The sequence below is a fragment of the Pan troglodytes genome, chromosome 11 (assembly GCF_028858775.2).
Source record: "Pan troglodytes isolate AG18354 chromosome 11, NHGRI_mPanTro3-v2.0_pri, whole genome shotgun sequence".
NCBI classification, from domain to species: domain Eukaryota; kingdom Metazoa; phylum Chordata; class Mammalia; order Primates; family Hominidae; genus Pan; species Pan troglodytes.
Genome location: NC_072409.2, coordinates 110431760 through 110688408, shown reverse-complemented (window position 1 = coordinate 110688408; position 256649 = coordinate 110431760). Strand labels below are relative to the sequence as shown.

Here is a 256649-nt window from a genome sequence, read left to right as displayed (position 1 = left end):
AGGATTACTCCATGTTCCCTCATCAAAGTGGTGAATCTGCAAAAATATCGGCCTCCTCCCTGTGTGTCTCTAAATCCTAAATCAAAGAGTACTTTTTTACTCCATCAGTGAGGCCCTACTAGTTGTGTTTGTTTGTTTGCAGGCCAACTGACACTGCTACTATCTCATTATCAGGTCCTATTAACTTACTTCAATTAACATGATTTGAGGAGCCCTCTGTGTCTGCCCACAAAGTGCTCTGAGTCTAGTTTGGGACATGGACAAGTAAAGGAGGATAAGTGCAATGATACTTGTAGGTCATCATAGAGACTGTAATGATCCACAGGAATCAGGGTTGTTTTTAATGCCAACGTGGGAAGGAATAAATGTACAGGGAACAGTGTGGGTCAGAGGAAACAGCAAAATTTCCCTAAGGAAACTGATGGCTGATCTGCATCTTGAAAGACATCTAAGCAGAAGACAGTGCAAAAAGGGACAGGGAGAAGCCCAGGAAAAAGCACAAAGGCCTGGAAGCACAGCATGTGTGGAAACAGCCAGAGTCAGCAGGGCAGGAGGTGGTGTGGAGAAAAGGAATTGTCAAGATCTGGTTGGAATGGAGACGGGAGAGAGGGTCTCAAATGATCCTACAAAATACAGCTAAGGGGTATAGGCTACATCCTGGGGTAAGGAAGAACTGCTCATGATCATGATGCGTCTCTCATAAAGAACTTTTTCCTACCACTACTCTGTTGAAGATGAAGAGGGATCATGGGAGTCACAGGGCAGAACTCATAGATTATACTGTACAGTCTGAACTCTACCGCCTGGTTTGCCTAGGATCCTCTAGGATATTCTTTGAGAACAAAGGGGAGGAGCACATTGTTGTATTTCTTGACACTAGTGATGATCAATCAATATTTTGGGTCTCTACATTATTCATAATCAATGATTAAGTTTCTTCTATGTGCCATTCATTGTTCTGGGACCTTAGGATTAATGAGAGAGAAAATAATAATAATGCTTACATTGAATTTCTACATAGGCACTTGACTACATCTAAACTTTCCCTTGATACCTGCATTCTATACATAATTCTGTTCTTTTAGTAAAAATAGGGGTGTGAGAAGGGGATAATAGAGAAAGCTCCATAATCTTATCTGGTGTCTATTATTGTCAGTCTCTTAACTAAGAAATATCCAAAGACTGCCTCCATGTGGATTTTTAGAAGATGCAAATGTTCCCTCATTCTTTGTGCTATTGTTTATAAAGCTGTATGACAGCCTAATTAATTTATGAATCCATGAATGTATTAATCCATTTATGAGGGCAGAGCCCTCATAATCCATTCACCTCTTAAAAGCTTCACCTTTCAAAACTGTCACATTGGGGATTCAGTTTCCAGTACATGAAATTTGGGAAAACATTGAAGCCACAACTGTTGACTGGGACTGTAGAATGTCTTTTACAGGAGTTAACTGAACCAATAAGACATCCAAAGGAGAATCTGAGACAGGACAACAAAGGTGCTAAAAATAAGACACTCATTTACCTCTCCACCCTCCCTCTATAAGTTACTTAGAAATAAAAATAAACCATTCTGCAGAGGACATGGAATACATAAACATTTCTCCCAGGAATATAAAATGGTACATGGAATCTATTTTCTTAAAAGAAACCCAAAACTAATACAAAATACTTTACAACACAGAAACTGCAGTAGATATTTACCAAATGTTTTAAAGCATATGTTCACACAAAATCCTATACATGACTGTTCATAATATTTCATTTGCAGTAATAAAACCCTTGAAACACCTCAAATGCCCTTCATATAGGAAGATTAAATAAAATATGTACATTCATATCATAGAATACTACTCATCAATTAAAATGAGACAAGTATTAATACATGTAACAACCTGAATAAATTTCCAAGGAACTAGGCTAAGTGAAAAAAACTAATCCCTAACGATTACATACTGTTGATTCCTTTTTATGAAATGTTCTTGAAGGAACAAAATTACAGAAAGAAAGAATAATTATTTCCAAGAATGAGGACAAGGAGTGGGAATTGAGTGGTGAGTGAGTATAATTATAAAAATTGCCTGTGGTGCTGGAATGGAGTCATATCTTTCTTGCATCAAGATCAATATTTTGGTTGTCATATGGTACTGTTGTTTGGCAAGATATTACCATTGAGAACAACTGAGTAGTGTGTACTCAGGATCTCTTTGAATTATTTCTTAAAGGCACATATGACCCTACAATTATCAGAAAATTAAAGCTTTAGAAACAACAAGAAAACAAACAACCTAGATCAAAAATGAGGAAAGTACTTAAATATATATATATATTCATTATACATATAAAATGAATGTGCTTAATACCCCTGAACTGTACACTTAACAGTGATTAAGATGATAAATTTTATTTATGTGCATTTATTGAGAATTTTAAAATCATCAACATGGATGAAATTGGAGAACATTATTTGAAGGGAAATAATCCAGTCAGTCACAGTAGGACAAATACTGCTTGAACTCACTTATATGTGGAATCTAAAAAACTCGGAATTATAGCAGAAGAAAGTGGAATACTGGTTAGCATATTATTCAGTGGAGAGAGGGATCTGGAAGATGTTGGCCAAAGAATACAAAATTTCAGATAGGAAAAAGATGTTCAAGAGACCTACTGTATAATATAGTAACTCAAGTTAATAAGGTGTTACATACTTGAAATTTGCTAAGAGAGTAGATTTTAAATGTTTTCACCATGAAAAATGGTAACTATGTGAGATAAACCATATGGAAATTAGCTGTAGTCATTCTACAAATTTTAAAACATCATGTTGTACACCATGAAATATACAGTTTTTATTTGGAGAATGATGTCAGCAAGATAGTGGAATAGGAAGCTCCAACTCTTGATCTCCTACAGAAACCTAAGAAAACACCCAGAAACTACTGAACTAACTTTATAGGAGCTCCAGAAAAGTCAAAGCCTTGCAGCAACCACATGAATGGCCAGTCAAGAAAAAACCAGTTTCAAAATGGTAGAACAGCTTTGCAACAATTTCCTGCCCTTCCCACTCCACCTCACTGGTGCAGCAATAATCTTGGTCTGGAAGTGGTGGCAGCCCAGTTGTTAGTTTCTTCTCCCAAAGTGAAGGGAGCAGAGCAAACCTCATTTTCAAATTCTTGTGTACAGCTGAAGGCTAACTGAATGACAGGACTGTGTTTCCCTAGTTTGAATGTCAGGCAGGAAAAGCAGTGAGCACTGCTCATAAAACCTGTGGGTAGAGAACAGGAATACACACACACAGCTGCCTGGGCAAGAACTACAGATGAATACATGCAAAAGACTATGGAGAAATGGTACAAAACTCAGTGGGAAATTAGAGCATTCAAAAGCAGCTGCTCATACTGGGAAATGGAGAAAATAATACAAACTGCCCAGGCATCACACATGCTCAGACAAGACTCTGAAGACTTTACATTTTCACTTGGCTTGGCCACTAGGTTCAGTATAAGTAAGCTCCATATTGAAGAACTGCAGGAGTATGGAGTCAATCTGCAAAGACTAGAATAGGTGGCTGTTAATTCAAATGTCCTTTTTTTTTTTTTTTTTTTGAGACTGGGTCTCACTCTGTCACCCACGCTGGAGTGTACTGGCACGATCTTGGCTCACCGCAACCTCCACCTCCCAGCCTCAAGTGATTCTCCTGCCTCAGCTTCTCTAGTAGCTGGGATTACAGATGCATGCCACCATCACCTGGCTAGTTTTTGCATTTTTAGTAGAGATGGGGATTCACCATGTTGGCCAGGCTGGTCTCGAACTCCTGACCTGAAATGATCCACCCACCTCTAGATCCACCACTCCAGAACAGCGCCGCTGAGGCCCCAGGCATTAGGCTTGTCCCACGCTGCAGAGCAGCAACTACAGATTCCAGATCTAGGCCAACACCCATCATCCAAGGCACCAGTCTTTCCTCAGGTCCAGGCCCACCCCAGGTTCCAGACTGGTCCCCATGGACACAAACTCCAGAGAAACCAGGATCCAGGCCAACTCCAGTAGATTCCCATGCTGGGCCAAACACCATAGACTCAGGCTACAGGACCAACCATATAGACCCAACCTTCAGGCAGATCCCCATGTTCTCATTACTCAGGCATGTCCACAGACTCAGGTTTTATGCTTGCCCACTCACTGACCCAAGTATCAAGTCAGCCCACATGCAGACTCCTGCTAGAAGCATGCCCATGGACTTCATCAGGTGGCCTGCCCAGAATCTCTGGATGGAAGGACAGGTGAAGGGTTTTTCCTGCCAAATATAATCTGTAAAGACTGGAGAAGGTGCCTACTTCTTCAAATGCACATGTACCAACTCAAGATCAGAAGGATCATGACTGATTAAGAAAACATGACACTACCCTAAAACCATAAAAACTCTAGAAGAAAACCTAGGCAATACCATTCAGGACATAGGTGTGGGCAAAGACTTCATGACTAAAACACCAAAAGCAATGGCAACAAAAGCCGAAATTGACAAATGGGATCTCATTAAACTAAAGAGCTTCTGCACAGCAAAAGAAACTATCATCAGAGTGAACAGGCAACCTACAGAATGGTAGAAAACTTTTGCAGTCTATCCATCTAACAAAGGACTAACATCCAGAATCTACAAATAACTTAAATTTACAAGAAAAAAACCAAACAACCCCATCAAAAAGTGGGCAAAGGATATGAACAGACACTTCTCAAAAGAAGACATTTATGCGGCCAACAAACATATGAAAAAATGCTCATCATCACTGGTCATTAGAGAAATGTAAATCAAAACCACAATGAGATACCATCTCATGCCAGTCAGAATGGTGATCATTATAAAGTCAGGAAACAACAGATGCTGGAGAGGATGTGGAGAAATGGGAATGCTTTTACACTGTTGGTGGTAGTGTAAATTAGTTCAACCATTGTGGAAGACAGTGTGGCGACTCCTCAAGGATCTAGAACCAGAAATACCATTTGACTCAGCAATCCCATTACTAAGTATATACCCAAAGGATTATAAATCATTCTACTATAAAGACACATGCACACATATGTTTATTGCGGCACTCTTCACAATAGCAAAGACTTGGAACCAATCCAAATGCCCATCAGTGATAGACCAGATAAAGAAAATGTGGCACATATACTCCATGGAATACTATGCAGCCATAAAAAAGGATGAATTCATGCCTTTGCAGGGATATGGATGAAGCTGGAAACCATCATTCTCAGCAAACTAACACAAGAACAGAAAACCAAACACCACATGTTCTGACTCATAAGTGGGAACTGATATCCCACTGATAAAAGCATCAGATCTCATGAGACTTATTCAATATCATGAGAACAGTATGGGGGAAACCACCCCAATAATTCAAATTATCTCCCACTGAGTCCCTCCCATAATATGTGGGAATTGTGGGAGTACAAGTCAAGATGAGATTTGAGTGGGGACACAGAGCCAAACCATATCAAGCTGGTACTGTGACCTGGAGGACTGTCAGGTGAGAGTTCCTACTCCTGACTTGTTCTGTACTTTCTATTGGTTGCCCTCAAGCTACTGACCAATTGGAATCACTGCTCACAGGGCCCTACTTGATATCTCATTGGCTGCCCACACTTAATCCTCACTCTGCTATTGCTGGTACACAAAAGTTTGGACTTTTCCCTGTGACTTGCTGTTATTGAAAGGATGTCACCTGGAATCTGATCAGAGGGAGGGAAAATTGCAGAAGCAGCAAACAGCCTTAACTGAGAGGCTCTTGGTGCCCTTTTCACCTGGCAGCCAGGGTGATTGGGTAGGGAGAATGGAGAAACTCAGAGGAGGTGATACTATCCTAAGACCCCACAGGAGGAAAGGTGTTCTGCACTGTTTTGATATTTCATTATATTAAGGAAATGCTGTCCTTTTCAACTATAAAACCCGTTATAATTTTCTGACTCTACTTGGCATTAGTATTTTTTTTTTCACAAATACCTCTCCCAACTTTTTACTTTTGAGTCAGGGTCTCACTCTCTCACCTAGACTCGAGTGCAGTGGCATGATCATTCCTCACTACAGCCCCAAACTCTGGGCTCAAGCAATCCTCCTGCCTCAGCTTCCCAAGTAGCTGGGACTACAAGCATGTGCCACCACACCCAGCTAGTTTTAAAATTTTTTTTTGTTGAGATGGGGTCTTGCTATGTTGCCCAGGCTGGGCTGGTCTCAAGCTCCTGGCCTCAAATGATCCTTCCACCTAGGACTCTCAAAGCTTTGGGATTACAGGAATGAGCCACTGTGCGTGGCTACCACTTTTTTGACCTTACAGAATTCCTGTGAGCCTCCATCCACAAAAATATGGAAGCCTTAAATATTTTGGTTGAATTCATTCCTAATTTGCTACAAGGTATGAATGCAACATTTTCTGACAGAGAGTCATTACTGAAGGACATACAACATTCAAAGGACTTGCTATCATTTCTTCTTCCTTTTGGTTTAGTTTCCTGTACAGTAAATTATGTATGAAAAATCAAGAATAAATTATATGATAGATAATGGTAATTATTTATTTGTTATGTAATCTTTCTTTGCAATCTCTATTATACCTTTGCTGATGTCCAAGTCAGTCACCATGGGTTATTAGAACCATGCAAAATCAGACTTAGTGTTTGCATTTTCATATGTCCGTAAGAAACAGTCTTCCCAAAACTCTGTGTCAACAGTTAATCCTTTTTGCTAAAGAAGTTGTTCTGTCTTTTTATTAATGATATGAAGATATCAATAGTTTTTAAATCATATTTACTTTAAATTAATCATAAAGTTTTTAAAATTACATTTACAAATATAATAACTTTATCCTGCCTAACTCCAGGTGCATAAAGACAACAAAACTGTTTTATGTACTTTGTCAATTTAAATCATGTGAAAATAAAACCTCAAACCTTGCAATTTTCTGCTTGAGTCAGAGTGGATATACTTTGTATTATGGACATATTATTCAGAAACAACCAGAATGTTTCCCAAATCTATTTTATTTGGAGTCTCATACCCAAATAAATTTGATTGTTGTTCAAAATAGTGGCCTTTTATGCTTCTAAGAGATCCAAGTCTGTATTGTTATATCAGAAAATCATTAGTCTTAAGAGATTGCTTCTGTGTGTAACAGTCATAAATTAATAAGTGTATTCTCTGATGTGTAAGAAATAGCCTACTTCTTTTTAATAAAGGAAATAAATTGAACTCTTCCACTGGTTGAAAAATTAATCTACAGACTTTTTTTTAATGTTTTCCCTATTGAGTTGTGTCATGAACCCTGGGTCTTAGTACCAACACATCCAATATCTCAGGGCCCACCATGTTCAATGGCTCCTGCCTCAACACTCTCAGTGCTAATCTGAATGGACCCCTCTCTCAGTGATTTTCTCTCTGCATGGGTGCAAGAAAACTTTGTCCAAAGTTGCTGTCTATATCCTGGGGTCCTACACATCTCCAACTCAAAGGTCTTCAACTCTCCATGGCTCTACCACTGAGCAGTGTACAGCAGAAACCAGGACTTGAACTAGATATAGATAAGAAATATTAATCTGTTTATATAATCTCTCGCCTCCTTTCTTTGTCTTATATCTTGTGAGAGACCATTGCACAACATTTGGCTGAACAAGAATTTACAAATCATGGTAACTGTACCTTTAAGACTCCTTTTGACTTCCCTGTGATAGTTCACTCATTTGTCCTACTGGTTGGTGCATATGTCAAGGTTGCAACTTTTCCATTTCTTGATGGATGTATAGGCAACAAAAGCAATTAAAATACTCTCAATATATTGCAACAGGGTCTTTGGGCTGTGGATTGGATTGGTTTCTCAACTTTGCAGCACACTAGATAAAACAGGGGGTCTTTCAAAATATTGGTATCCAGCTCTGATACCAAGATATACTGATTTGATTGTTTCAAACAGGCAACATAGGCACTGGGAGTTTTATTTAAAACTTCCCCAGGAAATGAAATGTGCAGTAGGAATGGAAAATGACTGAGCAAGATTAGTGTCTAGTTTGAGTAGGAGAAGATAGACCATTGGCTGAGCTAAAGTCATGCTATTGAAGAAGGAGAGTTCAGATTAAAGAGGATAGTGTTATTATTCTTTCTGTGAACAAATGTGAACATGAAAGAGCCAGTCTTTCAAGATGTATCCCAAGTGGCTAATTGAGCCTAAATTTTAAAAGAGCTAAGCAGTCATTTTCTGAATAGAGGTCCCACACATATGGCTACTTCTTTAAAAAACTGCACATTTTCAACTTCGAAAGACTATCAGACCTCACCTCAACCAACAAATCAGAGTTCAGCTACCTCAACCAATAGGGGCTCAGCTGTATCAACCAATCAGAACGCAACTATTTTGACTAATTAGAAGTAAGCACATTTGAATCCTTCATTTGCATAAACACATTTGATTGGAAATCTCAATGGGAACTTTTGCTATAAAACCCCAACCCTCTCTTTGTTCTCTGGAATCACCTTTCATTTTACACGGGAGGCTGAGTCTTCCCAGTATGCAATTTATTTATTAGAATAAAGTATCTTTTCTCCAAATTCCTTTGCCAGACAACTTTTGTTTACATTTCTTATAATTCTGAATTCAAAACCCAGCGAGTTATTTAACAAATGGTGTTACATCCATATTATGAATAGTTGTCAGCAAGAAGAAGCAACTAAGTATTAATACACCAGACAACTAAGGAGAATCACCACAGTTGTAGGCTGAGTGAAAACAGCCAGTCCTAAAAGGTTACATTCTGTATGACTGCATGATAAAACATCTTGAAAAGACATAATTATAGAACGGGAGAACCATTTTACTTTGGGTTAAGGCCAGTGGGGTAAAAAGTGGGAGGGAGGAGTGTGCGATTATGAGAACTTTTGTGGTATTGGAATCGTTTTATGTTTTGATAATATCATGTCAATATTCTGGTTCTGATATTGTAATATAGTTTTTCAAGATGTTGCCATTGAAGAAAAGTGGATACAAAGTAGACAGAATATCTCTCCACTATTTCAGATCTTCACATGTGTGATGCTACATGATCTCAAAATTTAAAAATTAATTTCAAAAATGTATCAAAGTCCTATGTGTCATAGGTATTGGGTGTGGGATGGTTGATGTTGGCAACACATAAAAAAGTAGCTATTCTAGAAAATATGAGGAAGTAGGAATGAATTTGATTAAGATATATAAAAGATAAGGAGATTCACTCGAGAATATATAATAGAAGTGCTACTAAAGTATGCCTAAAACTACCATGAGAAACTGATACATCAGCTTAATTTATTTTGCATATATAAATGCACAGTGACTATGACTCTAAATGAAGACAAAAAACAAAGAACGAGGCAATAATGTTTGCTTCAACCACTTGTATTTTGCATAGTAGTGGAAGACTTAGCCAGACAAATCAGGTGAGGAAAAAAGGCATGAAAATTGAAAAGGAAGAAATACATATTCTCTCTTTGCAGATGATATAATTACATATGTTGAAAAACTGAAAGATCTAAAAACAGCTAATAGAACTAATGAACAATTTCCATTAAATGACAGGATACAAATTCAACATGCAAACATTGGTTTCCAATGAACATAAAAAATGAAATTATGGAAACAACTCCATCTTCAATAGCATCAAAAACAATAAAATATTTTGTCATATATTTAGAAAAATATTGCTGAATGATATTAAAGAAAACATAAATGTTGGGAATAGGCCTCCCAAAATCTGGCCATAAGCTGGCCCCAAAACTGGCCATAAACAAAATATGTGGAGCACTGTGACATGTTCATGATGGCCATAATGCCCACACTGGAAGGTTGTGGGTTTTCCGGAATGAGGGCAAGGAATACCTGGCCCATCCAGGGCGGAAAACTGCTTAAAGGTGTTCTTAAACCACAAACAATAGCATGAACAATCTGTGCCTTAAGGACATGTTCCTGCTGCAGATAACTAGCCCAACCCATCCCTTTATTTCGGCCCATCCCTTTGTTTCCCATAAGGGATACTTTTAGTTAATCTAAAATCTATAGAAACAATGCTAATGACTGGCTTGCGGTAAATCTCTGTTCAGGGCTCTCAGCTCTGAAGGCTGTGAGACCCCTGATTTCCCACTTCACACATCTGTATTTCTGTGTGTGTGTCTTTAATTCCTCTAGCATTGCTGGGTTAGGGTCTCCCCGACCGAGCTGGTCTTGGCACATAAATAAATGGAAACACCTATCTTATTCATAGGTTTCCTGGATTAGTAGACTTAACATTGTTAAGATGTCAATACTACCGAAAAGGGGTCCACAGGTTTGCTATTATCTCTATCTAAATCCCAAAGGTAGTTTTTCTTTTCTTTTTTTCTTTTCTTTTCCTTTGCAGAAATAGAAAAAAACCTTCCTAATATTCATATGGAATCTCAAGAATTCCCAAATAACCAAAACTGTCTTTTAAAAAGAACAAAATTGGAGACTCACACTTTCTGATTTTAAAACTTTCTACAAAGCTACAGTCATCAAAAGATTATGGTGTTGATATAAGAAGACTCATATGGACCAATGGAATTGAATAGAGAGAACAGAAACAAATCTCTGATATTTTGTTAAGTGACATTTGACAAAAGTACCAAGGCAATTTCCATGGGGAAAGAACAGTCTTTTCAACAAGTGATGCTGGAAAAACTGGATAGCCACATGAAAAAGAAGAACTTGAATCATCACCTCACACCATATAGAACATTTAACCCAAAATATATGAAACACAAAATATAAGAAATAAGCATAATGTTTTAGAAAAATCCATAGGGGAAATTTTCTTGACAATGGAAATTGTCAAGAAAAAATTTGTCAAGAAAAAATTGGAAATTGTCAAGAAAAAAATTTTCTTGATGTTGGATTTTGTAAAGATTTTGCGGATATCATGCCAAAATAACCCCATAAATATTCAACTTCATTGAAAACTTTTGTGCCTAAAAGAACACTAACAGAGAGAAATAAAAACACAAAATTAGAGGAAATGATAGCAAATCATGTGCCAGATAAGGATTAAATATCCAGAACACATAAAATAGAAAACAATTTTTAGAAAGCATTTTTGCATGTTATGTAGAGACACCTAGGAATTCATTTTTAAATAAACAATTACATTGTAGAACAGAATTACATATGGACTATTCTCCAAATTTTGTCAACCCATAAAAATGCCTTCAAAACATCACTTTTGAGAAGCCTCTCCCAGATACTATGTCTTGGTGAAAACTCATCTAAATCACTGACTCTGACATTCCTGTAGCCCTAGACAGTTATTATTAGAAGAGTTACACATGCTCAATGTTTGATAAATGATGAGTGGGCCATCCTCAAATTTATAAGAACCATAGATAATTTTTTACTGGGAACAAAAGTAATTTATTAATTTATTTCAAGTAAGCCCTCCAGCTTATATGAGTAAAGCAGATCTGGTGTGAATAAACTTCCTTCTTAAAGAAAACAGACTTATAAACAAGAAGTCCTATTTGGATATAAAATTTTTCTATACTTTGAGAGTCATCTGATGAGCCCATTGCCCCACAACTTTGCTGACTTGTTTAAAACTTTAAAATGTGATGAGGTAGCCACCATCTCTGTGGTTCCATATCAACTGTTCCAGCCTGCTGGCTGTGAAGAGTGCAGATGGCCCAGAGCAGTAGCTGTCCCCACCCCTACCACCCCATGGTGCAGTGCAACTAACTTTCCAGATCATGGCCAGACTACTTCTCTAACTGGGTCCTGACCCACTCCTCCTCACTAGGCAGGTCTTTGGTTCTGTGGACAGAGACTTGATCTCTCCCGAGAAGGGAGCTCCTGGGGTGAGAGGCAGCCCCCATTTATATGGTTCCATAAACTCAGTCATTCCAGCCTGAGCTGTTCAACCCTGCCAGCTGTGAAGAATACAGGTGGTCCAGATGAAGAAGCCACCCCAACCCCACAATACACCTGCTCTACCAAGAAACAGCCAGACAGCTTCATTAGAAGGGTTCCTGATTCTGTCCCACATGTCTGGGTGAGATCTCCCATTGAGGGTCGCCAGCCATCTCCTGCAGGTGCATATATGCCAACAGCAGGTCAGTGCCCCCTAGAATGGAGGTGCCAGAGGGCAGAGTTTGTTCCCATCTTTGCTGTTTCACGGCCTTCACTGGTGATACCTCCAGATGTGGGAGAGGCAGGAGACTGAGGTCTGAAGTGGACCCCTAGAAAACCAAAGCAGTCCTACAGTAGAATGGCTTGACTGTTAAAAGAAAAACAGAACAACAAGAACAACATTAACAGAAATGACCCCACAAAAACCCCTTTCAAAGGTCAGCAACCTTAATGATCTAAGGTAGTTAAGCCCACAAAGATGAGAAAGAATCAATGCAAAAATACCGAAAAGTCAAAAAGGCAGAGTGCCTCTTCTCCTTCAAATGACTGCAACACTTCTGCAGCAAGGGCACAGAACTGGGTTGAGGCTGAGATGGCTGAATTGACAGAAATAGGCTTCAGAAGGTGGGTAATAATGAACTTCACTGAATTAAAGAAGCATGTTGTAACCCAATGCAAAGAAGCTAAGAATCAGGATAAAACAATACAGGAGCCGATAGCCAGAAAAGCGAATTTAGAGAGGAACAGAACTGACCTGATGGAACTGAAAAACGCAACATGAGAAACTCACAATTCAATCAAAAGTATCAATAGCAGAACAAACCAAGCAGAGGAAAGACTATCAGAGCTGGAAGACTATCTTTCTGAAATAAAACAGGCAGACAAGAATAGAGGAAAAAAGAATTTTTTTTAAAAATAACAAAATATCCAAGAATTACGGGATTATGTAAAGAGACCAAAGTTATGAATGACAGGGGTACGTGAAAGAGACAAGAAGAATGGAACCAAGTTGGAAAACATACTTCAGGATATCATTCAAGAGAACTTCCCCAACCTAGCAAGACAGGCCAACATTCAAATTCAGGAAATGCAGACAACCCCAGTAAGATATCCCATGGGAAGATCAACCTTAAGACACATAATCCTCAGATTCTCCAAGGTCGAAATAAAAGAAAAAATGTTAAGGGCAGCTAGACATAAAGGCCAGGTCACCTGCAAAGGAAAACCCATCAGAGTAACAATGAAACATTCAGCAGAAACCCTACAAACCAGAAGAGATTGGGGGCCAGTGTTCAACATACTTAAAGAAAAGAAATTCCAACCCAGAATTTTATATGGAGGAAACAACAATAACAACATTACCAGCCACTACAAAACACATTGAAGTACACAGACCAGTGGCACTATGAAGCCCACACAAATAAGTCTGCAAAATAACCAGCCAGCATCAGGACAAGATCAAATTCACACATAACAATACTAACCTTAAATGTAGATAGGTTAAATGCCCTAATTAAAAGATACAGAATGGCATACTGGATAAAGAGCAAACACCCATTGCTATGTGGTCTTCAAAAGACTCATCTCCATGCAAAGACACAATAAGCTCAAAATAAAGGGATGGAGGAAAATTTACCAAGCAAATCTATAACAGAAAAAAGCAAGGATTTCAATCCTAGTTTCTGACCAAACAGACTTTAAACCAACAAAGATCAAAATAGAAAAACAAGGGCATTACATAATGGTAAAGGGTTCAATTCAAAAAGAAGAGCTAACTATCCTGAATACATATGCACCCAACACAGAGCACCCAGATTCATAAAGCAAGTTCTTAGAGATGTACAATGAGACTTAGACTCCCACACAATAATAGTAGGAGACTTTAACACCCATCTGTCAGTATTAGACAGATCATCGAGACAAAGTTAACAGATATTCAGGACCTGAACTCAGCTCTGGATCAAGTGGACCTGATAGATATGTACAGAACCCTCCACCCCAAAACATTCTCATTGACACACAACACTTACTCTAAAGTTGATCACATAATTGGAAGTAAAATATTCCTCAGCAAATGGAATAGAAATAAAGTCATAAGTCTCTTAGACCACAACACAATCAAATTAAAACTCAAGATTAAGAAACTCACTCAAAAGCACACAACCACATGGAAATTGAACCACCTGCTCCTGAATGACTCTTGAGTAAATAATAAAATTGAGGCAGAAATCAAGTTGTGTGAAACTAATGAGAACAGAGACAACATACAAGAATCCCTGGGATGCAGCCAAAGCAGTCTTAAGAGAAAAATTTATAGCAATAAATGCACACATCAAAAAACCAGAAAGATCTCAAGTTAACAACCTTACATCTCAACTAAAAGAACTAGAGAACCAAGAACAAACAAATCCCAAAGCTAGCAGATGAACAGAACAACCAAGATCAGAGTCAAACTGAAGGAGATAGAGACATGAAAAACCCTTTACAAAATCAAAAAATTCAGGAGCTGGTTTCCTGAAAAAAAAATTAACAAAATAGATATATTGCTAGCTAGACTAGTAAAGAAGAAAAGAGAGAAGAATCGAATAAACACAATCAGAAATGATAAGGGATATCACTATTGACCTCAAAGAAATACAATCAACTATCAGAGAATACTATAAACACCTCTATGCACATAAACTAGAACATCTAGAAGAAATGGATAATTCCCTGGACACATACACCCTCCCAAAAGTAAACCAGGAAGACACTGAATCCCTGAATAGACCAAAAATGTGTTCAGTAATAAATACTCTACCAACCGAATAAAGCCCAGGACCAGAAGAATTCAGAGCTGAAGTCTACCAGAGGTACAAAGAAGAGCTGGTACCATTTCTACTGAAACTATTCCAAAAAAACTGAGGAGGAGGGACTCCTCCATAACTCATTCTATGAGGCCAGAATCATCCTGATACAAAAACCTGGCAAAGATACAACAACAACAACAAAAAGAAAACTTCGCGCCATATCCTTGATGCACATTGATGCAAAAATCCTCAATAAAATACTGGTAAACCAAATCTAGCAGCCCATCAACAAGCTTATCCACCATGATCAAGTTGGCTTCATCCCTGGGATGCAAGGTTGGTTCAACATACACAAATCAATAGATGTGGTTTATCACATAAACATAACTAAAGACAAAAACCACATGATTATCTCAAGACATGCAGAAAAGGCCTTGGATAAAATTCAACATCCCTTCATGTTAAAAACTCTCAGTAAACTAGGTATTGAAGGAAAATACCTCAAAATAATAAGAGCCATTTATGACAAACCCACAGCCAATATCATACAGAATGGGCAAAAGCTGGAAGCATTCCCCTTGAAAACCAGCACAAGACAAGGATACCCTCTCTCACCACTCCTATTCAACATAGTATTTGAAGTCCTGGCCAGGGCAATTAAGCAAGAGGAAGAAATGAAGGGTATTCAAATAGGAAGAAAGGAAGTCAAATTATCTTTGTTTGCAGATGACATGATTCTGTATCTAGAAAACCCCATAGTCTCAACCCCAAAGCTTCTTAAGCTGATAAGCAACTTTAGCAAAGTCTTAGGATATAAAATTAATGTGCAAAAATTGCTAGCATTCCTGTACACAACAGACAAGGAGAGAGCCAAATCATGAATGAACTCCCACTCATGATTGCCACGAAAATAATAAAATACCTAGGAACACAGTTAACAAGGGAAGTTGAAGACTTCTTCAAGGAGAACTACAGACCACTGCTCAAAGGAATCACAGAAGATACAAACCAGTGGAGAAACATTCCTTGCTCACAGATAGGAAGAATCAATAACACAAAAATGGCCACACTGCCCAAAGCAATTTATAGATTCAATGCTATTCCCATTAAACTACCTTTGACATTCTCCACAGAATTAGAAAATACTATTGTAAAATTCATATGGAAACAAAAAAGAGCCCAAATAGCCAAGACAACCCTAAGCAAAAAGAATAAAGCTGAAGGCATCATGCTACCCAATTTAAACTATACTACATGGCTGCAGTAACCAAAACAGCATGGTATTGGAACAAGAACAGACACATAGACCAATGGAACAGAATAGAGAAGTGAGAAATAAGACCATACACCTAGAGCCATCTGATCTTTGACAAACCTAACAAAAACAAGCAATGGGGAAAGGATTCCCTATTTAATAAATGGTGCTGGGAGAACTGGCTAGCCATATACAGAAAATTAAAACTGGACAGACCCCTTCCTTACACAATATAAAAAAAATTAACTTAAGGTGGATTAAAGACTTAAATGTAAAATCCAAAACTATAAAAACCCTCGAAGAAAATCTATGCAATATTATTCAGGACATAGGCATGGGCAAAGATTTCATGAGAAATATACCATTGGCAATTGCAACAAAAGTAGAAGTTGACAAATGGGATATAATTAAAGTAAAGAGCCTTTGCACAGCAAAAGAAACTATCATCAGAGTGAACAGACAACCTACTAAATGGGAGAAAACTTTTGCAATCTGTCCATCTGACAAAGGTGTAGTATCCAGAATCTACAAGGAACTTAAACAAATGTACTAGAAAAAAACAAACAACCCCATTAAAGAGTGAGCAAAGGACATGAACAGACACTTCTCAAAAGAAGACATTCATGGGGCCACAAAACAATTGGAAAAAAGCTCTACATCACTAATCATTAGATAAATGCAAGTCAAAATTACAATGAGATACAATCTCATGCCAGTCAGAATGGCAGTTTACTACAAAGTCAAGAAACAACAGATGCTGGCAAGGTTGCAGATAAATAGGAATGCTTTTACACTTTGGTGGGAATGTAAATTAGTTGAACCATTATGGAAGGTGGTGTGGCAATTCCTCAAAGATCTAGAACCAGAAACACTATTTTACCCAGAAATTCCATTAGTGGATATACACCCAAAGGAATATAAATCATTCTATTACAAAGATACACACACGCTTATGTTCACTGCAGTACTATTCACAATAGCAGAGGCATGGAATCAACTGAAATGCCCATCAATGATAGACTGGATATAGAAAATGTGGTATATATACACCATGGAATACTATGCATAAAAGGGAATGAGATCATGTCCTTTGCAGGGACATGGATGGAGTTGGAAACCGTTCTCCTCAGCAAACTAACACAGGAACAGAAAACCAAACACTGCATTTTCTCACTTATAAGTGGGAGCTGAATGATGAGAACACATGGACACACGGTGGAGAACAACACACTCCGGGCAACTGTGGGGGTGGTGGGGCAAGGGAGAGCATCTGGAAGAATGACTAATGGATGCTGGGCTTAACACCTGGGTGATGAGATGATCTGCGCAGTAAACCACCATGGCACACATTTACCTATGTAATGAACCTGCACATCCTGCACATGTACCCCTGAACTTAAAGTTGAAAAAAAAGGAATAGGAAATAAAAAATAAAATGTGATTTAAAAACCCTTTTCACAAACTACAACACACATAGTATACAAAAGTTGATCATAAAGGTATACAATTTTGTGCATGAACATGTGTTACCAATATGTTCTCCTTGAAACTGTTGAATTCTTCTGCTCTTTTCTTGCCTTTTTTGGTGTGTGTGTGTGTGTGTGTGTGTGTGTGTGTGTGTGTCCTCCAGCTCCAGACTCTAGAGACAGTAATTGTAATTTCAAATTAAGTATTCAGATAACTGCTAACAATTAATCAATCACCCATGGGAGTTCAAAGAAAGAAATTCATGGAAAGATACAATCTGATTTCTCCCAAGTATAAAAAAAACCTCCATGCGTGCTCTCCCAAGACTTAACAGTCAACCCTATAGGATGCCTGTGTTTCTCATCCTTCTCAGGATCAATGGAGGGCAGATGTAAGTACATACCTTTGAAGAAAGTTCCTTGTAAACTTCAAACATTGTTATACAAGCCTAAAGTGATGTTATTGGAATTTTAATAGTGTTCACAGGACCTGGTTTAAACATCGCTAGTCGTCTTTCTCTAATGAACAACTGATCCATCCACTCATCAAAATACTATGGATAGATACACAAGACAATATAGAAATCAATACAATATATTTTAATGTTTGGAAGAAAAAATACAAATAAATACGGAGTAAGTTAGGAGAAATATTAAATGTGGGAGTTGAGTCAGGCTGGTGGGAAAAATTTAAAGATAGTTATAAGAAAAAGATGCAAACCTTCTTGGAAGGCTGGAGGTGTTGCATAAGCTCCAGTAATAGATCAGGCTGGAGGCAGCCTAATCCTTACCTTGAGTTAATAGCTTAGGGCACAGATACAAAGGAATGTATAGTAGTTTATCTAAATAGCTTGTTTACACATGTGGTCTTAAGACCAACCTTTGATCAACCGCAGGTGCATAATTGCTCTCTACTCGGGAGGGTGGCAATGTCTACACTCTATTGGGCTCATATCTTAGATCCACTTTTCTTTTGCCCTGTCACTTGGGTATACAACCCCTTCCCAGCCTTTAATAACGTGACTGCTTAGCTAGGAGGGATAGATTTACCCCCAGTGGGGTTCCTCAATAATGGCACACATTGGACTAAGGTGCCAGATAACACTACAGATCACTTTACTATCCTCCCATTGTGTGTAAATTATAAATGTTCTAACCCTTAGTGTGCACCTGCTGAAACACAATTATGGCCACATCATGGCAAAAGAAATGCCTTAACAGTCTTAGCTGCAGGTAGCCTCAAAACGGAAATCAAGGCTGCTTTCCCAAACATTCCTTCCTGTGCTAAAGAACAAAGCCGGAAAAATAATGGATTCCACTTTAGCTGGGAGATCTGTCATGGGGAATAAGCTCATAGCCTCCAGTTAGGCAATTATAACATCCTAGACTGGAGCCCCTGTGGCCATTTGCAGGGCAGCCTTACTGATATCCTCATCCATCATGGCATCGATCACAGTTTCATAGCCTCGTCCCATTCCCCTATGATTTGGGCCGATGGGAGGATGGGATATCCCAGACCCCGAGTAAAGTTGATGCCTCCCCAAGACACTTTATGTTGCCTGGGACATCTTAGCACCTCCCTTGACACCTGGCATGGGACATATCATAATTACAGTAACAACTATACTATAACCTTTATTCATAACCACACTGATCAGTCCCTAATTTGCAACTCCATCCATATGTTTTCCTTATGGGAACTAATATTTCTATTACAACCCAAAATTCCGTGTTTGTGACCCGGGTGCAAGGACAGGCTTTGTTTGCCTCATGTACCACTAATTACAATATATCTAATTTAAATACTACTAGTGTCATGGTATTAAGGAGACCATCTGAGGCATTCCTACCCGTCAATTTGACACACTATTGGCAAGGTTCCTCTTCCTTTGCCACCTTAGAATGTGCCCTATCCCAGGTCAGACCCAGAAGATTCATAGGCACACTTATAACCTTTATAATCTCAGCCATAGTCATCCTAGCAACTGCTAGTGTGGCTATAGCATCTACTACTGAATCAGTGCAAACAGCTGCTTTTGTAGACAATTTGGGCAGAAATGTGTCTAATGAACTTCTCTTACAGCAGGGTATAGATCAAGAGATTCTTGCACGTCTGCAAGCCCTCGAGGCTGCCTTGGAATATGTGGGGGAGCGACAAGATGCCCTAGCATTCTGATAGCAATTAAACTGTGACTGGGAGCATAAACATATCTGTGTCATATTTTTACCTTGGAATCAATCAATACATAGTTGGGATGAGGTGAAACAACACCTCTGGGGAACCTTTCATGACAATTTAACAGCAGACGTAAAGCAACTTAAAACTAAAATTTTAGAATCCCTTCACATGATAGATCTACATACTCAACAAACAGCCATATGGAAAGGTGTGCAAGATCATTTCTCCGGGTTATACCCCCGATCCTGGGGGTCACACTTTGACTGGAAAGGAATGTTACTAATTATACTCATGATTGTCTTACGTTATTTGCTAATTCTAGGACGCAAAGCCGGAATAAAAGCAAAACCTAACAAACCTGTTGCTGCACACATCTGTACTCTTAAGTCAACAGAACCCGATGCAAAGAACAGAAAGGGGGGAGATGTGAGAGTTCAGTCAGGCTGGTGGGAAAATTTTTTAAGGTAATTATAAGAAAAAGACACAAACCTTTTTGAAACGCCGGAGGGGTTTGTATAAGCTCCAGTAATAGATCAGGCTGAAGGCAGCCTAATCCTCACCTTGAGTTAATAGCTTAAGGCACAGATACAAATGAATGTAGTTTATCTAGTTTGTTTACTCATGTGGTCCTAAGACTAATCTTTGATCAACCGCGGGTGCATAATTGCTCTCTACTCGGGAGGTTGGCAATGTCAATTACCTTCTAGTGGTGTTTACTCAAGACCTTCGTCATTTAATCTATGCTGAATAAATGTGAGCTTTGCTGGCTGATCGGGGCCATGGCTGCAACTCTTTACAGCACCCTCCTTGGTGTCTGTAGGTGGCCCGGACCCTCAGCTGGACTGACAGGCAAACTATCTGTGTCAGTGTATGTTATTCATCCGTCGTTGGGTCAGGGTCTGTGGGACAGACCCCCGCAATTAAAAGCTTATATGCCAAATGTTAACTAAGATAATTTCTAGCCAATGAGCTTACAGGTCAGTTCTATTTTTATTTCATCTAAGCAAAGGACATTAAAAATTACCATTATTTTAGTAAGCATAAAAATAGTATTACAGGAGGAAAGTTAAGAAAAAGAAGTAGAACAACCAAATTCAAAACAAGCAAAGTGCAGCAGCACATTGGGAGCAAAGAGGGATATGAGAGTGTGGGTAGGGCAAGTAAGGAGACTAAATAAGAACTGAGGGAGAAAGTTCCTTGTAGGTGGGTGGGAAAGGGGTGGAACTGACACCATTGACGCAAAAGCTGAGTAATAGCCCTAAGCAAATAAATGCCTGATGAAGGCATGCAGAAAGCAGTCTGGAGCCCAGAAGGGACACACCAGCACAGTCTGGTAGGCTACAGCAGCAAGTCTCTAAAGAAAGGCTGAGAACACCCAGAACAGGAGAGTTCAGGTCCAGGATGGCCAGCCTGTTCTGGTCCTATCTGCCAGCAATCTGGCTGCTGCTGAGCCAACTCCTTAGAGAAAGCCTAGCAGCAGAGCTGAGGGGATGTGGTCCCCGATTTGGAAAACACTTGCTGTCATATTGCCCCATGCCTGAGAAGACATTCACCACCACCCCAGGAGGGTGGCTGCTGGAATCTGGACGACCCACAGGTGAGAGCCCTGGACTACCAAACGATCAGAATGAGGCCTGAAAAAACAGGCTCCAGATCTCATTGACTGCCTGTAGTCAACTCAGACTCTACTGTGGCTAGTGCCTACAAGTTAGTGGTTTTTCATTGTAATGTGCTTTTATTAAAAGGGTCTCACCAGAAATCTCATGGGAAGTTGGGGGTAGAGGGGAAGCTGCAGGACAAACAGAAGAACAGCCTCACCTTGGAGGCTCTTGGTGCCTTTCCCACCTGGCAGCCAGAGATACAGGGTGGAGAAAACGGAATCCTCAGAGAAGGTGACTATTCTCAAACACCAGCAGGAGGTGAGGTGTACTCCCAGACCCCCTGGAAAGCTGGGCAGGCCAGAAAACAGGTGTGATTGCAATGGGATGCCTGGGCCAGGCATATTCAATTAAGAAGAAAGGGGACAAACAGTGAGGTGATGAGCTGATTATCATTTCTGTTTATGCACCTATTGGCCTAGGGGCAGCACACTGAGACCTCTGTTAGGTTCCTGGAATGTGAGATAAAGGGGGCTTAGATTTAATAACTCTCATCCTTTGTCATTAAGCTGGGCAATGGTCTATGTCACCAAAAACGTCCTCTTACAAAAAAGTTTTTTTAATGCACACCAACAGAGCACCTTGCCTCCCATTTCTTTGAATCTACTCTTGTAGTGTGTTGAGAGAGATGAGATGAAGAGAAAGAAAGTTGCCTGGATGACTAGAGGGGAAATTGAAGGGGACCAGAGACAAGGGAATTTCACTGTTCAGACCATCATAGCTGATTTGATTAGTGTTTTCAACATTTGAGACTGCAAAGCATTTTCTTTAAAAGCAAGATTTCAGAATTGAGGAAAGTTCAATACCAGGATAGTTTTCAAACTTTACCAAGTAACAGGGTATTCATAAAGATAAATTGCCAGCTAAGTTAAAACTAGCAGGGGCAGTTTCCAAAAGAGATAGAGGCTACTATATTCTGTCTAATAGGTCGTATTAAGTTCTGAAAAGCTAAGTTAAATTACTAAACATTGTTTTACATTTAATACAAATGACATAGGTTTTGAACCAGCAATGTGTGACTCCAGAACTGCTTCTTGTAACCCTTATGCATACACTTCATTAAATCATTAAATGACTCTGTTTAAAGTTATCGTGCACAGTGAATGCACTTGGATTTTGTGTGATTTATATAACGATTTCGAAGTTATTTCCTTTTTTTACATTATTAGTCAGAGCTTGTTTCATTTTACTATAAAATAAGGGAAGAATACCACAAAGTCAAAACTAATGCAAACTAAGGAAGAGCATGCTGTACTATAATTTCTATTTAAATTTCACTTTTTTTCAGAAAATAAGTGAAAATCCTCATTTAAATACTTTGACAAATATAGATAAATTTAACAAGAAAAATGGAAAGTATTCATGGATAACAAATGTTAACATTTGATGTCGACACATATAGATGTATGTTGCTTCTCAGCCTTTTAGCTAAGATCCAGTGATATAGATGTATAGATTTATGTGGATCAGATTTGAATATCTGAATCTTTCTATTAGAATAACTTGTGATTATAAAAAAAATTCCCTATTGCTATCCAGTACATAATGCATTGAAGTTATCAATCAAAACAGTGTCAGGGAGAGTCAAAAGTGGTACGGTATAGGCATTTAGAGGGTCATTACAAGAGTGTGTAGAGGGGACAGGATGAGGAGTTAGCATATCCTTAATATTGTAGTATCTTAAAGTGCCCTACTCTAAGTAAGCTAAGTTGTTGAAATGTTAGGATACTTGCTGATTCTCTTTGGTGTTTAATTACATTGAGGCAATGGGTACATTGTGGTCTAGGCAAATTGTATAATTTTTCTGATCCTCTTTCACATGAATGTTTTTCCTCACCTTTCATTCCTCTCTTTTACTTCACAGAAATGGTGTCAACCTCCAACAACAAAGATGGACAAACCTTAGGTACGACATCAGAATTCATTCCTAATTTGTCCCCAGAGCTGAAGAAACCACTGTCTGAAGGGCAGCCATCATTGAAGAAAATAATACTTTCCCGCAAAAAGAGAAGTGGACGTCACCGATTTGATCCATTCTGTTGTGAAGTAATTTGTGACGATGGAACTTCAGTTAAATTATGTACATAGTAGAGTAATCATGGACTGGACATCTCATCCATTCTCATATGTATTCTCAATGACAAATTCACTGATGCCCAATTAAATGATTGCTGTTTATTAGAACATGAGAATCATTATTAGTATTCACATGTTTCACTTTCTCTGTACTACTATAGTCTCTCCAAATGGAGGAAGTTAGATAGATGGAATAAGTTCTAGTAGTTGATAGTACAATGGGGAAATTATACTTAACAATAATTCACTGTATATTCCAAAATAGCTAGAAGAGAATTGTAACGATTCCAACACAAAAAAGATGAATGTTAGTTTGGATGCATATCCCAATTACCCTGATTTGATCATTACGCATTATATACACGTATCAAAATATCACATGTACTACAAAAATGTGTATAACTGTAATATGTGAACTACAAACTTACTGGAAATAAATTTTTAAAGTTTTACACACATAAGCACATACGTTCACACACACTCACTCGAGTCTCTTCATTTTTCCTCTTTTCACACTAGAAGAAATATAAGAGATAAAGGATCTAACCATCTCTAACATCAGCTCATAGTACGGAGGAAAAGCAGTGAAGGAATGAACTGGTGGGAGAGGTATTAGGCATGTTCACCCTAGGGTAAACCCAGAGACCTCCCTAGAACTTTGCCCAATGCATATCCTCCACCTCCCTCTCAGCACGCTGCCTTTAGACCTTCAATCATTCTATAAACTCCTCTTTTGTCCCTGGCATTACTCCACATCCCCTCATCACAGTGGTGAATTGGCACAAATACTGGCATTCCTCTGGCTACACATACCTCCTCCCTATGTGTCTCTAAATCCTAAATCAAAGAGTACATTTTATACTCTGTCAGTGAGGTTCTACTAGTTGTGTTTGTTTGTTTGCAGGCTAACTGAAGCTGCTACTACCTCATTATCAGGTCCTATAAACTTAATTCAAGTGGCATGATTTGAGTAGCCCTCTGTGCCTGCCCATAAAGTGCTCTGAATCTAGTGTGGGACATGGAGAAGCAAAGGATAATAAGTGCAATGATACTTGTAGGTCATCATAGAGACTGTAATGATCCACAGGAATCAGGGTTGTTTTTAATGCCAACATGTGAAAGAATAAATATACAGGGAACAGTGTAGGTAAGAGGAGAGAGCAAAATTTCCCTAAGGAAACTGATGGCTGATCTGCATCTTGAAAGACATCTAAGCAGAAGAGAGTGCAAAAAGGGACAAGGAGAAGCCCAGGAAAATGCACAAAGGCCTGGAAGCATAGCATGTGTGGAAACAGCCAGAGTCAGCAGGGCAGGAGGTGGTGTGGAGAAAAGGAATTGTCAAGATCTGGTTGGAATGGAGACAGGAGAGAGGATCTCAAACGATTCCACACAATGCAGCTATGGGGTTTAGGCTGCATCCTGGAGTAAGGAAGAACTGCTCATGATCTTGATACATCTCTCATAAAGAACTTTTTCCTACCAATACTCTATTGAAGATGAAGAGGGATCATGGGAGTCATAGGGCAGAACTCATAGATTATACTGTACAGTCTGAACTGTACCACCTGGTTTGCCTAGACTCCTCTAGATTGTTCTTTGAGAACAAAGGGGAGAAGCGCATAAGGTGTATTTCTTGACAGTAGTGTCGATCAATAAAATATCAATATTTTGGGTTTCTATGTTATTCATGATCAATGATTGAGTTTACTCTATGTGCCTATCATTTTTCTAGGACTTTAAGATTCAGGAGAGAAAAAATAATTATTATGCTTTCATGGAGCTTCTACCTGGTTACTTGACTGACTCTGAACCTTCTCTTGGCACATGCATTCTATACATAATTCTATTCTTTTAGTAAAAATAGAGGTATGAAAACAGGATAATAGAGAAAGCTCCATAATTTTATCTGGTGTCTATCATTTCAATCTCTTAACCAGGAAATACCCAAAGACTGCTTCCAGGAGGATTTTTAGGAGATGGAAATATCTCTCACTCTTTGTCCCACTGCTTATAAACCTGCATGACACCCTAAAGTGACAGCAGGACAGGCACCTAGAGTGGTTCCAAGGATGTATGAAGTCCTTCAGCTGCTTTAAGAAAGTACACAAACTGGTGGCTTAAGGCAATTGAAATACATTTTCTCCCAGTTCTGGAGGTTAGACATAGAAAGATGATGCACTTTCCGTAACATGTAGAGTATAATCCTCACTGGCTTCTGGTGGTTTGCTGTCAATCTTTGGCATTCCTTGGCTTGCAGGTGCCAATCTTCAGCCTCCACACTGTCCATACATGGTGTGCTCTCCGTTTCTGTGTGCACATTGTTTTCTTATGAGTACACTAGACATTTTGATTTAAAGGTCCACTCAGGCTATGATGACTTCATCTTAACTAATTATATCTGCAACAATGATTTTTATAAGCATATTCTGAAGGATTATTATCTTAGTCCATTTTCTGTTGCTAATAACAGAACACCTGAAATTGGGTAATTTATAAAGAAAATAAATTTATTTCTTACAATTAAGGAGTGTAGGAAGTGCCAGAGCCTGTCCTGGCATCTCATGAAGACTTTCTTTCTGATGGGAAATCTCTACTGGGTCTTGATGTGTTGCAGAGTATCACACAGCAAAAGTCCAGAGCATGCTAACATACTTGCTTAGGTCCCTCTTCCTCTTTTTATATAAGCTACCATTTCACTCCTCTGATAATCCACCAATCCTTTAATTCATGAAAGGGTTAATCCCCTCATGAGAGCAGCTTTCATGATCCAATCACTACTTAAAGGCTCCAACTTTAATTCTGCCAAAATGGAGAGTAAGCTTCCAACACATGAAATTGTGGGACACATTCAAACCATGGCAAATGTTGGTTATGACTATAGTATGTCTTTTATGGGTCCTAGCTGAACCAAAGATACCTGAGGGAACACAGCAATTTACCTCTCCATTCTCTCTCTACAAGTTATTTATAAATAAACCATTCCTCAGAGGACACAGAACACAAATATTTCTTCTAGTAAATATAAAATGGTACAGTGAAAATGGAAAACCATTTGACAGTTTTTTAAAAAAAAACTAAATATGAAAATACCTTATAACCCAAAACTTTCACTCCTAGATCTTTACCAAATATTCACACAAAATTATTTATATGAATGTCCATAACAATGTTGGATTTTTTGTTAACACCTGGGCATTATGGAATGTCCATCATTATGTCTATAACATAACTATGAATGTTGCTTTATAGTAATGAAACACTGGAAACACCCTAATCCCCTTCATATATGAAGATTTAACAAAGTCTGGTATATCCATATCATAGAACACTACTCATCTATTAAAATGAGCCAATTATTAATACACAAAACAACCTGGACAAATTTCAAGAAAACTAGGCTAAGTATAAATCATTGGTCACAAAAAGTAACATTTTGTGATTCCTTTTTATAAAATGTTCTTGAACAAAATTATAGAAAGTAGGAATAATTTTTCAAGGTGAAGGCCAGGGAGTGGGGCACGAGTGGGTAGTGGGTGTGACTATAAGGATTGCTTGAGGTGCTGAAATAGATTTATCTCATGCTTCTATCATGGCCAATATTCTGGTTTTGATATAGTACTATTGCTTGAAAAGATACAGTCATTGAGGACAACTGGGTAAAATGCATTCAGAATCTCTGTAAATTATTCCTTACAGGCCATACATGACCCTACAATAATCACAAAATTAAAACTCTGGAAACAACAAGAAAACAAACAAGCTAGTTAAAAAATGGGAAAAGAACTTGAATATATATCTTGCATAAGAATATACACAAATGACTTACAAGCACCTGAAAAGATGCTCAATATTATTAATCATTAAGGAAATGCACACAAAAACCACAATTAGGTATCATTTCACATTCATTAGGATGGTCACTATAAAAAGAACACAAAAACATAATAGAAAACAACAAGTGTTGGCACATACGTGTAGAAATTGGAAATCTTGTGCACTGTTGTTGGGAATGTAAAATGGTACAGCCATTGTGAAAACAGTATGGTAGTTCTTCAAAACAGAAAATGGAATTGTGATATAAGCAGTAATTCCATTTTCAGCTATATATCCCAAAGTACTGAAAGCAGGGCCTCAACTAGATGTTTATAGACTCATATTCAGAGCAGCATTATTCATATTACCTAAAAGGTGAAAGAAATACATGTATCCATTAATGCGTGAATGCATACGCACAATTTGACATATACATACAATGAAATGCTTTTGGTCTTGGAAAGAAATTCAGATACATGCTACAACATGGATGAACCATGAGGTTTTTATGCATACTTAAATATGCTAGTCACCGAAGAATGAATATTATATTATTTCACATATATAAGATATGTAGAATACAAATATTTATAGAGACATAGCATGGAATGGTGTTTTCCAAAATAAGGAGGGAAAGTGAACAGGGATTCATTGTTCAATGGGTATATAGTTTCAATTTTGCTAAAAGAAAAACAATATGAATGTAGTTAATACCCCTGAACTGGACATTTAACAGTGGTTTAGATGGTAAATTTTATGTTACATGTTTCCAATGTATTCACAACTTAAAAACTCATCAACATAGATGAAATTGGAGGACATTATTTGAAATGAAATAATCCAGTCACAGAAAGAAAAATACCGCTTAAACTCACTTATAAGTGAGATCTAAAAAACTCAAACTTATAGAAGGAGAAAGTAGAATACTGGTTAGCACATTTTTCAGTGGAAAGAGGAATTTGGAAGATGTTGGTCAAAGAATACAAAATTTCAGATAGAAGAATGATGTTCAAGAGACTTACTGTACAACAAGGTAACTAAAGTTAATAAAGTATTGCATATTTGAAATTTGCTAAGAGAGTAGATTTTAAGTGTTCTCACGACAAAAAAACTATGTAAGATAAACCATATGGTAATTAGCTCAATTCAGTCATTCCACAATGTATACCTCTTTTAAAATATCATCTTACAATTTTTATTTTTCAATTTAAAAATTTAGAGAATGTCAGCAAGATGGTAGACTAGGAAGCTCCAACTCTTGTTCTCCTACAGAAACATAAGAAAACACCCAGAAACTATGGAAATAACCTTATAGGAGCTCCAGAAAATAGTCAAAGACTTACAGCAACCAAATAAATTGTCACTCAAGAAGAAACCAGTTTCAAGATGGTAGAACAATTTTGCAATAATTTCCTGCCCTTCCCACACCACTGGTGCAGCAATAATCTTGGTCTGGAAGTGATGGCAGCTCAGTTGTTAGTTTCCTCTCCCAAAGTGAAGGGAGCAGAGTAAACCTCATTTTCAAATTCTTGTGTACAGTTGAAGGCTATCTGAATGACAGGACTGTGTTTCCCCTAGCTTGGATTTTAGGCAGAAAAATCAGTGAGCACTGGTCATAAAACCTGTGGGGAGAGTACAGGAATACACACACACACACACACACACACACACACACAGCTGTCTGGGCAAGAATTACAGATGGATACATGCAATAGACCATTTAAAGACCAAGGATATGAGGTATAAAACTCTGTGGGTAATTAAGGCATTCAAATGCAGCTGTGTATACTGGGGAATGGAGAAAATAACACAAATGCCCAGGCATCACACATGCTCAGACAAGATCTCAGAAGGCTTTAAATTTTCACTTGGCCTGGTCACTAGGGTATGTATAAGTAAGCTCCATATCAAATCAATCTACAAAGACTAGGATAGGTGGCTGTTTATTCAAATGACCCATTTTTAATAAAAAATCAAAAGTTATACAAAGACACTGGAAATATGACACATCCAAATGTACAAAGGAATTGGACGAATACCACCCCTGAAGAAGCTTAGTCATCAGATTCACTACTAAAAGTCTTTAAAACAACTGTCTTATATATACTAAAAAAGCCTAAGGAAAATGTGGACAAACAACTAAAAGAAATTAGGAAACTGATACATGAACAAAACAAGTATATCAACAAAGATAAAAATGATAGAAAGGAAACAAACAGAAATGCAAGAACTGAACATTATAGTAATGCATACAAAAAATTCACAAGAGTGGTTTCACAAAATATTCATAGAAGAATTAACAGAAACATTCTCAAACTCTTCCACAATTTTGAAGACATGGGATCACTATCTAACTTAATTCTATGAAGTCATCATTAATGTCACACCAACCTCAGACAAAAACTGTTAAGAAAAACAAACTGCAGATCAATATCTGTTATGAATACTGACATAAAAACTAATATTCAAACAAGAGCACATTGAATTTAGTAGCATTTTAAGGCTATTATATATCAGGTTATGTAGAATTTATTCCTGAAAGCATGAAGGTTCAACATGAAAAAAAAATCAATATAAGATACCACATGTGTAAAATTAAGGGAAATAACTATCTGATTGACTTCATTTACAAAAAAATGGCAAAACCAACAGCCTTTCATAAAAAAATTCAATAATGTACAAACCAAATAAAATTTCTTCAACATGACAAAAGCATGAAAAACACACAGCCAACATCAAACTCAATAGTAAAATACTGAAATCTTTTCCTGTACATTAAAGGAGACCGGAATATTCATTTTTCCCTTCTATTCAATAGTTTTGAAAGTCTTAGACAGAGTAATAAGTTTGATGAAATTATAAAAATGATAAATATAAAAAAAGGAAAGTAAAATATTTTGGTTGCAGAAGACATGATCTTACATGCAGAAAATCTTAAATATTCAATGCAAAAAAAGTTAGTGTAATAAATTAACTCAGCAAAGATACATAATACAAAAATCAACATGAAAAAATTAGTTACAGGTCATAGGCTGCTGGTCAGCCCCTCCAATCTCAAACTACAGGTCTGCTCCAGAACATGGCCAGCCCTACAGCTCCAGCTGGCAGGCCAGTCCACAAAGATTTGGAATCCAGTTATGTCTAGACTCTAGAACAGCCCCAGTGCTGCTAAGGCCCCAGATGTTAGGCTTGCCCCAGGCTGCAGACCAGCAACTACAGATTTCAGATCTAGGCCAGCACCCATCATCCAAGGCACCAGTCTTTGCTCAGTTCCAGGCCCACTCCAGGTTCCAGACTGGTCTCCACAGACACAAGCTCCAGAGAAACCAAGATCCAAGTCAACCTCAGTGGATTCTAGTGCTGGGTCAACCATCATAGACTCAGGCTACAGAACCAACCCTGCAGACACAATCTCCAGGCAGATACCCATGTTCTCATTATTCAGGCTTGTCCACAGACTCAAGTTCTAGGCCTGCCCATTCACTGACTCAAGCATCAAGTCAGCCCACATGCAGACTCCTGCTACAAGTATGCCCATGGACCTCCTCAGGTGGCCTGCCCAGAAACTCTGGATGGGCTGATTGATGAAGGGTTTTTCCTGCCAAGTCCAATCTGTAAAGATGGGAGGAGGTGCTTATTTCTTCACATGTACACGCACCAACTAAAGGTCAGAAGGATCATGACTGATTAGGAAAATATGATACTACCAAAGGAACAAAATAAACCACCAGTAACCTACCCTATAGAAAGGGCTACCTATGAACTGCCTAAAAAAGTTTTCAAAACAGTCATCTTAAAGAAGCTCAATGAGATAAAAGAGAATACAGATAGATGACTGATCAAAATCAGGAAAACAATACATTAACTAAATGAGAAATTCCACAAAGATATAGGAACCATAGAAAGGTGCCAAACAGAACACAAGACTAATGTGAAAAACTTCATAGAGAACTTTAACAGCAGACTTGATAAAGTAGAAGAAATAATGAGTGAGCTCAAAGATAGGTCATTTGAAATTACACAATAAGAGCAAAAAGAAAAAAGAAAGGAAAAAGGTGATGAAAATCTATGAGACATATGGAACACCATCAAAAAAACCAAAATATAAATTATGAGAGTCCTAGAAGGAGCAGAGAAAGAGAAAGGAGCACAAAACCTACTCAGAGATTTGATGACAGAAAACTTCCCTAATCTGGAAAGAGCCATTAACATTCAGATCCACTTAGTCCAGAGAACCCAAAATAGATCAAATATAAATAGATGTCCATTGAGATACACAAAAAAGAAAATTCTCAAAAGTCAAGAAGAAAGAGAGGATTTTCAAAGTGGCAAGAGAAAAACAATTGATCATATACAAGGTAACCCCCACTAGTTTAGCAGATTTCTTGGCAGAAAGCTTGCAGGCCGAGAGAGAGTGGGATGATATATTCAAAGTGGTGAAAGAAAGAACAGTCAACCAAGGATACTATATCAGGCAAGCCAGTCCTTGAGAAATAAAGGCAAGATAAAGATTGTGCCAGAAAAACAATGCTGTGAGAATTCATCACCACTAGATATACTTTACAAAAAATGCTAAAGGGATTTCTACAACTTGTAGCAAAAGTACTCTAACTATGGACATGAAAACATATTGTAAAGGAAAGAATGTAGTCAAATTCAGAATACTCTAATACTATAATAGTATTGCATAAGTTTTTAGACTCTAATATAAAAGTTAAAAGTCAAGACTGTTAAAAATTTCAGTAGTTACAATAATAGTTAATGCACACAAGATATATAAAAGATGTAAATTGTGGCATTAATAGCATAAAATAGGTAGCAGGGGAAGAGAAAGTAAAGTGTAGAATTTTTGCATGCAGTTGAAGTTAAGTTGTATTCAGCTTAAAATAGATTACTGCAACTATAAGATAGTGTATACAAGCTATAAGCCTCATGGTGAAAAAAAAAGTGCAGTAGGAACACAAGAGACAAAGAGAAAGGAATAAAAGCATACAACTACAAAAATTTCATCAAATCACACAGGAAGACAGCAGGAGAAGAACTGAAAAACAGAACGGCAAAACTTTCAGAAAGGAATGAACAAATTGTTAATAGTAAGTTCTTACCTTTCAATAATTACTTTTAATGTAAACACATTAAATTCTTCAATAAAAAGTTATAGAGTAGCAGAATGAATTTTTTAAAGTTATACTTTAAGTTCTGTGATACATGTGAAGAACCTGTAGGTTTGTTACATAGGTATACACGTGCCATGGTGGTTTGCTGCACCCATCAACCCGTCATCTACATTAGGTGTTTCTCCTAATGCTATCCCGCCCCTAGCCCCCGAACCCCTGACAGCCCCTGGTGTGTGATGTTCCCCTCCTTGTGTCCAGGTATTCTCATTGTTCAGCTCCCACTTATAAGTGAGAACATGCGGTGTTTGGTTTTCTTTTCCTGTGTTAGTTTGCTGAGAATGATGGTTTCCAGCTTCATTCATGTCCCTGCAAAGGACATGAACTCATCCTTTTTTATGGCTGCATAGTATTCCATGGTGACTATGTGCCACAGTTTCTTAATCCAGTCTATCATTGATGGGCATTTGGACTGGTTCCAAGTCTTTGCTATTGTGAAGAGTACTGCAATAAACATACATGTGCATGTGTCTTTATAGTAGCATGATTTATAATCCTTTGGGTATATACCCCATAATGGGATTGCTGGGTCAAATGGTATTTCTGGTTCTAGATCCTTGAGGAATAGCCACACTGTCTTCCACAATGGTTGAACTAATTTACACTCCCACCAACAGTGTAAAAGCATTCCTATTTCTCCACATCCTCTCCAGCATCTGTTGCTTCCTGTCTTTTTAATGACCGCCATTCTAACTGGCGTGAGATGGTATCTCATTGTGGTTTTGATTTGCATTTCCCTAATGACCAGTGATGATGACGTTTTTTTCATATGTTTGTTGGCCGCATAAATGTCTTCTTTTGAAAACTATCTGTTCATATGCTTCACCCACTTTTTGATGAGGTTGTTTGCTTTTTTCTTGTAAATTTGTTTAAGTTCTTTGTAGATTCTGGATATTAGACCTTTGTCAGATGGATAGATTGCAAAATTTTCTCCCATTCTGTAGGTTGCCTGTTCACTCTGATGATAGTTTCGTTTGCTCTGTAGAAGCTCTTTAGTTTAATTAGATCCCATAAAAATTAGGACCCAACTCTATGCTGCCTACAAGAGATTCCCTTTATCTTTAGTGACACACATTGGCTGAAAATGAAGAGATAGTAAATGATATTTCATGGAAATGGTAACCAAAAAAGAACAGGGGTTGCTACACTTACATCAGACAAAACGTACCCTAAGTCAACAACGGTCATAATTTAAAAATCATGAGATGTGAGGACAGAAGATGGCATATAGGAGGCAGGACTAGCTTGCTCCTCCTACTTGGATTGACAGAATAGTGTGTGGAGACTCACATTATAAACTTTTGATTTAAAAACTACTACAGGAACACACCAGAAAGCCAAGAGAATCCACAGATGCTTTGAAGGAACTGGATCACACCTGCAGGATCACACCAAAAAACTGTGAGTCTGCTTGCTCTCTCAGTGGGCAGGCGGGTGGTCTGGGTCAAGTTCTCAGCCCTGGTCACTGGCTGCCTGGAAACAGACTAGGTGCTGTTGTGCAGGTGGGGTGAGGGGTGGCACAGTGGGAGTGAGACTGGCCTTTAGGACTGTGGGTTGCATGGGAGCAAGGTGAGACCTGTGACTGCCAGCTTTCTCCCATCTTCCTAGTGACACATATGGCTCAGGAGAGGCAGCCATAATTCCAATTCCCCTGGGAATAGAACTCCATTGGACTGGGAACCATAACTCCATCTCCTACAGCAGCCGCAGCATGCCCCACCCAATGAGAGACTGAGCTCAGACACATCCATCCTTGCTCCCACCCGGTGGTCTTTCTTTATCCACCCTGGTAGCCAAAGACAAAGGTCATAATCTCTTGGGAGCTCTATGGCCCTGCCCACCACCTGAGAAACCTAAATACTTAACTAGGTGTCCCTAGGGCAAGTTTGCATCCTCCCTGTAGGATTGCAGCTGATGTGCTCTTGAAAGCACCACCTCTCGGCTGGAGGCAACCAACACAAAACCAGCACACTAAACAAAAACACAACCAACAACCAACACAGATTCCACTTCACTCCCTGCTACCTCTACCAGAGTAGGTGATGGTATCCACAGCTGCAAAGACCTGAAAATGGATCACATCACAGGACTCTTTGCAGACATTTTCCAGTACCAGCCCAGAGCCCAGTAGCTCCACTGCGTGGCTATAGACCCAGAAGAACAAAAACAATCACCACAGTTCAGCTCTCAAGAAACCCCATTCCTAGGTGAAGGGGGAGAACACCACATCAAGGGAGAAGCCTGTGGGATAAAAGAATCTGAACAGCAGCCTTCGAATCTCAGATCTTCCCTCTGACATAATCTGTCCAAATGAGAGGAACCAGATAAACATTTCGGTAATATGGCAAAACGAGGTTCTTTAAAACCCCCAAAGGATCGTCCCAGCTAACCAGCAATGGAACCAACCCAAGACAAAATCTCTGACTTGCCAGAAAAAGAATTCAGAAGGTCGATTATTAAGCTAATCAAGGAGGCACCAGAGAAAGGTGAAGCCCAACTTAAAGAAATCAAAAACATAATACAGGATATGAAAGGAAATTTCTTCACTGAAATAGAGGGCATAAATAATAAATAATCACAACTTCTGGAAATCAAAGACACACTTAAAGAAATGCAAAATGCACTGGAAAGTCTCAGCAATAGAACCAAATGAACAGAAGAAAGAACCTCAGAGCCTGAAGACAAGGCCTTTGAATGATCCCAATCTGTCAAAGACAAAGAAAACAATTTAAAACATGAATAAAGTCTCCAAGAAGTCTGGGATTATGTTAAACACCCAAACCTAAGAATAATTGGTGTTCCTGAGGAAGAAGAGAAATCTAAAAGTTTGGGAAACATATTTGAGGGAATAATCAAGGAAAACTTTCCTGGCCTTGCTAGAGATCTAGACATCCAAATACAAGAAGCTCGAAGAATACCTGAAAAATTCATCCCCAAAAGATCATTGCCTAGGCCCATAGTCATCAGGTTATCTAAAGTCCAGATGAAGGAAAGAATCTTAAGAGCAGTGAGGAAAAGCATCAGGCAACCTGTAAAGGAAAACTTATCAGATTAACAGCAGGTTTCTCAGCCGAAACCGTACAAGTTAATGGGATTGGGCCCTAAACTTTAGCCTCCTTAAAACAATTATCAGTCAAGAATTTTGTACCCAGCATAACTAAGCTTCATACATGAAGGAAAGATACAGTCTTTTCCAGACAAGCATATGCTGAGATAATTGACCACTATCAAGCCAGCACTACAAGAACTGCTAAAAGGAGATCTAAATCTTGAAACAAATCCTCAAAATACACCAAAATGAACATCCTTAAAGCAGAAGACCTCTACAAGGAAAACTACAACACACTGCTGAAAGAAATCATAGATGACACAACAAATGGAAACACATCCCATGCTCATGGGTGGGTAGAATCAGTATTGTGAAAATGACCATACTGCCAAAAGCAATCTACAAATTTAATGCAATCCCAATCAAAATACCACCATCATTCTTCACAGAACTAGAAAATACAAATCTAAAATTCATATAGAACCAAAAAAGAGCCTGCATAGCCAAAGCAAAACTAAGCAAAAAGAACGAATCTGGAGGCATCACATTACCTGACTTCAAAGTATACTATAAGGCCATAGTCACAAAAACAGGATGGTACTGGTATAAAAATAGGCACATAGACCAATGGAACTGGATAGAGAACCCAGAAATAAAGCCAAATACTTACAGGCAACTGATCTTCAACAAAGCAAACAAAAACATAAAGAGGGGAAAAGACACCTTATTCAATCAATGGTGCTGGGGTAATTGACAAGCCACATGTAGATGAATGAAACTGGATTCTCATCTCTCACCTTATAGAAAAATCAACTCAAGATGGATCAAAGACTTAAATCTATGACCTGAAACCATAAAGATTCTAGAAGATAACATTGGAAAAACTCTTCTATTCATTGGCTTAGGCAAAGATTTCATAACTAAGAACCTGAAAGCTAACGCAACAAAGACAATAATAAATAAATAGGACTTAATTAAACTAAAAAGCTTCTGCACAGCAAAAGAAATATTCAGTACAATTAACAGACAACTCACAGAGTGGGAGAAAATCTTCACAATCTATACAAAGGACTAATATCCAGAATCTACAAGGAACTCAAACAAATCAACAACAAAAAACAAAAAACAAAAAACAATCCCATCAAAAGTGGGCTAAGAGTATGAATAGACAATTCTCAAAAGAAGATATCCAAATGGCCAACAAGCATATGGAAAAATGCTCAACATCACTATCAGGGAAATGCATATCGAGACCACAATGCAAACCATCTCACTTCTGCAAGAATGGCCATAATAAAAAACATCAAAAAATAATAGAGTTGGCATGGACGCAGTGAAAAGGTAATACTTTTACACTGTTGGAGGGAATGTAAACTAGTACAGCGACTACGGAAAACAGCGTGGAGATTCCTTAAAGAACTTAAAGTAGATCTACCGCTTGATCCAGCAATCCCTCTACTAAATATCTACCCAGAGGAAAAGAAGTCATTACACAAAAAAATACTTGCACGCACATGTTTATAGCAGCATCATGGCAAATGTAAAAATATGGAACCAGCCCTAATGCCCCAAAGAAAATGTGATACAAAACACACACACACACACACACACACACACACACACCATAGAATACTATTCAGCCATAAAAAGAATAAAATAATGGCATTCACAGCAACCCGAATAGAATTGGAGACTATTATTCTAAGTGAAGTAACTCAGGAATGGAAAACCAAGCCATAGTTCTCACTCATATGTGGGAGCTAAGCTATGAGGATGCAAAGGCATAAGAATGATATATTGGGCTTTGGAGACAGGGAAAAAAGTGGGGGTGGCAAGATATAAGACTACACATTGGGTACAGTGTATGCTGCTCGGGTGATGGGTGAACCAAAATCTCAGAAATCACCACTAAAGAACTTATTCATGTAACCAAACACCACCTGTTCCCCAAAACCCTATTGAAATAAAAAATTTAAAAATTAAAAAGTCATTATATAATGATTAAAGGGTCATTTCATCAAGAGGACATAACAATTGTAAAAATAAATGCACTCAACATCAGAGCAACTAAATATATAAAATAAATACTAACAGACCTTAAGAGAGAAATAGACAGCAATACAATAACAATAAGTAACTTTAATAGTCCATTTTAAACAATGGATAGATTACGCAGACACAAAATCCAGAAGGAAACAGTACACTTGAATAATATAGACCAAATGGACCTACAGATATATACAGATCTTCCCATCCAACAACAGCGGAATACACATTTTTTTCAACACACACAGAACATTCTCCAAGACAGATTGTATGTGAGGTAAAAAACCCAAGTGTTATCTAATTCAATAAGATCAAAATTCATATTAATTATTTTTTTCCAACCACATTGGTATGAAATTAGAAATCATAGGATGAATTTCAGAATATTCGCAAATATGTAGAAATTAAACAACATGCTCCTGAAGAAAAATGGACCAAAGGAGAAATTAAAAGAAAAATTTTAAAATATCCTGAAACAAATGATTATGGACATACAACCTAACAAAATTATGGAATGCAGCTAAAGCAATCTTAAGAGGGAAATTTATAGCAATAAACACCATAAGAAGAATATGGATCACAAATAAACAACCTAGTCTTTACATTTCAAGTAACCAGAAGTCAATAATATGAGGAAAATTGAAAAATTCACAAATGTGGAAATTAAACATCTTCCCAAACAACCATTAGGTCATGCAAGAAATCAAAAGAGAAACAGAAAGTTAACTTGTGACAATTAAAAATAAAAACACAACATACCAAAACTTATGGGATGTAGCAAACACATATCTAAAGAAAAGTTTTTGGCATAGGCCTATGTCAAAAAAGAATGATACTAAAAAACAATGAAACTTTACTTCTAAAGACACTAGAAAAAGAGGAACATAGAGAGTAGAAAGAAAAAGTGTGAAAGATCATAACAGAAATAAATAAAATAAAGCTAGGACAATAGAAAAGATCAATAAAATAAATATTTTTTGTGGTATAAATTTAAGGGGTATATATGCAGTTTTGTTACATGGCTATATTGCATACTGGTGAAGTCAGGGCTTTTAGTGTAACCATCATCTGAATAGTATGCATTATATCCACCAAGTAATTTCTCATCCTTCACCCCATCCCCCTCCAGCCTCCTATCCTTTCATCTCCAGTGTCTATTATTCCACACTCTATGTCCATGTGTACCCATTGTGTAGCTTCCACTTATAAGTGATAACATGCAGTATTTGACTTTCAGTTTCTTAGTTGTTTCACTTAAGATAATGGCCTCCAGTTCCATCCAAGTTGCTGCAAAAGGCATGATTTCAATCTTTTTATGGCTGAATAGTATTCTGTTGTGTATATATGCCACATTTTCTTTATGCAATCATTTGCTGACAGACACCAAGGTAGATTCCATATTTTTGCTACTGTAAGTAGTGCTACAATAAACATACAAGTGCAGGTATTTTTTTGATATAATAATTTATTTTCCTTTGGGTAGATATGCAATAGACGGATTGCTGGATTGAATGGTAGTTCTATCTTCTGTTCTTCGAGAAATCTCCATACTGTTTTCCACAGAAGTTGTGCTAATTTACAATCCTACCAAAAGTGTATTAGCATTCTCTTTCCTCCACATCCTTGTTAACATGTTATTTTTAAATTTAATTTTTAATAATAGCCATTCTGACTCATAAGATGATATCTCATTGTAGTTTTAAAATGCATTTCTCAGGTGATTAGTGATGTTGAGCATTTTTTCATATGCTTGTTAGCCATTTATATGCCTTCTTTAGAAAAATATCTATTGATTTCCTTCACTCACTTTTTAATGAGATTATTTGTTTTTGTTGTTGTTGAGTTATTTGAATTTCTTATCAGTTATAGGTATTAGTCTCCTGTTGGTTGCGTGGTTTCCAAGTATTTTCTCCCATTATGAAGCTGTATGTTAACTTTGTTGATTATTTATTTTGCTATGCAGATGTTTTTTATTTTAGTTAAGTGTTATTTATTTTCGTTTTTGTTGCCTGTGCTTTTGAAGCTGTAGTCATGAATTCTTTGCCAAGACCAATATGCAGTGGAGTTTTCCCTAGATTTCATCTAGTATTTTTATAGTTTCAGGCCTTACATTTATGTCTTTAATCCATCTTGAGTTTATTTTTATATATAGTAAGAGATACGGTTTCAGTTTCTTTCTTTTGTATGTAGTAATCCAATACTCCCAGCACCATTTATTGAATAGATTGTCTTTTACCTAGTGTGTTTTTGTCACCTGTGTCAAACTCAGTTGACTGTAGATATGTGTCTTTGTTTCAGGGTTTTCTGCTCTGTTCCTTTGGTCTATGTGTCTATTTTTATACCAGTACTATGCTGTTTTGGTTACTATAGCCTCGTAGTATAATTTGAAATCAGGGAATGTGATACCTCTAGCTTTGTTCTTTTTGCTTAGGATTGCTTTGGCTGTTTGAACTCTTTTTTACTTCCATATGAATTTTAGCATTGTTTTTTCTAAGCCTGTGAAAAATGTCATGTGTATCTTGATAGAGACTGCAATGAATCTGTAGATTTCTTTGGGCAGTATGATCATTTTCATGATATTAATTCTTCTGATTTGTGTCCTCTACAATTTCTTTCATCAGTGTTTTGTAGTTTTCCTTGTAAGATTTTTTCATAAGAATCTTTAGAGGTTTCTAGGTATAAAATCATATCAGTGAACTGAGATAATTTGACTTCCTTTTTTTCTTTTTTTAAAATTGTACTTTAAGTTCTAGGGTACATGTGCACAATGTGCAGTTTTGTTACATAGGTACACATGTGACATGTGGGTTTGCTGCACCCATTAAGTTGTCATTTACATTAGGTATTTCTCCTAATGCTATCCCTCCTGCTGCCCCCAACCCCACGACAGGCCTTGGGGTGTGATGTTCCCCGCCCTGTGTCCAAGTTCTCATTGTTCAATTCCCACCTATGAGTGAGAACATGAGGTGTCTGGTTTTCTGTCCTTGTGACAGATTGCTCAGAATGATGGTTTCCAGCAGCATCCATGTCCCTACAAAGGACATGAACTCATCCTATTTATGGCTGCATAGAATTTCATGGTGTATATGTGCCACAGTTTCTTAATCCAGTTTATCATTGATGGACATTTGGATTGGTTCCAAGTCTTTGCTATTGTGAATAGTGCCACAATAAACACATGTGTGCATGTGTCTTTATAGTAGCATGATTTGTAATCCTTTGGGTATATACCCAGTAATGGGATTGCTGGGTCAAATGGTATTTCTAGTTTTAGATCCTTGAGGAATCACCACACTGTCTTCCACAATGCTTGAACTAGTTTACACTCCCACCAACAGTGTAAAAGCATTCCTATTTCTCCACATCCTCTCCAGCATCTGTTGTTTACTGTCTTTTTAAAGATCGCCATTCAAACTGGTGTGAGATGGTATCTCATTGTAGTTTTGATTCGCATTTCTCTGATGACCAGTGATGATGAGCATTTTTTGTGTATCTGTTGGCTGCATAAATGTCTTCTTTTGAGAAGTGTCTGTTCATATCCTTTGCCCACTTTTTGATGGGGTTGTTTGTTTTTTTTCTCGTAAATTTGTTTAAGGTATTTGTAGATTCTGGATATTAGCTGTTTGTCTGATGGGTAGATTGCGACAATTTTCTCCCATTCTGTAAGTTGCCTGTTCACTCTGATGATAGTTTCTTTTGCTGTGCAGAAGCTCTTTAGTTTAATGAGACCCCATTTGTCAATTTTGGCTTTTGTTGCCATTGCTTTTGGTGTTTTAGTCATGAAGTCCTTGCCCATGCCTATGTCCTAAATGGTATTGCCTAGGTTTTCTTCTAGGGTTTTTATGGTTTTAGCTCTAACATTTAAGTCTTCAATCCATCTTGAATTAATTTTTGCATAAGGTGTAAGGAAGGGATCTAGTTTCAGCTTTCTACATATGGCTAGCCAGTTTTCCCAGCACCATTTATTAAATAGGGAATCCTTTCCCCATTTCTTGTTTTTGTCAGGTTTGTCAAAGATCAGATGGTTGTAGATGTGTGGCATTATTTCTGAGAATTCTGTTCTGTTCCATTGGTCTATATCTCTGTTTTGGTACCAGTACCATGCTGTTTTGGTTACTGCAGCCTTGTAGTATAGCTTGAGGTCAGATAGCATGATGCCTCCAGCTTTGTTCTTTTGGCTTAGGATGGTCTTGGCAATGCAGACTCTTTTTTGGTTTCATATAAACTTTAAAGTAATTTTTTCCAATTCTGTGAAGAAAGTCATTGGTAGCTTGATGGGGGTGGCATTGAATCTATAAATTACCTTGGGCAGTATGGCCATTTTCATGGTATTGATTCTTCCCATCCATGAGCATGGAATGATCTTCCATTTGTTTGTGTCCTCTTTTATTTCATTGAGCAGTGGTTTGTAGTTCTCCTTGAAGAGGTCCTTCACATCCCTTGTAAGTTGGATTCCTAGGTATTTTATTTTCTTTGTAGCAATTGTGAATGGGAGTTTACTCATGATTTGGCTCTCTGTCTGTTATTGGCGTGTAGGAATGCTTGTGATTTTTGCACGTTGATTTTGTATCCTGAGACTTTGCTGAAGTTGCTTATCAGCTTAAGGAGATTTTGGGCTGAGATGATGGGGTTTTCTAAATATACAATCATGTCATCTGCAAACAGGGACAATTTGACTTCGCCTTTTCCTAACTGAATATACTTTATTTCTTTCTCTTGACTTCCTTTTTTTCTAATTTAGATGCCTTTTATTTCTGTCTCTCGCCTGATTGCTCTGGCTAGGACTTCCACTACTATGCTGAATAGAAGTGGTGAAAGTGGGCATCCTTTTCTTGTTCCAGTTCTTAGGGAGATTGCTTTCAATTTTTCCCTGTTCAGTATGATGTTGGCTGTGGGTTTGTCATAAATGGCCTTTATTAATTTGAGGTATGCTCCTTCTGAGCCTGGTTTGTTGAGCTGTTATCATAGCTGTGAAATTTTATGAAACGCTTTTTCTACATCTCTTGATATGATAATTTTTTTGTCTTTAAATCTGTTTATGTGATGAATCACATTTATTAATTTGCCTATGTGGAGCCATCCTTTCATGCCTGGAATAAAACTCACTTAATTATGGTGTGTTTATCTTGTTGGTGTGCTATTAGACTTCATTTGCTAATATTTTGCTGAGGACTTCTGCATCTGTGTGAATCACAGATATTGCTCTTTAGTTTTCTTTTTTATTGTACTTTTGTCTGGCTTTTGTAATAGGGTAACACTGGCTTTATAGAGTGAGTTAGGAAGGATACCTTCCTGTCCGATTTTTTAAAAACAGTTTCAGGATGATTGATACCAGTTCTTTTTTGTATGTTTGATAGTTTGGCTGTGAATTCATCTGGTCCTGGGCTTTTTTGTTGCTGAAATATTTTTTTTTATTGCTGATCCAATCTCACTACTTGTTTTGTTTTTTATTTCAGGATTTCTATTTCTCCCTGGTGCCATCTTGGGGAGGTTGTGTATTTTGAGGAATTGATTCATTTCCTCTATGTTTTCCAGTTTGTGAGTATAAAGATGTTTACAGTAGTCTCTGCTGATCTTTTTTATTTTTCTGGTACCAGTTTTAATGTCTCCTTTTCATTTCTGGTTGTGTTTTTAGGGTATTTTCTCTTCTTTTCTTGGTTAATCTAGCCAAGACTAGTTTATCTTTCAAATAACAAACTTTTCATTTTGTTGAACATTTGTCCCAATTATATTTAGTTCTGTTCTGATCTTTGTTATTTCTTTTCTTCTGCTAGCTTTGGGTTTTTTTTTTTTCCTTGCTTTTCTAGTTCCTTGAGGTGTAATGTTTAGGTTGTTAATTTATGATTTTTCTGTTTTTTAAATGTAAGCATGAAATGCTGTAAACTTCCCTCTTAACACCACTTTTGCTGTGGCCCAGAGTTTTTCATATGCTGTATTTCCATTTTCATTTATTTCAAAAATTTTGTAAAATTTCAATTTTAATTGCACTATTGACTCAAAGATTATTCAAGAGAGTGTTGTTTAATTTCCATGTATTTGTATAATTTTGAGAATTCCACTCAGCATTGGTTTCTAGTTTTATTCCATTTCATTCCATTGTGGCCTGAGAAGATACTTGACACTTGATATGATTCAAAAATTTAAATACTTATTGAGTCTTGTTTTGTGACCTAACATATGGTCTGTCTTGGAGAATGTTCTATGTGAATGTGCTAGATAAACTTAACCGCTTAACTAAGCAGACTCTTCATTAATCCCCTACAGCTGAACTTCTATAATACCCAATATTTTTGCCATAGGCTGTAAGTGCAGCAGCTGCATGTATACTTTTCCGCTTAGCCATTTCTATCATTTAGCATAACTTTCACAAGAGAATTTAAAGTCTGCTGTGTAACTATTGCCTTTGCAGTAGAATCCATTATAGAACCTATTATGAGGGATACGTCTCTAATCATTGCCTCTTTTATTCCAAACCACAGAAAAAAGACCTAACAAATGATGCCCTTCTATTATAGAAGAGTGAAGGCCTCCTGGCAATGTTCTCTTTAACTCATGATGTGGGTTAAGAAAAGTGAATCCATGTTCTGTTTCTGACTGATTATGAGGCAACATATATACCATTACAATTTCTCACCTATATTGGGCCTTCATATTTTACGTATACATGGTTACCCATGTGTAAGGCTAGCTGAAAAATCCTTCACACAAAAAAGTATACCTTGTGAGTGTATACAACAGATCCCCTTTTCATTTCTATTGTTCATAGAGGCATAAAGAAGAAAAATATTCAAAGACAGAGTCTCCTGATAGTAGAAGTCTTGACCTGTGATCTTGGGAAAAGCTGCTCACATCAAGGATGCCATCTTCTTCTGGGGAGAGACTTCCCTGTTTAGCTTTGCCTTAAGTGTTCCAATGAGTGTATAGTTCCAAGAGTGTGGAGGAACCCTTCTCAGTTGTGAGATTATGAACCCAAAGTTCAAGTTTCCAAAGTTTTGCTGTAGTGTGGATGGCAAGGACAACCTTTCTCTGATGTTTTCAGAAGATCCAGTCTTTGGGTTGTGAAGATTGTGAAAGGGTTGATTGTCCTCAGGGAACCATAAAAAGCTTTCTTTACAGGGTGAAAATACACTGTGTCATAATAACTTAGTATTATAATATCAGCCCTCTTGCATAGGAGAGCAATTATACATCCAGAAAGCTTGCATTGAAAATAACAATTAAATGAAATCCCTTTATAAAATGTGTAAGTGGCCCATCAGGTGAGCAAATGTACCCAAAGCTTTGATTGTTTTCCCAGGAATACGGGACCAAACATTGGTTATAAACTATTTTAGCGATTTATAAGTCACCACACCAATATATTCAATTTGGATCACTTTATCTTTTCCATGATGCGTCATGGTGTTGTGGGAAGTCAGGGACCCTGAATGGAGAGGGACCGGCTGAAGCCATGGCAGAAGAACATAAATTGTGAAGATTTCATGGACATTTATTAGTTCCCCAAATTAATAGTTTTATAATTTCTTATGCCTGCCTTTACTGCAATCTCTGAACATAAATTGTGAAGATTTCATGGACATTTATCACTTCCCCAATCAATATTCTTGTGATTTCCTATGTCTGTCTTTACTTTAATCTCTTAATCCTGTCATCTTCGTAAGCTGAGGATGTATGTCACCTCAGGACCCTGTGATGTTTGCACTAACTGCACAAATTGTTTAAACGATATGAAATCTGGGCACCTTGAAAAAAGAACAGGATAACAGCGATGTTCAGGGAACAAGGGAGATAACCATTAGGTCTGGCTGCCTGAGATCCGGGCGGAACAGAGCCATATTTCTCTTCTTTCAAAAGCAAATAGGAGAAATATCGCTGAATTCTTTTTCTCAGCAAGGAACAGCCCTGAGAAAGAGAATGCTGTCCTAGGCAGAGGTCTCTGAAATGGCCGCTCTGGGAACATCTGTCTTTCACAGTTGCAGATAAGGGATGAAATAAGCCCTGGTCTCCCGTAGCGCTCCCAGGCCTATTAGGAAGAAGAAATTCCCACCTAATAAATTTTGGTCAGGCCAGTTGTCTGCTCTCAAACACTGTCTCCTGATAAGATGTTATCAATGACAACGCATGCCTGAAACTTCATTAGCAATTTTAATTTCACCCTGGTCCTGTGATCTTGCCCTGCCTCCATTTGCCTTGTAATATTTTATTACCTTGTGAAGCATGTGATCTTGTGACCCACACCGTGTTCGTACACTCCCTCCCCTTTTGAAAACCACTAATAAAAACTTGCTGGTTTTGCGGCTTGGGGGGCATCACGGACCTGCTGACATGTGATGTCTCCCCCGGCCACCCAGCTTTAAAATTTCTCTCTTTTGTACTCTTTCCCTTTATTTCTCAGACTGGCTGACACTTAGGGAAAATAGAAAAGGATCCATGTTGAATTATCAGGGGTGGGTTCCCCTGATATCATGGAATACAGAAGTATTAATAACAAAAGCTTTAAGGACGCAAGAAGTACAGGGTGGCTATCGTGGCTCTCCATGAGACCATGCTGAATTAACATTAGACTTATATCCTCTTGAATACTAGTTGTTTCTTTAAATTACGTACATAGCATTCATAACAGATGGGTTATCATAGGTAATTTGACTTAGACCATGGAGTTCATTCAAATTGTATATCTAAACAATTTCAGTATCAGCTGATTTAGCACGTAAATATGGCAACGTATTTTCTAGATATTTAATTAATTTTTGTTCCTACTTGGGTTAGCAGTTTTATAACACAGTCAGTCTTTTCATTAAAATTCCAGGAATTGTTACCCATTTCAAATGATATGATTCTAAAGTTATTAGAAACCTGTATTCAAGAGTGCTTTTTAGGGTACTTTCCATCCTTTCATAAACCTCCTAAAAGACATCATATTCTAGGATTTTGCATGCTCGTGAAGTTTTTAGAAACTGCATCAGCAGTAAGCAAATAACAGTGGAAATGACTTTAAGTAGTTATAGTTAAAAACACAAGGAAATTTGGTTATTTCTGTGGTCTACAATAACTCAATAACCATAATGATGATTGACAGCATATACTCGGACATATTGGAATTTTACAAATCCCATACAATTTTGGAACATCCATTAATATCATTCACTGAAATATAACAGGAAGAAGATTAAAATATTTTTACGATGCTTCCCGTGTAACTAAACATGTCAAATAATTCTGTTTACCTCTCTTTTGGATGCTTCAGGGGCCCTCTGTAGCATGTCCAAGTTAGAGGTCAGAAAAGATAATTTTGAAGCTGAAATTTGATTTTGGGAAGCCTATCAAATATGTTAAAGGTTTAAAACACTTGACATTATGAAACAGAATTCCAAGTTACCATAGTCATTCATTTAGCAAAAATGATGACTCAAAAATTTTTTAAATGGCAAAAACCTTTACTCAATGACAGAGGGAAGACTTAGATTTCCAAACAATCTGTCTCTTGTCTTTCCCTTCTTTTTTTCAGTAGTTTATTCAAAAGGCAAACAAAAATATTTCATTATCTTTTAATATTACATGAATATCTTGTTCCAGAGAAAAAGCCAAATTTCACCCTTGTATTAGTGTACTATTAATGTCAATCCCAATTTTTAATAAAACCTTATTGACAAATCTTTCCGATCTTAATCTGTTTGACCATAAGGTGAGATTCTCATAAACCTTTTATAACCTTTTACAAATCTTTGTTAAAGAGCAAATCAGTGCTTTAAGAAACTGGTTTGTGCTTTTATTTCAATGTTCACCTTACGGAAAACCCAGAAAATACTCCTTTAAATTTAGTCAATATGTTCACACACATAATTATTTTTTTAAAGATTAGTTTTTCACAGACCTTCCACAACTTACTTAAACCTTCAGCTTTACCCTAGCTTAAAACAATCCTTTAACTTTCTAAACTTAGGCAAGAAATCCACAGTCCCATGCCTTCTTATCATCTTTTACCAAAAACACATTTCACATTCTTTACTTTGCATGTAAAACTGTTTCTGTTTCCCAAAGATTACTTTAGTCACGTGAACTAAAAGGCATTACACTTTTAACTTTTCTGACAAAGTATTTGATTTAAGCTCTTATTATTATTAAACTAATTAATAAAAGCTCTTTTGTATAAAAGCATTACACACACAACACATGTATAACTACACAGAGAGAAGATCCACTAGTTGTAAGATTTTTCATTTGCCAGTTTTTAAGTTCTTTTAAATTGGATTACTGGGTTTAGTCTAGAGGCCTTGGAAGAACAGGGTCAGGAAAGCACGTATTTTCTAGGGCCTAACAGAGTAAGCAGGCACAGCTGGAAGGCAAAACAGATCCCCAAAATTAAGGGTCCCATTTTTATACCAGATGTTGCTTCCCCCACCTCCAAAAAGAAAAACAGAGCCTTAGATTTTGAGGGGGTCTATCCGTTTCCAATTCCTGGGGTTCGTGAGGAAAACAGGATTTTTTTCCAAAATGGGGTCTCTGGCACCTCCTCTTTTCCCCAAGGAGTTCCAGGCTGCTAGAGCTTGAGTATCCACTTTTAATTAAGCTGACTTTTAACTATAGTGTTCTTTTTAAAAAGTCCTTTTAAATCTTTTGTTATCCAACCTTGGCTAGGCCAAATGGCCAATATTTGCTCAGAGAAAGGAAAATTGAAGATGGCTCATGGAGGGGAGGAGAATCAACAAATGGTGTAAAGGTCACACAGGTATCAAATCAGAAAGTACTCATTCCCTAAGCTGGGACTTGAACCCTGAACCCAGGAAGCCATTGTGAAAAGAGAAAGCATGGCCACATGGTTACAAGGTTGAACTCCCAAGGACATGACTGACCAGTTTGCTGGGCTGTCTTGAAGAGCAGGCTTATGGGGTCCTAGGCATGCATTTTACCTCATGGTACCCCTCTTTATGACAGAACAATACAGAAAGACATACAAATCACACCAGATTCACTACAGCTTAAGACCAGCCTCAGAATTCTTTTCTGTATTAATCAAAATTTAGAGGAGATAAACAGTGACTTTTACCATTCAATTAACCAGTTTGCACAGATAGAGACAGAGGCCAGAGTCTGACTGGTTAGAAATTATTATCCTTTTGCTGTAATGCCAGGCTTCTGGGTTCCCTTTCCCTGAGTGGCCCTTGTGACCCTGCTTGCCACACTATAGCCCTGGGGGCCAAGTTGCATCATAAAGAAAAATCATCTTTTTCGTTTTGTTTTGTTTCGTTTTGAGGAATCACAGGCAAAGCCCTGTCAGTTTTGCAAGTTGTCACCCAAGGGGTTGCAAGGGGTAACCCAATTAACATTTTTCATTCTGGCCAGAGCAAAATACACGTGACAAAACATAGACCTTAGCCACTCTGCTTAGCACTCAGTATTGAACTTGCAAGGCTCAAACTTGCCCCGGGTTGGGCCCCGTCATCTTTAATCCATTTTTAGCCATGAGGGACTTTACTCACGGGAGGGCCTCTAACCCAATCCCATCCTTTACTCTGGTAAAATGTACCTCATTACGTATCCAAAGTCAGCCAATTGGTGCTGCAGTCTATTTCCTATGGATTAGGACAGTAATTAAGCTGAAAGATTAGCAGACTTAATTTTGGGGATCCCTCATTTTCAAATGCACTTCAATGTGTTGCGTTTTATTTAGAACATTCTGCTATAAGTTACCTTTAGTAAGATTTTGCTATTTCTGTAAGACTTCGCTGCTTCTGTGCCAAACACGTAAGCCGAAGGAACTCAGTTTTTCAGAAATTAAGGATCCCATTTTTACCTAAAATATTGCCTTTGTTCTCAGGTTTCCTTGATTAACTTAGCCAATGATTTTTTTTCCCTACCTAAGCATGCAAGAAAAATGAAACAAAGGGGGTAGAACACAAAAATTCCTGTGAATTTTTAAAAGCCAAATTTTACACCTCTACTATATTATCATTTGCTACCACTTTCTTTCTGACCCCGTCAGATGTTAAGAGGCCTCTAACTGGATCCAAGGCAATTAATTACCATATCAAATCCATTCCTGGACCCAGTCCAGTTTCTGTTGTGACTTCCAAACCCAGTTTGGAGCAGAAATTTGCTCAGAGAAACTCAGAGGGCTCAAAACACAAATCTGTGAAGCTCTGAAATCCAAGAGAGAACTTACTCATGATCGCCAGCTGCTCTGAGATCAATGGACACAAGTGGGTCCTGAAGGTACCTTCCTCGTTCACTCAGCACTCCTGAGGGTTGTTAGAAGCTCTACTCCGGACCTCACTTCTGACACCTTCTGGTAAAAGAAAAACTTCAGCTGAATTAAATTTAAAGGAGTAACTGAGCAATGAATAACTCACAAATTGGGCAGCTCTCAGAGTCACAGCAGATTTAGAGAGACTCCAGGGGTGCCTCATGGTGAAAAAAATTTATACACAAAAATAGTAAAGTGACATACAGAAATGAGAAGTGAGGTACAGAAACAGCTGGATGGGTTACAGCTTTGCATTTGCCTTATTTGAACACAGTTGGAACACTCAGCAGTGTATGACTGGTTGAAGTATGGCTGCCGGGACTGGCCAAGACTCAGTGATTGTTACAGGGACACACTCCTAAGTTAGGTTTTCAATCTTGCCTACCTATTAAGTTAGGTAATAACTTACTCACATACAGAAGTACAGAGTCCTTCTCAGACCATCAAACTAAATATAGTTTGCTTTTACAATGCTCTGGTGTTGGGTGCATACATATTTAGGTTGGTTATATCCCCTTGTTGAATTGACTCCTCTATCATTATATAATTACTTTCTTTGTCTCCTTTTTTATTTTTTTTTACCATTTTGATATAAAATCTGCTTTATCTAATGTAAGTATAACTACTCCTGCTTGCTTTTGGTTTCTGTTTGTGTGAAGTATCTTTTACCACTCCTTTACCTTTCACCTGTAAGTGTCTTTACCACTAAGGTCAGTTTCTTGTAAGGAGAATATAGTTGTTTCATGTTTTTAAATCCATTTAGCCAATCTGTATCTTTTAATTTATTTATATTACTTTATTTACAAATATTATTTACATTTAATTTATTTACATTCAAGGTTAATATTGGTGTTTGAGGTTTTATTCCTTCATAATGTTAATTGTTATCTGATTGTTTTGTAGATTTTTTTCTTTTCCCCTTCCTATCTGTTTGTAGTTTACTGGAGTTCTTTCATGTTACCATTTGATTTCTCTCTCTTCCTCCTTTGTGTAATTGTTTTGTAAGACCTATGAGTTTTTACTTTCATGTGTTTTATGATGGTGAATAATGAACTTTCATTTCTATGTTTAGAACGCCTTTGAGCATTTCTGGTCTGGTGGTGAATTCCATCAGTGTTTGCTTATCTGGAAAATACTTTATTTCTTCTTCATTTATGAAGCTTATTTAGGCAGGACATAAAATTCATAATTGACATGTTTTTCTTTAAGCACTAGGAAAATCCTGATCTCTTCTGGCTTGTAAGGTTTCTGCTAAGAAGTCCACTGTTAGTTTCATGGGGTTTTCTTTTTAGGTGACTAGATGTTTTTCTCTCACTGATTTTAGAATTTTTTTCTTCATATTGACTTTAGACAGTCTGATGAATATATGTCATAAAGTCTATCTTGCAATGTGTATTTTTCTGGTGTTCTTTTGGCCTCTTGTACCTGGATGTCTAAATCTTTTGCTAGACTAGGCAAGTTTTTGTCAATTATTTTCCTAAACAGGTTTTCTAAACATTTTGCTTTATCTTCTCCTTCGGGCATACCAATGATTGGTAGGTTTGGTCACTTCATGTAGTCTCATTGATTGATTTTCTGATTTCTTTTTATTGGTTTTCAGATTTCTTTTGGATCTCACTGAGATTCTTTAAAAATAAGTTTTGCATTATTTACCTGGCATTTTGAATATTCCATTTTGGTTAGGATTCATTGCTAGATAATTATTCATTGCTAGATAATTCATTGCTAGATAATTTGATTAGGATTCATTGCTAGATAATTCCTTTGAGGGTGTCAAGATACTCTGCTTTTTCATATTTCCAGTATTATTACGCTGATTTCTTCACATCTAGAGAAACCGTTGCTTCTTCTTATATTTGAACTTACTTTCATTAAAGTAGGGCTTTTTTTTCACTTGAGTATGTGACTATGATGTTCGTTAAGTAGTGTCATTTGGCTTTGCTTCTGGGCCTGTCTAGTGGTAAAGACTGTATGATTTACTTGCTTATAGACAGCTTTAGTGTGGTGACCTTCTCAAATGCTGGTTGTAATAGTGATGTACTGAGCAGGTGAGCAGGTGAGCAGCCTCCTGGGTAGCCAGGGTAGCATGAGTGATGGTAGTAGCAGAGGTCGCAAGACGCTCGTCTCCTTCCCAAGCACTATGCAATTATGTCAGCAGATGTTGTAATGAGCCCTTTGGGTCAACCTCTGGGCCAATAGATGGCACTTGCTGGTGAAAGCCAGCTGCTGTGGCAGCAGTAGGGTTTACACTTGACCTTTGTTAACTAGGAGAAGCATGTGGGTGTCCTGGGGGATGGAATGGGCTGTGGAACTCTCAGTGGTCTGCACTCTGCTTCTGAGGTAGGGTGGGCAAAGCTGGTCGAGGTGGGCCAGGTAAGTCCACACTCAGGCCCCCTAGAGGCAGGCATAAGCACTGGTCCCAAAGGGGTTTGTGGGGCAGTCCTCAGGCCTCCAGAGAAGCGCCCAGCAAGGAATGGAGCAATCACTGCTGTGCCAAAGACATAGGAAGGAGGTGCAGCTCCACCTGAACAGCCTAGAAAGTGGCAGTGTTCTCAAGCTTCAGGCCCAGCAGGTCTCATTTGCTCATGGCTTGACCTCAGCTGTAAGTCTGGACAGTTAACCAAGTTAGATGCAGTTTGCTTTCAGTCAGCAAAACTACTGTCCCAGGCCATAAAACTCACTGCCTAGGCTAATACTATATCCCCTAGGCAAATCTCAATCTGCTCTGGTCCCATTAAGGGGTGGGGCGTTTGCCCAATTGGAGTCTGTGCAGCTGGGGCCCATGCCACACTTATTCTCAGTTCTGGCTATAGGGGACCCTCCCCTGCTCTAGACCAAATTGCCAAATCCCCTCCTGAGACTCTCCAAACCAGTGACTGTTGCCCCTGCCAGCTGGAAGGTTCTTGTGAATCCCTGTATGAGCTATGTTCAGGAATGGCCTCCTATTGGTGTGCATATCTGTGGGAGAACCTGAAGAGCACACCACAGGGCAATTCCTTCTCACAGTCTCCCAACTGCTCCCAAAGTCATATCCAGGGCCTGGTAGGGTCAAGGACCTCTCTCACGGCCTGGATTTCCTGGCTTCTCAGTGAAAATGGGTATCAAGGACATACTGTCTCCCCATAGCATGCACTGGGGATTCACTCATAGTTTTCTACTGGACCCCACCATGTAGGCTTCTGCTTGCCTTATTTTTCCCAGTATCTGAAGTTTTCTTTCATTTTCTGTTAAACTGACAAGCTCCTTCTTGTACAAAAGTTCACAGTGTGAACCCCTACAAACTATTTTGCTATTTCCAAGTGGGTATAGCAAGCTGGCAAAGCCTGTCTTCTGCCACCTTAGAAAAAAACCTGAAGAATTTCTTGTAATATTTAATTCAAGAAAGGTCTAATAGCAACAAATTCTCTCAATTTTTGTTATCTGAGAAAGTCTTTATTTCTCCTTCACTTTTGAAAGATAATTCCACAGGTTCCAGAATTCTAGATGCATGGTTTTTTCCTCTCAACACTTTTTATATTTCATTCCACTCTTCTTGCTAGCATGGCTTCTATGGATAAGTTAGATGTAATTCTTTTCTTTCCTCTTCTAGAAGGTAAAGTTTTATCCCCCCACTGGACATTTTCAAAAGTTGTTCCTTATCATTGTTTCTATAATTTAAATATAATGCACCCAGGTGTAGCATTTTTTTCATTTATTTTGCATGTTGATCTCTGAGTTCCTTGGATCAATGGTTTGGTGTCTAACATTAATTTCGGGGAATTTTTAGTCATTCTTGCTTCAAATATTTCTTCTGCTCCTTTTCTTTTAATTTGTCTTCTAATATTCTTATTAAGCAAAAGTTACACCTTTTACAGTTGTCACATATTTCCTGGATATTCTGTTCCATTTTTTCAACTTTTTTCTTCTTGTTCTTCAGTCTTTAAAGTTTCTGTAAAGACATACTCAAGCTCACTTTCTTCAGCCATCTTCAGTCTACTGTGAGCCCACCAAAAACAACCTTCATTTCTTTTATAGTGTTTCTAATGCCTGGCATTTCACTCTGGTTTTTTTTTCTTAGAACTGCTATCTCTCTGCTTTCATTACCTATCTGTTATGCATGCTGTCTACATTATTTATTAGCACCTGTAGAATATGAATCAGAGTTACTTCAAATTCCCAGTTGTTCACATTCTGAGAAAATGGAGGCGAAATTTTTAAAAATTCCCCATTGTTAATTCCAATTTCTTGTCACACCAGGTTGAATTCTAATGGGTGCTATGTCTCTTCAACTAAGTATTTGCCTTTTAGTATGTCTTATAATTTTCTCTTGATAGGCATAATAAACTTGGTAAAAAGAACTATGGTAATTATTAAGAATTGTTGTAGCAAGATGTAGGGGGATTTGAGACTGGAGTTGGGAAGGTGAACAAGAGCTGAGTAAAAAATTCTAAGAAGGCAAGTGGGGAAAGAACTGGAGCTGGAACCACTGACTCAAGTTGAGTGACAGACTGAAGGTTATAAAAGCCCAGTTGAGCCAGGAAGAGAGAGCAGCATTAGGCCCAGGATAGGCACACACACACAGGTTGGTAGGTGACAACAGCAGTTCCCAGAAAAAGGCTAAAGGTTCAGAGCAAAAGAGTCTAGGCCCAGGAAGCTCAGTCTGTTCTTGTCCAACCTGCTAAGAGTCTGGGTGCTACTGAGCCAGTTAACCATTTAGATCAAAGCCAGCTCAATTAAATGTCTGCCTAAATGGTCATGTAACAACACAATTGTGAGTGGCCTTGAGGTCTTCCACAGGAAAACTTAATGGAGGATCTTCAATATCCAGGAGAAGCTGGTACTGGGACCTGGAGGACTGTCAGGTGAGAGTTCCTACTCCTGACTAGTTCTGTACTTTCCATTGGTTGCCCTCAAGCTGCTCACCAATCACTGCTCCCAAGGCCCTACTTGAAATCTCATTGACTGCCCACACTCAGTCCTCACTCTGCCATTGCTGGTGCCCAAATGTTTAAACTTTTCCTTTGTAACTTGCTGTTATTGAAAGGATTTCACCTGTATTGAAAGGATTTCACAGTAACTACTTTTAGTAGCTATTAATAGGTCATTGATCATGAGTAGTTTCAGTAGTCTAAGAAGTTGTGAAAAGCCAGATTAAATTTAAAGTACACAAGTCTTTAAAGTCTTTAATATGTAAACAGCCATTGTTAACATCTAAGAGGATAATATCGCCATTTTCTATTATTATTATTATATTGGTTCACCAAACTAGCATATGTAACACAGCTTTGGACATATTGCATTTAAATATTGCTTCACTTGTTCTATCTGTTTTTAAACTATTTTGAAGCAATTTTTAATATTTGCATTACCAAACCAAACTTGGGTCAGCTTGACTGCCACAGCAAAGGCAAACACACACTCCTAGGCTTATAGAGAAATTAAAAAAAAAAAAAAAAAAAGACATTTATTGCAGAGCAGAAAACGAGGAGAACTGGCAGGTAACATTTAAGACCAAAACTCCCTGATAGCTTACAAGCAAAAGATTGTTAAAGGCTGAGGTAAGGGGCTCTCTAAAGTGAGTTAGGGCTGAGGAATTTCTGGAATTTCCTCATCTACTTTCGGGTTCCGGTCTGTCTGAGGTTCCATTCTGTTTGAGGTCTATGTGACAGCAATCAGCATTTTTCGTGCAGTGGTAGTCCTTGATTCTGAAAAAAATTCGAGGATATATGTCAAGATGTTACCACTAGATTATACAGGAAACCAAACATCTTGTGACTGTAATTTACACAAGGTTGATTGTCTAAGTTATTATTACCTTCTTGCTGAGCAGGTTATTTATTCACGTCACCAGTTGCTGGTTGCAAAGGTAGCTAGATGAATGGAATTTCCCTTGAAGGGACCCAAATCTTTCTGTATTCCCATGCTTTGAAGAGGCGATAGGGACCTGGCAGGCCCTTAAGAGGCATTCCTACTCCATCTAATATGCAATCTCCCTCTCACTGTAAGAAAATCTGCCAAATCTCCTTCAGCAATCCACATTTTGATTCACCAACAGTAGCTAAAATAATGGTTTGCAAATGTGCTCTAATGAAAGAAATTCAGTAAGATTGATAATAATAATAAAAGCTAACATTTGATACTTTTTTGCTAAATGTCAAGCATCATGCTAAATGCTTAACATGATTTATCTAACAATTCTTACAACAATGCCACAGAGTACATATTATTGTCCCCATTTTACCAATGAGAGGACTGAGGCACAGTGAGGTGAAGCTAATTTCTTAGGGTAACACAGCTAAGTGGTTGAGTAGGAATATAAACCAAGCAGTCTGATTTCACAATTGCCACTCTTCAAAAATTTTATACGCCTTCCTAATCAAATTTATCTATGGAACTCCTTTCCAGCTCACATATTCCTTAAGATGTCATCATTTTATAAAATAGCTTGCTCCTTTCTTTCCATGGACCCTCCAGTAATCCATAGTTGTCTGAATGGTATCTCTGTATAGATGAGTATAGGTCTCTTTAAGAGGTCACCATGAAGTAGAATGACATTATATACATCTGCCTCATGAAAGTGGCAGCCAGGGAGGATTTATTTTAAAGTACTTACTCGTACTAAGAGATACAGTAGCTAGTTGATAACTCATTTGAGTTTACCTATTTTGAACATACTCTGTCTTCACTTTTATCAGAAATAACTGGCTTTTCTTGAGATCCAGTTTTCTATCTATGAATAAAGATTACATGTTTCTTAGCTAATAATTTTCTGTCGCAATTCTGGATATCTTTCTATCTATCTATATAGTCACACATCTCTTAACTATGGGGAAAATGTCTCCAGGGAACTTCAGAGATATTCAGGGCAGCACCCCCACACCTCCATCACAGGTCTAGAGGCCTAGGATGGAAAAATGGTTTCGTGGGCCAAGCCCAGGGCCCCACTGCTCTGTGCAGCCTTGGGACATGATGCCCTGCATCCCAGCTGCTCCAGCTCCAGCTGTGGCTAAAAGGAGCCAAGGTATAGCTCAGGTCACTTCTTCCGAGGGTGCAAGCCCCAAGCCTTGAGAGCTTCCACAGGTGTTGGGCCTGCAGGTGTGCAGAGTGTGATAGATGAGGTTTGGGAACCTCCACCTAGATTTCAGAGAATGTATGAAAACACATGGATGTTCAGGCAGAAGTAGGTTGTAGGGACAGAGCCCTCATGAAGAACCTCTACTAGGAACTGCAGAGGGGAAATGTAGGGTTGAAGCCTCCACACAGAATCCCCATTAGGACACTGCCTAGTGCAGCTGTGAGAAGAGGATCACCTTTCTCCAGATGCCAGAATGGTAGATCCATCAACAGTTTGCACCATAGGCCTGGAAAAGCTGCATGCACCCAACACCAGCCCATGAAAGCAGCCTCAGGGGCTGTATTCTGCAGAGCCACGGGGGCAGAGCCGCCCAGAGCCTTGGGAGCCCACCTCTTGCATTAGCGTGACCTGGATGTGAGATATGGAGTCAAAGGAGATTATGTTGGAGCTTTAAGATTTAATGACTGCCCTACTGGGGTTCATACTTGCTTGGGGCCTGTAGCCCCTTTGTTTCGGCCCATTTCTCTTATTTGGAATGGGAGCATTTACCCAATGCCTGTACCTGCATTATATCTTGAAAGCAATTAACTTGTTTTTTTATGTTTACAGGTTCATAGGCAGAAGGGACTTGCCTTGTCTCAGATGAGACTTTGGACTTGGACTTTCGAGTTAATGCTGGAATGAGTTAAGACTTTGGGGAACTGTTAAGATGGGATAATTGTATTTTGCAATGTGAAAAGGACATGAGATTTGGGAGGGGCCGGGGCAGAATGATGTGGTTTGGCTCTGTGTCCCCCGCTGAATTTCACGTCAAATTGTAATCCCCACACATAAGGGGAGAGATGTCATGGGAGGTGATTGGATCATAGGGGTGGATTTCCCCATGCTGTTCTTGTGATAGTGAGTGAGTTCTCATAAGATCTGATGGTTTAAAAGTGTGGCACTTTCCTCCTTGCTCTCTCCTGCTGCCATGTAAGACATGCTTTGCTTTCCTTTCACCCTCTGCCATAATTGTAAGTTTTCTGGGGCCTCCCCAGCCATGTAGAATTGTGAATCAATTAAACCTCTTTTCTTTGTAAATTACCCAGTCTCAGGTATTTCTTTATAGCAGTGTGAAAATAAACTAACACATTGATGTAACATGAAGACAGTACTGTAATGCACCCTACCTCCTTCAGGTCTCTAGGCAGCACTTCCTCCCCAAAGCTTCACCCTCCTTGGTGAGAAGAGCACCAAGAGCCTCTCAGTCAGGCAGCTTGCTGTTTCCACAACTTTCCTTCCCTTGGTGAGATTCTCAGTGAGACCCTTTCAATAGAAACACATTACAAAATAAAAATCCGATCTTTACCACCACAGTAGAGTGGGGACTGAGTGTGAGCAGCCAATGGGATCTCCAACAGAGTGTTTGGACTGTGGTTATGACTGGTGGATGGGGCATCTGCCCTCCAAAGATCCTGACAAGGTTGAGAAAATACAGGGGCCTCTAGAGTTGATCTTAAGTCTTAGTGAAGTATTGACTTGGGGTCTTTTTACTTTTTACAGTGGTGGGAAATCAGATTCTATCAGTTTCTAGTAATTTCATACTTTCCTTTGACTCCTCTGGGCAATTGGTTGATTGATAACAGTTGTGATTATTTAAATTGGAAATTGTATTTACCCTTAGAGATTGGAAAACACACACCCCTAGCAAACACACACACACCATAAAATTACAGGGGAGGATGATCATAATTCTGAAAGACAATCCCAAACACCATCATCCCAGTTGTTGAAATCCTGAGAGATCAAAATCTATAAAGCCAAAAATCTCAAAAATTCTAATCCTGTAAGATCAAAATCCCAAAAATATAATTCTAGGAAAAATATTATACAATTATTTAAAAGACACTTATTTACATTTTAAAGAGGGATATATCTGAAAACATAAAAATACAAGAACATTTTATAGGCCACACTGCACAATAAAATAGACAATAATAGCATACATACTTTTGCAAGCATAAACACTCAGATATACCTATGGTAGTTGCATGAGTATGGGCAGATGAACGGTATTCATTTTTTTTAAAAGGCCATAAAGTGAATTGTACAATGTATTTCACTGTGATTGGTGATTGTATGCACCCAGCTTTATAACTGCAATCCTCTGAAATGACATGATGTACACCTAAGTGTTTGGAGGAGAAGAAGCAAAAACCATGAAGGGCCATCACATATTCAATCACTCAAAGAGCTGAAATCTTGAGAAATTTCATCTTTCACAAATGCAGATTTACAAAAAGGACATCTTTTCATTTATTGAGGAAGTTTCAATGTTTTCACATACATACAGAATGTTAACACACAAAGTCAGTGGTGTGATAATGGACTTTAGTGGAATCAAATTTCTGATATCCAAAGAGCAGAAGAAATGTCTGTCCCAGCTCTCAGAGACCAATTTGCCTTCTGTGTTTGTTGTCTCCTAGCCCTGGGCTGATAGATTGTTGCCCACCAACACTGAGGCCAGATCTTCTGTACATAGTCCATTGAGATTCACACACTAATCTCTTCTGGAAAAACCCTCACAGACACATCCAAAGTAATACTTTGCCAGATTTCTGGATATTCCTTAATCTGGTCAAGTTGACACCTAAAATTAAGTCCACAAGACTTAATTGTCAACTTGGCAGCCACACACATCTCCTTAAACCATTCTTAAATTCCAAATAAAAAGAATAACAAGGTAATAGTTTCATTTAATATAATGCAACTGTCCTGTGAGAGTGATTGTGGGCATTTCAGATGTTAGGGATTTTAGACTTTAGGGATTTCAACTTTAGAGATTTGTATTTTTAGGGATTCAGAATTATGGCATCCAGGATTATGTCTTTTAGGATTATGATCCAAACCAAAAAAACAGTAGAATTCCACAATCCAGAGAGAACACGTTGGCAACACATATTCTTGCAAAATAGTTAATACACATGATCACTTCCTGTATTCTCTGTATGTTTTGTATGAGAAAGAGTAAATTTTTATCATTTTTAAATGTTAAACAAATCAACATAGTTTTCTAGGCAATGGATGCTGTAGAAGACTATCAAATTATACATTGGTCTTTTAAATGCAAAGAGGTTCAATGTTTTTACGCCTGATGTGTTTGAGTTCAAAATCTACTTAGTTTAGCTCTGTTCCCACAGAAGAGTCTAATAATTTGATATAAGTTAGGATATTTCTGAAGCAAACTAGTAAATATATTAGTTCCCACTAAAAAGTATGATCTAATTTTCTGCAAATTGGAGGAAGGTTTTGTCATCATTCCTCAAATGGTGAGCATCAGGTAACTGGTCAAATAATAACTGTTTAAAGCTAAGGGATAGTTGGAGTCATGGCTTTTAGATGTGTTTTCCCTATGGCAAGCAGTTTGGAAGAGGCTTCTCGGAACTGAGGTTTGGGAGGCACTTATACAGTGTAAGTATCTAAGGAGAACAAGTCATTGCTTACTTAAAAATAAATTTCCCACTCTCCATTTAATGTTGAATTTTCTTTTTAAAAAATTATTTTGGGAGACTCAGCATCCAGGCTGGCATGTAAGAAGTCACTATTTCATTCTGACAATAAGGAAAAAGCTTGACAAACTGAAAAATTAACAACTCTTAGACTCATGACAGAAGTGGAAATTTAAGGCACATTTTGCCTCCAAAATTGGAGAGAGTGACAGGCAAATACAGAGAATCACAAGTTACTAGAGAAGAAACCCATGGGCAGAAACCTCTATGGGAACCAGCACTGGGGTAGGAAACCTCAACTGTAATGAATGAATTGCTGTGGGGGGGGGCCCTGTGGATAATTCTGAGAATTAACGCTTCCATGGGGTCTGAGTTATAGGAGGCCTGGACAATTTTTTAACTTTAGGAGTTCTGCCAGGTTCCACAGTGAATATTTTGAAGAATATTCTAATGCTTCTGACAGAGGAGAGGAAACATAACCTTTTTGAAATATGCCAGAGTATTCTGGTCTTCTTAATAAGACCTGACCTCAAGAGAAACTACTTTACCACAACCTAAACTATTGGGTTGCTATTTTTTTCTAGAGCCGAACCAATGAAGAGGAAAAGATATATCCAATTCAAATGCACTCTAGCAATCCTGTCACACCTAAACAGAAAAGGTGGTCACCTGAGGAGAAGTTGCGAAGTTCTCAGTCTAGAGGGACAAACTTACTAATAACTGAGAGCTAATAATAAGACTATGAATGCTTCCCCTTCCCCTACACCTACGCCATTACGATTCTTACTATTTATCACAATTCCTTTTATCCATTACATTTTGTTTGATTATCACAAAGACTAAAGTAACATCAGCCCACACAGATGATAAAGGGTCAGCAAAAGAACCTTGGCAACTCAAAAAGCCACAGTGTCTTCTTACCTCCAAATGACCACACTAGCTACCCAGCAGTCGTTCTTAACCAGGATAAAATAATTGAAATTATAGACATAGAATTAAAAGTCTGGATAGCAATGAAGATAATCAAGATTCAGGACAAAGTGAAACCCAAATCCAAGAAATACCAAGAATCCAATAAAATGAAACAAAAGCTGAAAAATAAAATAGCCATTTTAAGAAACAACCAAACTAATCTAATAGAGCTGAAAAACTCACTATAAGAAGAACTTCATAATATAATTGGAAGTATTAACAGAAGAATTGACCAAGCTGAGGAAATAAATCTCAGAGCTCAAAGACTGGTTCTTCAAATAGACTTAGTCAGAAAAAAAAAATTAAAAATTAAAAAGAATAAACAGAAGCTCTGAGAAATATGAGATTACATAGAAAGACCAAATCTACAACTCTTTGGTTTCTCTGAAAGAGAGGGAAAGAGAGCAACCAAGATGGAAAACACATCTGAGGATATTGTCCATGAAAATTTCCCCAACCTCACTAGAGAGATAGACATTCAAATTCAAGAAATTCAGAAAATGCTTATAAAATACTATACAAAACAACTATCCCTAAGAAAGAGTCATCACATTCTCCAAAGTCAATGCAAAAAAAATATATTAAAGGCAGCTAAAGAGGAGGGACTGGTCACCTACAAATGGAACCTCATCAGGCTAAATATGCATTTTAATGGCACACCACTGAGAGTAGCCCTGATCCAGATACTTTAAAGATTTTTTCCAGCTTGCTATAGTTTGGATGTTTGTCCTTCTAAACCTCATGTTGAAATGTGATCCCATATGTTGGAGGTAGAGCCTAATGAGAGGTGTTTGGGTCATGGGGACAGATCCCTCATAAGTAGATAAATGCCCTCCCTGAGGAGGGGCAGTGAGTGAGTTCTTGCTCTGTTAGGTCCCATGAGAGCTGGTTGTTAGAAAGAACCTGACACTTCCCCTCTCTCTCTTGCTTCCTGTTGTCATTTGATCTCTGCACAGACCAGCTCTCTTTTACCTTCTGCCATGAGTGGAAGCAGCCTGAGGCCCTCACCAGAAGCCAAGCAGATGCCAGCACCATGCTTCTTGTATAGCCTGCAGAACCATGAGCCAAATAAACCTCTTTTCCTTATAAATTACAAGCAATGGAGAAAGGACTCCCTATTCAATAAATGGTGCTGAGGTAACTGGCTAGCCATATGCAGAAGGTTGAAACTGGACCCCTTCCTTTCACCATATACAAAAATCAACTCAAGGTGGATTAAGTACTTAATGTACTTAAATGGAAAACCAAAAACTATAAAAACCATAAAAGAAAAGCTAGGAAATGTCACTCTAGACATGAACCCTGGCAAAGATTTCTTGATGAAGACTCTTAAAGCAATTGCAACAAAAACAAAAATTGATAAATGGGACCTAATTAAACTAAAGAGCTTCTGCACAGCAAAAGAAACTATCCACAGAGTAAACAGACTACCTATGGAATGGGAGAAAATACTTGCAAACTGTGCATCCAACAAAGGTCTAATATCCAGAATCTATAAGAAACTTAAACAAATTAACAAATGAAAGACAAAAAAAGCCATTCAAAAATGGACAAAGGACATGAACAGACACTTTTCAAAAGAAGACCTACATGTGGCCCATAAACAAATGAAAAAATGCTGAACTTCACTAATCATTAGAGAAATGCAAATCAAAACCACAATGAGTTACCATCTCATACCAATCAGAATTGCAATTAGTGAAAAGTCAAAATATTACAGATGCTGACAAGGTTGCAGAGAAAAGGGAACTCTTATACACTGCTGTTGGGAATGCAAGTTAGTTCAGTCACTGTGAAAAGCAGTTTGGAGATTTTTCAAAGAACTTAAAACAGAACAGCCATTTGACCCAGCAATCTCATTACTGGGTATGTACCCAGAGGAGCATAAATGGTTCTACCATAAAGACACATGCACACGTATGTTCATTGCAGCACTCTCACAATAACAAAGACATGGAATCAACCTAAATGCCCATCAATGATGAGTTGGATAAAGAAAATGTGGTATGTATACACCATGAAGTACTAGGTAACCATTAAAAAAAATGAGATCATGTACTTTTAGCAATACAGATGGACCTGAAGGCCATTATCCTAAGTGAATTAACACGGGAACAGAAAACCAAGCACTGCATATTCTTACTTATAAGTGTGTGCGAATTATTGAACACACATGGATGGACACAAAGAAGGAAACAAGAGACACCATGGTCTAATTTAGGATGAATAGTGGGTAAAGGATGAGGATTGAAAAACTACATATCAGGTACTATGCTTATTACCTAGGTAACAAAATAATCTACAGCAAACCCCCATGACATACATTTTACCCATGTAACAAACCTGCACATGCACCCCCTGAACCTAAAACTTGGAAAGAAAATAAATAAATATGACACATATATAAAAAAGTAAACGGATTGAGATAGATATACCATGCTAATACGAATCAAAAGAAAACAGCAATAGCTATAATAATTTCAGACAGAGTAGACTTCAGAGCAAGAATTGTAACCAGTGGCCACTCAGGGACACTACATCATGATTAAGAGTTCAATTCTCCAAGAAGTCTTAACAATTCTGAACACATATGTGGCTAACAACAGAGCATCATATATGAGAGGCAATGCTGATAGAACTGGAAAGAGAAATAGATTAACCCACTGTTGGAGACTTCAACATCCCTATATCAGAAATACACATATCCAATAGGCAGAAAATCATTAATAACTCAAAAACATGATAAATCACCTGGATATAATTGACTTTTAAGACTATTTCATCTAAGCAGAGTACACGTTCTTCTCAAGCTCACACAGAACATTCATCACGACAGAGCACATTCTGGGTCATAGAGTATATCTTCAATTTAGAAGAAGGGAGATCAGAGAATGTGTGCTCTCAGAACACATTGGAATTAAGATACCTGGAAAATCCTATAATACTTGGAGATTAAACAATATACTTCTAAATAATACATGGGTCAAAGAAGAACTTTCGAGAGAAACAAAAAAAATTTTTGTTTATATTTAATGAATACATTAAAATGAAACTAAATGAAAGCTAATTGAAAATGAAAATACAATTTATAAAAATTAGTGGGAGGCAGCAAACATATTCTTAGAGGGAAATTTATGGTATTGAATCCATGCATTAGGAAAAAAGTGTTAAATTGAATTCAGTTTGGCCTAAACCTGCCTCCATACATAGTTTAAGTTTCACCTAAACGTCTCTCTGTACATAGTAAAGTGTAACCTAACTTGATGTGTAAACAGACTGTGATCTACTCTTGTAACAAGTAGCCAAGTCTCAGCAAATCATAGCAGCTGAGTTTTGGTCATTCACAGGCAGCCAACTTGTACAATTGTGTTCAGATAAGGCAAACACCTACTTGCAACCAATCCACCTGTTTCTGTACTTCACTTCTGTTTTCTGTACATCACTTCCTTTTTTTATGTCTATGAATGTTGTCTGACCATGTGGCAGCCCTAGAGTCACTCTGAATGTATTCTGGTTCTGGGTTCTGCCTTGTTTGATAATTGTTCTTTTCCCAAATAAACTCTGTTAAACTTAATTTGTATAAAGTTTTTTCTTTTAACAGAAGAAAGATCTAAAACCAATCATCGAAGCATTCACTTTAGGAAACCAAAAAAAAAAAAAAAAGAGCAAATTAAATCCAAGGTAAGCAGAGGATAAGAAATAATAAAAATTAGACCAATTATTAATAATATTAAAAACAGTAATAAATAAAGAAAATCTATTAAATCAGAAACTGGTTCTTTGGTAAGATCAGTAAACTTGATAAGCCTCTAACCAGGCTAACGAAGAAAAAAAAAAGAAGACACAAATTGCCATTTAGTAATATCAGAAATTAAAGAGGGCTGTGCACAGTGGCTCATGCCTGTAATCTCAGGACTTTGAGAGGCTGAGGCGGGTGGATCACTTGAGGTCAGGACTTTGAGATCAGCCTGGCCATCATGGCAAAACCCTGTCTGTACTAAAAATACAAAAATTAACTGGGCATGGTGGTGCGTGCTTGTAATCCCAGCTACTCAGGAGGCTGAGGCACAAGAGTTGCTTGAACCTGGGGGGAGGAGGTTGCAGTGAGCTGAGATCATGCCCCTGCACTCCAGCCTGGGCGACACAGCAAGAGTCCATCTGAAAAAAAAAAATCAATTCAATACTTAATAATCTTCCAAAGCAGAAAGTACCAGGGCTAGAAGGGTATAAGGATAATGTATGCCAAACTATTTGGAAGAAATTATATCCATTTTCTATAATCTCTTGCAAAAACTAGAGGTAAAGAATGCTTTTTAACTCATTCTATGATGCCAGCATTATCCTATACCAAAACCAGACAAAGACGCTACAAGAAAAGAACACTGAAAACCAATATATCTCGTAAACATATTTATGAGATAAATATGAGATAATTATCAACAAAATATTAGCGCATCGAATACAATAATGTTTAAAAAGAATTATACAGCCAGGTGTGGTGGCTCACGCCTGTAATCCTAGCACTGTGGGAGGCTGAGGTGAGTAAATCACAAGGTCAAGAGATCGAGAACATCCTGGCCAACATGATGAAACCACGTCTCTACTAAAAATATAAAAATTAGCTGGGCATGGTTGTGCGCACCTGTAGTCCCAGCTACTTGGGAGGCTGAGGTAGGAAAATCACTTGAACGTGGGAGGCAGAGGTTGCAGTGAGCCGAGATCATACCACTGCACTCCAGCCTGGTGACAGAGACTCCATCTCAAAAAAAAGAAAAAAAAAAAGGAATTACACACCATGTCCAAGGTACACAGGTCCGATTCACCAAAAGAAAATCAACTCATGCCAACATGACTGAACTAGAAAGAAGTCAAATCCCTGAATAGACCAATGACAAGTTCTGAAATTGAGGGAGTAATTAATAGCCTACCAACCAAAAAAAGCCCAGGACCAGAAGGATTCACAGCCGAATTCTACCAGAGGTACAAGGAGGAGCTGGTACCATTTCTTCTGAAACTATTCCAAACAATATAAAAAGAGGGATTCCTCAATAACTCATTTTATAAGGCCAGCATCATCCTGATACCAAATCCTGGTAGAGACACAACAAAAAAAGACAATTTCAGGCCAATATCCCTGATGAACATCGGTGTGGAAATACTCAATACAAATACTGGCAGCACATCAAAAAGCTTATCCCCAATTATCAAGTCGGCTTCATCCCAGAGATGTAAGGCTGGTTCAACATACGCAAATCAATAAACGTAATCCAGCACATAAACAGAACCAATGACAAAAACCACATGATTATCTCAGTAGATGCAGAAAAGGCCTTCGACAAAATCCAACACCGCTTTATGCTAAAAACACTCAATAAACTAGGTGTAGATGGAACATGTAACTATTTATGACAAACCCACAGCCAATATCATACCGAATGGGCAAAAGCTGGAAGCATTCCCTTTGAAAACTGGCACAAGACAAGGATGCCCTCTCTCACCACTCTTATTCAAAATAGTATTGGAAGTTCTGGCCAGGGCAATCAGGCAAGAGAAAGAAAGAAATAGTATTCAAATAGAAAGAGAGGAAGACAAATTGTCTCTGTTGGCAGATGACATGTTTGTATATTTAGAAAACCCCATCGTCTCAGCCCAAAAACTCCTTAAGCTGACAAGCAATTTCAGCAAAGTCTCAGGATACAAAATCAATGTGCAAAAATCACAAGCATTCCTACAAACCAATTATAGACAAACAGAGAGCCAAGTCATGAGTGAACTCCCATTCACAATTGCTACAAAGACAATAAAATACCTAGGAATAAAACTTACAAGGGATGTGAAGGACCTCTTCAAGGAGAACTACAAACTACTGCTCAAGGAAATAAGAGAGGACACAAACAAATGGAAAAACATTCCATGCTCATGGATATGAAGAATCCATATCATGAAAATGGCCATACTGCCCAAAGAAATTTATACATTCAATGCTATTCCTATCAAGCTACCATTGACTTTCTTCACAGAATTAGAAAAAACTACTTTAAATTTCATATGGAATCAAAAAAAGAGCCCGTATATCCAAGGCAATCCTAAGCAAAAAGAACAAAACTGGAGGCATCACACTACCTGTCTTCAAGCTATACTACAAGGCTACAGTAACCAAAACAGCATGGTACTGGTACCAAAACAGATATATAGACCAATGGAACAGATTAGAGGCCTCAGAAATAAACCACACATCTAGAACCATCTGATTTTCAACAAACCTGACAAAAACAAGCAATGGGGAAAGAATTCCCTATTTAATAAACAGTGTTGGGAAAACTGGCTAGGCATATGCAGAAAACTGAAACTGGACCCCTTCCTTACATCTTACACAAAAACTAACTCAAGATGGATTAAAGGCTTAAACGTAAGACCTAAAGCCATAAAAACCCTAGAAGGAAACCTAGGCAATACCATTCAGAACGTAGGCATGGGCAAAGACTTCATGACTAAAACACCAAAAGCAATGGCAACAAAAGCCAAAATTGACAAATCGGATCTCATTAAACTAAAGAGCTTCTGCACAGCAAATGAAACTATCATCAGAGTGAACAGGCAACCTACAGAATGGGAGAAAATTTTTGCAATCTATCCATCTGACAAAGGGCTAATATCCAGAATCTACAAAGTACTTAAATTTACCAGAAAAAAAAAACAACCCCATCAAAAAGTGGGCAAAGGATATGTACAGGCAATTCTTAAAAGAAGACATTTCTGTGGCCAATAAACATATGAAAAAAAGCTCATCGTCACTGGTCATTAGAGAAATGCAAATCAAAACCACAATGAGATACCATCTCATGCCAGTTAGAATGGCGATCATTAAAAAGTCAGGAAACAACAGGTGCTAGAGAGGATGTGGAGAAATAGGAATGCTTTTACACTGTTGGTGGGAGTGTAAATTAGTTCAACCATTGTGGAAGCAGAGTGGAGATTCCTCAAGGATCTAGAACTAGAAATACCATTTGACCCAGCAATCCCATTACTGGGCATATACCCAAAGGATTATAAATCATTCTACTATAAAGACACATGCACACATATGTTTATTGTAGCAGTATTTACAATAGCAAGGACTTGGAACCAACCCAAATGTCCATCAATGATAGACTGGATAAAGAAAACGTGGCACATATACACCATGGAATACTATGCAGCCATAAAAAACGATGAGTTCGTGTCCTTCGCAGGGACATGGATGAAGCTGGGAACCATCATCCTCAGCAAACTCACACAGGAAAAGAAAACCAAACACCACATGTTCTCACTCATAAATGGGGGTTGAACAATGAGAATACGTGGACACAGGGAGGGGAACATCACATATTGGAGCCTGTTGGGGGTTGGGGGCAAGGGGAGGGATAACATTAGGAGAAATATCTAATGCATGCAGGGCTTGAAACCTAGATGACGGGTTGATGGGTGCAGCAAACCACCATGGCACATGTATACCTATGTAACAAATCTGCATGTTCTGCACATGTAACCCAGAACTTAAAGTATACTAAAAGAATAAATAAATCAATAAATACATAAAAATAAATGGTGAAAAAAAGAAAATCAACTTATGCAATACATCATACTAACAGGCTAAAGAGAAAACATCGCATGATTATATCAACAAATTCTGAGGAAACATTTGATAAATCCAACACTCGTGCATAATAAAAGCTTTCAGCCAACTAGGAATAGAGAAGAACATCCTCACTTGATAAAGAATATCTACAGAAAACCCATAGTTCATATTGTACTAAATGGTTGGATACTAGAAAATTTCCTGCTAAGGTGAAGAAGAAGAAAAAACGTTTCCTTTCATCCTTCATTACACACTGTTCGTGGGAATGTAAATTAGTACAGCCATTATGGAAAACAGTATAGAGGTTCCTCAAAAATTTTAAAATATAACACTATACAATCTAGCAAGTCCACCACTGGGCATATATCCAAAAGAAATTCAATCAGACTATCAAAGAAGTATCTGCATTCCCGTGTTTTCTCTAGCAGTATTCATAATAACCAATATATGAGATCAACTTAAGTGTCCATCAACTAAAGATAATGCACTCTATATGCACAATGGAATACTATCAGCCATAAAAAAGGAGAAATTCCTGTCATTGTGACAATATAGGTAAACCTCGATGACTGTATATTAAGAGAAATAAGTCAGACACAGAAAAACAAATATTGCATGATCTCACTCATAAGTGGCATCTTGAAGAGTGGATCTCATAGACGTAGAAAGCAGAATGGGCTCACTAAAAATAAGAGATCTAATTCTAGGACTATAAAACCCATATCTCCTCCCCCCACACACCTACCTTGCAATCACATCAATTGCGCCCTAAATAATAACAGTGGCTTACAAGCAAAAGAACTGTAAGCCTCAGACCTTATTTAAGAAGTCTTTGGGAATATTCAAAGATAACAGGGGAGACAAAAGCAAAGACATCAGAGAATTTTAGCCTCTGAGACTTACAGCTACAACATAAGTTAAATATACCAAAGACCTATTTACATCAGGTCCTTTACCCATCATGTTTGGCTTTTAACAAACATTACAAAGTATACTAAAAGGCAAAAATACAATTTGAAAATACAAAAAGCATCAGACCAGACCCAGATATGGCAGAAATTTTGGAAATATCAGACTGGGAATTTAAAGTAACTATGATTACTGTACTAACGTCTCTAATGGAGTCGACTACATGCATGCACAGAAGCGTAATGTAAGTAAACTGATAGATGCTCTAAGAAAGATTTTTTAAGTGACAGAAATTTAAAACACTAACAGAAATTTAAAAATGATTTTGATACACTTATCATAGATTGAATGCAGTCAAGGAAAGTACCAGGGCCTTAAGGATATGTCATAGAAACCTCTCAAATGATAAGGCAAAAATAAAAAAGAAACTTTAAAGAATGGAATACAATATACAAGAACTGTAGAACGAGCACAAAAGGTATAACATATGAATTGTAGGAATGCCACAAAGAGAAGGAAAGGAGAAAAGAACTGAGAAACATTTAAGAAATAATGACTAATAATTTGCCCAAATAAATGTCAGACACCAAACCACAAATCCAGGAAGTGCAGAGAATGTCAAAGAGGATAAATACTAATCTACAGCTAGATACAACATATTCAAACTGTAGAAAATCAAAGACAGAAAATTTTGAAAGAAACCAAAAGAAGAAGAAAAAAAAAACATGTACAACACACCCACAGCTAATATAATATTGACTGTGGAAAAACTGAAGGCCTTTCCTCTAAGATCTGGAACATGACAAGGATGCCCACTTTCACCACTGTTATTTAACACAGTACTGGAAGTCCCAGCTAGGGCAATCAGACAAGAGGAAAAACTAAAGGCCTGGGAAAGTGTGAAGAGGCTCCGCTGCTGTGGGGTGGGGTGTCACCAGTTGGTGCAGACCCCAAGTGGTCTGATCCTTGGACTCCCAGTGGGTCCAAATAAGTGCACGGTGGCTCTCCTGCTCGAGAGGGTCAGCTGTCAGGCTCTGGGGAGCATGTGCATCAGCTCCTTCTGTATTGGGGTTAGCCTGCCCCTTGTGCTGGATAACTTGTTTCCTGGGATGCCGGGTGATGATGTGTGGGCTCGGGTGCATGGGTTCATGGCTGCACTGCTGGGCCCAGCTGGAGTCATGGTACTGCAGCCTTTTGCGTGGATGTGATGGGATAATGGCAAAGCACTAGGGATGTACAGATGTATGGGGTCATTGGCCCCTGGGCAGAATGTGCTCTGACAGTGGTTTCATTCTCAAAATGGCACATGCTGCAGCAGTCTGAGTCCTGGAAATTCTGGGAGCATCAGTGTGATTTCCTCCCTGGAGTAATGCAGTCACGTGGATTCCAGGCAGCTCTCTACCCTGAACTCAAGGCCTGTGAGGATTATAGGGCTCTCCTGCAGTTAGGATTACAGGTGTCTGTGGTAGGAATATGAACTTCCCGGGATCTTCCACTTATCTTTTCCCTGCAATAAAGAGTCCTTCTTGGCTCTGGGTAGATCCCAACCAGATGCTTTGCCTACCTCCCTATGCTGCCATCCCAAGTTTCCATGCCTTAAAGAGTCTTGCTGAATTCCGTTATTCTCCCCTAGAACCTCTATTTGATGTATGGTTATATACTTGTTATTTTTGCCCTTCTTTGTGAAGAAGGTGAATGCTGGGCACCTCTAGCCAGCCATCTTGATGACATCTCCTCTCTAATAGGGAGTTATTGATCAAAGGGTGCAAAGGTTCAGATGGCAAGAGGAATAGATTTCGAGAGCTGTTGCACAGCAGGGGGTCTATAGTCAATAATAATGTATAATATATTTCAAAATAGCTAAGAGAGTACATTTCAAGTGTCTCATAAAAAATGATAGGTCAGCAAGGTGATGAATGTGTTAACTAGCTTGATTTAATAATTCCACATTGTATACATATATCAAAACATCACATTATACCCCACGAATGTATATAATTATGATCTGTCAATTGAAAATAATACAATAAAAGAAAAAGAAAAAAGCCCAGTGATATACTACATCACGTCCATTAGGATGGCTCTAATGCAAAAAGGAAAATAACAAATGTCAGAGATGTAGAAAAATTGAAACATTCATGCACTATTCGTGGAAATGTAAAGTGGTGTAGCTTCTGTGGAAGACAGTAGGGTAGAGAAGACAGTAGGGTGGTTCCTCAAAAAGTTAAAAGTAGAAAGACCACATGATCCAGCAATTCCATTCCTAGGTATGTACTCCAAATAATTAAAAATAGGCAGTTGCACAGATAGTTATATACTAATGTTCACAGCAGCATTATTCACAAAAACTAAAAAGATAAACTAAATGTCCATCAATGGACAAATGAATAAACAAAATGTAGTGTGTGTGTGTGTGTGTGTATATATATATCTATATAATACATGTATTTATATATATAATGAAACATTATTCCTCCACGAAAAGGAATGATCTTCTGATACATGCTGGAACATGGCTGAATCTGAAAAATGGTAAGTGAAATAAGCCAAACACAAAAAGACAAATATTCTATGATTCTATCTACATGAAGTAGCTAGAGTAGTCAATTTCACAAACACAGAAAGTAGAATAGTGGTTACCAGGGGCTTGAAGTGACAGAATGGGGATGTCATGTTTAATGAATACAGAGTTTCAGTTTAAGATGATGAAAAAGTTCTGGAGATAGATAGTGGTGATGGTGTACAACAATGTGAACATACTTAATGCCACCAAACTTACACTAAAATATAATTAAAATGGCACATTTTTGGTATGGGTATTTCATCATAATAAAAAAATGCAAAATTATAAAACTCTTAGAAGATGACATAGGAAAAAACTCTTAAGTGACATTGGGCTTGCCAATGACTCTTTAGATACAATACTAAGCACAGTCTGAGAATACAAAAATTGATAAATTGGACTACATTAAAATTATAACTTTCTACTCTTCAAAAGATATGCTTCAAGAGAATAAAATGACAAGCCATAGACTGGGGCAAAATATTTGCAAAATATATCTGATAAAGGACAATTACTCAAAATACACAGAGAACTCTTAAAACTTAACAATAGGAAAAAAATCCCAGTTTTTTTCCAACTTTTATTTTAAGTTCAGGGTTACATGTGCAGAATGTGCAGATTTGTTACATACGTAAACATGTGCCATGGTGATTTGCTACACAGATCATCCCATCACCTAGGTATTAAGTCCAGCATCCATTAGCTATTCTTTCCGATGCTCTCCCTCCTCCCGTCCCCCATTTTCTGACAGGCCCCAGTGTGTGTTGCTCCCCGCAACCCCCATGTGTCCATGTGTTCTCATCATTTAGCTCCTGCTTATAAGTGAGAACATGTGGTATTTGGTTTTCTGTTCCTTTATTAGTTTGCTGAGGATAATGGCTTCCAACTCCATCCCTGTCCCTGCAAAGGACATAATCTCATTCGTTTTTATGGCTGTATAGTATTCTATGGTGTATATGTACCACATTTTCTTTATCTAGTCTATCATTGATGGTCATTTAAGTTGACTCCATCTCTTTGTTATTGTGAATAGTGCTGCAATGAACGTATGCGCGCATGTATCTTTATACTAGAATGATTTATATTCCTTTGGGTATTCATCCAGTAATGGATTGCTGGGTCAAATGGTATTTCTGCCTCTAGGTCTTTGAAGAACTGCCACACTGTCTTCCACAATGGTTGAACTAATTTACACTCCCACCACAGTGTAAAAGTGTTCCTTTTTCTCTGCAACCTCACCAGCATCTGTTGTTTTTTGACTTTTTAATAATAGCCATTCTGGCTGGTGTGAGATGGTATCTCATTGTGGTTTTGATTTGCATTTTCTCTAATGATTAGCAATGTTGAGTGTTTCTTTTTTTTTCATGTTTGTTGGCCGCACGTACATCTTCTTTTGAGAAGTCTCTGTCCATTTCCTTTGCCCACTTTTTACTGGGGTTGTTTGTTTGTTTCTTGTAAATTTGTTTAAATTCCTCACAAATGCTGAATATTAGTTCTCTGTCAGATGGATAGATTGCAAACATTTTCTTCCATTCTGTAGGTTTTCTGTTCATGCTGATGAAAGCTTCTTTTGGTGTACAGAAGTTCTTCAGTTTAATTAGATCCCATTGGTTGCTTTTGCTTTTGGCAATCATTAAATCTTTGCCCGTGCCTATGTCCTAAATGGTATTGCCTAGATTTTCTTCCAGGATTTTTATAGTTTTGGATTTTACATTTAAGTCTTTCATCCATCTTGAGTTGATTTTTGTACATGGTGTAAAGAAAGGTTGCAGTTTCAATTTTCTGCATATGGCTAGCCAGTTCTTATAGCACCATTTATTGAATAGGGAGTCCTTTCCCCATTGCTTGTATTTGTCAGTTTTGTCAAAGATCAGATGGTTGTAGGTGTGTGGTCTTACTTCTGGGTTCTCTATTCTTTTCCATTGGCCTATGTGTCTGTTTTTGTAGCAGTACCATGCTGTTTTGGTTACTGTAGTCCTGTAGTGCAGTTTGAAGTCAGGTAGCATGATACCTGCAACTTTGTTTTTTGTTTGTTTGTTTGTTTGTTTTTTAGGATTTTCTTGGCTATTTGGGCTCTTTTTTGGTTCCATATGAACTTTAAAATACCTTTTTCTAATTCTGTGAAGAATGTCAGTGGTAGTTTAATGGGAATTGCATTGAATCTGTAAATTGCTTTGGGCAGTATGGCCATTTTCACAATATTAATTCTTCCTATCCATGAGCATGGAATATTTTTCCATGTTTATGTCATCTGTGATTTCTTTGAGCAGTGGTTTATAGTTCTCCTTGAAAAGGTCTTTCACTTTGCTTCTTAGCTATATTCCTAGGTATTTTATTCCTTCTGTAGCAATCCATTCATTGAATGAATAAGACTTCACTCATTCATGAGATTTCTTTCATGATTTGGCTCTAAGCTTGCCTGTTGGTGTACAGGAATGCTAGCAATGTTTGCACATTGATTTTGTATTATGAAACTTTGCTGAAGTTGCTTATCAGTTTAAAAAGCTTTTGGGCTGAGACACTGAGGTTTTCTAGATATAGGATCATAACATCTACAAACAAAGATAGTTTGACTTCCTCTATTCCTATTTGAATATCCTTTATTTCTTTCTCTTGCCTGATTGCCCTGGTTAGGACCTCCAACACTACGTTGAATAGGAGTGGTGAGTGAGGGCATCCTTGTCTTGTAAGGTTTTCAAGGGGAATCCTTCCAGCTTTTGCCTATTCAGTATGATATTGGCTGTGGCTTTGTCATAAATGGCTGTTATTATTCTGAAGTATGTTCCTTCGATACCTAGTTTATTGAGAGTTTTTAACATGAAGGGATGTTGAATTTTACTGAAGGTATTTTCTGCATGTATTGAGGTAATCAGTTGGTTTTTGTCTTTAGTTCTGTTTATGCGACGAACTACGTTTATTGATTTGTGTATGTTGAACCAACTTTGAATCCTTGGGTTGAAGCCTACTTGATCATGGTAGATAAGCTTTTTAATGTGTTGCTGGATTCCGTTTACCAGTATTTTACTGAGGATTTTTGCAATGATGCTCATCAAGGATAGTGTCCTGAAGTTTGCTTTTTTTATTGTATCTCTGCCAGGTTTTGGTATCAGGATGATTCGGACCTCATAGAATGAGTTAGGGAGGAGTCCCTTCTCTTCAATTTTTTGGAATAGTTTCAGTAGAAATGGTACCAGCTTTTCTTTGTACCTCTGGTACACTTCAACTGTGAATCCATCTGGTCCTGGGCTTTTTTTGGTTGGTAGGCTATTTATTACTGCCTCAATTTCAGAACTGTTTGTCTATTTATGGATTCAATTTCTTCCTGGTTCAGTCTTGGAAGGGTGTATGGTGTCAAGAAATTTATCCATTTCTTCTAGACTTTCTAGTTTATGTCCACAGAGGTGTTTGTAGTAATCTCTGATGGTTGTTTGTATTTCGGTGGGGTCAGTGGTGATATCCCCCTTATCATTTCTGATTGTGTTTATTTGAATTCTCTCCCTTTTCTTCTTTATTTGTCTTGCTAGTGGTCTATCTATTTTATTAATTTTTTCAAGAAACCAGCTTCTGGATTTGTTGTTTTGAAGGGTTTTTCTTATAGAGACAAATCCCCCTCAGTTAAGCTCTGATCTTGGTTATTTCTTGTGTTCTGCTACCTTTGGGGTTTGTTTGCTCTTGGTTCTCTAGTTTTCTTAGTTGTGATGTTCGATTGTTGACTTGAGATCTTTTTAGCTTTTTGATGTGAAAAATCCCAATTTTAAAATGGGCAAAAAATTGAAGAAATACTTTACCAAAGAAGATATGCTGATGGCTAATAAGCAAGTGAAAAAAAATTTCAACATCTTATATCATTTGCAAATTGTAAGTTAAAACAACAATGAGATATCTTTACAGAACTATTACAATGGCTAAAATCCAAAATGCTGACAACACCAAATGCTGATGAGGACATGGAGCAACAGGAATTCTCATTCATTGTTGGTAGAAATGCAAAATGATACAGCTATTTTAGAAGAGAGTTTAGCAGGATTTTTTCAACTAAACATATTCTTACCATGTGGTTTAGCAATCACATTTCTTGGTATCTACCCAAGTGAGCTGGAAATTTACTTCAGCATAAAAACCTGCACATGAGTGAGTATGGCAGCTTTATTCATAATTTCCCAGACCTGGAAGCAACCAAAATGACTTTAAGTAGGTGAATGAATAAATAGACTGTGGTGCATTTAGACAAGGAATACTATTCAGTGCTAAAAGGAAAGAGTGAACAAGCCATGAAAATACACTGAGGAACTTTAAAAGCATATTACTAAGTGAAAGAAGCCAATCTGAAAAGGCTGTATCACGTATAATTACACCTGTATGAGGTTCTGGAAAGGCAAAACCATGGAGACAGGAAAAAGATCAGTGATTGCCAGGGATTTGGGGAGAGAGAGGCATGAACAGGGGGGAGCATAAGGAATTTTTAGGGCAGTAAAATCTATTTTGAATAATTCTATAAGGAGGATACACATCATTATACATTTGTCAAAACCCATAGAATGTAAAATACAAAGAGTAAACCGTAATGTAAATTATGGGCTTTGATTAATAATAATGTCAAGGTTCCTTCATCAGCTGTAACAAAGGTACCACATGTAACAAACTTACAGATGATGTGGACTGCGGTAAGGGGATATGGTTGGGGGAGTATGCAGTAACATTCTGTATTTTCTACTTAAATTTCCTGTGAACTTAAAACTACTTTTAAAAGTCAATTAATTTTTAAAAATCCATAGAGTGTACTCTAAACAGTAAAATCCAAAGAGTGAACTCTAATGTAAACAATGGGCTTTAATTAATAATAATAATATATCAATATTGGTTCAATTGCTGCACAAGTACCACACTAATGCAAGGTGTTATTTATAGTTAAAACTGTTTTCATGGTGAGGTGAGGAGCCATATGGGAAGTGCCTCTACTTTCTACTATATTTTTCTGTAAACCTAAAATTACTTTTAAAAATGACTTTATTAATTTAAAAACAAATATAAGTATTTTCTGTCAAAAGAAACAAACACCTTTTTAAAGAGAAAAAAAATATGTCTACACATACACCTGGTAAGTGCTGAGGCTGCAATTCTACCCATGTCCACCGGATTCCAAAAAGGTCTTTCTTTTTTCCACAATATCCCATGGATTTACCTGCAGTTGAAGTCAATCTAATGGTGAAGGGTAATAGACAAACATGAAAGTCTTTCAGACAGTAATTACGGATACAAGAACAGAGAGCGTGAGTGCATCTATAAGTTAACTATGCCAACCTCTTTTTCTAGAAACTTCTCCCTAGACTATCTAAACTCTTGAGGCTATAAGTGCTAGATACAATTTCTCAATGTTTCTTGCAGGTAGCAGTGTCCATATGACACAGCTCTTGCCAACATACCATGAGCACAAGTGAGGTTTCTGGAAAAGCCTTTGCTTTTCTCTTCTAGGCATTAAGCCCTCTTGTTTCCCCCTTTCTTTCCTGCCTGAAATGCAGACTGAGAAAGGAAGAGGAAGCAGCCATTTTGGGACCCACCATGCGGTAGGGAGCATAAGGAGGAAGGCCTCTATGCTAGGCACAGGTGACTGGAAAGTTGGGAGGAGCCTGCTGGTAGCATTCAGAGGCTAAACAGGGGCAGATACTTACTTACTCCACGGGCCTCTTAGAAGCTACTTTTGTAGGGTATTCTGTTATTTACAGAGAACACGGTCTTAACTGATACATAGTATCAATAGAGTAAATGTTTTATTTGAGACATAAGTTAAACTTACAAGTTTTTCATGACAGTTTTAGGTGGACTTTAGTAGGACTTGAAATATACATTTTAAAGGTTGAAGTAATTATTTACATTTTTGTAGTAGACAGTTAACCACAAATTATCTTTGAACCACTCAAAAAGCGGACATACCATCAGAAGCAGTAAATATGGCTTCTAATTCAGTGACTCTGCCTCCATGGAATTTGCGAAGGAGCAGATGTGAAACATGGGCTCAGACAGGGTCTGGGTAACAGCCTTCTGTGTCTGGAGGTGCCTCTCTGTCCTGTAAGAGCTGTAAGTTTCCTGGGCATTGTCCTCATTCTTCTAGGTTGGAATCTCCATATCAAACAGCACTCTTCCTTGCTTCATCTGAGGTGGATTATGATCTGTGAGGTTTTGCAGTCATTTATGAAGCTTTGCAAGGTACCCTTGGTGAGGAATTAATAAATCCTACAGACTTGGTTATTATTAGTTATGTATGGGAATTTGAAAAGCAGGAATTACTATCTTCATTTCTTAAAATTGTTTACAGACATTTGATGGAGGAGATAAATGCAGTTGTCATTGAACTGCATTTCTTCTATAAATGCTGGCTAAAATGCATGTGTATATAAATAGACAGAACCAAGGAGGAGGATTCAAGATGGCCAAATAGGAACAGCATTGGTCTGCAGCTCCCAGTGACATTGTCACAGAAGATGGGTGATTTCTGCATTTCTAACTGAGGTACCTGGTTCATCTCACTGGGACTGGTTGGACAGTGGGTGCAGCCCACGGAAGACAAGCCGAAGCAGGGCAGGGCATCACCTCAACTGGGAAGCACAAGGGGTGGGGGAATTTTCTCCCCTACCCAAGGGAAGCCATGAGGGTCTGAGCCTGAGGAACTCCGGCACAGATACTGTGCTTGTCCCATGGTCTTCGCAACCTGCAAGCCAGGAGATCCCCTCTGGTGCCTACCCAACCAGGGCCCTGGGTTTCAAGCACAAAACTGGGCGGCCAATTGGGCAGACATCAAACTAACTGCAGGAGATCTTTTTTTTTTTCCCATACCCCAGTGGTGCCTGGAATGCCAGCGAGACAGAACTGTTCACTCCCCTGGAAAGGGGTGCTGAAGCCGGGAGCCAAGTGATCTGGCTTGGCGGGTCCCACCTACACAGAGCCCAGGAAACTAAAATCCACTGGCTTGAAATTCTTGCTGCCAACACAGCAGTAATCTGAGATCCACCTGGGACATTCGAGCTTGGTTGGGGGAGGGGGATCCACCATTGTTGAGGCTTGAGTAGGCAGCTTTATGGTCACAGTGTAAACAAAGCCACTGGGAAGTTCAAATTGGGCAGACCCCACTGCAGCTCAGCAAGGCTGCTATGGCCAGACTGCCAGATTCCTCCTCTCTGGACAGGGCATCTCTGTAAAACAGGCAGCAGCCCCAGTCAGGGGCTTATAGCATACTTAAACATCCCTGCCTGATGACTCTGAAGAGAGCAGCGGACTTCCCAGCACAGCGTTCAAGCTCTGCTAAGGGTCAGACTGCCTCCTCAAGTGGGTCCCTGACCCCTGTGTATACTGACTGGCACACACCTCCCAATAGGGGCCAACAGACACCTCATACAGGAGACCTCTGGCTGGCATCTGGGAGGTGCCCCTCTGGGTCGAAACTTCCAGAGGAAAGAACAGGCAGTAATCTTTGCTGCTCTGCAGTCTCTGCTGGTGATACCCAGGCAAACAGGACTGGGAGTGGACCTCCAGCAAACTCCAGCAGACTGGCAGCAGAGGGGCCTGACTGTTAGAAGGAAAAGAAATAAACAGAAAGGATTAGCACACCCACTCAAAGACCCCATCTGAAGGTCGCTAACATCAAAGACCAAAGGTAGATAAATCCACAAAGATGGGGAAAAACCAGTGCAAAAAGGCTGAAAATTCCAAAAACCAGAATGCCTCTCCTCATCCAAAGGATCACAACTCCTTGCCAGCAAGGAACAAAACTGGATGGAGAATGAGTTTGACAAACTGATAGAAGTAGGCTTCAGAAGGTGGGTAATAACAAACTCCTCCAAGCTAAAGGAGCATGTTCTAACCCAATACAAGGAAGCTAAGAGCCTTGAATAAAGGTTAGTTGAATTGCTAACTGGAATAATCAATGTAGAGAAGAACATAAATGACCTGATGAAGCTGAAAAACACAGCACGAGAACTTTGTGAAGAATACACAAGTATCAATAGCTGAATTGATCAAACGGAAGAAAGGATATCAGTAATTGAAGATTAACTCATTGAAATAAAGAGAGAAGACAAGATTAGAGAAAAAAGAATAAAAAGGAATGAACAAAGTCTTCAAGAAATATGGGACTATGTGAAAAGACAAAATCTACGTCTGATTGGTGTACCTAAAAGTGAAGGGGAGAATGGAACCAAGTTGGAAAACACATCTCAGGATATTATCCAGAACTTCCCCAACCTAGCAAGACAGGCCAACATTCAAATTCAGGAAATACAGAGAACACCACAAAATACTCCTTGAGAAGAGCAACCCCAAGACAAATAACTGTCAGATTCACCTAGGTTGAAATGAAGGAAAAAATGTTAAGGGCAGCCAGAGAGAAATATTGGGGCAGCCAGAGAGAAAGGTCAGGTTACCCACAAAGGGAGACCCATCAGACTAACAGTGGATCTCTCTGCAGAAACCCTACAAGCCAGTAAAGAGTAGGGACCAATATTCGACGTTCTCAAAGAAAAGAATTTTCAAACCATAATTTCATATCCAGCCAAACTAAGCTTCATAAAGGAGGGAGAAATAAAATCCTTTACAGACAAGCAGATGCTGAGGGATTTTGTCACCACCAGACCTGCCTTACAAGAATTCCTGAAGGCAGCACTAAACATGGAAAGGAACAACCGGTACCAGCCACTGCAAAAACATGACAAATTATAAAGAACATCGATGCTATGAAGAAACTGCATCAACTAACAGGCAAAACAACCAGCTAGCATCATAATGACAGGATCAAATTCACACATAACAATATTAATCTTAAATGTAAATGGGCTAAATGCCCCAATTAAAAGACACAGACTGGCAAATTGGATAGAGTCAAGACCCATCAGTGTGCTGTCTTCAGGAGACCCATCTGACGTGCAAAGACACACATAGGCTCAAAATAAAGGGATGGAGGAATATTTACCAAGCAAATGGAAAGCAAAAAAAAAAAAAAAAAAAAAGCAGGAGTTGCAATCCTAATCTCTGATAAAACAGACTTTAAACCAACAAAGATCAAAAGAGACAAAGAAGGGCATTGCATAATGGTAAAGGGATCAATTCACCAAGAAGAGCTAACTATCCTAAATATATATGCATCCAATACAGAAGAACCCAGATTCATAAAGCAAGTTTTTAGAGACCTGCAAAGAGACTTAGACTCCCACACAATAATAGTGGGAGACTTTAACACCCCACTGTCAATATTAGACAGACCAACAAGACAGAAAATTAACAAGGATATTCAGGACTTGAACTCAGCTCTGGACCAAGCGGACCTAATAGACATCTACAGAACTGTGCACCCCAAATCAAAAGAATACACATTCTTCTCAGCACCTCATCGCAGTTATTCTAAAATTGACCACATAATTGGAAGTAAAACACTCCTCAGCCAATAGAAAAGAATGGAAATCATAACAAACAGTCTCTCAGACCACAGTGCAATCAAATTAGAACTCAGGATTAAGAAACTCACTCAAAACCACACAATTACAAAAAAACTGAACAATCTGCTCCTGAATGACTACTGGGTAAATAATGAAATGAAGGCAGAAATAAAAATGTTCTTTGAAACCAATGAGAATGAAGACACAAAGTAACAGACTCTCTGGGACACATTTAAAGCAGTGTGTAGAGGGAAATTTATAGCGCTAAATGCCCACAAGAGAAAGCAGGAAAGATCTAAAATTGATATCCTAATATCAAAAATAAAAGAACTAGAGAAGCAACAGCAAACAAATTCAAAAGCTAGCAGAAGACATGAAATAACTAAGATCAGAGCAGAACTGAAGGAGATAGAGACACGAAAAACCCTTCAAAAAATCAATGAATCCAGGAGCTGGTTTTTTGAAAAAACTCAACAAAACAGATAGGCCGCTAGCCAGACTAATAAAGAAGAAATAGAGAAGAATCAAATAGACACAATAAAAAATGACATAGGGGATATCACCACTGATCTCACAGAAATACAAACTACCATCAGAGAATACTATAAACACTTCCACACAAATAAACTAGAAAATCTAGAAGAAATGGATAAATAACTGGACACATACACCCTCCTAAGTCTAAGCCAGAAAGAAGTTGAACCCCTGAATAAACCAATAACAAGGTCAGAAATTGAGGCAGTAATTAATAGCTTACCAACCAAAAGAAGTCCAGGACCAGATGGATTCACAGCCAAATTCTAGCAGAGGTACAAAGAGGAGCTGGTACCATTCCTTCTGAAACTATTCCAAACAATAGAAAAAGAAAGAATCCTCCCTAACTCATTTTATGAAGACAGCATCATCCTGATACCAAAACCTGGCAGAGATACAACAAAAAAAGGAAATTGCAGGCCAATATCCCTAATGAACATCAATGAGAAAATCCTCAATAAAATACTGGCAAACTGAATCCAGCAGCACATCAAAAAGCTTATCCACCATGACCAAGTTGGCTTCATACCTGGGATGCAAGGCTGGTTCAACATACACAAATCAATAAACATAATCCATCACAGAAACAGAACCAATGACAAAAACCACACGATTATCTCAATAGATGCAGAAAAGGCCTTCAATAGAATTCAACACCACTTCATGCTAAAAACTCTCAATAAACAGGTATTGATAGAACATATCTCAAAATAACAGGAGCTATTTCTGACAAACCCACAGCCAATATCATACTGAATTGGCAAGAGCTGGAAGCATTCCCTTTGAAAACTGGCACAAGACAAGGATGCCTTCACTCATCACTCCTATTTAACACAGTACTGGAAGTTCTGGCCAGGGCAATCAGGCAAGAGAAAGCAGTACAGGGTATTCGAATAGGAAGAGAGGAAGTCAAATTGTCTCTGTTGGCAGATGACGTGATTGTATATTTAGAAAACCCCATTGTTTCAGCCCAAAAACCCCTTAAGCTGATAAGCAACTTCAGCAACGTCTCAGGATACAAAATCAATGTGCAAATATCACAAGCATTCGTATACACCAATAACAGACAAACAGAGAGCCAAATCATGAGTAAACTCCCATTCACAATTGCTACTAAGAAAATAAAATACCTAGGAATACAACTTACAAGGGAGGTGAAGTACCTGTTCAAAGAGAACTACAAACCACTGCTCAAGGATATAAGAGAGGATACAAACAAATGGAAAAGCATTCCATGCTCGTGGATACAAAGAATCAATATCATGACAATGGCCATATTGCCCAAAGAAATTTATACATTCAATGCTATCCCCATCAAGCTACCACTGACTTTCTTCACAGAATTGGAAAAAACTACTTTAAACTTCATATGGAACCAAAAAAGAGCCCGCATCGCCAAGACAATCCTGGGCAACAAGGACAAAACTGGAGGCATCGCACTATCTGACTTCAAACTATACTACAAGGCTACAATAACCAAAACAACATGGTACTGGTACCAAAACAGATACATAGATGAATGGAACAGAATGGAGGCCTCAGAAATAAACCACACATCTAGAGCCATCTGATCTTCAACAACCCTGACAAAAACAAGCAATGGGGAAAGAATTCCCTATTTAATAAATGGTGTTTGGAAAACTGGCTAGCCATATGGAGAAAACTGAAACTGGACCCCTTCCTTACCTTATACAAAAATCAACTCAAGACGGATTAAAGACTTAAACATAAGACCTAGGGCCATAAAAATCCTAGAAGAAAACCTGGGCAGTTCCATTCAGGACATATGCATGGGCAAAGACTTCATGACTGAAACACCAAAAGCAATGGCAACAAAAGCTAAAATTGACAAAAGGGATCACATTAAACTAAAGAGCTTCTGGACAGCAAATGAAACTATCATCAGAGTGAACAGGCAACATACAGAATGGGAGAAAATTTTTGCAATCTGTCCATCTGACAAAGGCCTAATATCCAGAATCTACAAAGAACTTAAACAACTTTACAAAAAAAAAAAAAAAAACCCCATCAAAAAGTGGGCAAAGGATATGAACAGATACTTCTCAAAAGAAGACATTTATGCAGCCAACAGACATGAAAAAATGCTCATCATCACAGGTCATTAGAGAAATGCAAATCAAAACCACAATGAGATACCATCTCATGCCAGTTAGAATGGCGATCATTAAAATGTCAGGAAACAACTCATGCTGGAGAGGTTGTGGAATAATAGGAATGCTTTTACACTGTTGGTGGGAGTGTAAATTAGTTCAACCACTGTGGAAGACAGTGTGGCGATTGCTCCAGGATCTAGAACTAGAAATACCATTTGACCCAGCAATCCCATTACTGGGCATATGCCCAAAGGATTATAAATCATTCTACAATAAAGACATTTGCACATGTGTTTATTGCATCACTATTCACAATAGCAAAGACTTGGAACCAACCCAAATGTCCATCAACGGTAGACTGGATTAAGAAAATGTGGCACATATACACCATGGAATACTATGCAGCCATAAAAAAGGATGAGTTTATGTCCTTTGCAGGGTCATGGATGAAGCTGGAAACCATCATTCTCAGCAAACTATCACAAGATCAGAAAACCAAACACCACATGTTCTCACTCATAAATGGGAGTTGAACAATGAGAACACATGGACACAGGGAGGGGAATATCACACACCGTGGCCTGTTTGGGGGTGGGGGGCTAGGGGAGGGATAGCATTGGAGAAATACCTACTGTAGGTGATGGGTTGATGGGTGAAGCAAACCACCATGGAACATGTATATCTATGTAACAAACCTGCACATTCTGCACATGGAACCAAGAACTTAAAGTATAATTTTTAAAAAAGAAAAAAAAAAGACAGAACCAGTAAAATACTAAGTTGATAACTATGTCAGTTTACTTTTCTAACAAGTGTTCATACTATTTCAGTAATTTTGCTTACAGAAATAGTTTGTAAATTCTAAAGAAATGAACATAAATTATGTTCCTTCATTATACTATTTCTTCTGTAATATATGATATGGACTTGTTTGTTCTGTTCTATATTACGTCTATTCCTTTTTCTCCTTAAAAAATAATTTACTTTTAAGTTTCTTAGACACTGGAACTGAGAACAGAACCCTAGCTTGAAAAGTACTTGAGTTCCCTTCAGACTATACTAGAAAAAAAGGAAATTAAAAAGGAAAAAAAAAGCGTTTGAGCTTATATGGTCTTAACTAAATTACATTGGTTTAGTGTCCAATCCGATTGTTTGCAATGAGTATTTCAATATGACACAAAAACCTTTTGTAATCTATTAGGAAAGTTCAAGTTTTATGGCTTTATCTATATCCAATCTAAGAGTTAATATCAATAAAACATTTTGGTCCATTTCATGTAACTGGTGTTAGGTATTGTTACTACTATATGGTGTTAGGTATTGTAACAACTGTATTGTTACTACGTATGGTTAAAGCGGTAGAGGTTTTATTGTAATTTTAAGTTAACAGCATTAAAAAGAATAACACAACATAATCATGCTGTTAATAAAAAGACAAAAAGGCTTTTCAGCAAAAAAAAGTGTCATTTACTCACACAAAGAACATTTTCTTACACATCAAATAAAAAAATCTAAACATCAACAAAGATGTTTAGATATTCTAAGAATTGATGGGACCTAACATCTAACAAAGATTCTTAGATATTCTAAGAATTGATGGGACCTGATAGAAGCATCAGTGAAATGTCATCAAGAATATGTGTGAATATTATACGAGATGTGCACAATTAGCTTCATCTCAGCAAAATCTAGCAAGAGATCTTTTGGTACAACCAACATGGCAACATTTATTAGCCAATGCACTGTAGAGTTGTCTCTTTTTTCGAGAATGAGTATCCAAGCCTAAGTATTTTAATTCTGAAGGAGTGCTGTCTGCGGCTTCACTTTGTCTATTGCGAATAAGTTTCTTAAATTCTTCAAAGAGAAGACTGGAATCTTTTAATACAGGTACATATTGTTGTAGCTGTGGTAATGCTGGCTGCATCTCAGACAGGGTTAACTTCAGCTCCTGTGGCAAATTAGCAACAAATTCTGACATCATATTTATGGTTTCTGTATCTTTGTTGATGAAGGATGGCACAATTTCTGTTAAATTTAAAAAAAAAAGGTGTATGTGAGGGTATATTCATGTCAAAGAGCACTCAGAAAAACTATGAACGTTTGCATAGACAAAAAAGCATTGCCTCAATATAAATTAACATTGAAACAAAATAAGCAAGCATCCTAATATCTAAACACTTAGCTTACTTACAGTTGGACACCTTAAAGTACCATAATTTTACCAAGGCTCTGCTTTACCCCATTGGTCCTCTCTCGTCTCTCTTCATGATCCCCTCAGTGCTTTTATCATAGTACTTTTGACTCTCCCTGACATTAATCTGTCATCTTTCTGAAGTCATGTAAGTCACTGAAAACAGTCTGACCACAGATAGTGGTCATTTTCTTGGATTCTTCTTAGTTAAGTCATTTTCTTCCATTGCTATGATTTATGATATTATGAGTTGTAATAGTAACCCTTGAAAAAGATATTACTTTAAGCTATTGAATATTTCATGGTGGGAAGTTACTCCTGGAGGATAAAGTTAAAGAGGCAGCATTTCCGACACCTCTGATCTAATCAGCAGGAGAAGGAAATCTCTGATGTTCCTTAACCATCTATTTAACAATTTGTCTTCCCCAGAGTATTTACTCCAAAACAATAGTATTTTATATGAAAGAGAGAAGTGGGTTGAAAGATCACTAACCAAAAATCACTGATTTAAGAAGAGACTCGTATCCGCTGTGGAGTATGTGTACTGACTAATGTTTTCTGTCTGATGTTTGTTCCAAGGCTGCAGATCATGCACTATGCAAGATCTGTGTGTCTCCTAGGAAGTGAGCCTGTTCTTACACAGCAACCCAGGCTGGCCAAATGTGAAGGCTGGGACTTGGGCTGGGAACCTGCTGGACACCCAGCTGACATCTTCCTCCATCTTTGTACCCATTCAGCTCAGTTGAACATTCATTACCTGTTTCCATGTCTCTGGCACTGCCAGTTAAAAGATATAAATTTATTTAAATGTTTCTTGCTCTCAAAAAGCTTACAGTGAGTTAAACCCTCTCCTAACCTTAACTGTCCTAATTACACAACTTAATAGTTTTATTTCACAAAGAAATTAGAAACACTGATGATGTTTAAATTATAGTGAAAACCCATATCAGGTCTTGCTGCTCTTCTTCCTGGACAGGAAAACTCTCCATTAACAAGGCATTACTCTTGAAATGATGAAAATAAAGAGAAGAGGGGAGTAAATCTAAGTGCAGGAGGCAGACACCTGGTTAACCACTGATGCCTGCTGATCAGAGGAAACCATGACCCTTCACCTAGACAGCGGTAGTTCTGGGGCTGATCATTTCCTGAGTTTTGTGGCAAGAGACTCAGTTGTTCCCCTTCTAGCCAACAAAAAAAATTCAACAGTTGGAGTTTGACAGAGGAATAAAAAAAAACAAACTGTAGTATTTCATCTTTCCTCCCAACACTCTCCCTCATTCATGTTCTAAACTGGAAATGACAGACGAGAATTTATATCGTTTTTGGTTAAATGAGAGGTTTTGGCATTTCCCCTCAGTAAGACATCCTAAGTTTAATTCAATTTCATCATAAAAACCTCTCTTTGATCCAACCTAAACTTTCTGTAGTTGGGGCCTTATTAAATACTCAAAGAAGCTGATGGTAATTTTCTATATACTTAAAGCCAGTTAAATGAGTCAGCCAAAACAGTTATAGTTTGTATTAGGTTTATTCATAGGCTATTTTGTACTCTTTTATTAAAATTATATTTTTAAACCTGTTTTGAAATATTTCATAATCCATAACACCTTTAGCTATGGAACCTAGGCTCAAAGAAAATATTCTGTCTGAATTCATACAAATACCCTTATTCACTTATTATTTTGGATGTAAATCTCACTAAAATAGGCCTCTTCTGGTTTAAAGGGTATCTTATTTTTAAAAGGGATGCAGTGAATATGATTTTAGCACATATTGTAGGATGAAATGGATGGCTAACAATGTAATAATGTGGAAGCAAATAGCAACTACCTAACAGTAGAAGTCTGAAAACTCAAATTAATCACAAATTACTGACATGTACTTCCAAAATGATTCCTACCTAGCAATGGTAAACATTTGTCTTAATCTCCACCTGCAGGCAATATTTTCTGAGGTTACTTTCAGTTAAATTATACTGCACATCAATAAAGAAAATTCTTTAAAAATACTTTGTAATCTCATGTCTCTTCAAAGGAAATAAAAATGTAGCCATATCTATATACAAATGTGCTTAATGAAGTATTTTCAGCAACAATTTAGAAATAAACTAAATATCCACCAAACAATCCTTAAGTGTATGTGGCAGATTTATGACAAAAAATACTACACAGGAATTTTAAATTGTGTTTTGGGATAATAACAATGTGAGAAACTGCTCAAAGTATAATGGTGAATGAAAATGCAAAAGATATATACATATACCTATCCAAATGTTAACATTTCTTTCCACTTACTTGTTTAATATAATTTCATTTTCTCATAAAATTCACATATACTTTTCCAAGTCCTTAATATCTACGAGTGCTTCTCATTTTTCACCCTGCATTAATGTACATTTGTCTTTAATATGAGCATTACTATTTTTATAGTCAGAAAATGTGGAATAATAAAGCAAATGCAATGCAATCTGGTCTTCTCTACTTTTAATCACTAAATTCCTAGACGTTGTGGTATTTTTGTACTAATGTTATACAAAAGTCATGTAAAAGCTGCCATTAAATAAATCAAACTCTAACAATGTAGAAAAGTAAGTAACTTTAGAAGCATACTTTAAATCTCATAAAAGAGAAGTAAATGTATTTCTGTTAGAGTCATTTATATATAGTATATGCATATAGCCTATAAAATTTAGTTGTGGTTTATCATAAATTACATGTCATATTAATACAAAACACTTAGTATTTGCAACTGCGGTTACTTTCTCTGAATTTAATATGATCCGTTACACTTCTTAGACTAGTATATACCTCCATGAGTTTCCACTGCTACTTTATAAATACAAAAATATTTTTAAAAGCCATTTCAGATTGAGCTGTACTCAACTCTAAGAGCTTGCTTTTAAAGCAAACCCACTGCAGCTTCCAAATGCTTGAAAGCATCAGTAGGGTCTTCAGCTATGATGGTCTGAACGGCCTGCTGCTTTCCTTGTCTCTGGTCCTCTTGAGTTTCTCCTAAAGGCATTCAAGCCTTTCCTTTCTCTTCCATCCCCTGTCTCACAGATGAACTTCAATACCCAGATCAAAGAAGTGGGAGGTCAGACTCTTTCCTTTGGGATTTTCTGTTTGTTTATTTTAAAGAACGTTTCCAATGGCAAAGGCCACAGCCCAACTTCCGGACTAGGAGAGTCATTAAGTGTAAGGCCCTTCCTGTCTTCCCATCACGGGACCCTCACAGAGACCTCAGAGTGTTGCCCCGTCCTACAGGCGCGCAAACAGGCTTGATAACTAGCGCACCGCCTCAGTGTTTGTCCCCTTTCCTCTCTATCCGAGAAGCCCTGTTCAGGTGCCCCCACCAGCACGCCCGCTGTCTGGCCGCCTGGCTTTCCTGTGGGGTGCAGGAGTGCGCCCGGCCTCCTGCGGGTCTCCGGGCAGCGTCACCTCCTCTGAGGCTTCCCCTCCCTTTCCACCCCGTCGCTCTGACTGCCTTACGGAAAGGGCACCAAGGAACTCTCGGGTGAAGCAGCTTCCTGTTCTCAGCGCTTTCCCTCCGTCCGGTGAGATTCCCAGCGAGACTGTTTGAATAAAATCACCTGGCAAAGGAAAAGCCCAAACTTTAGGGACCGGCCACGGCTGAGTAGGAGCTGAGCGGTGGCAGCCAATGAGATCTCGAGTCGGACGTGCAGGCCGCCGTTCCAATTGGGCGGCCGCCCCAGAGTAACCAATGGGAAGTGCGGGAAGGCCGGGAGGGGGCGGGAGCTCTCACCTGCCACTGGTCTAGGTGTCTGAGGAGCATCTTCCTGGCTCAGAGACCTTTTGCCCAAGGAGCTCATGCCGCAAATGGCAATCTGCGCGCGAACTAATTCGCGGCCGCATAATTTAATAACTTCGTCCATCCATGAATCCGCGACCGCTCTGGAAAATTGGTTCAGTAGTAAACAGACTCCTAGCAGGTGGAAAAAAAACAGGCGAGGCATCCTGGGCCTGGTCTCTCCTGGAGGTCGGGACGTTGCAGCCTTTCAGGACTGCAGCTGCTGTGGCCTACAGACCTGGGCCTGTGTGCCTGTCCCGGGCTTTAGGCTGCTTTCCCTACCCGGCTCAAGCGGTCTTTTGTATCCCTTGGGCTATCACTCAGCTTTTAAGGCAAGGGTGCCAGCTCCACCCCTTTCCCACACCCCTCCACAGAATTTTCCCCCTCAGCTCTTGGTCTCCTTCTCTGCCTTTCCTTCATTTGCCCATCCCTCTGTCCTTGGCCCTTTTACAGTTGTGTTCTTCTCTTTCATTACCCTCAAACAATTTAGTATACTTAGGTAAAGTTATTTTAGATATGAAGCCTTTCCTTTTACACACACACAAATAAATTTGAGATCGCCCATATTCTTACAACCCAGTTTTCTAGAGTGAACATTTGCCAAAAAACCCTTCTAACCTAAATAAGATTATAGATTATCTTGTAAATTGGGTTAATTAGTATAGTGTTGGGTATATCAATCCATAAAAATATAAAAATAGAATGGATGAATAAATAAATTGTTGATGAGAGGGAAAACTGATGACTTTTAATCTGAATGCAGGTAAAAACATTAAAATCCCCAGTAACATCATGTTAGGCTTGTGCAGTAATGTCTTTAATTTACAAAACAATTTCTCCATTGGACTTTCCTTCCACTCTTGGGGATAAATTTGATTGTAACTAGTTATCTGAACATTTTAATTTAAAATTCTAATCTACATCTCTGGAGACTGGAGAACATACCACACACACACACACACACACACACACACACACACACACAGAGAGAGAGCGAGAGAGAGAGAGAGAAGAAAAAAAAGCAGTGGAAATCCCACAATCCCACAAAGAATATTTTGGTAACAAATTACAGCACAAAGATATGTTTGTTTGTTTACTGAATTTTGTGTTTGCTGCACCAGTTAAGAGGTGATTTTTTACCACCATTTAATTTAACTTTCTAAAGATCCACACCGTTCTAGGTAATATGGTTAGTAGACAACCCTTCCACCTGTAAATTTTTAGTACAAGTAGGTTCATTTTTTAAAATAACTTACTTGCTTGTGTTCATAATATACTCAGATTAGTTCAGCTCCATCAGATAAACTGGAGACATGCAGGACATTAGGGCAGCTTTGAAATAAAAGAATAACAATCTCTTAGTTACAAACATAACTATGGAATCAAATAATTCTAATTTCTAGATTGCTGGTGATGTCAGTAGGCCCACTTAGCATTGGTCAAATGCCAAGCAATGTGTAATTCTTCAAAAAATACCTGACCAAGACTATGAGATGGTCAGATGCAATCAATGCTTTTAAATGAGTTTTCATTAAAACACGCAGTTTGAGAGAGGCCTCTCAAAACTGAGGTTTGAAAACATTTTTGTGGGTTGACAGTCCTTGTAAAAATAATCCATGTGCAAGGCTGTACTCCAAAGTAACTGGTCGTTAAAAATGTAAATTTCCAGGGATTTCTTTGTTTTCAGTTTTTTGTTTTTTTTTTTTTAACAGAATTTGGCTCTTGTCGCCAGGCTGGAGTGCAATGGTGTGATCTCAGCTCACTGCAACCTCCACCTCCCAGGTTCAAGCAATTCTCCTGCCTCAGCCTCTGAAGTAGCTGGGATTACAGGTGTGCACCACCACACCTGGCTAATTTTTGTATTTTTAGTAGAGACTGGGTTTCACCATGTTGGACAGGCTGGTCTCAAACTCCTGACCTCAGGTGATGCACCCACCTTGGCCTCCCAACGTGTCCAGGGATATTTTGATTTTTTATGTTGCCTACATGGTTTTATAGAGTCCTTAAAACTGTCCAGTACAATGCCCGCTTTCCCATTTTACAGAAAGAAGAAACAGATTGAGAGTTGTCATGCACTTATTCAGGGTAATTTTGGCCAGCACATATGCCAGATGTGGGCTTACCCTACTGCTAAGGATCACAGGCAAATGCAAGATTCACAGTCTTTACAGGCACAACTAAAAGGCATTTCAAGTCCTTTAAATAAAAAGGAAATCTTTTTAAGGAGAAACAATAAATATGTCCATGCATACAGCTGTCAATTGCTGGAGTTTGGGTTCCAACCCATGTCTACTGGATTCCAAAGCCCCCTTTCCTTCATTTCCCTGTATCCTAGATCCAGCTCCAGTTGTAGTTCATCTGAATAGTGAAGGTTAATATGTACAGAGTAATGTCTTTGAATGTAGGACAGCAGGAACACTCGAGGCTGTAAGTGCTAGACATGGTTTCCCAGTGTCTCTTACAAGTAGCAGTGTCTATGTGACACAGTTCTGTCTAATACAACCTAAGCACAAGTGTGGAGGTTTCTGGGAAAGCCTTTACTTCCTGATTCTAGCCCTAAGCCTTATTTCTCCTTTCTTTCCTTCCTGAAGCAGACATAGAAAGGGAGGTGAAGTAGCCCTCTTGGGTCCATGAGGTGTGGAGCAGAAAGAGGAAGGTCTATATGCTTAGACACAGCTGCCTGGGAGGGTGGGAGTAGCCTGCTGGCAACATTGAGGGGCTAAATGGGGTTGGATGCTTTTTCTCACAGGCTCTTATAAGTAACTTTTTAAGGTTTTTCTGTTATTTACTCTATCCTGAGATAGATAGATGATAGATAGGTGATAGACGATAGATAGATGATAGATAGATAGATAGATAGATAGATAGATAGATAGATAGATAGAGTGTGTGTGTATATATATATATGTGCAAAATACATTTTTATTAAGAAATAAACTTACAGTCATCAGTTTCCTATGAGAGTTTTAGGCATACTTTAGTGGCACTTGAATTAGATAGTCTAAGGATTGAAGTGATTATTTGAGTGTTTATACTAGATGGTTTACCACAGGAAATCTTTGTACCACTGAAAGAGGAGTCATATATTGAAAAGCAGTGAATACAGATTCTGGGTCCAGAAGCCCTGCCTCCACGGATTTTGTGGAGGACAGGATGAGGGATGTGGGTCAGGATGGGCTCTGCCGAGCTGCTTTCTGCATCTGGGGGTGCATCTTTGTCTTGTCCAAGTTGTAAGTTTCCTGGGCATTGCCCTCGTCCTTCTGTGTTGGAATCTCCATTTCATAGAGCACTCCTTTCAGCTTTGTCCCAGATGACAGGTGGCCTCTGAGCTTCTACAGCCCCATATTGAATTCCTTTGCTTGTGGCCTTCTACCTGCACCATCTTCCAGTGCCAACTTTGTCTATAGGGCTTTGCCAACAGTTGTAAGAGAAACTTATTTTTAAAATATATAAAACCCTGCTCTTTTATATTTTACCACTAATCTCTTTTCCTAGCTTTGTATTTTCTACAAAATTCTTATTGTTTCCCATGATCTGTCAACAACAGGCAACTCATACCTGATCCCAATGACAGTCGGTGCTACATTGGATCTGTTTTTTTTCTAGTTTTTTTAAAATTATTATTTCATTGAGATTTGGAGAATAAGAAGAAGTAAACACTTTTATTCAAGCCTCCAGTGCTGACTCTCCCCAGATGCCTTTGGAACTGCTCCAGATGTTTATGCTTTCCTTTCAGGTTATCATGCTGCTTTATCCAGAAGAATCAAACAAGAAATGAAGGGCCATCGTGATCTTCAAAAAGTCTTCTTCTCAGCAAACTGCTGGAAATACCTTGGTTAAGAGATTAGGAAAGATAAATAACTTCATTCGTTTTTTTCCTCACTTCTTACTTCTACTCAAGTAATAGCGTATGTACGGAAAGAAAGTTCAGAAAGAATCACCCCTGGCCAGGTCTGGTGGTCCCAGTAATCACCCAGGCCTCAGAGAAATTGAAAAACAAAAACAAAACAATAAGATGTCACTGTTTGCTTTTATTGTGGTTTGTGGTTTTACTGTTATGCTGGGCATTGGCTCTCACGTGTGATCTCCAGTCTCTGACCATACAATCCAGCCATTGCCACAATCACACATGGAATATCACAAGGGACCCCAGAGCCCGGCTCTTCCATCTAAATTTAGGTTAAAATTAATGTCAAAGCATCAAGGGTTGATCTGTTCTATAAGGCCTAAAATTAATCCCAACATTATGTGCTGCCCTGACATCTGGTAAAACTGGGATGGCCTCACATGGCCTGACCACAAGTTTCCTCCCTCATTCTGCTCCTGCAAAAAACCCTCCACGTCAAGAGAGCCAGACACAGTTCCTGCTTATTCCTGAATAGCAAGTTTCAGCTCTCTGCCAGTCCTGGAATTATTCAAAGAAGGCAGTCACATCCTTTCGTGGTAACCAGGGGTCACCCTACCCTTTTGATACTGCAAAGCCTGCCTCACATGGCCCCTCTTATTCAGTCTGTTCCCAACTGCAACCCCCACGTGGCCCTGCATGGCATTTAGTGTCCTTATCCTCCATCCTGTAACTCTATGTAATTAATAAATTTCTGTCAGTTTCATTAGGCCAGTATCACTTGTCATATGTTTGGCCATGTGCATAATCCTAAGGCAGGAATCCCTCCCGCTCCAACAGGGTGAATAGGAGGTGATTAAAACAACCAACTACTACAACATATCTCCTCCTCTTCTTTGTTCCTAGAGGGACAGAGGAGCCAGTTCAGACTGTATATAATGTGTTCTATGGTTCTCAGGATCTCTTTGCTACCTCTTCCCACATCCCTTCTCACTCTCTGCTCAGCGTTGATAGAAAATTAGTCTCTGTAATACAGAAATCATGATCCCTTTGTAACCCCTTCAGCTATTTCCCATTACCCCTAGCATGTAGTCTAAACTTCACAGCTGGCTTCTACAAGGTTCTTTAAGATCCCCTCTTCCTGTCTTCTCTCCAGGAGCATTTTCCTTTCCCTCTACCACAACCCAGTCCTCAGTCCTACTCACTCCCTGACAGTTCCCCTACATTCCATGCCCTGGACCATCGGCCTTGCCACTACCTTTGCCTTTCCCTGTCCCTCCTCCGCCTCTCTTTCTTTGCTTATTTTCTTTTCAAAAGCAGGTCACGCATCAACTACATGATGGATCTTTTGCTAACCATCCCTTCCACACTCAGCACCGCCCATCCCAGTTCCTCCACAGTCTGTTCCTTTTATCACAGCACTCACAACTCCTTACTTGTAGGTCTTTCCTGCTAGACTGTGAGCTCTTTAGGGGCAGTGGCAAGCGCACAGTGGCTGCTCAACACATCTTGGTTGAAGGAAATTTATAGATCTCATAATGAGGTGTGCGCAGCTTCCCTGGGGGTTGTGGGTGGAAGCATGGGAGCACCTAGAAGGCCCTGGCTACAGAGTATAAAATGAACTGAGTCCCCAGATTACTAGAACTAGGGAAAGGCAGAGCCCCTGTAATTAAAGACCCTGTGACACACAGTGAGGAGATCCAGGCTGCCACAGGAGCACCAATCTTAAGGTGAGTCACATCTTTGAGGAGGGGGAGTGGAGTAGTTGTGATGGGTAAAAGAGGAATCCACAGGATTGTCGATGGGAGAGCAGGGTGCAGGAAGCAGGAGGAATATCTGCATTGGACTAAGGTCTAAGGAAGCAGGGTTTTAGAGAGGGCTTGGGGTTATCCCAGGGCAATCATGCCTAATTCCTCCCTCCCCCAATTTTTTGCACCCTATTTAGTTCTGGTCTTTAGGTAGAGCAGGTTAGCTGCTTTAGCTCTTGCATTTTTTCCACTCTAGAAAGAGAACAAAACCATGAGATTCTTGTGTGTGAAGCTGTGTTTGTGTGTAGGACTTTTTGTTTTCAGTAATTTCATACCCTTCCTCCCTGTACCTCTCCCCTACACCCCTGCCCAAACTGCCAAGTTTCAAAGGACTTAGGATCTATACTTATTTCCTAGGAAAAAACTAACATTCCAATGAAGTTCCATTCCTATCATTTAGAGTCTCTTCCTCGGTAGGGTGACAGATCTTTCAGATCCCCCAATCGTGCATGGCTCCCATTCCCAATAGTGCATAGCTTCAATCGAACCTTTAATATTATTACCTTTTCTCTCCTTTCTGAACATATCAGTTATAACTCTTTTTGAACTATTTTTAGAGGTTGCCCAAGAATTTGCAATATACATTTACAATTAATCCAAGCCCACTTTCAAATAACACTATCTTACTTCACTGGAGTACAAGTGTTTTATAATAAAAAGTAATTCTAATTCCTCCCTTCCATTTCTTGTATCATTGCTGTCATTTATGTCACTTAAACAGAAACATACACTAAGATATATATAAGCATACATAATCTAATACATTGTTTCAACGATCATTTTGAACAAAGTGTTCTGTTTTATCAATTAAGAATAAGAAAAATAAAAATTTTTATTTTACCTTCACTTATTCCTTCTCTGATAGGCTTCCTTTCTTGATTTAGATCTGAGTGTTTGCTCTGGAAAGCCCTACTTGCAGAAACAAATGTGGTTCTAGCAAGAGCTAGATCTCAGTCCAAGAATTCACCATGAGCTCATCTGGCTGGAGAAAAAAATGCACTCTAAGATGATAGGCCATCACCTGACTCAAATAATTGCTTCTTGACATACCATAACTTGCAACAAAGTGAAATCTCTAAGGTTAGGAAAAACTGAAGATTGGACCAACAACAGGAGTAACTGAAGGTCAAAACCAACATATTTTGAAGAATTTATTTCACATGTACGAGATGAGAGTGGGGGGCAGGGTATGTGTATGTGTGCATGTATACGAGTGCATGAGCAGACATGTGATGGGAGGAAGGACATAAACCTCACTGGAACTAATATAGCTGATAGGGAAAACAGCCGGGGCTCTAATTGGACACATTCTTAATACAAGAATACAATTTTTAAGTACATCACCACTGCCAGCATGCCCAAGAGAAAGGCTGAAGGGGATGTTAAAGGAGATAAAGTCACGATGAAGGATAAACCACAGAGAAGATCATGAGGTTGTCTACTAAACCTGCTCCTCCAAAGCCAGAGCTCAAGCCTAAAAACGCCCATGCAAAGACAGGAGAGAAGATACCCATAGGGAAAAAGGGAAAAGCTGATGCTGGCAAGGAGGGGAATAACCCTGCAGAAAATGGAGACGCCAAAACAGACCAGGCACAGAAAGCTGAAGGTGCTGGAGATGCCAAGTAAAGTGTGTGCATTTTTGATAACTGTACACTTCTGGTGACTGTAGAGTTTGAAATATGATTTTTTTAATCAAGTTTTATAAAAATGCAGAATTTTATTTTACTTTTTTTTTAAGCTATGTTGTTAGCACACAGAACACTTCATTGTTTTTGGGGGAAGGGTCATATGTCACTAATAGAATGTCTCTGAAGCTGGATTGATGTGGGGAAAACACCTTTCCCTTCTAGTTTTGAGAGACTTCCTCTTGGCTCCCAAGAGGAGGGATCCCCTGATTTTGACACACATGGCCACCTTGGCACAAAGCCTTGTGGTATGGAAAAACAAATTCGTTTTATGTCTTCTTCTCCCTTTCCATCTTTCAGCGTAGACTTAACTCCCTTAAGCCTAGACATCTATTTGGACCTGACCCCCAGTCATTGGTTACAAGTGTGTCAGGCAATCTGGACTTTCCAGTGATGCCACTGAGATGGCACCTGTCAAAAGAGAAGTGGTTCCGTTTCTAGATTGTGGATCTTCAGATAAATTCTGCCATTTTCTTTTCACTTCCAGAAAGTCAGGGTCGGCTTGTGAAAAGTTGTTAAACAACATGCTAAATGTGAAATGTCAACCCTCACTCTAAACTTTCCCTGTTCAGAGCATAAGATGAATACTTCATTGGGTTTTATAGTGGCTTTCTAATTTTTGGTAGTCCATTGAAGAAGGGAGTATAAAAGTTGTTGTATACTGTTAATGATTTTCTGCCCATGTCCTGCCTGAAATACCATGATTGTTTATGGAGAGTATTTTTTAATAAAGCTGGATACAGTTTGCTTGGGAAAAAAAAAAAGAATTGCTTGTGCTGCATCCCATAAGTTTTGGTATGCTGTTTCTATTTTCATTTGTCTAAAAATATTTTTAATTTCCTTTTTATTTTCTTCTTTGACCCATTGTTTAGGAGGAGGGGGTCTAATTTCTACGTATTTTTGAATGTTCTGCAATTCCTTCTCCAAATTAACAATTTGATTTCTAGTTTCATGACATTGTGGTATCAAAAAATACTTGATATGATTTCAATTTTCTTAAATTTGTTAAGACTTGTTTTGTGACCTAACACATGATCTAGCATGAAAAATGTTTTGTGTGTGCATGAAAAGAATGTGTATTCTGCTGCTGTTGAATAGAATGGTCTGTATATGTCTGTTAGGTTCATTTGACCCAAAGTGTAGTTCAAGTCCAAATTTCCTTATTTTCTATCTAGATGATTTTTGTGTTGCTGAAAGTGAGATACTGAAGTCTTCTGCTATTATTATATTGCACTCTATCTCTTCTGATCTATTAATATTTGTGTTATGAATATATAGATTCTCTGATGTTGAATGCATATGTATTTACTTTATATCTTCTTCATGAATTGACCTTTTTATCTCATTATATAATGACCTTCTTTATCTCATTTTAGTTTTTGACCATGTCTATTTTACCTGATTTAAGCATAGCTACCACTGATTTCTTTCGGTTTCCCTTTGCATGAAATATCTTTTTACAACCTTTCTATTTCAATCTATGTGTATTCTTAAAGGAGAAGCAAGTCTCTTGCAGAGAGCATAGAGTTGGGTCTTGTTTTTTAATCCATTCAGCGACTCTATGTCTTAAAAACTTTTTATTTTATTTAATTGACAAATAATAATTACATATATATTTATTGGGTACATTGTGACAATTTGATACATGCATACATTGTGAAATGATCAAATCAGGTTCATTAATATATTCATTACCTAATATATTTGTCATTTATTTTTCGTGAGAGCATTTGAAATCCACTATTTTATGACATCAGTAAGATAACCTAACTAGAAGCTCCCAATACTCACCACCACCCTCCCAAAGATAGCTAAAACAATAAGTAAGCAACTACATTTACAAGAAAATAACTAAGGGAGGAAGTTAGAATACATTAAAGGTGTATTAGAGACTCTGTAGTGTGCAGAAACCCAAGATGGCCACATAGACAACAGAAGGAAACACCTCACCTCCACCACCCTATCCCTACATCAGGATCAGTTGGAACCAGGGGGAAATTCTCCTTGCAGGGAAAAGGTAAGGAAGAGGACCACAGCAGCCCCCATCACCACCTTAGGCACCTACAGTCCTCACCTCTGGTGACCCCTGCAGTTCTCACAGGCACTAAGCCCAGCTGAGGGAACTCCCTGGAATCCACACAGCTACACTCCCCACAGAGGAGGAGAAAACACTCACCACTGTGACCCACGTGGCTACTGCATTTGAAATCAGAAACACTGTTGGAATGTGTCCTGTTCTGGGGATAGGTAGCCACAGTACACTTCCATCCCACCAGCTTTGTTGCTGTTGAACCGCCCCCAAATTGTTGCGCACCGTCCACAAGCTGAGCTGCTGCTACATCCTATTTCTTGGGGCCAAGCTGCAGTGGAGATGCTCCACCCACCCCTCCAAGTTGCTTTTGGCCCTGCCCCATGAAGGCTTGAGCTGAAATGGCACTCAGCCTCCTAAAGAATTGGCTCCTTGGCTGCTCAGGGCAGTCATGCACCCCCATTCCTGAATGGAAGCAGCACCTTGCCTCCAGGAAATCAGTGTCATGGCCAAACCAAATCAGTTGCACATCTCAGGGATGAGATGACATGGTATTTTACATCTTAGCTAAACAGAGCACTGACTGAGCTGGGTCACCTCACCCTACAGTTTGAATAATTGTAGTACCCTGCTTTCCTGGAAATGGACTAGCCCATTAGAGTATGAGCTGCTGAGATACTCCCATCCCCAAGGAATGGAATCATCGCAGCACTGCTCCCTTCCTTCCAGGGCCCAAGTGACATCTGCCCTCTGCTATTCCAGGGTCCTTGCTGCTGTCACACCTGGCTTCACAGAATCTGGGATACTTCTATGTCCCACTATCCCCAGGTCCAGAATCCCCACCATGCAGTCCCTCGTGTCCTGGGGCCTAAGTTGCAATGGTGCCCTATTGGCTCCGTTTCCCAAATTGCAGCTGTACCTTCTTTCTGGGTCCTAACCTTTAGCTGGGCCAATGCTATGCCATGCCTTCCAGAGTCAAAGTCTTTCCCTACTAAAGGCACTCTCTAAAGTTTGGAAGAAGTGCTGTTCCACCAGATGCACAGACATCAATTCAAGGACATAAGAACTATTAAAAAGCAAGAAACATGACACCAATAAAAGACAAGGTGCCAGTAACTGACCCCAAAGAAAAGGAAGTTTATGAGTTGCCTGAAAAGGAATTAAAAATAATAATCTTAAGGAAACTCAGATAGATCTGAGAGAATACAGATAGACAATTCAGCAAAATCAGGAAAGCAATTCGTCATCTTAATGAGAAATTCAATAAAGAAGAAAACAGAAATCTTAGAGCTCAAGAACTGAGTGAAGAAAATAAAAAATATAATAGAAAGCTTCAACAGCAGACTAGATCAAGCACAAGGAAGAAACTCTGCATTTGAAGATAGGTCTTATGAAATTACCCAATGAGAAGGAAAAAAAAAACACGAAAAGTGTGAAGACAGCCAAGGGGACATATGGGACATCATTAAGCAAACAAACGTTTGCATTATGGGAGCTCTACAGGGAGAAGAGACAAATGTGCAGAAAGCTTATATAATGAAATAATTGCTGAAAACTTCCCAAGTTTTGAAAGAGATATGAACATCCAGATTCAAGAAGCTCCAAAGTTCCTAAAGAGATTGATCTCAAATAGGTCCTCTCCAAGTTGCATTACAACTAAACTGTCAAAAGCCGAAGACAAAGAGAATTTCAAAAGCAGCAAGAGAACAGCATCAAATCATATATGAGAGGATTCCCATTAGACTATCAGCAAATTTCTCAGCAGAAAACTTGCAGGTCAGGACAGATGAGATGATACATTCAAAGTGCTGAAAGAAAAAAATTTTCAGGTGAGAATACTATACTCAACAAAGCTATCCTTTAGAGATGAAGGAGAAATAAAGTCTTCCCCAGACAAACAAAAGAAGTTGAAGAAATTCATTACCACTATACCTGCCTTACAAGAAATGCTTAAGGGAGTCTTCAAGTGGAAATAAAAGGACACTAGTTACTAATATGAAGATATAAGAAAGTATCAAATTCACTGGTAAAGGTAAATACATAGTCAAATCCAAAATACTCTAATATTATTATGGTTCTCTGTAAGTCATGTATATCTTTAGCATGAAGGTTAAAAGCCAAAAGAGTCAAAAATAATAACTATAATAAGTTGTTAAGAAGCACATAATTTTTGAGTATATATTTGTACATCTGTATTTATTAAGTATATACTTATCATTGACATATATATGTATATATGTGCAAATAACATCTTTAGGACTTTCTTCTGCTTTTTTGTTATTACTTTTTTATTGTTTTCATTTCACTGATTTCTCTTTTTTTTATTACGCTTTAAGTTCTGAATGTACAGGTTTGTTACATAGGTATACACATGCCATGGTGGTTTGCTGCACCATCAACCCGATATCTACATTAGGTATTTCTTCAAATGCTATCCTCCCACTAGCCCCTCACCCCCTGAAAGGCCCTGTTGTGTGATGTTCCCCTCCTTGTGTCCATGTGTTCTCATTGTTCAATTCCCACTTATGAGTGAGAATATGCAGTGTTTGGTTTTCTGTTCCTGTGTTAGTTTGCTGAGAATGATGGTTTCCAACTTCATCCATATCCCTGCAAAGGACATGAGCTTATCCTTTTTTATGGCTGCATAGTATTCCACGGTGTATATGTGCCACATTTTCTTTATCCAGTCTATCATGGATGGGCATTTGGGTTGGTTCCAAGTCTTTACTATTGTGAATAGTGCCGCGGTAAACATACATGTGCATGTGTCTTTATAGCAGAATGATTTATAATCCTTTGGGTATATACCCAGTAATAGGATTGCTGGGTCAAATGGCATTTCTGGTTCTAGATCCTTGAGGAGTCACCACACTGTCTTCCACAATGGCTGGACTAAATTAGAAATACATAATGTAAAAATATGTAAATTATGAAATCAAAAATATAAATGAGGAAGTTTAAAGTCTAGAGTTGTTGTATGGGATTGAAATTAAGTTGCTATCAACATAAAAGAGTCTTATAACTGTAAGATGTTTTATGTAAGCCTCACAGTAACCAGAAAACAAAAGATAATAGCAGATACACAACTGATAAAGAGAAAGGAATCAAAACAGCACCACAGGAAAACATAAAATCACAAAGATAAACAACAAACAAAGGATCTATAAAATAACCAGAAAACAAGTAACCAAATGGCAATAGTAACTCCTTACCTATCAATAATTACTTTGAATGTAAATGGATTAAATTCTCCAATCAAAATACATAAAGTGGCTGAATGGATAAAAAACCAAGATTCAACTATGTGCAGCTTACACAAAATACACTTTAAGAACACACATACCCTGGGAGGCTGAAACAGGAGAATTGCTTGAACCCAGGAGGCAGAGGTTGCAATGAGCTGAGACTGCATCATTGCACTCCAGCCTGGGCAACAGAGTGAGACTCTGTCTTAAAAAAAAAAAAAAATAGCTGGGCTACACTGAGAACGAAGAGCTCTGAGGGAGAACTGGCCCTACTAGATATTACACCCTATTTTAAAGCCTATATAGGTAAAGCAGTTGGTATTAGTACGAGAAAAAACCGCACACACATTGTAATCAGTCAAAAGATGGTATTAAATTGAAAGAAAATATTTGCCACATCTATTACAAATACAAACAATGGTTCTAACATACAAAGACCTTTTTAAAATTGAGAGGGAAAAGACCAAAATTCTAGAGAAAAATGGGTAAAAGACACAAATTAGGCAACTTGCAAAAGATGTAAATTGGTCTGTGAACATGTCAAAAATGCTCAGTTGTATTTATAATAAGAGAAATGCAAACTAAAACCACACTAAGATACCATTTCTTACTCATTAGAATAGCAAAAATTTTCAACTTAATACACTGTTGACGAAGTGTGGGAGAGACACTCATATATGCCAGTGGGGTGGTGGGAATGCAAAATCGTACGACCCTTTTGGAGGAGAATTTCACAGTATTTAACAAAACTGTGTGTGTGTGTGTGTGTGTGTGTGTGTGTGTGTGTGTGTGTGTGTGTGTATACACACAGTTAGAAATAGTAGAGACAGGGTTTCACCACGTTGGCCAGGCTGGTCTCAAACTTGTGACCTCAGGTGATCCGCCTGCCTTGGCCTCCCAAAGTACTGGGATTTACAGGCATGAGCCACTGCACCCAGCCAAAATTTCTGGATTTTAAAAATTATTTGCAACATTATAATAAGATGACTTCACCTTGCCATTTTTATTTTCTCCCTCAGTGAGTGAAGTCAGGATAGACAACATCCCTTTTTTGTTCCTCCTACCATGAACAAAGTAACAAGAAATAGCTGGTTGGAAAAATGAACATCTCGTAATAATATGAAATACATTTAAAAGCCTTCTATTTCCTATACCTCTTGGTGGTTTTTTTCTATGGGTACTGTGAAATATGTGGATTTTTAAAAATAGCTCTAGCAGTTAAATGATGCTGTAAAACCCCAATATGGTAAGTGTAAATAATTCTAACAGTAATTTCTTGTTACTATACCTTTCAAAGAAGTTTATTCTATAATTTAGTAAGGTCTCTTAACATTAATGTTTTTACTCGGCAACAGATATGGACCTTCTCAAAGAGAATCACAGAACAAGAGAGTTAACAATCTTAATTTTTTTCTTACCTATTGGTAAGAAAATGAGCTGTGCTGCTCATTTTCAACCTTTTGGATCCAGAAATTCTGTTACTTGTTTGTAGTTTTTGCTGAGGATTCTATTTTTTTTCAAATAAGCTGGGAACAGGATCGGCTAACTCAAGGAATTAAGTAATTTATTTCTAACAATGTTTAACCATTTGCTGATTTAAAGTTGAGCTACTATTTTTTCTGGGTTGATTCCAAAGAGGATAGATTTCCGTTTTAAAGATTTTTAAGATTGGCAATAAGAAAAGGGCCAATCAAATACAAATCTGTGCCCTCATGGAAATGAACACTGAAAACTATACCCAGATGTTTGATGATCTGGGAAGAAAAGCCTCTTACCTTATAGTGAGATATATTCTCCTTCAGTTGGTGAATCTCTAGAAATGACCATCTCCCTAGCCCAGCATTCTATCTAGTGTTGCTATTTTTATCATTAACACCAAGTTTCATACACATCCCTTTCCTAAGGAACTGTAAACACGTTCACTACAAGTAACCTTTGGGAAGTGAAGTTTCAAAGGCAAAATGATCTAGATTTTTTGATGTGGTGACTAAGATTTCTTTAATTCCTGGGAAGCAAAAGCAGGAAGCCTACATGACTTCCTGATGAACTGAGGGTGAGCAGGGAAGGCAGAGGAGGCAGACATATTTACCAGTTTCTAACACAGCTATTGAGAAAAGAACAAGACGAATGGCTCAGGTGCAGGGAAATGAAGAACGAGGGAGAAAACATGAACTGAATGGAACTTTCCATGAGGATTTTTTATGAGAAGTTTTTTTTAATGTAACTTTTCGTTTAGCAAAAATTCAAATATCAGATGCTATAAACAAAATTCACCATCCTCTAGTGGTAGTTAAATTCATGCACAAATACATTAAGCTGACAAACTTTTACTAGGGTTTGGGAAAAGTTACCGATATATGCTATAAATACATGAAACTATAAAATGAATCTTCTCTATGGGATCATTAGTCAGAGGCCTGATGTTAGTTTATTTACAATAATTGGCAAGCAAGCAACTCAGTGAATTACTGGTATTTCAATTCTGGACTTCAATTCAGAAGCCACTGAAATCCTGGACAGTAGTTCTGACCATCTCTCTGTGTAAATAACTTTGCAGAATTATGGAGCAGGACTCATTAAGAAATAAGAATAACATTCTTTATGAAGTCAGAAAATATGGATTCATGTAGTCGAAAATAATAGAAGAGCAGGTGAAAAAAGCACCTTTAAAGATGTTCTTAAACTTAATTTTTTTATTTGATCAGATACCATTAAGAAATGCATTAAGGTTCATCCTCTAAGCTAACACTTTTTTTTTAAGACGGAGTATCACTCTGTCACCCAGACCACAGTGAGGTGGCACAATCTCGGTTCACTGCAACCTCTGCCTCCCGGATTCAAGCCATTCTCCTGCCTCAGCCTCCCAAGTAGTAAGGATTACAGGTGCCTGCCACCACATCTGGCTAATTTTTGTAGTTTTAGTAGAGATGGGGTTTCATCGTGTGGGCCAGGCTGGTCTAAAACTCCTGACCTCAGGTGATCCACCCTCCTCGGCCTCCCAATGTGCTGGGATTACAGGTGTGAGCCACCACACCCGGCAAACCTAACACTTTTAATTAAATTTTACAATTCTGAAAGAATCTCTCCAGTGAATTTTGGACACTAACAAGGACACAACAAAATGATTTATTTTTTAATTTTTTGAAACAGGGTGTCACTCTGTTGCCTAGGCTGGAGTGCGGTGTCATGATCTCAGCTCATTGCAACCTCCACCTCTCAGGTTCAAGTGATTCTCCTGCCTCAGCCTCCCAAGTAGCTGGAACGACAGGTGTGTACCACCACACGCAGCTACATTTTGTATTTTTAGTAGAGATGGAGTTTCACCATGTGGGCCAGGCTGCTCTCGAACTCCTGACCTCAGGGGATCCGCCCACCTCAGCCTCCCAAAGTGCTGAGATTATAGGCATGAGCCACCATGCCCAGCCACACCAAAATAATTTAAATGAAACATTTTCACATATGAAAAGTTATTTTTAGTATTGCATTTAAAGACTCTTTATATTCAGAGGGCATTTAAAAATACTAAATAAAGACATTTTAAGAAGGGCAAAAACCTAGCAGAAAATAGTTTTCTCTTCTAGCTAGTCTGTGCTGGAAGACTGGGTAGAAATGATGCATTTTATCATTATCATCTGAATGTAACAGATGGAAGCCAGCTATGGATAAATCTACAACTACAACAAAGACTGGAACAATTTATCTCATCAAAATTAGGCAGTACTTCATTTTCAGTGAGTTGAAGAATCAACATGATTCTCATCTTAAAATTATACACTTCAATGTGATTCATACTTCACAGTAACAATAAAGGCAAACATAAGACTATTCTTCTACTAAAGCAGAATTTTTGAAAATCACAGTTTTAACCAAAAGTTTAAATTCCAATCTTACTTTCTCATATAAGTAAATTTTGATGCTGGAAGCAAATATTTTAGTGGTAAGTATGAATGTGAAGGCTACAAAACAAAATTGTAGGCTTCCTACTAGTGGCAACAGATTGAACCAACCCATTAGAAAATGAGCTCATGGACTTTCTTCCAGGTAAGATCAAAGAAGTCAGTGTGCTTATTACTCCATCTTGCACATGGCTTTCCCCTCATTTTATTCACGTTTTTATTCAAATACTTCTTTCCCAAAGACAGCTCTTCCCTGACTCTCCATTCAGCCTTAATGTTCATCATAGCACTTAGCTCGATTTACACTTTGTATTTCTTTAGATACTGTCTGTCATTTTTACTAAATGTAGGCTGTATATGAGCAGTGACTGAGCACAATTCTGTGTCCCGATCACCTTAGATAAGTGTCAATCAAATATTTGTTGAAAAAAGGAAGGAAATAAGGCAGGAAGGAAGGAGGGATGGAGGGAAGGAGAGAAAGAAGCGATGGAGGGTGGGGGGAAGCAATGGAGAAAAAGAGGAAGAAAAAGGAGGGAAGAGGGGAGGGAGGGAAGAAGGAACGAAGCAAGTAAGCAAGTAATGGTCAGTGGCTTAAGGTATCAGCCTAAACACATGCACTGTGGCTAAGGAAAAAGGAGAAAGCAAGAACACTGCAAGCAGCTGTCCCAGGTGCTGCCCTCATGTCACTGAATTTACAGAGCATAAAGATACAGGGAGCATTGGCTGCCCTTGGTGTCAGCTGTGCTAAGTACACTCGAGTTTGTGAGCTTGTTCCTCTTCTCTATCTCTAGCTTTGAGGCAGCCCTGAGAACGATGGTCACTTTCTTCTCCTCCTTATTTCTTTTTATTTCAAAACTAGAACAGGAAGGTATAGAATTTGAAGGAGGACATAGCTGAGATCTGTGCAAATATGAACTTTGTAGCTTGGTGCCCAAATCCGAATGGATGGGTACAGCAAAGCCTGAACCACACTGAGGACTAGAGCAGGTAGATTAGGATATCAGTGGATGGACAGCAAAACAGGAGCAGACAATGAATAAGGTCCCTTACAAGTGGGAGCTTCTCTTTGTGACTCTGGGAAAGCTGATAGGGCAGCAGCTGCACCCTTACCACTCAGCAACCCCAAAAGGAGAAAAATCAGGGGTGGGTTACCCTCCAGCAGTGCTTTACTGCTCAGATTTAGGAAGGTGAGAAACCTGCTGCCCAGTCATAGGACTGCAGCATGCCAGGGACCCTCCAGAAGCAATATGCTTTTAATCACAGATGAAAAGTATTTAATAGTTGCGGAACTACATAAAAACAATGACAAAGGATCCAAGGAGAGAAGTTAATTCTGTTAAGCCAACCAAGTGACACAAGGTTTTGCCTGGAGGAAGGAAAACAGAGAAGCAAGCTGTGATCTTCCCTTTTTGTAGCAAGTGTTTTGAATCTCCTTGGAGAAGGAAGTCCACAGAGAACAATTTGATTTCTAAGTGAGTAATAATTAGATGCTCTAAGTTTTCAATTTGATAAAGCTATAAACGTCCTGGCATTTCTTCTCCACTGCATACAAACCCACAATAGAATATGGGGGTATAAAGCTTTTGGGATCCTCTCACTGGAGATGTCCATATCTGAGATACCTCATTTTACATCATAAAGCTTTGAGGAAATTATATCATGTTTAAAGACTTTTTAAAAGAAGGCGCCACATGATGTTATAATATTGGGTAGCATTTTACCACCAAGTAGTGATGGGGTCAGAACAAGTCATCCCAAAATAGGCCACTTTGATGTATTATTTTGAGCTAAAAGAAACTGAGAACCAGTCAATGCAGAAAAAGCACTTCGCCTCCCCATCTGCTTAAAGTATAACTTCCCATTTGTAAAGGACATTTTTATTAGTAAATGTATCTACCTTTGCCAGAAAGAGAGTTACTCATAGATAACTTTTTCTCACCGGAGAGACTTTTATCTGCATAGCAAGGTAACCTTTATTCACCACACATTTCCTCCTCCCGCCTTCCCACATTTCGTCTCTACCACTCCCCAGTACCCCCAAATCCTTATTCCTATTCCTTACTCTAGCTTAAGATAGTATCTGTCTCAATCATCTGGCTGCTTCCTGGAGTCTCATATTTTGGTGGGACTCCTGTGCATATGTGAGTAATTAAATATTTTTTCTCCTTTTAATCTGTCTAATGTCAATTTAATTCACAGACCAGCCAAGAAACCTCAAAGGGTACACAGAAGCAATTTTCCCTCTCCTACAGTAGTTTTTCTCCTAATAAAATATATAAAGAAAACAAATTCCTTGTCATCATCATTATTTCATCTTATGTAACTTCTGTTATATAAGGTTACTTGTTCTTCCCTTTTATATGGCTCAATAGGCAGATTTTTTTCCCTTTTCTTTAGAGTTGTGCATTTTTAGGGTGTCCAGTCCTTGCAACTGACTGTTCTCGAATATGAAAGCTCTAATTGCTGTACTAATTAAAGGTACACAGCAACAAACTATTACTTAGACATGAATTGATTTTCAGAGGTTTTAAAATATCTAACCTAATAGAATTTCCCTTACTTGTACTAATGTCTTTAAATATGCAAATGTTTAAATACTAAAAATATATGCAAAATATGGAATTAAAATACACAGGCCAGGCACGGTGGCTCATGCCTGTAATCCCAGCAATTTGGGAGGCCGAGGTGGATGGATTCACTTGAGGTCAGGAGTTCAAGACCAACCTGGCCAACATGGCTAAACTGCGTATCTACTAAAAATACCTAAGGTTAGCCAGGTGTGTTGATACGTGCCTGTAGTCCCAGCTACCCAGGAGGCTGAGGAAGGAGAATCACTTGAACCCAAAGGCAGAGGTTGCAGTGAGCCAAGATCACACCACTTCACTCCAGTCTGGGCAACAGAGTAAGACTCTGTCTCAAAATAAATAAATAAATAAAATATGTAATTCCAATCAGCTCTTAAGGTGGTGGTAGTCATTTTTACTGTTATATGTGCAAAAAAAATCACCAATATTTGTGGGTAGATTAGCAGTTACTAATGTTAAAGTGCAGGGTCTACAGCTGAAGTTCTCCTTGTGTTTTTTACTTGTTTATGTACATTAAAAAGAAAATATATAATCACAGATAGATCTTCCAAGAGAGGAAAATTACGCATAATCCCCACTCAATATAACTTCTAATACTCAGAGGTCTTCAAATTCAAAATTCCCTCAAAACAAATGTGGCTTCAAATTGTGGGGTGCATAACTGAAAATAATCATTTTACATTATAATTTGACATTTAAGTCATGTAAAATGATTTAAAAATCAGACCAAGTGTAAAATAAATTCCAATTCCAATGACATAATCCTATTACCATAATGAAATAAATCCCTAACCTGATGGTCCCTGTATTTCTAATTTGTCTTTGGTAAATATACTTGAACTGAACCTAACCAGGAATTTAACATCATAAACCTACCAAACAGATTCAAAGATAACACAAAATTTGTGTTTACTGAACATCCAAATATTTCTTCTTCTAAGAAAAGCACTGAGTAAAATAATTTGAACCACCAGAACATAAAAATATTATAAAAGTACGCAACCTTGTCTTTCCACCTTTATATCCTCATTGAATAGTACTGAGGCTGGCGTATTGTTATTGTGTAATAAGCATTGAATAAGTAAACCAGTATTATTCTCTTTGGGGTTCTATCCTTAGCATAAACAAAGGTGAAGACACAAATAAAAAACTCAACATATTCAATTGCACTGCTATTCAGCCATATGATGTAATTCCAACGTAATTTTTCCAGAAATATTCTGAGGCGTTGCTTTGCAAATTCATGCCTAAGTGTAAGGATAAGTGTAGGAGAAGTGGGGTGTTGGGAAACTTCACCCTCAAAAACCCCAGAAACCAAGTTAGATAAGATCTTAAGATAGTTGGCTTAAAAATAATAATATAACATTTTTACTTTAAAATTTTATTTTTTAAGGAAAAATAACTGCTATTGCTGGCCTTAATTATTACTATTATTTTGTGGGGACAGGTGGCCGATAGGGGAATTTAAGGCTGTCATTTGCAAGTATACAAGCTTAGTGTTCCATTACCCAGTCTACACAAGACACAGGACTATAAGCTCAAGTCACAGAAACTATTGGAAGTCCATCAAAGACATAAAGAAATAAGAAAGGCAACAAGAATTTTAAAAATAGGAAAGGCTGGAAAAAAAAACCTAGATTATGCTTTTCTAGAAAACTGCATTAATTTGTTCACATTAAAACTTTGTCTAACGCTATTTTGTTTTGTACGGCACTCAGAATGAGGTAAGTACACAATAGAACAAACAAGAGAGCTTAATAAAGCAACAGAGAGAATTCGTAATTAAGATTGTTAACCTCTAGCACAGTTCTATGGCCTGTATCACAGAGAAAGATTAGAAATGACTACAATATACCAAATAAGCTTCACAGATGAACAGGAAGACTCTGTCTCAAAAAAATATTTTTTAAGCAGAGCCTTCCATCTAAAAACAATATATACTACTTATAAATAAAATAAACCAGCATTATTCACTTCGGTTTGATGTAAATTTATTAACTGTTATATGAGGAAAATGGGTATTCACAAGCCAATATCATCTTAATTTATGTTCTAGGTGAAGACAAGGGTTGTAGTTCTATAACTTCTTTAAGGTTGCAATATCTATATCTGAAAGGTGACATCAATTTTTTTTTTAATTTTTCCTTCCCAAAGGCAATGTCAAGGGAACATCAATTCTATTGTGGAAGCAGCTTCTCTGTTGTAAAATCCATGTAACACACTGGAAAGTTATTTTCTCTTTAGTCAATAGACACTTGTCTCATTTCAAGTGTGGATTTTTTTAAATTACCACAGTTATAATGAAGTCTGACCCAAAAATTTAATTTGTAATTATGGCATGTATTAAAGCAGTTTAGGAGCATCACATTCAATCTAAAATTGCTAGAAACCTTGTTACAGTTTAATAAACAATTATTTTAAAATGTACCTTTTTAGTGTTCCTTATAAATGCAGGTTTCTGTTAAATTTTTTAAAATTGTTTATAACAAAAACACAGACATACCATTATTTTGCTTGAGTAGTGTCAACGGTAACCTCAAGGGATGAAAAGGCACCCAGGGGCTGACAGTAGCAGGAAACCATTAACTCTTTTAGGCTAGAAGGGGAAGAAGGAAACAGTATTAACCAGATCCAGTGACAGGTGGAGCCAATGAAGTGGTACTGCCTAAAAGGATCTGTGGCTTAGGAACCCACTGCCATAGCCAGACCCAAACCTAAACTCACTGTCTCCCCACCCTAAAGACTCCTGCTGGTACCCAGACTGGCTGATCTCCATCAGAAGCCAGGGTGTGGGAGCCTGGGAAATGCAGTGTGGAGGGTCAGACTCAGAGCATAGGGCAGTGATGGACAAGGAAGAGCAGGGTATGGAGGAGCCAGGTGGGGACAAGTGGGGAGGGCATTAAACAGAGAATGCCCAGGTCTCCACCTGATTTATGTCAAATAGTGATCTGAATCAGCATGACAGACTATTTTTAGCGTTCTTGTTTAAATCAGTTTCAAAATTTTTATAAAGTGTAAAAGGAGGACAGGAAAATTAAGTCCTTAATGTTTTTTAAATTTAGGAAGAAATGATGGTTAGCACAAATCAGAATTAGTTGTAAAGTAAATACCAAGTACTGAAATAGAAGGCAAATGTCTTGACAAGAAAAAATTGAAAACAGAAATGAGGAAGGGGCATTAAAAATATAAAATAAAAAACTGGTCACTTCCAAATGGCCCAATAGGAACAGCTCCAGTCTGCAACTCCCAGTGAGATTGATGCAGAAGACAGGTGATTTCTGCATTTCCAATTGAGGTGCCTGGTTCATTTCACTGGAACTGGTTGAACAGTGGGTGCAGCCCACAGAGGGTGAGCTGAAGCAGGGCGAGGTGTCACCTCACCCGGGAAATGCAAGGTTGGGGAGGATTTCCCTTTCCTAGCCAAGGGAAGCCATAACAGACTGTAGCTGGAGAAAGGGTACACTCATGACCAAATATTGCCCTTTTCCAACAGTCTTAGCAACCGCAGACCAGGAGATACCCTCCCTTGCCTGGCTAGGCAGGTCCCATGCCCAAGGAGCCTTGCTCACTACTAGCGCAGCAGTCTGAGATCGACCGGCCACGCTGCAGCTTGATTGGGGGAGAGGCATCCACCATTGCTGAGGCTTGAGTAGCTCACAGTGTAAACAAAGAGGCTAGGAAGCACAAACTGGGTGGAGTCCACCGCAGCTCAACAAGGCACACCAGCCTTTGTAGACTCCACCTCTAGTGGCAGGGCATAGTAGAACAAAAGGCAGCAGACAACTTCTGCAGACTTAAACGTCCCTGTCTGACAACTCTAAAGAGAGCAGTGGTTCTCTCAGCATGGCATTCGAGCTTTGAGAATGGACAGACTGCCTCCTCAAGCAGGTCCCTGACCCCTGTGTAGCCTGACTGGGAAACACCTCCCAGGAGGGGGTGACAGACACTTCAAACAGGCAGGTGCCCCTCTGGGATGAAGCTTCCAGAGGAAAGATCAGGCAGTAATACGTGCTATTCTGTAGCCTCCGCTGGTGATACCCAGGCAAATAGGTTCTAGAGTGGACTTCCGGCAAACTCCAACACACCTGCAGCTGAGGGGTCTGACTGTTAGAAGGAAAACTAATAAACAGAAATGAATAGCATCAACATCAACAAAAAGGACATCCACACCGAAACCCCATTTGTAGGTCACCAACATCAAAGACCAAAAGTATATAAAACCGCAAAGATAGGGAGAAACCAGAGCAGAAAAGCTGAAAATTCCAAAAAACAGAGCGCCACTTCTCCAAAGGATCACACCTTCTCAGCAGCAAGGGAACAAAACTGGACAGAGAATGAGTTTGACAAGTTGATAGAAGTAGGCTTCAGAAGGTTGGTAATAACGAACTTCTCCGAGCGAAAGGAGCATGTTCTAACCCATCCCAAGTAAGTTAAAAACCTTGAAAAAAAGTTAGACGAGTGGCTAACTAGAATAAACAGTGTAGAGAAGATCTTAAATGACCTGATGGAGCTGAAAACCATGCCATGAGAACTTCGTGACGCATGCACAAGCTTCAATTGCTGATTCGATCAAGTGGAAGAAAGGATATCAGTGATTGAAGATCAAATTAATGAAATAAAGCGAGAAGACAAGATTAGAGAAAAAAGAGTGAAAAGAAATGAACAAAGCCTCCAAGAAATATGGGACTACGTGAAAAGAACAAATATACGTTAGATTGGTGTACTGGAAGCGACGGGGAGAATGGAACCAAGTTAGAAAACACTCTTCAGGATATTATCCACGAGAACTTCCCCAATCTAGCAAGGCAGGCCAACATTCAAATTCAGGAAATACAGAGACCACCACAAAGATACTCCTCGAGAAGAGCAACCCCAAGACACATAATTGTCAGATTCACCAAGGTTGAAATGAAGGAAAAAATGTTAAGGGCAGCCGGAGAGAAAGGTCAGGTTACCAACAAAGGGAAGCCCATCAGACTAACAGCGGATCTCTCGGCAGAAACCCTACAAGCCAGAGGAGAGTGGGGGCCAATATTCAACATTCTTAAAGAAAAGAATTTTCAACCATCAGATAGAATTTTCAACAATCAGAATCTCATATCCAGCCAAACTAAGCTTCATAAGTGAAGGAGAAATAAAATCCTTTACAGACAAGAAAATGCTGAGAGATTTTGTCACCATCAGGGCTGCCTTACAAGATTTCCTGAAGGAAGCACTAAACATGGAAAGGAACAACCAGTACCAGCCACTGCAAAAACGTGCCAAATGGTAAAGACCATCAACGCTATGAAGAAACTGCATCAATTAACAGGCAAAATAACCAGCTAACATCATAATGATGGGATCAAATTTAAACATAACAATATTAACCTTAAATGTAAATGAGCTAAATACCCCAACTAAAAGAGACAGACTGGCGAACTGGATAAAGAGTCAAGACCCCTTGGTGTGCTGTATTCAGGAGACCCATCTCATGTGCAAAGACACACATAGGCTCAAAACAAAGGGATGGAGGAAGATCTACCAAGGAAATGGAGAGCAAAAAAAAAAAAAAAAAAAAAAAATGCAGGAGTTGCAATCCTAGTCTCTGATAAAACAGACTTTAAACCAACAAAGATCAAAAGAGACAAAGAAGGCCACTACATAATGGTAAAGGGATCAATTCACCAAGAAGAGCTCACTATCCTAAATATACATGTACCCAATACAGGAGCACCCAGATTCATAAAACAAGTCCTTAGAGACATATAAAGAGACTTAGACTCCCACACAATAATAATGGGAGACTTTAACACCCCACTGTCAATAATAGACAGATCAATGAGACAGAAGGTTAACAAGGATATCCAGGACTTGAACTCAGCTCTGCACCAAGCAGACCTAATAGACATCTACAAAATTCTACACCCCAAATCAACAGAATATACATTCTTCTCAGCACCTCATTGCATTTATTATAAAATTGACCACATAATTTGTAGTAAAACACTCCTCAGCAAATGCAAAAGAACAGATATCACAACAAACTGTCTCTCAGACCACAGTGCAATCAAATTAGAACTCAGGATTAAGAAACTCACTCAAAACTGCACAACTACATGGAAACTGAACAACCTGCTCCTGAATGACTACTGGGTAAGTAACGAAATGAAGGCATAAATAAAGAAGTTCTTTGAAACCAATGAGAACAAAGACACAATGTACCAGAATCTCTGGGACATTTTAAAGCAGTGTGTAGAAGAAAATTTATAGCACTAAATGCCCATAAAAGAAAGCAGGAGGGATCTAAAATTGACACTCTAACATCACAATTAAAAGAATTAGAGAGGCCGGGTGTGGTGGCTCACGCCTGTCATCCCAGCCCTTTGGGAGGCCGAGGCGGGCAGATCACGAAGTCAGGAGATCGAGACCATCCTGCCTGACACAGTGAAACCCCATCTCTACTAAAAATACAAAAAATTAGCCAGGCATGGTGGCGGGGGCCTGTAGTCCCAGCTACTCTGGAGGCTGAGGCGGGAGAATGGCATGAACTGGCGAGGCAGAGCTTGCAGTGAGCCAAGATCACACCACTGCACTCCAGCCTGGGCGACAGAGCAAGACTCCATCTCAAAAAAAAAAAAAAAAGAAAAGAAAAAAGAAGAAGAATTAGAGAGGCAAGAGCAAACAAATTCAAAAGCTAGCTAGCAGAAGGCAAGAAATAACTAAGATCAGAGCAGAACTGAAGGAGATAGAGAGACAAAAAAAAAAAAAAAACCTTCAAAAAATCAATGAATCCAGGAGCTGGTTTTTTGAAAAGATCAACAAAATAGATAGACCACTAGCAACACTAATTAAGAAGAAAAGAGAGAAGAATCAAAGAGATGCAATGAAAAATGATAAAGGGGATATCACCACTGATCCCACAGAAATACAAACTACCATCAGAGAATACTATGAACACCTCTACGCAAATAAACTAGAAAATCTAGAAGAAATGGATAAATTCCTGGACATGTATACCCTCCCAAGACTAAACCAGGAAGAAGTTGAATCTCTGAATAGACCAATAACAGGTTCTGAAATTGAGGCAATAATTAATAGCCTACCAACCAAAAAATGTCCAGGACCAGATGGATTCACAGCCAAATTCTACCAGAAGTACAAAAAGGAGCTGGTACCATTCCTTCTGAAACTATTTCCATCAATAGAAAAAGAGGGAATCCTCCCTAACTCATTTTATGGGGCTAGCATCATCCTGAAAGCCTGGTAGAGACACAATAAAAAAAGAGATTTTAGGCCAATACCCTGATGAACATCGATGAGAAAATCCTCAATAAATCATGCTACTATAAAGACACATGCACACATATGTTTATTGTGGCACTATTCACAATAGCAAAGACCAACCCAAATGTCCATCAATGATAGACTGGATTAAGAAAACGTGGCACATATACACCATGGAATACTATGCAGCCATAAAAAAGGATGAGTTCATGTCCTTTGCAAGGACATGGATGAAGTTGGAAACCATCATTCTAAGCAAACTCTCACAAGAACAGAAAACCAAACACTGCATGTTCTCACCCATAGGTGGGAATTGAACAATGAGAACACATGGACACAGGGTGGGGAACATCACACACAGGGGCCTCTGGGGGGTGGGGGACTGTGGGAGGGATAGCATTAGGAGAAATACCTAATACAAATGATGAGTTGATGGGTGCAGCAAACCAACATGGCACATATATACCTGTGTAAGAAACCTGCACGTTGTGCACATGTACCCTAGAACTTAAAGTATAATAAACAAAGAAAAATAAATAAATAAACTGGTGCGACCTCTTTGGAGGGCACAATTTTGCAGTATCTATTAATATGAAAAATGTATTTATCCTTGACTAAGTAATTCCCATTCTAGAAATGTGTATTATGAAAATACTTGCACAGTATGCAAATGTATACAAGTATAAGGGTGTCCATTGTAGTATTATTTGCGTTAATGAAAAAAATGGGATGAAGGCAAATGTCTATTATAAGAGATAGGATAAAAAATTTAGTGTATATTCATATATTGAAATAAGATTAAGTCAATTAAAAAAACAAAACTGATCTACATGTGTGGAAATGAAATTATTTCCCAATTTAATTTGTTGAAATTTTTAAAAGTAAGACTCACAGTGGTGTGCAGGTGTACTCCCTTTTTTATAAGGAAAGATGCATATATGTACATATGTTTGTATGTGCAGAAGTAGACTGGCTTTCATTTTTATACGCTTTTGTACTCTGAAGCTTTCTGTATGAAGTGCATGTATTACTTTTTCAATAAAAAATCTAATCAATAAAAGATTTTTAAAAATTGAATAAAGAAATTTATAGGACAGACCAAACCCTAGCAGAAAAAATAGTATTGTCCCCTGGATAATTGGTGCTGGAAGCCTGGCTAGAAATAAGGTTTATTTTGTTGAATTTACATCATTATTGGTCTCAATGTAACACATGGAAGGTGGCATTGGATAATTTTAAACAGACAGCAGATTGGAACAATTTATTTCACCAATACTTGATGCTTTGTTATGGAGCAAGTTGAGGGGTCACTGAATGTGCTTTTTTTTTTTTTAATGTGATACAGTGTTTCACTCTTGATGCCTAAGCTGCAGTGCAATGGCGCAATCTCAGCTTACTGCAACTCCCAGGTTCAAGCGATTCTCCTGCCTCAGCCTCCCGAGTAGCTGGGATTACAGGCGCACACCGCCACTCCTGGCTAATTTTCTGTATTTTTAGTAGAAACGGGGTTTCACCATGTTAGCCAGGCTGGTCTCGAACTCCTGACCTCAGGTGATCCACCGGCCTCGGCCTCCCAAAGTACTGAGATTTCAGGCATGAGCCACCGCGCCCGGCCATGATTCTCATTCTTAATGTTGTACACTTTGAAGTGATTCATACGTCACAGTAAGGATAAAGGCAATGATAATATTCTTCTACTAAAACACAAGAAAACAAGATCACAGTATTAACCAGAAGCTTAAAATTTAATCTCATTCTATGTTCTCTATTGAGTAAACTTCTATCCTGGAAGCAAATATTTTAGTGATGCATATGAAGCGGAGGACTACAAAACAAAATGGCGGACTTCTTATTAATGGTTACAGATAAATCAACCCATGAGAAAATGCGCTCATGCACTTTTCTTCACATAAGATGAGAGAAGGAAATACCATTTCTCTGGCCTCTGCCTGTTCATAGGTTCCGCCTCATCCTACAACACCAATAAAGAAGAAAAAGGAGAAGATTCAAATAAACACAATCCAAATGATAAGGGGGATACTACCACTGAACCCACAGAAATACAAACAACCATCAGAGAATACTATAAACACCTCTATGCAAATAAACTGGAAAATCTAGAAGAAATGGGTACATTCCTGGACACATACACCCTCTCAAGACTGAACCAGGAAGAAGCTGAATCCCTGAATAGACAATGAGTTCTGAAATTGAGGCAGTAATGAACAGCCTACTAACCAAAAACAGCCCAGGTCCTGATGGATTTACAGCTGAATTCTACCAGAAGTACAAAGAAGAGCTGGTACCATTTCTTCTGAAATGATTCGAAACAACTGAAAAGGAGGGACCTCTCCCTAACTCATTCTATGAGGACAGCATCATCCTGATACCAAAACCTGGCAGAGATACAACAAAAAAAAGAAAACTTCAGGCCAATATCCCTGATGAACATCGATGCAAAAATCCTCAATAAACACTGGCAAGCAAAATCCAGCAGCACATCAAAAAGCTTATCCACCCCAATCAAGACGGCTTTATCCCCAGGATGCAAGGTTGGTACAACATACACAAATCAATAAACGTGATTCATCGCACAAACAGAACTAACGACAAAAACCATATGATTATCTTAATAGATGCACAAAACACCTTTGATAAAATTCAACATCGCTTCATGTTAAAAACTCTCAATAAACTAAGTATTGAAGGAACACACTTCAAAATAATAAGAGCCATTTATAACAAACCCACAGCCAATAGCATACTGAATGGGCAAAAGCTGGAAGCATTCCCCTTGAAAACCAGCACAAGACAAGGATGCCCTCTCTCACCACTCCTGTTCAACATAGTGTTGGAAGTTCTAGCCAGGTCAGTCAGGCAAGAGAAAGAAATAAAGGGTATTTGAATAGGAAGAAAGGTCAAATTGTGTTTGTTTGCAGATGACATGGTCCTATTTCTAGAAAACCCCATTGACTCAGCCCAAAAGCTTCTTAAGTTGATAAGCAACTTCAGCAAAATCTCAGAATACAAAATCAAATTTACAGACATTTGATGGAGGAGATTAACTTGTCATTCAACTGTATTTCTTCTATAAATGCTGGGTAAAATGCATGTGTATATACATAGATGGAACCAGTAAAATAGCAAGTTGATAGCTATGTCAATTTACTTTTCTAACAAGTGTTCATACTATTTCAGTAATTTTGCTTATAGAAATAGTAAATTCTAAAGAAGTGAACATAAGGTATGTTCCCTCATTATACTATTTCTTCTGTAATATATGATATGGATGTTTGTTCTCTCCTACATTATGTCTATACGTTTTTCTCCTTAAAAAGTAACTTAAGTTTTATGGACACTAGAACTGAGATCAGAACCAGAGACTGAAAAGTACTTGAGTTCCCTTCAGACTCTGCTAGGAAAAAAAGAAATTAAAAAGGAAAAAAAATACTTGAGTTTATATGACTTCAACTAAATTAAATTGGTTTAGTGTCCAAACTGATGGTTTGCAATGAGTAGTTCAATATGAAACAAAAACCTTTTGAAATCTATTAGGAAAGTTCAAGTTGTATGGCTTTATGTATATCCAATCTAAGAGTTAATATCAATAAAAACATTTTGGTCCATTTCATGTAACTGTTGTTAGGTGCTGTATTGTTATTATGTATGGTTAAAGAGGCAAAGGTTTTATTGTAATTTTAAGTTAACAGCATTAAAAAGAATCAACACAATTATACTGTTAATAAAAAGACAAAAAGACTTCAGCATAGAAAGTGTCATTTATAGAAACTACAATCATACAAAGAATATTTTCTTACACACCAAATGAAAAATCTAAACATTAATAAAGGTTTCTTATATTCTAATAATTAGTGGGACCTGACAGAAGCATCAGTGAAATGTCATCAAGACTATGTGTGAAAATTAGACGAGATGTGCACAATTAGCTTCATCTCAGCAATAGTTAGCAAGAGATCTTTTGGTACAACCAATTAGGCAACATTTCTCAAACAGTGCCACGTAGGGTTGTCTCTTTTTTTGAGAATGAGTATCCAAGCCTAAGTATTTTAATTCTGAAGGATTGCTGTCTGCGGCTTCACTTTGCCTATTGCGAATAAGTTTCTTAAATTCTTCAAAGCTAAGATTGGAATCCTTTAATGCAGGTACATACTGTTGTAGCTCTGGTAACGATGGTTGCCTCTCAGATAGGGCTGCCTTCAGCTCCGGTGGCAAATTAGCAATGAATTCCAACATGATAATTATAGTTTCTGTATCTTTGTTGATGAAGGATGGTACAATTTCTGTTAAGTTTAAAAAAAAAAGTGTATATGAAGGCGTATTCATGTCAAAGAGCATTCAGAAAAACTGTGAATGTTTGCATACACAAAGAAAAGAAAGCATTGCCTCAATATAAATTAAACATTGAAACACAAAAGCATCCTAATATCTAAACACTTAGCTTTCTCACAGTTGGACACCTTAAAGTACCATAATTTTACCAAGGCTCTGCTTTACCCCATTGGTCCTCTCTCGTCTCTCTTCATGATCCCCTCAGTGCTTTTATCATAGTACTTTTGACTCTCCCTGACATTACTCTGTCATCTTTCTGAAGTCATGTAAGTCATTGGAAACAGTTTGGCCACAGATAGTGGTCATTTTCTTGGATTCTTCTTACTTAACTCGTTTTCTTCCATTGCTAAGCTATGATTTCTGATATTATGAGATGTAATAACAACGCTTGAAAAAGATATTATTTTAAGCTACTGAATGTTTCATGGTGGGAATTTACTCCTGGAGGATAAAGTTAAAGAGGCAGCATTTCCGACACCTCTGATCTAATCAGCAGGAGAAGGAAATCTCTGATGTTCCTTAACCATCTATTTAACAATTTGTCTTCCCCAGAGGAATTACTCCAAATCAATAGTATTTTATATGAAAGAGAGAAGTGGGTTAAAAGATCACTAACCAAAAATCACTGATTTAAGAAGAAATTCATATGTGCTGTGGTGTAAGTGTACTGACTAATGTTTTCTGTCTGATGTTTGTTCCAAGGCTGCAGATCATGCACTATGCAAGATCTGTGTGATTCCTAGGAAGGGCCTGTTCTTACACAGCAACCCAGGCTGGCCAAATGTGAAGGCTGGGACTTGGGCTGGGAACCTGCTGGACACCCAGCTGACATCTTCCTCCATCTTTGTACCCATTCAGCTCAGTTGAACATTCATTACCTGTTTTTGTGTCTCTGGCACGGCCAGTTAAAAGATATAAATTTTTAAAAATGTTTCTTGCTCTCAAAAAACTTACAGTGAGCTAAACTCTCTCCTAACCTTAATTATCCTAATTATACAATTTAAGAGTTTTATTTCACAGAGAAATAAGAAACACTGACAATGTTTAAATTATAGTGTAAACTCAGATCAGGTCTTGCTGCTCTTCTTCTTGGACAGGAAAACTATCCAATACCAAGGCATTACTCTTGAAATAATGAAAAGAAAGAGAAGAGAGGAGTAAATCTAAGTGCGGGAGGCAGACACCTGGTTAACCACTGATGCCTGCTGATCAGAGGAAACCACGACCCTTCACCTAGACAGCGGTAGTTCTGGGGCTGATCATTTCCTGAGTTTTGTGGCAAGAGACTCAGTTGTTCTCCTTTTACCAACAACAAACTTCAACAGTTGGAGTTTGACAGAGGAATAAAAAACAAAACAAAACAAAACAAAAAACCTGTAGTATTTTGTCTTTGCCCCTAACACTCTCGCTCATCCACATTCTAAACTGGAAATGACAGATGAGAATTTATATCATTTTTGGTTAAATGACAGGTTTTGGCATTTTCCCTCATTAAGACATCCTAAGTTTAATTCAATTTCCTCATAAAAACGTCTCTGTGCTCCAACCTAAACTGCCTGTAGTTGCAGTCTTATTAAATGCTGAAAAAAGCTGATGGTAATTTTCTATATACTTAAAGCCAGTTAAATGAATCAGCCAAAACAGTTATAGATCGTATTCAGTTTATTCATAGGCTGTGTGTTTTGAACTTTTATTAAAATTATATTTTTAAACCTGTTTTGAAATATTTCATAATCCATAACACTTTTAGCTATGGAACCTAGGCTCAGAGAAAATATTCTGTCTGAATTCATACAAATACCCTTAATTCACTGTATTTGGGATGCAAATCTTACTGAAATAGATCTCTGGTTTAAAGCGTATCTTATTTTTAAAAGGGATGCAGTGAATATGATTTTGGCACACATTGTAAGATAAAATGGTTATCTAACAATGTAATAATGTGAAAGCAAGTAGCAATTACCTAACAGTATAAGTCTGAAAACTCATATTAATCACAAATTACTGACATGTACTTCCAAAGCGATTCCTACCTAGTAACGGTAAACATTTATCTTAATCCCCACATGCAGGCAATGTTTTCTTAGGTTACTTTCAGTTAAATTATACTGCATAGCAATAAAGAAAATTCTTTAAAAATACTTTGAAATCTCATCTCTCTTCTAAAGAAATAAAAGTGTAGCTAAATATCCATATACAAATGTGCTTAATGATTTTCAGCAACAAGTTAGAAATAAACTAAATATCCACCAAAGAATCTTTAAGTTTATGTGGCAGATTTATGACAAAAATACTACACAGGAATTTCAAATTATGTTTTGGGATAATAACAATGTGAGAAACTGCTCAAAGTATAATGGTGAGTGAAAATGCAAAAGATATATACATATACCTATCCAAATGTTAACATTTCTTTCCACTTACTTGTTTAATATAATTTCATTTTCTCATAAAATTCACATATACTTTTCCAAGTCCTTAATATCTACGAGTGCTTCTCATTTTTCACCCTGCATTAATGTACATTTGTCTTTAATATGAGCATTACTATTTTTATAGTCAGAAAATGTGGAATAATAAAGCAAATGCAATGCAATCTGGTCTTCTCTACTTTTAATCACTAAATTCCTAGACGTTGTGGTATTTTTGTACTAATGTTATACAAAAGTCATGTAAAAGCTGCCATTAAATAAATCAAACTCTAACAATGTAGAAAAGTAAGTAACTTTAGAAGCATATTTTAAATCTCATAAAAGAGAAGTAAATGTATTTCTGTTAGAGTCATTTATATATAGTATATGCATATAGCCTATAAAATTTAGCTGTGGGTTATCATAAATTACATGTCATATTAATACAAAACACTTAGTATTTGCAACTGCGGTTACTTTCTCTGAATTTAATATGATCCGTTACACTTCTTAGACTAGTATACACCCCCATGAGTTTCCACTACTACTTTATAAATACAAAAATATTTTTAAAAGCCATTTCAGATTGAGCTGTACTCAACTCTAAGAGCTTGCTTTTAAAGCAAACCCACTGCAGCTTCCAAATGCTTGAAAGCATCAGTAGGGTCTTCAGCTATGATGGTCTGAACGGCCTGCTGCTTTCCTTGTCTCTGGTCCTCTTGAGTTTCTCCTAAAGGCATTCAAGCCTTTCCTTTCTCTTCCATCCCCTGTCTCACAGATGAACTTCAATACCCAGATCAAAGAAGTGGGAGGTCAGACTCTTTCCTTTGGGATTTTCTGTTTGTTTATTTTAAAGAACGTTTCCAATGGCAAAGGCCACAGCCCAACTTCCGGACTAGGAGAGTCATTAAGTGTAAGGCCCTTCCTGTCTTCCCATCACGGGACCCTCACAGAGACCTCAGAGTGTTGCCCCGTCCTACAGGCGCGCAAACAGGCTTGATAACTAGCGCACCGCCTCAGTGTTTGTCCCCTTTCCTCTCTATCCGAGAAGCCCTGTTCAGGTGCCCCCACCAGCACGCCCGCTGTCTGGCCGCCTGGCTTTCCTGTGGGGTGCAGGAGTGCGCCCGGCCTCCTGCGGGTCTCCGGGCAGCGTCACCTCCTCTGAGGCTTCCCCTCCCTTTCCACCCCGTCGCTCTGACTGCCTTACGGAAAGGGCACCAAGGAACTCTCGGGTGAAGCAGCTTCCTGTTCTCAGCGCTTTCCCTCCGTCCGGTGAGATTCCCAGCGAGACTGTTTGAATAAAATCACCTGGCAAAGGAAAAGCCCAAACTTTAGGGACCGGCCACGGCTGAGTAGGAGCTGAGCGGTGGCAGCCAATGAGATCTCGAGTCGGACGTGCAGGCCGCCGTTCCAATTGGGCGGCCGCCCCAGAGTAACCAATGGGAAGTGCGGGAAGGCCGGGAGGGGGCGGGAGCTCTCACCTGCCACTGGTCTAGGTGTCTGAGGAGCATCTTCCTGGCTCAGAGACCTTTTGCTCCAGGTGCTCTTGCCGCAAATGGCAATCTGCGCGCGAACTAATTCGCGGCCGCATAATTTAATAACTTCGTCCATCCATGAATCCGCGACCGCTCTGGAAAATTGGTTCAGTAGTAAACAGACTCCTAGCAGGTGGAACAAGAACAGGCGAGGCATCTTGGGCCTGGTCTCTCCTGGAGGTCGGGACGTTGCAGCCTTTCAGGACTGCAGCTGCTGTGGCCTACAGACCTGGGCCTGTGTGCCTGTCCCGGGCTTTAGGCTGCTTTCCCTACCCGGCTCAAGCGGTCTTTAGTATGGGCTATCACTCAGCTCTTAAGGCAAGGGTGCCAGCTCCACCCCTTTCCCACACCCCTCCACAGAATTTTCTCCTTCAGCTCTTGTTCTGCCTCTCCGCCCTTCCTTCATTTGCCCATTCCTCTGTCCTTGGCCCTTTTACAGTTTTGTTTTTCGCTCTTTTGTTACCCTGAAGCAACTTTGTATACTTAGGTAAAGTTATTTTAGATATGAAGCCTTTCTTTTTACATACACAGAAATAAAATTGAGATCGCCAATATTCTTACAACCCAGTTTTCCAGAGTGAACATTTGCCAAAAACCCTTCTAACCTAAATAGGATTGTAGATTATCTTATAAATTGGATTAATTAGTATAATGTTGGGCATATCAATCCATAAAAATATAATGGATGAATAAATAAATTGTTGATGAGAGGGAAAACTGATGACTTTTAATCTGAATCCAGGTAAAAAGATTAAAATCCCCAGTAACATCATTTTAGGCGTGTGCAGTAATGTCTTTAATTTACAAAACAATTTCTCCATTGGACTTTCCTTCCACTCCTGTGGGAGAAGTTTGATTGTAACTAGTTGTCTAAATATTTTAATTTAAAATTCTAGTCTATGTCTCTAGAGACTGGAGAACACACCACACACACAGAGAGAGAGAAAGAGAGAGAGAAAAGAAGAAGAGAAAGAAGGGGAAAAAAAGCAGTGGATATCCCACAATCCCAGAAATAATATTTTGATAACAAATTACAGCACAAGGATATGTTCATTTGTTTACTGTATTTTGTGTTTGCTGCACCTGGTTAGAGGTGATTCTTTTTTTATTACCACCATCTAATTTAGCGCTTTAAAGATCCACACAGTTCTAGATAATATGGTTAGTAGATGACCCTTCTACCTGTAAATTTTTAGTACAAATAGGTTCATTTTTTAAAATAACTTACTTGCTTGTGTTCATAATATACTCAGATTAGTTCCGCTCCATCAGATAAACTGGAGACATGCAGGACGTTATGGTAGCTTTGAAATAAAATAATAACAATCTCTTAGTTACAAACATAACTATGGAATCAAGTAATTCTAATTTCTAGATTGCTGGTGATTTCAGTAGGCCCACTTAACATTGGTCAAATGCCAAGCAATGTGTAATTCTTCAAAAAATACCTGACCAAAGCTATGAGATGGTTAGAGGCAATTAATGATTTTAAATGGATTTTCACTAAAACACACAGTTTGAGAGGCCTCTCAAAACTGAGGTTTGAAAATATTTTCGTGGGTTAACAGTCCTTGTAAAAACAATCCACGTGCTAGGCTGTACTCCAAATTAATTGCTCATTAAAAATGTAAATTTCCAGGGTTTTTTGTTTGTTTTTGGGTGATTTTTTTGAGACAGAATTTGGCTCTTGTCACCCAGGCTGGAGTGCAATGGTGCAATTTCGGCTCACTGCAACCTCCACCTCCCAGATTCAAGCGATTCTCTTGCCTCAGCCTCCCAAGTAGCTGGGATTAGAGGCATGTACCACCACACCCAGCTAATTTTTGTATTTTTGGTGGAGACTGGGTTTCACCATGTTGGATAGGCTGGTCTCGAACTCCTGACCTCAGGTGATCCACCTGCCTCAGCCTCCCAAAGTGTCCAGGGATGTTTTGAAATTTTATGTTGCCTACATGGTTTTATAGAGTCCTTAAAACTGTCCAGTACAGTGGCCACTTTTCCATTTTACAGAAAGAAGAAACAGATTGAGAGTTGTTCAGGGTAATTTTGGCCAGCACATATGCCAGATGTGGGCTTACCCTACTGCTAAGGATCACAGGCAAATGCAAGATTCACAGTCTTTACAGGCACAACTAAAAGGCATTTCCTGTCCTTTAAACAAAAAGGAAACCTTTTTAAGGAGAAACAACAAATATGTCCATGCATACAGCTGTCACATGCTGGAGTTGGGGTTCCAACCCATGTCTACTGGATTCCTCTACAATAATGATAGAGGACTTTAATACTCCACTCTCAACAACATACAGATCAAATAAACAGAAAATTAATAAGGAAATATTGAAACTGAATTGCACTGTAGACAAAATGGCCCTAACAGATACATGCAGAACATTTTATCCAACAGCAGAATCCGCATTTTTCTCTAGTGCACATTCTCCCGGATAGACCATTTGTTAGGGCACAAAACAAGTCATAATAAATTTAAGATCAAAATCACATCAAATATTGTTCCTGACCAAGATGGTATGAAACTTAAATCAATAACAGGAAAAATATATGGAAATTAAACAAAATGCTCTTGAACAACAAATGTGTCAAAACAGAAACAAAAACAAAGGAAATTACAGAATATCTTGAGACAAATAACATTGGAAACACAATATACCAAGACCTATGGGATGCAGCAAAAGCAGTTTTAAAAGGGAAGTTTATATAATAACAATAAATGCCTACATTAAAAAAGAAGAAAAGATCCCAAATAAGTAGCCTAACATTACAGCTCAAGGAACTAGAAAAAGATGAAACTAAACCCAACTTTAGAAGAAGGAAAGAAATAATGAAAATCAAAAAAAGAAACAGAAAAATCAATACAACTAAGAGTTTTTTTTGTTGTTTTTTGTTTTTATTTTTTGAGACAGAGTCTCACTCCATCATCGAGGCTGGAGTGCAGTGGCACAAGCTCAGCTCACTGCAACCTCCACCTCATGAGTTCAAGCGATTCTTGTGCCTCAGCCTCCCGAGTAATTGGAATTACAGGCATGAGACACCATGTCTGGCTAATTTTTGTATTTTTAGTAGAGATGAGGCTTTGCCATGTTGGACAGGCTGGTCTCAAACTCCTGACCTCATGTAATCCACCCTCCTCGGCCTCCCAAAGTGCTGGGATTACAGGCATGAGCCACTGCACCCAGCCTAAGAGCGTTTTAAGTAAGCAAAACTGACAAACCCTTAACTAGGCTAAGAAAACAAAAGAGAGTACTCAAATATATAAAATCAAAAATAAAATTGGAGACAGTAGAACAGACACCTCAGAAATAAAAAAGATCATAACGAACACTAGTTTGTTATGAATAATTATATGCAAAAAATTTGGTAATCTAGAGGAGATATATACATTCCTAGAAAAATACAAACTACCAACATTGAATCAGGAAGCTGTAGAAAGCCTGAACAGATAATTAACAAAGAAATGGAAGTAGTGATTTAAAATCTCTCAACAAATAAAAGCTCACGACCAGATGGCCTTACAGCTGAATTACACCAAACTTTCAAAGAAGAATTAATGCCAATATTTCTCAAACCCTTACAAAAAATAGAGCCAGAGGGAATACATTTTAACACATTTTATAAGGCCAATATTACCTTGATACCTAAGTCAGACAAAGACGCAGCAAGAAAAGAGACCTACAGGCCAATATTTCTGAGGAACATTGATGGAAACATTCCCAATAAAATATTAGCAAACCGAATTCACAACACATTGAAAGATTATATGTCATTATCAGGTGGGAATGTATCCCTGGCATGCACAGCTGGTTTAACATACACAAATCAATCAATGTGCTATATCACATGAACAGACTAAAAGATTAACCACATATGGAACTAGCCCCAATGCCCATCAGTCAACAAGTGGATAAAGAAAATGTGATATATATATACCATGGAATAAAACGCAGCCATAAAAATGAACAAAATAATGGTATTCACAGCAACCTGGTTGGAATTGGAGACCATTACTCTAAGTAAAGTAACTCAGGAATGAAAACTCAAACATCATATGTTCATACTCATAAGTGGGAGCTAAGCTATGAGGGTGCAAAGGCCTAAGAATAATACAATGGACTTTGGGGACTTGGGGGAAAGGGTGAGAAGGGGGTGAGGGATAAAAGACTACACACTGGGTACGGGTACACCGCTCAGGTGACGGGTGCTCCAAAATCTCACAAATCACCACTAAAGAACTTATTCATGTAACCAAACATCACCTCTTCCCCAAACTTACTGAAATAAAAAAAATAGAGTAGTATCAAATTTTTTAAAAAAGAAAAAGATAAAAATTATCAAGGTCATCAAAAACAAGGAAAACTGCCACAGCCAAGAGGAGCCTAAGGAGACATGAGCGCCAAATATAGTGTGGTATCCTATGGGATCCTGAACAGAAAAAGGACTTTAGGGAAAAACTAAGGAAATATGAATAAAGTACAGATTTTAGTTAATAGTAATATATCAACATTGGTTCATAGGTGTAATAAATGTACTATACTAATATAAGTATAATGTTACTAATTAATGTTAACAGTAGGGAGAACTGTGTGTGAGATATGTAAGAATTCTCTGTACTGTCTTCATAATTTTTCTGTAAATCTAAAACTGTCCTAAAATTAAAAGCCTATTAACATAAAAAAAACACATGATTATGTCATTTCACACAAGAATAAAAACACTGGACAGAGTTCAACAGCTTTGTTTTCTTTTTTTCAAGTAGGTATATGACCTTAGGTAATTTATTTAATCTCTCTGAACCTCAGTTTCTCACCTATAAAATATATATCTTAACTGGATCAAATTCTGTAAAATTGTGTTGAAGGTTAATTGAAATACTTTATCTAAAGCACTTAGCACAATTCTTAGCACTTAATAAAAGTTGCTACTCAATGAAAGGTCGTTATAATCTACAAAAGAATTTTATAACAGTTCTTCAAAAACAAAGCTTCCAAGTTTTCACTCAGTAAAATATTTTTTGATGAATAAGAAAAAGAAATTAATAAATAAAAAGAATAAGAAAAAGACATTAATAGACATTTCTCAAAAAAGATATTCAAATGACCAACAGGTACATAAAAAAAATCCAACATCACTCGTCATTGGGGAAATGCGAATCAAAACCACAATGAGATATCACCTCACTCCAGTTAGAATGGCTAAAATAAAAAAGATAAAAGAAAACAAATGTTTGTGAGGATGCAGAGCAAAGTGAATGCTTACATACTGTTGGTAGGAGTATAAATAAGTACATCCAGCATGAAAAACTCTATGGAAGTCCCTTAAAAATTAAAAATAGAACTACCATATGGTTCAGTAATCTTACTATTGGTTATATATCCAAAGGAGGGCAAATCAGTATGTCAAAGAGACATCTTCACTCCCATGTTTATTGATGCACTATTCACAATAGCCAAGATAAAGAATCAATCCAACCCGAAAAGGGGTGGTTTAAAAAGTGTGATATATATACATATTCATATATATATACATATTCATATATATATGAATACTATTTAGCCCTAAAAAAGAATTGAGTCCTATCATTTGCAACAACATGGACAGACATAGAGGACATCATGTTAAGTGAAATAAACTATACACAGAAAAACAAATACTACATGATCTCAATCATGTGGAATCAAAAAAAAAGTTGATATCATAGAAGCAGAGAATAGAACAGTGGTTACTGGAGACTGGGGACAGGAGAAGGACAGGAGTATGAGGAGAAGCTGGTCAATGAGCACAAAATTATAATTAGATAGAAGGAATAAGTTCTGGTATTCTGTTGCACAGTAAGGTGATGATGGTTAATAGTAAAATATAATATATTTCAAAAGACCTAGAAGAGAGACTTTTGAATGTCTTCACCATAAAGAAATGATAAATATATGAAGTGACAGTCATGCTATTTGATCATTATACATCATATATGTATCAAAATATCAAGTTTTACCCTATAAATATATATAATCACAATGTCAATTTTAAATATAATAAAAATCTCAACATCCTTTCTTGATAAAAACTCAACAGTTTAGGAATAGAAGGAAATTCAACATAACAAAAGCCATTTATGAAAAACTCCTAGTTAATGTCATGATTATTGGAGTGAAACTGAAAGCTTTTTTTTTAAGATCTGGTACAAAGCAAGGAGGTTCCCTCTCAACACTTCTATTCAACATTGTACTGTAAGTACTATCAAGAGCAATTAGAAAAGACAAAGAAATAAGAGAATCCCGATTGAAAAGGAATAAGTAAAATTATTTCTATTTGCAGATGACATGATCCTATGTGTAGAAAACCCCAGTTCACCAAAAAACTGCTAGACTTAAATGAATTCAGTAAAGTTGTAAGATACAAAAACAACATGTGAAAGTCTGTGGCATTTCTATGCACAAATAACAGCCTAGCTGAAAAAGAAATCATGAAAACAATCCTATTTATGATAGTATTAAAAAATAAAATACTTAGAAAAAATTTAACTAAAAGGAGAAATACCTGTACACTGAAAACTGCAATAACATTGATAAGAGAAATTGAAGGAGTCACAAGCAAATAGAAAGGTACTCCATGCTCATGGACTGAAATAATTAATATTGTTTAAATGTCTACACTACTTAAAGCAATATATAGACTCAATGCAATCCCTACCAAAATCCCAATAGCCTTCTTATAGAAATAGACAAAAAGTTTTAAAATTTGCATGAAACCACAAAAGCTTCTAAATAGCCAAGCAATTCTGAGGGAAGAAAGTTGGAAGCATCACACATCCTGATTTAAAATTATATTACAAAGCTAAAATAATTGAAACAGTATGGTACTGGCATAAAAACAGACTAATAGACCAGTGGAACAGAATAAAGAGCCCAGAAATAAATCCAAACACATATGATAAACTAATTTTTGACAAGGGCCACAAAAAGACACAATGAGAAAAGAATAGTTCCTTCAATAAATGGTGCTGGGAAAACTGGATCTCCAAATGCTAAAGAATGAAATTGGATTCTTATCTTATACCATATACAAAAATCAGCTCAAGGTGGATAAAACACCTAAACATAGACCTGAAACCATAAAACGCCTAAAAGGGGAAAACACAGGGGAAAAGTTCCTTGATATTGGCCTTGGCAATGATTTATTGGGTATCACACCAAAAGCTCAAGCTACTAAAGCAAAAATAAATAAATGGGACTATATCAGACTAAAAAGCTTCTGCACAGTATAGGAAACATTCAACAAAATGAAGAGGCAACCTACAGATTGTGAAAAAATATTTGCAAACCATATCCAAGCGATTAATATTCAAGATTTATAAGGAACTCATACAACTCAGATAAGGAGTTAATATCCATGATTTATAAAGAACTCATACAACTCAACATAGCAATAAAACATATAACCTGATTGAAAAAATGGGCAGAGGACTTGAATAGTCATATTATAAAAGTTGACATAAAAATACCCAACATACATGAAAAGGTGCTCAGCATCACTAATCATCAAAGAAATGCAAATCAAAACCATTGTGAGAACTACCTCACACCTGTTAGGATAGCTATTATCAAAAAGATAAGAGATAAGTGTTGGCAAGGGTGTACAGAAAAGAGAACCTTGTACACTGTTGATAGAAATGTAGATTAGTGCAGCCATTATGGAAAACAGTATGGTGATTCCCAACAAAATTAAAATAGAACTGCCATATGACCCAGCAACCCATCTTCTGGATATACATCCAAAGGAAATGAAATCACCACCTTGTTAAGATATCTGCCCTTCAATATTTATTGTAGTAGTTTTCATAATACCCAAAACATGGAAACCACCTAGATGTCCACCGATGAGCAAGTGGATAAAGAAACTGTGTGTGCATGTGTGTGTGTGTGTATGTGTGTGAGAGAGAGAATATTACTCACCCTTCAAAAAGGAGGAGCTCTTGCCATTTGCTACAACATGGACGGATCTGGGGAAACTTAACGCTAGGTAAAATGAGCCACACACAGAAAGAAAAATACTGCATGGTCTCATTTACATGTGAAATCTTTTAAAAAGAAGAAGAAGAAAGTCAGATACAAAGAAATAAAAACAAACCAGTGGCCACCAACATTGGGGTGAGGGGAGGAAATGAGAAGATGCAGGTCAGAGAATACAAAGTGGCAAATATGTAGGGTGGACAAGCCAAAAGATCTAATGTACAGTGTGAGGACTATCACTAATAATAGTGTATTGTATTCAGGATTTTTGCTAAATGAGTACATTATAGTTGTTCTTGCCATGAGGGAAAAATGGGTAACTATGCAAGGTCATGTATATATTGATTTTTTCCACTATAGTAACCATTTTACTATATACAGTTGGCCCTCCATATCCATAAGTTCCGTATCCATGGGCTCTGCATCCATGTGTTCAACCAACTGCAGATCAAGCATATAGTATTTGCCGGATGTGGGACCAGTAGATAAGGAGGGCTGATTTTTTTGCATTGATGATTCCACAGGACCTACAGTGAGACTTGAGCATCCATGAATTTTGGTATCCTCAGAGTCCTGGGGCCAAGCCCCAGCAGATACCAAGGGATGACAATATATGTATCTTATAACATGTTATATACCTTAAATGTACAAAGAAAATTTTATCTCTAAAAAATACACTCTTTTAGAAGTTTTGAAATATATAAGATATTATTATGTCTTTTAGTTAGGAAATTTAATCCATTTAAATTTGGGTGTAATTGGGTCACATAAAACATCTTACAACACTATTAAACTGATAAAAATTTAACTTCACATACAAAAACCACACTTTTACTCCATCTTCCATCTTCCATTTTTATTTTTTGATGTCACATATTACATCTTTTTATATTGGGTATCCTTTAACAAATTATTGAGCTATTATTTTGATAGGTCTGCCTTTTAACCTTTATACTAAAGATATAAGTGATTTACACATCACCTTTACAGTATCATAGTATTCCAAATATGACTATGCACTTACTTTTACCAATGAGTATTATACTTTCATGTTTTCATGTTACTATTTAGCACTCTTTCAGCTTGAAAATTTTCCTTTAATATTTCTTATAAGACAGGTCTTGGCTGGGTCTGATGGTTCATACCTGTAATCCCAGCTACTTAGGAGGTTGAGGCACGAGAATTGCTGGAACCCTGTAGGTGGAGGCTTCAGTGAGACAAGATCATGCCATTGCACTCTAGCCTGGGCAACAGAGGGAAACTCTGTTTCAAAAAAAGAAAAAAAGACAGGTCTGGTAGTGATGAACTTCCTCAGCTTTTGTTTGCCTGGGAAAGTCTTTAATTTTCTTCATTTCAGAAGGACAGCTTTGCCAGGTACAGTGTTCTTGGTAGGCAGATTTTTTCTTTAGCGCTTGGAAAATATCATCCCACCCTCTCCTGGACTGAAAGAGCTCTTCTGAGAAATTCTCTGCTAGCCTTTGGGACTCTCTTATAAGTGCTTTATTCTTTCCTTTTGCTGCTTTCAGAATTCTCTCTTTGTCTTTGATGTTTCATAGTTTGATTATAGTATGCCTTGATGTCATTTTATTTGAATTGTAACTGATTAGAGACCTTTCACCTTGCTCCTGGGAATCTATATCTTTACTCAATTGGTAAGTTTTCAGCTTTTTTTTTTTTTTTTTTTTGAGACGGAGTCTCGCTCTTTCACCCGGGCTGGACTGCAGTGGCACTATCTCGGCTCACTGCAAGCTCTGCCTGCCGGGTTCACGCCATTCTCCTGCCTCAGCCTCCCTAGTAGCTGGGACTCAGGCGCCTGCCACCATACCCGGCTAATTTTTTGTATTTTTATTGGAGACGGGGTTTCACGGTGTTAGCCAGGATGGTCTCGATCTCCTGACTTCGTGATCCGCCGGCCTCGGCCTCCCAAAGTGCTGAGATTACAGGTGTGAGCCACTGCACCCAGTCGTTTTCAGCTATTATTTTAAAAATAATCTTTCTGTCCCTTTGTCTCTCTTTCTTAAATTCCTATAATTTGAATATTTGCTTTGACGAGCCTGTCCCATAAATCCTGTAGGCTTTCTCTATCCCTTTTCATTCTTTTTACTCCTCTGACTGTATATTTTCAAGTACCTGTCTTCAAGTTCACAGATTCTTTCTTCTGATTAACCAACTCCCTGTTGATGCTTTCTATTGACTTTTTCATTTTTTTATTGTATTTTTCAGGTCCACATTTCTATTTGTGTTTTTAAATAATTTCAATTGCTCTATTAAAGTTCTCATTTTGTTTATTATTTTTCTGATTTCATTGAATTGTTTGTATTTTATTGAAGTTCGCTGAGCTTTCTTAAAACAAATATTTTGATTTTTTTGTTAGAAAGTTCATATATTCCCATTTGTCTAGGGTCAGAAACTGAAAAACTATTGTGTTCTCTTGGTAGTGATATGTCTTTTCGTTTTTTCATGTTTCTTGTTGCATTGCATTGATGTCTACACATTTGTTGAAACAGTTATCTCTTTCAGACATCTGGGCTAGTTTCACTGTGAAAAGGCCTTCCTCAACAGGGAGGAGTAAAGGCTCTGGATGGATGGAGTGTGGCTCCTTGGTAGTAGCCACGTAGTTCTGTCAGCTAAGATCAGTGTTGTTGAAGATTACAGAATTCTCAGCAGCGAATGCTGTGAATGCCCACAGTAGCAGTGAGGGTTGTTAGGGTTTTCATGACAATGGCTGCTACAGTCCTCCCAATCTTTTTCCTCCTGCCAGGGAAGTTGTAGATTGGGGCAGGTCCCTCTTGGCACTGGGACCAGCTTTCAGGCCCTTTTGCAGTAATGGTGGCTCTGGTATCTGATGAGTGGCATCCATGGAGCAGCCACAGAGGTTAGTCCTAAGGCATAGGCACACATGCTGGCACTATAGCTCTGGGCTGTAGGCAGTAGTGGCACTTGTGCCCAGGGGGCAGGTACCCCCACTGCTGTATTGGTAATGGTATGTGTTGCACATATGCTTGTGAAACAGCTGGGGAGCTGAGAATGGCAGCACAGGTGTACATAGAGTTATAGTACTTGGGAGTTGGGGTAAGATCTAGCTCTCTATGGCAGTTGAGCCTGGGGCATAGGCATGCTCAGAGTGACCTTGTCACTCTAAAGCCCAGAATGTGAACTAGCTTGCTATAGCAATGGATCCAGTGTCTAAGATGTGTTCAGGGCGGTTAAGCCACAGAACACAGCTCTAGAGTGTGGGCACTCATAAGGCAGCTGCTGCTTGGGAGTTGGGGCACACAGGGTTAAAAGAGGTGGCAGAGGGAAGTGCAGCTATGTCTTCCTCTCTGAGAGTGGTAAGAATGGCTGTTGGGTACCTTAGTATCAAAAGATGCTGGTGTCCTCTGCAGAGAATGCTGCTGGGGACCACAACAGTTAATTTGGCTAATACCAAAAGCATTTGTCTTCCTTCTTTGTTCCTGTCTTCTGGAATCTCAGGTATAAAAATCTCACCGGTGACCCTTTCTAAATGGATAGTTTCCATTTTATTTTGCTCTACTGTGCTGCTGCAGATTCTTTAATGGCCCTTGAGCTGTCTCAGGGCTATAGTGGTTTGTGGAAATAGCTGTCCATGTTTGTGTGTGTGTGTGCGTGTGTGTGTGTAGAGGAGGATTGAAGGCTTATATCTCCTACTCCACTATCTCGATATATCAATCTCTCAACTTCTACCATGTTTTTAAACCTAGTAAATGTATTCTTCTGCGTATTGTAATATTTCAATCAAGATTAAAGTTTTGATATCTATCTTTTTAAAATGCATGTAGTTTCAAAAGTCTAGCAAAATCAGGTTTGCTGATTGAACAATTTAGAAAGTACTTTGGCTTTTAAAAGCTCTTTATTATGAAAAACTGTTTATTATGAAAATTTCAAATATGTACAAAGTAAACAAAACAGTATAAAGAATCCTCATGTCCTGCATTATACAACTGCAATGGCTATCATTATTTTTGTCATTCTTTTTTCACCTGTATCTCTCATTTATCACTATATACCTATATCTATCACTACATATATAACGTACCTTGAAATGCCTACATATTAGCTTTACAATTTTGACAAATGAGTACACCAGAGAAAGCCACATCTTTATTATGATATAAAACAATTCTCTCTTCCCAGATAACTTCCCAGATAACTTCCTCATATCTCTTTCTGATCAACCCTCAACCCTTAGGGTAGGCACTATTCTGATACAATTAGATTTATTTTGCTTTAAACTTCATATAAATGAAATCATAATGCATTCACTTTTAATTTAAAGGAGAGTTTGCCAGAACTGGTCTTTCATCATGAAATCAGATTAAAAAGTGACAAGTGAGAATAAAAGTTGGACATTGAATAGTATTAAAGCAACTCAAGTTGTGTGTAATGAGTGTGTTTAGAAAAAGCTAGTCTAATTAAAATCATCACTGATGTATACTTGAGAACAGTAGGTAAGAGTGTAAATATGTAATATGCAAAGCTCTGAATTTATAGTTAGATTTCTGGCAGCATATGATGTTTAATTTAACAAAATAATTCAGCAGGAACATTATAATAGAATTTTATGAAGTTCTTCTTTGCTCTTAGATAATAACCACACTGATGGGAGGGATAAGAAACATTCAGATAAAGAAACACAATTCAACCTGCTAAAGTGGGCTTTATGCTTAGAAATGCAACAAAGTCACAGCAGTGAAAAATACATCTACTTCTTGGTCAAAAGACATTGTACTTTTTATTTAATGTATTGCAACTTAGAACTGTTTCTAACAGGTTTCCATGATGCTGTGCAAATAAGCAGCTAGAGTCAGGTTAAAAGAGATCGAGCATTTCCTGTGAGAGGTCCTTAGAAGGAGAGATTAATGTGGGACCAGAGATGAGCTTGAAGGCAAGTTGTGTTTCCTGTGGGTCTGGTTTCCTGTCCCACTCCACCACACCTTTCCTCCAGCTATGACCAATGAGCTACTTGAAATGTTTCCTTTTCCTAAAACACTCCTACTCTAATAGGAAATTGATAATCTGTTTGAGAGACCATGTCAAAGTCTGAAACTGAGCAGAACCCCTTTGCTTACCTAGATTTTTAGGATGCTTCAGAGGTGTCAGGCTTTGCAAAAATTCACCTGTGACCTGTCCTAAGCTGTCAGTTCAGAGAAGAAAACTGGCTGCAAGGTCAATCCAGTGCCCTGTGTCTTCCACAGCTACTGAATTTGAGAGAAGCAACTATTCATCAGCACAAACTTTATTCCAACCCCAAGTGTCTTTTTATTATCACTAGTTTGAAATAGATAGCATCAGTTGGTCTGCTTCCAAAATTCTTCTTTCTTTGAAGATGAAAAGAAAAACATTCCAGAGACCAAGTTTTCTCTGAAGTATTTTAAGGAAGTATGAAACTGTTAAGTGCCTCAGAACCCATCTTGGGTTCTTAGCTTATCTTTCTTCAAAATCACCTTAGTGGATAAAGTTGGTGCTACCTTCAAGTCAAGTCAAATGTTTATCAGCAGTAAATTAATGATGTGGGAATGGTGGGAAGAGAAGGAAAAAGTCACTCGTATTTCTCAAAGTCTGATCAAATTATTTTAACATTATCCTGACAGCCTTTCACAGGTCTCCCTTATCACACTTCAACATCTACCACTATCTCTAACCCATTGACTTTCACATACATTCAATGGCCATTTACTTCCTTACTATTTTTTGAAACCTTCACCAAGCTACAGTCCTAGATTTCTGATCCTTCCTACAACATGGACTCTGTTCTCCCAACACCAAATGGCATGCTTAAACTAACTCCAGGTCAGGGTCTACCTCCACCTCAAGTGCAGAGAAGAAAACACCCATGGAATGCTGCTGACCACAGATGGAGTCCTTCGAGAAAAAAAATAAACTAACTAAGGCTAACACTCCATCACTGAATCCTTGACACTTGTGGACCGAGAAATTTTGAGCCAGAAATGTTATCCAAACCTCAGACTTAGTGATGCCACTGAGTTCTTATCAGTGGGATACAGTTTCCAGTTGCTTTTATTAAGTGGTAATGATGAATTTGTGCTGCCCCAGCCACACTTCGGTCATTTGAGTAACCAGAGGAACAAGCTAACACAGCAAAATAAACTGGCCTGTGAGGGATCCCATTGGTGGCTTTGGTCTTTGGATTGGGTTGGTGGGTTCAGCTCCCCCAACCAAGCCAGGAGCTGAACCCTAACAGGCATTCTTGGGCTGTCTACTGTCGGAGGCAGTTGAGTCAGCTCCATCCCATTCTTCCTTGGCCCTTTTCTTATTTTCCAGACTTTTCTCACTTCACCTCCTTCCATTCTGCCTGTGTCTCTTAGTACATCTGCAGCCCAGATACTGCTCCACACAGACTCAAAGTTATCATTAGAAAAATCAGTGGAGATGCTAAACAGCCAGTATTTTGAAGAAAATACTAGAAACTGCTTTCTGAAAGCAGAAAGCAGACAGTGATGATAAGCAGGGTACTTCCTGAAATCTCCTGTGGGCATCCACAAGGCCAAATCTAAGGGAGCATTTCCAATCCTCTCACAAAACAGACACACTCCAAGGTCAAGAGACACCACAATGCCTGAGCAATGTGCTTTATTTAATTATATTTTCTCAGTAACAATTTATTCCTTTCCAAGAATGGTGGGGCAGAAAAAGTATCAAGGTTCTGGCTTGTGTTTCTAGAATATCACACTTGAACATTCATATATTAAAATTGTGGAAGTCTATAAAATATATTATCAATTTCAGATGGCTTATATTTAGGTTATATTGGTCATAGATTATTTTTGCAATCTCTGTCTATTCCTTCTCACTTCTCTTCTAACCAATGCCCTTCTAACCCCACCCTAGGACACTTCATATGGCTCTGAGACTGAATGTGTGTGATAATTTTTTAAATTATATTTGATTTTGACTTTGACACTATTTTTTCTTGATCAGGCAGCATGTTGTATTGAAAAGAATCCTGCCGGGGATACCAAATACAAAGGTTTTAGTGTAACTACCATTACTAGATATAAAACTTTAGGTCAATCACAAAGGGCCTCAATTTTTTCAAGTGTAAGGTGAGGGCTTAGACTAGACTATTTCTAAGTGTCTTCCCTTCTTTAAAATCCTTGACCATAACTTCACTATTTGTCATTAAAACAACTTCGGCTTATGGGAACTTTCTCACAGCCTTTCCAAAGTGCAATGAGGACCACACCATAAAGGAACCTTCAACATTACCCATAAACACAAATTCAGATTGGTTGAACACCATATAAACTTGATTTATTTGTAAATTTCAGACCCTGATATATTATTTTTGTTTTAACTGGGAGAACAATTCTCTCATGTAAATGTGAATAAGAAACATTCAAAACACTTAGGTAATGCAATGTTATAAACTGCATTTTTACTATTATACAGTGATTGTCAAGAACAGTCTCTGTTGCAGAGAATCTCTGGATCCATATTTATATCCCTTAACTATGACAGACTCCACATATACTTAGCAGTCTCTGCCTTGCTTTGGCTGAGCCAAGAATGTCTTGGGAAGAACAGAACCACATGGAGTGTAGATAAGTTTTCCTCCAACTTTATTCCTAATAATTGACAAAGAGATTGAGTGAGGTTATCATTATTTTAATCTCTAAATCTTTGTTCATAATGAAACCTGTTTCTTATCCTGCTCCTAATATACTTTCTCATATTTATTTCCTCATTCTTCTTGCAATATCACAAAAGTTTGTGATGATCATAAGCTAGTTTCTTACAGAGGACCATATAAGATTCAGTATTTGGAAACATCAGATGTCTAGTTGGTAATTAGGGATTCATCATAAGCATAAACAAATATTTAATTAATATAAATGATGAAGAAATAGCTCCGAAGCATCACAGCAGAAATGTTTTTCCTTTCAACAAAAGGACAATGTAATAATGAGAGGAAAAGCTTTGGATAATCAGCAGTTATAACAGTGAAAAATGTTACAACATACTTGTGCTGCATGGTCATTTTTAATAGCTCCACTCTGATTTTTGCTCACTATACAATTGGGAGCAAACAACAGTATGAGTGTAAGTGTGTGCGTATGTTTCTCAGCAGGGCCTCTACTGAGGTAGAATTATTAATAAACTCAGTGTCAGTGCCAGAGGAAGAAGCCAATACAATTGGACAGCCTGGTGTTCTTAAGGGGGCCCAGGGCCTGGCTATGTTGCCAGCAATGAAAATCCCATATAAGGTCTTGAGCCGATCAGCCTTTGCAGAGGCATCAAACCTACTCTTGGTGAGCTCTGGCTAGACTATGTCAGGAACATTTGAATAGCATGATTGAATTGTGGGGAAAGAAATACAATTCCAGATTCTGGTGTGACCTACAACCAGCACTAGGTCTTAGGCACTCATGAGTCCACCAGTGTTCCTCCCAATACTTCTTCTTTCCCATGTTCTCTAGGGGCCTTAGATAATCCACACAGATTAAAAATGCAGGGAAAACAACTCCCACTCTGTGACCTCAAACTGGTTTCCTGGTACTGCTATTCTCTATTTTCATAATCTTGAGTCCATTCCCAAGGCTGTAGCCTTAATTCAGGCCACTGGTCAGCACTCAGATGGATCATTGCAGCTCCTCATTACTTGGGATCTGGGATCTTTCCCCTCTAATCTACAAATTTGGGTAAAAATCCCGTTTTGCATTCTTTCACTGCTACCACCCTCAGGAAAGAGTCCAAAGTGCTTGCTGTTACATCCAAGGCCCTTCAGGAATTGAATTGTACTTCCACCAGGATCATTTCTGAAAAAGTCCCCCACATGAGGAACCCCTTGCTGCAGCCAAATTGAATGACCTGCAGCAATTCCTTGGATTTGGCTTGCACAGTCCTGCCTTTGTTCAAGCTGCTTCTCCTGCCTGGGGCACCCTTCCTTTTCAATATTTACCTTCATGGAGAACTTCTATGCATCCTTCAAGACTTGGCTCAAGGTTCTCTAAAACTAAAATTGAAACAAAACACATGTTGATATGTTGTCAGCTCCTTGAAGGTAGGGACCACATCATATTCATGTTTGTTCCTACCTTAATATTTAATCTCCTATTATTCTTCCTGGGCTTCTTTCTATTATTTGGCCATGCCATGTCTCATTTCAAATGTCACCTCTGCAAAGAGGCAGTGTCTGCAGTACCGATCTAAAGTAGCACCACCTCATTAACCCAATCATTCTCTTATCACTCTGTTTCATTTCCACTGAAGCATTTGCCAGGATTAGAAATGATCTTATTTATCTTGATGTTAATTTGTTGCCCGCCCCAATTATCCCACCCCTCACTAGAACATATTCCTCTGCCCAGGATATAGGACATTGTCTACTTATTCACCAATGTAGCTCTCACAGTGCCTGGCACAAAGTAGTATCAATAAATCTCTTTGGAATGAGCATATTATATGTAGGGTTCGCATCTGAAGAAATACTTATATATAGGAGTATTTTATGAGGAGTTTTCCCAGTGAGTCTAAATAAAAAGGCAGTCATCCAAATCTAGCTCTCTCTTGTTTCCACCTCTCTAGCAACTATGCCCTGAGTCATTATTTGAATGTTGTTACCTTTTCCCTTTTATAGCTTTTCTTTGCAGGTTAAGCATCAGTTAAGGCCTTGTCAAGGCCTTTTAGAGCACAGCCACTGGAGCCACACTTGTTCAAATCCAAACCCTGGCCAAGTATGGCTTTGGCCCAGCCAAACTGGATGACCTGCAGCAACTTCTTGGATTTGGCTTGCATGCTTCTGCCTTTGTTCAAGCTGCTTATCTGTGCTTCAGTTTCCACATTTATAAAATGATTCCTGCTCATAAAATTATCGGAATGATTACAAGAATTTGTACAAAACACTCAGAACAGTGCCAGTCATAGAAAATGCAGTATATATGTTAGTCAAACAATACTGTTTTCTGTCATGTAGGGGCAGGACACAATTAACAAATCCAAAATACAGAAGCATCTGTGGAAATGGAATGTGGTATGGAAAGAATGTGTGACAGAGAAATGAGAGCAGCTGGGCATTTGCTTCCAGGAATTCAAAACAATTTATTAATTTTACACTTAGATATTGGTAATGCACACAGAGAGAGGAAATCTAAAAGTTATTTAGAGCACCTCCATGATTTTGTGTTGAATGTTATAAATTTTATTTTAAAATAGCTCAAAACTATCTTGCATTTTAATATTTTAAAATAAAATCTATAATATCAAAATCTTGAGCATTTAAAAAACTGTAAAAACCATGATTCAAGTCACTAATTCTGTGCTTTGAGATTTGATTGGTAAGCATGATTTCATTTGTCTATGAAGAATCTACTCTGTTCCTTTCTGGCTTTTTCAATGCTTTCAAAAGTGATCATTCCTCTTGGCAGCTGCAATTTACTCTTTTCTGTTTCCAGTATGTCCTCAGCTTCACCTTAAATAAAGTACAGAAATATACAAGGTGACAAAGGGGTCATCAGCAATTTGTGACAAAGCCTGATTGCTATATTCCTTGACAGGCTCTAACACCGTATGAGCCATGTCCCCAATCTCACACTTAAACATTTTCCTCAGGAGAAGTAATATACTTCCCAGAGGAAACACAGTGATGAATTCTGAACACCCATAAATAAATCAGGAGCTACAGATGGTATTTTTGACATGTAGAAGAGAAAGAACATCAAGATAAGTAATTTTTTCCCTTGAACCAAAGTCAGGATTCGCATTAATTCTGTTTGGAGGGATTTGGGTAGAGAAACCACATATAGTCTTTCCCATTGTCCTTTAATATAAGTGACAAGAGAGAAAGTAAAGTTTACTACAAATTCTGATTTTTCAGAAAAGCTAATCTTCAACCTGACATTACTTGTAAACACTTAAAATAATATTAAATGTTCTTTAGTCTGTATACATACAAATATACATATATACACATCTTTATAAACAATTCCTCTTTCAAAGAGCTACACAACGCAGTAATTTCTTGGGCCCAGTGACATTTGCCAGGTTTTATTGTCGAAGACTACTTAGCACATTTTAAAAAATTGTATTACAGTACATGTTTACATTTTATAAGCCTCCCTTGGGATTAAAAGGTAACACTTTCTGTGAGTACTCCTCTTTTAACACACTATTTTTTTTTTTTTTTTGAGACAGTGTCTAGCTCTGTCGCCTAGGCTGGAGTGCAGTGGTGCAATCTCAGCTCACTGCAGCCTCTGTCTCCTGGGTTCAAGTGATTCTTGTACCTCAGCCTCCTGAGTAGCTGGGACTACAGGTGGTGTACACCGGCTAATTTTTTGTATTTTTCATAGAGACAGGATTTCACCATGTTGGACAGGCTGGTCTCAAACTCAAGTGATCTGCCTGCTTTGGCCTCCCACAGTGCTGGGATTACAGGTGTGAGCCACTGCACCTGGCCTTCTTTTAACACACTATTAATTGTACTCCAAACCCAACAGAACAGACCATAGTTTTCAAATTATAAGAGCATTTCAATCATCTGCAAATGTCTTATTTTTTTTCACCTCTGTCTCAAATAGCAAGTAAAATTCATTATAAAATTATATGTAATTAGGTTGGCCATTGATGACAGACTAGATGTTTTCCACGTGAGAGAGGCTTTCTTCCAGTTGGTAAATTCTCATCATGTGTTAAAAGAATGGCTGATGATAAACTCAGTCGAATAGGGATCGTATATTTTAGGGTCATCACTATTAACGTGGAAAAAAACTATAATCTACATTTTCTAATGTGATAAGTTTTCTGATGAATTTGACTTTTTTTTAAACAGGAAATTCCCACAAAATTTTCCTATTAAATTTCTGTGCCAGCTGGGTCAAATTCCAGGGCAATAAAAATCAGGATTCTGTGACAGTAGCAGTATGCTGGTGAATATCTACCAACCAGTTCTCTGAAAATAAAATGTATATAAATGTATAATATATATGTTTATTACACGTGTTATACATGTTCACTATACATAAAAATATGTATCATAATAAAATGTACATAAAATTCCACATACTAAATTGATTCTCACAGAATGCTTTCATTGATTTTTATGGAATGCTTGAATCCGTAGCCAGCCTATGTTGCAGTTGATGAGAGAGTATAATGGATGATGGTTGGTGTTTTCATTTACACTAATGAGTAGGACAAAAGTGAAACAATTGTTTCCTTCAAGACAAATGTTGGAACTTCATTTATTTGAGAATGATGTAAACAACTTATTTGCTGAACTGGATAATAGTTTTTCAATATTAGAAGAATATTTCACCAACTTTTATGCTACTTACAATGTAATAGTTACAGACAAAGCACACTTTTAAGCTTAATCTGCATTATTAGCATTTTCTTCATCAATTTTTAAAATCTAGACCATAGGTTGGCAAACTGTCTTAAAGGGCCAGACAGTAAATATTATAGGCTTGTGGACTCATGTTTCTGTTTCAAGGATGGCTCTGTCATGGTAATGGGAAGGCAGCCACAGACAATACATAAATGAATGAGCATGGATGTGTTCCAATAAAACTTTATTTTTGAAAACAGGTGGCCAGCCTCAGGCCATCATTTTTCAACCCCTGGTCCAGACAATCAACAAAATAAGAAGTCAAGCCTTGATTTGGCAACAACAGATTTCCATTGTGTAAATATTCCCACCAAGACCAACTTCAGGCTACCAATGGGATGTCACTGAAACTGGACTGTAGCTGTATTTTGTTTTGTCTGTGTATTATATCTGCATTTCTATCACATAGATACAATAGCTATAAATAACCAGAGTATGGATAATAGTAAATATTTAGAAACAGATGAGTTCTGTTTATTACCTTTGTTTTAAACACAATTTAATATTATTTATTTGCTGTAATTTATTTATTGCAAGTTTATAAAAGTTTTAATACATTAAGTGACTATGTTTAACAACCAGCTTACACAATCCCTGAAAATGTAGCGATTGGTTCTTGTGAGCTGGTATGAGCTGGCTCTAGGACACCACTGTGTGAAAGGGAGCAGAAATGTTGCTCATTGGAGGTTCAAAGAGAGAGTCTTGTCAGAATCTTTATAAGTCAAAGGTTCCTAAGGCAGGGATCCTTGAAATGGAAAATAAATCAGCAAATAGAAACTCTAGTTTATCAAAGACTTACCTTTCATTCTTTCTAAAAGGGTTCCATAGCCCAAGTCATACTGGTAGGTGAGGATAAAGCTTAATGGAACAATCGGGACCAGGAAGGCTGGCTTCTTTTTTTTAATCGCGCTGTTCCAAGAATTAAAAGAAGAACCAATATCAAAAAATAACCTGTAAATACATACCTGTATACTTAAAGAAAAAAAAATACCTGCTTTTTGGAAGAATGCCTTTTCCTTCAGAAGTTACTTAATACATTTGATAATTCTATGGAAATAGGATTTCCTTACCCAATACCCCTAACCAGATTCTGCAGTTCTCAAGGGCAAGGTCTGTGACTTGCTCATCTTTATTTGACTCTGAAGCTCAGGTTCCTTGTTTTTAAAATGAGTAAGGATTGGTATCTACCACTAAGGGATTGTGGAGATAAACACATAGAGCCCTTCTTGGTGTCAAGTTGGTGCTCTCTCTCTAACTAATAAAGTAGAGAAAAAGACAGAAGCAACCTAGGAAACTAAATTAACTGTTACTGCCTTGCTTTCACAGAGTTACCCCCAAGGACTAAGGTTAATAGGTTACTTTGGTTACATACACTATTTGGACCAAAGTCTTATTCTGGCCAACTTCATAATAAAATGGTAATGGAAAACACAAAAAGAAGTAAATGATTGAAGAAAATGTTAAATAGCAAACATACCCAGCTGTTAAAGAGATGGCTGCAAGGCCAAAAAAAGTTCCAAAATATTTGAGGAATTCCCGAGACCACGCAATCTGCATGGCCATTTGTCTTTCCCTCATTTCACTCTGCATGATGAGCTGCCTTTCCAGCTAAGGACAAAACAAAAGACAAAGTAAAGTTACTCATCTTTGGAATCTGAACAAATAGTTAATAATCTGTTTTTCCAGCGGATTCATTCTTCAATTGCTTTAATTCATGTTTTTTCAAAAAAATCTCAACAGACTTTGACTAAAGTTCCTTTGGACAGCTCTCACCAACTGTCACCTTGGCAGTGAAATCTTCCTGGAATAAATACAGAATAAATATCAATATTCCATTTTTACACCCTGAGGTCTTGACTGCCTGTGGTCTGGAGCTTTAGCCAAGTCTCAAATAAATGTCCAGCTTTTCCTATTGCACGTGTGGAAAGATCTATGGGTCTTTAAATGTAGATACATCTTATTGGCCTTTATTTCTACTTGCATGGAAATCTGCCTTCCAAATCCATTCCAAATTGAAATTTATTTGGAGTATTTATTTGCTCCATATCATACCACAATATGATAGTAGATGGGTGTTGTTTTGAGACATCTATAGAGATTTTTCTTTGCCATATTTTTCTCGCCTCAAGTTCTTCACCACTTTGTTCAGTGCCTTTCACTGCTTTGAACAGAAGGCAGATGGCTCAGAACACAGAAGGAAACTGAATTTCTAAATTGATTTTTAGAAAATACTCAGGAGAAGCAACTGTCTGTAAACCCAAACCCATTATTTGAAGAGAGTTATATTCTTGACAGAGAAAAGTGTTGTTGGCATTGTTGTTGATGTTTTAATTCTAAAATCTTGGCACTACATGTCATTAACCAAGCTAGACGGCAATACACAGGGAGTTCATGATGCAAGGAAGAGGAGAGGAAGGAATAATAATGTGATTTAGTTTTCCCTCCATGCCCTCTTTCTACTGAGGGGAGTAGCTGGGAGGGGCGAATGATAGTTTAGATGTAAAGATGGGGCTTGGCTCCTTGGCCTATTTGGGAGGTTAAATCACCAGAAGATATGGCGGAAGCCTCAGATGGGTTTGGGAATCCCTAAACAGAGAAGACTTGTGGCCTTGCTTCCTGCGGAGAATTCTGGGAGGGAGCAGCTACAGCAGAGCAGAAATGGTTTCAGGGCAGACCTTGCAGAGAGCACACCTAAGAGAGGCCACTTCTATCTCCCTCAACAGCCAAGGGGTGTGGAGGAAGTCTGCAAGGTTCTCACATCAGCTGGAGAGGGGCACAGAAGGTAGCTGCGGATTGAGAGCAGGGGGACTACCAATGAGTCCAAAACCTAGAGCCAGCGGACCCCATAACAGACACTTGGGGAGTGAACATAAGCCAGTGGCTGGGTGGGGAAGGCCACTCACTGGATCCCAGAGGATCAGCAGCACCCGAGAGTGCTTTTCTGCTTTGTTTTCTGTTCAATCAACCTGGACAGCGCCACATGATGTTCTCTAAGGGCATGTGGCCATGTTCCAGGCTGGCGTAACCATCATCGCCATACTCTCAGGTGTTACTGATCCTCTGGGATCCAGTGGCCTTCCCCACTCAGCCACTGGCTTATATTCACTCCCAAGTGTGTGTTATGGGGTCCCCTGGCCCAAGGTTTTGGACTCTGGTAGGCCACCTGCTCTCAATCTTCAGCTACCTTCTCTGGCCCTCTCCAGCTGATGTGAGAACCTTGCAGCCTTTCTTCACACCCCTTGGCCGCTGAGGGAGACGGAAGTGGCCTCTCTTAGGCGTGCTCTCTGTGAGGTCTGCTCTGAAACCATTTATGCTCTGCAGTACCTGCTCCCTCCCAACATTCTCCACAGGAAGCAGGGCCATAATTCTCTGTCTGGGGATCCCCAAATGCATCTGGCTAGATGTGCCTTCCCTGATGCTGGTGCCACCTGAGATCACCTGGACCCAAGCCTAGGTCATACCAGGGAAAAGATGAACGGAGAAGGGGAGGAGGAAAGCTGAATTCAACTATTTTCTCCCAAAGAACCGAGTTTTAAACTAGAAGTAATTGAGTAACCTTGACTTATCAAAATTAAATTTGCTGTCACCAAGAGAAATTGAGGTTCATTTTGAGTTCAATTAGAGATTAAAAATAGATGTGTTTTTGCACAAGATTAGTGTGTGAAATTCATCCTTGCTACATTACTTATTTATAAAACTTACATACTGATTCATCATATCCCCCAAAGTGATGTAAATACAGCAATTAATTATTTGTGTTTTTATCAAAAGGCAGCAAACAAGAAACAGAGGAGTCCAGACTGGTTCTAAACCTTTGCTGCACAACATGAGCATCTGGGGAGATTTTCGAAGGTCTAGCAACCAGATACACCTCCCAGACCAACTAAACCAGGTGGGATCAATTAAGTCAGGATCTGGAGGTAAAATCAGGCATCCGTATTTTCTAAAGGCTTCCAGATAATTCCCGTGTGCAGCCGGGACTGAGAACCGTCGCCTGAAATGAAAGACTCATAGCTCATATTTTTTTCCCACAAAAGATCTACCTGAGATATCAACCTGAAAGAGATTACCTGGGAACTCTCAAAAGATTGTGAGCAGAGGGGCTTTCAGGGTGATGGAGTTAATCTGTATGGTACTATCATGGTGGATACATGACATTCTGCATTTGTCAAAACTCATAAAACTTTACAGCACAGAGTGAACCTTAGTGCATACAAATTTTACAAATCAGCCAAAAGGGCAAGGGATGCACAAGACGGAATGGGGACTGTGACAAAATAATCTGACTGTACTACAAATGTGTGGCACAACCTCAATGAAGGGTTGGGGGAAAAGAACTGATCTATCTTTGGAAAATGGTATTTTGACTAAAAACTGTAAAACTAAAGACAAAGAACTATACATAAACACTGTACTCTAGTGAGTAAAACTGTCTCTCGCAAGTTACAGATTAACAATTCTGAAACTGCTTTACATGGCTACTGGAGATGAGCAACAAGTAAATTGACAGAAGATGGTGGAAGCCAGGTTTCTTATTATTAAACAGGGAGATTACAAACAAGCAAGAGGAAAAGACTGGAATGAACCATGTGGTACTAGATTAGAGCCAATGACATCAGTATGAACTCATGCTTAGTGCTTGATACAGACATAGACAAGGATGAAATTATAGATATGCATATCTATATGCATGCATAGATTAGGCATTCATGGCTTAGTGTAAGTACATACATTTTCTCAGCTCTGTCCACTGACAGGGCATAGAGGCAAGAACAACCCTTTGCAAACAAGCATACCTAACACCCAGAAACACCCAGACATGATTTCTACTCTCCAAAAAAGAAAAATAAACCAGGGCTCCTTAGAGAAATAGCTGGCCTAGGACTGGGGCAAGAAATGTATAAGAGGAGCCTACAGAATCTTATAGTGCCAGAAAGTCAAGAGATACTAAAATAATAATAATGATGATGGAGTATGTCAAAGGGACACAGGGGTCAATCTGAAAGAGCTCCTAATGTCCAAAGCTGGAACAATTTTATCAGCAAAATAAATAACATAGTATTGGATTATAACCTAAAGTACAAAATAAATATCCATAAGCCTATACTAATATAAATGGAGAAGAGACAAATATCCTGTACAGAAGAATTCCAACTCATTTATATACATACTCCTCCTCCCTCTTCAAAGAAGTGGAGCTTAACTCCCACCCCTTGATCTTGGGCTTTGCTTAGTTACTTGCTCCCAACGAAAACAGTATGAAAGGGCAGGGTGAGGGATGAAGAAGCTAAAGAGACAAGAAGACTAAATGTAATGTGGCATCCTGGATGAGATTCTGGGACAGAAAAAGAACATTAGAGACAAACAAATGAAATCTGAATGTGGGATGTATTGAATAGTAATGGATCAATGTTAGTTTCTTAGTTGTGGCAAATGTGCCATGGTAATGGTAAGATGTTAACAGCAGGGCACAATGAATGTAGGGTATTCAGGAATTCTATATGCCTTTTCTAAAAACCTAAAACTACTCTCAAATTTAAGTATATTTTAAAAACTAGTCATGAACAAATATTACATTCTGAGTCGGTTCCCTTACTGTTAAGAATAAAGGCAATCATGTCCATCTTTCATAGATAAATTATGAAAATCAGCAAGGTTGTGTATCTGTGATAAACTATGGGCCTAGAGTGAGAAAAAATTCCATGCAGACTCTCTCCATGAGCAAAACATTCTAATGAAAGATATTTTGATCTGTAATGTTAATTATCAATTAAAATGTTATTAACTATTCTATATTTCATAAGATTATGTTTAAATTCATAGGTCTATATCTGCATACATCTTAAAAATCAAATTAATAAACTTGACTGTCAAATTTTTCAATAACCATAAAGGGATAAATGAATTAATGCAATTATTAATTTACCAAAAATTGGCATCCTTTAACTATGTGTACATTCATTTTCAACCTTCCTTCCCAATTACTGACACTAAAAACAACAAATAAAAGCAAAACAGAACATGTGCAGCAAGTTCTCTTAATGGTTGTTAACACAAATCCCAAATACAAAATTCTTTATCCTATTTTAAAAGAAATGTAGACCTTTTATAATAATAATTTTCTTATCTCTGGACCTTTTGATACTGCTCTACAGAATAATTTGAAATCAAAATGTTCCTGATTATAACTTCACACTCTGAGGATTTTACAGGCTTATCTGATGCTAGTTTAACAATTAGAGAACCACAATTAATTTCAAACAGAGCACAATAGACGCTCCACAAACTAGGCATCGAAGGAACATATCTCAAAATAATAAGAGCCATCTATGACAAACTCACAGCCTATGACAACATCACTGAATGTGAAAAAGCTAGAAGCATTCCCCTTGAAAACTAGAACAAAACAAGGATGCCCCCTCTCACCACTGCTATTCAATGTAGTACTGGAAGTCCTAGCCAGAGCAATCAGGCAAGAGAAAGAAATAAAAGGCATCCAAATGGAAAAAGAAGTCAAATAATCCCTCCTCACTGAATATGATTCTATATTAGGAAAACCTAAAGATGCTGCCAAGAGGCTCCTAGCCCTAATAAATAGACCTAATAAACAACTTCAGTAAAGTTTCAAGATACAAAATCAACAAACAAAAATTAGTAGCATTTCTACACACCAATAATGGTCATGCTGAGAGCCAAATCAAGAATGCAATCCCATTTACAACAGACAGACAGATACACACACATATACACACACACACACACACACACACACCCCCCTAGGAATGAAAGAAATCAGAGACAGCACAAACAAATGAAAGAACATTCCACGCTCATGAATTGGAAGAATCAATATCATTAAAATGGCCATACTGCCCAAAGCAAAATACAGATTAAGTGATATTCCTATCAAACTACCATCATTCTTCACAGAACTAGAAAAAAAACTTTTCTAAAATTCATATGAAACCAAAAAAAGTCCAAATAGATAAAGCAATCCTAAGCAAAAAGAACAAAGCCAGAGGCATCACACTACCTGACTTTACACTATAGGGCTATCATAACCAAAACAGCATGGTACTAGTACAAAAGCAGAAACGTATGCCAATGGAAAAGAATAGAGAACTCATAAATAAAGCCACATACCTACAACCATCTGATCTTTAACAAAGCTGACAAAAATAAGCAACAGGGAAAGGATTCCCTATTTAATAAATGGTGCTGGGATAACTTGCTAGCTATATGCAGAAGAATGAAAATGGACCCCTACCTATCACCATATACAAAACTTAACTCAAAATGGATTAAAGACTTAAGTGGAAAACCTTAAACTATGAAAATCCTAGAATAAAACCTGAAATAAACCATTCGGGACATTGATCTTGGCAAAGAATTTATGACTAGGTCCTCAAAAGCAATGACAACAAAAACAAAAACTGACAAATGTTACCTAATTAAACTAAAGAGCTTCTGCCCAACAACAACAAAACTATCAACAGAGTAAACAATTTACAGAATGGGAGAAAATATTTGCAAATTATGTATCTGACAAAGGTCTAGTATCCAGAATCTATAAGGAACTTAAACAACTCAATAAGCAAAACCAAATAATCCCATTAAAAAGTGGGCAAAGGACATGAACAGACACTTCTCAAAAGAAGACATATGCTTGGCCAACAAGCATATGAAAAAATGTTCAACAACAATAATCAGAAAAATGCAAATCAAAACTACAATGAGATACCATCTCACACCAGTCAGAATGGCTATTAAAAAGATAAGAAATAACAGATGCTGGCAAGGCTGCAGAGAAGAGGGAATGCTTACACTGTTGGTGGGAATGTAAATTAATTCAGTCACTGTGGAAAGCAGTTTAGAAATTTCTCAAAGAACTTAAAACAGAAAGACCATTTGACCCAGCAATCCCATTACTGGGTATATATCCACAAGAAAATAAATAATTTGACAAAAAAGACGTATCTACTCATATTTTCATCGCAGCACAATTCACAATAGCAAAGACATGGAATCAACCTAGGTGCCCATCAATGGTGGATTGGCGAAAGAAAACGTGGTACATATACATCATGGAATACTATGCAGCCATAAAAAGGAATTAAATCATATCCTTTGCAGCCATATGGATGCAGCTGGAGGCCATTATCCTAAGTGAATTAACAAAGGAACAGGAAGCCAAATAACTCATGTTCTCACTTGTAAGTGGCAGCTAAGCACTGGGTAACTATAGACATAAAGATGGCAACAATAGACACCAGGGACTACTAGAAGGGGTAGAAGGGGAGGGAAGCAAGTGATGAAAAACTACCTGTTGGGTTCTATGCTTACCATTTGGGTGATGGAATCATTCATACCCCAAACTTCAGCGCCACACATAATAAACCTGCACCCCCTGAATCTAAAACAAAAGTTGAAATTATAAAAAATAAAGATACCAAAACAGATATATAGACCAATGGAACAGAGCAGAGCCCTCAGAAATACCACCACACATCTACAACCATCTGATCTTTGACAAACCTGACAAAAACAAGCAATGGGGAAAGGATTCCCTATTCAATAAATGGTGTTGGGAAAACTGGCTAGCCATATGCAGAAAACTGAAACTGGACCCCTTCCTTATGCCTTACACAAAAATTCACTCAAGATGGATTAAAGAGTTATACGTAAGACCTAAAGCCATAAAAACCCTAGAAGAAAACCTAGGCAATACCATTCAGGACATAGGCATGGGCAAGGACTTCATGACTAAAACACCAAAAGCAATAGCAACAAAAGCCAAAATTGACAAATTGGATCTCATCAAACTAAAGAGCTTCTGCACAGCAAAAGAAACTACCATCAGAGTGAACAGACCAACTACAGAGTGGGAGAAAATTTTTGCAATCTACTCCTCTCACGAAGGCTAATATCCAGAATTTACAGAGAAATTAAATTTACAAGAAAAAAAGAACTCCATCAAAAAGTGGGCGAATAGACACTTCTCAAAAGAAGACATTTATGCAGCCAACAAACATATGAAAAAATGGTCATCATCCCTGGTCATTAGAGAAATGCAAATCAAAACCACAATGAGATACCATCTCATGCCAGTTAGAACGGTGATCATTAAAAAGTCAGGAAACAACAGATGGTGACGAGGATGTGGAGAAATAGGAACGCGTTTACACTGTTGGTGGGAGTGTAGATTATTAGTTCAACCATTGTGGAAGACAGTGTGGTGATTCCTCAAGGATTTAGAACCAGAAATACCATTTGACCCAGCAATCCCATTACTGGTTATATACCCAAAGGATTATAAATTACTATAAAGACACATGCACACATATGTTTATTACAGCAATGTTCACAATAGCAAAGATTTGGAACCAACCCAAATGCCCATCAATGATAGACTGGCTAAAGAAAATGTGGCACATATACACAATGGAATACTGTATAGCCATAAAAAAAGGATGAGTTCATGTCCTTTGCAGGGACATGGATGAAGCTGGAAACCATCATTCTCAGCAAACTAACACAGGAACAGAAAACCAAACACCACATGTTGTCACTCATATGTGGGAGTTGAACAATGAGAACAAATGGACACAGGGAGGGGAACATCACACACCAGGGCCTGTCATGGGGTAGGGGGACTAGGGGAGGGATAGCATTAGGAGAAATACCTAATGTAGATAACGTGTTGATGGGTGCAGCAAACCACCATGGCACTATGTAACAAACCTGCACATTCTGCACATGTATCCCAGAATTTAAAGTATAATAAAAAATAAAAATAAAAGTAAAAATAAAAATAAAAAACATAAAAGGAAGCTAGCATATCGAAAAAACTGGCCCCCATGATTCAATTACTTCCACCTGGTTCCCTCCCACAACATGTGAGGATTGTGGGAGATACAATTCAAGTTGAGGTTTGGGTGGGGACACAGCCAAATCATATCAGAAGTGGATGGTCTTTTGTTGTTTCTTTCCTAGATTCTCTCAGCTGCTCAACTTACTGGCATCTTCTGATCTTTTTAGAAAAAGTCTAAATATTTATTTTGGAATCTACCTCTTAATATGGCATTTGGCATAAAACACAGGTTTTTGCCAAACTGAAATTCTCATTTTTACATATGGCAACCTTATTGTTTATAATAAGATGTTACATGTACGCGTAAGAATGGATGTAAATATGTTGTAATCTTTATTGGAAGATATATAATAAGATGCTGTTACCACAGCTTTTAAGCCTTTGAATAATACTACAACTTGGTTAGTATTCAATTATTTTTATAAGTTATTGATAAAGGGGGACTTTTTTTCTTAGGGCAAAAAGAACTTCAAATTACTACTGATTTCCTCATTGAGATTCTTCCTAGACTGGACATTGAACATTTAACATATCCGTCAAGCAAGTTAAGGTTAAATGCCACTTGCCACAGCTTTCATTAAGGCTGCTTTGTTTTAACAATGTTAGTTTATGTTTTGTTTTTACCTGAAACACCGATTTTATTTTGGTTTAGAAGGTATTAATAATGTTTCTACTAAGTTAACAAAGGCATAGATAAATATAAAATACTCTCATTTCGGATAAAAACAAAAGAAAAACAGGTCTACATGACCTTTTCTGGTAGAATATGTAGAATAACTTTTTGGCAAATAAAAGTTTTGCAAATAATAACCAAACTTTTCTATCATGTGAATATACTGTGCATAAATTAAAATGTCATTGGAAACTAAAACATAGTAGTAAACTGATTTGTTTCTCAGAGTTGGCCTAATTATTTCTCAAAAATAGGGAAGGCTCCAATAAATATGAAATTAAAACTGCAATAAGAATGATTTTGGATAATGTCATTGCCTTTGTGTTATACAATGTTTTGTGTGTCCAAATGAAATTTAATAACTTTACTATTTTATTAAGGGGAAAATTGTATTAAATAGTCTGTGGACCTTTACATAATTGCCTCTTTGGAAACTCAACAGATTGGCAGATTACTGAGGTCAGTAATTTTGTGGCTGTTCTTAATATTTTTTAAACAAAGAAATTGAAGAATGAAAATACACAGGAAAGAGCTGATGTAACAATTTTTTGAATGTGTTTAGAATGTGGTTCCTCCTGCTATATGCTGTCAGGAAGTGGCCATAGTTATATGATGGAATATCTTAAGATTTACTTAGAAGCAGGAAGAAAAAAGCAGGCAACAGTGAAAAATAGTAAGGCTGCAGGAGCACTGCTATTAGTCAGCAGGGGGGATGCTTGGTCATTTCTGTGGTTTTGACAACGTTCATGTGGTTGTCAGTGCCTGGCATGAATACAGAATGGTCTTGTTTTATGTCTTTGTTCGTCACAGTCACAGCATGGTCTTGTCTGATGGTGCTGATCTATGAAATTGTTTATGTTCTGCAGGAGAACATGACGGTCTAGCTGATAGTGCCAGGTCAGTCCCCACCTGTCAGGGTATGTAAAAAATGCCATGTGCTTTGAGGGGATCATTAAAATACTTTGGAAAGACTTTCCATTTCCTCCAGTACCATCTGGATAATGAGTCATCAGAGAAAACCTGGAGAGGTGGGCAGAGAGGAGTAACTGATCTAGGAAGACCCCAATTGCTTAGTCCTAGACATGCTCATCTTCTCTGCTTTGCAAATGATTCACTGAAAGCTCTCAGAAGGGGCTGGGAATTTTCTAGGTGACCCAAAATAGGTTCATGAAGAAAACAGGAAGAGATAGGAGTTTGTTAGCCTGCACTCCAGGATAAAATGGCATTCTCCCTAATGACTGAAGGCCATTATAAAGACAATGTAGAGAAACCAGCTTCATAGTATGTGAAACGGACCTTCATTGAAGGACAACACCTGTGGGAACTCCCAGCCAGAAAGCACATCAGGAAACCTGAACTGCCAGGAGAAATATCAAGGAGGAGTGAGGAACAAGGGTGTGATTTCCAGGGGCCTGAAATGAAGAATACCCAGGAAGGTTGGTACATCATGTCCAGAAGCACCAGGAAGGTGCCACTGGGGTCAGACAGTCATTGAGGAAATCTAGTGGAGTCAGAGGAACCAATGCAGGCCATCTAGAAGATTCTAAAATCCAGATACCAACCCTGGTCTGCTTCAGGATGGGAGGGTATTTTTGCTTAAAATACCAGCAATTCTCAACTCTGTGACTAATTCAGTTCTTGTGTGTGAATGTGTATATTTGTGTGTGTGTGTGTGTGTGTGTGTATGTGTATATATATATATATATTTGCCTTTCTCCATGTAAAATTAGGCCTGAAAAACCACAAAACTGCCAGACGAAGACCTAGACATGTGACACTTTTATCAGAATTTATCAAGGTAGCCTCATGCTGGACCAGTTTCAAAATTTGAAAGATCACAGGAGAGGCCAAACAGAGTGGTCTCAGGCAGAGAGAGTCAAAGAGGCAGGCTGTGGGGGCTGAAGACCCTTCCCGCCTTGGCTGTCACCACAGGGTCCAAGGGCAGAATGCAAACACTATCACATCATTCTCACCTTTCCTCTACAAATGATGTTTATTCTCCTTGGCATTTGATAATTCAGCAAATCAAGTTGGGGTTAGTGGCTTTGGAGCCAGAGAGACCCAGATCTTTAACTCAGGCTCCTTCAGGTAATCATTGCCTGATCTCAACCATGGCATTCCTCCAAACTGCAGCTTCCCCAATGTACCCAGTCACTCCTACCTTGCAAGGCTGTTGTGTGACTTAGAGATAATATAGGTAAAAAGGCAAACCCAGGTGTAGCCAACAAAGAAAAATATTATCAAGTCAAGTTTACAGCTAGGCTGCATTTTGTATCTCCAGTGGAGATTTTTTAAATGTCTTCAAAACACAAAATGACTAAATCTTCGAAAAGAAAAAAGTTCTATTTACTAATATAATTCCCAATTGTCAGAAAATTATAATAAGGGGGACATTAGTGGTTGGTTTTGGGTTTTCTTGTTTTTTGTTTGTTTTTGCACTATTCAGTCTCTCCACCCTAAATATCAAAGCAGCAGGATTGTCTAAGAACAATTAAAAGATACCTAGCACATCCCAATAGCCAGAAAAGTACTTTGCGGAATTGATGTTGGTCACAAGACTTTAAAAACTTGACTGAAATGGTTAAATGCATGTGTGTGCATAAAGCATCATTAACTTTATCTAAAAATCACTGATTTGAGGCAACTTTATATGATGTGATATGGTTTTGATTTGTGCTAAGTCAAAATAAGATTATTTATCTTTGAACCAATTGCAGTTTATGGCACTTGGTTTCTTGGAGGGGAAAAGAAAACAGCCAACATGTCTTGAAAACATTGCCAGGGAAATAAAAGCTAAGATAAGAAAAGAAAGTCATCCTGCTGCAATACTAATTTCACCTAGATTATCGCAATATTTCTCCTGAGGATAGCATACTTTGATTTCATATCAGAAAATTCCATAAAATTAGTTTGTTATATGTAATGAGCTGTGCTTCTGGGTACAAAGATGACATCACATTGGCCACATCTTTGGCCTTTGGTCGGAAGCAGTGATAAATTGGTGTAGACCGAACTCTGCTTTCTCCATGTCACCCTGTAATCAGTGACACACATTTTGGAGACTGTCCTCCAGAGTAAAAGGCAGAGTTTGTGGCATTGAGGCAAGAGTAAGGCTAGCTCTTCTCCATGGATGAACCAATAAACAAAGCAAGCAGCCCCACAGGTATCCTGAAAGGTTCAGTCATATTCATGCTTTGTCTAATTTAGCTGTCCTTAAACTTTTAGCAAGCCAAGACACCTCAAAGCTAGTGACTTATTAGGTTCTCTGTAGGAATTAGGGGAAGGAATATTGGCTGGGAAAGCCCTGCAGGTAATTTAGATGCACCTCCCCTCCCTCACCCTTCCATGCAGAAGTAGGGATGGGCATGTTCCTCTCAGTTGAACAATTCAAGGCTGATCTCCTTAGCTGCAAGGATGCACAGAGAGAGAAGTTGGTCTAGCCTGGGCAACACTAAACTCATCTCTTAGAGCTCTGACATATGTACCATGAGACCTAGAGGGGGAAAGTGTGTGAGGCAGCAACAAGGCTAAGCATGCTGAACACACTGGGACAAATTGAGTTTTCTGTGCCTTTGGGTTTTTTTCCACTTAAATCTCAGATGCTGTAATAGCAGTTATATTATCTGGTCTCCTCAGGACTACTCCAGAGAGGTACTTTAGGACAAATAGGTATTTGTCAAGTTGTTATAGATGTTCACAATAAAGATATGATCATAATTCTGATTAATTGCCTAGGGTTAATATATTGATATAAAGGAACTGCCATTGACAATCAGTCCCAGAGGAATGTATTCTTTATTTCTACAACTTATCTTTAATTGTGTCTTAAAACTTCTACTAACACTTGCTATTCACTGTATCATTATTGTGCAATTATAATACGGTTATTCATAAAGCAAATTGCATAAGGCTAACTCACATTCTCACATTAGCATGTCTCGGCTTTTGCATATGTCTCATGAATATGTGAAGCAGGAGGAGATAAGCATTCCAATTCTGCAGTCAGGCTCCCTGATTTGAATCTGAGTTCCCCTACATACTAGCTGTGTGACCTCAGGCAAGCTGCTTTTCATCTTTGGGCTTCAGTTATCTCATCTATTAAAAAGAAATAAATAATTAGATCTCCTTATTGGGTGATCATAAAATAAGAGAATACATAAAATGTTCAGACTAGTAACGGGCATTTAATAAGCATTCAGTAAAAATTAACTACTATGAGTATTTTTGGCATGCCCCTTTATTTAAATTTCTGGATCGATTTTTATTTATTTAATTTATTTCATTTTATTATTATTATATATGAAACTATATATATATAGATATATGAAACTATAAAATGAATCTTCTCTACAGAATCATTAGTGTGAGGCATGATATTAGTTTATTTATAATAATTGTCAAGCAAGCAACTCAGTGAATTACTGGTACTTCAGTTCTGAAGTCACTGAAATCCTGGACAGTAGTTCTGACCATTGATGTAAATAACTTTGCAGAATTATGGAGCAGGGCTCATTAAGAAATAAGAGTAACATTCATTATGAAATAAGAAAGTATTGACTCATGTAGCAGAAAGTAATATAAGAGCAGGTGAAACAAGCATTAAACTTAAGAACATCTTTAAACAGTGCAAATTCCTTTGTATAATGATCTCTATTCACTACTTGATCTGGCATTTTCTTTTATCCTCTGAGCTATAGGACAGCATAGTAACTTGTAAGCCTATCTCTTGAAATAGGCAAAAAGAACCAAACCAAGATGTAGTTTCTTAATCCTAATTTGCATAGTTTTCATTTTTCCAAGGCATTTTCATGGAAACATTGACAAAAAAAAAAGGTGGATTTTTTTTATTTGATTGGATACCATTAAGAAATGCATTAGGGTTCATCCTCTAACCTAACAGTTTTTTTGTTTTTTTTTTTTTCTGAGACAGAGTCTCACTCTGTTGCCCAGACTGGCGTGAGGTGGCACAATCTTGGTTCACTGCAACCTCCACCTCCCGAGTTCAAGCGGTTCTCCTGCCTTAGCCTCCCAAGTAGCTGGGATTACAGGTGCCCACCACCATGCCCGGCTAATTTTTGTAGTTTTAGTAGAGACGGGGTTTCACCATGTGGGCCAGGCTGGTCTCGAACTCCTGACCTGAGGTGATCAGCTCGCCTCAGCCTCACAAAGTGCTGGGATTACAGGCATGAATCACCACACCCAGCAAACCTAACACTTTTAATTATACTTTACAATTCTGAAAGACTCTCTCAAGTGGATTTTGCACACTAACAAGAACACAACAAAATGATTTATTTTTTATTTTTTTATTTTTTGAGACAGGGTGTCACTCTGTAGCCCAGGCTGGAGTACAATGGTGTGATCTCGGCTCACTGCAACCTCAACCTCCCAGGTTCAAGTGATTCTCCTGCCTCAGCCTCCCGAGTAGCTGGCACTACAGGCATGTACCACCACCCATGGCTAATTTTTGTATTTTTAGTATTTTAAATAGAGACAGGGTTTCACCATGTTGGCCAGGCTGGTCTCGAACTCCTAACCTCAAGTGATCTGCCCACCTCAGCCTCGCAAAGTGCTGGAATTAAAGGCGTGAGCCACTGCATCCGGCCACAACAAAATAATTTGAATAAAACATTTTCACATATGAAAAGTTAGTTTTAGAATTGCATTTAATGACTCTTTATATCCAGAAGGCATTTAAAAATAATAAATAAAGACATTTTAAGAAGGGCAAAAACCTAGCAGAAAATAGTTTTCTCTTCTAGCTAGTCTGTGCTGGAAGACTGGGTAGAAATGATGCATTTTATCATTATCATCTGAATGTAACAGATGGAAGCCAGCTATGGATAAATCTACAACTACAACAAAGACTGGAACAATTTATCTCATCAAAATTAAGAACTTCATTTTCAGTGAGTTGAAGAATCACAACATGATTCTCATCTTAAAATTATACAGTTCAATGTGATTCATACTTCACAGTAACAATAAAGGCAAACATAAGACTATTCTACTAAAGCAGAATTTTTGAAAATCAGAGTTTTAACCAAAAGTTTAAATTAACTTCCAAACTTATTTTCTCCTATGAGTAAATTTTGATGCTGGAAGCAAATATTTTAGTGGTAAGTATGAATGTGAAGGCTACAAAACAAAATTGTAGGCTTCCTACTAGTGGCAACAGATTGTAGGCTACTCGTGCCTACTAGTGGCAACCCATTAGGAAATGAGCTCATGGACTTTCTTCCAGGTAAGATCAAAGAAGTCAGTGTGCTTACTACCCTCATCTTGCACATGACTTTCCCCTCACTTTATTCACGCTTCTATTCAAATACTTCTTTCCAAAGGCAGCTCTTCCCTGACCTCTACATCCAGCTTTAGTGTTCATCATAGCACTTAGCTCGATTTACACTTTGTATTTCTTTAAATACTGTATGTCATTTCGATTAAATGTAGGCTGTATATGAGCAGTGACTGAGTTCAATTCTGTATCCCAATCACCTTAGATAGGTGTTCATCAAATATTTGTTGAAAGAAGGAAGAAAAGAGGGCAGGAAGGAAGGAAGGAGGGAGGGAAGGAAAGAAAGAAGGGATGGAGGGTGGGGGAAAGAAATGGAGAAAAGGAGGAAGAAAAGGGAGGGAAGAGGGGAGGGAGGGAAGAAGGAAGCAAGCAAGTAAGCAAGCAATGGTCAGTGGCTTAAGATATCAGCCTAAACACATGCACTGTGGCTAAGGAAAAAGGACAAAGCAAGAACACTGCAAGCAGCTGTCCCAGGTGCTGCCCTCAGGTCACTGAACTTACAGAGCATAAAGATACAGGGAGCATTGGCTGCCCTTGGTGTCACCTGTGCTCAGCACACTTTAGTTTGTGAGCTTGCTCCTCTTCTCTATTTCTAGCTTTGAGGCAGCCCTGAGAATGCTGGTCACTTTCTTCTCCTCCTTATTTCCTTTTATTTCAAAACTAGAACAGGGAGGCATAGAACTTGAAGGAGGACATAGCTGAGATCTGTGCACATAGGAACTCTGTAGCTTGGTGCCCACATCCAAATGGATGCATAGAGCAAAGCCTGAACCACACTGAGGACTAGAGCAGGTAGATTATCAGTGGATGGACAGCAAAACCGGAGCAGACAATGAATAAGATCCCTTCCAAGTGGGAGCTTCTCTTTGTGACTCTGGGAAAGCTGATAGGGCAGCAGCTGCACCCTTACCACTCAGCAACCCCCAAAGGAGAAACATCAGGGGTGGGTTACCCTCCAGCAGTGCTTTACTGCTCAGATTTAGGAAGGTGAGAAACCTGCTGCCCAGTCATAAGACTGCAGCATGCCAGGGACCCTCCAGAAGCAATATGCTTTTAATCACAGATGAAAAGTATTTAATAGTTACGGAACTACATAAAAACAATGACAAACGATCCAAGGAGAGAAGTTAATTCTGTTAAGCCAACCAAGTGACACAAGGTTTTGCCTGGAGGAAAGAAAACAGAGAAACAAGCTGTGATCTTCCTTTTTTGTAGCAAGTGCTTTGAATCTCCTTGGAGAAGGAAGTCCACAGAGAACAATTTGATTTCTAAGTAAGTAATAATTAGATGCTCTAAGTTTTCAATTTGATGAAGCTACAAACGTCCTGGCATTTCTTCTCCACTGCACCCCAACCCACAATAGAATATGGGGGTATAAAGCCTTTGGGATCCTCTCACTGGAGAAGTCCATATCTGAGATACCTCATTTTACATCATAAAGCTTTGAGGAAATTATATCATGTTTAAAGACTTTTTAAAAGAAGGTGCCACATGATGTTATAATATTGGGTAGCATTTTACCACCAAGTAGTGATGGGGTCAGAACAAGTCATCCCAAAATAGGCCACTTTGATGTATTATTTTGAGCTAAAAGAAACTGAGAACCAGTCAATGCAGAAAAAGCACTCCGCCTCCCCATCTGCTTAAAGTATAATTTCCCATTTGTAAAGGACATTTTTATTAGTAAATGTATCTACCTTTGCCAGAAAGAGAGTTACTCATAGATAACTTTTTCTCACCGGAGAGACTTTTATCTGCATAGCAAGGTAACCTTTATTCACCACACATTTCCTCCTCCCGCCTTCCCACAATTCATCTCTACCACTCCCCAGTACCCCCAAATCCTTATTCCTATTCCTTACTCTAGCTTAAGATAGTATCTGTCTCAATCATCTGGCTGCTTCCTGGAGTCTCATATTTTGGTGGGACTCCTGTGCATATGTGAGTAATTAAATATTTTTTCTCCTTTTAATCTGTCTAATGTCAATTTAATTCATAGACCAGCGAAAAAACCTCAAAGGGTACACAGAAGCAATTTTCCCTCTCCTACAGTAGTTTCCCTCCTGATAAAATATATGAAGAAAACAAAATCCTTGCCATTATTATTTCACCTTATATCACTTCTGTCTGAAGATTACTTGTTCTTCCCTTTTATATGCTCAATAGGCAGATTTTTTTTCCCTTTTCTTTAGAGTTGTGCATTTTTAGATTGTCTGGTCCTTGCAAGTGACAGTTCGTGAATATGAAAGCTCTAATGTTATATTTATTAAAGGTACATAGCACCAAACTATTACTTAGAAATGAATTAATTTTCAAAGGTTTTAAAATATCTAACCTAATAAAATTTCCTTTACTTGTAAGTATACTAATGTCTTTAAATATGCAAATGTTTAAATACTAAAAATATAAGCAAAATATGGAATTAAAATACGCAGGCCAGGCACGGTGGCTCATGCCTGTAATACCAGCAATTTGGGAGGCCGAGGTGGGTGGATTCACTGGAAGTCAGGAGTTTGAGACCAGCCTGGCCAACATGGCTAAACTACGTCGCTACTAAAAATACCAAAAATTAGCCAGGCCTGGTGGTGCACGCCTGTCATCCCAGCTACTCAGGAGGCTGAGGAAGGAGAATCACTTGAACCTGAAAGCAGAGGTTGCAGTGAGCCAAGATCGCACCACTGCACTCCAGTCTGGACGACAGAGTGAGACTCTGTCTCAAAAAAAATAAATGAAATAAATAAATAAATAAAGTGTTATTCTAATCAGCTCTTAAGGTGGTGGTAGTAATTTTTATTGTTATATGTGCAAAAAAATTCACCAAAATTTGTGGGTAGATTAGCAGTTACTAAAGTGCAGGGTCTACAGCTGAAGTTCTCCTTGTGTTTTTTACTTGTTTATGTACATTAAAAAGAAAACACACAATCACAGATAGATTTTCCAAGAGAGGAAAATTACGCATAATCCCCACTCAATATAACTTCTAATACTCAGAGGTCTTCATATTCAAAATTCCCTCAAAACATATGTGGCTTCAAATTGTGGGGTGCATAACTGAAAATAATCATTTTACATTATAATTTGACATTTAAGTCATGTAAAATGATTTAAAAATCAGACCAAGTGTAAAATAAATTCCAATTCCAAATGACATAATCCTATTACCATCATGAAATAAATCCCTAACCTGATGGTCCCTGTATTTCTAATTTGTCTTTGGTAAATATACTTGAACTGAACCCAACCAGGAATTTAACATCATAAACCTACCAAACAGATTGAAAGATAACACAAAATTTGTGTTTACTGAACATCATCCAAATATTTCTTCTTCTAAGAAAAGCACTGTGTAAAATAATTTGAACCACCAGAACATATAAATATTATAAAAGTACGCAACCTTGTCTTTTCATCTTTATATCCTCCTTGAATAGTACAGAGGCTGGCATATTGTTATTGTTTAATAAGCATTGAATAAGTAAACCAGTATTATTCTCTTTGGGGTTCTATCCTTAACATAAACAAATGTGAAGACGCAAATTAGAAAACCAACATATTCAACTATGCTGCTATTCAACCATATGATGTAATTCTAACATATTTTTTCCAGAAACATTCTGAGGCACTGCTTTGTAAATTCATGCCTAAGTGTAAGGGTAAGTGTAGGAGAAGTGGGGTGTTGGGAAACTTTACCCTCAAAAACCCCAGAAACCAAGTTAGATAAGATCTTAAGATAGTTGGCTTAAAAATAAAAACATAATATTTTTACTTTAAAATTTTATTTTTTAAGGAAAAATAACTGCTACTGCTGGCCTTAATTATTACTATTATTTTGCCGGGACAGGTGGCCAATAGGGGAATTTAAGTCTTTCATTTTCAAATATACAAGCTTAGTGTTCCATTACCCAGTCTACACAAGACACAGGACTATAAGCTCAAGTCATAGAAACTATTGGAAGTCTATCAAAGACATAAAGAAATAAGAAAGGCAACAAGAATTTTAAATATAGGACGGGCTAGAAAAAAATATGTAGATTAGGTTATGCTTTTCTAGAAAACTGCATTAATTTGTTCACATTAAAACTCTGTCTAACACTATTTTGTTTTGCATGGCATTTAGAATGAGGTAAATATACAACAGAACAAACAAGAAAGTTAATAAAGCAATAGAGAGAATTTGTAATTAAGACTGTTAACCTCTAGCAAACTTCTATGGCCTGTAACCCAGAGAAAGATTAGAAATGACTACAATATACCAAATAAGCTTCACAGATGAACAGGAAGACTTTGTGTCAAAAAAACATTTTTTAAGCAGAGCCTTCCATCTAAAAACAATATATACTACTTATAAATAAAATAAACCAGCATTTTTTACTTTTGTTTGATGTAAATTTGTTAATTGTTATATGAGGAAAACGGGTATTCAAAAACCAATATCACCTTAATTTATGCTCCAGGTGAAGATAAGAGTTGTAGTTCTAAAATTTCTTTAAGGTTGTAATATCTATATCTGAAAGGTGACATCGATTTTTTTTATTTTATTTTTTCCTTCCCAAAGGCGGTGTCAAGGGTACATCAATTCTATTGTGGAAGCAACTTCTCTGTTGTAAAATCCATGTAACACACTGGAAAGTTCTTTTCTCTTTGGTCAACAGACACTTGTCTAATGTTTAGTGTGGATTTTTTTTTTCTAATTACCACAGTTACAGCAAAGTCTTACCCAAAAATTTAATTTGTAATTATCGCAGGTATGTAAAGCAGTTTGAGAGCATCAAATTCAATCTAAAATTGCTAGAAAACTTGTTACAGTTTAATAAACAATTACTTTAAATGTACATTTTTAGTGCTCCTGAATAATGCAGGTTTCTGTTAAATTTTAGAAAATCGTTTTAACAAAACCACGAACATACTATTATTTTGTTTGATTAGTGTCAACAGAAGGTAGAGATAGTATTCCCTCAAAAGAGTTTAACAGAGAAGAATGTAATGAAAGAACTCTGCACTCTCTGTGGACAGGGTTTAAGGTAACCTCAAGGGATGAAAAGGCACCCAGGGGCTGACAATTGCAGGAAACCATGAACTCTTTTAGGATAGAAGGGGAAGGGGAAGGAAACAGAATTAACCAGATCCAGCAACAGGTGGAGCTATTGAAGTGGTACTGCCTAAAAGGATCTGTGGCTTAGGAACCCACTGCCATAGCCAGACCACATACCTAAACTCACTGTCTCCCTACCCTCCAGACTCCTGCTGGGAACCACACTGGCTGATCCCCATCAGAAGCCAGAGGGCAAGGGAATCTGGGAAATGCAGTGTGGAGGGTCAGACTAAGAGTACAGGGCAGTGATGGACGAGGAAGAGCAGGGTATGGAGGAGCCAGGTGGGCAGGTTGTGGTAGGGCATCAAACAGAGAACGTTCAGGTCTCCACCCAACTTATGTCAAATAGTGATCTGAATCAGCATGACAGACTATTTTTAGAGTTCTTGTTTAAATCAGTTTCAAAATTTTTATAAAGTGTAAAAGTAGGACAGCAATATTAAGTCCTTAACGTTTTTTAAATTTAGGAAGAAATGATGGTTAGCACAAATCAGAATTAGTTGTAAAGTAAATACTAAGTATTGAAACAGAAGGCAAATGTCTTGACAAGAAAAAATTGAAAACAGAAATGAGCAAGGGGAATTAAAAACATAAAATAAAGAAACTTATAGAACAGACCAAACCCTAGCAGGAAAAATAGTATTCTCCCCTGGATAATAGGTAGTGGAAGGCTGGGTAGAAATAAGGTTTATTTTGCTGCATTTAATCATTATTGGTCTCAATGTAACAGATGGAAAGTGGCATTAGATAATTTTAAACAGACAGCAGATTGGAACAATTTATTTCACCAATACTAGGTGCTTTGTTATACAGCGAGTTGAGGGGTTGCTAAATGATTCTTTTTTTTTTTTTTTTTTTTTTTTTTGAGACGGAGTTTCGCTCTTGTTGCCCAAGCTGGAGTACAATGGTGTGATCTCCGCTCACTGCAACCTCTGCCTCCCAGGTTCAAGCGATTCTCCTACCTCAGCCTCCTGAGTAGCTGGGATTACAGGCACACGCCACCACTCCTGGCCAATTTTCTGTATTTTTAGTAGAAACAGGGTTTCACCAAGATAGCCAGGCTGGTCTCGAACTCCTGACCTCAGGTGATCCGCCTGCCTTGGCCTCCCAAAGTGCTGGGATTACAGGCATGAGCCACCACGCCCAGCCATGATTCTCATTCTTAATGGTGTACATTTTGAAGTGATTCATACTTCATAGTAAGGATAAAGGCAACGATAAGATTGTTCTACTAAAGCACAAGAAAACAATATCACCGTATTAACCAGAAGTTTAAAATTTAATCTCATTCTATGTTCTCTATTGAGTAAACTTCTATCCTGGAAGCAAATATTTTAGTGATGAGTATGAAGGGGAGGACCACAAAACAAAATGGTGGACTTCTTATTAATGGTTACAGATAAATCAACCCATGAGAAAATGGGCTCATGCACTTTTCTTCACATAAGATGAGAGAAGGAAATACCACTTCTATGGCCTCTGCCTGTTCATAGGTTCCCCCTCATCCTACAAGACTAATAGAAAAAGCAGAAGATTCAAATAAACACAATCAGAAATGTTAAGGGGGATACCACCACTGACCCCACAGAAATACAAACAACCATCAGAGAATACTATAAACACCTCTATGCAAATAAACTGGAAAATCTAGAAGAAACGGGTACATTCCTGGACACATACACCCTTCTCAAGACTGAACCAGGAAGAAGTTGAACCCCTGAATAGACAATGAGTTCTGAAATTGAGGCAGTAATGAACAGCCTACCAACCAAAAACAGCCCAGATCCTGATGGATTTACAGTTGAATTCTACCAGAAGTACAAAGAAGAGCTGGTACCATTTCTTCTGAAATGATTCCAAACAATTGAAAAGGAGGGACCACTCCCTAACTCATTCTACGAGGACAGCATCATCCCGATACCAAAACCTGGCAGAGATGCAACAAAAAAAAGAAAACTTCAGGCCAATATCCCTGATGAACATCGATGCAAAAATCCTCAATAAAATACTGGCAAGCCAAATCCAGCAGCACATCAAAAAGCTTATCCACCCCAATCAAGATGGCTCTATCCCCAGGATGGAAGGGTTGGTTCAACATACACAAATCAATAAATGTGACTCATTGCATAAACAGAACTAAAGACAAAAACAGATATAATTATCTCAATAGACGCAAAAAACACCTTTGATAAAATTCAACATTGCTTCATGTTAAAAACTCTTAATAAACTAAATATTGAAGGAACACACTTCAAAATAATAAGAGCCATTTATGACAAACCCACAGCCAATAGCATACTGAATGGGCAAAAGCTGGAAGCATTCCCCTTGAAAACCAGCACAAGACAAGGATGCCCTCTCTCACCACTCCTATTCAACATAGTGTTGGAAGTCCTAGCCAGGACAATCAGGCAAGAGAAAGAAATAAAGTGTATTCAAATAGGAAGAGAGGAGATCAAATTGTCTTTGTTTGCAGATGACATGACCCTATACCCCATTGACTCAGCGCAAAAGCTTCTTAAGTTGATAAGCAACTTCAGCAAAGTCTCAGGATGCAAAATCAATGTGCAGAAATCACAAGCATTCCTATACACCAACAATAGACAAGCAGAGAGCCAATCATGAATGAACTCCCATTCACAACTGCCACAAAGAGAATAAAATCCCTAGGAATACAGCTAACAAGGGAAGTGAAGGACCTCTTCTATGGGAACTACAAACCTCTGCTCAAGGAAATCAGAGAGGACACAAGCAGATGGATAGGAAGAATCAATAACGTAAAAATGGCCATACTGCCCAAAACAATTTATAGATTCAATGCTACTCCCATTAAATTACCATTGACATTCTTCACAGAATTAGAAAAAAGTATTTTAAAATTCATATGGAACCAAAAAAGAGCTCGCATAGCCAAGACAATCCTAAGCAAAAAGAACAAAGCTGGAGGAATCATGCTACCTGACTTCAAACTATGCTACAAGGTTACAGTAATCAAAACAGCATGGTACTGGTATTTTTAAAATAGACACATAAACCAATGGAACAGAATACATAACTCAGAAATGAAACTCATATCTACAACCATCTGATCTGTGACAAACCTGACAAAAACAAGCAATGGGGAAAGGACTCCCTATTTAATAAATGGTGCTGAGAGAGATGGTTAGCCATATGTAGAAAATTGAAACTGGATCCCTTCCTTACATCCTATAAAAGTTAACTCAAGATGGATTAAAGACTTAAATGTAAAACCCAGAACTATAAAAACCCTAGAAGAAAATCTAGGCAATACTATTTAGGACATAGGCATAGGCAAAGATTTTATGATGAAATTGCCAAAGGCAACTGCAACAAAAGCAAAAATTGACAAATGGGATCTAATTAAACTAAAGAGCTTCTGCACAGCAAATGAAACTATCATCAGAGGAAACAGAAAACCTACAGAATAGAAGAAAATTTTTGCAATCTATCCATCTGACAAAGGTCTAATATCCAGAATCTACACGGAACTTAAGAAAATTTACAAGAAAAAAACAAACAATCCCATCAAAAAGTGGGCAAAGAATATGAACAGACACTTCTCAAAAAAAGACATCCATGCATCCAACAAACATATGAAAAAAAGCTCAACATCACTGATCACTAGAGAAATGCAAATCGAAACCACAATGAGATACCATCTCACACCAGTCAGAATGGAAATTATTAAAAAATCAAGAAACAACAGATGCTGGCAGTATTGAGGTGAAATAGGAAAGCTTTTATACTGTTGGTGGTAATTTAAATTAGTTCAACCTTTGTGGAAGACAGTATGGCAATTTCTCAAAGATTTAGAACCGAAAATTGACCCAGCAATCCCATTACTGGGTATATACCCAAAGGATTATAAATCATTCTGTTATAAAGACATACACATACATATGTTCACTGCAGCACTATTCACAATAGCAAAGACATGGAATCAACCCAAATGCCCATCAATAACAGACTGGATAAAGAAAGTGTGGTACACATACACCATGGAATACTATGCAGCCATAAAAAGGAACAAGATCATGTCCTTTGCAGGGAAATGGATGAAGCTGGAAGCCATTATCCTCAACAAACTAACGCAGGAACAGAAAACCAAACACCACATGTTCTCTTATAAGTGGGAGGTGAACAATGAGAACACACGGAGACAGGGAGGGGAACAACATTCACTGGGGCCTGTTGGGGGAGGGTGGGCCAGGGGGAGAACATTAGGGAAAAGAGCTAATGCGTGCTGGGCTTAATACCTAGGTGATGGGTTGACAGGTGCAGCAAACCACCATGGTACACGTTTGCCTATGTAACAAACATGCACATCCTGTACATATACTCTGGAACTAATAAAAACCTACATATTGGCTACGACACACTACTCAGGTTATGGGTGCATTAAAATCTCAGAATTCACCACTATAGAATTCATCCACATAACCAAAAACCACTTGTACCCAAAAGCTATTGAAATTTTTAAAAATATTAAAAATAAAAATGAAGTTAAGGTATAAGGTCTACAGTTGCAGCTCTCACTGTGCTTTTTGTTTGTGTACATTATAGAATAAAATGTAATTGCAGAGTTTTTCAGGAAAGAAAAATCACCCATAGTCCCTCACTTTTATATTGCTTTTAAAACTTTGAGGTCTTCATGTATAAAATTTTCTCAAAGTAAATATTTCTTCAAATTAATATTTTTACTTTGGAGTACATAATTTTATTCTATAATTTGGCATCTAAAACATGTACAATGATTGACAATCAAATGAATGTTCCCATATATAACAAAAATTCAGAGGCTAAATGACAAAATTATCTTACCATAATAAATAAAATCCTAACCCAATGGCCCCATATTGCTAATTTGTCTTCAGTAAATCTACTTGAACTAAACCTACACATGAACTTAAACTAACATCACTAATTTTTCATACACACAAAGAAAACACCAAATTTGTGTTTATTGAACATAATCTAAATAGTTCTTCTTCCAAGAAAAGCACTATGTGATATAATTTGAAACACTTCAGAACATTTAATTATTATAGAACTTCTGAACCTTGTGTTTTTATCTTTATAACCTTATTGACTAGCACAGGGCCTGGCATATTGTCAGGGCTTTAAAAAGTGATGAGTAAATAAATTAGTATTACAATATTCTATTTGGGGTTCTATCCGTAACATAAACATGTCTGATTACACCTCTAGGCAGCATTATAATGTTGTTCTTACAAATTTTTCAAAAAAAAAAAAATTCTGAAACATTGCTTTGCAAATCCACACCTAAAGTGATATCTCAAGAATAGGAGAAGTGGAGAATTTGGAGACTTTACCCTAAAAACCCTAGGAACCAAGTTAGATAGGATCTTGAAATAATTGGCTTAAAAATAGTAACATTTGACCTTAAAACCATAATTCTAAAAGAAAAGCAAAATGCTATTGCCACTCTTAATTGCATCTGTAACTATGTGTGTGTGTGTCTGTGTGTGTATGACTGATATTAGCATTTAATACTGCCATTTTCAAGTACTACAAAGGTTTAGTGTTTCATTGCCTAATCTGTATATAGACAACTCTATTGTAAGTCCAGGACATGGAATTTAACAGAAGCCCACCAAAGACATGTAGAAATTTTCTCTGAGGGAATAACTGGTCTAAATTTGGAGGGGCAAGAGAAAAAGTTTTATTTTAGATTATATTTTGCTATAAAATCATATTATCTTGTTCACACTGAAAGTGGCTTTCGAACTGTGAAATGGGCAGAGGTTGGAAGAGTGTGGAGGGCTCAGAGGAAGACAGAAGGATGACGGAAAGTTGGATCTTCCTAAAGACTTGCTGAATGGTTGTGACCCAAATGCTGATAGTGATATGGACAGAGATGGCCAGGTGGATGAGGTCTCAGATGGAAATGAAAAACCTATGGGAAGTGGAGCAGTCACTTCTGTTAAGCTTTAGCAAAGAGCCTGGCTGCACCGTGCCCCTGCCAAGGGATATGCACAACTTCGAGCTTGAGAGTGATGATTTACGGTATCTGGTGGAAGAAATTTCTAACCAGCAAAACATTTGAGATGTAGACTGGCTGCTTCTAGCAGCCTAGGCTCATATGTACAAGCAAAGAAATGACCTAAAACTGGAACTTATATTTAAAAGGGAGCATAAAAGTTTACAAAATTTGTAGCATAGCCATGTGGTAGAAAAGAAAAGCCCATTTCTGGGTGAAGAATTCAAGCAGGCTGCATCAATTTGCATAAGTAAAGACGAGCCAAGTCTAATAGTCAAGACAATAAAGAAAAGGCCTTGGAGACATTTCAGAGACCTTTGCAGCAGCCCCTCCCATCACAGGCCCAGAGGCCTAAGAGGACAGAATGGTTTCCTGGGCCAGGCCCAGAGCCCCACTTCCCTGCACAGCCTTGGGACACTGTTTCCCCACATCATAGTCACTCCAGCTCCAGCTTCAGGTCAGATACAGCTCAGATACAGATACAGCTCTGGTCACTGCTTCAGAGGGTGCAATCTGTAAGTCTTGGCAGCTTCCATGTGATGCTAAGCCTGTGAGTATGCAGCAGATAAGAGCTGAGGCTTGGGAGCCTCTTCCTAGATTTTGCAGGATGTATGGAGAAGTCTGGATGTCCAGGCAGAAGCCTACTACAGGGGGAGATTCCTCATGGAGAACCTCTATTAGAGCAGTACAGAGGGGAAATATGGGGTTGAAGCCCCCACAAAGATTCCACTGGGGCACTGTGATGGTTAATACTGAGTGTCAACTTGATTGGATTGAATGATGCAAAGTATTAATCCTGGGTATATCTGTGAGGGTGTTGCCAAAGGAGATTAACATTTAAGTCAGTGGGTTGGGGAAGGCAGATCCACCCTTAATCTGGATGGGCACCATCTAATCAGCTGCCAGTGAATATAAAGCAGGCAGAAAGACGTGAAAAGGTTAGACTGGCATATCCTCCTGGCCTACATCTTTCTCCTGTGCTGGATGCTTCCTGACCTTGAACATCGGACTCCAAGTTCTTCAATTTTGGAACTCGGACTGGCTATCCTTGCTCCTTAGCCTGCAGATGGCCTATTGTGCGACCTTGTGATCATGTGAGTTAATACTTAATAAACTCCCCTTTATATATATACCCAGAGTGGTAGATCCACTGACAGCTTAGACCCTGCTCCTGGAAAAGCCACAGACACTCAACACCAGCCCATCAGAGCAGTAGTGGGGGCTGAACCTTGCAAAGCCACAGGGGTGGAGCTGCCCAAAGCCTGGGGAGCCCATCCCTCACACCAGTGTGTGCTGGATGTGGGACATGAAGTCCAAGAAGATCAGTTTGGAGCTTTAAGGTTTAATGACTGCCCTGCTGGGTTTTAGATGCATGGGGCCTGTAGCCCCTTTATTTTGGCCAAATTCTCCTATTTGGAATGAGAGTGTTTACCCAGTGTATCTTGGAATACCTCCATTGTATCTTGGAATAATGAAATTCTAACTTTTTTTTCCAAAAACATTCTAAGGCATGGCTTTTCAAATTCTTTTCTAAAAACAAGCATAGGAGAAGTGGGACCTGGAGAAATTTTTACCTTTAAAAACCCTAGAAACCAAGCATATAAGATGATAAAAATGATTGCTTTTAAAATAATAAAATAATATTTTGACTTTAAAACTTTATTTTTAAAAGCAAGAAAAATTGCTATTACTGGCCTTAATTGTACCTATTCATTTTTCTATTTGTGACTGAAATAAGCATTTAAGGTGATCATTTTCAAGTATAAAAGTTTACACTACATTATACAATCTGTGCAATCAACCTCACTATAAACTCAACACATAGAAGTTAACAGAAGTGGGTGGGCACAGTGGCTCATGCCTGTAATCCCGGCACTTTGGGAGGCTGAGTCAAGTGGATCACTTGAGGTCAGGAGTTTAAGACCAGCCTAGGCAACATGGTGAAACCCCATCTATACTAAAAAAAAGTTCAAAAATTAGCTGACATGCTCACTTGAACCCAGGAGGCAGAGGTTGCAGTGAGCAGTGGGCCAAGATCGTGCCACTGCACATCAGCCTGGGTAACAGAGCGAGACTCTGTCTCAAAAAAAAAAAAAAAAAAGAAAAAAGAAAGAAAAAAGAAAAAGAAATTAACAGAAGTCACCAAAATCATGTTGAAATCATAATTAAGGCAATAAGCAGTTTAAGCAGGCAGGGTTGGGAAAATTATGTTTTAGATTATGCTTCTCTATAAAAATGAATTAATTTGTTCATACTGAAACTTTGTCTAACACTATTGTCTGTTGCATAGCTCTTCGAATAAGGCAGATCCACAGTAGAAAATTAAAACGTTTCACTTCTAGTACAGGTTTATGGCCTGTACCACAGAGAAAGATTAGAAATGGCATCAGTATATCAAATAAGCGTTTACAAATGAACAATAAAATTTTGTCTCCATTTTTTAAAGCACAGCCTTTTACCTTGAGACCAATACACAACACTCTAGATGAAATAAATCAGCATTATTTACTTCAGCTTGATATAATATTAATTGTTATATGGCTAAATAAAATGGGTATTTGTATGATAATATTTAGCTTAACTTACTCTCTGGTTATGTATATAATGAAACTAGAGACGAAAGAAAAAATGGAGTAGTCATCATGAACAAATAAGAGAAAAGAAAGCAGATAAGAAAAGATGGAAACAGGCCAGTTGCGGCGGCTCACGCCTGTAATCCCAACACTTTGGGAGGCCGAGGCAGGTGGACCACCTGAGGTCGGGAGTTTGAGATCAGCCTGGCCAATATGGTGAAACCCCGTCTCTACTAAAAATACAAAAATTAGCCGGGCCATGGTGGCATGCGTCTATAATCCCAGCTACTCAGGAGGCAGAGGCAGGAGAATCACTTGAACCTGGGAGGCAGAGGTTGCAGTGAGCCAAGGTTATGCCGCTGCACTCCAGCCTGGGAGACAGAGCAAGACCCTGTTTCAAAAAAAAAAAAGAAAAGAAAAGAGGGAAACACTACTGAGCATCTACTCTGCTACATGAACCAATTCTTGGGTATCCTTCTCCCCATCTTAGAGACGAAGAAGCCAGATTCAGAGAGCCTGTGTCACTTATCCATGGTCACTGAACCAGTAAGTGATAGAGTCAGGTTCGGACACAGGTATGTGTGACTCCAAAGCCTGTGAACCTCCAAGTGCACACAAAGAAGAATGAATCCACAGCCCTCAGTAGCCATACCATGACGTTAAGCCACTGCTAACACATCCTCTTGCTGGCTAGGTAAGAAATCCAACTATAAGAATATATTTCCAATTACTGACAAGAAATTACAGTTTTAAATTTAACTTAAAATTTCATTTTTTCTTTAGTTTAGCCTACAGTTTATTTATAAGCTTCTGGAAGACATTAAAGTAGACTTAAACAAATGGAAAAACATTTCCTATTCTTGAATAAAATGACTCAATAGTTCTTCACAAATAAACTTATAAGTTAATACAATCCCAATTAAAAATATCAACAGACTATTTTATACTTGGGCATGTTGATACTAAAATTTCTGTGGAAAATCAAACATGAAAGATTATCCAAGAAAACATTGAAAAAGAAAAACTACAATGGTATAGTAGCCTCAACAAGCATTAAACCATACTAAAAAGTGTCTATAATTAAAACATTACAATACTAGTACATGACTAGACAAACTGACCAGTGAATTAGAGTGTCCAGAAACAAATGCAAGTACATACAGAGACTTAGTATGTGATACAGGTAGTATCTCAACTCACTGGGGGTAAAGATAGACTTCTTAATAAGTGGTATAGGTACCACAAGGTAGCCGTCTGAAAAAGATAAAACTAGATCCCTATCTCATATCATATATGAGAATAAACCCCAAATGGATTTGGAATCTAAATGTCAATAAATGAAGCTATACAAGTTGCTATGGTTTGAATGTGTCCCCCCAAAGTTCATGTGTTGGAAACTTAATCCTTTATCCTCATGAATGAATAAATGCTGGCTCTGCCCTCATGAACAAATTAATGTCCCTATCATGAGAGTAGGTTTGTTATCATGGCTTTGTTATAAAACCAAGCTTTCTTGGGCTTGCTCGCTCTGTCTTACCATGTGATGCTTCCTGCCATGTCCTGATGCAGAAGGAAGGAGACTTCCCAGCCTCTAGAACCATGAGCTAAATCAATCTCTATTCTTTATAAATCACCCAGTCTGTATATTGGATTATAGCAACAGAAAATGAACGAAGACAAAAGTACCACAGGAAACAAGGATAACTGTGGTATAGGGAAAAGCTTTCTACATCAAGAATCAAAATGTAGAGTAAATAAAATATTGGTAACTTGACCACATAAAACTAAACTTTTTTTCATGGTGTAAAAATTTTTAAACCACCGTAAACAAGTGACAATCTGAGATAAAATATTAGGAAGATATATCCATAGACAAGAGGCCAATACTCCTAATATTCAAAGAACACTTGAGGGACAGTAGACAAGAGCCCAATAAACAGAAAATTCACAAAAAAACAAGATATATAAATGGCCCTCAAATGTGAGAAAATGTTCAAACTCACTCATAATTAAAGAAAAGCAAATTAAAGCAAGACTGAGATACCACTTCTTGCTTGTCAGGCTAGCAAAAACTAAAAAGCAAGACAACATACTTTGTCGGTGAGACTTTGGGAAAATAGCCACTTTCAAATTGATAAACCCTTCTGAAGAGAAACGTAGCACTATCTAACAAGTACTTGCCTTTAACTCAGCAATCTCAACTCTAAAAATCTACCCTGAAGATACACCTCCAACAATATAAAAATATGAAAGAACAAAGTTATTCATTGAAGCACTGTTTGTAATAGCAAAATATTGGAAATAACCTAAGTACCTGGGGTGGGCAGAATAATGGGACCTCAGAGAAGCCCATGTCTAATCCTCAGAACCTGTGAATGTATCTCCTTACATGGCAAAAAAGGACTTTGTAGATCTGACTCAGCTCAGGATTTTAAGATGGGAAGAGAAGAGTATCCTGTATTATCCAGGCCCAGTGTAATCACAAGGGTCCTAAAAGTGAAAGATGGAGGCAAGAGAGTCAGAATTAGAGAGAAATGAAGATGCCATGCTGCTAGCTTAAATGTGGAGGAAGGGCCCATGAGCCAAGGAATGCAGGCAGCCTCTAGAAACTAAAAAAGGCAAGGAAAGAGGTTTTCTCCTAGACCCTCCAGAAGAAATGCAGCCCCCCTCACATCTTGATTTTTATCCATTGAGAACCATTTCAAACTTCTGGCCTTCAGAAATATAAGATAAACAATTTTATGTTGTTTTAAATCACTAAGTTTGTGATAATTTGTTATAGCAATAGAAAACTAATACAGTGTACATACATCATTTGAATAAATTTTGATATAGCTACACAATAAAATTCTATGCAACCATTTTTTTAAATGATAAAGATCTCTATGAATTGATTTGGAGTGGTTTCCAGGATACACTGCTAAATGAAAAATGCAAAGTAAACAATGTATCAATGATATGCTACCCTTCACACATGAGAGAAGGGGGCATAAGAAAATACTCATATAGCTATTAACTGTACCAAATCAATGTAGGAAGGACAAACCAAAGATTTATCTTGGTTAAGAGATTAAACACCTATAGAGGAAGGGTGGGAACAGGGTATTATAAAGAGGAGGGGGAATGGGAATGAGTTAATAGGGAGAAAGAGGAAGAACATTTCTTGGACTGTATCTTTTTTGTTTGTTTAAGACGGAGTCTCGCTCTGTCACCCAGGCTGGAGTGCAATGGTGCAATCTCACCTCACTGCAACTTCCACTTCCCAGATTCAAGCGATTCTGCTGCCTCAGCCTCCCAAGTAGCTGGTATTACAGGCACCTGCCACCACACCCAGCTAATTTTTGTATTTTTAGTAGAGACGGAGGTTTCACCATGTTGGGCAGGCTGGTCTCAAATTCCTGACTTCAGGTGATCTGCCTACCTCGGCCTCCCAAAGTGGTGGGATTACAGGCATGAGCTACCGTGAATGTATCTTTTTATATAGCTTTGACTATTAGAACCATAGCAATGTTTCATATACTCCTCAGCCCTATAATTAATTAAAACCAACCAGATGTGGAGAGAATATAAAGTATAACAAATAAATCCAACTGCATTACAAGTCAATAAACTAACACTGAAGGAGCCGGGAGAAACTAACCTTATTAACTTAGGAAAACAATATTTTGACTGGATACTGTGAAGACAAAAAGAACATGCAAATAACGTCCTCTAGTTATTGAATCTGTTTCTCACAGGGGTACGTATTGGCAACTCTAAAACTATTTTACATGTCTACTGGGATTGAAGTGAATATAGTGTAAGTGTCTCAGTACCTGAGGAAAAAAAACTTATGAATGAAGAAAGGGAAAGAGCTAGAATGAAATGTGTCACACTGGATTGGAAATATAAGTGTCAATATGAACTTCTGGTTTAGAAAATATACACAGATTGGTAGATATAGAAATAAATACAGATGTGTGTCTATGCATGGGTTCATATACATACATGTCTTCGCTAAGAGGACAATCATCATAACAGTAAGCATACCCAGAGCCCAGGTCTTGATTTCCAAATATCATTCTCTGACAAAAGGAACCAGGACTCCATGAAGAAGTCATTAATTCCAGGCCTGGAGCAGGAACAATATAAGATAAGCCTGGCATATATTGTGATCACAGAAAAGAAGCAGGTACTCAAAAAAGGATGGGTTCTATTAAAAAGATATAGACAGGAAATGGAAGTTGGTCAAAGTCAAGGCTGAAACAATCTGAGCCGCAAAATAATGATGGTACTAGTTTATAACCCATAGAGTAAAATGTCCACGAAAACATATTCATATAAATAATTGGATAAATAAACACACAAAGAAGGGACAGCTCTTCCAATTAACAAACACAGATGAAATGAAGTAAATAAAAAAATCACTATTAGGCAAACCTCAGAGTAATAACTGTTGCATGTAAGATCCCACCAATGAAAGATGAAATCAGTGGGCAAAAGTTCAAGAAGAAGCAGAATATTAACAAAGTCTCAAAGTATCTCCTCAAAGATATTTATCAATTAGAAAGAAAAAATAGTAACTTTACAGTGTATATAAACTTGATGGATACAACCTTAACCAAGTGATCAAGGTTAACACCACTAGGAATAAGACATATCAACTTCATGTATCCTCTGATACAATGCAACAAGGAAGACACAAAAGCATTTTGTGGTTTAAGAAAAATAAGCAAAAACATTCACAATCTCAATCTAATCATGAGAAAATATTGAACAAACCCAAAGTAAGAAATTCTACTAAATAAATGACCAGTATTTCTCAAAAGTACTTATCATAAAAGCCAAGGAAAGAAAGAATAACTGTCACAGATGGGAGGAGATTAAGAAGACACCAATTAAATGTGATGGGAGATCTTGGGTTTGATCCTGGAACAGAAAAGGGACTTTAGGAAAAAACTGGTGAAATATCAAAAAAAAAAAAAAAAATCAGTGGTTAATAGTATTATACCAATATTAATCTCCTGGTTTTGATCATTGTACAATGACTTTGTAAATTGTTAATATTAGAGAAAGCTGGATAAATGATATACTTGAACTCTCCATGTTTTGCACCTTTTCTGCAAATCTAAAATTATTTCAAAATTAAACATTTTTTTAAAAAATATGGATTCACTTTTATTCTGAATGTCATGAGTTTATTCAAGTCTAATAATACTTCAGATTGTTTTCCTTAATACTCAACATTAAAGACATCTATGGGGGCTTTTTTCTCTCTCTCTAGAAATCCTCCTCCTCCTGCTGCCCTAAATTCTTCATTACCTTAAGGAGCCAGGTAAAGTAGAAACAAGACACGTAGAAGTCTAAAGATTTTAATAGCAAGGTTACCTGAAATTCTGTTTGAAATATGGTAGGGTGACTATGTGTCTGTCTGTGTACATATTATCAAAATGTATAAAGAAGGCAAAAACAATTATTAAAGCTATAGGATCATTTTTAATCATTTTACACCTGAAACCCTGCATATAGTAGGCATTCTGAAAATGCCTCACAGAATTAATAAATAATAAAGCAATCCACCCCCTTGCCCAAGCAATGAAGAACAAAAATTAATGAAAATTTGCTCTCTTCAGATTTATGAAAATAAAATTATAGCTTGAAGGAGGAAAACAAAAAAAAAAGCTTTCTGATGGTTACTGGATTCATTGGTCTCACTTAAGTTTGTGAACAAATCTAAAAACTGTGTGTCTGCCCTGGAGAAGTGTCTGTCCTGGACCCATTGTTTGCATGGAAGGGCTAGGCAGCCAAGGATCAGCTTGGTGGCTTGACCTTTCTTTGCCATTTATCTACCTTTGTAGAAAAGTGCCTGTGGCACTAATGACCTTTATTAACTGTTCTACTTTCACTTCCTACCATTTCTGGACATCAGAATATAGGAAATATTAAAAGTATTTTCATTAGCTCGCCAAGTGACTGCAGACATATTAATATCTGCCCCACATTTTAAGAGATTTGGTGGACATTTTTAGTAGGCTTTTTAAAAGTTAAATAATGCATAACAGTATTTGCATTTAGATACAGTCCTTCTTACTGTAACTAAGCTAACTTATTTCCATTCATTCCAGCTTTGAAAGAGAAAGACACAGCAGGTTGCCATTCAAACTTTGAAGACCAGTAAAGGTCAAGATGCACTTTTCAAAGGGGCTGTGTGGGCAGAACCTGGTAAGCAGTTTCTTTATCTGAGCCAGTTAAAGACTTAGTATGTGACCCCTAATATTTACTGTACAGTGTCTAGCTTCGGTATGCTTATAAAGAATGGACCTCATACCAAGACAGCTGGATATCCACACGCAAAAGAGTAAAGTTGGACCCTTACTTCATACCATACATAAAAATTAACTCAAAATGGACCCAAGACCTAAATTTAAGAGCTACAACTAGAAAACTTTTAGAAAAAAAACATAGGAGTAAATCCTTATGAAGTTGGATTTGGCAATGGTTTCTCTGATATGACACCAAAAACAACAAAAGAAAAATAAACTGGACTTCATAAAAATTGAAAATGTGTGTGTCAAGGGACACTGTCAAGAGAAAAAAAAAAAAAAACACCTGCGAATGGGAGAATATATTTACAAATCTTATAGCCAATAAAAATCTAGTATCCATAATATGTAAAGTACTCTTTTTTTTTTCTCATGATGTCTCGGTTTATTGCTCCCCTATTGGGCTTTCAGTTTAATAAACACGTAGGATCTCTAATTACAAGTGAAGAAAATGAAGGTTCATGACAAAACACAACACATTGGAGACACTTGTTAAAATATTTTCTCAAAAAAAAAAATGACTGTCCATTTTGACTTGTTTTGGTGCCATTCAAAATGTATAAAAAGCCTCAGCAACTAAATGAAGACTGAGTTTCAAGGAAAACAAAAAAAGTAAACAAGCCAGCACTGCATGTCTTAACTGAATTTTTACATGGATTTGCAGGTTTAATTCTACTTGCATACATAGCATCTTTGTTTTAATCTAACGGATTTCGAGAAGATCACATTGTACGCACTTGTAGAGTTTAACGTCTAAGTAGAATATGTCTATGTCGTAACGTGATTTTGAAAAATCAGAAATTACAGTCCATTGAATACATGATTATGAGGATGCATGCAATCATCTTCAAAGCTGTTGCCATCAGTACTCAGAGCAAGTTGCCTGGTATCTTGTTGAGACCTCACCTTCTGCCCTTCATGTCTGTCTTGCGGTAAATCAAGAGGCAAACCAGAGGCCAGCTCTCAGCACCAAATGGTCAGTGTCGCCCCCTCATCTTCTCACTGGGATCTCATCACCAATGTGCTCAACCCCTAAGTTGGCACCCACAGGAGACTTCCCTGCAGCCCTCTCCAGCCACAAGATGTCACAGTCAAGCGCTTAGAAATGCAGGACATGTTATGGAGCACGATGCTGAGGAGGAAGACCAAGACACAAGCCATCAAGATGACAGTGCACACCCTCAACCACATGGAGCTTTTCACCATGCCCCACCTGTCCTGCTCCTCCTCCGCCACCCCCTGGGGAGCCCTGCCTTGCAGAGGCTGCTGTCCAGCAGGGATGGTCACCACAGTGACGGACTTCTGCAGGTTCCTGGGCAGCAGGCGGCAGTTCATATCTCCGGGCAGCAGCGCGTGCTCCTTGGAGATGGGCAGGGGCAGCATGTAGCACCCACTGCCGGGAAGTCTGATGAAGACCGGCATGTGCTCCGAAGCGTGTGGAATGGTGATGACAGCCAGGACCTCGGGGTCGTCGAGGAGCTGCGACACGGAGAAGCCAGGGGGCAGCTTGGTGACACCGCTGCACCAGGGGCATCGCACGTCCTTCTGGCTGGTCCTCGTCTGCTGGAGGCAAACTGAACAGCAGGTGTGCTTGCAATCCAGCAACTTGGCTTTCACTAGGGGCTGTAGTAATTAAAACAGATCTGACATTCTAGCAGAGTCCTGGGACAGCGTCTCCATGGTGGACCTTGAGCAGGAAGGACAAGGCCAAGGGGAAGGGGAGGGAGCTGGTCTTCAGAGGCCGCCGCTCTGCGTCTTTCCAGTGCAGGTCATGGGGAGCTCAGACATCCAGCACTCACAGGTGTGTTTATTTTGTCAAAGGCCAGGGCGACCTCAGTGACAGACAGCTCAGAGCCAGCAGCGGGGCACATCTTCTTTCAAAACACCTAGGAATACAAGGCCAGCAGCAATGGAAATTTTCAAAGACCATGGCTTCTGGAAACAGTGGTTCCCAAGGAAAACAATGCAATATGATTATTTATCCTCCAAACTGAATCTGTCACTGAATCCCTTTCACTCCATTCTGAGCATGATGACATCAAGTGGAAATGGTACGCGTTTGGGAGGCAAGAGCCAGGAAGCACAAGTTTGAGACTGAGCTTTCTTCAGCGGACCTTTCTCCATGGCGGGTTCAGGCGCTCGCTACAGAGGCCACGGATGCTACAGCTTCGCGGGGTGGTCCTGGGTGCCCACCCAGCTGAGCCAGACACGCCCTACGGCCAGCGGCCGCCACGAGCCACAAAAAAAGACACAAAAAAGACTAGAACTGACATTTCGCCAAAGCAGATATACAAATGGCCATTAAGCCCACGAAAACATATTCAATGTTATTAGCCATTATGGAAATTCAACTCAAAACCAGAATGAGATATATTTCAAAACTACCAGATGACTAGAATTTGGGGAAAAAAAAAAAAAGAGAGAGAGAGAAAATAAGATTTGGTGAGGACATAAAAAATGGTAACCCTTACACTTTACAGTGGGAATGTAAAAAACTGTGGCCATGGTGGAAAAGAGTTTGGTGGTTCCTCAATAAGTTAAGCATAAAATTACCATATGACTCCGCAACTCCATTACTAGGTATATACCCAAAAGCATGGAAAACAACTGTTCAAACAAAAACTGGTATAAGAATGTTCACAGCAGCACTATACACAATATCCAAAAGGTAGAAACAACCCAAATATCCACCAACATATGACTAGGTAAACAAAATGTGGTATATCCATACAATGGATGATATTCAGCCATAAAAAGGAATGAGGTACTGATACATGTTACAACACGGATGAATCTTAGAAAGATTATGTTAATTGGAGGAAGCCAGACACAAAAGACTACATATTCTATGATTTCATTTACAGAAAATGCCCCAAATAGGCAAACCCATTGAGACAGAAAGCAGATGAGTGGTTGCAGAAAGCATATTAGTGGTTGCAAAGGGCTGAGGAAGGAGAGGAGGAATTGGAAGTGACTGGTTAACAATTACAGGGTTTCCTTTTGGAGTGATGAAGTGTTACAGAATTAAATAGTGGTGACAGTTGCACAACACTGTACATGTACTAAATGTCACTGAATTGTGGTAGACTTTAAAATGGTGACGTTTATATGATGTGTATTTTTTTCACAAGTGAAAAAAATTAACTTCAGAAGAATGACTTCAGATAAGGAACATGGGGAGACTACAACAGGTAGTGGGGACAGGAGGTATGGGCAGAAATGAGTCCCAGAACGACAAGCTAAATACGGTGTGGATCCAGGAGTTCAGTCATGCATGTACACCCACTCCCTCAGTGAACTTGTGTTGGCCATGCTGCCCCTTTATGAAAGACACTTCCAGGTTAAGTCCGCTCATACTTCTAGGCTCTGGGCCAACTCCCACTCACTACCTGGTCTTTCTCCCTACAAAGATTGTGCTGCTTTCTTCTCCTCCACCTACTCTACATTCTGGTTCCTTGTCACCAAAAGCCTCTCTAAAAGCACACACTGCACCTTCTTGCTTTCCTTAGAACATAGGACCCTTCCTATTTCAAGATGTTGGTACAGCCTTCTCCTCAAAAAACAAGCAAGTAAAGAAAAAACCAGATGGGGGGCACAAGTATGACAGATACTGGGAGTTATAAGGATTTAAGCAACTTTTAAATGTGCTCATAATAGTTATTTGCTGCTTTAACTTTTATGTATTTGACAAAGCATTTACTGAGCACACACTATATTTTATGTTGCAAAAACCATCAGGTCACATCACTACTCCTCTCAAAACCCTTTAATGGCTTCCCACGTCACTCAGAATACATTTCAAAACAGTTGTCCTGGGTACAAGGCTTGAGCGACCTCTGACCTCATCTCTATCCACTCTCCCCCATCCTTTCAGAGTTCTGGCCATACCAGCCTCTTTGCTGTTCTTCCAACTCACCACGAGTTCTCCCAGCTCAGTGTCTCTGCATTCACTTTCCTTTTGCCTGAAACTCGTTCCCTGGCTATCTGCATGGCTCACTTTGTCATTTCCCTCAAGGCTCTGCTCAAAGGTCACCTTCTGAGGCTTTCACTAACTACTCTACCAAAAATGGGATTTCCCATTCACCCACCCATGGTCTCCCATCATCATCCCTTACCCTGCTTTTTCCCCTCACAGAACTCATCACCACTAACACTCTGTGGTTGTTGCTTTGTTGCATGTGTTCCCACTGGAGTGTAAGTTCCACAAGGGAAGGATTTTGTTCACTATTATGTCTCCCCATCTAAATATTACCTAGTATAGAGCAGAGGCACCTCAATAAACATTTGGTGAGTGAATAAATGGCACATCTAATAAGAAAACTTTTGCTTTAATTACTGACTTTGCTGAGTGCTTACATGGGGCAGATGCTGTGTGCTAAATTCTTGTACGTGGGACATCTCACTTAATCCTCAGAGTAACTCTACAAAGTATCATACTCCTTATTATTAAGCTATATACTCACATGTGGGAAATGAGACACAGGCAGGCTAAAGCAACCTCCCTACAATCAAGAATTAAGTGGGTCTTATCTAAGGGACATAGGAATCAACTTGAAAGAGCTTCCATTAGCCAAAGATGGGATAACTTGAGCAAAAAGAATAACGACTACAACTGATTAAAGAGTTTATAGTCACAATATACAAATAAACAAAAATTATTTGGTAAATTTTGGAGACTTCTAGGGTATCAATTCACTATTCTGAAATTGCTAAATAAAAGGACAGAATCAAGCATTTATTTTGTTTCCTGTACAAACTATATTCCAGGATAACCAGGTAGTAAAAGTTCTTAATAAATTTCCACACAACGAATGTCAAAGGAATGAGAGAATATTTTTAAACTGCCATTTTTTTCAAGCCCTAATGAAGTCACAGATGTAGGCAATGATCATGAGTGGATGGTAAGGCCAGCCGATCACAGGTTGATGGGGAAACTTATAATGGGTAGATCAGGTTGATATGACTAAAGGTAAGACAACCAGACCTCATGAGCCTTATGATGTGATGTATTAGGAATTACACACTGCCACCTAGAAAAGATTCTTGCTAAAAGAACTGAACTGGAGTCTCATCAAACCTCTAGATTTACCACTTCATAGGAAGAATGAAGTATAGAAGAATATGCTCAGAAATACCATGAGGAGGCAATCAGCCAAATACAAACTGTAGCACATTCCATAGAACAGATGAGCTGGTTTCTTCAACAAATAAATAGCACGACAAGTAGAAAGGGAGGGATATTCTCACAAACTGAGAAAGACTTAGGAGTCATAATAATCAACTATAGTAGGAAAACTTTGCTTGGATCCCTATTTCAAACACAACTGTAAAAGACACCTGTGAAGCAACTGAAATTAGGTTGCATATGATAGGAAGAAATTATTGCTAATTTAGCTAAATATGGTTATATCTATAACCATTCTGTTAGAGAATCATATGGAAATATTACAGGTAAATAGAAATTTGCCTTAAAGTATATTCCAACAAAAAGGGGCAAAAAGGCAAAGGAAGATGGAATAGAAGAAAAAAGATTACCAAAATACTGGTTTTAAAGTTTTTTTTAAAAGTTTTCCTCTCCTCTACATGCACTTTAGCAAGTTAGATTTGCTGGTGGGTCTTAGCATTTCTTTCTAAATTGACAAGATTATATCTTCAGTTAATTGCTTTCAAAACACCTGGCTGACTTATTTTCTTAATATTTGCACTTTTAAAATTTTCTTTTTATCAGCATGCATATATAATTTACCTAAATATAAAGTTTTGGGGTTTTTCTCTCAAAATTCTGAAGATATGGCTCCATAGCCTGCTGGCACTTAGAAGACATTTGAAGCCAGATCAATTTTGGCTCACAAAACACTCTAGAATTCTCAGTTCCTAACACAATATTGAAACTGTTTGTTGTCACTATCACACCACTACCCTGTTCAAGAGCCTGAGTTCCTTGAAAGAGGGGATTGTGCTGTTTACCAAAGTATCTCTAGCTCCTAATTCAACTGGCACGTGATAGACACTCCATAAAGTGTACTAAATGTGTAAATGAATATTGTAATGCCAAAGGAATACCTCCCAGTGTGTGTCTGGAAGTATGTTTCTTTTTATAATTATATTTGGAACATACTGTATCTTTTACCTGCATGGTAAGATTTCACAGAAAACTAAGGGAGTCTATATACATTCTTCCTTCATTTTATCCTTACGTACACTCAGGCCTTTACAGACTTGTTTCTTCCCTCATATTCTACTGACATGGTTCCTCCCAGGCACTGACCTTTTTTGAAGGCCTTTGACTTCTCTGTAACATTTGACACCGTCGAAAACACCTTCTTTCTTCTTGAAACACTCTATGAACAGATTGCCAGGCCCCAGGTACCTCAACTACAGCTCATTAAGAAATTCAGATGGGAAATCTCTTTTTTATTCTTTTTCTTTTTTTTTTTTTTGAGACAAGGTCTCACTCTGTCACCCAGGTTATAGTGTAGTGGCATAATCACAGCTCACTGCAACCCTGACCCCCCCAGGCTCAAGCAATCCTCCCACCTCAGACTCCTGAGTAGCTGGAACTATAGGCACACATCACATTGCCCAGCTAATATATATGTATAATATATATTATATATGTAATATAGTCTATAATATATATTACACATATTAGATATTATATTACATGTTATATATTATATATAGTAATATATGTAATATGTATGTGTAATACATAATATATATAATATGTAATATATATATATTTGTCATATATATGACATATATTGTATATACTATATGCACACATCACATTGCCCAGCTAATATATATGTATAATATATTATATATGTAATATAGTCTATATTATAATATATATTATATATGTAATATAGTCTATATTATAATATATATTACATATATTATATATTACATGTAATAATATATATTATATATAGTAATAGATGTAATATGTATGTGTAATACATAATATATGTAATATGTAATATATATTTCTATATGTCATATAGTATATATACACTATATGTCATATATTATATATAATATATATTAGATATTAGCTGGGCAATGTGATGTGTACCTATAGTATTATATATAATATATATTATTATTAATATATTATATATAATAATATATAATACATAATGTAATAATATATAACATATTATAAAATATATTATATATTATTAACATATAATATATAACATATTATAAAACATGTTATATATTATTAACATATAATATATAACATAAAATATAATATATTATTTATTAACATATAATATATAACATATAAAATATATTATATATTATTAACATATAATATACTTAATATATGTTTATATATAATACAATATAATATATATTATTTATATTATACAGCAATATAATATAATATATTATTTATTATATTATATATTAATATATTTACATTAATTATATATAATATAATTATATATTTTATATATATATACACACAGAGAGGGGGAGAGAGGGAGAGACAGAGAGAGAGAGAGACAAAGAGACAGAGTTTTGTCATGTTGCCCAGGCTGGTCCCAAACTCCTGGGCTTAAGTGATCCTCCTCCCAAGTAGCACGAGCCACCACGCCTGACTGATCTTTCGTGTTGTTTTGTAGAGATGGGGTTTCACCGTATTGACCAGGATTATAGGCGTGAGCTACCCCACCCAGCCTATACATATTAATATTAAATAACTGTATTTTTTGGTTTATAGCTATGCCTCATTTTCTTAACACCAAAGTCTAACAACAGATATAAAGGTCAAAGTCTAGATCTCATGTATTTTTAAAAAATCTTTAGTTTGTTGCTTGAACACAATAAACAACAAATAAACATGTATTTACTGCCCAACTAATCTTTACATTGACCATAAGTGCTTTGCCTACCTAGCACTGTAGCATAGCATGGACCTACAGAATATGTTCTTCCCTCATTCTCAAAATGCTTTTCCAGCCACTCAGGTGACATAAAATTAGTTTAGGTGTGCCTCCTAGTGGCATTTTAAGGAAGTATTCATTTTTAGAGGAGTTTTTAGATGAGTTTACCACTCATCCACCATCCTAACACAGGCTAGAAAGAAACTGAAGTTTGTTGATAATCTGAAAATATCATTATAACTAGTAGCATGAATCCTCTCCATCACAATCTGAACCAAAGTCGTTAGTTAAAAAAAGAAAACCTTTTGATTTGAGGCCTTTCATAAATTTGGTTAATCAGACTCCAGCGATTGATTTAATTTCATTTCCTGATTGGCTTACTATTAATTGAAAACTTGCTTGGTTTCTATCTCCATTATAGATTATATTAAATCACTGACAATCACCAATTATAATTATGTAGCATCACAGAAAAAGAAGGGAAAAAAATGGTTCTCACCCCAGACCATTACATTGCATTACAGTCCCCTAGAGAGATTAAAATAACAACTCTGTGAAGGTCTGAGGTGGGACCCAAACATTCAAAAGGCCCTAGATGAATCAAATGTGCAGCCAGGATTGGGAGCCTGACCAGTGGTATAAGAGATGGGGTTGAATCATGAGTGGTCTTTTCCCCCAAAAGAAAAAAACAATAACACAAAATTACTGAGCTGTGATTTATCTTTGTTTTTAATCAAAAAATAAAGAACTAAAAAAACTCCAGTAGGATAAGATTTTATTTATTAGGCTTTACTCTAATAAACGTTTTGCTTTATTTCTTCTATTTATCCTTCTCATGAGGTGCCATTCAATTTAAAAATAGCCAAAAGACTGAATCACAGGCTAAAGATGTTATTTACACATGGTATTTCAATCGAATCTTTTTTAAAACTTCATCTTTGAAGACCCTAAAAAGACAACATCTTCTAGCCCAGTAGTCAATTCCATGCCATTTGCAGGGTCCTTTTCAACCCTAGGGACTTCTGGGACATGAGGTCAATTCCAGCCCAGCCTTAGCTATTTTGGTTCACTCAATACATAGGGAGGAGAACCCCCAGGGAGCTTCAGGAATATTGTCATAACAGAATTCTTAAGCCTAGTGGGAGATTCGCTGGTGTTCATCTTATTATACTCCATAACTTACATTTGATATAAATATACTCTGTGGTATATATCAAATACTTCATACTCTTAAAAAAGGAAAGAACAGCTCAAAACCCTAGAATGATGCTGGAAGTTTAATTCCTTCAAGTGGGACACATTCAAGGAACAACCCGATCTTCCGAAACTACTGTAGATGAGGATGTTTCTCTCTAGGCTGCCCCAGGTAGGATGAGAACTCAAGTATCTCTAGAGTTAGAACGCTGGTTCAACCATGTGGGTCTATATTCCCCTGTTCATCCTTTCTTGAAATTAAGAAATAATTAATAAAGTGTATCTTGATCAATAAGAAAAACCTAGTCACCTTAAGCAACGTATGTTGGGAGAATCAATCCACCATGGGCCAAGTCTTCCTGCACGATCTTGCTGGGTAGGATGAGGTCACAGGCCCTGACTGCTCTTTAGCTGGGCCATTTCCCAGAGTTGTGTTTGCAGTAAGCAACCCTGAGGGATGAGGTACCATCTCCTTCCAGTCAAAGAGCAGACTTGCTCATCACTCATGATGAAAGTGATAGAGTCCACAAGCTCAATGTACCTCAGCTACGTCACAAACCCAAAGCATCCATCCCAGCATCCAACGAGGCTCTCCTTCATCTCCTCTATGGGACTTGGAGTGCGTGCCGCTTTCTGTGCTACGAGTAATAAAGTCTTCTGCCAGCATCCATGAAATAATAACAGGCTAATTTATTACAGCAGTCCCCTCTTATCCACAGTTTCATTTTTCACAGTTTGAGTTACCCATGGTCAACCTCAGTCTGAAAATATTAAATGGAAAATTTCAGAAATAAACAATTCATAATTTTTAAATTACCCATCATTCTGAGTAATGTGATAAAATCTCCCACCATTCCAGCTGGGACATGAATCATCCCCTTGTCTAGTGTAGCCAAGCTGTACACACTACCTGCCTGTTAGTTACCTAACAGCCATCACAGTTATCAGATCAGCTGTCACAATATCACAGTGGCTGGTGTGCAGGTAACCCTTGTTTTACTTAACCATAGCCCCAAAGTAGAAGAGTAGTGATGCTGGCAATTTGGATATACCAAAGAGAAGCAATAAAGTGCTTCCTTTAAGTGAAAGGAATCCTCCCACTTCAAGCAATCCTCCCACCTCAGCGTCCTGTGTAGCTGGGACTATAGTTGTGTAACACCATGCCTGGCTAATTTTTTAAATTTTTTAAATGGAGATGAAGTCTCACTATGTTGCCCAGGGTGGTCTTGAATTCTTGGGCTCAAGCAATCCTCCTGCCATGGTCTCCCAGTGTGCTGGGATTACAGGTGTGAGTCATCATGCTTGATCACATGTATATTGTGACTAGGTGGGGGAAAGTAACTGAATTCAACCTATAGAGTGTGAGCAAACTTCACAATGAGTAAAAAAAAATTAAAGGGACCTTTATAGCCAATTCAAGATACTGTGATGTGTGTCAACACTCTCCCTACCCACTACATACAAATGTACAATGACACTGATGTATTACATGCTTGTATTATAAAACTCACAGTGACCAAAACAGACTCCCCAGTCAGGGATTCCCAGACCCCTTCTAGGTGGTCTAATAGAAACATAGAAGCCCAGGGAGGAAAAGAAAATCACTATGAAGCTCCAGTGAGGCCACTGCCCAGTGCAGCAGCACCACCTGCTTGGCACAGGCACCAAATACATCCTGTATTAGTTTGCTGGGGCTGCCATAACAAAGGACCACAAACTGGACGGCTTAAGCAACAGAACTTTATTGTCTCTGTTCTGAAGGGGAGAAATCTAAAATCAAGGTGTCTGCTAGGTTTGTTCCTTACTAAGGCTGTGAGAGAAGCGTCTGTTCCAGGCCCCTTCCTTGGCTTGTAAACAGCTGTCTTCATATTCACATTGTATGGTCCCGGTATGAATAGTCCAGTATGAATTGTATGGTCTTGTGTCCAAATTTCTTCTTCTCATAAAGCCATCAGTCACACTGAATTGGGGCCCACTCTAACGACCTCATTTTAACTTGATTACCTCTGTAAAGACCCTATCTCCAAACAAGATCACATTCTGAAGTACTAGAGGTTAAGGCTTCAACATATGAATTTGGAGACAGGAGACACATTTCAACCCATAACACACCCCTTTCAAAAAGGGGACGCAATCGTTGGTCTGCTGCTGAGCTCTTGTTAAAAATGAACCCATGGAGGCTTGTAACTCCCAGGTCTGACATCTCCATTTTGGGGTGGGTCAACCAGGACACAACTACTACGAGGAGAGTAGCTCCCACCCTCTCCCCCTGCCACAACCCACCCCTTGCTCATGGCCCACTGTAAAAGCAGTAGGTTCCCTAAACTCTACGCTGCTCAACTGTGACACAAATCCACTGAGGGCATAGCACTCATTTCGCCCATGCCCATCTTTGTCACCTCGGTGAGTTTTGGAGGACATGGGGAATTAACACCACCACGCTCATGCTCTTTGCTGTGCTGTGAGTAATAAAGTCCTCTGACTCTGATGTAGTTGTCTCCAGTCTTCTGTAATAGGCTAACACGTTAGCTTGCAAGTAGGGTAAAATCCCAGACCCTTCACAGACCCTGACTTCATGGGGACCAACATAAAGAGTAAAAACCCTGTAGTTTCCAAAGGTCTTTGACAAGGACGTGCTAAGCATCGGACACCTGGCTGATTTGTAAACCTAATACTTGGTCTCGCCTAGGTCACTGCTCTGTTACAATAATTCAGTTGTCCATTCTTTCAATTGTTTCATTGTCCCCAAAGAGATATTTATTCTGCATAAGACACTCTTGTCAGTCATCAAAAACGATAATAGTAACAACAGCAACAAATATTTATGAGGTGAGAAGCATTTTTCTAAAAACTTGAGGCATTGTTCTATATATTTCATCTTTAATCTTTAAAACATCCCTTTGAAGGGGATATTATTACCTCCAGTGTACAGATCAGGAGACTGGGGCACAAGTCACACAGTTAGTCAAGGGTGGGACTGGGATTCAAACTCAGGCAGTCTGGCTTTAGTCTTCATTTTTACCACTAGCTACATGCCTTACAGGAGGACTTTCTACTCCCAGAGCCACAATGGGCCACAGAGGCCTAGACATCTTTGTCTGAAATCTTAGGAAAATAATTCGGGTCAAACTTTTAAGACTTGATTTTTTGACTTGCAACATTTTAAAATGTTTTTTACAACCTGTATTAGGCAATTAGATAATCTTCTGCAGTGCTTTGATCTTTTCTATCCGGCCACGTCTAAATCCAATGTTAAGGTTTCACACTCCATGTTAGTTTCCTATTGCTGCAGTAACAAATTATATGAAGTCCGTGGCTTAAAACAACACCAAGTTCAGAAGTCCAAAATGGGCTGGCAGGACTGCATCCCTGTAGAGGCTCTAAAGAATAATCTGTTTCCTTGCCTTTTACAGCCTCTAGGGGCTTCCTGAATTCCTTGACTCATGATCGTTAAACAATCTTCAAAGCCAGCAGTGTAGCATCTTCAAATCTCTCTTATACTGACTCTCATGCTTCCTTCTTTCTCTTATAAAGACCCTTGTGAGCCAGGCACACATACCTGTAATTCCAGCAATTTGGGAGGCTGAGGCCAGTAGATCATTTGAGGCCAGGAGTTCGAGACCAGCCTGGCCAACATGGTGAAACCTTGTCTCTATTAAAAATACAAAAATTAGCTGGGAGTGGTGGTGCATGCCTGCAATCCCAGCTACTAGGGAGGCTGAGGCACAAGAATCGCTTGAACCCAGGAGGCAGAGGTTGCAGTGAGCCCAGATCATACCACTGCACTCCAGGCTGGGCAACATAGTGAGACTCTCTCAAAAAAAAAAAAAAAAAAAAAAAAGACAGACCCTTGTGATAACAATGAGTCCATCTGCATAATCCAGGATAATCTCCCCATCTCAAACATTATCTTTGGGGGTGGGGGGCATTATTCTATGTACCACATACTCTAAGCAGTTATCTCTTCCTACAGAATGGAAATTTTTACACAAATTTATCTGGATTGGAGATTTAAATTAGCCCATTCACCAGATAATTAGTAATCCATTTTATCTTGGTTTCAAGGATGCAGCCCAAAGAACATTTTATTGTTGGGGGTCAAAGAGAATGTACGGCTGGAGTACATGTGGTAGAAACTTTAAACATTGTAACAACATAATAGCTTAATTATTTTAAAACATACCTGAAGTCGAGCATTCATAAGCATGAACTCCTTTTGATTTTTCATGCTTTCATTCATAGATTTCGAAAATATAAACCCCATTTTGACCTAAAATGTAAAAAAAGCAAGGAGACTTATAATAATATACTACATGCATTCTTGTATGCTCCACTTTGAGCTACCTTGGGCTTATGACAAAGTAAAAAAAAAAAAGTAAAATTTCTGATCTAGGAACACAGTGTGGATTCTAGTTCTTGCTCCTAACTAGCTGCCTGACCTCAGGCATACTTAACGAGTCTGGTCATCATTTTACTCACCTAACACCAACTGATTGAACTAGATAATTTCCAAAATCCTTCCCTGCTTTATAAGTATATGGCTGTTTCCTGATTTTTCTTCCCACCATAAATCTTGAAGAACTGAATTCTTGAAGAAAAAAACAACTCTCTTTTTTTGTGAGGGGAAGGGTGGATACCATCCATCTTCTTACCGCTGTACAATTAGGCAACAGAACCTTTGCATCTGAGGAGGGATGATTAAGAAGATGCCTTGTGCGTCTTAAGAACATATTTCTTTGTGCTCTTTGCATTTGCGTTTTAAGAAGATTGAGCTCTCCCTCTCCCTCCCCCTCCCCCTCCCTCTTTCTACGGTCTCCCTCTCTTGCGGAGCCTGGACTGTACCGCCATGATCTCGGCTCGCTGCAACCTCCCTGCCTCTGGCTCCGGTGATTCTCCTGTCTCGACCTGCCAAGTGCCAGGGATTCCAGGCACGCGCCGCCACTCCTGACTGGTTTTTGTATTTTTGGTGGAGACGGGGTTTTGCCGTGTTGACTGGGCTGATCTCCAGCTCCTGGCCTTGGGTGATCTGCCCGCCTCAGCCTCCCGAGGTGCTGGGATTGCAGACGGAGTCTCGCTCATTCAATGCTCAACGTTGCCCAGGCTGGAGTGCAGTGGCGTGATCTCGGCTGGCTACAACCTCCACCTCCCAGCCGCCTGCCTTGGCCTCCCAAAGTGCTAAGATTACAGCCTCTGCCCGCCCGCCACTCCGTCTAGGAAGTGAGCAGCGTCTCTGCCTGGCCGCCCATCGTCTGGGAAGTGAGGAGCGCCTCTGCCCGGCCGCCGCCTCGTCTGGGAGGTGAGGGGTGTCTCTGCCCGGCTGCCCCGCCTGGGAAGTGAGGGGCGCCTCTGCCCGGCCGCTCTTTGTCGGGGAGGTGGGGAGTGCCTCTGCCCGGCCGCTCTTTGTCTGGGAGTTGGGGAGCGCCTCTGCCCGGCCGCCCCGTCTGGGAGGTGAGGGGCATCTCTGCCCGGCCACCCCGTCTGGGAAGTAAGGAGCGCCTCTGCCCAGCCACCCTTCGTCTGGGAGGTGGGGAACGCCTCTGCCCGGCCACCCCCTCTGGGAGGTGGGGAGCGCCTCTGCCTGGCTGCCCTTCGTCTGGGAAGTGGGGAGCGCCTCTGCCCGGCCACCCTTCGTCTGGGAGGTGGGGAGCACCTCTGCCCGGCCGCCCCGTCTGGGAAGTGGGCGCCTCTGCCTGGCCGCCCCGTCTGGGAGGTGAGGGGCGTCTCTGCCTGGCCACCCCATCTGGGATGTGAGGAGCGCCTCTGCCCGGCCGCCCCATCTGGGAGGTGAGGGGCATCTCTGCCTGGCCACCACCCCGTCTGGGAAGTGAGGAGCGCCTCTGCCCGGCCGCCGCCCCGTCTGGGAGGTGAGAGGTGTCTCTGCCCGGCTGCCCCGTCTGGGAAGTGAGGAGCGCCTCTGCCCGGCCATTCTTTGTCTGGGAGGTGGGGAGCGCCTCTGCCCGGCCGCTCTTTGTCTGGGAGTTGGGGAGCACCTCTGCCCGGCTGCCCCGTCTGGGAAGTGGGCGCCTCTGCCCGGCTGCCCCATCTGGGAGGTGAGGGGCATCTCTGCCTCGCCGCCCTTCGTCTGGGAAGTGGGGAGCACCTCTGCCCGGCCACCCTTCGTCTGGGAGGTGGGGAGCGCCTCTGCCCGGCCGCCCCATCTGGGAGGTGGGGAGCGCCTCTGCCCGGCCACCCATCGTCTGGGATGTGAGGAGCGCCGCTGCCCGGCCGCCACCCCGTCTGGGAAGTGAGGTGCGCCTCTGCCTGGCCGCCCCGTCTGGGAAGTGAGGAGCGCCTCTGCCCGGCCGCCCTGTCTGGGAAGTGAGGAGCGCCTCTGCCTGGCCGCCCCTTCTGGGAAGTGTACCCAACAGCTCCGAAGAGACAGCGACCATCGAGAACGGGCCATGATGACGATGGCGGTTTTATCGAAAAGAAAAGGGGGAAATGTGGGGAAAAGAAAGAGAGATCAGATTGTTACTGTGTCTGTGTAGAAAGAAGTAGACATAGGAGACTCCATTTTGTTCTGTACTAAGAAAAATTCTTCTGCCTTGGGATGCTGTTAATCTATAACCTTACCCCCAACCCCCTGCTCTCTGAAACATGTGCTGTGTCAACTCAGGGTTAAATGGATTAAGGGCGGTGCAAGATGTGCTTTGTTAAACAGATGCTTGAAGACAGCATGCTCGTTAAGAGTCATCACCACTCCCTAATCTCAAGTACCCAGGGACACAAACAGGGCCAAAGGCCGCAGGGACCTCTGCCTAGGAAAACCAGAGACCTTTGTTCTTGTGTTTATCTGCTGACCTTCTCTCCACTATTATCCTATGACCCTGCCACATCCCCCTCTCTGAGAAACACCCAAGAATGATCAATAAATACTAAAAAAAAAAAAAAAAGAAAGAAGATTGAGCTGTCTCAAGGTCAGTAGACCAGTTATTCTTCCTGTCATCCCACCACAATTCCTGTCCCTCTCCTACATGCCCCTTATTTCCATCCACCCACTGCTGACTGCCTTAGCCATCCTCCTCCAGTTTCACTCTCATTCTCTCCAAGATAGCATGTACTAAAGTTCTCAAAAATGGAAAAACATACAGATACTTAAATGTCCTGGAAAATGTACTTTTTAGATGAATGCACAGTAGTGTCTATCTTATGTAAGTTTTTAAGTTGGCTGTCAACTCTACAAGGGACAGAACTCCAATTTTTATTCTTAATCCAACTGGGTGGGTACAGAAGACCTTGAGTTAGTTGGTTGCATTTCAGAATATTGCAAAACTCAGGGGAAAGTTACAACTGCTCTACCCTTCTCAACAATGTTGCTGACACCTTTTCTCTTTAACAGGCTGTTGAGTAGGGTTGTGAACCTCAGGTAAGAATGGCCAGTCTTAATTCATTACAGCCAGGATTCCCAAGTATTCTGTGGGAAGCCCAGCTAATGGGGTTCCAGGTGAGTGGGAGCTGCAAGCAAGACTTCAGTGACTTCCTTGTATTCTGACCAAGGATACACCTGGAGTTTCAGGGCTCTGTGCCAGAGTCAGCTTCAAAGCTGAGCACAGGATACCAAACCACTTACCAGGATGAAGAGGCACAATGCTGAAAAGGCCTGAGGTGGTGAGATTTCCCTCCCCCTCTGCCACTGTGCCACTCGAGCACCCTGTGACCAGAGTTAGAGGCCACTCACTGACAGCAGGGTGATTTGGCAGTTCTTTCCTTTCTCCAAACCCTAATAGTCCCATGTGACTCATCTCTAACAGCAGACCAGAACCTGCCTGAGGTTAGGAGTGACATATTATCCATCTTGATAGTCTCCATGGTGTCTACTTCCCCTAAATATTTGCACAAAGCATGAGAGATACAAGAAAAACTGTGGCTCAGGCCACTTGCCATTACTTATTTTTCTTCTGAACATAGGAGTGGATGACTAAATTTTTACACCTGCTGCAAACATTTATAAAGAAAACAACTGTACTCTAGTACTATTCCTCCACATACCCTGTATATCACAGAGCTGTGTGCTTTAAAGTGCTCCTGTTTGTAAGGGGTTAGGATCTCCACTGAAAAGAGAGAGTCCTCATGTCAATCATCTGGGAAAGAAACACTGTCTGGGAAGTTAGTATTTAGACTTACCTCTTTCTGGGCCTTGCTCTCCTGGGTCTGGACTTGTAGTCTGAATGTGTTAGAGGACGCTCCCAGGTGGAAGGGTTAAAGGTGGAAGCCAAGCAGGAAGAAGAGCTTCCTTATGGGAAACCACACCTGAGAATAAATAAACCCATCACACCTTGTAAATTTCACCCTGGAGTTCAGTATTTTCAACATTCTTTCCTTTCCCAACTTCCCCATTCCTGGCAAAGTCATCTCCCAAAGTCTGGGAATATTCCCTAGGGTGTCCAGAACACTTTCAGCTATCTCCTCTTGCTCACAAAATATGTATCAGAAAATAAGCAAAAGTTGACCTTGCAATAGGGATAACTTTGATTTCACTCACTTGTATAAGTTAAGTCTTTTAAAAATTCTAACACTTTTTACCATGCATAAAAAAAAGTCTTGCTACTTATATAATTTTAAACATCACTGTGTCTCAGAGTGATGTTTTGCAGAGAATCCTGATTTCAATCCCTCTGTCTTCATTTTCCCTTTGATTCCTTCTGAGATCTTGGAAGGGGTCTTTAATGCTTCAGCCCTGCCTCAGGTGAGCTATAAATTACTATGGGAAGGTGTATTTCTGGGGAGGAGAAGTGGGGCCTGCAAGTTCCAGACAGCCTTTCTTCCGGTCACCTGTGAGTACCTAGATTTGATTTTACTTGGGGGGACATAAAAAATTAATTACATGAATTCTGTCATCGGGATTACTGCGCTGACTTATTTCCTGATCAGATGACACATTGCCTGAATGTATGACTGATCGTCTCACCACAATCATTTTCAATAAATATTTGCATCCCATTCAAACTAAGCCACATCCCCCTGCAAATTCCAGCCCAGAGCCCACAGCTTCCGGAGGTTTTCTGTAATTAACACCGCCCTCGCTCCCTGAGGCCAATTACTGTAATTTAGGTATTCCCCGCAATAGTGTGCTGATTTCTGTTGAGAGCACTCTGCCTGTTTTTCTCAACTCTATTTTAAAGCTACGGAGAGATCCGGAGTCCACGCCAGGCGACAAGAACGCGCTCTAATGGAACGAGATTGGCAATACCTATCAGCACCAGGGGCAGTGCGAGAGCCAAGAGCAGGCGCTCACGAGGAGCGGGCGCCCAGCGCTGCCTGGCAAGCCCGGAGCCCAGGAGATCGCGCTGACTGACATGGCCGGGCTGACCCTTCTCCCCACCCGCCTGCGGCCGGTGTTCACTCACTGGGCGGCGCTGGTGCCGGGACCAGGCGACCGGTACACAGACCTCCAGGCCCGGGCTCCTTTCGCCCGCTGCAGGGACCGGGCCTCGCTCCGCCCAGCGTTGGGATTGGCGCCCAGCTACAGTAGATGACGCACCTCAGCCAATTCGCGCAGCCCTCGGCTTCTTTAAAGAGCCAGCACTTCCGCCAGAAGCCGGGTGTGTCCTTCCGGGCCAGGCTCAGTGTTACCAGAGGTGGGAGGGGAAGGTCAAAAGAGGCAAATTCAAAGCCGCGGCGACTCAGCTGCCAGATTTTTGAGGTGAGGCAGAGGAAGCGGAGTGGAATTCTCAATTAAAGGCCTCTGTCCCCTTATCTGTTAAATTGGCACTATTAAAAAGTCATAAAGATAAGACAGAAACGAGAAAGAACAGAACTGACTGAAATTACCCATTCTTTTTTGAACAGAGCCGTCTTTCTCCCCTGCTGCTCAGAGAGATGTCAGTCTCGTCTCAACCTCACCAGCAATTTCTATCTTGAATAAGCCAAGTCTCTCTCCCAGCCTGAGAGAATGCTTGAATTGTTGGCACTCTGTTCTTTGCTACCAAATGGCTTGGAAAAATAGCATGAACGTCACCAGTCTCTGGCCTTCAGGAAAGTCCCTGCTAACCACCACAGCGGTGGAGAAGGCGTCTAACTTTCTCCAGGCTCAGCGTGTGAGTGAACACCGCCCTGACCTCCTGGGCGCGTCCTGATGCTCTCAACAGCAGCCCTCAGGATTCTGGACTGTGGGTCCCACATTCCAGATACCATTTGTGGAATGGCTGGATGAGAAAATTGCAACAGCACCCTCATTTCCAGTTGAGGGAATGGGCGGGTTACCAGGAGGTTTGACACTCTTGAAGGGAGGTTAACAAGTGATGCAAGAAGTAAGGAATCGTGTTTGAGTGCACAGACTCTAGCATAAACACACCTACCTTCAATTTCTAGCTCTGTCACTGTCACTCTGAATTTATTACCTCTGCAATAGGACTAAAGCCATCTAATTTATTGGATTGTGAGGACTAAAAGATAATATATGTGGGCATTTAGCACAGTGTCGGGCACATAGTTCGCCTTCCATAACCAGTAGTAACCAGTAACGGCGGGGAGCTGTTACTAACTATAGGGCTGAGGGGGTGGGGGAAGGAAGCAGTTACTAAAACAAGGCGAGAGCGGTAGCTGTGGCTGTACGAGAGTAACCAACTGGAACTGTGTCGTTCAGTAGAGGAAAGCAAGCAATGCCAACTTTTCACCAAGTAAGGTGAGATTCTATAGTTGTAGCCAGTGCTGAGACGTCAGCCCAAAGCAGGGACAGAGTGGAGAAGACCCACCTCTCTGTTCTCCCAGCTCTGATATCCAGCTGGGGTCTTCCACTGGCTGGATCCACCAGGAAGCCAGAAGACACTGGAGCTAGGTCTGTGTAGTCTGTAGAGGTCAGCCTACTAGGCACAATGCCTGGAGGGATAAATAGAAAATATCCAGCACACCGTTTCTTTTTTTGTTGTTTTTACACTTTAAGCTCTAGGGTACATGTGCACAACGTGCAGGTTTGTTACCTATGTATACATGTGCCGTGTTGGTGTGCTGCACCCATTAAGTCGTCATTTACATTAGGTGTATCTCCTAATGCTATCCCTCCCCCCTCCCCCCACCCCACAACAGGCCCCGCTGTGTGATGTCCCCCTTCCTGTGTCCAAGTGTTCTCATTGTTCAATTCCCACCTATGAGTGAGAACATGCGATGTTTGGTTTTTTGTCCTTGCGATAGTTTGCTGAGAATGATGGTTTCCAGCTTCATCCACGTCCCTACAAAGGACGTGAACTCATCATTTTTTATGGCTGCATAGTGTTCCAGCACACCATTTCTACAACCTTGGGTTTATTGTGTTTGGAAGCCTAGATCCAAAGGAAGGAATGCTTCCACTAGAAGACCCAGTCACTGAATTGAATTGAATTTCAATTCATTGATTCGAAAGCTGAAACTGCCCTCTGGTCACTTTGATTCCTCACAGTGACAGAATGGTATGATTCATCCCAAATACCAAAAGGAAATTGGGTTACATCTATATATTGAGGGCAAGAAGAACTATGCATGACACCTGGAGATTCACTGGGCACTTCTTAATACTGCCGTGTGCCATAATAATGATTATCAGATAACTGAAGTAATGCAGAAATTTCAGATCATGAAGAAATTAAAGTGTTGAAGCATACCAGATAAAAAAATCCTGATCTACCTAGGTGTTGGCATAGGGCAGGGGAAACATAAGTAAATGAGTAGGAAGCTATGATTATTAATTTTAGCCTTGCAACAAGCTCTAGAGGCAGGAATTATAGTAGCTCTCCATTTAAAATGTTAATTACTTCTTCCCTGACTCTCTTTTCCTATTACCCTGCATAAAGAGTACTGGTGGAGATAAATATTACAAGTTAGTTTCCAGGTGAGAACGTACCTGAACTGACATCCCCTCAAGGCAATATGGCAGCTGATGGGGCTTGTTAAAGAAAATCAAAGCTGGACAATAGTTGTAGCAGTAAAAATAGATTTTTATTCAGCAACTTTTGAAATAGGGGGAAAGAGACCTTGGTAAAGAACTGGGCTCAATTCTGAATACAGTAAGTATAAGTGGGGATTTATAGCCGAGGAGCAGGTTGTGTGGATGGGGGTGGGGTCCGTGGATGGAAAATTACTAAGAAGAGACACCAAGGGTAGGGGAAATCCTTGCTAAACTGACCTAACAGGATTCTTGCTAAAGGTAGGCCAGGGTAAGCAGACACCACCTGGGGGCTGGTGGGGGTAAGGAATTTGATCAGATATTGAGAGTGGTCAAACATTCAGGGTGGGAAGATCCTCTCTAAACTGACTTAGCAGGATTCTTGCTAACACTGATTCTGCAAGGATGAACACTGCAGCCCAAGGTCAATATCAAATCAAGGAGATGGCTTAGAGGAGCCTGACTAAAGTTTGGTCGAGGAGAAATAATGTCAGACTCTGTTATTCTCACATGTAAGGGATGAGCTGCTCTTCATCTGAGCAAAGGAAAAGAATAAATTCTGGGTGACAAAACAATTAGACTGTCTAGGTTTTCTGTTTGCCTTCCATCATATTCATTCTCCTCACTTCCCTGCCCTGTTCTATACCCCAAAGCTGACCTCTTTGGACGGCACCACCTGGGCTCTCTTCAGCTGGTTTCCATTTGAGTTTGGACAGCGGGAGGCATTCAGGGAGATGGGAGGCAGGAGGAAAAAGACATCAGGGTATATTTTCTCTGTTCTTTCTCTGTTTGGGGTTGAGTATCTGGTGGTGGTTGTGTTTCTCCACAATTGCAGCTCTTGGCAAGCAGTCCCTTCTCCATGGCTCCAGCTCCATGGGCTCTGGAAACACTTTTCTCCTTTGCTATGTAGCCTAGAGAGAGCGCAGTCTTCCTGCTGTTGCTAGACTCTGGATGACTCAACTGGATGGTTCTCTTAATCATACTCCTTTAAGTAGTGTCTTCACTAATATCTCTTTAATCAAACCAACTGAGTAAAATTCTGATTCCTGATGGATACATGTTAAACCGAAAACACACATTATAAATATTCTTGTATGTATGATGTTTTTCATAATTTTAAAACATAAGTGAAAAAAGTGACCATAGAAAAATATGCCCAGGAAATTGAAAAAAAAAGTCTTGGTATAGATATTGGACACATTTTATAAAATGTGGAGTAAGAGGGTTAAAGGAAATTTATTTCAGAATCAAATGGCATATAACTTTAACTGGTATGTGAATTATTTTCAGTTGTATGAATTTGTGAATATATATGTGTACATTTTTATGCATATATAAATATGTGTTTTATATCATCTTGCATTATAGCATAAGGATTTTTATGTTGCTACATTGCATTTATATTTACCATTTTTAACAGCTAAAGGATTTTCAATAAGTGTGTATGTAACAACTTCCATTGCTGGATATTTCTCAGTACATATATGTATATATACATATGTGTGTATACATATATACATATGTGTATATATACATATGTATGTGTATGTATATATACATATGTATGTGTATATATACATACATGTGTGTATACATATATACATATGTGTATATATACATACATGTGTGTATACATATATACATATGTGTATATATACATATATACATATATACATATGTGTATATATACATATATACATATGTGTATATATACATATGTGTATATATACATATATACACATGTGTATATATACATATATACATATGTGTATATATACATATATACATATGTGTATATATACATATATACATATGTGTGTATATATATAAACACATATATATATGCGCATGCATATGTATACACTGAATTAAGTAGTATAAATATTTTAGAGAAAATTGATGTAAAATCCTCAACTCATTTGATGCTCCCTATCCCAGGACAGTAAAAATTGCTCAATATTTCCTGGGACCTCCATAAAGAAGCAGTTTTTCAAAAAATAAAGTGTTTGGAAGTTTAAGATGTGCCTAGCAGTGTCTCCTTTTAACAGAGATGCTTTCACAAGGATTTGAATTTCCCCATTGATCTGGGAACCAGGTTTAGCCAAGAACTTCAGTCTGTGAAGGACTGTAAATAGTTGCACAGTGTGGGGCTGAGGCTAGAACCTCCTTAATATTAAACCATTCTGGGATGGTGCTCCCCAAATTCTGGATTTTAACCTTCACTCCAATCCTGGGGCACCTCTGTAGCTTGGACATGACCTGAACACAAGCTTTGTGTAAGCCTTCTTTGGACTTCATCCATTCCTCAACGGTGACACCATGTGGCACTGTAATATAATGGCATCAGTGGACTCAGATCCTGTTCTCTCCCTACCTAGAGATTTTTAAGATTAAGATATGTAATTCACAACCATAAAATATACCACCTTAAAATGTACAATTTAATGGTTTTTCATACATTCAAAAAGTTGTACAACCATCACCATTATCTACTTCCATAATATTTTCTTCACCCTAGAAAGAAACCTCATACCTATTAGCAGCCACTCCCCATTCTCCCCATTCTCCCCATTCCCCCAGTTTCTGGGGACCCCTAACCTACTTTTTGTTTTTATAGATTTGCCTATTCTGGACATTTTATATAAACAGAAGCCTACAATCTATGGCCTTTTGTGTCTGGCTCCTTTTACTTAGTATGATCAAGGTTCATCCAAGTTGTAGCATGTACCAGTACTTCATTTCTTTTTATGTCTGATTAATGTTCCAATGTATGGATATACCACATTTTGTTTATCCATTCAAAATTGTGGGGCATTTGGATTGTTCCCATTTTTTTTGCTGTTATAAATAATGCTGCTAAGTTTTTATATCAATGTATGTTTTCAATTCTCTTGGGTATATATGTAAAAGCAGAATTGCTGGGTCATATGGTAACTCTGCATTTAACTTTTTGGAGTTGAACAAATACACCATGCCAGCAGTGAGTAAGGATGCTGATTTCACCATACCTTTGCACAATAGTTAAGAGCATAAACACTGGAACCAGATGTCTGGGTTCGAATCCCAGCTGTGCTATCTCCTAGCTGTGTGGTTTAGACAAGTTACTAAAGCTCTGTGCCTCAGTGTCCACATCTCTAAAATAGAGGCAATAATAGTACCTTCCTTACAGGATTGTTGTAAGATTTAAATGAGCTAATATGTGTAAATCACAAAAATAGGGTCTGACATTTTGTAAATGGTATATGTTTTACCATTGCTGCTATTTTAATCTTTATTATAATTATTGTGTTTTCTTTTGTTAATTTGATAGCTTTAAAAGGTAATGATACAGTTTATTGATGTTTGTTATGAAAAGGAGTAATTGGAGAAGATAAAAATATAAGGGGTAATAAAGTCAAGGAAGCTTTTTTGAGCTGAAAATGATTATATTTCAGAGTGTAACCTGAATAAAACTGAGGCTTCACATGGCTCAGTCCATGCATGTAATAGCATTCTAAGAAAACATAAACTGAATGAAAACGTAAACTGTGAAGCATGAAGAATAATGAGGGTCTTCACCTTATGCTTTCTGAAGGAGTCCCCGCAAATGCTTCACACAGCATATTGAACAAGAAACTCCTAAAATCTTCTCTAGATATTTCTCTCTTTCCTATTTTTTCCCACTGACAGGAGCACCTTATATCTATCCTCCTCAACTGCGAGGGCACTACAGCACTATACTAAGCCCCTGTTAACTTCCTTCTCTTGAAACCCATGCAACTCACATGATCCTATTCTCAGCCTGTGAATCTCAGCCTCCTGCAATCCTGTGAAATTCAACTTGGTCTCCTACTCTGAATGTGTATAAAAATAACAGAGAACAGTTCCTGAACTCTGATGAGTAAAATGATCTACCTTATTATATGTGGTATTATAATAAATAAATATACATTAATTTCTTTCCCCATTTTCCAGCACACAGCTCCTAAAAGACTTATAACTTCCTGAGTGATAGGTATGCTAGGTAAATTTTTTGTTCTATGTGATCTTCGACTCCAGTTCTTGACACAGAGCTCCTGATCCCTTGGAATTTCCATAGTGATAGGAGCATCTTTCGTTCTCCTGAAGTAACTTGGTGGGCTTCTGGATGGGAGCTGGTCACAAGAATGACCAAGCCATGATTAGAAGCTTGGAACTTTCAGCTCCTACCTCATCCTCTGAAAAGGGGAGAGGGGCTGAAGATTGAGTTAACAATTGCTGATGTGTACATGATGAAGTCCCCATAAAAATCCCTAAATGAGGGGATTTGGAGAGCTTCTGGAGGTGCTGAACGTGGAGGTGCTTGGAGGGTGGCCTATCCAGTTCATCTCCAGAGTTCACACACTCACCTAAGTGCTGATGCCCACCTGATGGCATTTCTCAGCCTCTGAGGCTTTCCTTCTTTGTACTTAGTCAAAAGAATGCTCTAATCCAGTCTATCATTGATGGGCATTTGGGTTGGTTCCAAGTCTTTGCTATTGTGAATAGTGCCGCAACAAACATACGTGTGCATGTGTCTTTATAGTAGCATGATTTATAATCCTTTGGGTATATACCCAGTAATGAGATCGCTGGGTCAAATGGTATTTCTAGTTCTAGATCCTTGAGGAATTACCACACTGTCTTCCACAACGCTTGAACTAGTTTACAGTCCCACCAACAGTGTAAAAGTGTTCCTATTTCTCCACATCCTCTCCAGCACCTGTTGTTTCCTGACTTTTTAATGATCGCCATTCTAACTGGTGTGAGATGGTATCTCATTGTGGTTTTGATTTGCATTTGTCTGATGGCCAGTGATGATGAGCATTTTTTCATGTGTCTGTTGGCTACATAAATGTCCTCTTTTGAGAAATGTCTGTTCATATCCTTCGCCCACTTTGTGATGGGATTGTTTTTCTCTTGTAAATTTGTTTGACTTCTTTGTAGGTTCTGGATATTAGCCCTTTGTCAGATGAGTAGATAGATTAAGGAAATATGGCACATATACACCATGGAATACTATGCAGCCATAAAAAAGGATTAGTTCATGTTCTTTGTGAGGACATGGATGAAGCTGGAAACCATCATTCTCAGCAAACTATTGCAAAAACAAAAAACCAAACACCGCGTGTTCTCACGCATAGGTGGGAATTGAATAATGAGAACACTTGGACACATGGTGGGGAACATCACACACCGGGACCTGTCGTGGGGTTGGGGGAGGGGGGAGGGAAAGCATTAGGAGATATACCTAATGTAAATGACGAGTTAATGGGTGCAGCACACCAACATGGCACATGTATACATATGTAACAAACCTGTACGTTGTGAACATGCACCCTAGAACTTAAAGTATAATAAAAAAAAAGAATTCTCTAATCCATGGAATAAGTGTTGAGTAATGAAATTCTGATATTGTATTTAATGATATACTGCACTATTCAGAATATTTGTACTTACCTTCGAGTCTCTCTTCTAAAAGATGCCAAACCCCCTTACACGAAGTAGAAAACAACGTCAAATATCTAAATATTGTATCTTAATAATGTTCAAACATTAAATGTTTCAAATATTCCAATGGTTAGAATCATAAAAAAAAAATAAGAATTGTTTTTTTAAAAATGCTCTAAACTTAACCCACAGCCCTTCTTGTGAATTTCTCCAAAATAACTGGAGCCTGGTTAATAGCGAGCCTCAGGAGCATGGCTTTGAAATACTGTCAACATACTGCCACCAATTTCTCCATTTCCAGAAAAGACTGTAATTTTTTCTTTAGAAATCATGATTTTCTTGATTGGTTTAGACTGGTTTCCAGTAGTTCACTTACCAGGAAAGTTTCTGTTTTGTTTTTAGACTTCCTTAATTTAGAGAATGCACATAATATTGAAACTGGCTATAGTATCCTACTCTGGAAAAGCATATTAAATACATACAAATATATATTTAATGTATATAAATACAAATATATATGTAATGTATATAAATATATACAAATATATGTGTGTGTGAGTATGTATCTTCCTTGATTTCCTTTTATCCATTACCACTAATATCCCTCAATAAGTCCTACTGGTTCTACTTCCAAATTATATTTTGAACATGGTCTACAGAAACAGCTCCTAAAGATTTTCCAGCCTCCATGAATGTAAGTCCCCTCCATATTCCATTCTTCATACCACAGCTAGAGTGGTGTTTTTAGAACATTCATCAGGCAACTACCCTGCTCTAAGCCATCTGGTGGCTTTTCATTGCAAGTAGAATCCAACCTCTCCCCTAGTCCTCAAGGCTCTTCATGATATGATTTGACCCTCCCATCCCTCTTCCTCACTCTCTACCCACAATTCTCTTCTTTTCATCCTTGGAACTTGCCAAGCTTGTTCCACCCTTATAGTCTTTGTACCTGTCTCTTCCCATGGCCAAATATGCTCTTTTGGCAGATCTTTCCATGGTTATCTTCATGATTCATTTCTCAGATATCACCTCTTACACATTTCCTGACCACCATAACTAAAGGAACCTCACACCTGTGCGCTATACCATATTGCTCTGACTTGTCTTCTTTTTTCTTTTATAGGACTTTTCAGTATCTGAAATTTTTATTTATTAATTTCTGTTTGGAACATATCTCTCTCTGAGCAGAAAGGTCTTGCTGTCCTTTCAAGGAAATGGTGGGGAAAAGAAAAAAACTACTTCTCATTCTTTTATGATGAGCCTACAAAAATAAATGGGTTAAATGGGTTCTTGATCCAGTTCACCTTAAGTGTGGTTACCAAAGGAAATGATTCACAAGGTGACTATTTCATTTGTGTGACACTCACTTATGTTATTAGTTCTAGGATATTAAATCAGGAAATATTTTCTAGGATCCCCTGAAAGAGTATCTCTCAATTGTAAACTTTATCTTTAGTGGCATTTTGTTGATTTATTGAGATTCCCTAGATTTAAAATATTTACCACAGAGTGTTCCCCAACTCCCACAGCATTTATCCAGGCCATAACTACTTATGTCTGGATTTATGAACTTATTGTGGGTAGGGGAAATTGTTTGAGGCCTCATCTTTGTTTTAAAGTACCTGTGGCATGGGGTCTGCCCTTTGAAGGCAAGAGCTCTTCACCTGCCCAGCTCTTCCACAGCTTAGGATAGGAAGGAGAGAGACACAGTGTGAGCGAGAGAAGCATCTGATTGTGAGTGTCAGATGAGGACAGCTGCTACTCTCTGGTCACCGATACATGTTAATTACCCCTGTCATTTAAACCATTGTTTTGTGTAACTAGAACAAAGTATTCTTTTCCACGAAGTCTGTTTGACACGAGACACATATAGGATGTGAGTCTATGACAAGGGTAGGGGCAACAAATGTGAGGGGTTGGATGGGAACAGAGGAAGAGAAATGAGCATTGCATAGGGCAGTGGTTTAAAACCCTACATGATCAAAAATAGAACCTGGAGACAAATCTTGATATTGTCTTTATACATAATAAAATGCATTTTAAAATATTCGATGCAAACAAAGCAGTTTGTCATGTCTTTTGTTTTGAGTCTCTTTAGTATATGCTGCTTTTGAAGATCAAGAACATTTACTGGAAATTGCTCCTTCACCAGGAATTTGCTCACATCTCTTCAGGTCCACTTATAAGATCTTGAAATCAGCCCTCCTGAGATCAGTACAAATGAGGATCATCTCTCCTGCTTTAGAAGCAAAAGTGGCAAGCAGGGTAGACAGAGGCAGAAGGAAGGATGGTATTGATAAATCAGCCAAATTAGATGGAAGAAAGCGAGTTACAGCTGTACTTGCAAAGAACTCTTGGCTCATTTTTTCCCTTAAATATTAAATCACTAGTTTTCAAAACTTCAAATGTGAACATGACTCACCTGAGGACAATGTTAAAATGTTGACCTCCAAGACCCTGTCCCCAAGTTTGGATCCCAGGCAGAACCCTGGAATCTGTATTTTAAACATTAACCCCAAGTCGAGTGTAATGCAAGTAACCATCAGAGACACTCTGAGAAACAGCACATTGGCAATGATGAATTTATATGTCTAAAAATGAATAGAGTAGGTGTTACATGAATAGGAAGTGGTGGTATTCAAGATGACCAGAGTATCTAGCTCTTCAGCCCTGGCTCCCCACTGCTCTTCTCCCATCTCAGCACTTCTCCATCTATTTCGTCCAAATAAAAAAATTCACACAGAGTTTCAGGACTTATCCCCCCACTCATTAACCATCTGTTTTGCTTTACATATTTTTCTGAGGTAATAAAATTTCTCTTTTTCTAAACACAGCCTGTTTTTCAATCTCCGGATAGTTGATCAATTGTATGGGAAAATGAATGGCTGAAGGGTAGAAACAGGTGGGAAAGATGAACAAAAACACAAATCCTCACATTACTAATACGCAAATCACTGAGCAGCAAGCTGAGCAAATACCCTCAATTCCCATCAGCAACTTTAGAGAAAGGCAAATTCCGTTTGCCTCATTGATCATTTAGGTAGACCCTGAACACTGCTTTCATAAAACAAAAACAAAATACCCATCCTCAGTTTAAAAAATTATTCATAGATCATCCAGGCCATCTAGGAGGATATGATTTAATCCTGGCTACTTGGTAAATTATTTGCCCAAGTTAACTCAGCTAGTTAGTGGTAGATGGCTCTAAAGCCAGTTTTTTTTGTTTTTTTTGTTTTTTTTGTTTTTTGCAGACCTCAAGAGTCATGATGAACTAGCAGATCATAAAGTTTATGCCCTGGGTCTTGACCATTTTTAGAAAAATAAAACATTAAATGAAAATATCAGAGGGCATTGCAGATAGTAGGTCTAAGTATTTTTTCATGAAACTTGTTGTACATGTGTGTGTCATACACAGACTATATATATGCAGTACCTGTAAACTGTATTGCCACATAATGTCTATATTTTCCTAGAGGTCACAGTCACCAAAGTTGGGAAGTCACCCAACTTCGGGAACTTTGGGAAGTCACCCAAACTTACAGTCACCAAAATTGCTCTATTCTACTATGTGACCTCAAAAGTGATTTGAAAGAAGGAACATCTGAGCTGGGCCCAACCTCTATTGCAATTTTATTGAGGCCAAAGAGAACTCCACGCTCCTGCCAAATCAAGGCAGTGTCAGCCTCAATAATTTCCCAGATAAAAATAAAAATCTGTGATACAATCAGAATGTGAAAATTCTTATTTTGGAAGCAAATGTCATAACCAATGCAAGGGCTATCTCAATATTCATTCATTATGCAGTATTTTGAACTGCAGTTGAAATGAATAAGAAGGAAAGGCAAACAATGAAGAGTCCAATTTCTCAATTTAGAAAAAGAGAAAAAAAAGAAAAGGGAGCACACAGGCACGGTGGCTCAAGCCTGTAATATCAGCACTTTGGCGGATCACTTGAGGTCAAGGAGTTCGAGAAAAGAGAGCACCTAGAAGTTCAGCGCGGGATAATACTTAAGTAAATTATGACACCATCGTCTGTCATCTTGGGCCCATTCACTAACCCAAAGCTTTCAAAAGGGCTTTCTTAACCCTCACCTAGTATAGGCTTCCGCAGCCTTAATCCTTAGGGTGGCAGAATATCAGGGACCTTGAGCATTCTTAAAAGATGTAGCTCGGGATGGGAAGTTCTTTTAATGACAAAGCAAATGAAGTTTCATTATGTCGAGGAACTTTGAGGAAGTCACAGAATCCACGATTTAAAAATATATTTCCTATTATACACCCATACACACACACACCTACTTTCTAGAATAAAAACCAAAGCCATATGGGTCTGCTGCTGACTTTTTATATGTTGTAGAGTTATATCAAGTTATGTCAAGATGTTCAGTCACCTTGAAGAGGCTTTTATCAGAAAGGGGGAAACCTTTCTGATAAAGGTTAAGGGGTAACCTTAAGCTCTTACCCCTCTGAAGGTAAAATCAAGGTGCGTTCAGATGTTGGCTTGCTGTAAATTTCTTTTTTTATTAATAACATACTAAATGTGGATTTGCTTTAATCTTCGAAACTCTTCCCGGTGAAAATCTCATTTACAAGAAAACTGGACTGACATGTTTCACTTTCTGTTTCATTTCTGTACATAGCTTTATTCCTAGGACACCAACACTAGCTACCTAAACTGAAAGCTTCCGCCGATTTCACCGAAGGTCAGGAAAGTCCAACGCCCGGCAAACTGGATTTGCTGCCTTGGGCAGAGGTGGGCGGGCCCCCGCCTCCGGGCCTGGCGCAACGCTGAGCAGCTGGCGCGTCCCGCGCAGCCCCAGTCCTGCGCAGCTTCCCGAGGCTCCGCACCAGCCGCGCTTCTGTCCGCCTGCAGGTAGGGAGCGTTGTTCCTCCGTGGGTGCCCACGGCCCAGCATCTCTGGCTAGCTCGCTGGGCACTTTAGGACGGAGGGTCTCTACACCCTTTCTATGGGATGGAGAGAGGAGAAGGGAAAGGGAACGCGATGGTCTAGGGGGCAGTAGAGCCAATTACCTGTTGGGGTTAATAAGAACAGGCAATGCATCTGGCCTTCCTCCAGGCGCGATTCAGTTTTGCTCTAAAAATAATCTATACCTCTAAAAATAAATAAGATAGGTAGTATAGGATAGGACTGTGTGTTCAGAATATAGCTCTGATGCTAGGCTGGAGGTCTGGACACGGGTCCAAGTCCACCGTCAGCTGCTTGCTAGTAACATGACTTGTGTAAGTTATCCCAGCGGCAGCATCTAAGTAAGTCTCTTCCTGCGCTAAGCAGGTCCAGGACCCCTGAACGGAATATTTATTTGCTCTGTCCATTCTGAGAACCCAAAGGAGTCCTAAAAGAGGAATGGAGGAGCCTAAGAATAAAAATAGTATAATAAAACATTTCTTAGACACATTGACCTTGGCCTATGTCAAAGTTCAGTCTGGGTTTGTCTTATAACACAAGAAGTAAAAGTACCATTGTTCTACCTCTTTTTTTTAATACTTGAAAAAAATTTACCGTGGATGCTTTTCTATGAATTAAATAACCTTCTAAAAAATGTTTTCATTGCTGCATTCGATTAGATTGGGTAACTAAATGAAATTAATTCCTCACTGTTGGGTATCAAGGTTATTTACAGTGGTTCTGTCTTAGCCATTCACTGAACTCATTGCATATATATCTCCGGAATATTGCTGATTGTTTCCTTCAAGTAAACTTAGAAGTGTAACTACTTAGTCAAAGAGCCTGAATATTTTAAAGGCCTTTTGAAGAAAACTGAAAATGCTTTCCAGAAAGGATGTATCAGTTGACAATGATAGTCGTCAACAGTATTTAAGGAGAACTACGATACTCTGAAGAAAAACTTAGCCTTTCTCAGTAAAAGTAGGTAGGCAGAGGCCACACGACAGCAGTTAGAGTGTGGTCTTCAAGGAAGTCACAGAAATACTGTGGGGAATTGAAACCCCATGTGGAAAATGTACAAGAGTGTCTCAGTGTGACTGAGAAGGAGGTTGGGCATGGGGTTTCATCGAGTTTAATAAAGTTTGGTCACTTAGTAGAGGTTTAATAAATCAACTGTCTTAATCTTTGATCCGACTTAAGAATTTTTTTTTGTTTTTGTAGAGATGGGGCTCTTGTTATGTTGCCCAGGCTGTTCTCGAACTCCTAGCCTCAGGCGATCCTCCCTCCTCAGGCTCCAGAAGTCCTGGGATTACTGGCGGGAGCCACCATGCAGGCCTCTTGCTCCTACTTTTGAGAAAGGAAGTTTAACCGGTTTTTTTTGTCTTTTTTTTTTTTTTTTTTTGAGACAGAGTCTCACTCTGTTGCCCATGCTGGAGTGCAGTGGTGCAATCTCAGCTCACTGCAACCTCTGCCTCCCGGGTTCAAGTGATTCTCCTGCCTCAGCCTCCCGAGTAGCTGGGACTACAGGCACCTGCCACCACGCCCAGCTAATTTTTGTATTTTTAGTAGAAATGGGGTTTCACCGTATTGGCCAGGCTGATCTCGAACTCCTGACCTCAGGTGATCCGCCTGCCTCGGCCTCCCAAAGTGCTGGGATTACAGGCATGAGCCACTGCTCCTGGCTGCTTAACTTTTTCTCTATCTCGTCCTCCTACCCATCCTACCCTTGGAAGATAGAGAAGTAGTATTAGTTCCATAGTGTTATACTGGGCTTCCCCCAGGGACAAACCCACTTCCCCAACCTGAATGAGCCATCACTTCTTCCCCAGTTCACATTTCATTGCTCTTTAAATGTCTCCATTCGGATATGGGAATTCACATATGGTCATAATTCTTACCTGAAGAAGATGTCAGTCTTCTTCTCTTAGACCAACTGCCCTGATATGAGGTTTAGAGGTTAAAGAACATGTGTGTATTTACATGATCTTTGTATTCTGCCTTTTCGTCCCTCACTAATGACAGCTGCACCCCAAGGAAATGGAGCTGTGGAAGAGAGGGTTTGATGAGAAATTAAGTAAATATTGGATCTAATCCATCACCCTCCAGGAAACCTTTATTACTCCTAAAAATTTCAACCAAATTCATTAAAGGACAAGAACTCCACCAGAGTAGGCCATAAACATTGGCAAAATTAGTTGTAATCCATGACTAGATTTAATGTCCCTTTGTTTTATTCCCATATGGTTATAATGCTTTGCTTGGAATTAGGGGTATTTTAAGTTTTCTTCTGCCTAGTAAGTGAATTTGTGTTTATAATACAATAATCATAAAATATCACATTAATATTTTATAACTGTACAGTTATAAAATATTTTATAAGTAATATTTATATTTTATAAGTAATATTTTATAACTGTACAGTTAACTCTGGCCCAAGGAAAAGATAGTCCGATAGATGCTGCAGCCCCATTTTAGCAAACGTGACCTCATAGGCCTGAATGCCATCGCTATTCCACATCTACAGGATAGGCAGAAAGGAGAGAAATAAAAAAATATGTACCTAACCCTGGCAAGAGGATGATGACTCATGTTATTTCACTTAACCTTTTTATCTTTTAACATTAAGGGCTCATATAGGTTGATAAGAAACCAGTGACATAAACAGACCAAAAAATGATCAGATCTTTCAAATTAGCAAAAAAATAATATTTTTTAAACAATGGGTGAAAATACAGTGTAACAGTACCAATTATCAACATGTGTCGAGAACCAGAAAAACGTTCTTTTTCTTTGATCAGCAACACTATTTGGGAAAATCTATCCTCAGGGCCTAGCCTGGGGCCCTGGCACACAGTAGGCACTCAACGAATATTTGCTGAACACACAAATACTTATGATATTTTAAAAATTGGCAACAATCTGATACCTAACAATAGAGGGATTAAATATTATGGAACTGTTAAATAAGATGCTTATGAATACCATGCAGTAAGATGGGCAATATTTATGTCATAAGCTTTAATGAAACAAATGGGTATTAAATGTGTGACAAGGTTATAAATTACTTTTTAAAAGATTACAGGGAAAAAAATTGAAAGATATACACTGAAATGTTTTTTGCTCACAGTGGTGATAAGGTTTCTCAGCATTGGCACTGTTGACGTTTTAGGCTGTATGTCTTTGCTGTGGGAGGCTGGCCTGTGCACTGCAGGGTGTTTGGCAGCACTCTTGGCCTCTGCCGCTAGATAGCAACAGCAGTCCTCCCTCAACCAGCCCAATTTTGACAACCAAAAATGTTTCCAGGCATCACCAGATGCTCCCTGGGTGAGAGTGATGAAACAGTAGGGGATTTTCCCCTTCTTTTCTTATTTTCTGTAATTTCATTATATTACTTTAATAATAAAGAAAAAAACATAAAAAATAAACGAATGTTATTATTCTACGTCAGTTTGGATGTTTGGACTCCATTTTGGGGTTCTTTCCATTATATCACTTGGTCTGCTAAACATTCTACGGTTTGGCAAGGTGAAGTGATTCATGAAATTTTGGTTTTATTTTTTTCCTGATACTAAAAATAAAACATTCTTTCACTTGGAAATTTGGACACAGAACACCAAAAAAAATCCATAATCTCATCTCTCTTTTTCTGTCTTTTCCTTCCTTTTTTCCCTTTAAAAACAATAAAGAGTGAAACCTACCTGTTCTCCCTCTAATTTAATTCCTAAATATAATCACTGTCAATATCTTGGACATTTCCTGTGTCTAAACACACACACACACACACTTTTTTTTTTCAGCAAAAGTGGATTTCTGCTACATGTAGTGTTCTGCAACTTACTTTCTATGTGTTTACAAAATCAGTACATGTACATATGCTGAATTCAGTCCTTAATGGTATTATATTTTGTGAATATACCAAAATTTATTTAACCACTTAGACAATCTAGGATATTCTCAGTTTGCTGTTATGAGCAATGCTCTTCCTTTACATATACAGACATATATATATATACACATATATATATGTGTGTGTGTTTGTTTTAGTAGGATAGATTTCTAGGAGAGGGTGAAAGGTCTTATGACATCCGCATTTATGATTGTAATAGGAAGTATCAAAGTGCCCCCTAAAAAAAAAATCCTCCCATTAGTGGGTAAGAAAGCCTATTTGTTCATATCTTCACAAACACTAAATATTAGAAATATTTACAATTGTGGTCAAGCTCATAAGTGAAAATGGTATTTCATATCTTATATTTTTTATTGTGAGATTGAACATCTTTCATATGTTTACATGTCACCTGTATTTCTTATTCTCTGAACTATATGTTATGACCTTTCACTTATTTTCCTCATGGGTTATGTGTAGTTTGTATAGTTGTCTTATTGATTGTTAGGAGCTATTTATATATTAGGAACATTAATCTCCTGTCTTATATATATGTGGCATTGATTAGTTGATCATTTGTGAGTTCATGTCTGTATACAAAGATTGGAGAGGCACTAAGAGGGAAAACTTACCTCTTTCTTATCAAAGTTTGTAAATATATGTATAACAGAAGAGGGAGAAAATATTAATAAATGCACAGATTGGCTGAAATAGAGTATAAATCTTTTACTCCCCTACTTCAACATAAACTGCAAAAGGAGAGTGACTTTTCTTTCACGCTGACTTCCGTATTCCTCATGCTTAAAATAGTGCCTAGCACAGAAGACGTGCTCAATCAGTGTTTGCTAAACGAAATAATTAGTAACATTTCAAGCAGGATGACTAAATGAAGAATAGAATCTAGGCAGATACTCTGGAAGAGTGGCTGTGAGTCATTCATATCTTAGTATGAATTAGTCAAATCCAACTCTCTCCCCTTCCCACTCCCCACTGTTAGTAGAAGAATCTGTTTATTGAGAGAATAGATTTATAATTTAGAATAAGTGAGAGGGGCAGAAGAGGAGATTTTGAAGGATGGCACCTGAAGGAGGACTAGCATGGCTGAGACAGTGAAGTGGAAGTCTTGAAAAGCTAAAGGGTAAGATGAAAGTATTTAGCTGTAGGGGGAAAAAGCATTGACAGGTTGGAAAAGTAAAAGTCAGATTCTCCTTGCTCTGAAATTTTGTACAGGGCAGGTTCTACTAGGTATGTTACAATGCAGAAAAAACATGAAATAATTGAGAGGAATTTGGTGCAATATTATCTTCTTGGCTTCTTTTGAGTGGGCAGATTTTTTTCACGGCCTGTAACTATAATAAATTTGAAACTTCTCATCTTTTAGTAACTTTTTTCATTTATGTGGCTGTGGGCAATGGAATGAAGATATTGAACTTCCAATTCCCTGTTGGGTTTCCACAATTACAAGTCAATCATGACTGGTTATTAGAAGACTATTTCAATTAGAACCACCAAGTCCCATATTGTCATATTGTATGTTTAATTATTAAGTGAAGCAGTCTTCTTTTCGTGTTTTCCATAATTAGGGCATTCCAGAAAGATGAGGATATTTGCTGTCTTTATATTCATGACCTACTGGCATTTGCTGAACGGTAAGACACCAAATCCTTCCATTAGGTTCTATATTTTAAATATTTTAACCATGAGTTTAAAACTAAAATGATAATTTAAAATGCATGCAATTTTCTTATAGAGAGAACATTCTATTCTTTCTTCTACTTTACACAATGGCAAAGTCTTCTTTCTACTTTACGCAATGATAAAGTTACCTGTGTCATTTTGTAAAAATATAGAGAATATAGACAAATTGAAAGACACAAAATAATCTATTACCCATTTCCCACGGTTAACTACTGAAAATATCTGGGGAAATGGCCTGTATGTATACATTTATTTGTTTGCTTTCAACAAGGCCAAGATCCTTTGATCTTTCAGTCTTGGTTGCTCTGTGACATGCCTTTCCTGATGAGGATACTCTAAGGAAGAATTGTAGGATACATGGAAAATGTCAGGGTAACACAGTACTGGCATCACCCTGTGGTCTTTCCTCAACTCCATACCAATGTACTCCTTGCCAGAAAACTGATCAAAAGTTTAGGGAAGTAAAAAGAGATGACTGTTAGAATCTACCATTCCCTCTATGTAGGAAGCAAATAGGTGTCCTGTCAAAGGACATTCTGGGGATGTCTACATGAAACCAAGTCTCCCTGGTTGTAAGGGCTCCATCTCCATATAATATTTATACAGTAATATATGTTTATAAATTGTGGGGGCAACTTGTTTAGCTAATTTTATTATTCTGCTATTGGGACACTGTGTCTCGGCATGAGATATAGTGTCCCAAAACATATTTCAAGCCCATTGGATAAAATATGTGTTTAGCAAGTTCTTAAATATAATGATAACATAACCGACCAGATAAAGTGATTTATAAACGCTGTGTCAATTTTGTAAATGTTTCGAGGAATTTTCCCTTTTCTGAAGGTTGTCCTTCTTTCTTTTTAGCATTTACTGTCACGGTTCCCAAGGACCTATATGTGGTAGAGTATGGCAGCAATATGACAATTGAATGCAAATTCCCAGTAGAAAAACAATTAGACCTGGCTGCACTAATTGTCTATTGGGAAATGGAGGATAAGAACATTATTCAATTTGTGCATGGAGAGGAAGACCTGAAGGTTCAGCATAGTAGCTACAGACAGAGGGCCCGGCTGTTGAAGGACCAGCTCTCCCTGGGAAATGCTGCACTTCAGATCACAGATGTGAAATTGCAGGATGCAGGGGTTTACCGCTGCATGATCAGCTATGGTGGTGCCGACTACAAGCGAATTACTGTGAAAGTCAATGGTAAGAATTATTATAGATGAGAGGCCTGATCTTTATTGAAAACATATTCCAAGTGTTGAAGACTTTTCATTCTTGTAAGTCCATACTTATTCTCAAACAGAACAGCATAGTCTGTTCATTCATTCATTCAATTCATAAATTCATTCACATAATTATCCAATTAGCATTTCTTGAGCACCTATTTGATAGTCACTGGAAATCCAGAGACAAACAACACAGAGCCATGTTCTACAGTATGTACAGTTTTCCAAAAATAATTTCTAGTCTTTACTTTTTTATTACAAATGGAATACATATACTTGCAAATAATTCAGATACTATGGAAGAGATCAAATGAATTGCAAAAGTGTCCCTCCTCCCTTCACCACTATCTCCCATGGCATGCAAAGAGAGTAACCATTATTTGTGTGTCCCTCCAGAAATTTTTTTATTCAACTACTATTTTTTTATTTTATTAGGTCTGTCAGTTTTCCTTTTTTGAGCCTCCCTATATCAAATGCAAATAAATATATTCAGAACAAACCCCACTGTAAGGTTCACATTAAAAAAGACTTGAAGTCACCCTATGAAGACAAAAAATAATCATATTAAGTGTAAAAGAACCTATTCTTCCACTACAGTATAAGCCATACTTACTGGGCATATATTCATCTTGAAAATCTATACTGATGTTGTCTTGGAGAATTGAAAAGGAACTAGGAGTGTCAGTTCCTCGGTATTGACCCACAGTTATGTTATCAGGTCACTTGAGTTCAAAGTTTTGTGTTGGCACTAGCTAAGTAAAGGAAAACACCTCTGCTTTCATTGGTGAGTTTCACAGAATTGAGAGCTGAAAGGATCCCAGGCAGAAGCAGCTAATCCAAACTCCCACAAAGAACAAAAATCCCCCAGAGGATCTTCTGTTCATATATTTTCTGCAATGGCGTCCCTGTCATATCCCACAATGGCCTCCCTGCCATTTGGATATCCCTTCCATATCCTGTTGAAATTACTCCCTAATAGTAAGCTGAAATCTGCCCCTCTAGTTGTAGTCTTGGGATTATTTCATTTACATGATGACCTTTTAATATTTGACTAGAATTAAATCATCTCCCCTTGGTCTTTGCATTCCTGGGCTAACTACCATCAATCTGAGGGCTAACAATACCAGTAGAAAAAGTTTACATTTGTCACTGATCACTGATCAATTATTAATTAATGACCACTGATAACTATAAACTCAAAAACAAAATCATGTGGGGATTAAGAGAAATGTATCAGTTTTATGTTGTATTTCTGGTCCCTGATTCTGGCTCAGGTAATGCCACTATTGTCAAGAACATATCACTTGTAAAGTAGATTTAATTTTCATTATATTTTACCATATGCTTCTCCATTCACGACATCTCTTGAGATGTTGTGGTTTATACTTTCAGTTTTTCTCCAGTCCATCAGCAAATATCAGGCATCTACTGTGTTCCAAGGTATTAAAGAAATCATCATGACGTAGCCTCATCAACAGCATTGCTAGATCTGGGATGGAAAGGAAGAGTATAATCCTGGCAGTCAGGAAGAAGGCAGCATAAAGTATAAGTTTCTGCTTCCAAAGAAGGTCTCTCATCAGCCTGTAGGGAGTGTGTAGGGAAGGGACAGCTGTCCTTGTAGTAGGGAAGGGTTTTATTCAGGTCGTCTGGGCTCCATAATATCCCTTGTGTATCTGCAGTCTCCTTTGCCATGGATCAACACAATAGGAAACCTTCTGGCACTGATGGTTTTTCCAAGGGGGAGTTCTTCATGGAGCAAAGCAAATGACCAACGAGGTTTGAGGACCTGATTTGTTTGACAATTCCATTTTGTATTGTAAATTACTTAATTGGCATTCTAGTCCCAAACCATCTTGTCATTTGCATACAGTGGTTTTGGGATTGAGTTCAGCTATACCAAAAGTCTGAACCTTCTGCACTTAGAACAAGGCAACCACCAAGCTTCACTCGCACTGAGGCCGTGTCTCCAATGGAAATGAGGTAGCTGGCTTGCAGGAGCTTCCCAACTCAGGGAAGTAGAACTCCTGAGTCACCTCCATATGCAAATGATTTCACAGTAATGCTGTTGAACTTCACTTCCCATCACAGCAAATGTGTGGTAACATAGCTTCCCCACAGGAGTTTACTCACCATGGTATTTTAAAGGTGAAACATTTCAAAACTGAAATTTGAAAGAATTTAGTTTTGGATTCACTCAATTATCACTATCACTTTGGGTGTTATTGCACCTTTCTTGTTTGTGAGTTTAAATGCCAGACTCTCCGGCCTCTAACTTTCAATTAAAAGTGTTTTTCTTTAATCGCTGAACCTAACAGCAGGGAAAACGAAATGTTCATTCAGACTTTCAGAACCTTCAATGAGATTAGGCAGCTGAAAGATCAAAGTGTTGCATAGTTGTCCCGATAAAGCTATTTGGATCATATGGACCAAATCAACTGCTGTCATTCCCCACCAACCCCATCTCTCCCCAAAATTCCCAGCCCTGTTTAAGTGTTCTCTGTAGCATTTATCTCTATCTAGTATATTGTGTAGCATATCATATCATACTTTGCTATTTTGTTTATTGTCTCTCTCCTCCTAGAATATAAACTCCACAAGCACAAAGATTTGGGCCTGTTTTATAATATTGCTGTATCCCCAGGGCTTGATGTACAGCAGAGTGGTGGTACGAAAAGAGCACACAAAAAAATACTTGTTGAGTCAATGAATGAATGATTTCCTCAAATAGGATTAGCCTAAAATTTTGGAAACATGAACAGATTTGGATATGTGAAAATTTATTTCCAAGACTGTTCATCAGGAACTGTTAGCAGCTTCTAAAGGGTACACTGAAGCAGCAGCAGTAAAAGGAGGAAGAGGAGCAGCTCTGCTACTGCTACTATCGCGTACTACAATTAGCACTTGCTTATTCTGTGTGTTAGGCCCTGTACTGAACACTCTGTCTAAATTAGTTCATTTCCTCCTGGAAATGACTCTGGGGGGTAAGTGCTTCATCATGTAACATGAGTATTTTTCGTATTTTATTGTGTCTGAAATCCGAGTGTGTCTTTCAATGATGGAATCTTTGATTCCATGATAAGTGGTATTATTCCCATTTTAAGGATGAGGAAACTGAGGTCCAAAGAAATTAAGTAATTTGCCCAAATTCACCCAGCCTAGAAAATGATAAAGCTAGTTCTAAATCCAAGCAGATTAGCTCTGAAGTCTGGGCCCGTAATAATCACTTTTTATTGCCTATATTTGTACCTCTGGTGTATGTATCAAGTTATATGTTGACTTCAAAACTATCATGACCTTTTCTTGGTTTTGATTGTCCAACATTAGTATAGTGTTCTAGATCTAGTAAACCAGGGGTCTGCAAAAAATTTTGATTACTCACCTCATCTGTAAAACATTTTAAACTTGTGTGTTTGTGCATGCACATTTGTGTGTAATTATAAAAAATTTACTTTCTGTTAATATATAAGTTGTACGATAAGAAATTGCCATTTTTGAAGAGCAAAAAAAGGTTGAATGTTACCAGTTACATCTGGTTCAACCTAATAGACATTTGTACAAAAATAGACATTTTAAGAGGTTGAAATAAAAATTTAATAAACAATATTTTCAATGTTTACTAATTGTGGTGCTTCACTATCATTAGCTAATATGTCAAGGCATAATATACCTTAGGGTGAACTTTATCATTAACAAAGGTGGATGGTGTCAATAATCTTGAGGTTTGTGTTTTTTTATATAACACTGTGAGGTCTAATTAAGTACTTACTGTTTACCACCTCATACAGTGGCCGATAAAAAGTGTCACTTCTGCTGTTTCCTCTGGGTTGTGCTTGAATTATTAGTATTATCTTCAGTCCTCAGTTTCTTTGTGGGAAACTTTTTAATTAGTTGTTTAATTTTGTAAGATGGTTAGTTTAGTCAAAATTAGATAAGAGAATTTGAAAATCCGTAACTACCCCAAAGCAACCCACGCATAAGAACTATTATTTTTGTGTTTTGAAATCATAATTTTATTGATTTCCAGTGTTTCCACTGGTAGTGGTTTCATTGATATAGGAGTATCAAAACATCACTCATTATTTATTTCAGTTTCATTTGATCCTAGCTGTTTTGTATTAACTCTCTGTGAAGAAATTACCTCACAAATCTATTGCTGTCCTTGGTAAAGGAATGGAGAATTAAGGCTCTAGATCATTAGTGGTTACGCTATAGTATTAGGAGTAAAAAAAAGATTATACCAACAAAATAAGAACATGTTAATGTACTTGTAATGAATAAACATGAATAAAGCTCTTATGCTATATAGATGCACTAAACAATCTACTAGAATTGTCAGCAAACTACATATCTTAATCCTGAAAGGGTCCCAAACCAATGATCTAAAATTGAATCAAACTTTCTTCCTTGAGCATAATTACTTAAATGATTTATTAAAATAGCCAGCATTTAAAAGCTTAAAACATAAGTATCATAATGTGGTATCCTAGATAGCATCCCAGAACAGAAAAAGGATATTAGGGAAAAACTGGAGGAGTGGAATAAATTATGCAGTTTAGTTATTAATAATGTACTAATGTCCTTAGTTATGACGATTGTACCATGGTAATGTAAGATACTAACAATAGAGGAAACCGGGTAAGGAGTATACAGTAACTCTATACTATATTTGCAACTTTTTTGTAAATTTAAAACTTCTACAATAAAGAACAAATTTAAACATTAAAAAGTATCACCAGGAACATATTTCACTGTTTACAGATGAAATACTATGTATTTTCATATCTAATTTCTGATCATTGACTTCAAATCAGAAAAGTGAATGACACATCAAAATCAGGTTTTCTGTTTACTGAAGTCTAAGAAAAGAAAGCATACCAGCTGGAGAGATTCATGTTTATAAAGACGGATTTATAACAACAAAAATAAAATATCCAAGAATAAATTTAAGAAGAAATGGGGCCCTATGTAAAAAGTATAGCACTTTACTGAGAAACATATGAAAACCTGAACAAATGGAGAGGGATATTTTGTATTTGAATAGAAAGACTTCTGGTTTAAAGATAATTCTCTTTAAATTATTTTTTGTAGACATTTAAGGGGTACAAGAGCAGTGTTGTCACATGGATATATACATAGTGGTGAAGTCTGGGATTTTAGTGTAAATTAATCTTTACATTTTGTTTGAGCCCAATAAATGTACCAACATGATTTTTATAGAAAGATAGTCATTCCTATTAACCCAAACTTGTCCCAACTTTGAACTGAATTGAGACAGAGCTAGCAGGTGTTCCCCACGGCTGAGGCATCTGAACATTAAGCATATCCCTCTGAGAACCAGCCTGCATTGATACTCTTTCTAATGTGGACAGCATCAAGCTATGTACGTAGTTCTGTGCTCAGGAAAAGCCCTGACTTCTTTTTGTTTATGTCCTAGCCCCATACAACAAAATCAACCAAAGAATTTTGGTTGTGGATCCAGTCACCTCTGAACATGAACTGACATGTCAGGCTGAGGGCTACCCCAAGGCCGAAGTCATCTGGACAAGCAGTGACCATCAAGTCCTGAGTGGTAAGACCACCACCACCAATTCCAAGAGAGAGGAGAAGCTTTTCAATGTGACCAGCACACTGAGAATCAACACAACAACTAATGAGATTTTCTACTGCACTTTTAGGAGATTAGATCCTGAGGAAAACCATACAGCTGAATTGGTCATCCCAGGTAATATTCTGAATGTGTCCATTAAAATATGTCTAACACTGTCCCCTAGCACCTAGCATGATGTCTGCCTATCATAGTCATTCAGTGATTGTTGAATAAATGAATGATGAATAACACTATATTTACAAAATGTATCCTAATTCCTCACCTCCATTCATCCAAACCATATTGTTACTTAGTAAACATTCAGCAGATATTTATGGAATATACCTTTTGTTCCATGCATTGTAGTACTCATTGGATACACATAGAATAATAAGACTCAGTTCACACTCTTCAGGAAACAGATAAAAAACTAAGAAACAAATAAAAAACAGGCAATCCAACACCATGTGGGAAATGCTTTCATAGCCGGGAAACCTGGGGGAATACCTGAGAGGAATACTCAATTCAGGCCATGTTTCAGGAATCCAAATCCTGGCACATCAGAGCTGCTTCCCTCTTTCCAGGGTGGCAGGAAATAAATGGAACATATTTTTCTATCTTATGCCAAACATGAGGGACCCTTTCTCCCCTGTGCCTCTCCCAAGGTAGTCTACAATATTTCAACTCTAGCAGTCTGCTTAGTGCATAGAACATGAGGCTGTGTGTCCCTGGGCAAATTACTAGACTTCTGTGTGCTTCACTTTCCCTGTAGGATTATAATCTACTGAGCAAGGTTATTGTAAGGGTCAGATTAGCAACAGTGTATGAAAATTATTTGAGACCATTGCCTGCACAAATTCAACTATTTTTTTTTTATCTCACTACTCTACAGAAGTAGGTAGGGTGGGAGACAGAGTCTGATGAGAGGCTCAGAATGTGAAAGAAAGTGAGGCGAGTGAGCATGATATTTAATATAAACACAAAGATATTCTGAGAAGAGCTTCTCACTGCCCCCTCCCCCAATACATGTTGATAGGAAAATGCCACGTACTTCAGCAAAAACAACTGAAAAATTAGATAGAAAAGTCAATCAATAGGAAAAGATAATCCAGGACGGTGTTGTGAACAGAAGGAGGGGGAAAAAAACTTTAGAAAATGATGGGGATGCTCTTACTGGGGTACGAGTCCTCAGGTATTGAACTGGCTTTCAGTAAAAGCTAGATTAGTGGGTTCCTGCCATTTAAAAGCTGTTTTATGACAACTTACTTGTTGGGTGGCCTACAGTAACTCACCTAACTGCACTGAGTCTGTTTCCTCATCTGTAAATTGGGGATTTTTTTTTTTAAATCCCTGGCATGCCTAACTCATAAAGTTGTTCTGAAACTGAAATAAAACATACATGAACAGGCATTGTAAACTGTAAGTTACGGAAAAAGCTGGCTGTTGTTGTGTCTTTAAAGTTTCACCTGGGTAGTCAAAGATGGATCATGGGGCTCAGTGGAGAGCTGAGCCAGGCAGGAGCTGACTAAGGGTGAGAGGTGGGAGTTAGCAGCCTCTGAACATCTGTGTGCCATGGGACCCCCTTTCCTCCTGCATGGTACCCCAGACAAGGAGCCTAGTAAGAGATACTAATGGCTTGTTGTCCAGAGATGTTCAAACTGCAGAGAAAGATAAGACAACAAGCATTGGCCTCCAATCATGATGACAGATAGGAGGAGGTGGGAGCTCCTTAGCAGTGCTGGTTGGCCTTCCATGTTCTACTGTGGACCATCTCTGCCATGTACTGTAGGCTACTAGCTTCTATATTAAAGAATGCAAGAGGGGCCAGGAGCGGAGGCTCATGCCTGTAATCTCAGCACTTTGGGAGGCCAAGGTGGGCAGATCACTTGAGGTCAGGAGTTTGTGACCAGCCTGGCCAACATGGTGAAACTCTGCCTTTACTAAAAATATAAAAATTAGCTGGGTGTGGTGGTGTGCACCTGTAATCCCAGCTACTCGGGAGACTGAGGCACAAGAATTGCTTGAACCCGGGAGGCGGAAGTTGCAGTGAGCCAAGATTGTGCCACTGCACTCCACCCTGGGCAACAGAGAAAGACTCTGCCTCAAAAAAAAAAAAAAAAAAGCAAGAGGAAGTGAAATAATCAAGGCCGCCATTTAATAGTGAGCAGCCACTCCATGTGGTACCGTGCTAAGCACATTATAAATATTAGCCTCACAAGAAACGTATTAGCATTTGTATTTTGTACACTGGTTAAGTATCTTGCCCAAGACCTCAAAACTGGTTAAGGGCAGCAGAATTTAGCCCCAGCACCACCTTTTCAAAGCCTGGGCTTCTCACACTTCTCCATGCTGTTCCCATTTTAACAAAGGTATCTCGCCATTCCAGCCACTCAAACTTTGGCATTTAAGAAAATTATCCTAAAGCTAAACTAAACTTCAAGGATGACTATTCTCCTGACCCCTTCCCATCAAAATTTTATCTTTAGTCAGTTTGTTTTCGTTTTGTTTTGTTTTTCAGAACTACCTCTGGCACATCCTCCAAATGAAAGGACTCACTTGGTAATTCTGGGAGCCATCTTATTATGCCTTGGTGTAGCACTGACATTCATCTTCTGTTTAAGAAAAGGTAGTATTTCCTTAATTGCAGTGGTCTCCACTGGGGGTGAGGAAGGGGTGAGGATTGGATCATGGCTGCAAGGAAACCCGACTTAACCTCTGCAAGGTGGTGCAAAGGCATTCCACTGTTCAACAGCAATTATATTGAAGCTGAGTGGGATCACTGGGTGGAAATGAAGTGTAAGGGGTGAGGGGCAGGAGAATGGGTATGGATGGAGGTAGAAGATGCAGTGTCATACAGTTTTTTTCTATCATGAAAATAACCACAGACTTACAGAAGAGAAAGAGCTAAAATGCCCGTCATTTTCAGTTGCATTTTAGTCTTGCATTAGTTGCAACCAGCTGGTTTCTGGGTACCCTAAGTAATAAAAATAGTTCCTCTGTAGAACTGTAGTATTTTTACCATAGAGTATTTTGCATAATTTTTGGTAGAGGATGTTACATAATTGGCATGTGTTCATTTCTCCATTTACCTGTGGGAACAATTAAAATCCAGGCAAATGAGTATATTCAAATAATTTCCTCCCATTTAAGATGATTCAGAGTAAATAATTCCTCCAATACTTAGAGAAGTATACCAAGAGATCCAGTGACGGTATAGAGTTGTCTGATGTTAAATAGGGAAGTGGAATATGGAAGGGGATTCCAATAGTCGTTGAAAAATTCCCCATAACCCCTTACATGGGGGAAAGTAGTGTTAACTGAGAGAGTAGAGATAAGCTGTTTCCAAAAATTATATTCTTAACAGGACTGAGATAGCCAGAATATGAGGATCAAGTTTCAATGACAGTAAGATCCTGAGATGGAGTTGATTTGCACAAAGAAATAATTGTTGCCAGCTTGCATTTTGAATATTTCTCTGGAAAAAAAGATTAGTTGGCAGTAGAAATGGACAGAAATCAATAGATATTAAAATACCTCAGAATTTGGTTCATCTCTGGGAAAAGATGAAAAAGAAAAGTGTATACTCCTCAAGAAAATCTAGGATCAAAAGCATGTGCCCTACACTATTGAATTAATTAACCTCATAAGTTGGGGCCTGTGGAATAAGCATGTCCACCAGACTTCCTAGGGATTACAAATGTTTCACAGAACTTGAAATTTAAACTTGGGTCACTGTATGGGATGTAGAGCTGTGCCATATGCAAATAAAAATGATTTCTTTTTCTCAAGGGAGAATGATGGATGTGAAAAAATGTGGCATCCAAGATACAAACTCAAAGAAGCAAAGTGGTAAGAATATCAGAAGGAATTGGGAAGTAAAAGGCAAAGGAAACAAAAAGCTAAAGCAATAACAAAGAGAAATCCATCAGTCATAATCTCCTCTCCTCTTAAAGAATGCTGGTTCCCCTCTGCCTCACAGCTAATACAAGAACTCCTCCACCGTCTGAGGAGGTTTAGGAGCAGGGAAGGGGAAGGAGTCAGCTTCTCTTTGCTAATCTTCTGTTGCCCTGCACCCTAGCAGCTCCTTGCAGCAGGGGACAAGGATGACTTAGGTGGATGGATAATTAATTGATTCTAAAATATTGTGTGTCAGTATTGTAATACTATGTTAATTGCACCATGCACGGTATCTCATTTAATCCCCCACCCCTTGCCATTACCAAAAAGAGAGAGAGAGAGAGAGAAATACTAGAATTTATCCTCATTTTACAGTAGAGAAAACAGAGGGTCAAGAAGATAATGTAAAGTGCCCAAGAACACACAGCTGATCACAAAAATCAAGCTTGGGGGCCATTAGCCTAACCACAGACCCTTACTCTTAACCCATCTGCTTCAATCCATTTTGCTACAAATGTTTACATTTATAAGGAGGGCAGAAAAGCCTCATCCAGTTTATTGAACTAAGAAGAAAGTTATATTAAGGTTTCTAATTTTTTTAATGTAGTTAGAAACCAAACTTAACAATGAGCCCAAGTTTAAAGCAGTCTAATTAACCTGGACAAGCTCAGGCAAGTTTCATTCTGTGGCCCATAGCATCATCTGTGTTGTAAAGCTAAGTAGCAAATGTTGTTTGGGTCATGCTGGGGGACAAGCCATCCCAATTTGCTCAGGACTGAGGAGTTTTCCAGGATAGCATGTAAGGATAATTGGGTACAAATATAACCTGCTGCTTTCTCTCATTTCAGATTTATCATTTATGATATCAGCAACTATGAGTTATGTTTTTTATTAGATTTCTTGTTACTTTTTCCCCAGACCACTTCCCATGAAATTAATATACTATTATCACTCTCCAGATACACATTTGGAGGAGACGTAATCCAGCATTGGAACTTCTGATCTTCAAGCAGGGATTCTCAACCTGTGGTTTAGGGGTTCATCAGGGCTGAGCGTGACAAGAGGAAGGAATGGGCCCGTGGGATGCAGGCAATGTAGGACTTAAAAGGCCCAAGCACTGAAAATGCAACCTGGCGAAAGCAGAGGAGGAGAATGAAGAAAGATGGAGTCAAACAGGGAGCCTGGAGGGAGACCTTGATACTTTCAAATGCCTGAGGGGCTCATCGACGCACGTGACAGGGAGAAAGGATACTTCTGAACAAGGAGCCTCCAAGCAAATCATCCATTGCTCATCCTAGGGAGACGGGTTGAGAATCCCTAATTTGAGGGTCAGTTCCTGCAGAAGTGCCCTTTGCCTCCACTCAATGCCTCAATTGGTTTTCTGCATGACTGAGAGTCTCAGTGTTGGAACGGGACAGTATTTATGTATGAGTTTTTCCTATTTATTTTGAGTCTGTTAGGTCTTCTTGTCATGTGAGTGTGGTTGTCAATGATTTCCTTTGAAGATATATTGTAGTAGATGTTACAGTTTTGTCGCCAAACTAAACTTGCTGCTTAATGATTTGCTCACATCTAGTAAAACATGGAGTATTTGTAAGGTGCTTGGTCTCCTCCATAACTACAAGTACACATTAGAAGCATAAAGATCAAACCGTTGGTTGCATAGGATGTCACCTTTATTTAACCCATTAATACTCTGGTTGACCTAATCTTATTCTCAGACCTCAAGTGTCTGTGCAGTATCTGTTCCATTTAAATATCAGCTTTACAATTATGTGGTAGCCTACACACATAATCTCATTTCATCGCTGTAACCACCCTGTTGTGATAACCACTATTATTTTACCCACTGCACAGCTGAGGAAGCAAACAGATTAAGTAACTTGCCCAAACCAGTAAATAGCAGACCTCAGACTGCCACCCACTGTCCTTTTATAATACAATTTACAGCTATATTTTACTTTAAGCAGTTCATTTATTCAAAAACCATTTATTAAGTGCCCCTGCATTATCAATCACTGTGCCAGGCATTGAATCTACAGATGTGAGCAAGACAAAGTACCTGTCCTCAAGGAGCTCATAGTATAATGAGGAGATTAACAAGAAAATGTATTATTACAATTTAGTCCAGTGTCATAGCATAAAGATGATGTGAGGAGAAAACCCGAGCAGTGTTGCCAAGAGGAGGAAATAGGCCAGTGTGGTCTGGGACAGTTGGATATACTTAAACATCTTAATAATCAGAGTAATTTTCATTTACAAAGAGAGGTCGGTACTTAAAATAACCCTGAAAAATAACACTGGAATTCCTTTTCTAGCATTATATTTATTCCTGATTTGCCTTTGCCATATAATCTAATGCTTGTTTATATAGTGTCTGGTATTGTTTAACAGTTCTGTCTTTTCTATTTAAATGCCATTAAATTTTAAATTCATACCTTTCCATGATTCAAAATTCAAAAGATCCCATGGGAGATGGTTGGAAAATCTCCACTTCATCCTCCAAGCCATTCAAGTTTCCTTTCCAGAAGCAACTGCTACTGCCTTTTATTCATATGTTCTTCTAAAGATAGTCTACATTTGGAAATGTATGTTGAAGGCACGTATTTTTAAAATTTTTTTCCTAAATAGTAACACATTGTATGTCTGCTGTGTACTTTGCTATTTTTATTTATTTTAGTGTTTCTTATATAGCAGATGGAATGAATTTGAAGTTCCCAGGGCTGAGGACCCATGCCTTCTTTGTTTCTTAGTTATCTTTCCCATAGCTTTTCATTATCTTTCATATGATTCAGTATATGTTAAATATGTCCTACATATACATTTAGACAACCACCATTTGTTAAGTATTTGCTCTAGGACAGAGTTTGGATTTGTTTATGTTTGCTCAAAAGGAGACCCATGGGCTCTCCAGGGTGCACTGAGTCAATCTAGTCCTAAAAAGCAATCTTATTATTAACTCTGTATGACAGAATCATATCTGGAACTTTTGTTTTCTGCTTTCTGTCAAGTATAAACTTCACTTTGATGCTGTACTTGCAAAATCACATTTTCTTTCTGGAAATTCCGGCAGTGTACCTTGACTGCTAGCTACCCTGTGCCAGAAAAGCCTCATTCGTTGTGCTTGAACCCTTGAATGCCACCAGCTGTCATCACTACACAGCCCTCCTAAGAGGCTTCCTGGAGGTTTTGAGATTCAGTTGCCCTGGGAGATCCCAGAGTTTCCTTTCCCTCTTGGCCATATTCTGGTGTCAATGACAAGGAATACCTTGGCTTTGCCACATGTCAAGGCTGAAGAAACAGTGTCTCCAACAGAGCTCCTTGTGTTATCTGTTTGTACATGTGCATTTGTACAGTAATTTGTGTGACTGTGTTCTTTGTGTGAATTACAGGCAAGAATTGTGGCTGAGCAAGGCACATAGTCTACTCAGTCTATTCCTAAGTCCTAACTCCTCCTTGTGGTGTTGGATTTGTAAGGCACTTTATCCCTTTTGTCTCATGTTTCATCGTAAATGGCATAGGCAGAGATACCTAATTCTGCATTTGATTGTCACTTTTTGTACCTGCATTAATTTAATAAAATATTCTTATTTATTTTGTTACTTGGTACACCAGCATGTCCATTTTCTTGTTTATTTTGTGTTTAATAAAACGTTCAGTTTAACATCCCAGTGGAGAAAGTTACTTGGAATATTTGCAGCCTTCTTCCTAGTTCTTTTTTCATTGCTTATACAGCATGTTTTTATACAGCATGCTTTTGAATCCTGCACAATGAAAAAAGTATCAAAAGATTTTATTTTAAAAAAGAATGTATTGAAAATTTTCATTCTCTCTCATTCAGCAGCTTCCTTTAGGACCATACCAAGAAGAGTCAAAATCCTGTCATCTACATTGAAGATCTGAGGGAAAGAGGGTGGGAGAGAAGGAGTGGAACCCAATAGAACTATAGGGAAACAAAGGGACTTACCTCTAAGAAAGTACTTTTCCCAGATCTGTAAATGGGTATGCAATCCAATGTGTAGGAAGCTAGACGTATTGCAATCTTCAAGTTTTGAAAATAAAGCGAGGAACCTAGAACTAAGCCAAGTTGAGGATTAAGGGCTAGCAATGGTTAGGACCATAGATCTGTGGTTTTAAACAAGCATGACAAAACTTATCATTCAAGGCAGTATAGACCTTTTAATGTGTCATCCGGTGAGATTTTAGTCATGAAATTCCATTTTAAAAGACTTTATCACTTGTTTGAATCAGATACTCTTAAAGGATTGTAATGGCTATTTCTAAGAATATGTGTTTGACTCTAGATGCTTTTGTTTGTTTGTTTGTTTTTGAGACAGAGTTTTGCTCTTGTCACCCAGGCTGCAGTGCAATGGCACTATCTCAGCTCACTGCAACCTCCGCCTCCAGGTTCAACGGATTCTCCTGCCTCAGCCCCTCGAGTAGCTGGGATTACAGGCACCTGCCACCACTCCTGGCTAATTTTTGTACTTTTAGTAGAGACAGGGTTTCACAATGTTGGCCAGGCTGATCTCGAACTCCTGACCTCAGGTGATCCACCCATCTCGGCCTCCCAAAGTGCTGGGATTACAGGTGTGAACCACGGTGCCTGGCCTCTGGATGTTTTCAGTAGTAATGACGATGCACTATTTATGCTAGCCCTTGGGCAGTCAAAGCAATAAAAGTGGGTGCTAGACATCAAGATATCTGGCCTTCCTAATCAGGAAAGGATATGGAGAACTAGTCTTCCTGGCTTGCCTTGGTGGTATGGAAATTTTGTGACACTTGAGGGGTCTGTATTATAGAAAAGTTAATATGAAAATGGTTCATAAGCTTTCATTAAACTTTTGTTCTAGTCCCTTTTACAAGCGTGTGCCTGTCTGCCACAAGTAGGCCTAATATATTTTTTAAGTTTTATTTTTAATTGACATATAATTGACTTTTTTAATTATTATACTTAAAGTTCTAGGGTACATGTGCACAAAATGTAGGTTTGTTACATATGTATACATGTGCCATGTTGGTGTGCTGCACCCATTAACTCGTCATTTACATTAGGTACATCTCCTAATACTATCCCTCCCTCCTCCCCCTACCCCACGACGGGCCCCGGTGTGTGATGTCCCCCTTCCTGTGTCCAAGTGTTCTCATTGTTCAATTCCCACCTATGAGTGAGAACATGCGGTGTTTGGTTTTTTGTCCTTGCGATAGTTTGCTGAGAATGGTTTCCAGCTTCATCCACGTCCCTACAAAGGACATGAACTCATCCTTTTCTATGGCTGCATAGTATTCCATGGTGTATATGTGCCACATTTTCTTAGTCCAGTCTATCATTGGTGGACATTTGGGTTGGTTCCAAGTCTTTGCTATTGTGAATAGTGCTGCAGTAAACATACATGTGCATGTGTCTTTATAGTAGCAAGATTTATAATCCTTTGGGTATATACCCAGTAATGGGATGGCTGGGTCAAATGGTATTTCTAGTTCTAGATCCTTGAGGAATCACCACACTGTCTTCCACAATGCTTGAACCAGTTTACCATCCCACCAACAGTGTAAAAGTGTTCCTATTTCTCCACATCCTCTCCAGCACCTGTTGTTTTCTGACTTTTTAATGATCACCATTCTGACTGGTGTGAGATGGTTGGTATCTCATTGTGGTTTTGATTTGTATTTCTCTGATGGCCAGTGATGATGAGCTTTTTTTCATGTGTCTGTTGACTGCATAAATGTCTTCTTTTGAGAAGTGTCTGTTCATATCCTTCACCCACTTTTTGATGGGGTTGTTTGATTTTTTTCTTGTAGATTTGTTTAAGTTCTTTGTAGATTCTGGATATTAGCCCTTTGTCAGATGGGTAGATTGTAAAAATGTTCTCCCATTCTGTAGGTTGCCTGTTCACTCTGATGGTAGTTTCTTTTGCTGTGCAGAAGCTCTTTAGTTTAATTAGATCCCATTTGTCAATTTTGGCTTTTGTTGCCATTGCTTCCAGTGTTTTAGCCATGAAGTCCTTGCCCATGCCTATGTCCTGAATGGTATTGCTTAGGTTTTCTTCTAGGGTATTTATGGTTTTAGGTCTAACATTTAAGTCTTTAATCCATCTTGAATTAATTTTTGTATAAGGTGTAAGGAAGGGATCCAGTTTCAGCTTTCTACATATGGCTAGCCAGTTTTCCCAGCAGCATTTATTAAATAAGGAATCCTTTCCCCATTTCTTGTTTTTGTCAGGTTTGTCAAAGATCAGATGGTTGTAGATGTGTGGTATTATTTCTGAGGGCTCTGTTCTGTTCCATTGGTCTAGATCTCTGTTTCAGTAGCAGTACCATGCTGTTTTGGTTACTGTAGCCTTATAATATAGTTTGAAGTCAGGTAGCGTAATGCCTCCAGTTTTTTCTTTTGGCTTAGGATTGTCTTGGCAATGCAGGATCTTTTTTGATTCCATATGAACTTGAAAGTAGTTTTTTCCAATTCTGTGAAGAAAGTCATTGGTAACTTGATGGGGATGGCATTGAATCTATAAATTACCTTGGGCAGTAGGGCCATTTCACGATATTGATTCTTCCTATCCATGAGCATGGAATGTTCTTCCTTCAGTTTGTGTCCTCTTTTTTTCATTGAGCAGTGGTTTGTAGTTCTCCTTGAAGAGGTCCTTCACATCCCTTATAAGTTGGATTCCTAGGTATTTTATTCTCTTTGAAGCAATTGTGAATGGGAGTTCACTCATAATTTGGCTCTCTGTTTGTCTGTTGTTGGTGTATAGGAACGCTTGTGATTTTTGCACACTGATTTTGTATCCTGAGACTTTGCTGAAGTTGCTTATCAGCTTAAGGAGATTTTGCGCTGAGACAGTGGGGATTTCTAAATATACAATCATGTCATCTGCAAACACGGACAATTTGACTTCCTCTTTTCCTAACTGAATACCCTTTATTTCTTTCTCTTGTCTGATTGCCCTGGCCAGAACTTCCAACACTGTGTTGAATAGGAGTGGTGAAAGAGGACATCCCTGTCTTGTGCCAGTTTTCCAAGGGAATTCTTCCAGTTTTCGCCCATTCAGTATGATATTGGCTGTTGGTTTGTCATAACTAGCTCTTATTATTTTGAGATACGTCCCATCAATACCTAGTTTATTGAGAGTTTTTAGCATGAAGCGCTGTTGAATTTTGTCGAAGGCCTTTTTTGCATTTATTGAGATAAACATACAGTTTTTGTCTTTGGTTCTGTTTATATGATGGATTACGTTTATTGATTTGTGTTATGTTGAACCAGCCTTGCATCCCAGGGATGAAGCTGACTTGGTAGTGGTGGATAAGCTTTTTGATGTGCTGCTGGATTCAGTTTGCCAGTATTTTACTGAGGATTTTTGCATCGACGTTCATCAGGGATATTGGTCTAAAATTCTCTTTTTTTGTTGTGTCTCTGCCAGGCTTTGGTATCAGGATGATGCTGGCCTTATAAAATGAGTTAGGGAGGATTCCCTCTTTTTCTATTGATTAGAATAGTTTCAGAAGGAATGGTACCAGCTCCTCTTTGTACCTCTGGTAGAATTCAGCTGTGAATCCATCTTGTCCTAGACTTTTTTTGGTTGGTAGGCTATTAATTATTGCCTCAATTTCAGAGCATGTTATTGGTCTATTCAGAGATTCAAATTCTTCCTGGTTTAGTCTTGGGAGGGTGTATGTGTCCAGGAATTTATCCATTTCTTCTAGATTTTCTAGTTTATTTGCATAGAGGTATTTATATTATTCTCTGATGGTAGTTTGTATTTCTGTGGGATCAGTGGTGATATCCCCTTTATCATTTTTTATTGCATCTATTTGATTTTTCTCTCTTTTCTTCTTTATTAGTCTTGCTAGCAGTCTATCAATTTTGTTGATCTTTTCAAAAAACCAGCTCCTGGATTCATTGATTTTTTGAAGGGGTTTTCATGGCTCTATCTCCTTGAGTTCTGCTCTCATCTTAGTTATTTCTTGCCTTCTGCTAGCTTTTGAATGTGTTTGCTCTTGCTTCTCTAGTTCTTTTAATTGTGATGTTAGGGTGTCAATTTTAGATCCTTCCTGGTTTCTCTTGTGGGCATTTAGTGCTATAAATTTCCCTCTCCACACTGCTTTAAATGTGTCCCAGAGATTCTTGTATGTTGTGTCTTTGTTCTCGTTGGTTTCAAAGAACTTCTTTATTTCTGCCTTCATTTCATTAGGTAACCAGTAGTCATTCAGGAGCAGGTTGTTCAGTTTCCATGTAGTTGAGCGGTTTTGAGTGAGTTTCTTAATCCTGAGTTCTAGTTTGATTGCACTGTGGTCTGAGAGACAGTTTGTTATAATTTCTGTTCTTTTACATTTGCTGAGGAGTGCTTTACTTCCAACTATGTGGTCAATTTTGGAGTAAGTGTGACGTGGTGCTGAGAAGAATGTATATTCTGTTGATTTGGGGGGAGAGTTCTGTAGATGTCTATTACATCCACTTGGTGCAGAGCTGAGTTCAATTCCTGGATATTCTTGTTAACTTTCTGTCTCATTGATCTGTTAATGTTGACAGTGGGGTGTTAAAGTCTCCCATTATTATTGTGTGGGAGTCTAAGTCTCTTTGTAGGTCTCTAAGGACTTGCTTTATGAATCTGGGTGCTCCTGTACTAGGTGCATATATATTTAGGATAGTTAGCTCTTCTTGTTGAATTGATCCATTTACCATTACATAATGGCCTTCTTTGTCTCTTTTGATCTTTGTTGGTTTAAAGTCTGTTTTATCAGAGACTAGGATTGCAACCCCTGCTTTTCTTTGTTTTCCATTTGCTTGGTAGATCTTCCTCCATCCCTTTATTTTGAGCCTATGTGTGTCTCTGCACGTGAGATGGGTCTCCTGAATACAGCACACTGATGGGTCATGACCCTTTATCCAATTTGCCAGTCTGTGTCTTTTAATTGGATCATTTAGCCCATTTACATTTAAAGTTAATATTGTTATGTGTGAATTTGATCCTGTCATTATGATGTTAGCTGGTTATTTTGCGCATTAGTTGATGCAGTTTCTTCCTAGCATCGATGGTCTTTATAATTTGGCATGTTTTTGCAGTGGCTGGTACTGGTTGTTCCTTTCCATGTTTAGTGCTTCCTTCAGGAGCTCTTGTAATGCAGGCCTGGTGGTGACAAAATCTCTCAGCATTTGCTTGTCTATAAAGGATTTTATTTCTCTTTCACTTATGAAGCTTAGTTTGGCTGGATATGAAATTCTGGGTTGAAAATTCTTTTTCTTTAAGAATGTTGAATATTGGTCCCCACTCTCTTCTGGCTTGTAGAGTTTCTGCTGAGAGATCCGCTGTTAGTCTGATGGGCTTCCCTTTGTGGGTAACTCGACCTTTCTGTCTGGCTACCCTTAACATTTTTTCCTTCATTTCAATTTTGGTGAATTTGAAAATTATGTGTCTTGGAGTTGCTCTTCTCAAGGAGTATCTTTGTGGTGTTCTCTGTATTTCCTGAATTTGAATGTTGGCCTGCCTTGCTAGGTTGGGGAAGTTCTCCTGGATAATATCCTGAAGAGTGTTTTCCAACTTGGTTCCATTCTCGCCATCACTTTCAGGTACACCAGTCAGACGTAGATTTGGTCTTTTTACATAGTCCCATATTTCTGGGAGGTTTTGTTCATTTCATTTTACTCTTTTTTCTCTAAACTTCTCTTCTTGCTTCATTTCATTCATTTGATCTTCAATCACTGATACCCTTTATTCCAGCTGATCGAATTGGCTATTGAAGCTTGTGCACGTGTCACATAGTTCTCATGCCATGGTTTTCAGCTTTATCCCGTCATTTAAGGTCTTATCTATGCTGTTTATTATAGTTAGCCATTTATGTAATCTTTTTTCAAGGTTTTTAGCTTGTTTGCGATGGGTTCAAACATCCTCCTTTAGCTCAGAGAAGTTTGTTATTACCAGTCGTCTGAAGCCTTCTTCTGTCAACTCGTCAAAGTCATTCTCCGTCCAGCTTTGTTCCATTTCTGGTGAGGAGCTGCGTTCCTTTGGAGAAGAAAAGGTGCTCTGATTTTTAGAATTTTCAGCTTTTCTGCTCTAGTTTCTCCCCATCTTTGTGGTTTTATCTACCTTTGGTCTTTGATGATGGTGATGTACAGATGGGGTTTTGGTGTGGATGTCCTTTCTGTTTGTTAGTTTTCCTTCTGACAGTCAGCACCCTCAGCTGCAGGTCTGATGGAGTTTGCTGGAGGTCCACTCCAGATCCTATTTGCCTGTGTTTCACCAGTGGAGGCTTCAGAACAGCAAATATTGTAGAACAGCAGATGCTGCTGCCTTATCCTTCCTCTGGAAGCTTCATCTCAGAGGGGCACCCGGCTGTATGAGGTGTCAGGCGGCCCCTACTGGGAGGTGCCTCCCAGTTAGGCTACTCAGGGGTCAGGAACCCACTTGAGGAGGCAGTCTGTCCGTTCTCAGATCTCAAACTCCGTGCTGGGAGAACCACTACTCTCTTCAAAGCTGTCAGTCAGACAGAGAGGTTTAAGTCTGCAGAAGTTTCTGCTGCCTTTTGTTCAGCTATGCCCTGCCCCCAGAAGTGGAGTCTAAAGAGGCAGGCAGGCCTCGTTGAGCTGCAGTGGGCTCCATGCAGTTCGAGCTTCCGTGCCGCTTTGTTTACCTACTCAAGCCTTAGCAATGGTGGGCACCCCTCCCCCAGCCTCCCTACCACCTTGCAGTTGGATCTCAGACTGCTGTGCTAGCAGTGAGTGAGGCTCCATGGGCGTGGGACCCTCCGAGCCAGGCGCAGGATATAATCTCCTGGTGTGCTGTTTGCTAAAAACCATTGGAAAAGTGCAGTATTAGGGCGGGAGTGTCCCGGTTTTCCAGGTACTGTCTGTAATGGCTTCCCTTGGCTAGGAAAGGGAATTCCCCGACCCCTTGCACTTCCTGGGTGAGGCGATGCCCCGCCATGCTTCGGCGCACCCTCCATGGGCTGCACCCACTGTCTGTCAAGCCCCAGTGAAATGAACCCAGTACCTCAGATGGAAATGCAGAAATCACCCATCTTCTGCGTCACTCACACTGGGAGCTATAGACTGGAGCTGTTCCTATTTGGCCATCTTGGAATCTCCCTACCCATTTTCCATAATTGACATATTTATAGGGTACAGTGTAATGTTTTGATAGAAGTATACATTGTGTAATTATCAAATCAGGGTAATTAGCATATTCTTCTCCTCAAATATTTATCATTTATTTGTGATAAGAACATTCAAAATATTCTCTCCTAGTTATTTTGAGTTATACAGTATAATACTGTTAACCACAGTCACCCTATGTATTAGTCCGTTTTCACAGTGTTATAAAAATACTACCTGAGACTAGGTAATTTATAAAGGAAAGAAGTTTAATTGACTCAAAGTTCTGCATGGTTGGGGAGGCCTCAGGAAACTCACAGTCATGGTGGAAGGGGAAGCAGTCACCTTCCTCACAAGGCAGTAAGAGGAGAGAGAGAAAAGAGGGAAGAGCCCTTTATGAAACTATCAGATCTTATGAGAATTAACTCACTATCATGAGAACAGGATGGGGGAAACCACCCCCATGATACAATCACCTCCCTCCCTCAACACGTGGGGATTACAGGTTTCTCCCATGACATGTGGGGATCACAATTTGAGATGAGATTTGTGTGAGGACAGAGCCAAACTGTATCACCCTACTATGCAATAGAACACCAGAACTTATTCCTTCTATCTAACTATAAGTTTGTACCTGTTGACCGATCTCTACTAATCTCCCCTCCTCATGCCCCCAACCCTCTCCAGCCTCTGGTAACCACTACCCTACTTTCTACTTCTGTGATATCAACCTTTTAACATTCCACATATGAGTGAGATCATTTAGTATTTGTGTTTCTTTGCCCGGCTATTTCACTTAACATAATTATCCTCTAGTTTTATTCATGTTGCCACAAATGACAGGATTTCATTTGTTATGGCTGAATACTATTCTATTGTGTGTGTGTGTGTGTGTGTGTGTGTACACCACATTTTTTCTTTTTTTTTTTTTTTTTAAAGAGATGGAGTCTTGCTATGTTGCCTAGGCTGGCCTTGAACTCCTATCGTCCCACCCACAGCCTCCAGAGTAGCTGGGAATATAGGCACACACCACTGCACCTGGCTTATATACCACCTTTTCCTCATCCATTCATCTGTTGATGGACACTTAAGTTGATTCCATAGCTTCACTATTGTGAATAGTGCTGCAATAAACCTAGCAGTGTAGATGTCTATTTATGTCTTTATTTATTTAACTATTTTATTTATTTATTCTTTATTTAACTATTTTAAAGCTGAGAAATTCAAAATTAACTTTTGTTCTATTGATATATTTGGCCAAATTTGTTAAGACAGATACACCTGTTTTTAGAATTTTTCCTATCCCAGGCTTCTAAAGTTTCAAGAAAATTGATATAATAAACCAACTTATTCCTATTATAATTTAAACATTTCCGAAATTATTTCCATTTTAAAAGAAGTTAATGTTTGACCAATGAAGCAATTGTCAATGATGGGGTTTTATTATGAGTTTAATAATGATATTTACCATTTATTGAGCATGTACCTTATGCAAGGTCTTCATCTGTCAATCATCTCTTCTTTCTGCAAATACAAGACTTAGCAAGCTTGGAGTAAGTTATGAATGCTAACATATGTGAGATCAAATAGTCTCTTTCTAGGGCACTGAAGGTCTTTGGGGACTTAAAAACTCGATTACAATGATTCAGGCATATAAGAGAAAATTGCAACACACACACACACACATAAAACAGAAAAGAACTATTTGTACATGCCAGGAAACACTGCTCTAAGAGTTGCTTTATTCTAGGTGACTATGAAAGGAAAAAAAAAATCTAACTATAGAGAAGTTAAAAAATGTACATATATTTGGGAAGAATAGGAAATTTCACTGAAGGCCTGGAGTCACTCAAACCCGAGTTCCAATCTTCTTAGATGTAAATTAACTTCATTGAACCTGTTTACTTTAAAAATTCTTGTTTTTATTAAAAATTTCAATTACTATTAAAATTATATTTTTAATTAAAAATACTTTAAAAATTAAAGTGTATAGTTTTTCTATTTATTTTAAATATTCAAATAATTGTGAATTAATGTTGTGCCAGCTTGAAGATCTAAAGTGATAGGCTTAATAATTTTGGAACTTTTCTTAATGTCAAAGTTAACTAGAGCTTCTTTTCTTTTTCAAATTACAGATTTAAAATTCCGGCATCAGTTCCTTTTTGAGTCATCTAGGTCTCTCACATCAGTAAATATTGAGCTACTGTAAAGCTGAAGTTACTTACGTAGTAACATAACTTACTTAGGGGAGATTTGTAAATGTTTATTTTGGATAAGCTATGTCTTATTTTTGTTTTGCTTTTGAGAAAGATACTTCTGATTCTTTGCTAATTTCAAACAAACAGCTTTCCAGTAGAAACCAATTATTTCTATAACTCAAGTTAAATAATTCTGTCCATTCTTTAGTCAAATTGAAAATAAGACATAACAAAACAATGACCCCCTTGCCTTGGTTTCTAACTTTTCAGAGGTGAACACAACCATAAATGGTAACTAACTTACAGTAGTGCCTACTGTATCCACTAAGCATTATGTAGACTACAGAGGTGACCCAGACATGCACCCTGCCCTTAAAAAACATGAAGATTGAAACATATTATCATGATTTACAGGTATATCTCCTCCTCCTCCAAAAACAAAACAATACAAAAGACACAAATAACTGTGTTTGTCAGAAATACAGACACCAAGTGTCAAAATGTCAGAAAATAGGGCAGCTTGAACTCAACCTTTGCACTCTCTAACACTTGAATTATATTTTATCAAACCTTTGTAAAGTTAGTTCATGTATTTTGGTGCCTCAGTGGTTCTAATCCAAGTATAGTATTTTTGTAGCTCCATCTGTCCCAGTGCTGCATAACAGCACTAGAACATGTGGAAGAGATTTAACAACTAGTATTAGCTATGATATGTATATATTAGTATATATTACATGTCAGGAAGTGTTCTGAGTTCTTTACGTGTACTAATTCATTTAGCCTTCCCAATAACCCTATGAGGAAAGTTATTATCATCTTCTCTTGACAGATAAAGAAACCAAGCCACAGAAAGTTTAGGTAACTTGGCCGAAGTCATGCTACTAATAAGTTATGGCCCCAGGATGTGAGCACAGTTTGACTTCACAGTTTGCTCTTATACCCTGCACTATGCTACCCCTAAATAATTATTCGAGTCATGTTAATGAGGGGATTTTAAAAACTTGACAGTATTGGAACAGTATATATAGTAGGCTGATACTTCCCTGGGTTGGACAACTCCAGAAGCAGTCTGATGTTTGTTTGCCTGTATATTTTTGTTTTTCTAGGCAATGGGGGCTAATCTCACTAGTACTTCTGTAGACAGTCTAGCATATGTCTTTCGGTGAATCTTTGAACTCGTTTTCCGTTTGGTATATATCTGATGGTACAATTGCTGAATTCTTGGTATATTCATAAGAATAGAATTTCTAGGTCATGGTATAGGATTGCTGGAAACTGTACCAATTTGCATTCCCACCAGCAGGGCATAGGAGTTCCAGTTGCCTTGCATTTTTCCCAATATTTTCTGCCTCTTTCATTTTAGATGACTATGCAGAGACATCACATTTTGGTTTTAATTTGCATGACTCTGATGACTAATGGAGTCAAACTCATTTTCATATATTTATTGGCCATTTGTCAGTAAAGTTTTATGAGGTGTCTTTTCAAGTGGTTTGCCCATTTTTTAAATTAGGTTTTCTGCCTTTTTGATTGTGTAGGAATTCTTAGCGTATTCTAGATACAAGCCCTTTGTCAGAGACATAAACTGAAAATCTCTTCTCCCATTCTGTAGGATGTCTGTTCTCTCTTCATGGAGTCTTTTGAGGAAGTGAAGTTCTTACTTTACATAGTTCAATTTACCATTTTTTTCCCTCATGGCTAGCACTTTTTTGTGTCCTGTGTAAGCAAACTTTGCCTACTCCAAGGTCATGAAGATTTCTTCCATGTTTTCTTCTAAATCTCTATCATTTTATTTTTCACATTTAGATCTGTAATCCTTCTGGAATTATTTTTTTGCATATGATGTGAGATAGGAGTTAAAATACATTTTCATGTGGACATTCAATTGTCCCTACACCATTTACTGAAAATACCATCCTTTCCCCCACTATACTGCAGTGTCACCTTTCTCATAAACTAGTTGACTATATCTATACCTATGTCTCTATCTATGTCTGTCTACCTACCTGTCTATATCTGTTTATGGAGTCTGTTCTATTACATTGATCAGCTCATTTGTTTTTTTTTGTCTAGAAAATTTTGCTAAAGCAGTATTAATGAGTTTGAATCTTGCCTCTTGGGGCTGTGACAACACTTCAGGTTGTGATTCTTCACCTGCAGCCCTATCCATGCCATGGCAACCACCGAGGCATCCATCCTGTGGTTATCTATGCAATGCATAATAAAGACAACCTCAGCTGGCCTCAGTGGCTCACGTCTGTAATCCCAGCACTTTGGGAGGCCAAGGCAGGCAGATCACTTGAGCACAGGAGTTCGAGACTAGCCTGAGTAACACGGCAAAACCCCATCTCTCCAAAAAATAAAAAAATTAGCTGAGCATGGTGGCATGCGCCTGTAATCCCAGCCACTCAGGAAGCAGAGGTGGGAGGATTTCTTGAACCTGGGCTATCGAGGCTGCAGTGAGCCGAGATCGCGCCACTGCACTCCAGCCTCGATGACAGAGTGAGACTCTGTCAGAAAAAAAAAAAAGATAACCTCTATCTCCCACTGCTTTCCCTTCCCACCCTCACCCCAAGTTTCTGTCATTTCTTTGAATATGTTATTTGACTTTCCACACGTATAAAAGTACACTTGTATCATTTATTTTAGGTATTGGATATCTTCCCTTCCTTGTGTATTATTTTAAAAGCAGCTGAATAAAGAATTTAGCTTGGTTTTTTTTTTGTTGTTGTTGTTGTTTTGATTTTTTTGTTTTTTGAGACGGAGTCTCGCTCCATTGCCCAGGCTGGAGTTCAGTGACATGATCTCAGCTCACTGCAACCTCTGCCTCACAGGTTCAAGCGATTCTCCTGCCTCAGCCTCCTGAGTAGCTGGGACTACAGGTGCATGCCACCACGCTCGGCTAATTTTTTTTTTTTTTTTTTTTGTATTTTTAGTAGAGATGGGGTTTAATGTAGCCTTCAAATAATTTTTTTAACTATAAATTCAGTGGCTTTTGATTTTTCAAAAAGAGTCTCCACTCTTACCTAAAACTACAATGGGTATTTGAATTCTAGAAGGAGGTGATTTTATTCCAAACTGATAATCACTATAAAACATTATGTCTTTTCTACTGGAAATAGAAATACAGTGTATATAGATGTTTGTTAGACATCTCTAATTAAAAAATGAGTATTGCATATAACTGAGCCTTCCTAGAGTGTTTGCCCACAGCCACAGTGTTATAGCAGTTCATATTATCTCTCTCACAGTCACATGTTAGAAGTAGAGTCATGTAGCAGTATGCAAGCAAATCCCCTGTTGGGATGCCTGTTGGCTTCAGATTAGCTCACTTACTGGGCAAAACAGAGACTATGGGCAATGCCCAACATTTCCTCATTTCTCATAATGGCTTATCAAATTCCCAGTCACAAGAGCTAAAACCTTAGAACAATCTTTTACTCCTCCCTCTTCCCCATGGCACAGCTTTAACATTGACTGAAGCTTCTTTTATAGAATTGTTTCTCCGGTTCCTTTTTTGTGAATTTATTGTTACTATTCTCTCTCAAACTTCATATAGGATGTTGACAGTGACTTAAGCAATAAGAAAGATTATCACATAAAACAAAACAAAACAAACAAACAACAGCAACAACAACAAAATATATATATATACACACACACAGGTAGGATGGCCCTGTCCCTGCTTCTCTGCGATCCTCTTTGTTCTACCCTACTGGTGGATCTATACCCAAGCTGGCAGCAAGACAGCTTGGCAGTTCCAGGTTGCACCTAGCAGACCACATCTCATGTCTCACTGGCCAGAGTCAGGTCACATACCCATCTTTAAGACAGTTGTTGGCAAGGATTTACCCTGGAGCCAGGGATGAAACCATCTTCCCCTGAGTCACATGGGAAAGGACACCTGAACAAAATCAGCATCTTGTCACCATAGGGAATGGGCTCTGAATGCTGGTGGATAATCAACAGTGTCAGCTCCAGACTCTAACCACTTCACTTAGATAACTGCAGCCACCTCTTAACTGTGGTCCCTGCCTCCAGTTTTTGGCTCCATTTTCTCAACATGTATAATGAAGCCAGTACAATTCTCCTTAAACACACTGCTGTCATGACAGCACTTTCTTGGTCAGGGGGCCTAGGTGGCTTCACTGTGACTGATGGGCAAAATTCGAACACCTTGGCCTCCCCATTCAAGATGTCCACAACCAGACTCCAACCTATCCCTTACCCTTCCTTCTCCCTAGTTCCTTACAACAGGGGTGGTAGTAAATATATCAGGCTTTGTGGACCATGTGGTCTCTGTCACAATTACAGTAGTATTCCCCTCATCTGTGCAGTACAATAAGTTGTTCTGAGAAGAAGAAGGGGAAAGAGAGAGAGACCATATTCATACCACTTTTATTACAGTACGTTGTTATAATTGTCCTTTTTTTTTTTTTTTTTTTTAACTCTTGTCTTGCTATGTTGCCCAAGCTGGTCTTGAACTCCTGGGCTCAAGTAATCCACACACCTCGGCCTCCCAAAGGGCTGGAATTACAGGCACAAGCCACTGCACCTGGCCCGAATTGTTCTATTTTATTAGTAGTAATTGTTGTTAATCTCTTACTGGGCCTAATGTATAAACTTTATCTTTTCTTTGCTTATCTGTCTTTCCACAAGTATATAAGTATACTTTTACCATTTATTTTATGTATTGGATATCTCTCTAAACAAATCACAGGTATGTATGCATAGGAAAAAACACAGTATGTGTAGGGTTTGGTACTATGCACAGTTTCAGGCATCCACTTGGGGATCTTGGAACATAACCCCTGCAGATAAGGAGAGGACTACTGTAGTCAATTCTTCCCTTGTAGTGCAAAAGCAGCCATGCACAATACAAATGAATGTGACTGTATTCCAATAAAACTTTATTTACGAAACAGGCAGTAAACTAGATTTGGCCCACAGGACACACTTTAACAATCCCTGCCTTACATGAAATCCCTTACTCCACTAGGCCCTAAGTTGGTAAAATCAACACTCCATTGGAGCCACAAAGATGACAAGATAATGGTATGGGGAAGTCCTACCTATACAGGACATCTGGCAGGGTCCGGGCTTCATGTCTGACATATCGTCAAGAGTTACATTGGCAATGAGACTAGTTTTCATAAATTTATTCAGTTTGATCATTCGGCTCATTCAAAGATCAAAAGATCCTTTAGAGCTGTGTTTTCTGGCCTTTTTAAGGCTGTGGTACATGGATTTGTTAGGCTAACTGAGACAAATAAATGAGTTTGTCTCTTCACTATGCTGATAATACCTTGGCAAGTCATCAGTCAAGCTCTTTTTCTCACCCTTACCCCCAGATCTACACCCTGCTCCTACAATCTTATCTCTGTCTCCTTCTCCCTTCTAAAAGAAACCTGATGAAACAAAAAGAAGAAACCCAGAGATAATAATACACCCAAGATCATACTGATAGACCTACATGTGCCAAACATTGGTTGAGAAATAATGTCTTGTGATCCACAATAATCAGTACCAAAAATCCAAGTACTTCATGCGGTCTTAGGAAACAAATATGTTGGAAAGGCTAAGGCTTGGCTTATTTAGTTACCTTGTTGTTTTAGACCTACATAAACAAAGAGTGTAAATAGTAACCTGATTAAAAATAAGGACTTTAGGGTTAGTTTATCTGGGTTTGAATTCTGGCTCTGCTGCTTCCTGTATCTGACCTTCGGTAAGTTACTTAACTTCTTTGTGTCTCTATTTCTTCATCTACGTATCTGACCCAGAGAGTTGTTACGATAATTATGTGAGTTAATATGCGCAAAAATTTAAAAATAGGGCCTATCACATTGTTAACAGCATATATGAGTTGGTAAAAGGATATATATATATATATGCTGCGTCTTTGGCATGGAGTAAAATTCATATAAACAAAAAAAACAGAGTGAATATTCACTTAGGCAGGCAGTCTGCTCCATGTAATCATTCAAGGATTCAGATAGACAACGGCTCTGCCATCTTCAACATGTGGTCTTCAAATTTTCCCTGGAGGTCTCCATACAGTGAAATAGACTAGAAGGGCATACAGAATCTCAGTGGGAGATTTTTATGCGCTAGATTTAGGAATGATGCGCATAATTTCCTTTCACATTCCATTAGTTAGAATTCAGTCACATGACCATAACCTAATCCCAAGGGAGACTGGGAAATGTAGTGTAGCTTCCCAGGAGGAAGAGGCGTATGTAGATTTGATGGAAGACCTATCAGAATTGGTTATAACTGAGTATCTGGACAACACCATATTGGTGCTGGTATCCTAGCAAGAAAAGTGCACATTGAATTGCAGTATCTATAGTGCCATTAGCCTTTCACGAAGTTATTTTAATAAAACAACTTTTTTGAAACTAGTTATTAAATACGGTCTAAAAATAATGATGAGGAACTCTTTATTTCATTACCTAGTGTGCTTTCTAAAGAACACTAGGAAAAATTTCCCTTTGACCTTAATACAAACACACAAACACAAAATAGTTGTGTTTCCCCGAGTGAAAAGTTGCTTTGCTTTGCCCCTGCTCCCCAAATCTTGGAAATATTATTAATTGTTTAACTGTCCAAGCTTGGCTTAGAAAGCTTAGAATCAATTTTATTCTTTCACTCAACTAATTTACTGAGCATTTACTACATGTCAAACTTCAAGCTAGACACTGAGGATTCAAGAGGGAACAAGACAGACATGGTTCTTGCCCTCATGGAATTCACATTCTAATAAGGGGTCAAGGAAGTGGATGTGTGGAAACATATAATGAATAAACAAATGACTATATAAATGCAGCAATACCAATCAATAAGGGACCAAGCTAAATAATTGCCAAATTGGGAACCAATTTTAAATGGGATGGCTGGGACAGGGGCTTCTTCAAAAAGGTTGAATTTAAACTGAGCCAGCCATACAAAAGGGCGTACCCCCAGCAGGCGGTACAATGTGCACAGAAGCTTTGATGAGAGATTGAGTTAAGGAGTTCAAGGGCTAGAAAGGAGGCCAGGGTGACTAGAGAGTGGAGAGCAGAGCAGGGAGGGGCACAAGATGAGACTGTGCATCATGCAGGCCCCTGACAGCCATGGTGAAGAGTCCAAATTCTGTTCTAAATGCGGTGGGAAGTGGTTGCAAGTTTTTGTTTGTTTGTTTTCGTTTTTGTTTTGAGACAAGAGTCTCGCTCTGTCACCAGGGTGGAGTGTAGTGGTGCCATCTCGGCTCACTGCAACATCTGCCCCTCGAGTTCAAGCGATTCTCCTGCCTCAGCCTCCCAAGTGGCTGGCACTGCAGGTGCACACCACCACGCCCAGCTAATTTTTGTATTTTCAGTAGAGACGGGGTTTCACCATGCTGGCCAGGATGGTTTCGATCTCTTGACCTTGTGATCCACCCGCCTCGGCCTCCCAAAGTGCTGGGATTACAGGCGTGAGCCACCGTGCCCGGTCAGTTGCAAGTTTTAAGTAAGGGGAAATGATTGATCCAGCTTGTGTTATGAGATCATTTGGGCTGCAGTGTGGAGGAAGAACTAAAAGGACATGGGAGCAGGAGGACAGCCAGGTGATGGGTGTCGTAAGCCTGGGAAATGTGATGGTAATACAAGCATGTCAAGCCCGCAGATCCTGACAGCAAGCATGCCTTCCTGACTTGTGCCCGGGGAGAGGAGGTGACAGTGATTCTGACCTCTTCTTATTTCCCTCCCTTTCTAGCGCCACTTTTCTGAGCTTTTTTACTGTATGTTATGTACACCGTATGCTGTATGCTGTATCTAACAGCCCTTGTAAACAGCCTTAAATCCTTTCTAAACATCCTGGATAGTCCTAGAATCCTAGAATATGGATTCTTTCTTGGTTTCAAAACTGATTTCATTATATTGCATGGAAAGAAGAAATGTCTTTATTGTAGAGTGTTGGTATTTCTGGGTAGGTTGATTCAAAGATTAAGTTGTGAGGGCATTTGGGACTTTTAGAGAAAGTGGATCTAGAAAATCTAAATTGTTACTAAGAAATATTGATGAATGTAGGTCATGGAGCTCAGAAAGAAGTTTCTCTTTGATATTTTTCCTAAACTATGTGAAAGGGAAGCAATGGGAAATTTCGTGAACGGAGTCAGGAAAGCCTCAAGTTGGGTGGCTAGGAAGGGTAGAGGAGTTGCTATTAGGGAACCGAGGAGTGAATGTGGAGATGGTGAAGTGAGACAGGAGCTACTTCCTCAAAAGTCAGGACGGTTATGAGAATGCTCTGGTTTGAACGTCAAGATGTTACTGGAAATGAATAACTACAAATACACGCATGTTCATGGACACACACATACACAAACACATGAAGCTATTGAAAAGAATATGCAGCAAATGTGTTTTGTAAGTGAGCTTGTATCTAGTTGAAGTACCATGATTATCTTTAAAATCTCTTGCTAGAAGAGGAATGTTGACTGCCCAGTGTGGGTGTGGATAGGGAATGAATATCCTCGCTGTGGTATCCATAATTGAAATGCACTGTGCCTCATCTCCAGACCAGCCCTTACAGCAGTGCCAATCTCCTTCTTGTCCACTGCACAATAGCTCGCTGACTCTGCCTACTCTTTGGTCAGTTTCCCGGATATCCTTGTCTCTTCATTCTTAGTACATCACATCATTACTCAGGCCTCTTGCCTGGGCCCCTGGCAGCTTTAGGTACCTCATTCAGCGCAACTGTTTTCCTGTTTTCTTGAGCAGTGAGGTCATAATTTCATGACCTTGGATACACATTGCGTGAAGTAAAATGTTTATTAAGTCAGATGAATTAATAACATTTTCAGGAAGTTCATAATTGATGGAGACAAATTACATATGTACGATACATCAACACACACACACACAGAATGTGCACACTCAGGAGAGATTAATAGTGTGTATGTTTATTAGATATAAAGCAGCTGTAGCCTATGAAGAAAGGACAGAAGAAACAGCGAGGTACAGGAACTAGAGTCGACAAAGAAGAAAAGCAAAGATGCCCACATACATCCTACTTTTAATGCAAAGCTTGTCTCTGCTGGATAACATCACAAATCCCCCAACTAAAATCACCAATTGTTCTGTCCCTAAAGATATCTTTCTAGTTCTCAATCCCAGGCCAGGTGGGGCTCTATTTAACTCTCTTTTATTTAATCCACTTTTGATCACTCTTAGGAAGTTTCACTTTACTCAACAAGCTCAAGATTGATCACCCTTGACTTTATCTGTTTATCTTAGGAGCGTTTGGTTGAAGATAGAACCACAGATGCCCATTATTACTAGTATTATCATAACAATAAAGAGGAGCAATAGTAAATAAAGGAAACCCAGAGCCAGATTATGGGGACTTAAATCTGTTTTCCCACTTTTGTGATGTTCGACCTTCAGCAAATTATCTACCTTCTCTATGCCTCCGTTTCCCTATTCATAAAATGGAAACAATGAAAGTACCTACCTCCTAGGGTTTTTGTGAGAGTTAAATGGGTTCATACACATAAAGTACTTGGATCTGCCCTGGCAATATTTAGACCTCTGTGAATAGTAACCTGTATTACTGCGTTTCAGTTAGGAATGACTAAATGTTGCGGCAAACTGCACATTCTGTTGACCCTTCCTGGTCACTGCTCACCCATCCCAAGCCTGTGTAATACAATATTCAACTCTGAAACTGCATCTAAGGTGGCCAGGAAGGAAAGCTGGAGGGAAATGTGTAGACCAGCTGACCTCTATTTTAGGTTGAAGGTCCAGGCATTTCCTCCCCTTTCTCTACCTGTGAGAGGAGCCAACCAGAGCTGGCCAAGCCATGATGCAGTCCCTCGTGTGGCCATTTCCTTCCCAGCCTCTATTCATCTTTTACCACTCTCTAGCAGCAGAAGCTGGTGGGTTGTGGTTACCACTCTTGTTTGTTGCCCCACATCCCAGCTTCATTTTCTCAGGATCACTGCCAGGCAATAAGGAAAGTTTGGGGCCTGAAAAAATCTGCCCCAGGCCTGTGTAGAGCAAAATACCCTTGGACATTATACCGGCAGAAGGTTCCTCAAAATTATGTGACATTTTTCAGCTGATCGAACTTCCCTAACCTGACTTCCTGGAAAAGCCAAGAATTCAGAGAAAATGTAGGGCACTGACGAACCAACGAAGAGGTCAGTAAATTCTCCCGGAGTCCCCACTCAGGTCTGAAAAATGTTGTGTGAAACCTGTGGGTAGGGATAGCCTCCAAATATTTGCCCTCCCACAACTGTCCATAGGCCTAGTTGCCCTACCATAGCTACATCCCAAATTGTTGCAAAAGCCATAAAGCCACATCCATGTAGATTCTGCCAAACCAGCTAACTGGCCAATCTGTTTTCCCACAATATGAGTTACCTTACTGGGATGTGTGTCTTCAGGTATATGCACTTGGATCCAGTTACAGCAAGTTACCCCAAGGAAATAATCAGACAAGGGCATAGAGCTGATTGTGAAGGGTCATTCATGGTGCCCATGGTTTTGTAATATCAACACTTACAAATTCGAAGCAACCTACATTGCCATCACTAGGGGATGGCTTAAACAAATTATGGCATACCCATATAATAAAATATTTATCAGTCTTTATAAATAATCATGGGGTGTGTAATTACCAACATGGAAAAATGCCCATGATACCCTTGAAAAGTGATAAAACAGTTCACTGAATTACATTCTGATATAATCGTACTTATTAAAATTGCATTCATCAATGAGAACACTTGGACACAGGAAGGGGGACATCACACACTGGGGCCTGTTGTGCGGTAGGGGGAGGGGGGAGGGATAGCATTAGGAGATATACCTAATGTAAATGACGAGTTAATGGGTGCAGCACACCTACATGGCACATGTATACATATGTAACAAACCTGCACGTTGTGCACATGTACCCTAGAACTTAAAGTATAATAATAATAATTAATTAATTAATTAAATTGCATTCATATGAATGGTACCTATTAAAATTGCATTGATATGCAATTTTAATAAGTACCATTATATCAGAATGTGTCCAGGGATCTATAGAGAATTATGTTCACAAAAATACTGACAGCAATTATCTCTGTGGTTGAGTATTTGGGTAATATTTACTGTTATTTTTTACTTTTTTTTGGTATTTAAAAAACACTTAGCAATGATACAATGTGCTATCTGAAAAAAACTAAACTTTTTAAAATATAAATTTGAGGGGAAAATGAACTAAGTTAGTAATGTTTTGGGAATAAGATCATGGGTTGGCCACACCAAGCAGGTAATGGCATAAGGATAAGATAATTAACATTTATTAAGCACTTATTACATGCCAGCAGGCCCTGTTCTAAGCACTTTCCGTGTATCAACTCATTTCATTTGCACAACTCCACAAAGCAAGCCTTTTATGGTGCCCATTTTACAGATAATGAAATGAAACAGGCACCAAGAGAGGAAGCCAGTTGTTTGAAGTCTTACGGCTGGCAGGAGGTGAAACAGAGATTTAGACAGAGGTCTGCTTCCAAAATCTCTGAGCGTGACCCCTGTGCTCCCCTGCATAGGGCTGGCTTTCCTGCAGGGGAGGAGGGAAGGTGCTGAGGTCAGAGGAGGAGAGAGGAATGATGGAGGGAGTGGAGAGGGCAGAGGTGGCTGCTGACGATGGGGAACAAGACACTGTCCTCTTCCCCCTGCAGTTCCTGAAGGATCTTCATTCTCCCACTGGCCACCTGTTTACCTAACCCCTCTAAAGCCTCAGTTTCCTCTTTTGTAAAGCGAGGGAGCCTTCTCAGGCCATTCACCTTAATTAGTTCCTCTCTATGCCATATAAAGTCCTAGAAGCCAGTTCTGCTGTGGCACATATGCAGCCACCACCATCATCACCAGCATCCCACTTCTGGCTGAGAGACGCAGGCCCCAGTGTCTCCCAGTGCGCAAGTTGTCAGAGCAGGCTGGAAGAGAATTGGGCATTCTCTGTCTCTGCTGTAGAATGACCACCCTGAAGGATAATTCTGCTCACTTGTTATTCTCCTCACTGGACAGGAGCCCCTGGAAGCAGAGACAATATCTGATGCACCTCTGCATTCCCACTACCTGGAACATAAAGTCGCTCAATAAATAAACATCCTCTGTTGAATGAATAACTGGGAAGTACAGCCATGTGGCCTTATGATTCCAGAGTAACAAGTAGGAAAAGCAACACTTGCATATTAATTTCTTTATTTTTTGTTTCTGTTTTCTACCTTATCTGGCACAGAGTTCAGAGTAGGTACAGTCATTAAAGAAGTCACTGATTTTTAACATGCCACTTAAGCAAAAGGAGCAAGAAGGCCCTATTTATGTTGATCAACTAATTCAAGAAATTCTGGGCTTTTGTTTTTTCTTTGCTTTTTTCTTTTTCTTTTTTTTTTTTTTTTTTTTTTTGAGACAGGGTTTCACTCCTGTTGCCCAGGCTGGAGTGCAATGGTGCGATCTTGGCTCACTGCAGCCTACCAGGCTAAAGAAATTCTCCTGCCTCAGCCTCCCGAGTAGCTGGGACTACAGGCACATGCCACTGCACCCAGCTAATTTTTGTATTTTTTGTAGAGATAGGGTTTCACCATGCTGCCCAGGCTGGTCTTGAATTCCTGACCTCAAATGATCTACCCACCTTGGCCATCCAAAGTGCTGGGATTACAGGTGTGAGCCACCACACCCAGCCAAATTCTAGGCTTTCTATATAAATTACAAAATGTAATTTACAAAACTCTGTTCAGACATTTTATCACCAAGGCAGAGAGTGGTCAAATCACAGAGCTAGTAAGGAGTAGAACCAAATCCAGCTTCTCTGCCCTTGGTGTCAACTGCTTTTTCTACTTTCCACATAGCTCCACCCCTCCAGCCAGTCACAATGGTTTCTAAAAGTGGACCTGCCTTTGCAGTTATTCATTCAACAGAGGATGTTTATTTATTAAGCGACTTTATGTTTCAGGTAGTGGGAATGCAGAGGTGCATCAGATATTGTCTCTGTTTCCAGGGTCTCCTGTCCAGTGAGGAGAACAACAAGTGAGCAGAATTATCCCTCAAGGTGGTCTTTCTACAGCAGAGACCTGCCTTAATTCTGTTGCCTTAGGTGAGATCAACTTACTTCTGCATGCTTCCATTTCTCCTCCCCCTTGGTAGATTGAGAATCATGGTATCAGCTCTTCTTAGTGAAAGAAAATCTAAGAAACATAGACAGGTGTCCACATCTTGAAGTAGCTGAAGTTTGTCTTCGGGTTCTCACCTTCCTTTTCTCCCTCTTGCTTACTTCCCTTCAAGGATTGCTGCCATCAGTGTCATCAAACCCAGGGATTCCCTAATGCTGATCCACCAATTAGAGCACGGCTGGTTACTACAGAACCACTGATGAGTTTCAAAAAATGCAGACTTCTGGATCCCACCCTTGGAGATTTTGAATCAGGAGGTCTTAGGTAGTGCCCAGGCACCTCTACGTTTCAGGTTCCCCAGGGGATTCTAACCTGCAGCCATATTGGGGAACCACTGACCTAACACGACAACATGAGTGAG

The 256649-nt window shown here is 38.6% G+C and overlaps 5 protein-coding genes, 1 long non-coding RNA gene and 2 pseudogenes across 24 annotated transcripts; 3 read left to right on the top strand and 5 right to left on the bottom strand.

The window, feature by feature from the left end:
- Nucleotides 1-20904: 20904 nt before the first annotated feature.
- INSL4 (insulin like 4) lies at nucleotides 20905-25037 on the top strand. The gene is made up of 2 exons (NM_001177814.2): nucleotides 20905-21222; nucleotides 23148-25037. The coding sequence occupies exons 1-2, from the start codon at nucleotides 21027-21029 to the stop codon at nucleotides 23369-23371; spliced, it is 420 nt and encodes a 139-aa protein (NP_001171285.1). The 5' UTR covers nucleotides 20905-21026; the 3' UTR covers nucleotides 23372-25037.
- Nucleotides 25038-84636: 59599 nt separating this feature from the next.
- On the bottom strand, nucleotides 84637-90611 carry RLN2 (relaxin 2). 5 transcript variants are annotated; one of them, XM_024345486.3, is made up of 3 exons: nucleotides 90313-90611; nucleotides 90039-90139; nucleotides 84637-86384 (listed from the first exon to the last, which is right to left on the bottom strand). In XM_024345486.3, the coding sequence occupies exons 1-3, from the start codon at nucleotides 90521-90523 to the stop codon at nucleotides 86343-86345; spliced, it is 354 nt and encodes a 117-aa protein (XP_024201254.1). In that variant the 5' UTR covers nucleotides 90524-90611; the 3' UTR covers nucleotides 84637-86342.
- Nucleotides 90612-96870: 6259 nt separating this feature from the next.
- Nucleotides 96871-126315, bottom strand: RLN1 (relaxin 1). Of its 7 annotated transcripts, none has more exons than XR_010148459.1 (5): nucleotides 124958-125258; nucleotides 124684-124784; nucleotides 120887-121016; nucleotides 111953-112045; nucleotides 99259-102615 (listed from the first exon to the last, which is right to left on the bottom strand). XR_010148459.1 is itself a non-coding variant. In XM_063787121.1 (3 exons), exons 2-3 carry the CDS (start codon nucleotides 125085-125087, stop codon nucleotides 120670-120672), a joined length of 477 nt encoding a protein of 158 aa, XP_063643191.1. In that variant the 5' UTR covers nucleotides 125088-125137; nucleotides 126240-126315; the 3' UTR covers nucleotides 120572-120669.
- Nucleotides 97311-97652, top strand: LOC129136014 (non-histone chromosomal protein HMG-17-like; annotated as a pseudogene).
- PLGRKT (plasminogen receptor with a C-terminal lysine) lies at nucleotides 126251-201244 on the bottom strand. Of its 4 annotated transcripts, none has more exons than XM_063788739.1 (6): nucleotides 200658-200840; nucleotides 199435-199560; nucleotides 195494-195580; nucleotides 146871-147001; nucleotides 146193-146302; nucleotides 126251-126315 (listed from the first exon to the last, which is right to left on the bottom strand). In XM_063788739.1, exons 3-6 carry the CDS (start codon nucleotides 195572-195574, stop codon nucleotides 126266-126268), a joined length of 372 nt encoding a protein of 123 aa, XP_063644809.1. In that variant the 5' UTR covers nucleotides 195575-195580; nucleotides 199435-199560; nucleotides 200658-200840; the 3' UTR covers nucleotides 126251-126265. The 4 variants fall into 4 exon arrangements, with proteins under 4 accessions (XP_063644809.1, XP_009454547.1, XP_063644808.1 ...); XM_009456272.4 differs by lacking the exons at nucleotides 126251-126315; nucleotides 200658-200840 and adding exons at nucleotides 143090-143479; nucleotides 201082-201244; XM_063788738.1 differs by lacking the exon at nucleotides 126251-126315 and adding an exon at nucleotides 143090-143479 and having other exon boundaries at nucleotides 200792-200815.
- LOC134807751 (E3 ubiquitin-protein ligase RNF152-like) lies at nucleotides 181262-183990 on the bottom strand (annotated as a pseudogene).
- CD274 (CD274 molecule) lies at nucleotides 200909-233427 on the top strand. 6 transcript variants are annotated; one of them, XM_001140705.6, is made up of 8 exons: nucleotides 200909-201934; nucleotides 213256-213488; nucleotides 218991-219056; nucleotides 219970-220311; nucleotides 225769-226056; nucleotides 228440-228547; nucleotides 229711-229770; nucleotides 230778-233427. In XM_001140705.6, the coding sequence occupies exons 3-8, from the start codon at nucleotides 219005-219007 to the stop codon at nucleotides 230798-230800; spliced, it is 873 nt and encodes a 290-aa protein (XP_001140705.1). In that variant the 5' UTR covers nucleotides 200909-201934; nucleotides 213256-213488; nucleotides 218991-219004; the 3' UTR covers nucleotides 230801-233427. The 6 variants fall into 6 exon arrangements, with proteins under 6 accessions (XP_001140705.1, XP_054514636.1, XP_063644806.1 ...); XM_063788736.1 differs by lacking the exon at nucleotides 200909-201934 and having other exon boundaries at nucleotides 213242-213488; XM_054658661.2 differs by lacking the exons at nucleotides 229711-229770; nucleotides 230778-233427 and having other exon boundaries at nucleotides 201859-201934; nucleotides 228440-229683.
- On the bottom strand, nucleotides 210620-215508 carry LOC134807753 (uncharacterized). The gene is made up of 2 exons (XR_010148982.1): nucleotides 215420-215508; nucleotides 210620-210854 (listed from the first exon to the last, which is right to left on the bottom strand). It is a non-coding gene; the product is annotated as an uncharacterized LOC134807753 (long non-coding RNA).
- Nucleotides 233428-256649: the final 23222 nt, after the last annotated feature.

Coding starts and splice junctions, on each gene's coding strand:
- INSL4 (NM_001177814.2), top strand. CDS start 21,027: ATGGCCAGCCTGTTCTGGTCCTATCTGCCAGCAATCTGGCTGCTGCTG. Junction 21,223..23,147: donor GGAATCTGGACGACCCACAG/GTGAGAGCCCTG, acceptor TTTACTTCACAG/AAATGGTGTCAACCTCCAAC.
- RLN2 (XM_024345486.3), bottom strand. CDS start 90,523: ATGCCTCGCCTGTTTTTTTTCCACCTGCTAGGAGTCTGTTTACTACTG. Junction 90,140..90,312: donor GACACCTAGACCAGTGGCAG/GTGAGAGCTCCC, acceptor TTCCTTTGCCAG/GTGATTTTATTCAAACAGTC. Junction 86,385..90,038: donor AGTTCCTTGGTGCCCTTTCC/GTAAGGCAGTCA, acceptor TAAATTTAACAG/AAATTGTGCCATCCTTCATC.
- RLN1 (XM_063787121.1), bottom strand. CDS start 125,087: ATGGACGAAGTTATTAAATTATGCGGCCGCGAATTAGTTCGCGCGCAG. Junction 121,017..124,957: donor GACACCTAGACCAGTGGCAG/GTGAGAGCTCCC, acceptor TAAACTTAACAG/AAATTGTACCATCCTTCATC.
- PLGRKT (XM_009456272.4), bottom strand. CDS start 195,574: ATGGGGTTTATATTTTCGAAATCTATGAATGAAAGCATGAAAAATCAA. Junction 147,002..195,493: donor TTATGAATGCTCGACTTCAG/GTATGTTTTAAA, acceptor TTTTGTCCTTAG/CTGGAAAGGCAGCTCATCAT. Junction 143,480..146,192: donor CCTTTTAGAAAGAATGAAAG/GTAAGTCTTTGA, acceptor ACTTTATTTAAG/GTGAAGCTGAGGACATACTG.
- CD274 (XM_009456282.5), top strand. CDS start 219,005: ATGAGGATATTTGCTGTCTTTATATTCATGACCTACTGGCATTTGCTG. Junction 219,057..219,969: donor CTACTGGCATTTGCTGAACG/GTAAGACACCAA, acceptor CTTTCTTTTTAG/CATTTACTGTCACGGTTCCC. Junction 220,312..225,768: donor AATTACTGTGAAAGTCAATG/GTAAGAATTATT, acceptor TTTATGTCCTAG/CCCCATACAACAAAATCAAC.